Source organism: Atractosteus spatula, chromosome 6 (genome assembly GCF_055471065.1).
Source record: "Atractosteus spatula isolate fAtrSpa1 chromosome 6, fAtrSpa1.hap1, whole genome shotgun sequence".
Lineage (NCBI taxonomy): Eukaryota > Metazoa > Chordata > Actinopteri > Semionotiformes > Lepisosteidae > Atractosteus > Atractosteus spatula.
The window spans coordinates 8,378,597-8,593,653 of NC_142711.1; the positions used below are offsets into that span (position 1 = coordinate 8,378,597).

General features: G+C 38.5%; 2 protein-coding genes and 1 pseudogene across 5 annotated transcripts; 1 reads left to right on the forward strand and 2 right to left on the reverse strand.

Moving 5' to 3' along the window:
* The first annotated feature begins 12,245 nt into the window (after positions 1 to 12,245).
* Positions 12,246 to 72,852, forward strand: LOC148831764 (solute carrier organic anion transporter family member 5A1-like). Of its 3 annotated transcripts, none has more exons than XM_088919711.1 (10): positions 12,246 to 12,287; positions 12,696 to 14,265; positions 47,029 to 47,161; positions 48,123 to 48,346; positions 52,261 to 52,425; positions 56,919 to 57,117; positions 59,292 to 59,451; positions 64,985 to 65,226; positions 67,453 to 67,517; positions 68,668 to 72,852. In XM_088919711.1, exons 2-10 carry the CDS (start codon positions 13,317 to 13,319, stop codon positions 69,114 to 69,116), a joined length of 2,586 nt encoding a protein of 861 aa, XP_088775837.1. In that variant the 5' UTR covers positions 12,246 to 12,287; positions 12,696 to 13,316; the 3' UTR covers positions 69,117 to 72,852. The 3 variants fall into 3 exon arrangements, with proteins under 3 accessions (XP_088775837.1, XP_088775838.1, XP_088775840.1); XM_088919712.1 differs by having other exon boundaries at positions 12,259 to 12,287; positions 12,699 to 14,265; XM_088919714.1 differs by having other exon boundaries at positions 12,268 to 12,287; positions 13,193 to 14,265.
* A 1,305-nt stretch (positions 72,853 to 74,157) lies between these two features.
* On the reverse strand, positions 74,158 to 127,580 carry sulf1 (sulfatase 1). Of its 2 annotated transcripts, XM_088918630.1 has the most exons (20): positions 118,614 to 118,696; positions 117,693 to 117,791; positions 108,608 to 108,845; positions 105,502 to 105,741; positions 104,043 to 104,194; positions 101,216 to 101,385; positions 98,306 to 98,456; positions 97,254 to 97,429; positions 96,472 to 96,600; positions 96,087 to 96,143; positions 92,887 to 93,022; positions 90,241 to 90,448; positions 88,488 to 88,740; positions 87,581 to 87,677; positions 87,399 to 87,493; positions 84,900 to 84,977; positions 82,806 to 82,978; positions 82,443 to 82,585; positions 81,486 to 81,609; positions 74,158 to 75,793 (listed from the first exon to the last, which is right to left on the reverse strand). In XM_088918630.1, the coding sequence occupies exons 3-20, from the start codon at positions 108,777 to 108,779 to the stop codon at positions 74,973 to 74,975; spliced, it is 3,375 nt and encodes a 1,124-aa protein (XP_088774756.1). In that variant the 5' UTR covers positions 108,780 to 108,845; positions 117,693 to 117,791; positions 118,614 to 118,696; the 3' UTR covers positions 74,158 to 74,972. The 2 variants fall into 2 exon arrangements, with proteins under 2 accessions (XP_088774756.1, XP_088774755.1); XM_088918629.1 differs by lacking the exons at positions 117,693 to 117,791; positions 118,614 to 118,696 and adding an exon at positions 127,370 to 127,580.
* Positions 127,581 to 198,003: 70,423 nt separating this feature from the next.
* Positions 198,004 to 199,324, reverse strand: LOC148831766 (uncharacterized; annotated as a pseudogene).
* Positions 199,325 to 215,057: the final 15,733 nt, after the last annotated feature.

The following is a 215,057-nucleotide window of genomic DNA, read 5'->3' on the forward strand; positions in this document are numbered from 1 at the left end:
AAGCAAAAACATTAACCAGTTTTTCTTCAGCTACAGAAATAGACAATGAAGGATTCAAGCCAGCATTATGTTAATTTTCAGATGAGAAAAAAAACCTTTACAACTGTAGTCTGCACACACTTTTAATCCAGGTCTTAAGATCATTCCCAAAGTCTCAATTTTGAAAGGAAACTGAAGTTCTGTGCATTTGATTGATAAGGATACATTGTTGGTTCTGATGTGAAGAACCCAATAATAAAACATCAGTCTTATCATAATAAAAAGTGTCATCTAAACATTTATGAGACATGTAATCAAAAAGTACTGAAACTGCTTCCTATCTCAGGTTTACTGTGGGCATAAATTTGAGTATAACTTGTATCAAACTTGTGATTAAGACTCTGTACATTTAGCAGCTGACCAAGAGAAAGAATGTAAATACTGAATAGGAGAGGGGCCTGTATTGAGCCATGTGGAACACCAACTTTAATCAACTCAACCTAAACATTTAGATTCAAAAGTTCCAATTGTCTCTTGTCTGACCGCAACACCTTTTGTCACATGTGTACAATATCACTAAGATACTTTCTAAATGCAGAATTTGAGATGTGCCATACACACTCCCTTTGTGGATTGACCAGGATATTATGGACTCATGGACATTTATCTGTCATCTCAGTCATTGAGCTCTGTAGCACTTTCAAACTTCCTCTACCAGTTTCCTTCTTTTTGACTGCTCAGTTTGGTGGGACGGTCTGATTAAGGCAGTAACTACAGTACTGTATCTTCCACTTCAGTATTTTTATAGCCTTTGGTCATTTTGGAAGTCTATTGGTCTTCTGTGTTGACCTTTTGCTTGAAATTCACTACCAGACTGAGGGACCTGACCGAAACAGGTGTACTTATGTATTGTAAAATTGTGTGATCCACTAATATTATTGCATTATACCCATTATTGAACACAGACAGAGGCCACTCAACTGGTTGTGTAGCCCATTAAGTTCTTTTTGTACACCTACTAATTTAGGTTTGATACAGGAAATTACACAATCATCACTTTTCCTTTTTGTTTCATAGCAATACTTCAAATAAAACAATTAAATTAAAATAGGCACTGGAAACGATTTGCAAGGCACTGTATTTCCCAACCACCTCTAAACCTCTCGACTTTCTTGCCTCATCAGATTTTGTTTTTCATAGATTACTTCTAGGACACTGAAGCTGAGAAAAACCGTGGTGCAGAGGTTTTTGAGAAAGACTTGAAACAAATCTCTTGAACTCTCCTCACGATGACAGGTTTGAAGGGCAATGGAGCAGCCTGTCTGAACTTAAAGATGGAACCAGTGAAAGAGAAGCAGGGGAGACAATGTCGGATTGTGTTGTACTACGAAACATGGAGTAGGTTAACTGGTTTTAAAATGGGATGGGTTTGCTTTTCTTGTGCACGGATTTGAGATGCAGGAAAAACTGAATTCTTTATTACCCTGTCATACTCTTGGGTGCCTGATTTTCAGCATGATTCTAACTGATCAAACACATCGCATATACTGTAGGTATTGGAATATGATTGCAGTGATCACTCCAGCTTCATTCAGGTCTCATAAGATAATCTTCAACGTTGACAAAAACGATTGAGGAAAAAATGACCTTGAAACAGAAGGATAAGTTAGGAATCACTAGGAAAGGTGTGTAAGAGAAAGCATAGGATGTGTTCAGCTGTGATAAGCCAGGTGGAACAGGAGGATGAGAAAACCTTTGAACGTAATGACAGTAATTGACAGAAGTCAGTAAATGACATACTGTAAATCACAGTAAATAATATAAATCCCTTTGTGCAAATTAGAAGAAAAAAATGTTTCTGTTCTAAACTGCCCCAATTTTCCTTAAAAGTCCCACAGTTTAGCTTAAATGATACATTTTTTTATAATTAGTAATTATATTTATAATTAGTCAGTTGTGAGGAATTAGTCATGCGTCAACACATACTGTACGCAGTGTAGTATTTCAACAACTAAACCTGGAACAATAAAATTTGTATCCTGGAACTTTGCCCTTATGATTTCCTTTAATAGTTAAAGCAGTAGACACCTCATAGTAAAAGCCAGACAGAGCTTCATTACTAATTCCTGTAATGTCAGTAAAACTTTGATTGGTTTAACAGTAATAGTGCCTGCAAAGAGGTATTTAAACAGTTTGATAGAGCTCTACTTTGGCCAGGCAAGGCCACTGAGTGCCCAGACAGGATCTACAGCAATACAGTTACTTAAGAGAGTGTTGTTCATTTGGACATTTTGATATTATAGAGATTAAACAGCCAAGGAAAGACCCAGAGGCTCAGTAAAATAATTAATTTTCTTATTTCATGTAAATAACAATGACATATGCACTGGACTGTATACTGATTTTAGAGTGACTTACAGCATTCAATTCTCAGAATCTGAAAAGGTTGGTTTGAAAAGAAATGGTAGACGTCTAAGCTTTTGAAAATTCCAGAATTACCATGTGACATTTATGTCATTTCATGCCTGTTTTGGGCCAAAGAGCTTTGTTAGCAGATTCTGTGTTACAAGGCTAAACATACTGCTTCAGGAATACTTGGTCATCAGAGTTTAACAGCACAACGACATGTTTTCATTTTATTCTGCAATGGAGAGAGAAAGAAAACCACTCATTAGCAGTGTGCTATCCACAGCAAAGTATATGTATTTGATCTAGCTTGGTAAACTGATTTCTGAAAGATGCTGAGGTAGGTGAAACATGTTAGGTGCATAGCTTAACTGTGCTCTTGGCTTGAAATCCCAGCTCACGATTAGGCATGGCTGTTGTCACGTAAGTAATTTAAATATGGATGTATTAGATCTATTTATGTAATTCATATATACATGTTTTATATATATATATGTATATTGTATTCTAATGTTCTGTAGAGATGTCAGAGCATCTGAGAAAAGCACTGTGAATATTAGGATGTGGTAGCAATGATAATTTATATCAATATGACAAATCAACTCCTCGGAACAAACATTAATCACAGTCTACGTTTCTTTTTATTTAACTAAAATCAACATATTATTTGACTTTTTTGAGAAACTGAAACACCTTCAGCTGTAGTTTTTTTTAACACTTTAAAGATTATGTAAAAAGCCTAGCAATTTTAAGTCAAATGTCAAAGAAAATTGCAAACTTCAAGGAACAGATAATGCTTGCGAAAACTGCCCTTAATTATATGGTTCTCATTATGCATTTGTAAAACCAAATTCCAAACAGGTACAATTCAGAGGATATTATCCTTGAAAGGTCATAAAGACCTCTACGGAGTATTTTAACCCTCTTTAGCTGACAGATTCGAACATGGTGATCCAGGCTAATTTTCTTAATGGAGTACAGATTTCAGCATCTGCAAAATCCCTCGCAAGGACTGTGGTTAGAGAGAGGATACAATCACTGGAACTGAGACAGTTTAAAAGGATTAGTGTTAGAACAGTGCACTATGCTTTCAAGGATAGAGATCTTCCCAGGATCATTTTCTCCATAAAAGAAAAAAAAAAGAAGACTCAACTGAGGTGTTTAATTGGATTTTTATATTGAAAACTAGAATCTCCCATATGAATATTTTACTTATTATTATTCATTTGTTTAGCAGATGTTCTCATCCAAGTGCAAGAGTTGACTTTACTGTCAAAACCCATTGATTACGTGATCATAATATAAATGATGAGAACAAAGTCATGTAAATTTAATTTTAGACAATTCTATGCATACATTTGATCCTATTATATGAAAATCTATTGTGTATTCATATATCTCGGGATATATTCACTTTACGCACATCTCACAGTGTAGGATTTGTCAGGATTTGATTGTATATACCTTATATTTGATTGAGGCGATAACTGAATGCTGTCTGTGGCCCACTGCGCTCACCACACTCTGTGTATAATCATCTGAGATGTCAAATCTTTGCTGCAACCACATAGAGTTCCCGTCTAGTCCTGCCACATTCTAACTTCAAGTTGTCCATCAACATGTGAAATACAAGCCCGGTTGTATTTAAATCTTGTTCATCCTACGATTTTCCTCTGCTCTTTTCTGATGCACTCCTTGGTGGTGTGACAGGTTCATGCCGGCCAGAGGAGTGACAGGACGCCCCTCTGAAATCTAGACAGCGTAGAACTCAGCTGTGGCAGAGGTCCAGTGTTTTGGCCTAGCAGAGTTATCCACCATCTAGAGCAAGGAAATTCCATCAAAAGAATGAGCTGCACTTGTTCTTTGACATGGTTCTGTATGTTTTAGGTCATTCTCATGCTGCATAGTGAAGTGCTAACCAATAGGTATGGAATCATTTTCTTCTACATAAGCAGACAAAGTATTTCTCTAACGAATATCATCAATTAAGATGAAAGAGCCAGTTTCAGAGATATTCATGCATGACTTTGCCCCCCATGGGTATGTGTTCCACGGAACACGTACATGTCCGTTTTGTTTCTGCACTTTCATCTTTTTATCACTTGCGTTAAGATCTATCTTGGTCTCATCTGACCATGAAACTTACCAAAACTCTCACCTTCTTTGCTTCCCGGGCAAATTCAAATCTGAATTTTCTGCTCTTGGTACTGATGAGAGGTTGACTTCTTGTTGTGGAACAGTTCTGCTGTTTGCTGTCTTCTGTAAATTGCCATACCCTCAACCCCTGCACCCCAGATATAGGAGATTTCATTCACTGACCAGTGCTTGAGGGTTTTACTTGACAGTTCTGATGATTTCGTTTGTCACTAACGCCAGATGTTTTTCTTGGTTTGTCTATTGGAAATTATATTTCTTTCAACTTTACTTTTCTTTTTAAATTACTTCCTTTTATTAATATAAAGGTTTTGATTTCCATTTTTGACTTGGAGTTGACATACTTCAGACACTGAAGTCAAAGGAAGTAGGTTCATGGGATGCTGACAGCTCTCTTATGAGTGCCCAATTACCCAACAAGAAATACCTGGCCAACAAGAGCCACTATCAATTATCCCAATCCTTCTGTGCCTTCAAAATGCAGAGGTTCCACACTCATTTTGATTAAATGACTCAAGAGGTTAAAACTGAATTGACTTTTGTAACAGAGACTCTTAAATACCTATCAAAGAAAGGAACTTTTTTTTTCTAATAAACTGTAATAGGTTTTTGAATTTTGTTGGGTTTTTTTAAGGCTGCAGCAAAACAAAATCATTTACCTTACAACCAAAACCACGCTATAGGTAAAGCGAGAGAGGCAAAAAAAAAACTGTTGACTAGCAGCCTATTTCCACAGTGCCCTCCTGTGGACTGGAGTGGAACTGATCACCCAATCAAATACACCAGTATTTAACTATTTAAGTATAAATCACGAAGTCTGCTTAAACTATTTTTAGAGAGTGGTGCAGTGGTTAGCATTGCTGCCTCTCAGCGCTGGGGCCCTGGGTTCAATTCCAGAGCTGGTTTTTATCTTGCATGGAGTTTGTATGTCCTCCCCTTTTTTGCGTGGGGTATCCTCCCATAGTCCAAAACCGTACAGGAATCATTTACAATACTGGCCCTGGTGTGCGTGTTTGTTTCTGTGTGCCCTGCGATGGACTCCAGGGTGTATCCTGCCTTGCACCATAACAACCTTTACACTCGTATGTTTTTTTCACGAGAGATGATTATATATATTTTTTATATAATTTTTATATTTATAACGTGCAATACAACTTTTGTGTACTGTTCTGTTTTTTGTATATTCTGTACTGTCAGCAATTTTTAGTGCACTTCTCACTGACTGTACTGACGGTACTGTATGTATTGTATTGTTGTATTATTTCGTTACACTGTGCTGTGTTGACTGTGCTAAGCTGCTGTTGCACTGCAATTTCCCTCACGGGATCAATAAAGTATCTATCTATTACAAATGGTGTTGACAAATCCCTGTCTAGACCTCACTTTCCGAGTAAGATGTCAGATCTTGAGGGAGTTAAACTTCAATCTTTTCAATGTCGAGCTACAGCAATCCTCCGTTCTGGAAAGAGCACAATTAATTCTACTAGTTTTTTAAGACCATAAATGATATCCAGGCACCTGTAGAAGAAACACTGAACTTTATCAGTGGAGGCTAACTGCCGGTGGAAAGAAAACGTTTACAGGGTTTGTTTTCTGTTAAGATGTAATGTAAATGCATACTGTAGATGTGCAAAAATACCCACTAAAATACTTTCTGACCAATCAACAGAGCACAATAATATTTACAGTGAGAAAGACAATCAATGAGAAAGAAAATAGCGATAAAAGATAGAGTAGAGCTCCATCTTGTGGGTGCTGAAAAAAAAAAACCTGAAACAAATTTCTTCAGTTCAAATCGGCTGCAGTTCACAAAATCTTCCAACCTCTTTAAGTAGGACTTTGGGGCGGAGTCATGCTTCAATATTTTGTGCCATCGCTGATGGGGTGTAAAACTTTTGCCATCAAATATTGTTTGGCACATTTGTCTTACATACGTTTGTAGAAGATACATTAAATTAAAATTGTATCAATGTTTTTGTGTGACAACGATATTTTCATATGATCAAATTATATTTTAACCAATATCTTTAAATATCTAACTTTAGTTAAGCTAAAACGACTCCTATGCAACATATTCCTGTAAATGGCTGCAAAATGCCATAAGTATTATTTTTTCTTATTTTGATTTGACAAAATAAACAAGAAGTTTGAGGTACTAGTGCTTTTGAAAATGGGATCCCAAAAATAAAGGGTATCGAAGAGGCTTTCTGAAGTATTTCCCACTACCACACTAATTAATAATGATTCCGTACACTTTTATAGCATTTTTCTGGACACTCCACTCAAAACGCTTTACAGGTAATGGGGATCCTCTTCACCACCACCAATGTGCAGCATCCACCTGGATGATGCAAAAGCAGCCATAGTGCACCAGAACACTCCCCACACACCAGCTATCAGTGGGGAGCAGAGCAGAGTGATAAAGCAAATTCAGAGATGGGGATTAGTAGGAGGCCATGATTGGTAAAGGCCAATGGTAAATTTGGCCAAATATAATTACTTTGCAGTCTATTCTGAAGCCATATCTGCCCATAAAAACAGTGTTTAATAAACATTACTTTTTACAGGGTACATTTATTGTCATCACCAAAAAACAGGAGACCTTAAACTGAGAGATATAGACTATTCTAGGTCAAGATCCCACTGCAAGGTTTGTAAGATGAGAAGTGTTAACATTTCACAGTATCTGTATTTATAACATCACTTTATAAACCCTTTACAATTTCTTGTATTAGGAGTTTGTCTTTTTGCATACCCCAGCTTGCTCTCCATGAGACACACACAGATAGGGAGAGAGCCTGGGGTCAGAGCACAGGGTCAGCCATCGTATGGCTCCCCTGGAGCAGTTGGGGTTAAGGGCCTTGCTCAGGAGCCCAACGGAGTAGGAGTCCTCTGCCGGCTGCAGGATTTGAACTGGCAACCTTCCAGCCACAGGCACAGATCCTTAGCCACAGAGCCACCACTCCGCCCAAAAAAGTATTTACACTTCCTCTTAATTTTACTTGTGTCTCCCAGTTCCCATTTTATTGTTGAATCTAAAGTAACTAATTTGGTTTGCTTTGTTGATATCTTCAAGGACTTTGAGTCTTTGAATCAAATAATAAGCTTCTCTGCTGATGATAGAAGAAACTCACGACTCCAGCCTTTCAATGCCAGTGAAGTAATAACACCACCTTATTTATTAAGTAGCAGTAATTCATTCATCCTTCAGTAAACACGAACAGACACTTTCAAAGTTTAAACATCGCATTTCAATTTTTTCCACTTAATTTAAAAAGATATTTTAGGGCAGGTCCTGTTACAATCTGATAGAGCAGGGTGGAAAAAAATGGTAGGTCCTATTTTTTTATGTTAAAAGTGTTAAATTTACTTAATTTCTGCCTCTACTAAAAAGATGTTGTTGGGCTGCGCTTTTAGTCCAAATACAATCTGTGTCACAAGCAGAATCAGTTTTAGAGTTTTTGCATGCTTGTTTGACTGATATTCTGATATTAAGAACTCAGAAATATTACCACTAGGTGGAGACCAATACTTCTACGCGAAACGGGAGTTTCGTACTGTAACATAACTTGTTTTACCATTCGCTGAAGCCATCGGAAGATGCTGTATGTTAGAGTTTTTATTTTCTACACTTTATAATGTTTTAGCCCCAGTCAAGTATATGATATAAGTAAGCCAAACAAGCATGCAAATTAATATAGTTCAATGAGATGTTTACAGTAAAGTATTTAGAGCCGGAAGCAGACGTTTTTTGTTACCATTTTCCTCTTTTAGGAAACAAAACGTGGGACACGTAATCAGCGACAAAGTGCTGAACTGGTGACGGAAACACTGTGCAGTAGGAGGTGGCATCCTTTGGGTGAGAAGTTTAACTCTGGTCCAGGCCACTAGGTCATTAACAACCCCGCAGTGGGGCTGTTAATCCTGGAAACCTGGCCATAATTTCACTCTGGTCTTGTACAGTCCTGAATCTTTAAATTTACACCAAAAGTCAGCTCTCAGAGCGATTTCGGACTTTTCCACTTGGTCTTCTGTGTGGGCCTGCAGTGGGGCTGCTGTTGCTTATGTCTGGTGTCACCCAGGGGGGTGCAGCTCTTCAGTGGTGGGTGAAATGGGTCCTTTCCACAGTGCTTTTAGATGCTACATCTGTCAGGTACTACAAGAGTGACATCTCGCTCAGCTGCCTTAAAGATAAGTAATTTGTATGAAAGATTTATAATAAAAAGGGCAGAACAGCCATCTTCTGTTTACTACGGGCTCTTAGAAAAAAAAACCTTACATTTCTGCTTTTGTGTTGAAATTGTTTTACTCTATCTTCAGAGATTAACAGATTAACTGCTAAGCAAAAATGGCTTTATTTTACCCTCATATTCTAAGTTGCTGCAGCATTTTGGAAATATTACATCTGTTAAAAAATTTTACCTGCTTGTGTCCATGCTCTCTGCTGGTAATTGCAGCAAGTCTCTGACTGCTTGACCCACAAAATGGATCAGGACAGCTTTAATTTGAAATACTAATGGATGCCAACTATGGTGAGGAATTTGGCATTGTACTGTGTTACTGGTGACGCCATTCCTTAAGCTCCCTGAGACAAATTGCATTGAGAGTGAGCTATGTCTGACCTTCAGAATGTTCCACTCTGAGCTGAACATAAATTCTACCTATTTTTTCCCAGGAATCCTACCAGTTTTCTTACTGATCAACAGCATCATTGCAGTTCAAAATATCACATGTTCTTCAATTTCTAAAATATTTATGTAAGAAGTTTATGAAGATTTTCAGCCATTACAGGATTACGTGTATTAATGGAGGACAAACAGGATGGTCGAGGCACACTATGGTTTAACATGAACCCTGCTGGTTTAGAATTAAAACTCTATTACACCAACAATTTCAACAACAATGGCTCAGGCATTTTCTTTCATGCTTAAGCAAAGTGTTTTTGAAGCTGAGAATGCTGAATTATTCAGAATACTAACTAAATTGTTACATGGGTAGATTATGAAAGTTTTGTTTTTCTTTATGGGTTAAGAGATGTGGACCAAAGTTTTAGAATTTGCTGTCCCTTTCTTATCAGTGAATTTATTTGCACAGTTTGTAATGTGTAATCGTAGTCTCGTTCATGCTATGTTGTAATTCACTTCCAGTTAAAGACCATAACACTGCTCTCCAAAGGCCAGGTTTTAGATACAGTAAGTAGGGATTCTCTCTTACTGTCCTAATGAGGTGCGTTTAGGTTATTAAACATTCCCAGTCATGAAAGAGCTGTAAAATTGTGCAGGCTCACATCATTGCTGGAAAGCATGAGATCCTGAGTTTCCCAGTGCATTTCTAGGTGCAGTACAAGGGATCGTTTTTCAGTGCAACAGAGAAGCAGCTGCTTTGGCTTGACTTACTGTAAGCAAGCAAATTGATTATAAATTTGTACTCTTCCTTGGACAGCCTGTACTTTGCTGGTATAGAAAGGTCAAACCTGATAAGAGAGAGGTTTAATCTGTCAGTTCTCATGGTACCTCGCAGATAAACTGGGACGAAAATAAGAGATCCATGTTGTCCATATTAGTAACCTACGCTTTAGCTGATTTTTATACTGAACGGTTAAAGTTTTTTTTCCCTAAGGATTTACATATTATTTGTCTATATACTCTAGCTGTACATGATTTATTTTCTGATGTGTGCTCTTACTGTTGAAACATGTGCAAGATAACTTAAACTGAACTGAATTCCTGATATGACCCAGCTGATCTTTCAATGCCAACACTAGGATTGTGAAACGTTTTCCCACTTGGACACTGGTGATGTAAAGGAACAGCTAAAGGTTCTTTCCATGATGAAAGGCAAAGAAAAGTAAAGTTACACCGTGTTTCGGCTGTGGAGCCTTCTTCACCTGCTTTCACTGGTCATTATGATGCACCAAGATCCAGAAACAACTCTTATGGGTCAGGTGCTGTGTGCTGATGAGTCCCTTTTTGGTGTTTATTTATTCCAAAGAAAATAAAAAAAAACATGGAAAACAACAGAAACAACAACAATTTTTTTTATGCGTGGAGCTCAAATACTAAAATAGAAAATGATCAAAATAAGACTAAAAATGCTGTTAACCGATAACTCACTCTAACAGACACTTGGCCAGGAAAGCAGAGACCAGATCCCAGGACTTTAATGAACATGAACCCACACCTTTGGCAACTCAAGACAAACTGTGTCCCTAAATACATTTAGCCACCAACGCAATGTGGCTGAAATAAGTTTATCCAGAGATTAAGGGCAATTTCCTCTGTGGTTGTTAAACCCACCAATAAAATTATATGTTGCATTGCATTCAAAATCACTCAGCAAGTAATGTCAGAAAAGTTTTGGGTAGTAAAAGTTGTAATTTAACTCTTAGCATACTTTACCCCTTATACATAAAGTCTGCATTAGCTTTTTTAATTTCTCTAATTTAGATCTGAAAGACAGGACAGAGACCCAGAATCAAAATGAGTAAAACCTGCTTTCAATAACCACAGACTATAGTCACACAGACAATGTTAGAATAGACAACCAAGAACTTGCAAGGAAGGAATATTTCCTTTTCTCTCTGGTTGCAGTTTCGTCTTCAGCTGTGAATACAAGACAAATCTAACAGTTTACCGCCAAAGTCTTTACAGTCCTATTTAAATATCAATCACTAGGGATCAGGACCTGAGACTTTTTTTATGACAGTGTTGAGAAAAGGCTTATATTCAACAGCTTTCTACTCTGTTGTTGCCAAATCTCCATAATTATTCTTAAAAGGAAGGGTTCAGATCATATCAGGAATCCAAATTCAGTTCTGTTGCCTTTATTTTAATTAGCGATAGTAAATGAAAGTGTACAGTATTACCCACCATGAAATTAATGTCTGTAATTGTAGAGAATAATATTACAGTGTTGAAATAACTGAAGTTGGTTTCTGTGATGGGCTGGTGTCCTGTCCAGGACGTAGCCTGTTTTGCATTCATTACTTGCTGGGATAATATATACTGTACAATTCAGACCAATATAAATATTCTGTTTCCTGTGTATCTTGATCTTACACGATGGCAAGGTGTCACTGTACCACACATCAGTCTTGCCTTACTTTGATATAATTTATATATGAAGATTCAGCCTTTACTGAAAACAGCACTGTGGTATCAAGAGCAATTCGGCTTCGTAATTTATCCCAGGGAAAACTAATTTTACACATTGCAAAGAGGTTATATTGGTGCCAATGTGGGATGATTCAAGAACTGCGCTTGCATCGATTCAAGAACAATTCTTCCCTTAGCAACAATTTCCTAAATGGCCGGTTCCAGTCGTCAATCACAACTCGGGTCATCGTGGGTTTCAGCTGTTTAACTACACGTGATGTCGAGAAAAGCAGATACTCACGTGCTGGAAGACAAAGCATCTTGGAACTTGTAGTTTCTGAAGGAAAAAAAATTCCCTCTTTTGCCTGAAACAAACAAAGCGAGTTTCTCCTGTGGTTTATGTTTTCGTACCGTATTTATCACTGGGAATGCTTGTGGTGTTTTATTCCGCTTGAAAGCTACAGAAGAAATACATAATTACTCCAAGGGAATGCGACTGCCGGCTTTATTTTTCAGTCTGTAAAGACTACATTTCCCGTTTACCTACTGTACAGCGGTACATGAAGCCCAGCAGCTCTAACATTTGCTATCCGCAATCTCATTCACTGAGTAGCCGGCTCGGGGACAACAACAGCCTACCTCCTCTTGTTCTGTGTGAGTAACAACAGATCGCTGAGACAAATGCAATAGTGGTTTTTGTTATGCACATATATTTATTTCTTCGTGCAGTAGAAATACGGGATGTTTGATATTAACACGACTCCTTCCCATAACGATTTGTCAGAATAGACAGGTTGGTACCGTTATATGCGATTTCATGCGTTTGTCCTGGCATCTGCCTGCATTAGTCGTGACTTCATTGTTTGCAACACGAAACAAGGCGTTAATAAATCATTCGGGCTTCATGGCACTTTAGTTACTCAGGAAACGTTTACTTGAAATGTAGCTGGCTATTTATCGTAAAATACGGATGGCACCTGCAAAATATTTTATTCAATGCATGCAGAAATGCCTTGTATGTAGACTTAATGGTGATGCTAGTAATTTTTATGCTTGCTCTAGGAGTCAGCACTACTAGGACACAATCATGCAGGGATCCAACCATCGGACTTGAGACAGTGGTAAATAACGAAGACGTGTAAAATCACACCCCGAGAAAACAGCAGGGGCATTTCCACCGTTATTGTTCTGAGAAACAAAAAGAAAACGCTTTAAAAGACGGCCGAAAGCCGTTATGTATATACCAGCGGTGCGAACCAACCATCCGTGACTTTTTCATGCTTTTCCTTCTTGGCTTGTCCTCTTCTGGAAAGCAATTGAGAGCAATTCAGCTCTTCAAGGAGACATGGAGCGCTTTAATGTACGATATCAGCGAATAAGAATTAAAGGGACATGAAAAGGTATTGTCGTCGGCTCCTTTTTCTGGTGTAGAGCGAATTAGTGGGGGCTTACGTATCAGATGGAGTTCACAAATGGAAATAAGAACATACTCTTCAGCAAGAGGAAATGGAGATAAATGATGCAGTTCGAGACCCTCACTTTTGTTTATTTTTTTGCAGGGTCCCGCACTTATTTTAATTAACAGACGTAATATATGCTACCACTGGTGGTAGTTATTTAATTCTATGGTCTGTTTTGAGCCATTACAGATTTAGTCTGTAAAAAAATATAATCTGCTTCATAATGGCTTCATCTGACAATGAAGAGACTGGAGGTGACTTATCAGATGGTCTTGATACACATGAACTTCAGTATGGAGACCCAGGAAACTGCTTCAAATCCAAAAGTTTGCCCATCCTCAATGGCTCTTGCGGGCTGAGCAGCGAGGACCTGCCGCCAAAATTAATAAACACATCGCAGACGTCGGTACTGGTCGACCAGGGCGCTTTGCTCAGTGACCTTCAGCAGAAAGCTGATGCGTGCCACCCAGGTTCTCCTGCCAGGGCCGAATTCTCAGTCTCCAAGTCCAGCAGCGTTGGAGGGAACAGCGTCGCTAAGGTGGAGTATAACAATCTCAAGAGCGAGAAGCTAGGTTTTTCCCCTTCGAAATTGATCCGCTTTCCTGGTAAGAAGTATATAGGTGTCATTCTTTCAGACTCCCGGTGTTTCTTGTTCTGCATGTGCTATCTGACTTTCATCCAGTCCCTCATGGTGTCTGGCTACCTGAGCAGTGTTATCACCACCATAGAGAAGAGGTACAGCTTAAGGAGCTCGGAGTCCGGGCTGCTGGTGAGCTGTTTCGACATTGGCAGCCTGCTGGTGGTGGTCTTCATCAGCTATTTTGGCGGCCGGGGCCAGAGGCCCCGCTGGCTGGCGGTGGGGGGCGTGCTCATCGCCGTGGGGGCGGCCCTGTTCTCCCTGCCCCACTTCATCTCCCCCCCCTACCAAATTCAAGAGGTGAACTCCTCCACCAGCAACGAGGGCCTGTGCACCAGCCCCAACAGCACGGGCAGGGATCTTCTGGACTCGGGCGCCTGCCCCCGGGAGCAAGCGGGCAACGACCACTCCCTGTATGTGGCGCTCTTCATCTGCGCCCAGATTCTGGTGGGGGTGGGCTCCACGCCCATCTACACCCTCGGGCCCACCTACCTGGATGACAACGTCAAGAAGGAGAACGCGTCCCTCTATCTGGGTAAGCGGGATGGGATTAATCTGGCACACGCCAGTTTTTTGCTTGTGCCTGTGTTCTCTTGTTTTTTGGAAATTTTAAAACCGCTTGACCGCGACCCAAGATGGCAACGGGCGGCTCGCTCCTCCTTACGAGAATCGAGCGTGACAAGCGGCGCGTGGTCTCCTGTGATTTCCGAGCGCGCGGCAGTGTTTGAGGCCCGGCAGAGCCAGTTAGAAGCAGTACATGTTGGGGTGGGGTGGGGGTGGGGGGTTGCTTCTGCAGGTGATCCTTGATCGGCTGGTACTGCTCGTTCAGTGGCTGATCTCGCTGGTTTCCCTGGCTTTTCTTCAGCGTTGGCCATGCTCATTTCATAGGCTGCGCCAAGTGCAGCTGACTGGTTGGCTGCCCCTGTTCACGGCTGCTTTGTGAAAGGCTTCTGCTGTCGTGGGGCAACCCTGGAATTTTGTCTTGACAAAAGTAGCTGAGGGTAGCTTTGATCACAGAAAATATGAACAAGCTTCAGTATTATACGATTGTGTCTGGAATATACGGTCTATATTTGGCGTAGTGTTTTATGTACACCAAGACAAAAGACCTTGATCTACATACAGAACAGCAACCATATGTACAGGAAATAGTATTTTAAATCTGTCCACTCCCTCTTGGAAACTGTCAACAGCCATTGTCGGTACCGAGATGGCAAAGTGGAGGAAAATCCAGTGAACACTTGACTGGGAACCCCATCCGAGGGAGTTCACACATCTTATTGAGGGGTGTAATGGGCCAGGAGTCCTGCTGCTCTTTTACATATTGAGGGGATGTTTTTCTGTCATCACGTGTTCCCAGTTTCCATGCTTGTTTTATACAGTATCTTAGATGATGAGTGTTTATTTTCAGCTCTCCTGCAGCAAAATGTTGCCTTGTGTGGGGAAAAAATAGTGTGTTAGGATGCCACGTGATTATTGTTGGGGGGGGGGGAAAGGGAATCTGAAATTCCAGATATCCAGTCATGCATTAACTCTGAAATGCATCAGAAAGATTACAAACGAGTGGAAGCAGTGACCCATCCTTTTAACGGCAAGGACAGGAGGCTGAAGGATTTTGGAATTAGCCAGGGGAATCAAATGGCACTATCTGATTCATTTTAAGTATGCTTTGGTTTGATAGTAAATACCAGTATTACTTAGTTGCTGGTGGTATTTAAAAAAACAAACATCTTGCTTTCTGATTTCTTTATGTAAAAATACAATGCCTGGAGTAAATATTCATTGGTCTTGCAGCTGCATTTACTGTAGGCTTTGGTAAAGTCACTGATCCTGTCTAGTATTCCATTGAGTGGGGCACCATAAGGCCTCTCCTTTACAGCAGATGTGTTTTGTAAAATACAAAATACAGAAGAATCTCTAATAGTTTTATCAGAACTGCAAGAAATAGATGCATTTTCTAGTTATTAGTCTACACCTCCACAGAACTCTGAAATATGTTGTCATTAATACTTTTTAATAGTCTACATGTATGGCTGAAATCTAAATGGTTAAAATACAACTTATTTTCAGTGAATAGTGTAAAGTGGACACCTAGAATGATAGATAATTACATTTAATGGAAGTCAAGCCCACAAGCTATTTTTTGTCATTATTCATCCTACGATTATTTTTAAATTACCTAATGTCAACCAGGAATATTTGAATTAAATAGTGCATGCACAAGATGTACATGTGATGGCTGTGTTTTAAAGTTTCATCCCCCAAAATAGATGTTTCTGTGTAGCTCGGCGATATACTATAAAATGTTTTTGCTGTCTTTAAATTCATTAAGGTTTCATTTAAGCACAAATGGATGGTGTAGAGAAAATATTAGAGAGCTGTACTATATCAACTATTTTCCTGTTTATTTTGCTTTGCTTTTGTGTTGTGAGCAGAAGAAAGCTTAACTACTTTACCTGACAGACATCCTGTGCATGTTTCAGTGTCTCGTTAATTAAAAAAATAATGCCGCTAAAAGGTATAGGTATTTTTCATGTAAATACATCGGTCTTCAAATTCTCTCTTCAATATGCTATAACCTCAATGTCTTTCAGAGTCTGGTGCTTGTTATCAAAAATGCCCTTTTATCTTCCTCATTCAGCCTTATGTAGGCTTCAGACCTGTGCCTATGGATGCAGTCTGGGTAGTGTATTCAAAGCCAAGAAGCAACTAAATTGATTTTAAAATGTTGGAGCTCGGTCTCTCATACTGTAGCATCCGTGTGCCCTCTGTGTGCGGTGTCACAAGATCAACAGTATGTAAATTAGCCTGTCAAACCGTAAATCTCTTGAGCAGTGCTGCACTAAACTATGAATTTTCAGTATGTTTAGGATTAAATGCATGCATTATTCAGTTTAATCTTTTACTGAAAAAACTGCACTAGTAATATTCTAATATTGTAAGTCAGAAATAGTTAAACAATAGCTACCAGTTTAAAATATGGATTTTACTTCTGAGTGGAACACAGATTTTTTTTTTGTAAGGCATTAAAAGACTGAATTCAGTTTTCTTTCTTTCAGTCCCTCCACACACAGCTTTTCAAGTTCAATACTTCATTGCCATAACAACTAGTTGTATGGAATTTATTTTTTGCAGTGTTAAAAGAAAGTAGTAATGGTGAGTTCCTGTGCACAGTGCAGTTTGTGTTGTTAAGAGTGAATCTGAAATTGCATACATCCAATTGCCTTTCAGATTTAAGACGTAATGATTAGAAAAGAGAGGAGGCACTGGCTCATCTTATCTGTTTGGTACCTGTAGTTAGCATGGATCTTATCCAGCAGTTCCTTGATGGATGCCTGGGCATTGACCTGAACAAAGTGGCATGGTAGCTTGTTCCACACTCCCACAACCCTTTGTGTAAAGACACGCTGCAGGTAAGAGCATTTCAGTCAGAAACAAAATTGTTGGAGAGTTTAGGAAGGGCTGTGTGTAAGTCTGTATGCTGAAGTTGTTGGAAATGGTAGTTTTGACCATGCCTAAAGTGTCAGATAAAGTTAAATAACTGCTTGCTTGTTCAGGCTAAGTCCTCAATTCGCACTGGAGTGTAAGAGCTCCATTGGAAGGAAGACCAGCAAGGCTGGGAACCATTGTACTACTGGATATATTTAAATACACCTGCAATGATATACATTGGTTGGTTCAGCTGATGTCTCCTCAGATATGATTTCTTAACTTGTGTTCTCTTTAGGAGTCCTGTTAAAATACAAACGAGACTAATCATGAAACATGATGTAAAATGAAAAAGAAAAGGCTTTAATAGCTAATTCTCTTTCAGCCGTAATCTGTTCGACATCTGGGGACTGGTCTAGTGAAAGAACCTGGTTTGTCTGTGCGAATCTGCTGAATGGACACTTAGGCTATATATGTTTCACGCTGCAGCCAGGTTCAAAGTGGCACTGGTCCTGTAGGAACAGCTCTGGTATTTGCTTCAGTTGAATTGTTAATCACAGGCTAATTGATTGCAGTTTTTCTAATTTGGGCATATTTGTAGGGGATTTGTTTGCGGTCTGCTTTCCTTCAGGTTGCTTGGAATGTAACCATTTGGCCCCCTGCAGAAGGAAAACTGCTTATTGTGGGTATGTCTGATACAGCCTCATGGAGGATCCCCGAAAAATCTGTTAGTCAAAGGGTTCCCCCAAGCTATTCTTACTCCGTTTGCAGTACACTGGACAGATATGAAGAGCTAAGAGACTGGGAGCTGGTGGTGGTAGAGTTTAAGATTCTACTCTTCTGTGTGTGACAGACGTCCCACTGACGTGTGCTTCACATTTGTTGAGGTATTGTACCAAAAGGGATTCTATTGGAAAAGCTAGGGTTGACGCATCATCCTTTCACTGGGGACAAAAGGCTTACCTAACTGCTTGCAATGTACTCTTGCAAGCCCCCGTAGACTCTAGTTTTGAAATGATTTTGGAAATAAAGGTATCTGACCTTTTTCGGTAGAAGACCTAGCAGCAGATAAAAATTGCTACTCTGATGCCAAGACATGGCTTTTGGGTCCGGTACGATTCTGTTGTGAAAAGACTGCTCACACTTGATGGCAGAGACATTTTCTGTTCTGACACTGAGTGAACGAGGCAATATAAAGATGGTCTTTCAAGGAAAGCCTGGGCTGAATTTGTGGATCAGTTACCAAGCAACCGAAAGCCAAATGGATTTCTTTCATTTGTTAAGTTAGAACAGTGGTTCTCAGTCCTGGGCCTGGAGTACTCTTGTATTTGCTGGTTTGTGTTCCAATGGGGCCCTTAATTACCACTGTTAATCACTGCCATTAATTGATCTGCTTGCTTGTTTTGTTTTTGCTCAGTCCTTGGTTTTGAAAATATCCCCACTACAGTGCTTTGCAGTCCTGGTCTTGAGTAACTGCTGTGTCTTCTGGGCTTTGAAGCCTTTTACAAAATTTGTTTTCACCTCTTTAAAAAAAAAAACGGAATGAGATTTATACTGGCTATGAGCCCTGTGCTAATCGGTGAATTTCAGCATTGCCTTCATTCATGCTTTCTTCTATAAATATGACCAATTGGACATAAGCAGAGGGAAAACACTGAATTGAGGAGTATTCTGATGGAGTGCGATTCCCACCTGTGTCTGTCATCCTCTGTTCACCTATCAAGAGTTGTTTAATCAGAAGTAAGAGAGCAAAATTTTAATTAGCACTGTGAGGAGAGAAGGAGTGAGGCTTTTGTGTGCTTCCAAACATGTAAGTAATTCATTATAACTAGGGTATTTTTTAAACCACGGCCTGAGTGCAGAGAAAATTCTAATCCTGCAAGCAGATCAAGTTTTGGCAAGCAATTAGCACTGGTGAATAAGGGCCCAGCTGTAACACAAATTAGCAGACTAGGGATTGAGAACCACTGTTGTAGAACATTTTTCTTGTACAGTTTGATGCTGTAAGAGAATATCATTTTCATGGAGGAATGCAGAATGTCATTTTGTTTTTGCAGAGACTGTCCACTTTGTCTCTTGCAGAGCAAAATCAGCCCCCTCAGTAAGCTGGAAACACCAGAAGGAGCTGAAACTCATGTCTATGACTGGTCTGCTATAAGAGCCCAGTCAATATCCCTGCTGGAGTTCTGTATTTTGTTTTATTGTCACAGACAGAAGTTGCATGAAACAACTGAACCTCCTTCATCTAAGCACTGTGGCTTCAAATGAAATCACAACTCTCAACTATCAACTTCAATGAAGTTCCATAAATACAAAGCACAACAATCATTACACCTCCAGGACTGGGTACATTGTGTGTCTCATATGATAATGAGACGTTTTCGTTCCTGAAATAAATTCTAATGATCACGAGCCAAATTGACAGAGCAAAGGAATTCCATCAGCTGTAGGTTTAGTTTACTTAACAGTTTCATTACGTTGTATATGTCTAAAAAGGATGTCCATGCACTTGTTTTGTTACATTAACTGACATTTGTTTGCTTCAAACAAAATGGTGAGAATTAGTGGTTAGATGAATGAAAAAAATCACCTTGTCCGCAGTGGCAGGGCAGGCGTGTGGTCATGAATTCTGTGTTGCTTTTAAATTCATATCACCTCATTGCTCTGTGCTCCGAAAACCAAGAAACCACACGATCAGCTTGTTCAGCTTTTATTTCTGACTACAGGGCATTTGTTAGTTGGTACCATCACATTTATGCTTTTTTGTTACTGTTGCCACAAATGTGGTCTGTTTTGCAACAGTATCCCAAGGTGAAAACACTGCTGCTGTACACTAGAGAAAGTTGCTCTTTTGAAATTGCTCTGGATATGAAAATTTTTCTTCCATAAGCATTCAAACCCTTTTCTAAAAGCAAATCTATATTAATTGAGGTGCACAAAATTACCTTACTTACAGTTTGCAATTAGTTGAGTGGCCTCTGTCTGTGCGGGATAATAGTGTGATTTCACAATGAAGAAATACACCTGTCTCTGTAAGGTAGTGGATTTAAAAAAGTTTCAACCATGAATTCCAAGTAGCTTTTAGAAGAAACTTAAAGATGAAAGTATAGAAAGGCACAGATCAGAAGAAGGGTATAAAAGCATTTCAAAGACCCTTTATATCCCTTTTGAGCATGGTAAAGTTGATAAAGAAATGGAAGGCACCAAGACTTTGCCTAGATTAAGCTGTCTATCCGAACTGATCAGCTGGGTTAGGAGGAGACTGGTTAGGGACACCAGCAGCAACTTTGAAAGAGCTATAGAGTCTAGTGAATGAGGTGGGAGAATGCATTTCTGGTTACTCCCTAACAGGGGAGTCTTGTATGGAACGGAAAAAATGTCAAAACCCACACAGAGTTTGCCATATAGCACTTAAGTGATATTGCAAACATGTGGCAAAGGGTTTTTTTGGTCATTCAAGACAAACACTGGACCTTTATGATCTCTGCTCTCAAGCATGGTGGTAGCAGTGGTCCTCATCAGGAGAGACTGGGAAGCTTGTCAAGACTGATGGGAACATAGATGGAGCAAAGTACTGGCGGATCTTAGAGGGAAAATATGCTGCAGATCACAAACACGGACAAAATGGCACAAGGCCAAGTTTTCAGTGGAGTGTTTTTAAGGTTTAAAAAAAAAGAATGCTCTTGAGTGTCCTAGTCAATGTCCTGACTTGAATCTTTAGAAAGACTTGAAATCTGCTGTCCATACGCATTGAGAAAGCTTGAGCAAATCTGCCAAAAAGAATAGACAAAAACTGCATTCAATCCATGTGCAAAGTCCAAGGATGCTTTGCTGAAAAGACATGTGGCAATATTTGCTGCCAAAGGTACTTCCAACAAATATTGAGTTCACAGGTCTGAATACGTATGCAAACAGCAATATTTTATTTGTTTTTGAAGAATAACAAGTTATTGCTGTAGCTAATCTACAGCACCTTAGAGGTCTGCAGTTTGAGCATTCAGGTTTTGAAGAACAATATTAAGTTTAAAAAATGCGTACATCTTTTTGTGATTTCACAAAATGGCAAGTGTCTGAATGCTCTTGCAGAGCACTGTAAACAGCCTAGTCCTTTCAAGTGCAGCAAGCGCTAGTCCATACACCCTGAGAAGTTTTGTTAATTTTAGAAAGAACAGCTGCTCGGACTCTGAGTTTTCACTCCTCTTGCGTGTGTGTCTGGACTACTGGTAACCCAGACTTTTCCTTGGCAAAATGTCACAGCCTCAAAGCTTGTCAATGGCCTGCTCCTGGTAAACAAATTATGAACAGTTTGGATTTTGAGATCTCTGTATGTTTGAGAGAAAGAGTCCTGCAGCTTATGGGTGGGACTGGCTGCAGTGGGTAATGGTCATGACTAATCTGTACAGCTTTAACATGTGGTCGACTGGTTTAATATTTCATTAACATGTCACTCATTCAGCTTCAAAATGACTTGCCATTACGTCTTTATTACAGGACACTCTCACACTTCATTCTTATATTAAGCAAAAAAGAACAATTTTCAAGGTGTAACAGACAGGAAAAGCAGATCGCTAATGAATGAAGAAAGTGTTGAAGGATAGTTTTGTTGTGCTGGTCTGTTACAATGTGTGACTAATTTTTCTCAGAGATGATTGAAAGATTCCATAACAGTACAGAAATGAGAACGCTGATTACAGTTGTTGATACAAAAGTGTTCTTTACTTTTTCAAACAAAAAACACAAAAGGAGTAAAAAGATATCATGTTGAGGGTGTCATATCAAATATCTGTTTAAGGAAGGGAAAACAGTTAATCCTAGGTGGTGGTAAAATTAATATAGGGCTGGCCCTAAGATCCACAGACATGCTCAGTGGGTTATGGTTGCAGTCAATTATCCTTTTACCACTGAAAGACAGTGGTTAGGCCTCAAGGAATCCAGTCTTGTAGATTCTTCTTATAACCTGAAAATTTCAGCCAGAATAGGAAGTTTCAGAATAGGAACAGGCCTATTCAAACAAAATCTCAAAGATATATGTGCTATTACTGCAGTGCAATAAAGGCATGATGCTTGCTTAGAATATGGATCATGGCAGTATCCAGAAGAGCTACAGATTGAAACTGGTGGTCCTTTGAAGTGCAACTCTTCTTTTGGACATCTTGTTTCTTAATGAGATTGAAAGGATCAGAAAAGCTCCTTTTAATTTAGCTCCTCCTGCTGTTTTTGTTTAGCAAAATAAATTATTTTTAACAAGTGTGGTTTTCTTCAGAAGTTGGTCTAAATCCCCTCATCAGGGGGTAGGTAAAGCTAATTTTGTTTCTGCTTTATGGTAGTTTAGCTAATGCCTTTGTTTCATTTTACATGTGCACTTTCACATATGCTTAACAAGTTCTTTTCTGATTTACTAAAATTGTAGTTTAGAGCAAGACGTTAAAATTGGTCTGAAAAATAGTACTTCCAGTAATATACTACATCCATGTTCTTTTACATTTTACCATGCACAATGTTTGTGCTGTGCTTCTGAAGGATGTTTGTTTTTCTCCTTGTGCCCGGGGCTGTGTGGCTATTTGTAACTTGATTTGTGAAGATGAACATCATTTTACAAAAACAAGTTGTTTTTTTGCATCATCTCTGGGTAGAACTGTTTGTAGGCCAGGGGAGTACTGGTACTCTGTGTCTTGTACCTTTAGTACAGCAAAACAACTGATTATGAGCACGATTCGAGGATCACACGGCAGCCTTTTATCCAGTTATTGACGTTTGCCCACTTGAACAAAAGTGATTGCTTTAGAGCAAAAAAAAAAACAGCTGTAATGGAAGTATTTCTTCTGAGTTAAAGAGCTCAGGGGTTCTGTTTTGAAATGCATCTGATTGTCTACATTCACATTTTGGGAGGTTCACAGTTGTCTTTTATTTCTGTCAGAGGTCATGGAGGCTGCTGAGTTTATATGCCATTATGTCATAACGGCACAGGAAGTCATAGAGGTACTGTAGTTCTGTAATTATTGCACTTGACTGCTCACACCAGCACCTGGTTTGACTTCACAGACTCTCTCACACCTGCCAGCTGCGTGGTTTTGACCACAAGACATTTGCATTGGAATCCCTCTGATGCTTTTGTGTTTTTCAGTTAAACAGGCAGAAGAGTATACGAATTTCAAAGATATAGATAAAAATGTGGGTAGTGTTTTACACTGTGTGGGTTTCACTGCATGAAATAAAACCAGCAAGTGGTCAGGATAGCAGATAGTTTTGTCTGCTACTATGGGTGTTGAAAGGAGATGTATATGTGAACAAACTGTACGCTGAATATATTAGTAGGGGTGATGTTTAAGATGCACAAGGACGCCGAGCAGGTACTGCTCCTGCCCATAGATCATTTTGAGGTGTTCGTCTGTGGTTAGAGGAGTGCCTTGAATCTTTTTTTTGACACCTGAGAAGCAGTAGGTAAGAGTTTAAGTCACGGACATAGGAGATTGGAAAATCTAAACCTCTTTGGTGTTATGAAGGGGATTGGCAGAATAATCTGATGGTGACTTTTTTGGTATGGGAACGACTCCCCTTCGAGAGCTTCAAGCCTCGTGACTTTCCCTTGAGTCACATGGTACTGCCTTCGGAGTCTCATTTTGGTACATTTTTCTTCATTTTAAGGAAGAGTAGCCGTGGAGTGTTTTTTCTTTTACCTTCTTAAGTTTGGCTTAAGGTGCTGATCCCCTCTCAGCTTGACTTTTTGAAATGGTTGTTAGAAACTCAATATCAAAACAAGCATAATCTGATCATTCAGGGTGTGGGTCCATTATCTGAAAGTGAAATGTCTTTGTCTAAAGTCCTAAGAGTCTCCTTGTGTATTCTGTGCAGTTTCTGCTTTACTGAGGGGGTCTACGTACAGTTAACCAGACCTCTGTGATCACCTACGTCTCACATGGCCTGTATATTCCTCATGAGTAAGGAGATATAAGTTGATACTGCATTCTTTGAATGCCACATCCTAATACTGTACCTTAATCATTTGGTATTCTGGTATGCAGTGTTTTCTGTATCTGCCATCATTAGGTCGGAGTTATTTTTTTTGTTTAACCCATTCTCTTTAAGGTCTTTTATTTCATCGGCTTTACTTATGGCTGGAAACTGCTGGGTAAGGTACATCTGAAACAAGGCAGAGATGTTTTGTTTTCCCTACTCTGCAACCCTGCTGCTCTGTCAGGCTGAAACTGCCTTAAAAGCCGTGTTCCAGGGCTAATGGACGTGGAGAGCGGAGGATCCCTCTTCTTTATTTTATCTTGACCAGTGTCTGCAGATTTAATGTCCAGGACATGAACACATAGAGATCATCATACAGATCTTTAAAACACTACCAACAGTCTTGGGAGGGGAGAAGGAGATGATGATTTTTGCTGTATATTACAAAATGTAAGAGACTATTTCAGAAAAATAGATGCATCCAAAGGAATGTAGGACTGTTCATTAAATGAGACGGAAACTCACTACAGTAATGCAAAAATCCTCCAATTATTGAACATGTCTTGGAGCACATACTTGACTTTTAATAGATTTGTGTTAAATAGAAGGTACACTTCAGAACCATTGGTAGGCCTTGTGGCGAAAGTTGCAGGAAAATTTGTTTAGTGTAAAATAATGGAGTGGGAAACAATCAGAATTATAGGGGCCAGGTGTAATGGCACGGATTGCTTAGATGCTTTTACCAGCTAAAAGCAACCCTGACAAATGTGATCCTGTGCTTGCTTTCCAGCTCTAGCAGTTTGTCAGTTAAAAAAAAAAGTTCAAGGGAGATCCGCGTGCATGTTTTTAAGTGTTCTTCTACATAAACCCATGAAAATCACCTGCGCTAATGAGCTGTTTTGTTTGCTCTTTGCCTCTAAACGAAAGTGTTTCCGTGGCTTTAAGAAGCCTCGATGGAGATGAGCGAATCCGTTTGGTTAAATCCAGTCTTCTGTGAAGTTCTCCTCCTGCAGCCGGACAATTAAAGCAGCTTTGAAAGGTGTGTGAATGTGGGACAGCGGTGTTGCTGCGGATATGCGGATTTTGAGACTGGAGCAGAGGCAGTGTGCTTCGCCATTGTGGGGGCGGGAAAGCCTGGATAACAAAGACTTCCAGACGCACACAAAGCTGGCCTTTCCATCTGAGGCGAGCTCGGGGACGAGCGCCCGGAAAGATTAGGACACGCAGCCCGGGGGTCCCAGATGGCGCCAGGGATCGTCTGTCACTTTCGGAGGATGGCTGGGCCGGGGCAGTGGCTCAGCTTAGCTTTGAGACAGGCCCCCTGACAGGGTGCTTGGAAGGTTTACACTGTGTTAAGAGTTGCGTGTCGTAGACAAAAATCCAAGCTTTCTGTGTATCTGCTGCTCTTCAAATGGCATTTTAACTTGAATCGAATAGACTGGAGGTTGTATAATTGTTTTTTAAATCTGGAGGTAGTAAGCAATAAATAAGTAAAATGCATAGCCAAGTGTTGATATAGGCTAAGAATGAATGCATTTATGTTGAATAAAATATTTGTTTTTTTACTGTGACCGCTTTGACGGAAAGCAAACCTGCTGACTACTCTAATCTAATGGATTGTTGCTTTTAAAATCAGAAGAGAGATGCAAGGATTGGTAGGCAGACCACCTGTTGCTGTGATACGACCTGAAAGCAGTGGAAACTAAACACTTTCCACTGCTGTCACAGGGGCTGCATCTAGGGTTCTCTGAGCGTGCAAATGATGCATCACTTTTGTAACCTTTCCAAGCATCTTACAGGTTGGAAGGGGAGTCGCGCTCCATCACACAGCTGAGTCGAGCAGGCCATTTTCATCTAGATAGACCTGAGGAGGTAATAGAGGGAGGAAAAAAGAAAGTGCGTCGCTGTTCGTAAGAGCCTATCTGCAGAGAAAATGTTAAAATGGCAACATCCAGAAATGTAGCATCATATGAAAGGAAGCTTGCATATACAATTAAGTTTGTAATATTTATGCTAACAATACTTGGGTGTTAATAAAATGAAGTACAGTAGGTATTAAATGTTTTAATATAAAATATATAGTTTAAATAAATTATTAATGCAAAAAGCAATAGTGGTTATTCATGCTGGCAACTACACCATATGAATCAAAAGCTTGAAATAACACAGGACTAGCTGTTTCTACCTCTACGTTTAGGATAATGGGTACAAGTCAAAAAAACAGAGCTGAGAGCCTCCCATACAGTTCATCCTGCAATTAATGTTAAAGCTATAATTGGGCTATAAACAATTGATGCAGTTGATGCAACATTCATTGAACAAGTGCCACAGATGCTGTTTAGAAATATCTTCACTCATCCTTTTCTATTAAAAGAATAAAAAGAACCTCCCACCCTCAACAAACCAAGCCATGCAGCAGAATATGTAACTTAGGTTTTTTTTCCTTGCTGTTATGTTGACTGCCATTTCTCAGATTCTTTTCATTAAATCCACCATCAAACATCCTCTAGTTCTGTAGGGTTTGTTTCAAAGAGACAAACATGCAGATCCCTACATTATTTCTAGTCACTGTATTGGACTGCACAGGTGCATTAAATCTTTTTAATTTCAGTTTCTTGACCAAAATGACCAACTTGCAAACAAGGAGGAATAAAAGCCAAATACTGTATATCGCAACAGCTGGTTATAACGAAGCACGAAATGCTATAGACAAAAATGCAAATTATTTATTTTGAAAGGGCTCTCTTATTAAAACTGGAAATGTGATGAATTTCAGAAAGTTTGGAAACACACAAAGGACACTGGTGGTGGTCTAGTTCAGCCTAATTAAAAGTGCAGTCAAGCCCAAACACTTTCTTTGCTTACCTGCAGTTGTGTGCACACATGACTGAGGGAATTAATACTGCATTTTTAACTCTTTATGAGTAATTCATGTTTGCTTTTACATTGCCCTCAGATTTTGATTATTAGGTTCAAAAGGATTAGTACATTTTTGCAGTTCCTATTTTTTTAATAGAATTCCTCAGCTAAGCCTGTTAACGAGCGGTACAATGCTTTGATCAGTCAGTCACATGCAGGCAGACAGACAGCAGCTCAGACTGTGCTGTAGGGGACACCCTGGAGGTCATGCCAGGTCAGATTACAAGGCTTATTCTCAATCTTAATATTTTAATGCAGTTTTGGCACTTGTTCAGCAACAGAGAGGTGCCAGAGAGAAACATCAAAGCAGCAATCGATACCTTTCAGGATATTTCAGATGTTACCTTGTCATTGGCTTAAATCGAACTGTGAAAAAATGAAGTCATTAGAGCTGAACATTATACATGTGCAGTAAGTATTATGCAGTTCTCCAGGACTGGACTGTTAACTGTTAGCCCTTCACATCTTTCACCTTCTTAGTTTTACATCTTGCCTACCCTGCTTTTTGCTTTCATGTTTGTTAAATGTGCAGACAGAGGCGCCTGAGAGCCGAAAACCCTGCTTGTAAAATTAAAATTACAAAGTTTATTGAAAACAAAATCCTTGTTGTTCTTTGATGTGCACTAGATTGCTTATGTACTGGGAAAAAAAAAAGCACTGAGAAAAAGAAGGGCATGAATTGAACTTTTTAAGATGGTTTCAAAATATGTTTTATTCTTATGCGAATGTCTCTTTTAATGTTCTTCTGGTCCCTTGGAAGTGAAATGCTGCAGTCTTCTGCCTGCGTGCCAGGTGATTCCAACAGCTGCAAATCTGACGATGAACTGAGTCCTCATTTTCATCGATCAGGCAAGATAACACAACACAGAAACAGATACTGTACATGCAAAATCCCCTTCTGCCCTCAGGTCTGCTCATCTAAAAATCTCAACTCCGCAGTTGTTTAAAAGTGGTCAAATGATATCGGTATGAACAGCCTCCAACCACAGGTTTTAAGTATAGTTTATAAGTATAAATTGAATGGAAATTTTGCCTACTCTTTCTTTATACTGACGATCCCAAATTATTTTCCCTGTAGACCGAACACTGCAGAATAAGGAATATGTGGCTTGCTAAGGTCAAACAGCAAAAATCGTAGAAAAAAAATCTCGTGCAGAAGCACGTGTGCATACATTTTTGAATTGGTTCTTAGGGTGAGTGCTCATGTTTAATGTGCTGCATTGTTTTTCTTGACCGGACCAGCGCAGGACAGTGTTTGAGAGGTCATGGATGAAGAAGGTCCCAATCTGTATGTATAGTGCATGAGGGTGAATACCCATATACAAATGCAAGGGATTATTGCTGATATGCATAGTTTTGTAAATATGGGATTGACTCCTTTTCTCTTGAGTCATTCTAAGGGGACTTCTGTTTAATTGGAGGTGTGCTTGAAAAGTGTGTGTGGGATTGCAGCATGTGCAGTTGGGCCCAGGATGTGACCTGCAGTCTCTTGGGAAGCTACACAGCTCACACAGGAGCAGACCTGCCCTCTGTGCCAAAGCTGTGCTTCCCCCTCCACGGGAATTCTGGAGGGTAATGCCTCCTTAGTAGTCTCATCTTAGGACATGAGGAGGCTCTTTAGAGGAGGTTTAATTAAAGAGGCTTGTGTTCCGTTTTAGCCAAATTTATTTTTGCATGTATTCTGTATGCCCTTTTCTGAATTTCTGTAAAGCTCTTTGAGAAGAGTGTCCAGAAGAATTCTATAAGTGTAAGAAATTATCTTCTACCAGTGTGTGTGTTAACAAGTGTGCTAAGTACTGTGCTTTTGTACATTAATAACACTTATCTGCATGAGCTCCAGGTTTTGTATGACCTGGTTAAAAATAAAAATAGCGGACACCGGATGTGCATAGAGTAAGGAGTTCGCAGCCAGTGCTCTTGATTTCTGAGCCTGCAGCAAAGGTGGAACCTGTGCCTGGGCTGCCCACTGAAGTGGCAAAGATTTTACTGCAGGGCATTAATTCCTTACCTTTCTTCTGTAACCATCTGGGCCTACCTTCTGTGATGGAACTCGGACTGTTCGCTGCTTTTCAAATACAATTCATACAAGGCAAGATTTGTCACGGTATTCCTACAGTTCTGTCTGTAGCCATAATAGAACCTCCATGTTCTAAACAGCTAAGATAGAGAATGCATTACTTTTTAATGTATTAGATGCTAATACCTGTTGCATATGTAAGCATAATGTGTGGACTTCTATGATTTTGCAGTTTTTTTTTTGTAGGATGTTATATAACTTATTTTTTTAAAAAACGGCACATTCTTTCCCCATAGCATATGGTATGGTTCTTATCCCTGGATGTTATCCGAGTGACATGACTGTAATCTCTTCCATTAGAATCTATATTGTCCACATGTTTCAGTTTTAATTTTTGTGTTTGAGTTTCTGTACTTATCAAATTACAGTTTGTGTTCTGAATAAAACAAATGGATCTCTTTAGATTAAGCTGTATACAGTACATAAAGGATTAAGAGGAATTCAATAATTTGATCATTGATTTAAACATGAGTAAAAAAAAATGTCTGTAGAGGTCCGACTATTTTCTACAACATTTTCTTCAGGCTCTATTCACATATTGCAATAAAGATTCTGTAGTTTTGGTACATTTATTGTAAATTTGAAATCATTGCTTTTGACATCAAAGTAACATGAAATTCTTCATATTCATATCCCCCCCAATAAAAGAGTATTGTGTGGCTCTCTTATCGAGCTCTGGCTTACTTTGTACAAAAGCTGATTGTGCAGCAGTTTTCTTCTAAGCCGTTATTCCAGGGACAGTAGTTACAGTGAGAGCTGTCAGCCAAGGTCAAAGATAAAGGAGAGAGTGCCGTCAGTCTCGTACCGTACATGGAGCAGCAGGCCGAGAGGAAAGCGTGGCCTGAGGCCAGGGAACACATCAAGGGCTTGGAAGCAGGTCCTCAGCCGCGCGGTCAAGCATGCTTACAATGGCGGGCCTGGCTCTGTCCGCTCCTCTTGTACCTCTCGCAACTGATTGTGTAGCCCGGTCGGTGCCCGCCGCGCAGATGCCATCGCGAAGTTGCCGAGTGACAGCTGTGGACCCGCCGACCCCCCCCCTCCCCCATCACTGTGCACCAACATCATACAGTAAAAGTGGGGTGCTTTTAAAAGTGTGAATATAGGGGAATCTGATTATAATGGCAACTTATTACAACTAGTCATTTTCATTTTGAGGGATGACAATTATTTTGTACACTGTATTGGAACTACTCGAACGCCTCAATGTTAGTGTTCGTTTCAGTCATTTGACTAAAAGATCCAGGGACTCTAATGGTATTGGTAGCCTAATGGCCTGCTGTAGTCTGGAGTGGATGTACGTGACTTTTGGACTCTGTGCTGCTGTAGATCTGTGTTCTTGAAGCAGCTGGATGGGGTGGGGAAATCGGGGTAAAGTACGTTGCTCAAAAGTTGAATCTGCAGAGGGGAACACAAACCCACAACTTTCCAGTTCCCAGGAACCCAGGACCATTCCCACCAGTCTGTGCCATCCTTAACTGACAATGTGCATCATTTAAAATGTGTGTAAAGAGATAAATGACTAATCCTGAAGTTATCCGAACTCTATCCTTGAGGCTGGCGGAGGAGGTGCCACATTTCCCAGTCCTAAACAGACATGGAACGCATGTGGCTCCAGGTGCTCATCTTGCTCTGATAGCATGGCTTATTGAGCTCTGTGAGTGCTAGACAAATCCCCTTGAGTTTACATAACATCTGGCCAAGAAGCAGCCAGAAGCGTAGAGCCATTAATGCCATCTTAGAACCAAAAGGAATGATCTTGACATTGAATTGGATTTTGAGGCGATACCCATATTTTATTTCTGAATTATGGATTTCTGATTTCAGGGGCCTGTTTATTACTTTTGAAATGGAGTTAACAAATATACAGCCCTCATACTTCAGATACACACTGAAACGGAACTTGAGCCAAGGCTTTTTCTATCAGTACTGTTTAGCACGCAACAGCAGATAGGAGATATTACAGACTTCCTCCAGTGTCAAGGCAATTACAAGTGATTGTATGAACAAAATTATATAGATTTGTTTTCTAGATTAGTTACAGTAATAATTACAAAAGCTGGCATATCTTGACTCTCCACAACCTCTGCCCCAGTGTGAAGGAAAGGGAGACTGCTCTCTCTCTAAGCAGTCAACCTCTGCTGAGATTTTCCTTACTTAACACACTGCAGGATCTAACAGCAGTTCCGAAGAGCCTTTTGAACACATCTGGGATATGATGCCCAGAATCTGCCCTGGGCAAGAGCCTTTATTGGTTGAGCTACATGAGTGTATAGACTTATATATAGTATAGACAGTACCTTGCAAAAGTAATCACCCCCTGTCAATAGCATCACATTTTCATGAGTAACAAGAACATATTTGTTTTTATCCAAAGCTTTACTGATTAAATTGAATGCTTAACATGTGAAGACAAAACCTGCAACGAAGATATACATGAAATTTACCGATTGCATGAGCATTCAACCCTCTATATCAGTACTTGGTGGAAGCACCTTTTGCAGCAATTTCTCACCTCAGGATTTTTGTCTCTGCCAGTTTTCCAGAGTGGGATGGTGAAATTACGGGAGCTGTAGTAAAGCAGTAATTCTGGAGAAGAACTATAAATGCAAGAAACAGAATCACTGTATACAGTCATGATAATCCACCTCTTTTCAGACAGATCAGAGCCTCACTTATGATGCAGAATGAAATTGCCATTGATTGATTGACACCAGATGAAATTCAATGTTTTATCACATGGTCCTCACCTGGGTCTTATTCAGGGAAGGCTAATAGGACAGCTCTTGGCTACCCAGTCAACAATGACCCTACTTCACACTGCAAGAGAGAGCAGACAAGCTTATTAGTGTCCCTATGACATTCAAAATGTCATCACTGCCAGCTACAATTTTCAAGACTTGAATTTTTTTCTTTCTGTGTTCTTCAGAAACTGCTGCCTCTAGCCTGTTTCATTTTCATTTGGAGTTATAACTGTATGTTCAAGTCCTAGGCTATTTATGGCCCTAGGGTTAGCTAACTATTATTTTATGCCCCCTGCTACACGAAATGCCTTTAGAAAATGCCAAATGCCAAGCCTGTTTTGTCTTCTGAAGCTAGCAGCTGTACGGTATGTGTTTATGTGTAAACTAATGTCAAATATAGTGTTTCTCCAGTAAAGACTTCCCATTATTGATTGGATTACAATGTACAGTTAAGATGTACAGTACATTAGAGAGTTTATTGTAGTGTGGTTCAGATTTTAACAGAACAGTCCTTAGATTACACAGTATATCTACAGATATTTTCACTCAGGGATTCTCTTATCTTTAGTTTACACTGAACGTTTATTTTTAAGACTACTGATAATGGTCCTGTGTCATCGATGATGATAAACTCTTGGGTCCTGCAGCTATTTTTTTCTTGAACTACATTATTGTTACCAAATATTTCCAATGTAAGAAGTCATTTCCTAGCAGTGTAGCTGGTCTTTATGCGCAGTGCAGGGAGCAGGTGTGTTCCTGTTCAGCCCTCAGAGCTGGGCTCTTTCTTCCTTGCCTGCTTTCAGTGGCACTGAAGTGTAAAACTCCTCTGGTATATAACTCTGGTACTGTATCTAGCCTGGTGCTTATAAATCTTCAGCTGCAAATCGTTCCCTGTAGGACAAACAGAGTCAGTAGTTGATATTGCTAGTTTAGGTAATCTGTTCATGGCAAGCTGTGATAGCCCATGGAATCTGGTCTGAAACCAGAGAACAGCTCTGATGTGCATTTCTGTTACATTAATTTAGGCTTACAGTATATAAACTATGAATTAGGGAATGCAGCCACAGAATGGCTGCCTCCTAACTATAGCTGTACCTTACTTTTCTATATGAATGTATTCATTAGACAGTGCTTGTTACCATGCCGTTCACAAGTATAAAGATGGCTAGTTTGCATTTGCTGTCAAGCGGTTTCTATTTACGATCATTTATGATCGTGAGATTAATTGGAATACACATTCATTTTAGTTTTAGATCGTTCTATGGATATATTTGATCATATGAGAACATACTTTAAACATTTAAGCTTACTTTATGTGCAGTCCAGTAGTTTCAAGTGACCTATTGCTTTGAGTAGAGTTTGGGAGTGTTAAATTACGTCTTTTGTTGCACATCCCTTTAAGGCATTAAGTGCCTAAAGTCTGTAACCCGCTCAGCTCAGCAAGCACTTTGTGTAAGCATTTGAGAGGCTTTTACAAGCTTTTGCTGCAACCCTCTAAGTTGTTGTATGCCTTGGGGTGGCCTCGTGAAAATTTGGAGACTTTTCCAAGGCACTGTATCTCTGAAATACTGATGAGATGTGGTATTCGTCACACGGAAGAACTTTGAATCGTTACTTTTGTCGGACTGATCCTTGCAAAATGATTTAATACATTGGTTTACTTCTCATTTTGGCCCATCCTTCAGTCTGCACTGTGGTAGGCCTTTTTTGTACATTTCATTGAATATGCTACAACACAGAGGGCAGCACAGTAGCCCACTGGTTAATATTTAGACTTGCAGCTCTGTGGCCCTGAGTTCAATTTGTCCAGATTCAATGTTTGAGGTCATATTAGATAGTTCTAATATTTTGAATCAATTGTCTGATAGATATACCGCTGGGCTCCAGTTTCCAGTGTCTCCTTGCTGTTGCTCCTACTTGTCGTGAAGAGAATGTAAGAGAACCGGTGGCATGTATCTTGTGTTGCATATTTCATAGAGACTGAATGAGCACTTTTTATTAACTGGCTACAGCAGCTCTATAACAGTGGTACGTCAGGGCGATGAAATGAAACATCAGTTAAAATATTTAAGGGGGTTAGAGTGCAGCAAATGTTTGAATTGGTCAAATAAAGTGCTGCTATACTCTTGGTAATTTGTGTCATCAAATAATGGATTTACAACTCTTTGTGTCATCATTCACCATCCTTTTTTGCTTCAGGCCCAGGCTGATAACCCTGTGGTGCATTGTGAGGAAGATCTGAGGTTAGGACTTGTAAGAAGACACTGCCGTGTCAGCAAGTTGCCATGACAATGCATGGTTTCTCTCCCCTCTGTGACTCCTTGCGAGGTCACATGGCTTAATTGATTTTTCTGCTGGGCTCTCCTCACATAACATACAGCGAACAGAAATATAATTTGCCCTTACAGTGCCAGGGTACAGTAAGCTCAGCGAGATTGCTTGTTAGGGGATGCACTAACTTCTGGACCTGGAACATCTCCATTTTTTTTAATTGTCTTTTCAAAGATTGCGGAAACCTTTTCAAATTCAAAATGAGATGTATTTAAATATTACTGCATTTTCAATATAGCTTTTGAAATTGTTGTAAGACGCTTTCGTTTTTGGTCTTCAAAAGTATTTCAGAAAGTCTTCAGTGATAAAAGGTAAACGCAATACTGCATCATTTTTTGTCAACAAATGTTTAAGAAGCCCAGTCAAGAAGACATGAAGGAGTTTTTGGAGGTAATTCTATTACCTGTCATTTTCAAGAGTGGGAACTCTTGAAAGTCTAATGCCAGCTTGCCTGTGGTTAATTGTTCTTACCCAAAGAGAACAGAAAGCTCCAATGCACAATATAGAAAAATACACCCCATTCTGACTTCTTGTGTTACAGTTATTTCACCAAATGGTAACTACGTAAAGATGCAGCCATTCAAAATGTGTGGTAAAACCCTGTACTGCTCGGAATACTGCAGTATGTGATTGGCTGGCCAATCTTTCTCCAGTTATTAATCCAAGACTTTGATGCATAAAATATTTATGGTTAATTAAAATACTTTCAGTACGAAGAAGGTGGAAGGTTGTGTACTTTTGTCCAACTAAGCAATCTTGCTTTTATAAAATATACCTACTTTTTAATCAGTTTAATGTTTAACATGCTGCAATACACAGTTTAAAATTATTAAAAGTCTAAACAGTATACAATTTAGGTTCTGTATTTGGCAAAAGATTGTCCTTCAGCATTGACTGGAATTCGAAACCGGGCGTTTTCTGCCAACAGCCCAGTGTTTCCCACTCATACTTTTTGGTTTGGGGAACATGTCAAAATCCGATGCCCAGAGACGTTCAGATATAGATCGCTGAAATGCTCAGTTTACACCCCAGGTAGGGTTAGGGTTAGTATTAACACACTTCTTACACAATTTTTAAGCTCAGCGCTGGATTTTGGAGCCCAACTCAGGTTTAGGACGAGTGTTTTTTTGCTCCTATCTGAATTTATTTTTAACTCTCTGAGGGCTGGATGGCGCGGTTGACTACGTGGTAATTGTATCCCACAACTGAGGTAGTTGGACCAAAGTTATAACCAAGCATTATTGAATCTCATTCCCTTGCAAGAGCTTTGATCATTGGTCTTGATTGTTTCCCACTCGTACTGTTTGGTTTGGGAAACTTCTCAAAATCCGATTCCCAGAGACGTTCAGATATAGATCTTGGAGATGCTCAATTGACACCCCAGGTAGGGTTAGGGTTAGCATTCACACACTACTTAGAGAATTTTCAAGGTCAGTGCTGGATTTTGGGGCCCAAGTCAGGTTTAGAACGAGTGTTTTTTTGCTGCTATCTGAAATTTCTTTTTTGGAAACTCTCTGAGGCCTGGATGTGTGATGCACAGCACGGTAATTAAATCCCAAATCTGAGTCGGTCGGATCAAAAGTTATAACCAAGCATTGTTGAATCTCATTCACTTGAAAGAGCTTTGATCGGTGGTCTTGATTGTTTCCCACTCTTACTTTCTGTTTTGTGGAACATGGCAAAATCCGATTCCCAGAGACGTTCAGATATAGATCTCTAAAATGCTCCGTTGACACCCCAGGTAGGGTTAGGGTTAATATTCACACACTACTTAGACAATTTTTAAGCTCAGAACTGGATTTAGGGGCCCAAGTCAGGTTTTGGACAAGTGGTGTTTTGCTCCTATCTGAATTTTTTTTTTCTGGAAACTCTCTGGGGTCTGGAGGTGCGGTGCACCGCGTGGTGAGTGTATCCCAAAACTGACTCGGTCGGGTCAAACGTTGTAACCAAGCATTATTGAATCCCATTGTATTGCACGAGGTTTGATCGGTGGTCGGGATTGTTTTCCACTTATTCTTTTTGGTTTGGGAAATTTTTCAGATCCGTAGCCCGAAGACATTCAGATATAGATCTCAGTAATGCTCAGTTGACACCCCAGGTAGTGTTAGGGTTAGCATTCACAGATTGTGAAAAATCACAGAAAGGTGTTACAAAAGAACATGTGAACCTGAAGCAGATTTGGCAGAGAGTTAGGGGCTTGACAAATCAGGTGCATTTCTGGCAGGGAGACTATGAAGGTTTGATAGGATAGTCAGAAAATTAGCACACATGAAAAACAGAGCAATTCAGTAGGAGTGCCCTTAAATGAATTAATAGCAAACATGGTGTCGTGGAAGGCGTCTCAAAGAGTTGGGCATTCAGGTAGATTGCCAGGGGAAAGCATTTGTAAATTTTGTTAAAGCAAGTCATTTTTTTGCAACACACAAAATACATTTTTCCAAGAAAGTAATTTAGCCTTTGTCAGTAATGGAACTACTAAATAAAGATATAAATATAGAAATCTAAAGATTTTTTTATTCAATGCTGGTGAACTAAGGACTCAGCAGCTGTCAGGTTGAGCTCAGTGTATATTTTGTCACAGAGTTGGTACAAGATGTTAACAGTGAAAACAGGTATTTATAAATGACCCATTTCAAGAAGGAGATTTTCAGAATAATTATAAATCAAGCATGATAGAGAAAGTGCAGAAAACAGGTAGTTAGATTGGTCAGATCCAGAGAAGTGGAAAGGCTGACTCCTTAAACGAGCACTATAAAATAATTTATCCTCAGTAAGATCCTGCCATCTCATAGTGGGTTTCTATCACTGTATATACAGTAGTTACACAGTGCCTTTAGTTTCATCCATTTTCTAATCACTTTAGCCTTGACACTTAAACCAGTGTCAGTATTCCAATAAGCCAAGGAACCTACCAGTATTTTTTGGACTGCAAGAGGAAATTAAATTACCTGGGGGAAACTCACAAGAACCCAGCGAGAACATGCAAACCCCACACATACAGTACCTCAGGAATTGAACCTAGGGCCTCAGCATGGCAAGATAACAAAACTAATCACAGCTCAAATGCTGTACATGCACATGTGACGTTAAGCTTTATTAGCTCCACCTGGCGGTTGTACAAGGTAGTTGTGGATACTATTATCCCATTTCAAACAACGTGCTGTAGGTTACGCTACGTCCACCGCGTTGTAAGGCAGCGTACCTCCCTCATTTTGAATGGCTGTATTTTTGCTAAATCATAGGTTTCAATTAATTTTATAGGATGTCTTGCAAAAGCAGAATGTATCTCCTGGTAAAAAAGCCAGATTTAAACACTCTTAAGATCTTAAGATCACTCTTTCTATATTGGAGAAAAACGTGCATGTGATGCCATTTAGCACTATTTGAGATCTTGTATTTGTACTGGGGGCAGCAAGCGTGCCATCTGAGTTTATTTTTTAGGAAATATGTGAGTCTGGTGCTACTTGTGTAGATTGAAGAAGTTGAAAGGATGGTAATGAAAACCGGTGGAGAAAATGACATTTGAATTCCCCATTCCTATGAAGAGCCATTTCTCCTGAAGCTTCACTTGTCAGTGAAAAGGCTGCCTGTCACAATTTTATATAGACGAAACAAGTGAAGCAGATCATGGAGTGAAACCTTTCATTTCATCGTGAAATGGCTGATAAAATAACATCCATATCTTCTACTTCTGTTTGATATGTTGTGTAGGTGGATTGTACGGGTAATTAGAAATCCAGCCGGAGAACCTGTGACATTAATCTAAATATCAAGTGACAATATATTGCTATGATACAGGTTTGCACATTGATTCACGAGTGACAATTTTGCTTTTTGCAGTTTTTTCTGATGCAATCCAAAAGAATTGGATATAGTAATGGCATTACATAGATACTGTTTTGAGGTACTTCAAATTATCGAAAAGCTTGTACTGTGATAGTATTTTTTAGCACAGTCATCAATTATAGTCCATGTTCAAGTGCAATACTTTATTGTAATAACTAGTTGCATGGATTTTGGTGAGCTGATACAATTAAAAAACATGCAATACAAATGTACAACGTAAAGCCAATAATAGACACACACCAGTAATAAATGAACAGTGGGACCTCACAGAGTTATCATGGTTCTGTTCTAAAAGTCTACAACATGATTATTTCACCTCAACAACTTTTAAAGCTTACTCTAAAAATTCCCATTCCTATATCCTTAAAACCCACGGAAAGTTTTCTACCAGTGCTCCGTGGGAGATGCAAGTAAAGTGAAAACCGTGAAAAGCGAGGATACATTAAAAATGTTGGCATACTTTAGTAGGAGGTGAGCTTTTGCGAGCTGCCAAAAAGTGAAATCCTTTAAAACGCAGCTGGGGAAAGAAAATGCTCAACAATGCAAAATTAGCTGGACTGTGACAAACATTCTAATTCACAGCAAGACCACATGTGGCTGAAGTGCAGTTTGCAACCACAAGGGTTTTGCGGTCAGCTTTACTTTTGAACTTAAGCCCTCGGAAACGTACGTTCTCATTTGATTAGAAATGTGTAAACCAGAGATGAGGGGACCTTAATGAAATACCACATTCACAAGCCACAAAAGAAGTGCCTGCATACCTCACACGCATTCATAGGGTGAGCAAATCGTCCGTCTGTATTGAATATGTGAAAAGCACGCTAACGTATGGAAATACAGTGGAAAGGTAGAAGCAGCAGCGGTAGCTATATTTATATGTTACTCAGTGTCCTCCAGATTTATTCACACCTCTGATGAAATAGGAACTAAAAACATCATTTAGCAGAATAAGATACAGTTTGGATAATGTCCCACTTCAAAACTTCACATGCCATACTCTCATCATAGTGCCATTACTAGAATTCAGTGATGGTCATAATGGAATTCTGGAAAGCAAGAATGTCACCTTTTGTCACACTTTTAAGTATTTTAGTACAAATCTACAATTACATTCTGCTCCAACGTGTACCAGGCAGGACAAGAAAGTCAAGCTTAGCCAAAGATGGACCATGGTAAGGATCCAAAGTGTACATCCAAATCATTAAATCAAAGCCTCAGTCTCAATCTTGAGACCTCATTTCAGTTGAACATTGTGATTCTATTCTTATTTGATGTGTATTGTTCCTATTGCACCAGAAGGTTGATTACATTTGGAGTACAGAGTATATGGAATAAATGTCATAAATTGAGACGGCTGTACTAAAGCACCGTTCTCTATCATGAGTATAATATCTAAACATGGAGACACCCCTTGCACAATTACCATTATCAAAAAAGAGCGGAAGAAGTAACATCCAGAGTCTAAAGACAGCAATACCCAAAATTGTATTTTAAATAAATGTTTTAGAATCTTTTATCGTCTCTAGGAATATAATAAGGCTATTACATGATCTCTTTTGAGATCTCTTTTAAACCCTTATTGTTTTCTTATGTGTTATCTTTGTCATTCCAAAAATAATATCCTTTGTTTATATTCATATTTATACTTCAATAATTTAAAAACTAAGTGTTGTTAATGTAACTAATGTATTGGTGGCTAGTACATTTGTCTTACCCATTGTGGATCCACAGTGCTGTCCTTGTCTGCTACCACAACTGCTGTCAGAAGGTGGATATTCTAGGCCCCATGCGAAAAATATGACAGATTGTGTTGCTTAAGCTGTACATTATAATGGTAAAAATGCAAATCACTTACGTGTTGGAAATCACTCATTGGAATTAAACATCTTGTCCCATTAGACCTTGTGCTTAGTAGCATAAGCTGTGTACCCAAGGTGACTCGTATAAGCTACTGTAGGTTTTCTACTAGCATGTCTTTTAATTTGGAGATATACCGGTGCGATCAAGAATATCTGTGTGCCTTGCTCGATTGCCCAGTTACACACAAGCATGACAGCTGTTGAAGGTCAACAAGACTGTGCGCTGCTCTTCCCATAAATCACAAAAATAATTGTATCCATGCCATCTGCATTCTTCTTTTTGCCAGGCGATGTTAATTAATGTGTGTGATGGCGCATCTATGCTCTGACGTTTCAGTTTCTAAATTTACGTGCTTGGCAACAGATGTGATTCGAGAGGAGTGAACGAAGTGCACGGCCAGAAGCACATTCTTGTCTCTCCTTGTGGCTTAACCTTGATGGCTCTCTCCGCCTCTTGTAATTATATTGTCTCTGGATGTTTTATTTTTTGTGTGAAGTTAGTTCAAACTGGGAGAATCGCTGTCTTTGATTTGTAAAACAGTGGCGCAGCGAATGAATGGGGACAGCTTCATGGCGTGCATCCTTAGGCTGGGCCCAATTCTGTCAAGCAAAGCAGTGCAGTGTCAAAAACTGAACGGTGACCTGGATTGCTGTCAGACTTTAAAACCTTTTTGGTACTGCTAATGGCTACTACCCTTTGTGGTTTAGGTGTGTTGACCAAAGGAAGTTAATCTAGATCATTTTGCTTTGCCTTTAAAGCCTTTTGTTTCAGTTACCAGCCAAGTTACAGTAATGTCTTCGATCAACGAGTTATTGCCCTTGCCTGCATCAGGTTTTACTGCATCTTTCACCAGGTGAAATTGTATAGATTCGATTTTTTTTCTGAGGACACCTTATGATTCAGATGTATTCAGAACTTAAGAAAGATTGCTAACAAGAACAGGCCTTTCAGTCCAGCTAACCCATTTATTACTGTGGAGTAGTTAGTAGTTGAGGTCTTGTCCAGCTGTTTCTTGAAACAAGAAAGGGTATCAGCCTCAACAACATGACAACATAGAGTGTTCTGTGCTGCAACAGCCCTTTGGGCAAGGAAGAACTACCTCCCGTTTCTCAGTTTTAAACACACTTTCACATAGTTTCCACTTGTATTTTTCTTTTATCCTGAAAGAATTCCATTGGTTCGGTTTTGTCAATGATTCTGAGAACTCTGAGTAGCTGAATTGGGTCCCCTTATAGTCGTCTCTGTTCATGGCTTTTTAGACCTAATTTGTTTTCAAACTGGCTTTTTTTATTAGTCACACGTGTGGAGTATTTTTTGTGTGTAACATAACACATGTCATAATTCTGAAGGTTTATTTTTGCACTTTTTAGTCCATATGGTTTCCAAATATGGTTTTGTGGGTAGAAGTGAGGAAAACCAATTTTCCTGTAATTTGTCATCCTAGGCACTCTTGTAAACTCTTAAAGTCACCAAGTCTGGCCTCTCAGGCATTGCTGAAGTGGGTCTTGTACTTAATCAGCTGTAGAGTCGAGACATCACAGCACCTGGACTCATCCCTTCTCTGTAGGGATCTCAAGATGTAGTCAGTCCTCCCTCAGCTGAAAGGGTGGCTTTTATTCTGCACCACGGCAAACAACTCACTCTTAACCATTTATGAGCTAAAACATGTTATAAAGTGAAGCTTGTCGTTAAACACTTTATAGTTTATGGTCTGAATGGAGAAATTGGAAAAGGTTGTGCGTTGTGCTGTAGGATGATAGTCTTGTTGTGGAAGAGAGGTTAACACCTCTGTTGGCACCTAGGCATACTGTATTTCAGGCTGTTAATGCCAACACAGCTGCTGCCCAGAAACAATGGGATTTACTCATTTAAAAATGTAATGTATTGTCGCTCTCTTTTCATCCTGTATGACGTATATGAACGCAGAATGTAGTGCACCAAGGTCATTCCTCATCTTGTCTAAATTGTAGTAAAAATGCTAAATCTATGTTGGCAGTATAGTACTATAATTCAGTAAACTGAGAATTTTTACACTAGCTGATCTTTATTTATTTTTTACTTTGTGGTAAGTATATCAGTCTGATTAACTGGCCTTCGGGTTATAATATATAGAAAAGACATTTATGGATGGAAAGGTTCTGAACTTTTTACCTGAAGATTAAAGGCATTTTTGTGTGTAATTTCAAAAAATAAATTTAAAATATGAACATGAAGATAACGCCTAAGGAAGAATCAAAACACTACAACTACTGCTCCTTCACTGTCATTGTCATCATCAGGCTAGGAAATGTACCTGTTAGAATTGTTTGAGCTGTCTGTTGGATTTTAGACATGGTTAGTGTCATTGTCTGGTTGACTTATGTTTTGTGTTTTAAGACTTGTTCACTGCCAGCTTAGTCACTGTACCCTCTGGGAATCCTGAGCTAGACTGCAGAATTTTCACTGCTCTCTCTTTTGCCTGCTGAGAATTATTAGCTCAATTGGAAATCCAAAATGTTATTTTTAAGGTTAAAGCTAAAGGAGTGATGTTATACATAAAGCCTTCACTCCAATTATTCAGAATTCAATTCATCAGTGTCTTGTAAGTGTTACTTTTCAGAGTTTTATGCACTTTGCAGAATAATATTGGTTCACTGAACAGGAACAAGCCATTTGTTTTGTCTTTTGAGAAAATGAATCGTGTAAGACTACAACACTTAAACCGTATTAGTCCCGATCCCTGATAGCATGTTGAGCATGGTCCAGTACCAAGCAGCACAGATAAACATGATTTTGTCCACTGGACCAGTGTTGATCCAAAGTATGCTTTGGCTGGCAAGATTGTGGTTTTATTTCATCACAACATAACACAGAAATAATAACACAAAAAAGTGATAACTTTTTCTCCCATCAAACAAAATGATGCTGGCTCAACCTTAGTGTGCTGTTTGTAAAGTACGTATTTATTTACATATATATTGAGATTGGAGTGCTCCTGTTAAGCTAATGAAATATTGCAGTGACATCCCAAAATGTTCTGGAAGAAAACACTCATCAGACAACCCATCAGGTTGTGAAGAGGTGAAAATTGCAAGGTAGTGTACTCCACATGGCACTCAGAGGACAAAGGAACCTTTCAAAATATACTGTATATGCAGTCTCGCATCTTGAATTTGTAAGTTTACAGTGCTGCACGCTTTAATATGTAACCAGTGTGGGACAGTAAAAAACTGAATAAAATGGTAGGATATACCATATATATACCATATATATATATAAACCATTGAAATTAAATCAAGAGAGGTTATGTAAAAATTGCGTGTTGCATTAGTAAGACCTTGGAATCTGGTATCATTCAGAGAAAAGGGTAAGTTATCTTTCCAGATTCCGAAGTAATTTCCTGTTCAGATACAGATGCAGTCTCAAAACCTGGAGCGTCTTAGTGTTGAATAGAGAAGACGATGTGCAAACCTGATTCAGGCTTACAAAATCCACTAATAGAATCGACAGTGAAACATGAACCGGAGGACCCAAATAGATACCAAGAGGAGATGCATTTGCAAGTGAGAACAGGGGCCGCATCTTCACACTAAGGTTTCTGGGAACCGGAACAAGCTATCTAGCCTGTTATTGAAGCTGGTATTAATTCCTCTTGATGGGGAAAAAAAAGGGTTTAGATCCTCACATCTATTTAGCTGCTAAAAACCAACTTGCCTTCTAGAACAGAGAAGACCTGCTCATCTCCACTTCCGTTAAATTGAGCAGGTTTGCTGCTTCGGCTACAAAAGCCTTTACTGGTGTTTGTCTGTTGTGTATTATATGGTGTAATGGTGAAGAATAAGAATTTTTTCCTAATTTAAAGACTTAATGTAGATAAGGCTGTAATGAAAGAGTTTTAATTTCTACTTCATTTATACCAAAGCAGGCCACTACATGCCCTAATGAAGGAACTACTGAATATTACTTTATAAAGCCTTTTCTCTAATTGTGAGGACATGTTTCTTATAACTTAATTCCAGAGTTAATATCAGGACTGCTGCAACTATTGCTAAGCAGTGACACTCAGAAATGGTGCCTATTGTTTGATTTGTTTGATGTTGTGTTTCTGTAGGTACCTAGGATGTAATTATTCTTCTTACTGCATTGCATTGAATGCAGAGCTGCCCCTGGAATGATTCTGCAGGATAACACTTCTGTTGTCTTTTGTAAAAGCTTTTTGTTTTCTTTTTGACCTTCATAAAATTATCCTTCAAATGAAAAATGTATGGACTCAATATTTAGTCCATTGAATATACCAGTTAAACTGGATGCTTTCACTGCCAAGGTATTTTGTTTTGATACATTTCTCACACAAAAATCTACTTTTCTACCTCATTAAATAATTTTCATAATGCTATTGTGATTTACTAGTATTTGTATGATGAGTAATTAGTAGTAGTAATGGTCTTTCTTATTGATCCAATCTTGATGTATTGTACAGCAATAATAACATTTATCATCTTACAAACATGAGCAGCCTGCTTCAGCTTTTGTATTTACATATTTTTAATTCAGAACGGTTAAACTTCCCAAGTTTTGCCATCAAGTTTAAACATTAGCTAACATAATAATGATAATGATCTCCTTATTAATCAACGACAGCTTGCACCTCATTAGCAGAACACCAGGCAGCAGCTGTCCTTTGTCTCGTTGTGCTGTGAGATGCATTGGACACTGGAAAAGTAAAAGAAATTGAAGTACAGGCATGTGCAGTTTTGTTCTGCCTGAATCACAAATTTGGTTTTAGTGGGTTTTTTTGTGGGTGTGATTTTTACTGTAACTTTAGACCAGATAATTAGAGGGATCTTAGGACTGTCACTCCTGAATGCAGCTGGGCTTTCTTCAACACAGTGCAGTGCTCCAGCACCAGATGATTCTGTTTAATAATGTATTAGCAAAACTGGTCCTTTGAAGGCTTATGTGCATGGTACTTACCTACCTGACAAAATGAATGTTGGCTCTTAGGCTTTGTTTTACTGTCACCTCACTGTGTACTGAACAGTGAGGTTCAGTACTATACTGCACTGTATAGACTACAGTCCTTTCTCTCTCACATATTGTAAGCCCATGAAGCCCATATTGTAAGCCCTTGACCTTGGTGTTTGTTTGACACATGATTTACAACTTCTAGACTAAGTGGGTAAGCTGTGATGAGAGCAAGCCTGATTGCTTAAAGACTCCATGAGGGTTTTGCGAGCAGAATGTGTTTAATGTGTTTTTCACCATTATCGGAGCGTAATTCAGAAAAGTATTTTTAAAGCTGATACTGGGGCTGATATCTGGGTGTGTTTCATGAAAAGACTGGACAAGCTCTTTAGATCAATTAATAGTTGGCCCTCTCTTGGTTTTCGATGGTCTGATTTTGATCATGAATAAATGTTAAATCCTCATTTGCTTATATGACTTTGTCTCTGTAAAAATATATATATATAATTGTCAGTTTTCCTAACCCTTATGCCTTTGTCAAAAAAGCATTTATGAAATGTGGCCCTCATGAAGTGTCCCTACTTCAATTGTATTTAAAACTGTGCTCCATAGCAGAGCAGCTGGACTTGACTGTGTGTGCTGGTTTGCCTGAGACTTTATTCAGCATTTTGTGACTCTGATTGTGGTGAAAAGCACCATCTGAGCTGCTGTTGCTCTTACAAATTTTTACACTTATAATATGGAACATTACTGGTAGCAGTAGGACTTTTAATGGTACTAATTTCACTTTCTTTAGTTACCATCGCTGAAAATGTAGAATACTGCAGTTTAGTATGACATAGCAGGTACCTGTAAATCCGATAAGGATGTATTGCATCATAGCAAAGAAAATGTATGTACTGTAGCAGTGCCTAGAAGTCAGATGAATGTGGAGGAGAGTGTCACCTTCAGTTTGATTTTCTTCAAAGAATGCTTTAAGAATGACGTACAAATGTGGCCCCATTGAGGCCTGATTTTGTTCTGTGAAAGAGGGTAGAGCAGTGTTTTGTAAAGATTGTTGGTTATTTGTTGTTTTTGCTGATTATATTTCTAGATGTAACCTCCCAACCACGGTGGCATAATGTAAAGAGCTAGATGAGAGCTGTAAATTATTTTACTTTGTACTGTGTGTGTATTTGAAAATCCTTTTCTCGTTAAATAAAAAGTTTTAAAGAATGATGTACAAAAAACGTTAAAACGTAGACGTATTATTCCCCTTTCCTTCAGTTTATCTCTACGTCGCATAACAAGCTGCTGGAAAAAGGGATTCCCTCAGTGGGGAGATTAGGGATAATCTTCAAGCTTCTGTGCACGTGGCAGCAGAGGGGTGAGAACTGAGTGAGCACACACCTTTCACAGCGTGCTCTGGGTTCGCTTTGAAACCTCTTTTTTTTACCAATGGACAAAGAAGAAGAAACAAAAGCCAGCAGTCAATTTTAGAGCTGCATATCCCGCATTAGTAATTAATTAAGCAGCATGATGTCTGAATGCCCTTAAGCTCTTCTTCGTTTGATACAGAAGGTATCTGCTGCAGTGGGCTGGTGTTGAAAGCCTCCGCACACACTGCTTGTATGGGGTAACTGTCAACTGAATGAGATCTGAAGAAAAGGACCAGAATACGAACCTATGCTGTCAACAATGGACTTGTTTCTAACCAGTGACCAAGTTAAAAAAATAAATGAACCTGCTGTTCTCAAGGGTCTCAACAGTGAGACAGTTGTAGGAAATGGTTTGGTTTTCTTGCCCTCGTGTTCTCTTTATCTTGCTCATGTTACATTTACAGCTTTACTTACTGTATGTGCCTCATTTTCTGTGAAGCCCAATTTTGTTCGGTTGACAAAGATGCAGGGAGAACGTTTTTTTTATTTCTAATTTTTTTCCACCTTTCTGCGATGCTTCCTCTATCCTTTGAGAATGGAAGGGCTTTTTAAAAAAAAATTGGCTGAGATAAACTGACTTAAGCAACAAACCTATGAAGATTCTAAGCTTTTTTTGGCATGTTCATTTATCTTCTCGTAATCTTATCCTTGATCTTAGAATGGATGTTCAATTTAACTTGTTGGATGTGATATTAAAATACACACAACATTTGTGCTGATTTTTTTTCAGTGATGTTTGTGGCCACTTCTCTGATGGGTGGGGGTTATCTGTTTTTCAGCAATCATGTATGTCATGGGGGCTCTTGGTCCGGCAGCAGGCTACCTGCTAGGAGGAGTCCTGATTGGGTTCTACGTTGACCCAAAAACCATCGTGAACATCGATCAAAGTGACCCGCGCTTTGTCGGCAACTGGTAAGACAAAACACGAGTGTTTTCAGGATGTTTTCCAAGTGGCACAGCCAATCAAGCCCCTTCTCTGGAGTGAAATGTGGATCCCCCATTCTGGACATTGCAGTTCCCACTCTGCGCTGGGCCATTAGTCAGCTGTAGCCGAAATGGTGACGTGTCAGCGGGATTAAGATGCTTTGAGCTGTACTGGTCCCTGTGGCTTGCAATGAGAGCATTCAGAGCTGCATTAGTTTAATGCTGAGTCCACTGTACATGCTGTGGGGTTCACAGTGTGAAAAATGGTGGAGACTTCAACTGAGGACATCTCACAGGATGTACACACATCTTCCCAACTCCCACACTGGTGCTGGCATGAGAGTCATAGACCTGCCATGTTGTTTTGACACACTGACACCATATTCTCAAGCCTGGAAAGAGAAACAGAATTTGTGTTCTTAATAGGGGAGAAAAAAAGTATTTTGTGTGCAGGCTGTTAGCAGCAGTGACTGCGTCTGTGTGGGTGGGAAGAAATGCAGTTGGAAAAGGACGCCGTTGCACAGACTTGACTGGGAGGCGTAGAGAACTGTGTCCGTCTCTCACAGTGATTCAAACTTTTAACCCTGTGTTGCTTTCAAGCTATGAATATTTCAAGATCCAATCATCTCTGAGGAACAGAGAAGGAAAAAAAAACTAGATTGTGTCCATTAGTAATTACTAACTGCTAATAATGATTAATAATGTGTTACGCTGTAAGTGTTAATCAGTTAAATGATCAAAACATAGCCAGCATAAATAAAGCCTTGCATGAATTCAAAATATGTAATAGTGTGTATATTGTGTGCACTATATTGATGTTATTACAAGCCCAAGAATCCCAGAGATGAGTGTTTCAGACGGAGGCGCACGCGTGAGACTCTTGTTCCTGCTCTGCTCTGTGGCCTGTCAAACCCTGTGTCTGCGTTTGTGTGTGTGTCCCCACCCACAGGTGGAGCGGCTTCCTGCTCTGTGCCATGGCCATGCTCCTGGTGATCTTCCCCATGTTCACCTTCCCCAAGAAACTGCCTCCTCGGCACAGGAGGAAGAAGAAGAAGAAGAAAAAGAAAATGAGCACGGATGACATCTCCAGCGACGACGATGTCATGAAGGAGAAATCCAGCAGCAAGGGTCAGACGGTCACCTCCTCCATGGGCTTTGGGAAAGATATCAAAGGTAGGCAGCGGGGCTCGTCATGGTTTTAACTAGCCTCTTCCTGGGGAATAGATAGAGATAGATAGATACTTTATTAATCCTGTGAGGGAAATTGCAGCTCAACAGCAGCCAGGCACAATGCAATAATGCGGAATATACAAAAATAAAACAGGATGTACTGTGCACAAAGAAGTGCACAAAGAGTAAGGTTTGGCTAGATCGTCATTTCTAATGAGCCGCCTCGAGATTAGATGTAAATAAATAAGCAGTCATTTGTTACATTTGACCTGCACTTAGTTTTGTGGTGTTTCTCAGTGTAAAGAGTTCAGTTACACATCCGTCCATTCTTTAGCCACTTTATCCGGTGCAGGGCTGCAGGGGGAGCCGAAGCCATGGGCCCAAGGCGGGGTACACCCTGGGCGGGACGCCAGTCCATCACGGACACAAACACAGACACACCTACACTTGCATCAGGGCCTTTTTCTCAGAAGCCGATTAACCAACCAGTATGTCTTTAAACTGTGGGAGCGAACTGCAGACCCTGAAGGAAACCCATGCAAACCTGGAGAGGACATACAAACTCCACCCAGATAGCACCCCAGGAGTAGAACCCAGGGCCCAAGCAGTGCTAACCACTGTTTATCCCCAAGTTCAGTTATGCTGTATTAAATGCAATGTACCTGCTGTTTTGCCGACAGACCTGTGGAACTGTTACTCAGACACATATGCCTACAGAATTGAGTAAAAGTGTTAGTGTCCCTTGAAATCTCACAACTGGTGTAATGTCATTGAATGTCAAGGAAACTAAAGCAAACATTCATTTACTAACCCCCCCCCCCCCCCCCCGAAATTAAATTCCTAAATGAAATCTAAAACAATACAGTAATTAATTTGCAAATGGTACCATTTCCAAAGGGTAGAACATTTATCAGTTCACTTATTTTCTTATGTTGTAATAACACAAAATATACTAACAATAAAATAAATACATGTAATAAAATAAATAAATGTAATAAAAATAACAAAAAAATTTAAATGTTTTCAATGCCATTTTCTTATGGAAAGGAAAAGATACAAACATGATCTTTCTCAGATCTGAGTTGAGAAATGCTATGCTAGATTCAAAGCAGATTACTGTATGTTTTTTATTTAAATTGAAACTGCTTTTCTTTTAAGAAATGAGGATTTCCTACTCCTGAGGAGAGAGGAAAAAAAGCCTATGGTGGTTAATGAAACCAAAAAGTACTGTAACATTGTATCAGAAAAAAGTAAGAACTATATTGTAGAATAAAACAAGAACAAAAGTGAATGAGGAACGTGTTTGCATTCCTTCTGAAAAAGGTTGTAAAATTCCACTGCAAAATGTTGGGAAGCCGATGTGACGGCCATTCCTAAAATGCTGACTGGAATGTACTCCCAATTTCAAAATAATCAAAGATATTATTTTCTGTATTGGTGATATGAAACTTGTCAATAGTTGTGCCCATATAAATATGTAGTGTACAGTATACTGAATACAATACTGAAGTATTGTAAATCGGTTAAATGATTTAATACATCTTGACATGTGAACCATGTTTTTCAACTGAAAGAAACTGTAATTGTTTCATACTTAGTTTCAGCTAGTATTTTTTAATAAGCTCTTTACTAGGCGCTTTTCCCATTCACGGGCCAAGTAAGCAGTCTGCCAGGGGTTATTCACAACTTTAAATATACACTCTGCCCATAAGAAGTTTTTGATTATGAGGTTTTATTTTTAAGCCCTGTTAGATAATGATGTTTGTTAAAACGCAAATTAACAGGGTGACTGAGTAGATTTCAGTATCGGTCAGTGTCCATTGAGAAAGTGGCTTGAGGAAAACTGCTGCTCTGCTTAAATCCAATATCTGGCCTCTGTTGAACACTCTCCATCCATGTGAATGTCACACAGCACCCCAGAGACTGGACAGAGCTCTAGTACGTCAAGACGTTTTGGAATTAAAATAACTGGTACCAGATCATAGTAGCATATTTAGGAACCACTAGCTCCATATTAGTTATTATGGCTGTGTAAGTATATGTACTGTATAGATTATTTTTTTGGAAAATTATATTTTAAATATTAATAAGATTATCATCTTATTTTAAAACACAACTCTTTCTTAACTAACAGATGGTATAGATGGGTCTTTGACCCATAACAAGGTTTAATTACTTAAACAGTCTATAGTTTCTGTAGCAGCTAAATCCCAAGTGCATTTAAGAAAATTGACTTTGACTTAACAAAAGACTGCACTAAATTTCTGTGACCCAATTATAGCCTTATTGTTCACACCTCGTGCTGAATAAGATTAAACTTCAAAATATCCAATATAATTAAATTTAAAGACTTAATAAATAACCCCCATCCCCACCCCACCACTAATTAGTACCCAAATTAACATTTAATCCTTTTTTTGTCAAAGCTGTCCTGAAAGCTTTCATTGAATTACAGGGTTTCAGTATAAACTAGTCCAAGTTAAACATTCTGGAGCAAATTAAAATCTGATTATGAGGAATTATAGGGATTCCACGACAATCTATTCATTCAAAATGAGCTGACTCGGTTTGTCTCAGTTCAAAGTTTGCTTTAATATGTTATTTTGGGTATGGGTTTTAATTAAAATGCAATTTGATCACACACTTTAATAAAGACATGAAGCAGTTTTTAAAATTATTCATTTACATAATTTATGGGTATTAAGGGAGCCATCAATACTCAGAAGTGTCACTTTGATTCTTTTGGCTTTTAGTTTAATAAAACTGTTTTAAACCTGTCAATAATATCTCCCAGTAAACAGATTGAACAATGTTTTTTTTTTTTACTTGAGTGAATGTGGCTTTTTACCGATTCAGACATGACCTCACTGGAGTTTGCCTGTTGCCTAGTAACAGCCTCATAGGGGCAATTGTAAGAAACCCTTTCAGGAGAATGTGGTAAAAGACAATAACTAAAGAGGGACAGTTTCACTCAAGGTCAGAATTGCATGGTACCAAATGTAATATGGCTAATGTAATAGGTGGAATAATACAAAAGACTCGGTGAATGCTACAACAAGGGAGCCTACAACAAGTGGTGTTAGGCTCATTCTTTCTCAGCATATTATTTCAGGATAGCAGAAAGTAAAGGCAGCTGCTTCAGTTTTTCTGGTCAGTAGGGTCACACTATACGGTAAAACACTGCACATTCCTTAGATTTTCTGTAGTGTCTATAAGGGTTCAAAAGATAATGAAAGCAAAACCTGTGTGTTCATATTGTGATGGTAGTGTTATGTTAACTAGAGTTATGCTATTTTATGGTTACCCATTAAACCGTTGGTGTGACCCAAGTGATTTTAGAAAATTTATTTTGTTGATGGATTTGGAATAGTTTCTTAGACTTGCCATTTTTTCGAAGATAATGTGACTTGAAAATCAACAACAAATGTTTTTGTAAATGTCGTCAACACTGTCGGGTATTTTAGATCTGTTTTCTGTATTTGATCAATTCTTATTCTGTTAAAGCATTGTAGTATAACAAGCCCAATTCTCACATTGTCTTTTGCTCGTTTCTTCCTGATGAGCGAACACTACATCAGTTCTGCAGTGTATCCAGAAACTACATCATGTGGTTCCTCCAAAATCATTATTTTTCTTATGTGTATGCCCTAGACAATAACAAGCATGAAGTTTTTTATTCATGTGCACTGATATATTAATATATTTCTTAAAGCCAGAAGTACATGGGGCCCAGTTATTAAGGGCATTTTAAAAACATGTGTTCAGGTGGAGAGGTGGTGTGTACAGTATCCACACAATACCTGTAGACTACCGTCACCTGACAGGATATTTATTTGTTGTGCTCTGTCAATGTATAGGAATCTCCTCATGGTCCCTGGCTTCTGCTCATCTGTGGCTGTTTTTTGTTCTCTTGTCAGACCTACCGAGAGCTGCTGTCAGGATCTTAAGCAATATGACATTCCTATTTGTGAGCTTGTCATACACAGCAGAGAGTGCCATCGTCACTGCCTTTATAACCTTCATTCCCAAGTTCATCGAGTCTCAGTTTGGCATTCCAGCATCCAATGCAAGCATTTACACTGGTAAGACATCGCCATCGCAGCAATTGCAAATAAGCAAGGGGTCTCGGCGCTGGTAGAATGGTTCTCCTCGAGTACATATTTATTGAGTAAAAACCCTTCCTTTGTTTTCCAGAAGGCCTTATTGTGGCGTTGTGTAAAGGTTTTGTGAATCCAGACCATGTGCTGCAGAAAGAAAACACCGTCTCTGTCCTTAATATGTGTTTGAAATTCATATTTAGTGGGGGAAGTGAAGCCTCTACTTGTTGGGATTTTGACCAGCTACAAAAACAGGACACTTTCATTCCCTTCACTGTCCCTGTCTCTGGCCTGGCAGCCTGGTCCTTTGGCCTGATTCACAGGGATGGTTCTCACTATAATTGGTATTGGTATTGGTACCAATATGACCAAATACTGGATCTTGTCACTTATTATTTACTCTGTAAAAAAATCTCTATCGAAGATAATATATCCAAATCCCAGCTAAGAGAAGTGGGTATTTTGTAAAACCTCTGTCAGACATTTCATCAAGTGATTTGCGTAGAAGGTGAGGGCAGCCCCTTCCCTCTCAAAACCAGTTTGTATTTGTACGAAGGCCTTCGCCACGTTCAGGACTGTGAGCTGCGAGTCATGAGTTCTTCTCTAGATGATGTAAATATGCTGGCTCTATCAGGGGGACACCAGCTGACAAACTCAGTGGACGAGGCTGTGAAATTGAAAAGAATGCAGTGAGATGACCCCCATAACATTTTTCTGGCCCTCTTGAAAACTTGTTGCTTCATGAAGGTCCAAAACAAAAATCTTGATTTTGGTGTAAAAGGCTTGTACTAAACTTCTGCCTGGAACTTACAGTATAAGGTCACTGTATAGTAATCGGAGGCTTGAAAACCTCTCTGTTGTGCCACATTGCCAGTGCTCTCAGTGCAGCCTCCTGAGACAGGGGAAAGGGGAAGATGCCTTTTGTTAGTAACTGCAGGAAGGTGAGGTAATGACATACTCATTCACTTCACCCTATTGCAGTGTTCATGGGCACATCTATTTTTATCGAGGGAAACAATAATAGCTTGTACTAGCAGGAAGCATCTTTTCTTGCTCAGGAGGCTGCATTAAGGAGGTTGGTGTTTACGATGACTGGTGTTATGGAGGTGTTTTAGTTGCAATGCAGTCAGTCAGACGATTGTGACACAGTGACCCCATAGGCATGAACTGCCGTTTGGTTTGATTTTTGGTTTGGACTGAATTTCCCCTTTAACATTAGTTATGAGTTAGCATCCAGATTACCTTAGTTTGTAATATTTTGGAAAGATAAAGCCATTCATTTAGTTAATGCTTGTGCAATAACGGTATAGTATTTTCCACTCTTTAAATTTGTACCCTGAATTTTAAAGCCAATGATTTTTTTTGCTGTTGGATTATGAATTAACTATGAACTCTGCTTTTTTCATGTTTCATTTTGTTTTGTTTTGTGTGTCGCTGTAAAACTCATTTTGCCTTTATTTTGGTTATTGTGGCATTTTTCAGTCCATGGCATCACAGGCATATCGTCTGTCCTTCCTTCTGGTTTATGAATTAAACATTTTGGATACTTTGTTTTTGTGTCAGGAACAAAGAAAAGATTTAAAAACATATTCCAGCTGAGCTTTCTTAACAGTAAAATAATGCTGTGGTTGCTTGGCCTCTGTCCCAGTGACCCTATGGAGAGTTTCCTGGTAATTGCAATGTTTATTTTTTTCGCAATTTGTTCCCCTCCTGGGGCCTGTCAGTAGTAATGAGAGCTACTGGTGTTCTGGTTCGACAGCTACATCATGTAGATAAGGTATAATCACTCTATTGGCCATATACATTTTCTTGTATTAGGAGTTTGTCTTTTCGCATACCCCAGCTTGCTCTCCATGAGACACACAGACACACAGACAGGGAGAGAAGCTTGGGGTCAGAGCGCAGGGTCAGCCATTTATACGGCGCCCCTGGAGTAGCTGGGGTTAAGGGCCTTGCTCAGGGGCGCAACAGAGCGGGATACGAACCGGCAACCGGCAACCGGCCATAGGCCCAGAGCCACCGCACTGCCCCCACATCTCATCCATGCTGGATGGACATCTCTGTATGAGGAGTACTACATAGATGGTTAGAAATACTCTTACTTAATATATTTTATACATGTTCTTAGATTCTTAGACTATCTGACTGCATTAGATTATGTTCAATTCTGGACATAATGACCCTGGAACTTCAGTTGGTTTATGAGGATAAAAGAGTGAAATTAATCTATTTCACAGTTCCTGTACCTACATCATCCCTGGTATGGCCATTTTTTCAAAAGAAGAAATACTTTAGGCTTTTTTTTCAATGTATTTGTCAGGAAAGGAAAAGGTTCAGGTATAAACTGTGGCAAAAAGTGGTATTTTTTTTCCCAATCCTCTACACTCTGCAGATTCAGTAACATTCAGCGTGTATGCACATCTCAAAAGGGTAAGACTGTTAAATTTGGAAAAGAATGGTCCTGTGAACTGTGAAGTTCAGAAGACAGCACACACTATCTGTAAGAAATGCATAAGTAATAAATAATACAGATGTTGCTCTTCAGGGATGGAGATATATGGAATGCATACTTATTGAAACTTTGTAAAAATAGCAGTATCTTAAAGATGGAGATTCCTAATGTCAGTGTTGAATGGGTTATATACAGTATATAGATTTTTATTGAATTATTACCCATTTATAGTATGGAAAAGGATTAATAATCCCTTGTTTTATTAAGCACATTTTTGTGAATAGTTATATAGGGTATTGGTTTTCTAAAACAAGGTTAAATTATCCTGAAAAAAAGAATAAATGTGAATATGCTTGCAGTCAGACATTTTTAACATATCAAGAAAAAGATTACAGATGAGATGAGACTGTTCAGTCCATCTTTCTTAGTTTGCTGTTGGCACCTTCATGACCAGCACTGCGGCTCCTATTGAACAAAACATGAGCTGGCAGATTTGACAAGACTCCTATAATTATTTGTTTTTTAAAAATGCCTCCTGCTCTTAGCCTTGAAATCAGTTGCACTTGATTAACGTTCATACTGTCTAGGATTGGTCTTTTCTTAGTTTGAAATAATGATTTGATTTCATTAAGCCCTTTTGAGAATCTTAAATCAATTAATCATCCTCATAGGTTTTTTTTTCCAGACATAAAAGATTCAGTCATCCCAGCCTTGTCTTGAGTGCAGTGAGCTTTTCATTTGCTGTGTCAGTCTGATTGTCCTCATGTGGCCTCTTTCCAGTACTATGTTCAGCTGGTTTTGTAATGTGCTCTATTGACAAAAAGCTGAATGCAGGCTTTTTAGATAAGGGTGCACAAGTGAACTGTACAATTGATACAGTGATGTCTTTATTTAAATTAATCTGTTTTTGCTGTATATCCAAGGATTATCAGCACATTCTCAGTATGGTTCTGATCAGATCATGACTATGTCAGTTTTAAGGAAAAGCAATTCTATGAAAGTATTATTTGATATTCTTCACCAGCTGTATTGGGGTTAGCACAGTGTCATCCACTTTGACTTGGTCTGGCTTTGCTGTACATTCTGTAGTTAATATTTTTTTATTATGTTTGTATTCAGAATGCAAAGAGAACAAAACCTGCTCTTTCATTAGTGTTCATTCTCAAAGTTATTTTACAGATTAGTATGTCTTAGTCTTCTATCTTTGGAGCCAAACCCAGTGAAAAGAAATGTTTTTGTTCTTAAAAGCGCTGAGTTGCTTTTGAGTTTTCTATGACTGTTTTCATAGATTTAATGTCTTATGTATTGCAAATATAATGTTACTATACTGTACTGAAAGATTCCAGTTTTGCTTCAACAGTCCTCCCTGAAATGCTTCATTTAAAAGTGTCATCTTCCTCTAATAGTAGCACAAATGACATTTCATTGGTAAGCAGATTTGTTTTTTTTATGCTGCACTTTGAGGACGTAAGGACAGCCATGTGCAGAGCAGTCCAATACCCTCAGGGTGCAGATTGAGACGCAGGCCTGATATTGCCGGCAGTGAACTTTGACTTTCAAATCCTGTCAATTAGCTGTACTTTTCTGCAAGCACGTGCAGCAAACTGACAGAGCCCTTTGCTACATTCTGATGCTTGGCTCTGCTGTCTACTCTTAGGGTAAAGTTTCTATCCTTGTGCATATCTACTGTGTTTATTTATGATGTATGTTTATTTGAAAATGTGTGCCCCACTCATTTTTGTATTATCCTCAGTGTGTGTATAACATTAATCTTGTGCTTTGCTAACACAAACACGGGGAACCTGAAAATCCAGTGGACATTGTGGTTCATCTCCCATTCAGTCTCTTATGTATTGCAACGTACAAATGAGATCATGCTGGAACTGAACCTTGTGTTCTTAGTCGGCACTGAGTTAGCAGATGTCCTCTTTTCTCTAAGGAAACACACCAAGTGCACACTGCATTGAAGTACTGAGTTTCTGTTTTTAATCATTGGGACTTATTTAATTTTTGCCCGTTTTCTCAGGTGTTATCATAGTGCCCAGTGCCGGTGTTGGCATTGTACTCGGAGGCTACATCATCAAAAAACTGAAGCTCGGTGCAAGGGAGTCGGCGAAACTGGCCATGATATGCAGTGGTGTGTCGCTGCTGTGCTTTTCCACACTGTTCATCGTGGGCTGTGAAAGCATTAACCTTGGAGGCATCAATATACCTTACACTACAGGGTAAGGATGAATGCTTCTGCTCCAGCAGCTGTGCTGTAATTTTCTCACGCAAAAACTATACGCAGAGTTAGCATTGGTATGACAGTGAGCCCATGGGGATTTGGGGGGCTCAGGGCTCCATTCCAGTTCCAGGAGTCTTTGCAGAGTTTTCATGTTTTTCCTGTGTTCATGTGCTCTGGTTTCCTGCCACGTCTCAAAAACGGGTTACATGTGATTGGTCAGTCTAAACTGCCCCTTTCTCTGTGGCCCTGCAATGGACAAAAACGTCCTGTCCAGTGAGAGTGCAGCTGTGTGCTGTCTGTCTCATCTTGCAGCCTATGCTTCTGGCTCCTACGTGACACAAGCAAGCAAAAATGCTTATGATAATTTGGTGTGATTGTGTGAGTTAAATCGGGAACAGGGTGGCTCCATGAATCTAAAACATTATTGATAGCAAAGGGCTGTTTTGCTCTCCTGGACATCTAAGGTAAATTCTTTTGCAATTTCTAAAATGAGGTCAAAGTCCAGAGTCTTGTTTGGCCTTCCAGTATCAGTTGACCCAGAGTCTGAGCCCACTCATTGTCTCTTAGTGTTTGTAGAGATCATCCAAGTTCAGAAAGCTGTTCTCTGTAGTTAAATGATTCCTCTGCAAGAGGAAAAAGAACATCCCTGTGTTTTAGGTTTCTGCCAGTACCCATAGTGTGACATCAGAGTGCATACATAGCATAAAATCATACTATTTTCTGGTGTTATAGTCTTTTCAAAAATTAAATCAGTGATTTTGCGGTGACCATTACCAACCTCTACAGCAGTACGTAAACACCAGTTTGCTAAGGGGCACAAAGGGACAATGATTTAGGGATGAGCACGCAGAGGAAATAGCACATTCCTTATCAAGCTGTCAGAGTGAAAGGAGAGTGGCATTTTGTTTTTTCGGTATTAAAAGGTCGGGTCGAAAAGGCTGTTGAACACATTTTTGTGTGGCTGCAAGAAAGAAACGAAGAATTGAATAAAAAATGACGATTTAATTAAAAACAAAAAGATAAATCCAGTCTGAGCAGAAGATGCAGGGCTGTGGGAGAGTGCAGGTGTACACGTTTTCATGAAGCTCCCAGCAAGTGCATTCCTCAGAGGCTTGCCCAGTCAGTGCAGTATGTGCCCATAGGTCTCCAGTGATTTTAAACACAGCAGCTCGGTGAGCATACTGTGCCTTGTAACATTTTAAGCTCCCTAGCTGCCATCCCAGGAATTCTTCCCAAAGTCATGCCTTGTAGCTGAGTCAATTGTCTCACTAAATGCTCATGTAATGTGCCTGCAGCTCAGGCCACACTTTTTTGCATGTGTGCAGAACATGCTTAATATGCACAGTCATCAAATTACAGTAAAAATGCAGAATTATATGGCTTGTGTCACAACATTTATATTTGACATACTTTATGTAATATTCATTATTTCTTTTGGATATCTCATTAAGTCTGATATTTTTTTTTACTGTCACAATAGAAGGATGACTTGTGTCTGGCTCAGATGTGCATTGCTGTGTGTTTTGTTTTTCACAATGCTTGAGCTCAGGCTGTTATGCTATTTATTTGTAAATGGTTCAGCACAGAAAACAGGAGACATCTCTGTACCCAGCAGTTTGTATAGGTATGGAGTGTTATCCAGCCATGCTGATGAAACAGTTCCCTAGGATACTTCAGGAAAGGCACAGATGAGATCCTTGAATCATTAATAAGAAGCTTTTTCTGAGATGTTTTCTCTTTGCTACGTATTTTTGCGTTTAAGCTGAGGTCTCATTTTCCCTTAAATCACAGGAGTGTCATCGGAAATAGCTCGTTCTGATTATTTTCAAAGTTCTACTGTGGGGATAACTGAAGTTCGGTGTTCTCTGGTGTTCTCTGCCTGGGAGAGTGCAGTGGATTTGTGAGAACCTGGAATGAGGTATCCACAAAGCTGTCAGAGCGCCTCCTCTCTTTTGAAGCATAATGATCTTCTCTGGTTTTGCAAACTCTATGTTCTTGTGAGAGGTTCATGGTATTGCGTTCTTCGACTTTCAGCTCCTTGTGACATAGGATTTGTTCTTCTGTAGTCCTGTTTTCTTTTGGGCAAATATAATAGACTGAGCCAGCCCTGTGTTTCCCATGGGAATTGAGAGCTTGTTGTTTCAGTCTTTCTCTGTCTGTCTTTCTTCCTAGTCCCACGTTAACCATGGCGCACAGAAACCTGACGGGCAGCTGCAACGTGAACTGTGGGTGTAAAATCCACGAGTATGCCCCTGTCTGCGGCTCAGATGGCATTACATACTTCAACCCCTGCCTGGCTGGGTGCAGCGGCGTGGGAAACGACAGCGCAGGGGTGAGTATTACCCACACTAGGCTTCGGAGAGATGCCCGTGTGTCAAAAAAAAATAGCCTGTGAGCTCTGAATCTCGGCAAAGTAAGGACTGCAGAAGCGAAGTGGACACTGGTCAGAGTTTGTCACCCAAAGACCCACATGTGAATTATTGGCCACATTCAAGGTTCACACCCTGCAAGATTTCTACTTCATGAATGAAAAAAATAGTTTATCAGCATTTCATCATGTAAATACAATGTGTCACTTATTACATTTAATGTAATATGTAATATTTTCGTATTACGGTATATTTCATGTTTACTAATTATTGATTTTAGTTGGCTGAGGCTTTATCCAAAGAGACTTACATCTGCATCCCTTTGTACAGCTGGGTACTTTGCTGGGACAATTCGATTGAAGTATCTTGCTCAAGGGTACAGTTGTCTCACCTGGGATTTAAACCCCTCCCTTGAAGATGGAAGCTGGAATCCGAGTCCTAACCTAACCGACCCTAAGTCCTGTTTTCTACGTAACAAGCAACGCTCAGAGCCAATGCTCATTTTTCAAATGTCAAGCAATCAGAATTTAAAAACAGTTCGATGTATTCATGTTGTGCTTTTCATGGCGAAAGATTGCAAAGCAGTTAAAATTACAGTAGAGGACCTAGCTCATCCTCAATGAAAGTGCAGCCCCCACCTGGGTGACTTGTGTTAGGCATTCTGTACAGCCAGTTAGGTGGAGATTGAGAAATCACTCCACTGGTTGAATTTAAGGGCTGATCTTTAGGAAGATCTGATTGTATGAGCCCACAGTGCAGTTTAGCCAAGACACCAGTGTTAACACTCCACCTTTTTTAAATACTGTCCTGGGAACTTTAATGACCAAGTAATTGGGACCAGGGATTAATGTCCCATCCGCAGGGTGACAAGTCCTATAGCAGTGTCCCCAGTCACCATACTGAGTTATCCATTGGAAAATTCTGGCCCAGAGGGAAGAGTGGCAAACTCTGGGATTTTTAAAGAAAGTTCATAACTTGTTTTCATGTAGTTGTTAAGTAAAAAAAAAGTGTTAAATTACAGTATGTACTTCAACGTTAGCAACAACTACAGTAATGCACTGCCTCTGTTGAAAACCCTTAAATGAAAAAAAAACGCAAAAACGTGTACAGCAAAAATGACCAGAAAATGACCTGCTTGTAGTCTTCCATAAAGTGTATAAATTCGTCTGCCAGTCTTCTATCATTTGATTGGACAAAATAAACAAATCCTTATATACCCACCTGGGTTTGTGCCCGAGATTTTATTGCACAGCTGGAAGTATCTAGAAAGAAATCTGGATTCAAATGCTATTGTTTGTTGTTGATGTATTGCATTTAATACTTTTATTAAGAAAAGACATCTTGTCAGGAGGTATATGGTTAATACTAATCATCTAAATACTAATGAAATCTAAATGGATTTTATTTGCATTCATATTGTGTAGAGGAGTTGTGCCTTATCCCCATGACAAATGGATGGATGATGTATATATATTTTTTGTCAGATGTTTTTTACTTTAATTCGGTGCTAGATTTCTTTAGGTAAGCAGCTTACCCAAAATGTTGTTTGAGTTTTGACATTGAGCAGAAAGCTGTGTGCGGTGGGGGCAGGAATTCAGGATTAAGTTCTGAATCCAATTTACTGATCCAAAGCCGCCGGGAAGCAATGACAGTTTCCTTTCAAAGCACTAAGTAGCAGTGGATTTCCCTGGACGCTAAAGAAAACTCGACTCCAGAAAGCTAGAGAGTCTTGTGTCAGATGTGACTGTTCACAGGTGTTCACTGAGCAGATAACCAGATGTGCCATGTCCCTAAATCTGTCAAAGACCAGGGACTTCGAGAGTTTACTTTCCCACCCAAAAACTCCTTCTTCAAAATGGAGCTATGGGACTACTACTATAGCAGACCATGTCTTTCTGTTAGAACATCAGTGCATACAGATTTGTGTCTGTGGTATTTTAAACTACTGGACCGTTTTTGTACATTGCTGTTTTTGATTGACAAAGGTAAAATAAGGGGCTTTTTATAGAGTAACATGCAAAGAAAGCGCCATGTTGTAGTCCTGGATGATGTGGGTTCATATTAAAACAAATCATTAGTAAGGGTAATGCATGTTTCTTTGTTCTTCAGCCTATGTAATCTGCTGGATCAGAGTGAACAATCGTGGTTGTGGACTGCTACTGTATCCTCAAGTTTTCTAGGTCTCCAGTAGCACTTGAAGAACTGGGATAAATCAGTCCAATTACACTTAATTTAGTCATTAATTTGTTTAACGTATCTGCATTCATTCCCATGGTAGGCATGGGTGGGATTTGAAGAAGCCATTCATTTTATCAGTAATGACTATTAGTATGTTATAAAGGCATATGTCTTGTTTTAACTAAACTCTCGGATGTTTTCTTCTGTTTTATTTAGCATGAAAAAGACATTAAGGAAAAATAATTCCCATAAATGAACTTCAAAGTTAAAGATTTACCTTTTTCATAAATTTTGCAACTGCAACATTGATATTTCAGAAAAACGTGCTGGTTATGTTGTGCGCTTAACTTGAAATTGTGGATCTCGGTCTTGGATGGTGCAAGTAGTTTTTCAATGTAGATTTCCTTATGTTTTTTTTTTGGTATTTCGAATGACTTTCTGTCGATATGCTGGATGATGGGATGATTCCAAAGAAAGAATACTAGACAGAGTATAAGCACAACAATTTCCATTGTGAAGGACCTGTGGACATTGTGCCAGCAGCCATATCACCCTGCAACTAACAACTGGCAACCCACTAAAGCTCAGCAGGTTTGAGCCTGGTCAGTACCTGGATGAGAGACCTCCTGGGAAAAACTAAGGTTGCTGCTGGTCCTAATGCCCCAGTATAGTGATGGGGACCCTATACTGTAAAAAAAAAAGGCGCTGTCCTTCGGATGAGACATAAAACTAAGGTCCTGGCTCTCTGTGGTCATTAAAAATCCCAATCAGGTTTTTTGAAAAGAGTTGGGGTGTAACCCTGGCGTCCTGGCCACATTTCTCATTGGCCTCCTAATAATCCCAATATATGAATTGGCTTCATCACTCTGTTCTCCTCCCTACTGAGAGCTTGTGTGTGGTGAGCGTACTGGCGGTGGTGGTGGAGGGGAGTCCCCATTACCTGTAAAGTGCTTTGAGTGGAGTGTCCAGAAAAGCGCTATATAAGTGTAAGCAATTATTAATATTAATTTATAATTTATTATCATTGAGGTACAGTATTCAGATGGTGGATTAAAAACGTGCCTGTGCTGTGAGCTCATGTGATGAGCCTTGGATGAACACTGAGATCCGCTCCCTGCTTAAAGCCCGTGATGCAGCCTTCAAATCTGGTAATGAGGAAGAACTGAGAGGGGCTAGGAAAGAATTAAGAGCTGGCATAAAATCTGCCAAGAAACAGTACAAATCCCAGATAGAACACCACTACAACACCAACACTAACCCACGACGCATGTGGCAAGACATAAATACAATCACAAGCTACAGGAGCAAAACAAGCCCTGTAAGCGCTACTGACCCCTCTCTCCCAAACAAGCTTAACACCTTCTATGCACGCTTCGAAGCTCAAAACCCTGAACCAGCCACCTGGACCACTGACTCCCCTACCACCCCACCCCCCACACTATCGAAGCTAGATGTGTGGAAATCACTAAGTAGAGTGAACACACAGAAAGCTGCTGGACCTGATGGTATCCCTGGCCTGGTACTCAGAACATGTGCCTGGCAGATAGCTGATGTCTGTACCGACATCTTCAACCTGTCCTTGGCCCAGGCCACTGTACCTAGCTGCTTCAAGACAACCACCATCGTGCCAGTACCGAAAAAATCAGCCCCCACATGCCTAAACGACTACCGCCCTATTGCACTCACCCCCATCATAATGAAGTGCTTTGAAAAACTACTTATTCCGCACATTAAAGCCAGCATTCCAAAAACACTGGATCCTCTACAGTTTGCCTATCGCACAAACCGCTCCACAGAGGATGCAATCTCCATAGCTTTACACACCACACTAACCCACCTGGATAAAAGGAACACCTATACAAGAATGCTGTTCATTGACTTCAGCTCAGCATTTAACACCATCATACCCATAAAACTTTCTACCAAACTCAGGGCTCTAGGTTTAGATACAACCCTCTGCAGCTGGATCCTAGACTTCCTCACCAGCAGACCCCAGACTGTCAGGATTGGCAACCTCATCTCCAACACACTCACCCTTAACACCGGTGCCCCTCAAGGCTGTGTGCTCAGCCCACTGCTTTACTCCCTGTTCACCCACGACTGTACTGCTAAGTTCAGCACAAACACCATCACCAAGTATGCTGACGATACCACAGTCGTGGGCTTGATCACTGACAACGACGAGACTGCCTACAGGGAGGAGATAAAACAACTCGCAGACTGGTGCCGAACCAACAACCTATGTCTCAACATCAGCAAAACCAAAGAGCTGATTGTTGACTTCAGAAGACAAGGAAAAGTTCACTCCCCCATCTACATAGAAGGGTCTGCAGTGGAGATGGTGAATAACTTCAAATTCCTAGGCGTTCACATCTCTAAGGACCTTACATGGACACTGAACACCTCCAGTCTCACCAAGAAGGCACAACAGCGGCTGTACTTCCTGAGAAGGCTGAAGAAAATACACCTACACCCACTGATCCTCACCAATTTCTACAGATGTACGGTGGAGAGCATACTGACCAGCTGCATCACAGTCTGGTATGGCAACTGCACTGCATCCGACCGTAAGGCACTACAGCGGGTAGTCAAAACTGCCCAACACATCATCGGCAGTGCCTTACCATCCATCCAGGAAATATACAACACCAGGAGTCTGAAAAAAGCCACCAAAATTATGTCTGACCCCACTCACCCTGGTCATAACTTGTTTGTTCCCCTACCATCTGGCAGAAGGTTCCGGTCACTCCAGTCACACACAACTAGACTCCAAAATAGCTTCTTCCCCAGAGCTGTCAAGTTGGTGACGCCCCCACTCCCTTCCACCTTATTATGATCTCTCCTAACATCCTCCTGTACCCACAACCACTGTACTCCTACACCACCACACACACATGTAAGCCAAAATTGTACTGTCCCCTCGATAGCCCAGTAAAATTGTAACAGGCATAATAATATTTAATATTTATTAATTAACCATACTACTTTTAACCATACTATCCTTTTTTTTTTTTTTTTTTTTTTTTTTTGCACTGTTCCAAGAATTACCTTGCACTGTTTTTGTCCTGTTAAATTTTCTCTGTTTGCGGAATTTTGCACAGTTTTCGATTACATGTTATTTATGTTATGTTATTACATGTTGTTACTGTTATTGCTATTGTGTAACTGTCTATTGTCTCATCTTCTGTCCTATTTATATACTGCACCTGAGTGACTAATGAGAAACACTTTTCATTATACTATGCACCTGTGTAAGTTTAATGACAATAAAGTTGAATTGAATTGAATTGAATGTGGCCCTCCTCTCCCTGTGTGCAGATCAGGAACTACACAGACTGCGCTTGTGTGCAGAGCAGGCAGGTCATCACTCCCCCCACCGCGGGGCAGCGCAGCCAGCTGCAGCTGGTCATCGTGAAAACCTACCTGAACGAGAATGGCTATGCTGTGTCGGGGAAGTGTGATCGCACCTGCAACACGCTCATCCCCTTCCTCATATTCCTCTTCATCGTCACTCTCATTACTGCTTGTGCGCAGCCGTCGGCAATCATTGTAACACTCAGGTAAGGAGCTGTGATATCGGTCTGTACAGGTTGTTTTGCTTGGCAGATGCCCTTATCCAGGTCGATGTGCGATATACAGTGCCTTGAAAGGGTATCTGTCCTTCCAAATGATGTCCCATCTCAGTACAGCTTCGAGTCTTCTTGGATCAATCTCTTAACCAGAGAATCTTACCAACTGTGCACAATAGTTAAATAATCACCCATTCTCCGTTGCAGCCTTGCTCAAACTCTGTCAAGTTGTTGAGAATCATTGATGGACAGCAGTTTTCAGTCACTCAAGGGTATTGACCGTCTTCTGCTTAACCACTCAGTTGTAGCTTTGTCCTTGAGCTTTGAGCTATGTTCCTGCTGAAAAGTCAGTCTTTAGCAGACTGAACAGATTTGCCTTTACGTTGCTCTGCCCATTTTCTCATCAATCCTTTTCAGTGAGAAGCAGACCTATAACCTCACTTGGCAATTCAGTTCAAGTACTATGGCTAATATATTGACAAGCTGATCACAAAACCTTTTTGCCTCATGTTGCTGTGTCACTTCAAAGCTTTGTTACTGCCATTCAGGCCAGCTTTGTGTATAGAGTGGGATATTGCTGACTTATGGGCATTTTCTCCCATCTAAGCCTTTGAACTCTAGGTCTTTCAAAGCTGCCATTGGCATCCCTAACCAGTCTCCATCTTGCCTGGGGGTTCCATTTGAAGGAGCAGCCTGACCTAGCCAGTGTCTGGGTGGTGTGGTACATCTTTCTCTTAATGATTGACTTCACCATGTTCTAAGGGATATGGCTTGTCTTGAAAATTATTATCCCTTTCTACTGTTCTGTGCTGTTCTTTCCCTCAGTTGTTTTGAATAGTCCTCTTTCTTCATGGATGACTTTTTTGCTTGAAATTCACCTCCTGACTGAGGCACCCTACAGAGACAGGTGCATTTATTCTGAAATAATGGGAATCCGTATTGCATAGACACAAGCACTACCACTAACTGTGTGACTTGTCAAAGGGATTTTAGGCACCTGAACTCATTTAGGTTTGCCATATCAAAGGGAGTGATGATAATAGAATAACTGGGTTTGAGGTTTTGATTTTTCCTTTTGATTTTTTGCTGACCTTTAACTTCTTTTACTCCTAAAAGCGTTCAGTTTGCACATTTGGGTTTTGATTAAATATACTCATTAAAAAAATTCCATATACATCTGCAATTCAACAACATCAGTGGAAGAGCGTGAATACTTTTGCAAGGCACTATGTATGTGTACAGTAGTTTACATATGGAAAGAACAAAAAACAATCATCTTTAGAAATGTTAAGCTGCTGTCCAATCAGATGATTCTTGAGGAGATGCTGAATGGTTTAAGACAGAGGGGCCAAGGTTGTAGAGCGGAGGGTGAGGAATGAGTGGTTGTGGAAATGGAGGTACAGAAAGAGTAGCAGAAGGGTGAGATAACAGACTGACGACAGGAAGGAGCAGTATTAGGTGACAGCTAAGGTTTTGAGTCACATGGAGGCGATAACAGGGAGCCAGTGGAGATCCTGGAATAAGGAGAAGATTAAGCACAGAGGCTAGCCAGGAGGGAGCTGTGATAGTCTAGACAGGAGAGTACCTGGGTTTAAATTAAACGTTGTCTAGAATAGCTATTAAGAAGGGGCCAGAGTTTGGAGGAGAATTTCTATTTGTCTGCAGGCCTACCTTGTCTATCAGTTTTGATTGTTTTTATATTCTGTTTGCACCCAGAGACGCCATAACCACAATGGAGGTCGCAGCAAATTGAACTACTCTAGCTATTATATTGACTTTGTCATATACTGTTAGCTTTACATATATATACGTTGCGGTATTAAGGCTGGTAAAGATAGGAAAATGGTCCATATTTTAACATTTTATTCTAACCCACAGCGTGTTTTACTTTCCACTGTTTGATGTTTTTGTATTTCTAGGCATTCTCAAGTGCATGTTTTTAGTACCCTTTATTGTGCTATACTCCTACACTGTTACGAGTAAAGTTTAAACAATGCATATCTGTTATCTAAATTAAGCAGATACAGTTTATCTGGGATTTTAGTCGAATAAAAGTACAGTAATGTTGCAATTGGTGCCTTAGTTTGTCAGAATATTCACTGGTGGACACGGATTTTATTAATGCACATATTGGCACATATTGGTATCTATATCCTGTATCTAGGCTCTACAGGCCTATATAAATAATAAATCCATCTCATATTTTCCATTTTCCAGGTCAGTAGATGAGCAGGAGAGACCATTTGCACTGGGAATGCAGTTTGTTCTTCTAAGAACTCTTGGTGAGTCGCAGTACATCCCAAGTGAATTATTGCGGGACTATACAGTGTGGTGAACCTGCGCCATCTAATGGTGAATATTGGTATTACACAGAGTTGAGCTATTTGTATGAGGTTTGAAGAGTATGAAATGAACTGCTTTTTTAGAGTTAAAACATTGACAGGACAAGACAGTTGTTTTCCTCGATCTTTAAAACTCCTTTTGTCTCACTGGTGTCATTATGTAGTCAATTATATGCTAAATCAGAAAGGACAACATGTCAATTGGACGTTTTTACAGGGTTTATACCCTGATTTGTATATGGTTTAGAGAGAGGGTTCCCAATCCTGATCCTGGTCCTGGAGACCCACACACCTGTCGGTTTTTGTTCCAGCCAAGTTGTCAGCTACACCATTGAGTTTGTAATTGTCTTAATCACAGGATTCATTTAAACTGTGTGACTGTTTTCAGGTATTAAACCTGCTAGAGCTAGCCTCTAAGTGACTATTGGATTTCTTAACCAACATGAAACCCCCAAACTCCTAAAATTGTGGAAAAACAATACTTGCAAATGTTACAATCAAGTAGCCTCTTAATTCAGTGCAGGCTTCAATGAGGTAATTAGGCTGAGCTGGAATGAAAACCAGCAGGAGTATGGGCCTCTATAGCCGTTGAAAACCCCTGATTTATACAGGGAAGGAGACCGCTCTTAGCCTGTGTCATACACCTTGGGAGAACAGTCGCAGTTTGGAACCTGGGCAGCCACATTGTTCCACATAGAACGAAGTTGTTCAGTCTGAGCTTTGAAAATAGGAAATTAATTCTTTTTAATGAGTCAAAACACTGACAGGACAAGGCAGTGCTTTCCCTAGATCTAAAAAGGGTTGTTTTTGACTTGTTACTGTCATTATTTAGTCGATTATATGAAAAATGAGAAGGGACAGAACGTCTTCTGTCCATGAGACATTTTTTTTGGGGGGGGGGGGGGTTGTACCTTAAATATGGTTTACCTTAACCTAACCATACCCTTCAACTTGTCGGGGTTTTGGGATCATTGCTTCTTTTTTGCCTCATGGTTTTGGAGAATCGCACGTCCTAGCCAGAGCGAGCCGGTTTAGGTCATGCGCCTGGTGCAGGACAGGAGCCTCATATTTCTCTCCTTCTTCCCGTCAGCTTACATTCCGACGCCCATTTACTTCGGCGCGGTCATCGACACCACCTGCATGCTCTGGCAGCAGGACTGCGGCGTGCACGGCTCCTGCTGGGAGTACGACGTCACCTCCTTCCGCTTCGTCTACTTCGGGCTGGCGGCCAGCCTCAAGTTCGTGGGCTTCGTCTTCATCTTCCTGACGTGGTACTCCATCAAGTGCAAGGAGGACAGGCTGCAGCGGTGGAGGCCCCGGGCTTTGCCAGTGAGCACCGTCAGCGAGCTCGTCTGCACCGCGGGGGGCCAGCACAACTATGCACGGACGCGCTCCTGCCCCGCCTTCAACTCCCGGGGCGAGCAGCCCGCGGCGGTCGCACTGAACCGGGGGCGGAGTAGCCAGAGCTGCCCCGACCGCTCCCTGGAAGCAATAATGTCCAAAGGAAGCGCACTGGAGCAGTCCGCTGCCGAAATGTAGAGTGCCGAAAGTCCCTCTTTAGGGATCTGCGGTGTACTTTGGTGCCCTGGGAATGCTTAAAAAGAGTGTAAAAAAAAAAAACCCGTGCCTTTGTCTTCGTCAGGTCACTCACACCAGTCATACGCTGAGCAGTATTGAGACAGGACATCCATTAACACACGCGCAGACACCACACCGATCGAGGGCTGGATACCTCACAACAATGAACGTGACTTCGCTTTCTGGTTTTCTCTTCCTATCCTTTTGAGTTTTATTTTTTTTTTGGGGTTTCTTTATTGCGGTTGTGAGCAGTGCGCTTTTTAAAAAAAAAAACCTTTTTCCTTCTTGGAGTGAAACTAGAGGCGAGAATCTGTAACCCCGTAGTCACATATTGTGCGCATATCCTTAAAGCATAACTATACATTTTGTTTCCAAATAAAAATGTACCTGTACTTAGAAGTTATATAATGTGGTGCTATGTGGAAAATTTGCGTTCTTACATATTCATCCGTAGATTTTGTAGTACATATCACCATAAAACGAACACAATTGAATTAGGCTAAGGTGAGAACACAGCTCCTTAGCAAGCACAAATGAAAATATGTACTATGCAATTTTTTTTCTTGTACCGTCAAAATTTCCATTTTTCCTTCTAGTCTCAACTTTGCTGAATTGCACCCAATTCTGTGTCGCTAACCCACTCCTTCTGAAGTTCTGTCTGATATTCTTTTTTAGTTAGCACAGGTACAGAGTATTTGTAGTTATTTTTAAAAACCCCTTTCCTCTGTTTCCAGTGCTGGGGGCTTCAGTGACTTGGAATGCACTGGGCTGTTCATTCAGGGTACGAAACTCTTATGTTTGCTCAGTTTGGACAAACATTGTAACAGTGCCTCAAGCTCTCCAGGCTAACACAGCATATGTTAGCAATATAGTCAGCTACTGATGTTACAAGGCCAGTTAGCCACAATATCAAGATTCACCTGGAAACATAGTGTATGGTGTCCTGAATTAAGCAGGTAAAAAGTGTTGCAATGATTATCTGTTGTTTATTCCAAATACAAAAAAGTGGACAGTAAAACAGTATACTGCTGTCTTTGTGGTTCTCACCATTCTGTACTGTACAGTTATGTAGATGTACCAAGCAGGGACTGAAATGTGTACAGTTTCGAGGCTGCAATGGCAGGGAAAATCTAATTTGGGGGAAGAAGCTTCCCTATTACAAAACACTGCTATTTGCTGTGAATGAGTCAGTGTTGTCTGCTGTGCTGCTTATTGGTGACAGGGCCCATCCAAAAGTATTGCTGCAGAGCCTTGTCGATCCTAAACGAGTAAACTCCTTGGGTACCTCATAGCTCCTCATCACACAGGCTGGATCTGGAGTCTTCTCCTTGTGACATTTATTACAGTGTTACAGGTCCAAGCTTTACAGCAGCAGAATTGCATACTTTGTCAGCACTATGAAAAATGGTATAGTCAGTAGCCTAGCCTGTCTCCACAGGACACTGAGCATGAGTAGTTTGCCGTCATAGATTTAGCTAGGTCTTAGTATTTTCAGAATATTACATACTTAAATAATCAAGTTCTGCTTTAAAAAAAATACAATTTTTAACAGTATTTAGGAAACTTTCCAAGTCAGCATTAGATAACAGAAAAGTACTACTGAGCATGTGCAGTAACTTTAATCCCTCTAAAAGAAAAGTAGCCTGGGCTTGAAGTTGTGTACAATAAAGTTCCGGAAACATTTCTCTCTTCAGCGTAAAAATCACGTCTGAATGCCAATGTGAATATAGAGTTTTAACTAAAGTCTTTAGAGTATGAAGTAGTTTCTATTTTTTCTGGTTTCTGAGTGGGCAAAGAATTTCTTCAGCACTAACTTTTTATATAACTTATATAAATAAGTGCTTAATTATGTGCAGCAACCAAAAATTAGAGGTTTGTCCTACTTGAAACATTAATTATGTATCTTACAGGGAACTGTTGAAACTGTGAATTTTACGGAATGTGACACTGGTTAGTGAAAATAACCAGCTATTACTTCAGAATCAAGACACAGCTAAATTGATCTTCCAGTATGTATGTCCGTACAACATATGTGTGCCGCCTACCAGTTCAGTAATTCAGTAAAGCCTATCACATTATCGTTATTTAATGTAGGAATTTAATTTGAAATATTTCCATTGGATGAAACAACAGCTTTAAATGGCCGTAGTAATTGCCTAAAGGCAGTTCAAAGAAATAGGGGTCCCATGAGAAACATGCTTAAGTTTTGTTGTCTTGAAAACCATGAGACCATGATAAAACCAAGAATTTTTGTTTTTGCTTTCTGGTTTTGAGGTGAAGGAAGAGATGTTTCCTTGTGTTACAGCCTGCGACTCTGGTACAGGCATGTGTTCAGAGTTTTGCTCCCCTCACCTCCAAGGTGTACGTTATATAGGTGTTTTGAAACGGTGACAGATGTTTGAGATGTGCTTATGAAGTTACCTATTCAGGCTGCTGTGCATTAAAAGCTACACTGTGTAGCAATGACCTGTGTTGCATACAGAACAAAGAATCTGGTCCCATAAGACATCACAATACATAACATCAACTGCCAGAACTCTTGCTATAGTCAATAACCCCTGTTATTGACTATCATTGTCCACGGTATTGTGCTGTGGTTCCACTTCTATGTATTCCAAATATATAATACACAGTGCACAATTTTCACATTGCAGGTGTCTGAATAGGACAGTTAACTTTATAAGCAGTTAACAGTCTCTTTTTCTTTTTTAGAACAGGCCAGAATGTTGCTGAATGTAAATACAAGCTCTGGCAGTGGCTTTAACAGTAGTGTCTCCCATCAGTCATTGGTTTTATGTATTCATGCACCACTCTGATTGGATGATGACCACAACGCAATAAAACATATCTTTTTTATCTTTAGACCGGAGTTTGACTCGGAATCGTTCCTAATCAAAAATTGCATAAAATGACTGGCTGTAGTACCTTGCTCTTTAGCAACTTTAAGCAGCTAATAATGTTTTAGAGCATTGTAAGTCACATGAATTTTGAAATGTGTATTTTACATATGTTAGAAAACAAGGTTTAATTCGTACACCGAAATAAAATGTAAATGCAGACAACAATAATAGCAGTATTTATTATAACATTCTGGCTGAATAATAGGGGATAAGTATGTATTACTGTAAAAACCTTTTTACTTTTTCAGTATCTGCCTTACATACTTTCATAATTCATAAAATGTTATGTTGATACTACTTTAAGACCATTCATTGTAACATTTAAGAGATTGGGTTATTCTTGCTAACGTCTTGTAAAAAGACGCTTAGCTTGAATTGGTTTTAAATTGGATTTTCAAAACCTGTCTTTCTGAGGGGACAGCTGGGTGAGCTGGTGAAGAGGGTTATGCTTTTTTGTGGTTTAGCTGCTTTTTTTAATTCTCATGGAATGGTGAGCAAAGAATGGTTAAACTTTTCTTTTGTTAAAAAATGGGCATTTATTACAACCACATACCTCTTATCACCAAGTGAAAGCAACTCTCCAGAAGCATAGAAAGAGATGCCACAAAGTGTGCTGTCTACTGCAGCAACCTCCTCTTTACTACTGTCAGTGTCTGTGGTGTAACTGTGATGCACAGAAAGAGACAATTGCTTGAATGTTGTTTTTTTCATGTGGATTATTTTTAGGTAGTCTGTAGATTTCTTTTTTATTTTCCTTTGTTTTTTGTTAATATTGTATTTATTTCAATAAAGTTTTAAAAAGCTGTAAATCTCTCATTACTGCTCAGAATAATAATTTTGAACACTGCTTCCAAATGTTTTAGGTACTTGATATACTGTACATCCTTATTCTCTTTCAGAGCTGTGGAAGGACAGCGACTGTGACTCCTCCTGTCAAAGACTAAACTTCTTTTCCCAAATTAATTTTGTCCTGTGAAGAATTCCACAATGTGAGATGAGAAGTACATTTTAAAGACCATGATTATGTAATAAATTTAGCTCCGCAGTTAGTAGTTTTCTATTGTACATCTCACGTGTTACTCTAAGGTTAAAGGTACGCTTGATGACGAGGACAATAGGGAAATGGTCCCTGGTACAAAAAAGGTAAGGAGTCCTGGCCCAATTTCCTCCTGGCCTTTACCAATCATGGTTTCCTAATAATCCCATCTATGAACTGGTTTGATCTGCGTCTCTGGCTGGAAGGTTGCCGGTTCATATCCCGCGGCCGGCAGAGGAATCCTACTCCGTTGGGCCCCTGAGCAAGGCCCTTAACCCCAGCTACTCCAGGGGCACCGTATAAATTGCTGACCCTGCGCTCTGACCCCAGGCTCCTCTCCCTGTCGGTGTGTCTCATGGAGAGCAAGTTGGGGTATGCGAAAACACAAATTCCTAATACAAGAAATTTTATATGGCAAATAAACTGATCTCATGAATGAACAGACACAATTAGCTGCATTATATTGTGAGTTTTAGCTTCCTTGTACAAATGAAGCATATTGTGGCAGTGGCTGTTTGCCCCCTGATGCTCGGCAGCGAGACTTTGGCACCCTTGGGCTGGAGCTGGAACATGCTGTCTGTCTGTTCCTTTGCTAGCCCGGGGATTCACTGCTTTGGGAGGGTCTGAAGCAGAAAGGTGTTTATGCTCACTCACTCGTGTCTGATCCAAGTAATGTGTGCTGCAATTTATCTTTTTTTGGGGTCATGTTTGATGTAACTTGCGCATGTGTGACTCTGGGATGTTCCCTCCCCTTGGTCAAGTATTCAGAAGTATTCATTGACCCAAGTCTTCCAACAGTTCATTAAGACAGGTGTAGTATCCCGGGACTGGAGAATTGATTTTGTACTACCCATCGATAAGGGTGAGAAAACTGAACCAGGTAATTAAAGACCAATAAATCTGATTTACGCTACATGTGAGATTACACACAACAATAATTAGAACTAAACTAGAGGATCAATTGTATGATAGTATCTCAGGAGATAACATGGATTTAGAAATATTAGTTGTTGCTAGCTAATTTGATAAGAGATTTCAGTACAACCAACAACAGAAATGGACACACATTGTACATACAACATTTTATATTTGAATTTTTAGACCTTTGATAAAGTGAAACATAAAGAGGTTAATTTTCAAATTACAGGCAGCATAGATTTGCGGTCCCATACACTACCTGCTGTCAGTAAACCAGGATCCATTTTAAATGGTTAAAGGGTGTAACTATTCAGAATTATTCATCAAAGTTGTGGTACATTTTCAAAAACCAGCAAACTGGTTCTTTGCACACAAGTGAACTGTGCTAATCAGCTTTCACATAAAATATTTTTCTAATCAAACTTTATTCAATGCAGCGAATATCAAATAATGTTGTTACCTTTGTGTTATGGCCAAAATCTCTGGAAGTGAAAAACAAAATAAAAAAACCAACAAGACAATTCTAAGAAAGGCAGCAGGGACAACTGTGAAAAGGGTCAAATGTTAAAAGTGCATTAGAGTTTCATTGAAAACTGTTGGAATCACAATTGTCAGTGGTTGTTATTATGGAAGTGCACTGCAATGGTTTAACCATTTATATGACCTATGTTTGATACAAAATATATATATTATAAAAAAAACACTTGGGATGCAATTATCCACTTGGCATTTAAAAATTAAATTTCAGCATTTAAGTACAGCTGCATTTCTTTTGTTTTTCAGTTTCATAAAACTTAACACTGATGTCTAATTACCAAAAGCACCTGTATAAAAATAATCATATAGTAATAAATTCTAACTCGGATTCGAGGATGAGAAGACCTGTCCTGCACTGACATGTGTTCCATGTTGTTGTTGTGGCTTTACAGTGTCTTTCATCCGAGTGTCCTGCTTTCAGTTTATTCAGTTGAAGGGAGAAGAGGGTGAGCCGCTACCTTCTGACCCAAGGATATCAGAACTCTGCAGCTCCGTCGGGCTTTCTTGACTCCTACTCTGCACAGTGTTCTGCTGGATGGGACCAGGAGTGGTCACCTGAGCAGTATAGTTCACTGTCCGCTGTAGGATGGGAGAGTTCGGCTCCACCAGAAGATAACCTTGGGCCTCGAAATTGTCGTCCTTGTCCTCTTCCTTGGGCGGGGCAAGGTCGAACGGCAGGCTGGAGGCCGAGCGCAGCAGGAGGTCGTGCCTCGTCTCGATCTCGGTGAAGCCGTTCCCGCTGAAAATGAGCCCGTCTCCATCCAGGCCTTCTTCCAGCTGCTGCGCCCACGTTTCCTTTGGGGCGTCGCTCCGGGGCTCTGGGTCGGCGTGGAGTTTCTCCGGTATCTCGTTACGGGATTCAAGTTTCTTCTCGGGAGGCCTCGATGCCGGATCAACTGCGGTGGGGGGCGCTGTGGCAGCACCAGGCTGCGCGCCCACCCCAAGTGAAGCTGCACCGCTGGCTTCGTCCTCCAGCGAGTCCGTGAGAGGCTCGTCCCCTGAGGCAGACTCGTTAAGGGTTTCAGGCTTTTTAGTTGTGTTTTGTTCATCAAAGTTGCTCAGCAGTGCAAACATACTATCTACATCCTTCCAAAAATTAGTCCAGTCGTCCAGGCTCAGACTATAATTGTTTCTGTACTCATACAGGCTCTCGTTCACACTGTACATATCTTCAAGTCCTTGCCAGTTGACGTCATCGGTGAAGTTGGGCAACTTAGCCTTTTCGTCCATTCCATAGTGGCTGTGCGCTACAGGTTAAACAAAGGATAAAGAAATGTCTGTGAATGCATGTAAAATGCATGTCAGAGCAAATCGCTCTTGGATATTTTCCTTTAATTGAATCGCATGCAGTCATGCACCCTCTATGGGATCAAGACTTGATTAGACATCCCATCTGCCAGCACTGAAATATCAAACCCACATACATTTCTGTACGTATGTTTTTGAGGAAGAAACTGTATGCTAAGACAATTGAACAGCAGTCTCAGATTAATGCAATATTAATACATATCAGAAACAATATGACCACAATGTGTCAATTGAGTTTTTTACAAATGTAGTATCTTCTGTTATTTAGACCCGTTCTTTATGAACACAAATTTAAACTGTAAAGAGCACACTGTTTAATCAAAGGTCTTGATAACCCATCGGCATTCCCACAGGAACATCAGTCTTTTTAGAAAATTCCAAAAAGACTGAGTATTCAGGAAAACCTTTGACTAGTACAACGTTTGCAGAGGTGGCCTGGAGCTTCTTAAAAATAAGTGAGGGAAAATGCATTATTGGCAGATTCGAAAAGGATGAACTGATAAGCAAAAAAGAACAGGTGGATCTGGAAAAAAAAGAGACAATGGTTTGCCAAAGGAAACACTATCAAAGGAGGAAAATGAGAACATGGAGAGCCCTTTTCTGAAGGGATTCAGGACTCTCCTCAATGAGCCCTGTAACTCATCTGACCCACTACAAAAGAGAGATTTTTTTCAGAGCACTGCTGAGGACTGATATAAGAAGGTAAAACAGCAGTAAACAGCACACCTACAAATCCTCTAAAACATGCTATACAAAGCACTAGGAAGTGTCAAGCCAATGGCTTATACTTATAGCTTTTCGTCTGTTTTCAAGCCAGCCTGCAGCACTGTGTCAGACCGTGTACTCTTCGCCGTGTTCATTTTGCACTGTGACCAAATGCAAGCGATGAAGATTACACCCTGCAAAGAAGGTGCAAATCATAACCTGCCTGCTAAATTATTTTGAATTCTACTTTTTGTGCTGGTTTCAGTATCCAAAGCATCCTCACTGCTGGCTCATGAACCGACAAAGAATGAAACAACTGTTTGGACCTGAGCCACCATAATGGTACGAAGATCATCCAAAACCGAATATTCTGTTGTTCCAACTACAGAGCAACAGTTAATTCATTTCAGAGAATAACGGGGAATTCGAAGGCTTCTTTCCACTGTGTGACAAAAAAGGCAGTGGTGGCTCCACCCAATTCTTGGCCCCATTGAGTCACAACGTTGCCCACTTCACATCCACGAATGTAAGAATTCTTATAGGTTGCAGCCGACTATTTTAAATGCGCAACATCTGAGCACTGAGAAATGAAACAGTGCACAGGGCTAAGATAAGGAGATGTGGATTGAGAGTCTGCTTTCAGAGGGGAAAATGTTAAAGAGCTACCAGATTAACCTCCAGCGTCTTCAGAACTCTGAGGCTCAAAACGAGCTGCCTTGGCTCACAGCTACAAATCAGATCTTCCATTGTACCCCCTGAAAAGAAAGAGGAGCTCACCAAATAATTACTTTGTTTTTTTTTCTCAGGGGGGCTTTCATGTCTGCTAATGTTTGGAAGTACCAGATTATTAAACCTACACAAAGCCATGATCATTCTCACCTTTCCTTGAATTCAGGAAGGATGGCAAAATTTAAAATAAAAACACACACAACACTGCATGATATGCACCAAGAGCACAGATAAAGAAGAACCCTCAAAAGGTAAAGATGAAATCACCTGAAAGAGCTAAGCCAGAGGTGTTTAATTTCATTTTATATTGCTGTTTTGTTTTCAAATCACTAATCTAGTCAAGAGGTATTTTTTTTTTAAATAATGAAGTCCGGGATGATTTCATCTTTAATAAAATGTAAGCAAATTGAGAAAAGGCTAAAATGGAAAAAATACAGACTTACTTATACATATATGTGATTTATTTACACTGCTGTGCAAATGTTTTGCATGTTTCTGCTCTTTTCACAGAATGTTTTTTCTTCTTTGTGCAGAAACACAACACTATGAATGACTTGCACTGAAATTGTGGTAATTGTATTTTAAGCTTAAATTGAATTCTGATAAATATGTATTTTGTTAACATCCTTTTAGCTTTAAGGATGTTTAGAGTTGATATTAATGATGAGGATCATCTGAAAATGAGTCAGTTCATTTATAAATGCAAAGGAGTTGCAACTGATCAATGTGAATGTATTGATTACTTATTTATTGATTATTGATTAGCAGCAATTAACAGCAAATTGTTAGAATAATACATAACAGCAGTTAATTGCTGATACTCATTTTGATACTGTATATTGTAACCCCTGATTGTGCCAAAGATGTATTAGACTTTTGCATAGCAGTGTATACATGCAGATTAAAAAAAAAGAAGATAAAACACCTTAGATACCGTGTGGAGATAAAAATAGTAATGTCAATTGTAACGTTGGCTAAGCAACTCACGCGAATGAAAAACTTGGCCTCCTCAACTTTGACCACTTTCGATGCTGCTGTAGCCTGGTAAGCAGGTTATCAGAAATGGAAAAAGTCAAAAAAAGGACAGAAAGGTCAACAGCTGCTCACTGTAATTCAAGCGGAAATATAACTGTGTTCATTCAGAAAAAACTTGTTATGTCTTGTTATGTCCATGTGTAACATGAGAAATCCTTTCAACCGGGTTTAGAGAGAGATTGCACTTTCTATTCTATGGACTGGACTGGCCCGTTCAATAGCTGCTTCGCTTTTTGTGCGATAGTCACAATAAATGTGACCGTGTTGATGCTGTGATGCTTTCAGTCACTGTGGGGAAAAAGAGGCAGCCTTGCTTACAGATATACCTCTTCCACAATCCTGTGGAAGGATCATCTGCCACGTGTTAATGAAAGGAATGTGCACACCCATTCCTTACAGGCATCTGAGTGGAGAAAGCTCACCTTACAAAGCAACATGAGACCAGAGACACAAAATCAGGCCTCTGGATGAGGGCTCCCCTACCACTACGAGACATCTGTGAGATTTTACATGTTAGCAAGAGACAAGACAACCTCAGATACGCAACCTAATGTTACCATCCCCAGATTCAGGAGGTGGGTGAAACAAAATGATAGAAGTAGAATTTTCCCCTGGGTGAGGATGTCTTCATAGATTGGCCTAATTGAATAATATTTTCTCTGGGAAAATATATAGTATGAACAACCATGACAGAACATCCAGGAACATCCATTGCCAGCAGTTACCTAATATGATATCAACCAAACAGCTTTCAGATGGCCATAGATATTCATTGTCACTAGATCTAGGACCACAGGATCTCTGTTACTTTTAGTTTGTTTTCAGGAGTTGGAACAGATTACCAGTATTGCTACCAGAGTCACAGATGTACTCACTGTGCCAATGACTGTGCACTGTTGGTTGGAACAGGTACCCTACAACAGTGATTTTCGAAAATTAGCCTGTTAACACTAGGTGAAAGTCCCACATAAGCTTGTATAGCATACATGCACAATACATTATTGGACCTCCCTATCTCAGACATATACAGTATGTCATTACAGTTCATTAGTATATAATGTGGCCTGACTGCAACCAACCACAAAGTTAGAATATTTATTTCCATTAAAAAAATAATAAAACAGCGATTGTAAACTCCGAAACTCTAAAAGTTTTTCACAGCAAAGTAATTTTCGAGGTCAGGTTGCTATGCAGTTTTTCCATCATATTATAACTTCATTGTGTAGCAAAGTTTTGTTCTCCTTTGCCAACCACTCTATGGACTGGTTATCCCTTCCACTAGTTATCTCTAACCATTCTGCATTCACTTTCATTTCATTCGCTATGTCTGAGCAAAATACGTTTGTCAGCTGTCAAAAAATTAAAAGGATGAAAAATGACTTCTCAGAAAGGAAACACTCATGATTAAAATGCAGATTCAAAAGCATATCTAAACTAAGTGTGAAAAATTACAAAGAGATACTTCAATCAATTGTCAGTTCTGTACAAATTATTTTCAAATGAAAAATCTAAAAAGAACAATTAAATATATTTTTAAATGAATGCTTATACAGAAATAGCGTTTTGTGCAAACAATGTGTCTTTGTTTTTCCTGCAAAGGCAGTGGCAGGTTATAATTTAGCTACACCCATTATTGTTTTCATATATGAGCAGCTACTTTATGTCTGACCACTGGGAAGTTTATTTCTGTATTTTTCAATGGCATGGAGTATTATTACTGTATTATTACAAGTTTCAGTCTTCTTTAGTTATATGTTACCTGCTCTTCAGACTATCTGATTTGGTTTCCTTTGGAATTGATACAAAAATAGCATAATCAAAAGAAACATGACATCCTAACTGCATGCAAAATGTTTACTCTCAATGAAAGATGAATTCAAATTAAAAATGATACACTCGATCCTCTAAAACTAATGACAATTAATGAGGTGCTTCCGAGAAGTGACCGAATGCTATAAATGACAAAAGCATTATAATTTAATAATGTGTAAATGGAAAAATGATAAACTGTCAGTAAAAACAGTGCTGCATTAAATGGTGTTTAAAATAAAAGGTTCTAGTCTTTTGTGCCAGCAACAGAGGTTTAAAATAAAAACACCCGGTCTGTAACAGATGGTTAAATACTTGTTAGATCAAACCAGCATGCATCACAATTTTAGCTCAATGCGTCATGAAATATTAGTGGAAATGGACTGGCTCATGCAGTTATTGGAAAGCCACTGAAGAAAACAAAAAGTAGGGATACCTGTGTGGATCATAGCTTCCTCCATCTTTATTTCCTGATTAGGAAAATAAGAGCAATTTTATATTAATGCCTAAATCAGTAAAAAAAAACATTCGAACTGGTTCTTCATGCACAGCTTCTAGTTCCTAAAGAGAAATGCACTTGGTTAAATATTTGAAGGATCAAAGAGAAGAGTAAAGAGGGACAGGGTTTGGACAAGGCAGTAGATTGGGGTAGGATGTAAATTCCATTCTCTATGGAGCTAGATCAATAAAAAATATAGTGTTATCTCCAGACTGAGTGAGTAAAATGTTAAGGCTTTGGCACAAGTTAATGTTCATTAATGTTTAACAGACTGTTGAAGAAGTATTAACTTCTGCCAAGAAGAATACTTGTAGTAGAATGATCTTTTTAACAATAAAAAAGGTGGGGCTTGCTGTTTTTTATTTTCATTTGTTTAGGCCCATTAAACCTTCATGCATACCTCAAACATTGGATTTGATTTGTTGGAAGGCATATAATTCAGAATTATGACATGCACAATTTAACCTTTTTAGCATTCACATAAAAAGCTTTCACATGCAAATTTATGTGTTAATAATTCCCAGTTTTCTGTCTTGTTATGCATGGTCATTGGCATCTAATCTGTTTTCTGCAGTTATAATGGATATTTATCATTAACATAGATATGTTCAGACCTCAAAACATTGCCACAGACTGGGAAGAACTTTATTTGAACGACTGAGGTGAAATTGAGTGTTTTATGTATATTTTAACTACAGCAGGTGAATGAGTCTGATAAAGAAATTGTATCTGAAAACTGGAAAAGCCCAATATCATAAACTGAGCGATTGATGGGCTATCAAGCTTTTCCAGGGAAACCAAGTTTTCACTTCACACAACACAAGACAAATGCCAAAAGAAAATCAATCCATTACCTGTTTCCTGCCCCTTAGGTCGGGGGTTGCACTGTCTGTGACCCTGGCAGCTTCTCAGCTCCATTAGTTGTGAATGAAGTTGATTTAGAACATCTCTCTCCACAGTGTAAACAGCATTTGTCAGCTACAGACATTTAAAGGAAGAACCCAACAATGACTCACAGGAGGGGAAACGGGTTGTGCTACGACTAAGCAAGCACATAGTTCTAAGATCTTTTAATGTCATCTATCAGTTTTTTTAAATCTGAATAACCAGGTGTTAATTTCCATGTGAAAATATACAGATGCATTATTATTATTATACCCCATGTACTGTATATGGCTGGGCTTCTTCCTGAAACAGTCTGAGTCAATAGTGCTCAGGGTACTTGCTCAGCCTATTTGGGCCTAAAACCTTCCAGTTATGAGTCCGGAACCATAACTGCACTGTTCAAGTGCAATGAAGTGCAAAGAAATGCATCAGAGTTCGTGGAACACTGGAAAAAATTTCCTAATGGTATTTTTTATATCTGTCCATTCATCCTTTTCTGAGCCTCTTTATCCAGTACAGGGCAGCGGGGGATGCTGGAGCCTAACCCATCATGCAACAGGATACACCCTGGAAGGAACGTCAGTCCACAAACACACTCACGGACCACTTTTCCCAGAAGCCAATTAACGTACCAGTATGTCTTTGGACTGTGGGAGGAAACCAGAGCACCCAGAGGAACATGAGAAAACAGGGAGAACATACAAACTCCACACAGTAGCACCCTGGGAATTGAACAGCACTGTGGGACATCAGTTCTTACCACTGTGCCACCCACAAACGTGCACAGTATATTTCGTAGTTTTGGTGTCAGCCACAGAACGACATAAAATGTGGAATAACATTATGCAGTTACCAAATACTAAAACTACTTTTGTCAAAACAGGGATGAGGCGACTTGCAGTAACATAAGGAGGAAGAACTCTCACCTGGTAGGGATCATTGTTCATGTCGAAGTATTCCAAGAATCCAGTGGCAAACTCACAGAAGAGGATGTTGTGTGTCTCATTAATGGTGCGCAGACACCAGTAGGTATTGTTGTTGGAACTGGTGCAGGTGCAAAATGCTCCCACTGCAATTGAAAGTTAGAAAACAGGGGTCACAATTTCCCAAAACAAGGCTTCGGATATGACCTTGAGACATTCCGCATCGTTCTCGCTTTTTCCCCGGATGTTGTTAAACGATGCGTTGCTGAACGACAACACCGCAAAGATCAGCCGCCCCGCAAGATAGGCAAAGTTAACCTCAGAAACGGTGTTTCAGATCCAGAGCGAGATACGAAAAGGACGTACGGTTCCAGAAAGGCGCGGTCTGCCAGTGGTCGTTGTTGTGAGTGAAACAGGTCAGGCCTGGCAGGCTGCAGTCGTCGCCCTTCTTCAGACGCTTCTTTTGTTTCCTCTCCTTCTTTTTCCGCCGGATCTCGTTAAATAGCTGGACTTTACTGTCCACCTCTTGAGCTGCTTCCCTAAGAGAAGAAGGTAAGAGCGGTTACGAACGAAGAGGCCACTCTGTCCTTCTGAACCAAACTATTTGGTGGTTAGTAGGTAATTGATCCAAGGATCTCATCCAGCTGTTTATTAAAAGATGCTTCAATAACATGGCTAGGTTGCTTTTTTCACTTGCTTACAGCTCTTTGGGTAAAGATGTGCTTTGTAAATAGGGAAAAGTACAAACATATTTGTAGTAGGGGATAGTATAAACAAAAGGTATAGCAGAAACATGTACACAGTAGATGTAGATGTACAGGTAGATATACAGGGTTAGTCAAAATGCTGTCGACGAGTATAAAAGCCGATTATTTTAGTGAAGTTTTGTTTTCCCCTCCACAGATGGTGAAGGATTGTAAGGGTAACTGTTAGAACCTTGGACAGTTTATTACAAATTAATTACATGGGTTGCTGTGACAAAAAAGGTTTAAAACAAAAGCATAAATCTCAAAGCTGTTGACATGTAGTTGTGCTACTATAGGGGATAGTACAAACAAAACTATCAGGCATGTCAATATATTATCACCTTCCTGTTTTTTGTTAACCTGTCTGTCCTCTACTTTTTATTTCTTTTCTGTGCTAAAGCCCAGTCCAATGAACCAGTCAGCAATATCACATTTGTTATTTAAGTTATTCTTAGATCCTTAGGAGTTATTTGAAGTTCTGTTTTCTCAGGAAGGAAAAAAAAAAGTCTGCTTATTTTACTTAGTCATTTCCTTTTTTCCGTTTTTTACTGTAGTCTGGATTCATTATTACATTACAACCAACAGAGATCTTTATCCTACCTAATACTGTCTCTCACGGTTCACATCAGCCATAGGTTTTGGTGCTTCCTGCTGCAGTCCGTTTGTATTACAATTCTGTGCAATGTACTGAACACTGTTCTTGGTTCATTTTTGAATGTTTTCTTGTCTTATTTTTCCCTGTAATTTGATATTAACATAAATACGGAAGAAGACAATGCATCCCATCTACATATCATTGTTTTGTAGCACGCTGTATAAAAAATAAATATAGCTACATATCATTTCAATTTTTTTTTATCTTGGCCGTGCACACAGTCTCTGTGTGTGTGTGTGTGTGAGAGAGAGAGATTTATTTTGAAAAAGATAAATCCAAAGTAGTATATGGGATTGGGGAAAGAGAAGAAATTGGCGGCTAAGTTAAGGCTTTATCCTAGCTCACAAATCACAACATCAAAGCACCTCTATCCTCCTCATTTCTTTTCCTAGAAATAGTCTGAAAACTGCCTTTGGGCTGAAAACCTAAGATGTGTAGGTCTATGCACCTCCAAACATAAATAACTATTAAAGGAAGTTAATGAACAGGCAGAAGTGTTTATCAAAGGGATAATTATCTGCATACATATTATAAAAGTCTTATGTTTCTTTGATGTCCCTGTACTATAAAATGGCTGGGTGTTAAATTTTTACATCCATTTACTCTGTAAAGGCTGTTCTCTGCCAAATACTACAGGTGTTGTCCCATGGATTTCAATGCTTCCTGCAGGACTGGCAGGCAAGTACTTTTGTCAATGAGAAATAGGGTTATAATATAATTTTGCCGTGAATCTCACTGTTGATAATGTTGAGAAAACATTTTAGAATGCAAAACCCCCAAATATCTTCATTGGATAACAACCATTTCCCCTCCAGCCGAACTGCTTTTCTACGAAAAGAAATTTGTGTCGGGTTGCTGTAACAGTTGCTTTTGGCATATCCTTAGGAGTGGAGACAATGAACTGGTCAGGGTTTCCAAGGGATGTATTGTAGGTCAGGAGTGTTGCAGGGGTGGGATATCCACTGCAGTCCTCCATGTGCTCTGGGCTGAAATGAAGAGGAACCAGGCAACAGGAACTTCACAAGTTGTTGTGAACCACTTCAATAAGACAATACTCACTTAAAAGGATGGAGATGACCGTTCTTGTTCTTCAGCCTCTCAGCTTTGCTTCTCTGTCCTTTCTCTCTCACATAGTAGCTGTGGTATTTATTGAAAGACAAGCACAGAAGAGATTACACCAGCTCCTGTCAGAAGACTCAGTTTTACAGCCTTCAATGAAGAGTGTCTACAGTGCTTTACAGAAGTATTCAAACCTCCTGTAGCATCCCAGTTTGTGAAATCACAAAACGTCTTGGCTCAATCTCTCTCAGGTTCCTTAGGGATCTCTTAGTAGGGACAGCAGTTTTCAAGTCATTTCGTATGTTGTCAGGGCTTTGACTGGGCTATTCAAGAACATCCACTTGCTTGTTCTTAAGCCACTCCAGTTTAGCTTTTTGTGCTTTTAGCCATTGACCTGCTGAAACACTACATTTTGTTTTCACAGGTTTTTAGGTTTGCTTTTACTTTGCTTCACCTATGTTCACAGGCCTTTCCAGCCCCTGCTGTTGAGAGGCAGAACTATACCATAATGCCACCACCACCTTGCCTGACATTGACAACAGGCATGGAGTTGACTGAGTGATGCACTATGCTATATGTGTTACAAATGTAAAAATCTTGCATTTAAGCCAAATTAAATGTATTTGGTTTGCAATATCACTTAAATGTTATCTGTTGCAAACTCCTTGCAGGACCTGAGATGTTTTTCTTTCAGTAATGGTATTCTTCTTGACAATCTGCCACACAGACCAGCTTTGACTAATCACTATTGTCTTAATCTCTTGTATCTTTGCCTGAAGTTCACTATGACTGAAGGACCTTGCCCAGACAGATGTATTTCTTCTGAAATCATGTGAACCAATATTATTACACACTGACAGACTCAAATAATTGTGTGGCTCATTAAGGTAATGTTGAGCACTTAAACTAATTTTTAATTCCACGTTAATTATCTATTTACATCTTTCTTTTTGTTGTTTGCTTTGCATGTGTTGAGAAGGTTGCGTATATAACAGATAATAATCGCTTCTTCAAAGTGTCAAGACTTTAAAGCATATACTAAAAACAATAAGAGTCTGAATACGTTTGTAAGGCACTCTATTTGAAAAACTATAGTGAGAATCATATCAAAAGAAGCAAATAACTGTGTGATCTGGCATTTATTCAATTAAATTCACAGCACCATATTATTATCCCTATAATTAGCTGTATTACTTATTCTCAATTTTAACATTAATTTATAACAGAAATCTAATCACAAGAGCCAGGATAAAATACTGAAAATAATGGCAAGAAGCAGGTAGTAATAATATTAGTGAAAACTATGAAGACATCTTCTGCTTCACTGCTAAGATATTTTAGCCTTTTATAGCCTCCCTGAGACCATCCCTTAGCTCATTGAAAGGAATGAGGTGTTCCTTCCAAAGAAACTGCAAAGTGAGCTCAAATTCCAAGACACTGACAGGTTTCAGGCTCATAAACAGCCTAAACATTCCAACACTGGTGATACTCCCTGTATTAATGTTTGTTGAAGGGTGTTATGTTGCTACTTTACTGAGTAAAATACCCAGCAGTAACTAAACTTAAACTAGCAGTAATGAATTACTTAATTCAGATTAAAGAGGAAGCCTGAAAGATTTGAAAACCATGATTATTTTTGACTATTTTGGAGCCTAGCTAAATCTAAGACACCATTGTGCAGTGTAGTCTCTACTAGTCTGTCTCTCTTTATAAGACTATTTTCTGGAGCAAAAAAAATGGACTATTCAGATCCTGTAGAAGCCTGCAGAATTCAGTTATGATCTCATTTTCTATCATTTATATATAGAATTCAGGAATATTTGTCAAACTGATCCTTACTCAAACTTCTGAAAAGTGAACGCTGTCCTCTAGTGGTACAAGAGCTGTAATGTAAATCATAGCTGGATTACAGTCTGGTCAGTTTTAATAGGCTCCATTCTAAAACTAAGGAACAGCTCTTAACTACGTTTTGAAGTGGAGCCAAGAAAGGTAGAAAAGTTTATTTTAAGGAATCCTGAGAGCTATGTAATATCTTACCGTACTGAATTAAATTTCAACTGTGCTTAATACTTAGCTTTACACAGAACCTGACTAAAATTCCTAGATTTACACCTCGCCCAAGAGGATTTAGATATTAAGCACATTTTAGGGTTGAAAGACGTAATATTTTTCACACTCTGCACCAGGCAGTAGTTCCTTTTGAACAGGCGTCTCCTCGTTACTATTTACACTTGAAAAATAATTCTAACAATACCTATGGCATGGTTAGGTAGGTTTAAAATGGCATTAAGCAGAAGTAGAAATGTAATTGTTTTTTTGGAATCCCACAGGCGTAGAAATCAGGCTCCAAAAACCTGTGTTAAATTTTGTTCTCTACAAGATACGCTTGAGGAAGGGTAAGTTATTTCTTGTGGATATCCATTAATGAATCCGGAAAACGAGGGGGGAATCACAGAGATGAAATGGCGGAAGGAAAAAAAAAACTTAGAAAGAACTAACCTCTTCTTGCTACAGTCACACTCGTCTGGACGTCTCCGCTTCAGATGGCCCCTCACTTCCCTCAGATTCTTGATTTTGTCTTGAAGCGCTTCAATCTACACGTAGATTTGACGGGACAGGTCAATGGTCGTTTCACAAAGCAGACAGTTCAGAAGGTACGAGTATCGGAAACGCTGCAATACCTCTTGGTCAACGTAGCTCTTGTGGTCTTTCCAGGCCCTGGACGACTGGTAAATCTCCCTCTCACAGTGCACTGTGTCATTTACTAGGATGTAGCACCTGCGAGGCCGAGATGAAGGTCGTTATATGAGCAGAAAGGGGGGCAGGCCTGTCATATCCGTCTGTCCTGCTGCGCAGCACAGAGTGGCAGTGAATTTTGAACTACCCCCCTTCAGCTGTTTGATGTTCCTGACTGTCAAATGTAACATAAATGTCTCCATTTGCACGTGATTGTGATTGTGTTGTGCTCGTCTTTTCATTTGAATTTGTATTTTTTTTAATAGTGTATGTACTCCATAAGTGTTCTCTTGCTGTACCGAAAGCAAAATCCACCAACCATTGTTGTAGGCTATAAAGAATTCTAAGTTATTAAAATGAGTGTTCAATCTATACGTCTACACTGCACTTGATAAAAATGTTCCGAGGAGCTGCGTCAGCACACATAGGCTGCAAAGGAACGGACAAACGTTCATTCTATTCAGGTGTGAAGAAGACACCACTTCTTTATTTTCTCCAGCTTTTATTACATTTCTTCACCTTTTAAAATGGAATGAACCTTTGCCTGTTCATTTGATAAAAATGCCTTGCCTAAGACAATCAAAACAGGGGTGGTATTATTAAATTCCATGCAATTATTTCTTAAGCAACTTCAATAGATGGGTGTGTTTTCCCCCAGCTCTGCTCAGCTCCCTAACTGAGCTCACTGACACACTCTTTCTCCAGCACAGTTAATAATGATGGACAAAGCCCATTTACTTGCCTTGTGCCATGCCATTAGTATGGTCTTAACTGGGTTGTTGAGGATCAGCTGTTGAAACACTACAATATCCAGCTTCAAACTAGGCAGGTGATGCAGGATGCAGAGCTTACTTGTGTGTAACTTTGACCGAATTGGGATAGCCAATGGTGTTAGTGTCATCTGCCAACATCTCCTCAGAATCACCATCCATTTCAAAGTCCATCTGTGGTCCTTCGCCCTCCACTTCATGGTGACGTCTGCTGATGTTCCTGGGGTGAAAGCCGTGCTTGTCCTCAGCCTGGAGGTCAATATTGTAGATCTGCCCCTCGAATTCTACAGACAGGGACCTTGAGGAACGAGTGTGAACAAACCGGGGCCTGTACCCTGTAGAGAAGAAAAATATATTTAACTTGCGCATATACTGCATTCGCTACTGTGAGAAAAGAGACTGCATTTGCACATTAACAAGATACAGCCCACAATGTTGCAATACAATGTAAAAGTGGGATTTGTATTTCCAACCACTAGATGGCAGCACACCATCTCATGCGATATGTGTTGGTTTTTTAAACAATATGCAAGCTGCGCAAAACATTTCGATAGATGTTAAGTGCTAATGTGTGTTTTTCCAACAGATATTTCTAACACACAATATTTCCTTTAGAATAGTATGTCAGAATTCTCATTAAAAGGCTTATTTTTCCTAGGAAAAAAGACGAAATGCAACATACACTGTATACGAACAAAACCCTTCATGCAAAAATGCTATGAACGACTAAAGAACTTCTCACTCACATTTCTATACATATATTAGTTTACTCATGATTGTGTATTAGTTAAGAGTGCCAGCTGAGCTAAGATGTCTGTTGAAGAACAGCTCAGAAATGTGTTTTTGGATATGTCAGTTCTTAGTAAAATCTAGATAGAACACCTACTTCCTTGAGGCAAAGGAAGTGCTCAGGTTTTGAGAAAAACAGTAACTAGATTTTGTGTCATTTGAGAACAGATCTTATTTATTTGTATAAAGAATAGCGGTGAACTCCTGGAGAAAAGTCACCCTGGATCTTGCCCGCCTTCCGAAATTTCCTTATCTTTCTCCTGCTCACCGATTCTCAGTCTTCTTCATCCTGGTGTGCTAGGAGTGGTCATACTCGTGGCCACAATAATGGCCTACACGTGTATCTCAAGCTCCATGGGTTTTCCTGTTTTATGGACCACAGATACCATTCGACCCTTTGTGACTACTGGGTACCATATGACACTGTTTCACTCTCTCACCCAGTAGCTGAAGTAAAGGTTTCTTCCTAAAATTAGGCCCTCCCAGTTACTTTAATATGAGATAGTTAAATAATAAGTAAGCAGTCCTGACAGGGATATAGTCTGAGACAATACTTTCTGTTCTTGTAAATATTTACATGCAGCACCATACTGGCAGGTTAGGATGAAAGTTCCTCACTCAGAGTGGCCAGTACCTTCCTGCTGGAAGGGTTTGTGTAACAAAGAGCCTCTTGATGTATGTGAGTGATGTGTGTTCAGATGTAACAGCTGTACATGTGTCACTGAGCTCTTGGCTGCTCCTCCTGAGTGGCGATTCATTTCAAATCACGATTGATCTCCCAAGTGGTCCGGTAGTCCCCTTCCCACCTTTTTCAAGCCTCTCTTTCCCAGGAGGGAGCAGCCGGATTTATCGGTTACAACTGTTCCGTTTTTTTGTGGCGTGTTTTTTGAAACCCAATACGGAAACGTGAGAAATGAAGAGCGGCTCGCATCCCTCCTTCAAAAAGAAGCTGGTTTAAGATAGCAAGCCTGCTCCTCTAAATATCTTGGAATGTTCCCCCCTACTATTTCATGCTGCTGATATGTAAATGAGAGTTTTCAACTGACTTTGGTTTGGCTGAGGGAGCTGTCTCTGGTTTTTGCGATCCGCCCTTGTTGCCCTGAAGTCTGCCTGTCCACAGTCACAGTCCTTCTCCTTGCTGTCGTAGCCCCTGGAGCGAAGGCTCCTGGTCCTCTTCTTTGCACCCTCCTTCGCGGTGCCTTTACACTTCTGAATCCGCCATTTGCCGGTGATATCCTCGATGCACTGCCATTTCTGTCAGAGCAAAAGATTCCAAATAAATCACGATGCCTCTGCAAACTCCGAAATGGGGTAGCTGGGGGTATGCCATTATGAAAACGAATAGCAAAAACTAGGGAAGTTTTCCATATGTTCAGTAACACCAGATTCAATAACTGGAGTTCAAATAGTGGAGTGGACGGACAGGCAATCTGGAGTTTTGCGCACCTTCGTGTGCATTTATGTACAAGCACTCTGCGGTCTGATGGATAACTCTGTGATTATACCAGAACCAGAGTGATTATACAGGCACCTAAAAAAACGTCAAGGAATTTATTGCAAGTGCATCGAATGAAAAATATTCCGCTGTCTTTCAACAGTAACTAAAAAGTACTTTATTTTAAAAAAGAATGTGGTCAGATGTCATCCTGCTAGCTGCCTTGCCAGTGAAATCTTAACAGGCAGCCACAACAAAAAAGCAGAAGTAAATTTTGCCTTAATCTTCTAATTTGGCCTCTCATTTTGTGGGTAGACACTTTCACTGACCACAGTTCAGACATTTGCTCAGAACTGTGGGAAACCGTATCCAAACAATCGCCATGGTGTACTGATCGAATTTCCTGTGAAGCAGTCACATCCTGACAGCCAGATTAAATGTCTGACAGTAATGTTATATTTGCATACTGGCTATGAGACAGAGACAGTGGTGCCTGGGCTGTCTGTTTGCACGGCAGAAATGGGATTTATCATTAACGTAGCCCACTGTACAGAAAGTGGATTTTAAACAAATATATGTCTGTGTAGATTGTCATGTAATACTTTTCCTTTACTGGATTTCTCTAATTGTAATGTTCCGAGTTACAATATGAGAAATTTGTGTTAATTTCTGTTTTTCCCTTCTCTTAACAGCACGTCCAATTAATTCTCACATGGAATTATGAATGGGAAGGAGCATAGACAGACTTGCTAAATGACTTGCCTGTAAAGCATTTTTCAAAATATTATGGACTTGTTTTCAAGAATATGTCAGAATAAAAACAAAAAAATACAAAACAATGAGGATTACCAGTAGCGGCAAGCTATTTTTAAATTTAACATGGGTCACTCTGTTTTATAACCAAATGCCAAGGTGAAAAAAGAATTTTCACCTACAAAAGACTGAAACCTTTTATTACCTGACTCAATAACTTCAGCACTGTTGTTCCTGAAGAATGCCACAAATAGCAAACTAAACCAATGAAGTAATGTTTACAAGTTTAAGTCCATTCTCTTAACCTTTCATTTTATGTTCCTTTATCTTTTAAGCATACAGTATTTAAAAATAATTATCAGATGATAGGAATGCACTATAGACTTCTTACTAGAGTAATAGATCTAAAATCTAGGTAGGTCTTGTACTCATATTTGTAAGCTTGTGCTGTTTATGAATCATCAGCTAGTTTGCGGAATTTCTTCTGTCATTCCTAATTTTCTTGGCCATTTTCCTTTCTAGCAGTCAATGGCAAAACATGTTTTTTTCCTATTTTTCATACACTTAAAGGAAGCGCCCTGTGTCTGCTCTCTGGGCTGGATGACTAGGTCAAGTGTAATTTATCTGAAGAGCTGCATAAATGTCGCAGCCCAAGCTGACAGTACAATGTAGGAACATGCAGGACCAGTGTCTTCTGGTATCTCTCTGAATGTTTTTTTTCACAGCTGCATTTAACAGATGTCTGAATTGGTTGTGAAAGAAAACACTTAAATATTAGAGATACTTTTGAATATAGGTATTTTTTTCACATTCTCAACATGATGTAACACATTTATCGTTTCATGCAATACTGAAGTTTATAAGTTGAAGCACAATTGAGGGGACAGGTTTTTAGCAACAATTCAAATGACATCTTTTAATAAATTATTCAATATCAAATCTCAAAATAAAATAGACTTATTATTAAGATTTCAATATAGTTATTTCACTGTAATGTCTTGCTTAAGGCTAACTCATGGTCCTGTCATGAACAGTGAGGCCTACAAATGTTAGCACCCTATTACGATATTTAAACCCTACCCATGATTATGAAATGTTTCTAAATGTGGCTGTTCCTGAAAAATGCAGCATTTGTTTTGGAAAAAAAGTTTTTTTTGTGCTTATATTATACAATGTGCCGAAACACTCTAAGAAATGACAGTAACGCTCGTCCATTAACACAAGAGGCATGCACATCTGGTAATGTTCCGAGGTTTTTTTCCCCTCTGTCAGGGAATGGGCCTTGCGATGCAAAGTATTTCCGATCAAGAAAGAAAAACAAAATACACACAACAGTAATAACTTTGTTTGATGGGGTGAGAAACAAAGCATCACACAGTCTTAGTGAAGCGGAACACAAATCAGTAGCTTTAACTGTGCCATAAGCATGCCACATTGACATGCAGGGTACAGAGCTTTGACTCAGCCCTAACATAGTGCCACCATTTCCAACATTTTCATTTACCTGTCCAGGCTGCTCACAGGCAGTTTGGAATTCTGCTTGCTGACACACTTCCTTCACCTTTTTATACTTGGGTAAGCTATTAGCTTGCTGTACATTCATGTTGCCTCCAGCATCCTCTTTCTTACGGAGAATTTTTCTGTAAAATAAAAGGTGCCAGTTAAGGTTCTTGTCTGCGAAACGCTCTCACGTGGCTGGCCAGTGTGGATCTGGTGGTTAGTGTTGCGCCAGCTGCCAGGAAAGCCCGGGCTCTGATCCCGGGTCAGTCTGGTAATGCTCATCAAATGACGCTGGCCAAGTCATTTGACCTTCTGCCAGCACAGAACCTACCCTGCAACCAAGTGTGCATGTGCCAACCCTTGCTGAGGTCTTGCAAGAGGAAAACAAAATATCCTTCCCTTAAGAATGGTTATTTACTGTTGCGGCATGGAGGCTTTTGAACAACCTGAGCAGTAAACAAGCCGGAACTTGTGCCAGGTTGTAAAGAGAAACTGCTCATGGACAGCATACAGTAAAGACACCAGAGGCTATAAGAACATAATAAAAGTTACAAAAACGAGAGGAGGCCATTTGGGTCATCTGGTTAGTTTGGTAGTTAATTGACCATAGGATCTCCTCCATCCATCTCATCTTCATGTATTGAAATAAGCCAGGGCATTGGCTCAAACAACAAGGCTGGGTCTTGTTCCAGACCCCCACAAATCTTAGGGTAAAGAGTGCCTCCTGTTCTCAATTTCAAATGCACCCATGGTTTTGACTTCTGGTTTGTGTTTAACTGGTGCTTCTGAAGACGTCAGCTGAATTGACATGTTCAATGCCTTTGAGGATTTTACATTCTTGAATCCAATCCCTTTGTAGTGTTCTCTTGAGTTTTATAAGGTTTATGTCTTTCAGCCTGTCAGGGTAGAACTATTCCTTAAGTCTGGAAGATTTCTTGTTGCAGTTCCCTAGACTGATTCAAGCGCAGAAATATTCTTTGGTTACATATTTATAGAGCACCTGGAAGTCCTGTGCCATTAAATTTTGTTTTTTCTATATACCTAACTGCCCACATTATACATTATACAATATAAACAAAGTCTATCTTATACAATATAAACAAAGCAAAAAAGCTTCTCGATCCTACAAACCCATGCACATGCAATGACTCTTACATTTAATAGGGAATATAAATTGAGATCTAAAGCTTGTCCCCAACAAAGACATACATTCATTCATGCTGCAGAAAAATTAGATGTACCTAGATGTAATTAGTTTGATGATCTGAAAACCTAAAGTCTCCTGAATTTCCCACTTAAGCAGAAGTCAGTCATTTATGGTCATAACCTGTGGCATGTACAGTACTGTTAGAATGGAGTTTTAAAATATAGTAAAATGCCTTTACAAGACAATTTAATTGCTCTTTTATCTGTATTGTTGTTTTTATTTTGAGAAAAAGTTTTGAGAAGACCTTATAATACAATGTATTGCCAGATATTTACACTACGTTTGCATTTACCGTTCATAAAAAGGACAAATTGAAAATTAGCTAAAATGACAGTTGTTTCTTTGCAAACTGGCACATAAAGGGCATGAAAGCAATCCTGTTTTGTGTGTTGCTGCTAAATGCAACCCAAGCTCTCAATAAAGAAAAATGCATTTAGCTTCTAATCTTCAGATGATGAACACAACAATAATAAAAATGTACAGCTGCTTCCTGGGTTATTTTGTGGTAGTATAATTGCTAATAATAAAACTCACATGCATAAAATATCAACTCCACTTCTAAAGAACTGAAGAAAGTTATTCCCTCTATCCTGCTTCAAAAACTAATCCTACAAAATCAATAGGCAAGAAAATAGCCTGTCTGCTTAGGTCATTTTCCTGAACACTGAGTGATGTCCTTTTATTACTGACAAAGGAAAAACACATAAACAGGTTGATTGAGTGGACTTTGCATCTGACCTTGTGTTCTTCCTTTTTTCCAGTGTTCATTCTTTGTTTGCTTGCTGAAAAGCTCCACATAAAGTGTTACATGGCGATTTCTACATATCTCCTTCAGCTGCTAATGAGAAATTGGTTCAGGTGGCAGCTGATAAAGTAAACCTTCCTGCTACATGATATGCGATTTCACGCATTGACAAACCAAATGACAGGAAGAATGTCAGCTTCATAGCTCAAGCTGTCTCCCAGGGAGCCCTGCCATCAGTGGAGATTGATGGGATTACTTAGTTTCAAGCTGAACATTTTTAACAAAGTGCCACAGGCATTAGGACAGCTTAACCCGTTAAGTGACTGAAAACACGGTGGAGAACAGCATATCAAATCTGCAGATGACATTTTAATGACAAATGTATCAGCTGTGTAATCTAGTGAGCAATTTGCAAAGAGCACCGTTTCCAACCAAAATACAGTTTCATAAAGCGCAAGTATGTACAACAGAATTTGCAGTGTCTTGAGCACTAAAGTTTTTCAGGAGTTTTTTTTTTCATTTGATAAAGGTTTTAAAACTTAAGAGTGGCTTTCTGAAGAGAGAGACATATTGGGAGGGGGGATTTTGAACTGGAGCAAGCAGATTCGAACGTCTTTCTGAAAAAGTACTCTGTGTGCAGGGGGAACAACATTCCTGAAATCCGTTGTTGGCTCTTCCGATCCTATTATGGAGGACACTGCACTGCACTGTGCCCTGGAAAATTTACAAGTCAGATTTTCTGCTTTTCTACACGCCAAGCACCACCAGTATTTATTTCTGGGAGCATGTATCTCTGTGATGGGATTTTAACATAGACTATAATGTACCATATCCCAAACAGAGGGCACTGGGCCTGGAGACATAGTTTTAGGTTGGTCAAGAACAGTTAAACAAGGCGGCATCTTTTCGTCATTGGGGATCTCAAGCAGTTTCGAAATGTGGCAGGAAAAGCCTTTTCTGTGCAGCGGTATACCACTGTACAATACACCAAAGCCCTTGTGAGGTTTTGGACAACTGCACCAGAAATCACTCCGATAAAAATGTGCCCAGTTGACCCACCCTGCCAGGCATTACTGTCTGTTGGGTGGCGTTTTCACCACTGAATTTGAAAGCCCGCCTGAACTGGAGAGATCTCAAATTTGTGTGGTGGAATTTGCACACAAATTTCCGTGGAACAACATGAACTCACATCTGCATTCCTCCGTGACAAAAAAAAAGAAAAAAACAATGATTATTAAAACTATAGAGTTACCCTCTCTCCACAAGAAATGTATCCCTCCAGACTTTGGGCTTCCTGTTTGGCTTGAATCTGAAACACAAAATCAATAGAAAACTGTATGTCGTATAGCACCTTCCTAAAACTTCTTTTATTGATCATTCATAATTATTATGTTTCTTGTACTGTAAGTTGGTAAAGAAACACATTATTTAATGACGATACTCAGAGCTTTAAAAGAAGGAAGAACAGACTGAACTATCACAAGAAAAAAAAAAGTTCAAAATCTTTAGTTACATTTCATAGCTTGGAATTAAAAGCCCAAGTGTACCTCCTAACATAGACTAGAGATCTCAAATACCTCCATTGATACAGCATAATAACAGACAATATGTGTGAATGCCGAAACTGGATGCCTCACCGGTTCCCTGTTTTCTCCTGTTCCAAGAGTTTTAAGATGGATTTGCCATCCATATCAGGAGGTGTGTCAAGTCCAGCGATGTCCAGAATTGTAGGCGCGAGATCGATATTCAACACAATGTGAGGATTGCTGCCGGAATTGAAATAAATGAAAATTATTATTTCCAAGGAATGAATGTTTATTCATAAATAGATAGGATACACCACATAGATGGGATATCTATGTTGCTAATCTGTTAATGATTGTTGAACAAATCTGGTCTGAGCATTTTTGCTTGCACCATTGTTTAACATTTCTGTTCTTAAAGATGAATATAGTTATTCCTTAGTCATAGTAGCTATAATTAAGATAAACAGTACAGCCATGTTAAATGACACAGTCCTAAGTGCAATATCTTATGCATGTTATCCTTAAGGAATCCTACATACGCAAAAAGTTGCACTCTAAATCTGTATTTAATAAATTAAGGCCAAAAAATAAATTCACGAAACAGAACTGTAGTGTTGTAATGTATTGATTTAACAATATTAATTTTTGGGAAAATTCCTTTTTTTAGATTAGTTGTTTCTGGTGCTTTGTTAGACTATGAGCATTATAAAGGAAATTTGAGGGGAAGCTCTTCACTTTGTATTCCCAATTACTAGACTAAAAGAATGAGCAAATTCTTCATGAACTGACGAAAATGTTGACGTTCGGTAAGTCAGCATGAAACTCCACTAAACATCAAAGAGCTACAGAACACTGCAGAGCACTGATGTAACAGTTCAAGGAAGGCGTCTTACACTGATCCGGGTTCGACGTTAGGCCCCCGAACAAAGAATGGAACTCGGATGTCGAATTCATAAGGCATCGACTTGCCTTTCACCAGCCCAAACTGCCCAATGTGGTAGCCATGGTCCGCTGTGTATATGACGTAGGTGTTGTCCAGCTCCCCCGTTTCCACAAGCATTTCATAAATCTATATAAACCCACACAAAAACAGACTTGTTCGAATCTGCTAATATAGACACGTACCATGTGTATAAAAATGGAAAAACATGTTGCTTGATTACTATAGTAAGTAGAAAATTGTCCCAGGCAAGATACAAATTCAGAGCACTCATAATGTCATATTACAACTGAACCTTAACTCATGCATTGGCAGATTTTTTAAGACTGATAAACTTTATTTAATTATGACTGTATTCTAGCCTGGGCCTATTTACAAATGGATTTGATTTTTATCTGGCCTGTGACATACAGTGCTGAAAACAAAAGCCAAACAAACAATCCCAAACTATGCTAATATAATAATTATAGTCACAGAGCTCTATCAGAATTCATACAGAACCTTGGAACTGAATTCTCTGAAATTCAATTAAGAGTTCCCAAAATGAAAACAGAAAATAATGTTGTGTGTTTTGCAGTAATACATGTGAAGAAAAACAAGCAGCGTCTTTTACATTTTTTTCTGAAATGTAACATACCTGTATACATCAAGCAGAAAAACAAGGGCTTCAGGTATGCATGGTCAAACTACATTTTTATAAATCAATTTATTTTTGTTTGCTTCAATATTTAAATAAATGATCTTATAAAGATCCTTTACAGAATGTGAATACCAGCTATTTCTTATCCAAAGGCAGAGCAGAGGCATGATTTGATGAGGCGGAAGGAGAGTTTCTGAAATGAAATTAATTAACCAAAAATATTGATTTGTAGGTAGGCGGAAACGGCCAAGGTTAGGGTTTGACCTCCTTCTGAACTTTTGTTTGATGTTACATAAATTGCAGCTGTTGGCCAAATCTTAGTTTTTGTAGGTGCTAGTGCAAAAGCAGGGTTAGAGAGCACTTACCTTTTCAACAGAATCATCAACAGACATTAATGTTTGGAGTCTCTTACGATGAAGGAAATTCGTAAACTCCATATGAATGGGCATCATTGGACCAGTGTATTGCATAATCCAGTGTTTATCCATGTTAGGTGCATAGTTGTAACTTGGTGTGCTGGAAGAAAACAAAATAGAGGATGATGTGCAAAATCTTTTTCAATAATTCTCCTTTTATCACCCTGAAAGATAACATTTAAAAAATGTGACAGACTTTGATTTGGAAAAGAAAACAGAGACGTTCTGCCCAAAAGATGTCACTTGATGTGATTCTTTGTTGGAGTAACCAAACTTGACACCTATATAGATTCGGATGAATCTGGAGCTAATAAAAATATTTGTGGCCACCAATGTAGAAAACCTGGCAGCTACTGAAACACTTAATCTAGGGGCAAGGAGGCACAAAATCTGCAAAGAGCTGTGTGAACAAGGCGCTGCCATCATTTTACAAGTTAGGTTTCCGTGATACCAAGCAGTCCATACATATCATTCATGGATTTCGTTATAGAAACCTTCCATTCTTGTCTGCGTGGAAAGTAGGTGGCTTCTGCCCTTAGTTCATCTTGTTGCTTTTGTTTGCTTACTGAACTTTTCACCCAACCAGTCAGGCAGTCTAATAAGAATCACAATAGGACCCGTCTCTTGGGACTGAGGATTTGAGGAATGGAGAGAATACAAAGCCACAAGGAATTTGGGGGTCAAATAAATAGATAAATATCAGGCAGCAGTCACTCATGACACCATCAGCTCACACTGTCTGCAAACCTTTTTTGCTTTGCGCACATAATGATGAGAATGTCACTGATAAGCAACAAGACATTTAACATACTTGGCATTTGCCTGTATTGTTAGGTTATGACATTAATCTTAATACCTTACCATATGCAATCTACTCTTCTGTAATATTTTTGTGAGTTGTTTTTTTCCCTATTACATTCTTTCTGAATATACTTTGACAGGCCTGTCATTGGAAAATGCTTACAGTGTAAAGGTTAATTACGTCAAACGCTGATTTCTACTTTTGGTTGTGTAGATGCTGGTTAGATTCCGCAGAAAGCCAGCATGGAGCTAATTTTTATTCGTTAAAGTTCCCCAATGAGTAAAGCAACTAATTAAATTATTTTGTAGCTCTAAAACAACAGTTTTTGGAAACAATTGAAGTTCTTTTCCAGACATTTCCTGAACAGATTTTAAGCTGTGGCCTTAAATACATTTCTATATCTCCCCCATATGGCTATGAGCCAGGATTTTAACAATTGTGTCAGAAAACTTTATTTTTGAACTTCTCTTAATCAAAACTGTGAAGAACACTCTTTTGATGGGATATCTTTGTTGCTAATATGTTAATGATAGGCTTATAAGGAATGGTACTTTTCATTCAAAGGGAGTAATAAAAACATAAGACTTTACTGTTTTGACTGTAAAACTAACTTATATGTAACTTCTCTACCAGGGGAGAACTTTTCATTTGAAACTTAACTCTTTACAAGCCAAAGTGCTTGTCTATTGCAAAACTACACCTTTTCTACATAAACCATAATACAATGTGAGAAACCAGTTTTTTTAATACTGTTTATTTCATATACCCTATGTAAACACAAAATTTGAGTAACTGACAATAATCAGAAACTTCAGAAAAAACATGCTCTCATGTGAACATGACTTCACATGCGTGACAATAATGATAAGAAAATAGGAACTATTAGTAATTGTAGTTATTGCAGTGGTATTATTCCTTAAATTAAAAGTATAAGAAAATGAAAGTACTTCGGCTAGTTTGCTTACATTAGAGACTTCCTGAACACGCTGAATGAAATCTACAAAACATGCCCCTATCTTTCTTGGAAAAAGTTTAAGACCAAAGCCCAGACGGAATCTGAATCTATTTCTTGCCCTGAATAGGTAAAACAGTATCACTAAATCATGCTTTCTTTGATACAGATGGAAGAAAGTGGTCTTTTTGGTGTGAAACCAGCATAGCCCAGAAAGATGCAGGCTTGTTTATTTCAGCACCAGCATGCTCACCGCCTTGAGCAGAGTAACTATCTCTCCAGTCAGTCAACATGACTCGCTGAGCAGCATTTCAACCACCAAAACAACACGCTGACCGCGCTATGCCTGGGGCCTTTGGGTGGGGAATACCTTCTGTTCCATGCAGGCTTTGTATTGAAGGTTAAAAAAAATAATGCCACAAGGAATGAAAGAAATGAAACAATGCATTCCACTAATCAGAGAAGGGAGATACCTGATACTGTCGTGGTTAATTCAAAACAAAAAATGAATGCATTAAAAATAACACCCCACATTAATGGATATATCACAACTTCTTTGTATTCTTAAGAAGGTACTGACAGAGTGGATGGTTGGAAACTAATCTGTATAATGAGCTCAACACCAAACTATGGTTTCCAGCAATACCTGCGATGATCACACCTGTATCTTTGTGTCACAACAGTTTATCACAAATTCCTAACCCTGGTCAACATGTCGCAGAATCGATTCTTATAAACATAGTTGCAATCATGAACAACTTGTTAATATTGCAGTGTGTATTTTAAAACTTTTGAATCTAAAGTAAAGCAACCAGAATAACTGTATCACTATAACTTCATGTAGCATGTTTACTAGTTTGTAACAGTGGCCCAATTCTTTACTTAGCTAAAAATGACAGCATTTTTCCCCCACTGACAGCTCACATGAGGGTTGTGATATTTAAAGCAGTTGCTACCTTGCATATTCTTTCACGTATAGAAGAACAAAAAGTGTTCGATCCCATAACCATAATAGTCGTGCTGTCCTAAGGAAAAATAGCTGTGTGCTGGCTCGTTTCTAGTGAAGAGCACATAGAGAAAGATGGAATGAAACTCTGGGACTCACATGTGCTGGGAGGCGTTGGGGAACATATCAGAGAACTGAGGGGCAGAGTCTTCTGGGCCGTGTGGAGCCGCGTGGCTGATGACCATCATCACGGGCCTGTGAGGGTACATCCGCTTGGACATCCGGAAGAAGTTGACGCTGTCATTAGTGATTAAATCTGTGAAATAATCCTAGATTGAAAATAAGAATAAAGCATCCCCCTTAATAAACAAAACAGAATAGACTGGGTCATGAGCCACAGTGCACTGTCATCTACAAACAGGGAGGACTATCTGATGTGGAAGCAAGTCATGACCCTCTTAACAAGTGGCACTTTACAAAGCCCTATATACCATGTGATCTGTTCTTGTGGGATCTTCACAGAGCAATGATATGAGTTTGGTCTTAAGAGGAGACCTGAGATGCCTCAATTAAAAGCAGGAAAGAAAATAACAGAGCAGTAACGCATCTCAGGCAGAAGCTCGTGCCTGTCGTCTGCTGCATCACTGGAGAGCGAAATGTGTTCCAAGCACACCGGATTGTATGAAAATGCTGAGGTATTCTTTAATGCTTCAAAGCTTTTTTGCAAGCATGACTAATCACGTATAGAGCCCAGAGAGCCCCTGCACATCTGCAGGAGCACTGCCTGAGGCTCAGATTGTGTGTCGCCTATCAGCATCAGTGCAGGACAAACAATCGTGGCCTTTCTCCCTCTGTAAAGGTCTCCTCAGCAGGACACAACACGCCCGGATATTAATGAAGTAATTAGATGCTGGTGAAATTGAGTCAACGTTATTGTTTATAACATTGCTAACGAACCCAGCCCTTCAGGGTACTATTTCCCATAAAATGTTTAACCACTCAAATACTGAAAATATATTCTATTATATGCACAAGGGTAAAGGTTAAATTTTATAAGCCAGCTGAACCAGAAGGAAGTATTCTCATTGATTCTTTAAAAATGATTATTTTGTTCATTTTTGAACAAGCACAGTAAGCTGCTTTTGTCATGTCTAAGGCTGTTACTAAACACGACTTATGGGGTTTTAACCAAATATTCAATTAAATGTGCTTTTCTTTAATATTCGAAATGGGGATTAAAACTACAACTTTAATCCCCAGACAGACCAGAACAAACACAGGTCAGTTGTATCTCGGATAAAAATAAACCCAACCCCCAATATTTCATATTCAAAATCTTCAATTGCAACAGAGATAACTAATATATGATGCTCACCACCATCAAAGTTTGTTATGAATTTTTCCAAGACACTTAAAATAATTCAGGTCTGTACTGAATACTGTATTACAGGAAGCCTCTGTAAAGAGAAGCAATTTTGCTCTTTAAAAATGGGTGTGATGTACTGTTTTTGAAAGAGGAAAAGAGTGAGACAGAGAGGAACTAAGCAATAAGAATGACAAATTATGACTCACTGAGATCTAGCCTCCTGTAATGAGGACATTTTTTGGTATCTTTTAGAAGTCCTGTCTGTAATTTTACAGCTTGGAAAGGATGAGAATTAAGGAGAGCAGTTGGATAAGCATCAAGTAAGGAGTTAAACTCATTCTTTATAGAACTACAATCCACTTTTGACAATCTAAAAGCTCTGCTATTTTATTCTATGTTCTGCCTATCGAAGGCTGCAAAGTTCAAATGCCTGGAAGTGAATAGAGACATTGGATGAAGATTAAACACAAAAGCAGTAGTAAGGCCATGACTGGTAATCTGAAGCCAGGATGTGGCTGGAGATGAAGTCAGAATGGCCAACATGCTTGTGCATGCTGACTGATGTGCCCCCAATCCTTTACTGCTCTATTCAGGAATTCTGTCAGTCTAACTGTCAGGAATCTACCATCGGCTATTGGATGCCTCCAGGCTGCTGAGATGCCTCTCTCTAAATGACTGCTGAGTTTATGTGCTGATGTTTGGTTTTACACTACTGTCCCCTATATTCTAAACTCGTGCCAGCAAACTGGGGACTGAGCTGCCACTGAAACTCTAACACTCATGAAATGTAATTGCATTTATATATGCGTGTGTCTATGATGATGACAGAATATATACAGTGTATACTGTATATGTGTGTAATCATAATATATGCGTTTGGAAATGTTATTAGGGAGAGATCAGGTATAAGTTATGCTATTTATAAGCATCGAGCTATTTATAAGATATCTTTTTTGTAGATTAAAACACACCAAAGCATATTCTGAGTATCTGCTGTAAACTGAAAAAAGAGTGAGCTGCTACAGAAACCTGTCTCCAGATAAGGACTCCACTGGTATCTCTAGTTCCTTGGTAACAATTCTGAAAACACTAGGAAAAATACTTCTGAAAAGAAGAAATATTTGGCAGACATAACAAACCATCAAAATAATAGCAAGTGTAAAGCAGAGTGAGCCATCTTTCCTTAAACCGCCTACATATTCTCAGCCTAACACCAATGGCTAAACATTTTTCCATTACAGCTTAATGTAAAACAGATCCACCAAATAATTGAAAAGGTAACGCACTGACATATTTTCCAAAGGGAAGAATTTCCATACTTGGGTGTTTCTTATCTTCTAATACTAACAGAAATACTGTGGGTAAGTGTTGGTGGGGGCGTCCAGGCAGATAGAAAAAAGCATAAAAATCGACTCATTTCCTACTGGTTCTGTCATGTTTCCAGTTAATTCAAAGCATACCACGAACACAGAAGCATGGGCTCTGTAATCATAAATAAAAGGAATGTGATAGTTTGGAAGTTAATGAAATGTACAGATCACATTCAATTCCAAACCCTTAGGACCACAGGCCAGCCTCACACACCACGCTCCTGCTGACAACAGACCAGCAGTCACATACCTTGGCATAATCCGAGCCGTGCTTTTCCTTGTAGCCATTCCGACAGACGGTGTAATTATAGAAGCGGGAATTCTTGATCAGCCCCACCCACTCTCGCCACCCAGGTGGTATGTAGCTGCCATTGTACTCATTGAGGTATTTCCCAAAGAAAGCTGCAAAGACGAAGAAAGTGATGTAAGAAGAGAACCTTTTCAAGGGGAGAACCTGGCACAACTTTTTTTTTCCCTAGAAGCACAATTACAAGCAATTCCTGTGTTTCCTGCTGCCTTGCAAATTGAATACATTAAATTTTGTACTCGTTAACAACACACCACATGTCTCCTAATAGGCAATCTTCCTAATAGGCAATCTGGTGTATTTGAAAAGTACCTGTAAATGTGCATACACATTGATATATTTTTTTCCCTTAACCTTGCTAAATATCTCTTATAATCTGGGCGGGATGCCAGCCTCCCCCTGAGAGCTAATTGTAGACTAACATATCAGCTAAAAACCACAGGCAAGACTCAAACCCACAAGCCCCTATTCACAAGAAAACCAGCCTGTCAGTCACACAGATACTGTACTGGCTGATCAGCTTGGCGACAGACCAACTATTTGAGAACATCCTGTAATTAAAAGCAAAAGGTTGTTTCTTGTTCCATCTTGATGTGGGGAGATAGAAAATGACATGGCATAGATCAATTTTTAAGTGCATTAAAGTGAATTAAAGTGCCTGATGGACAACATAATCAGAACAGGATAATCCAGAAAGCTACTGACTAGAAATTGTGTGAAAAATAAACAGCTTAAATACAAAGTGATAAGTACAGATATTCTCAACAAATAAAAAATCACATATTAAACTTTAAAAATTTTTATTTAATTTAAAAAATAAATATTAAAACACATTGTAGTCTAGTGGCATGTTTTAACCTGACAGAATTTGGTCCACTGAAATTGTATTAAAATATATAAATTGCAATAAAATCTGACACCATTGTAGTGCCGTTTCTTTAAGGTGGCAGATTTTAAACCCTCGACGAGTTTTTAAATAAAGAATAAATACAATGCAATTGTTGACCAAAAGTCTGCCTGCCCAGATTTAGTTCTTTTTGTCGTGCTGGCACCACAGATAGTAAATCACCACACAAAGATCAGAGCACAACTAATCCTCAGATTATGTGAAATATGTGAAATTTACATTGTCGTGTCAGTGAAGTTGGAGTCTCAACCCCTTTATCTGCAGTGTCACAGGGCCCTGTAGTGCCTAAGTCTAATCCTTAATTACCTTAATTGCTAATTTCATTAAATCAGTTGTTAGCTCGTTGGTAACTATTGATTAAACCGATGGCTGAATTGATTGGTTCACTTGAACTTGAACCCACTGACTGAAAGGGCTAACAAAACTGTCTGCGTGACTGGTGAGGCCACTACAGTGAAGGCAGGGCACAGCTAGGCCGAGGAGCTGCGCGCTCACCTGTCCGGTAGCCGGTGTTGTTGAGGTAAACTGCGAAGGAGCGGGGTTCGTGCTGGGCCTGCCAGGAGGGGGAGGAGCAGTTCTCGTTGTTGGTGTAGGTGTTGTGGTTGTGGACGTATTTCCCCGTCAACATGGAAGACCGGGACGGACAGCACATGGGCGTGGTGACGAAGGCGTTGATGAAGGCGGCGCCGCCCTCCTCCATTATTTTTCGGGTTTTGTTCATCACCTGCAAGGAACCTTCAAGAAAGGACACAATATATCTTCTGGCCCCCAGGACATTGCTTTAATCTGCTGTAGCATATGGACTACACCTTCCATCAATTTTATTCTCATTCACCTTTTTTTAAGATCCAATCTTTGTTTTGATTTTTAACGAGAGAAATCAGAACGATAACAGGATACATTCACGTGAACCCAGAGGAATGTGAAGGAATTAAAAGGGGCTTCACCCTTTACCTCAGTACAATGATGCAGGGGCACATTTTTCTCATCTTTCTCCTGGTGGAGACAGGGTGTGAGACGGGATCTCAACTTTCACCCATGCCAGGTGGTTCAACACATTCCTTTAAAGTGCAGCACAAAACCCCGCCTTTCCAAAGCCTTTTCAGTTTATTCTTCAGTCTCAAAAAAATTCACACACGCTGCAAGGTGGTATATATTCTAATCTGCGTTCACGTTGGCACTTTAATGCTCTGATTACACTGCATTTGTAATGCTTTAAACATTCCAAGACTGAAACAGACATGCTTATTATGGGTTTTGCTTCATTTAGGTCAATCTTGAGATTTTGATGACAACCAGTCATTTTCTGTAAGATAAAACATAGCCTGATACTTAATCAAACATTTCTTGCATGCTAAGAGCTTCCTTGAGTCATTTTATAATAAGGAACCCCTGCCATCAAATAAGAGGAATTCTAGGCTAATCTAGACTGTGAATCCGTTGGCATTATTAGAATTTCTGTGCTTTTCAAAAGTCAGCAGTTGGGTGATTCTCACAGAACATGGTGGTATAAAGCATTTTATACTCTACCAGTCTAACCTGTTTCTGATATAATGAACCATAGTGAGGAAATTCCATAACTGTGATGACACTTTGATTCCACATATCTATGAGTTTATAATTAACCCTACCACTACTTCTGAATACACCAAGCCATGATCTAACCAAGTAAGCTCGGTGGTGTGAACATAACATATTGTCACATTAACAAACACGTTAAAAAAAAACATTGTTTTGGTTTGGTCTTTGAAGTACCTCCATATTTCCTTGATATATAGATCTCGTGAATCCTGTTGTCTGAAGTACTGCAGCTCTGTATGGGATAATGTTAAGTGGCTACAAAAATGATCTCAAGCGTCTCTATTTCAGTCTAAAATATTACACAGTTGTTCACAGGGAGGACAACTGTACAATGGCCACAACTGGCCACAACGACCACATTATCACTTTCATGTGTTTAGACAGTCCCCATACCAAACAACAGTGGCACAGTTGTGTCAGGGCTAAGCAGTGGTGTGTTCTGTACTGCACTCTGGATATGAATGTGGACCAAAAAAGCATCACATAACAATATGTATCATGGATAGGATGATGTGAATAACATTGCACTGTGCAAAGTCATTTATATAAAAAATAATTAACTGCATACCAGACAAAACTAGGGTCAAATTTGTTCACATCTCTAAATATTCTTTTAAATAAAAGCCAACAAATCAATAATATACAATAACATTCTTCTCTTTGGAAGAGCAATGGGGACTTCTGGAATATTTATTCAATACAGTATATATATGTTATTAAATAGATCTCACAACACACAGAAAACCAATGAGAAAATACTAAACAAGCACCACTGACAACAAGGACAAGAAAACACAAATCCCTGTATCATTAGGTTAAACTTTGGACCTTTTCAAAGACTGTGACTTAACTTAACACTCTGTGTTGCCCCTGCTGATTGGTTTTGTACAGAAATCAAACATTTGTAAATACAATACACTCGAGAACGTGGCTGGTAACTGACCTAACCCACTCTTTTGTGTTATTCTATTGTCCCCGGCCCCTGTAGTAGTGACATCTGAAAAGACGAGATGGAGTCGCAGCACCTTGTCATCAAGGCGCAATAAAATAGTCTTGAAAAGAAATGTTTCACCACACTACAATAGGAGCACCATGTTTATTCTGGAGGGGGTAATGAAAACAGTGTCCTGACAAGAAATGTAAGCTTCTTTGAAAAGAAGATGAGTAAAATGCACTTTGCTTTGAGGAGTTTGAGGAACAAAGGCTGTGCCATAGGACCGTTTTACTGCAGCTGAGCTTAAACGCATCCTCCGGTCAAATGTCAATTGCAGAACTGTAGACCGTAAAAATTCAATATATTGTAACTGTGCTGTAAGAACAGACATCACAAATGTGTTTTTTCTTCATCCTTAAAGGAAGTGAAGAAGGGAAAAAGAAATATATTCACTTTACACTGGGAAAAATTACCCTTAAAAACTGCTAAAAAATGATTACTATTTTACTATTTATTTACTATTATTAAACTATTTAAAACTATTTAACACTACTGTTATAATATTAATAAACACAATATTATCATTGCAGTTCCCTTCATGATACAACTCCTGCTATTATGAACAGAATCTGTAATAACCATAATTGTAATAATGATTCAGAACAGACACCCCCTCATACAATTTTACATTCCTGACAATTCAGTTTTCTCCTTTTGGCAATCAATGGAGTTTAAATGCCTGTTGAAATGATTCATTTGTTTTATTTTCCAAGCCCAATTTCATGCCATACGGAATGGTAAAGTGCTGAGCTGTTCTTCAATTACCTCGCCCACATACAAATATGTGTCTTTTTTCTCCCTCGGCATTAGTGCACTTGTGTACTTAAAAACATTTTGGCCTACCACAACATGACATTCTGTGGAAGTATTTACATTTTGACCATTCCGAAAATCTGAAATGTACAAATCAGGAAATGCCCAATTATGTGGAAATCCGGGGCTGCATTTCTAAAATATTTCAGTATATGTATCTATCTCTATGGTTTCTCACGGATAAGAAATAAAGAGCGTTTTTGTTTTTCTTACCCAGCTCAACATCCTGGTCATCAGTCATAATGAGGATGATATTGGGCCGGATGTTCCTTCTGTCTCTCTGGACCCGGCCTCTCAGACCCTGGGCTCTGGTAGCAAAGCAGTCACAAGTCTGGAGCTCAGTGAGAACCAGAACCAGAAACGAAGTCAAGCAGAAACCCTTCATGGCAGCTGATTTGGTGAAACCAGAAGATCACTCGAGGCTGAGTAAGTGGAGTTTTCACTTGCGAGTCTAAGGGAGGAATAACAAAAGAGAAGGAAATTAAGATACATGGCTGCTTTTAAAGGCTGAGAAGTCAAGCAATTACAGCCCTGTGAAACAAATTGATTTCTGTCTCACAGCTCAGTGGCACTCCTAATGAGCCCGAGGTGCAAAGCGTGCAACAAAATTAGCCCTTCACTTTTCACTGGGAATGGACCGAAATACCAGATTAGGGAGCCTGCTGAAACATCTTGACCACACTCGCCCATGAAATCAATTACATCTGTTGTCTGCAGAACGTTAAAAGTCAAATCTAAATATAGCCATCTTCAACACAATAAAAAGTCAGCCCAAAGGAATAAAAGAACACTCTGCATGAAGCATACTGAAAAAATGTTTAGCATTGTTCCCCAACAATCTCATGAACAACAAAAGTACAGTACTGTGCAGAAGCTTTAGATATTTTGCATTGTTCTGCATTTTTCAGTCTGAGTTTTCCTTCCTGATACAGAAAGAATGGTAATCTCCTGAAATTGCAGCCAGTTTAGAAGCTGATGGTAAATACTGAACTCTTTATGTAGCCCGAAGGGCTAAAATTAGCTTTTTTTTTGTTTTACTGAATACTTGAACTGAATACCTTAATAGTGAGAAAAAGAAGAATTTACATATATACATAATAATGCAACGCCATGTCCTTACAGCAATATTTTTATTCAGCTAAGAATTCGTTTTCAGAAACTTAATACAACAAAACTCCAGGCTTCTACAGAAGTTTAAAAAGGAAAATTACTCTGCAGTGCCACCTCACCTGAAAAGATCCTATCAGCTTCATTTTTCTATTGGATCAGGGAAAGCCCCCCGACGCAGAATGCCCGTTTGCTTGCTTGTTTGCTCACTACCATTTTCTATTCGTGGGAAAAAGCATCCAGCAGACACCCTGATTCCTTCAGAGATCACTCCCGAATGACAGTCTGACAACCTTCAGCCTTCAGCAGATCTGCAAAGGTCTTAAAAGCAGCTCCTCCCCTTGCCAACAGCCCAAAGAAAACCAGTCTCTGCTAAGTGCCGAGCCTCTGGCTGACTCCTATGCCCTCCTCCAGCTCCGTTTTCACCTGAGTCCTCGGAAAGCCTATCAGTTTATCTGCCAGACTGTCAGTCCTGATACGTGGTGGACACAATCCTGATTGAATTCAGATTATAAGGACTTTAAAGGGAGAGGTATGCTTCTGCCACTATAATTCAGAAAGGTGAAATTATCCCCAAGTCTCTAACAACTGTAAACATTTACTGTAATATACACAGCACACACACACAAACAGCAAAACTCTGTTTTTCCACATAACTAAGGATTGAAATTTGGTAACCACAGAGCTATTCACTCCGCCCCTCTTCCCACTCCCCAACGCACAGATGCCATAGTGGTCTGTCATCCACGGCTGCAGAAACCAATATGGGAAACCAAGTTGGGAAATACATGTTCTTGGTCTCGATCTCTTATTTTAATCCTCAGATACATTGAAAGGACTGGCCTCTCACATCTTTACCCTGTTCTGACTGAGCTTTTCTGAGACTGAGCTCCACACGAGTGAGCATGACTTAGAGACAGAAAGGTTCATGATGGAAATGCCATTGCTGCCTTGCAGACTTCAGAGCACTTTTGCGTACCAGTGAATTTTAGAAAACGTCTCCCAGCTCCCTGTGCCGATCTCTGCTCCATCTTTCCCGACCTTACAGGATGTGTGACCGCTGTAGAGTTCTGGCCGAGGTAGATGTCTTTAAAGCCATTTCAGAGTTGTTGGGGTATTACAGTGTCAATACACCACCAGATGTTTTGTAAGCAAAAAAATGTAAAATCCTTGAGATGAGGTGCATGCACAAACATATTTAAACAGAGTAATGTTGTCCCAAAAGTGTCCTTTATGATTATCTGTTTCATATGCGTTTAAGAAACTCTTCATCTCTGCCGTCAGCAGTGAATGGTGAATGTCTTTTTTTTTTAGGTGAAGTACCTCATATCAGAATTCCCAAATGATTTTTTAAGTGCTTTTTTGGGCAGAAAATGTTTCAGACAGACGGTGTTAGGCTATCCAGCACAGTCAACCTGACAGCACTGAGCAAACACTGGCGCTGTTTGCATAAACCCCTGCAGTAGAAAATGGCAGAATCCAGACATACTCCTTTCAAACCTCCGCACAACTACCACCATTACCGGAAAATATATTGGCATTTTTTCTTCTTTAAAAAAACGTTCATTAAGACTTCTTTGAATGCTCGAGTAAGGCATACTACATCAGTAATTTCAAAGGATAAAGAATCTTTTTTCACAACTTCCCTGCTTGAATAGTTAGTTAATATATTCCATTTTTCTAACTAAATCACTAATATAAACGGCCCTTGTTTTCTAAATTGAAAAGTGCATTTCAAAGCACAAGTAAAAAAATTGAATCATTTACTGTCTGATGTTACATATATGATTTTATTTTCTTAATATTGTTAGCCTCTGCCTTTGGAGTCATATTCTTTAAAGGGTACCATGGCTTTTCCAGGAAATTTCAAATTTGTTCCAGCAAACAGAACTCTTATACTGTCTGATTTAAAAAAAATCATTTAAACCCAAATCTGATTTTCAAGTCAAGTGAACCATAGACTGTATGAAACATAACAGAAAAAATATATAAACAATTGTGTGTCTTTAAAGGAAGACAGGAGTTGCTCTGTTTTTTGGCCCTTAATATCAAAGAACAATTCCACAGTCTGATTGTAATGCATAAAAGTGCACAGCTTAGAGCCAATCCATGACCTTTTCAAAGTTTTGTTTTTACATACTCTTGTTTTTTCTTTGCAAGAGGAAATGAGGTGAACATAGCTTTCACACAGAGTAAGTGTAGTACTTGTGTGTGAAGATAAGAATGTCATGTTTATATAGGAGACAGCCAGGCAATGTAGTGACATCCCAGGAGATCTCAAAACCCATTCTGTGAAAGAGTGGCTTGAGCAAACAGAACAGGCTCAAATGACACCTGAAATGAATTTCTCTCAAATGAATGAAGCAAAGCACTCTGAGCCAAACTTCTGAAACGTATCTCTAAAGCCAGTAAAAAAATAAATTGTGAAAACACATCACAGTGGCAAAAATCTTTTTGCCAGGAAAAAAAATCATTAAATAACATTAAAAATTACCATCAAGAAATGGGAAGCACACTATGTTTGGCTGCAGGCGAACTGTGAGTTAAAAAAATAAAAATAAAACTTGTAATTATGGAGCAAGCAGAGGTTAATTCCACGCTGAAAGGTAGAAAGGAAAAACAGTGCTTCGGCTGATAAGGTGTGAAAAAAAGAGAGAACAAAGGACTGAGCAGGTGAGAATGATCCCAGCAGATGAGGAAGAGAACCCTGATGAATGAAGATCTGGGGGACAGGTGTGAAAAGCTGACCTCGAAATGGATTATTTAATTAATCTTTTCATTTAGTATTGTAACAAAAGTAAGCTCTTTGCTAAAAAACTACGTCTGGGTAATATCAGTATGGTGTTTGCCACATTCATTCAAATTTCTTAGTATCAAGTATTGTGGTAGCAGGGACTGGAAAGCTTGTTGAAACCGAGGGGAAAATTGAGCAAGGTATAGGTAATGCTTTGAGGAAAGTCCGCTTCAGCCTGCAAAAGACTTAAAACTGGGATGAAAATTAATCTTTCAACAGGAGAATGTCCCAAAGCACTAGCCCAAAGCTACACTGGTGTGGCTTAACAAGGAAAGAGTGAATGTCCTTGAGGGATTTAGTCTAAGTCCTGACATGCATCCAGTTGAAAATCTCTGGTGATACTTGTAAACTGTCCATGAATGATCCTGAAACCAGATTGTGCAAGTTCACAAAGAAAAATAGGTGAAAATTGCACCAGCCCCATGTGCAAAATTAACAGATTAATCCAAAAAGACTCAAAGATTGAATTACTGCTAAAGGCATTTCCACTAAATATACAATAAACATACTTTAATTCTGAGGTAAGACGGGTGGACTACTGATGGTTCTAATTATTATTTTTTTCAAAATCAACAATGTCTACTGCATAATTGTAAATATGTCATATTTAGTCTTATAATAATACAACAGTCATTCTCTTTGGGCACTATCTAAATATATTTTATACTCTCTTTTCTAAATATCAACTCATAATATCTAAGTGTTTGTGTTCCTCTAAAGTGAGCCCACTATTGTCAGAATAAAGTTTTTATACATTTTTTTAATCAAAGCATTAATCATGAAGCTGTAAAGGAAAGGAAGAAAAAATATATCTTGCCATTTCAATAACCACTTTAATCTGCTATCAAATCTTCTGATTCTAATTTTAAATTAAGCCTTTTGGTACCAATTTACAATCTTTGTGATAAACTGGAAAAGATCAGAAGGGTTGCACGCTGAGAGAACTTAAAGTGATGCAGATTAAATAGGATGTGATGCCTGACTGACAGCAAATGTTATGGCTAACCATAAAACGTAGGCATTTTCCTATTAGACTGATGTTCTTCAGATGCGGATGCTGATGGAATAGAGTGTTACTAATAGCACAGAGTTGGAAGCCACAGAACCTGACAGATTCCACTTCTTTGGGACCAGAAGGTCATTATCAGGGCCCTGCTTAATGAACAGATTCCCAGTCCGTGTGTCTCTACAGTAGCCTTTGGTATACTCATGCTTTCATGAGATTACAGCAGACAAAATGCTCTACTGCTCACTGCTTATTTATTCTCTAATAGTTTTTAAGGATTATAGCAAAGCCCCCTTTTAAAGTAGCCTTTGCGGTGTCTTAATTATAGTCATCTGGATAACCTTAGCCGCTAATATTGAACATTGGAAAAAGAAGAAAGATCTTGATAGTTCAAAGTAACAAAACAAAAGGCCACTGTAGGTTCTTTAGTCAAGTAAACAGCTGCCAAAAGGTGCAGCATGAAAATGTGCAATTTTCAGATTAATGGACTGGGACACAATGGGGCTTTTTCAACAAGTCTACAGATTGCTAATCTTCCGTTTCATAAATATGAAAGAAAAAAAAACCAGCACTATCTACCTAGCTTAATGTTCCAAAGCCAAAAAATCAGTTTACAGCTGAGCCTCCTCTATTAAATGGGTGATGATGAGGTAGCTTAATTCACTTGGCTTTTACTTCAGAGAATGTGGTGATTCACAGTGTGCATGAACCTTGAGTGCTTTTTCATAGTCGTTTGCAAACATGGAAATGAGTCTCGCTGCAGATGATGCTAAGGTCACTTCTTCCAAAAATGAAACTGTCCTGCATAACTCTTGACTTTACTTGGCCATTTTAGAGTTTGTTATTATACTATTGTAACTCATATGGGAAAAATAAAAATTAAGACCATGAGAAAGGTTATATATTTTAGTACTTTTAGTGAACTTTTATTGCCAAGCAGCTTCAACGTAGCAAATATTATGTGTCTTGGGAAACTCGTCACAAAGTCAGAATATTGCCATTTGCAAAATGACTTTTTTTATGATTTTGTCCTTTGTGTATAGAAATTTGTGCAAAGGCTAATAAAAAAACTGCATGCAAATGCATTTCAAATCATCTTGTATGATTAAAATTATTTTTGTCATTCAGTTCTATTTTGTTTCTGATCTGTTTTAGCACACAAGAGCAGCACTTGTCACACAAAGGAGACTGATATAATTAAACCAGATGACATGGCCCAAAAGTCAATCAGCCATTCATGACGCCTGGTCACCGGAGACCATTTCAAACAATGCATATTTCAAAGCAGCCTAAATCCGTTCTCTCTCTGCTGATTTCATTTCCATGCAGTCTAGGTCAGAGGAGAACAATGAACAGGAGGGTTATTAAATCCTTATGGCATAGCTAGAATTCTGTGCAATATAGTAGACTGCGTGACTTTTAATTTAATAATGGCCCTTTCGAAAAGCGGGGATTTGGAGTGACCTGTATACAGTCTAATTGCTTATGACCAATATGGAGCTGCAAGAATGATCACAAAAAGAAAATCATTTTAACATCTATTGAGTGTTACATTCTAACACAGAATCATCTTGTTTTCAAATATCTGAAAATCTGCAAATTTAAAATGAAGGTAAAATTAGATACCAAAAGAGCTGGGAAGAAAATCAATATATCTTTATGCTTAGATTAGATATATTAGTTCACAGATACACCCACAGTTCCAAAGCATGATAACTTATTACGGGCATGTATCCATTCACCTAAACATCTCAAACAGAAAACTTCAAGTCAGATCAGGCATTAACTAATACATGGGTACTTTAGTGCCTCCTTATCTTTGAGAATATAGTCTTAGCCCCATATCATAAAACTCCACCAAAAAGGAAAATATTTAAAATTACACACCACCTTCCCCTTGAAACAAGTAGCTAAAACCTAACTGTTAACTAATTGAAGGGAAAAACAATAGATTTGTTTTACCACTGGGAAAATCTAATAAAAAATATATTGGTATAAGGGCTAACTTCCCACACTCAAAATAATACACAATGGTTGATGTGAAAGTAAAGATTCTTACTGTACTCAAAGATAGTAAAAGGTAATCAAATATGCTATGTTGGCACTGACCCTTGTCTGGGTACATATGATTACTACAGTCTCATTTCTCATGCTTTAATTTTAGATCCATATTATATTTACGTTCTGGAGTTTAACATGGAATATTTCAGATATACAAGTAATTGCATGAATACCTCTCAGAATGACCCCAGAAGTAAAATCAACTTTTCTGTCACATAAAATAAATCCAAACCAGGTATTTTAATCCCTGGGAGATATTTGTTTCCTGTTGTTCCATAACATACAGAACAAAAAAGCTGTAGTACTAACATGACTTAAACATTAACAATAAACACTGAGGACCTACGCTTTAAAACCGATTTAAATTCTGATTTAGTTTTTTGTAGGTTTTCTTAATACTTTACATACTGTATCAATACTAATAACATATCCTTTTACTTTTAGCCAAACTTTTCATTTAGTTGTAAAACTATAAAAGAACAAGATGATCACTGTATCCCTCTACATATTATTATTTAGCATAACATGAGAAAATATTTTAAAAAAAACCTAGTTAGAGCTGTGGCCGTGAACTGTGGGAATCAACTCTCAATGGGTATACACAATCAACACTAAATAAACACTTTAGTCTGAAATTTTACAAGCTAAGTGTTTATGTATTTCATCGAAAAGGAAATCTAACAGTGATGTCCTGAAAGAAAATAATAATAACAGTAATCTTAGCTCTGTCCAAAGCCTGTGTGTAAGCATTTACCATATGCCTGACTTCCAGCCTTGAAGTAAGCTGTTCTCGGTCCTCAGTCTATTCCACCCATACCAGTTGCCTGATATTAATCACACTGAGCAGGTTCAAGGCCTCTCAGGCCACATGGAGAATCAATTGGGAGCCGTTTTTTGAAGTTTAGCAGATAGAAGAAGCTAAAATGACACATTTATAAAAGTAAAACAACCCTAATCATCCACTTTCCACATTTTGAAAGCATGTATTAAACTCCTGGTTCATGTCTCTCCTGTGATATTTTTTCTAAGCAAGCCCTGTTTTGAGGACTGTGTTCGAATTTAAAGAAAGATTCAGGAGCTGGGGGATCTATAAAGCAAAGCCTGGTAAAAAACCCAGGATGGAGCAGCAAGAGAATGTTATGAATATAATATACACAACCTGGCATAACCTGTCCTGTGCTTCAGTTCAGTTGTATTACCCAGGGGAGCAAGCCTCAGTACAGACGTGTTTGTCTTGAGAGCCCTGATGCTGCACCATAGTAAAAATATTAAAAGGAGAATATAATGTAAGGATACTTTGTGGGGCTAGCAAACTGATCAATCCAGAGGGGAATACACAGGACTAGCAGGGAGTGTGTAGATAGTGTGTCACCTGCAGCACACTGTACAACCTCAATACCTCCAGCACATTTGATCCAGTCCTTGCAACTTTGCAATGTTACTAAAATGGAAATTCTGAACTATTGAAAGCTAAACAAATGTTTAGTAAATTAAATAGATACCTCTAAACAAATTTTTTCACAACAATAGACTACTTCAGTGCAAAGCACAATCATCTTTTGCCTGAATCTAATTCAGGTACCAATTATAGAACAACATCCCACATGCCAAAATATGTTACCAGATGTTTCTTTAAAAAATGTAATCATTTTCATGAAAGGCTTTATTATGCCATTTAGATTTTAAATATCATAAAGTATGGTAATTACAAAGAACTGAATCACATGGAAAATCACAGGTGACTCTTTTCTCAAAGCAGTGCTAGTAATGACTACCCCCAAAAACCTGGGGCTGGTGAAAAAAGGTGAGTATTTGATTACAGCCAGCTATTTTAAGATATACATTCTGTAATTTCAGAAGAACTGTAATAGCTTTGTGTAAACAATTTGCACCATGATTGAATTAATCCAAAGCCCTTGAAATGGAAAAGGAGCCTTTGTAGTCTCCATCCTGGCAGAACGCAGTCATTAATTATGAATGCATGTAAATATGCAATTAAATTAATCTCCGGAGACTTCAAAGATATTTTCTTCATACCACCAGGAGGTCCAATGGGAAAGCTGAAGGGAGTGAGAGAATGTTAAGAGGGAAATGATTAAAATATATAAGAAGGGTTTCAAGAGGGATCTTCCATGCACGCTGTCAATGGCTCCCTGCTGAGGCACTGCAGTAGCTGTGATGTGGAGAGAGCATGCCTGACACAGGAAAGGTCAGGAATTAAAGCAAAGGCTCAGGCACCTTTTGGAGTCCTGCTCCCAGACAAGCCTGCTGTGAGCTGAGCAATAATCAGGGAAGTCCCAGGTGGCAGAGAGTTAGAAAAGTCAACATACCCAGTGCTCTGCATTCGGGAGCAACCAGCTTCGCAGCAGAGCCCGCAGCTAAAAATGACTGTAGGTTGGAAATTGGGTCCAGGCGTAATGCTCGGGAAACTGGAATATACAGAAAGTTGCAAGATTGTTTATCTTGTTGCCCAGAGTGAAGCTTCATGACTGAGCAATAGCAATGAAATAATGGCTTCAGTTGAAGTGTTTGTGAAACATGTAGCAGGCCCATACAGAAATCTAGAAATCGCGTATTTACAAATCAACCCGCAGCACGAATTTCCCAAGACAAGGTTGAATAGATATTTCACAAGGCGTTCTCCTAATCCTCAAAGCACAAATAACGTTCATCTTACCATCCAGCTGTGATCAAGAATCACTTGGTTGCTGGTTCTGCACTTACTACAGTACATTATCAAGCAAGGATGCTGAGCAGTCATTTGTGGCTCGTCCAATTAATTCTAATCAGAGCCATAGTGCAACCCACTAATTGTACTACTTGTAATTATCAAGTGTCACACTATTACCTAATCTTTTTAATGGTAATTCAGCCCTGCAGAATCAGAACTTTAAAAAACATTCTTGGTCATTAGGGAGGACTTGCTGAATTTAGCACTATTATCTGATTCTCAAAAGCAGCTAGTCTTTGTAAGTGCCTAGTTCCTTCCTGCTACTAAGAAAGCAGCCTACTACTAAGGCAAGAGCTTTAATGAGAGACCCACACACAGCAGAAATTCAAGGAGAAGGAAATCAGCCATAATAGAATGGAGTGTGCAGTGCATTTAATGTGTACAGTGTCTTAAAAAAGATGCTTTCAGCAATAACTAAGGAACGTGACCGGTGGCATCTATTTTAAACTAAAGGTTAAGTGCTTGCAGACAAATAGATGGATCTTAAATGGGAAATTCTATGTTGCTTTTGCTGGGTTACCAGATTTTTATCAACTTCAATTTGGCTTTGGAGGAGGAAAAGCTCAGCAGCTGTCCACTTTCACAAATGCACAGCATCTTGCCCTTTTCAGAAGAAAAACAAGAAAAATATACAGGACCTTCCACATCTGTCAATATCCACAACACACCAAATAAACATGATTGCTCTTATTTTAGATTTCGAGGAAGAAATGTGTTAAAAACATATATTCTTATTTTATTATTAATATTCTTTTCCAGTTAACTTAAAAAAGTGAAAACACGAAAACTAAGAGTGTATCACCGTTGAACAGATTTTTGCACACTATCAGTTCACAGTGATGATAACCTGAAGGTTATCACAGTATTGTGGATAATTAGTATTAGTATTCACCCTGGATAAGGTGGAAGTGTGCAGAAACCCAATTTTTTACTCTTCAGTTGACAAACCCATTGAAAACGTCAGATAACCTAAAGGTTTTTAAAATACATCATCTTCTCATGAATCTGCTTGTAGGCATTTTAAACAGTGTGGTTTGTATCATTGTAGGATCCTAGAGTAGCAGCTCAACTGAAGACAAAATGGTCAATTTTCTCTTGACTGCCAAACAAACAGGTAAGGATAATCCAGTTTTCAGATTTTCCTTGAAGGTAGTTATATCTAAATATCTGCTGCCTATCTTTAAATGTAATGTGTTAAAACACACTGATCGATAAAATGCAACTAAAAGCCCCTATCCCATCTAAACGTACACCACGCAGAAATAGTGTCTAGGAATATTAAGCCAAATAAATAAAAAATACTGGTGATAACATTAAACTCAAGATAACAGTAAACAGAAAAAACAGAATGTTATGACTGATAGTTGAAAGCTACATGTAAATTAAACGGTAAAACACTGGGGGTTATTTCAGGTCACGTACTTTGATTCATTTCACTTTATTTCAGATTTTTACCAACCAGTAGGTACATTTTACATTATACCATAAATGCAAAGGTTCTGTGATTAGATTAATACTAAAGACAAAATTATACTTTTGCCACACTACTCTTTTGGTATATTGCTGATATTTCATTGCATTTTGCATTTCATTTGGTATATTGCTGATATTTGTGTTGGCCGTGTTCCAATTCCTTTCAAAACATGTGCTGTTTCTTAAAGTGCTTACATATATTAGTAATGTTATTCTTTTTGTTCCATGTATACATACAGTATATACATTTTGCAAGCTTAATATCCAATCCCATTCATGTTCCCTCACTTAAGTGTGAAACCAAATCTAAAACTAAGATGAAATTATTTTCTGAACTTCAAGAGATTCATTGCAGAAAATGGAAAATATCCTTTTTCTTGATGAACTGCTAGAAGATGCCAGATGTACAAGTGTAAAAAAAGAAGTTTATACTCATGCCATATCCTTCAGAACATTCAGGGTCCCCTTTCACGCTAAAGCATCAGCACTTCCAGACACACATAAGCCTAACCAGGGTATCTACAAGGAAACAGAAAGGTGTAGATTCTGTTTATACTAAAGTTTATTGCACTTAACCGTGAGACTGAGGTCAACATTCCAAAAGTGTCAGTATTTTCAATGTCCTTTTTGGATATATTACCTTATTTCAATTCTATTGTAAACATAGCTCCCCTGACAGCACGGTGTGACAGACATCTTTCACCATATTGGAATCACAGGTTTGGATTCTGTCATCACTATTTCTATCAGTAACCTAATTCTCTTTAAAACCTTTAGTAACCAGGCTTAGAGTTTCTTAGATTTTGAGATTATCGTTGGGCATCCAGAAAGTATACCTACCAGGAGTGTTAAGCACTCACTAGCCTTGAAATTAATACGTTTAGTCTTGATGTGGTACATCAGAGATGATACTTTTTATATTTATAAACAAGTCACCTTTACCATTGTATGTCATTCTTCTAAATATAAACTCTCTACTAGTACTGAAATGTAAACAGAAGACTTATGTAAATATTTAAACCATTATTTCCCATCCATCCAGAATGTAATCAGTAATACTCAAGGCATACTACAAAAAAAGGACAAGGAAATGCTGAATTGAGTCGTGACCTGAGCTGTATATAACAGCTGTATTCAGCATGGAACACAACCACAGTAACATCTGGAGTACTGTATTTGCATTACAGTTTGAGGATACAAAGACAATACAATATTCAAGCTTCATGCAAACATTTAATCTTTACCATCTACTAACTTGGCAAAATTATTTTTTTTCAGTTATGTTTTTAGCAATTATGTTTTTATCAAGCAGTACAAATGTGCACAATTGCACCATTTCTGTCGAGTACAAGTGCAACAAGTGGTTTAGCATATTTAAGCAAGCCAATAAAAATCATTAGCAGAGGAATGTTAGCTGCATGCTTTTATAATAGCTATACACTTAGAGTTAAATGCTTCATAATCTGATGAGAACTGACAAACACGATGCTTCATAGGTCTACGACTATGAGTCTGCAGTGTCCCTGAAGCAGTTTGGAAACAAATTCCAGACAGGGGACTCAGAAGCTAAAAGCGCCGTCACCAGCAGTTCTCAAGCAAATATTTGGCACAGTTTGAAACAACGTGCCTGCAGAATGCAGCGCATGTGCTGGCGTATACTTAGAACACTGATCCAGAGAAAAGCTGTGAACAACCTGCTGTATCATGATAAAGCTTTACTGTGGCTGAGACCTCTACAGTTTCACTTAAGACATTTGTGCTGGTTCTCATGTCCCTGGTCATTCCCCTCATTATTCTAGCTGGTCCCATCTGTCACACCCACAGGCTGTGAATTTTTCCAGAGAGGCTCTGGCAAAATGATGTCTTCCCAATATATTGAAACTATTGCAATTTTGGTATTCTATCTGCAAAATGCAATGACCATTGAAAACACGGAATTTCCTGAGATCATTTGTGGGAGTTTTTTTTTTAGATAAAATGCAAAATTCAGAATGTGTTGAAAAAACCTTCACCACCACTTAAGAAACTCCTCAATCTCCACTCTGCCTGAATATTAATAAATAAACCATGCTCACATTTTGAATATTAAGTGAATCAAAGTTTCTTTTCGTACAGACAGCAGTGTAAAACTGTAATTTATAAAGACCATAAAGAGCACATTCACAATGCTTCCCTCAAAAGCACTGCAACATGTCTTTACTTGCACTGCCAAAGTGAGCAAATACCTGACCTCTGGTGAACATGAACCCAGCCATGCTGCCCAGAGCTGCAGGACTTGCAGCAGAGCTGGTCTGATTCCCAACTAGATCCATCAGAAATGGCTTTAGACAAACTATAAATCACAACCTTGCCTTTACTGGAAAAAAAAACATTTCTAAAAAAATTAAGCTTAAAAAAGAATTAACGTGAGCAATGACCCACATAATTGATGAATAATTATAAAATTACAAGCTGCCTGTTCTTTTAATCTATCACGGTGTAGTTTCCCAAGCCTAACAAACCAACCATTCATAAATCCACTGTGTAACTGTCGAAGTAGAGGGACCTTGATTTAACCTACTCTGTAATCGTGCCTTGGAAATGGCCTTTCGAGAAGTGATGGTAGCGCAGAATCAGCTGCATGATTTATTTTTTATGTTTACACAGTGATTGTGCCATGGCAGCCTAATTGAGAAATAACACATCATGCAAGTTGGAAATGACAGATCTCCAACAATCTTCAGCTTGGAGCTTGGCAAGGCCGAAGTATTGCCACTAGAATTTCATGGACTGCCTTCTAATGTGTAAACCACAGCTGAGGTAAGCAAAAGAAGTTTCCCCTCATGCCAAAAAAGCACAGTAAAGTGAGGAGCAATTTAAACATACATAGCACATGCTAAAGACCTTCCACACACAGGACTAACAGGAAAATGTTTTTTTATTCCATTTTTTTCTTGCAGCACAGAAGAAGTGACGTGGGGAATCACGAGTTGTCTTTTTATCACGCTTTGGCCAGTGACTTATACATTCACCACTTGAAGCTCTCCAAAGTTTGGCCTTAGTCAGATGAAAGCTTCCACCTTCAGCGGGCCGGTGTTTCGGACCAAGTTTCATTCCGATGCTGTTTGCCTGGAGTCTAATTGTGGATGATAGTGGCAGGCCATTCATTTTCAAATAAAAAACAAAACAAAACAGATTGCTTCTCTCCGGGGAGCAGATTAATATATGAGAGAGCTGACGGGGCAAGAGAACAGTGAGGCGCTGGAAGTACAGACGTGATGGCTGGCAGTTCTCTGACCCCCCCATTCACAGCAGCACAGCTTGGCCACTTGACACAATGGGAAGGAACCGAGGCAGCAGTGCTGACTGGGAAGATACATTCTCTTTCACTCCATCAAGAGCAGAAATCAAGTTCTTCGACATGCGTCAAGCAGAAAAATGGCACGTTCGTCTATACATTAATATATGGAAAGCTCTTTTGTTTTCGAGATTCACATGAGGTTCAGTCCCACCCTTAAAAAGCCATTCTCTTAACATTCAGACTGAAATTAAAGTCATGTCATGAAAATATTAGAAAAATGTAAATCCAAAATTATTCATCCTTTATAAAATGGGCACCAAATTAACACTTTTTTGGAAGTGAGATTATTTATGAAAAAAAGAACTATGCAATTGAGTGTCTGACCTACTATAAAATTATGGCTCAGTCCCATTACTGTTTTTGGTATAACCTGGACATTTTCCTATCTTACGACTTTGCAGAGTTGTACGATATTGCAACAATTGTGTGTGACAAAGAGAACACAAGAGGGCGCCATAATGAGGTTCCCTAAAAAAATAATGACTCTCAAATTTGGTTGAAAGAACTTCGAGTTAACCATCAGTCCCAGGGCATACAATCATCATTATATCACAAGAGGATTCAAGATGTAATATATAACAGAAAAAAGGCTTAGGAAAATGGGAAATATAGAGTTCATCAACCAGTAAGTTGGCGATTTTGAAAATTAATTATGATCTTCTCTTACGCTCACATACAAAGCAAATTGTACTATCCAGCATCAGGCATACTGACACTCCTTTGGCACATAGAAGTTCTAGATGACCAATAGTATAAATATGGATCCTTCTTGTGCGTATTTCTGAATGTTTGGACATAAAAACGTTAACTTTAATTATGTAATTTTGAGAATGAGGTGTTGTAAATTTTATTTTCAACTTTACCACTGGACGTTCTCAAAATGCCTTTCAATGATAATACATGAAAATTGGTCATAACACATTATATAGCAACATGTGGAAATGCTTTGGCGGCTGCAATCTGCATGCCTACTGTTTATATAGCTCCACTTGAAAGGGAAAACTCCCTAAAGACCCCTTGTGGGACCAGTACTGCTGGCTTTCTCGCACACAACCGTACTCTCTCTTATTCCACTAGATGAAGCAGAGGAATCAGGAAGTGTTAATTAGATTACTTATCAAACAGAAGAGCCCTGTGTAGCAGGATGGCACTCAGGGTTTGGAGGTTAGTAAAATTAAACGCACTAGGATAAGCAAACACTGGAACATTTAAGCAATGCACCTAGTCAATATCTTCACCAACTCCATTAGTGGCTGAAAGCATGGAGCAATACTTGAATTTGTAAAGGTGCTCCACTAGAATGGTTAAAAGCAAGGATATTGTGTCTCAAGCTTTTTTCTATCCCAAACCTCTGCAAATCCTCAACGAGAAGACTGATCATGAATTGAACTCGTAAGTGCATGGCAGGAAGAAAACATTTCTATAATCCCTCACTCTGCATGTAATAATCAAAGCCCATATTTCATTGATATAATATAAATGCATGCAGGGGTCACAAATATGAGAACACCTGTACACTGCCTGCAACCCCACTGAGCACGGCAAACTAAACATAAACCATTTATAAGGCATCAACCTTTCAAAAAAAGTTATAACGGGGTGTTTTACCGAGATCTTACCTCACTTATTCCCATTAACCTGTCACCCCTTGAAATGTGTGTACATACCCTTCCCAATCGGAATGCTGGAGACAGTACAGTTCTCAGAATTAAGTGAGACAAGAGAGCTGTGTGAGAATTAGCTGTTGTGGCTTTTGAGTGAGGAACCTGGAAAAGGGATAATGACAGGACAGTGATGGGGCACCCATGACTCTAAGGGGAGTAAAATACAATGATTTTTTAGTCTTAATTAATTGCAATAACAAGCCAAGTTAATGTTTCTCATAATGAAGCACAAACCACAATCAAAAGATAGAGAAACAATGGTAATTGTGCAAATTAAGGCAGGCATTGTGTACAGAGGGACTAAACAGGGCTATATTAACTCAAAAGAAAACAAACTGAAATGTCACTAACCCAAAGTAAAAACAATATGAATAATATGTAAGGAGATGTGGAATATACTGTAGCATAGTGTTGATTGGGAAACTTTGAAAAACACCAAGAATGGTTGAAGCACTGGGGCTAATTTGACAGGGCACGAGCAGGAGACTCATGAAACATACTGCATGAGCTGTGCATGAGGAATGGTTTATTCGTCACCACACGCAACACCCTCCGGAAAGTCTCAGACCCGCATGTCAATGGTCAGCCTCACTTCACAGATCAATCCATGACAACCCAACAAACACTATGTTCCACCTGAATGAGTTGTTCTTCCTCTTTATTATTAAGAGATGCAGAGTTGGTGAAAAATCTTCCAGTGCAACAAGTCTGAAGCACAGAACTAATGAATACAAAACAGCTACTGTAATAATATTTATGTTGGCAGACCTACCCACAGATTTCCAAATCTTTTTTTTACAACTGCTGCTATTGTTTATGCACAGCAATACAAGTGTATTTATGTCCTGTTCTTAAATGCACTTGACAATAGTTGCCATATTTTCCCTTTCAAATTCTTCAATGCAATATGCGCTAATATACACATGTCAAATGGATGGCATCTGAAACCCACTCTTATATTTTACACTAATTGTGTCTGTTACAACCAATTCATCCAGGCTTCTTATAAGACCACAACACAAGCTTGCTGTTAAAAAATCTAGGTCATAAGAGATGCTGTTGAGAAACCAGACACAGAGACATTACACAGAAACCAAAGCTAAATCTTTTTAATCTGCCAGCAAAGTTACATAAAATTGTTTCCTGGTCTTTGAACTAAAAAGTTGCTTAAGTGAGGAAAACAATTCTCACAATAAATTCTACTTCAGAAGGTCTCGAAAGTGAAATCTGAGAGGGAAATAAGATTGACCTTTAAAAATAAAATCTTTGACTCTGGTGCTTGATATCACACTATGTGCCTTTATGTCATTAATTGTGACATTAAGAAAATTACCTCCAGAGTTGTCCTTATAATAGCTGTTACAATCTAGCAAATGTTTTCCTACTTTCTTGTATTTTCTACCAAAGCGTTGAGATTTGCTCTGTGCAGCAGACTAAATATTGTATGTGATTTTCCAAAGTCGTCTTAAATTTAAATGCAAAACAGAAGCTGAAAATAACCTCAATGGTTTATCTAAATTTACCCTTTTTACCTTATTTTTATCTTAAATACCTAAATTGCTCACAAAGAAATCTATGGTAAACATTTAATATATATATATATTTAAAGTTTGAATAAAAAATGAAAAGTTTAAAATATGCCTGTGTTTTAGAATACTGCATATAGTAATGTTCATAATGGGGTAAAATCTATTTAAATTATAAAAGCTTGAGTTTATTTGCAGGGCATTACATTCACACGGCTTTCTATATAGTGCATGTGTTTATTCAAATATAACTTTAAAATGTAGGCTTGAAAAACGTTTGCCTGTTTATTTTTGGCAAAGTCTTATTTTCTCTGCCCCAACAGCTATAAAACACTTTTTCCAAACACTTAACAGAGCATATATTGCCTCAGGCAAAATAATCTAAATAATATATATCATATTCCTACTCTACTGGCAAGACTTACGTGAAGTTAAATAGTTGAATTGAAGCATTTTAGGTTTCCTCAGGGTATCTGCAATCTCTGAGACTTAAATGCTTTCTTACAGATATATAGAAATGTACATATAATATGAATATATACATTGTCATCAGCATATCTAAAATCAAACTGTTATGATCATTTGACACATTCTGCTCATTTTAATAATCTTTTGATGTAAGATATCATCCTAATCTTTGCATATCTGCAATTTTTGATATGTGCAAACAAACACTGGCAACAAGAAAGAAGAACAATGCATTTGCAATTTTGTTTGTAAAACTGAATATAAAAGTAAAGGCATTCAAAGGTTACATCCTATTTTTGCAAAGTGCCAATCAATTAATACTGTCAGATTACCCATGGTTTTAGGCACATGAAATATAATCAATTTTTATCTACTTTTACTTTTAGGAACTAACTTTAAGACTCTGTTCATTTAAATGTTATCTACAGATATGTGTCTCTTAATCCATCTGAAAACAGAAATATATTTCAAACACAACTGCACGAGGTGGACTGTTTCACAGTTTTTAAATCCGTAGACACTAATCTTCCCTTTACACTGGAGTTTTAAACAAGTGAAAAAAATCCAGGATTTCAGCAACTTCATAGAAGTGCATTGAGCAAACACAAAGATTATCAGTCTTACAAAATACTACAACATCACAGCTTTTCTTAAGTTTTGTTTTGGATCAAGGCTGATTAAGAGAGACAAGCTTTAACTCTTTATCTTTCAATTCAAGAGTACCTGCAATGCCTATAAGCTTTTATATCCTGTTTCTTAGACGTCTGCAGCATAAAATGAGAAAAAAAAATTTTTTTCACAATACCTGAAAATGAGTATTGGTCCTCTGATTCAACACAGGATTTTTTTCGGCTCTCAGAAAGGTTCACCCTTGAGGACCACACAGCTCCTGGAAGACAACCTTTTCTTGCCTAATCCTTTCTCGAATGTGATGACACACACTAACCCCAACCATCTGTTGAAACACGTCCTCAAGCACTCAGCACAGTGGTGTGTCAAGACAAACTACCCAATCCAATCACCGCGGCTGCTGGGTGGCACTTAAAAAACAGGAGGCAGGGACAAGGACAGAGGAGAAAAAATACTATAGGTCTGAAAACCCTGGGCACGGTAACCTGAGATTGAGAGAGAGAGAGAAATAATTGCTATAAAAAGAAGAAAGGGAGGAGGTGCCGGGGGAGAGAGTTGAGAGGGAGTGAGTTGTGCCCGTTGACCAGTAATGCTACTTCTCACAACTCCCTGTTATCCCACAGCAACCAGGGGACCCTTGCTGGCAGACACACACACAAACTGAACCGCAACTTCACTTTTCGTTTTAAAGAAGAAAAGCAACCTGAAGAAGGCTGAAGTTGTGTTTCTTTTTTCTGCCTTTCAGGACGGAATTAGCCTTTATTTGTTTCTTTAAAAAATGTCAGTTTGCAGAACACTCTTACAAACACACACACACATCAACCCATTAAAAAATAAAAAAATAGCAGGATATACGAGTATGTGACAGAGCCATTTGACTCAAACTAATAAAACAGCGTTGCTTCTGCGGCGGGCTGCTGTTGGCGCTAAACTGTTACATGTGTAGCACCAGCAGTGCACAGGCAACACTACTCACACCTTAGCGTGATAAATCTTCTGACCTCTCTCTAGCATTCCTGCTTTCTGAAGCAATTGCTGCAATTCAAAAAGGGGAGCAGAAGAAAATAGGTTTAGTAATTGGTTCACAGGCTTTGAAATTTGAAATCAGGTCATATAAGTCATTTAGACACAGCTAATAATCACCAAGATCCTGTGATGTATGCTTCCAGTTTTTGTTTGCAGTAAGCATCCGGCTCAGGAAAGAAAATGGTTATCTTTGTATGGATTGTGTTATTTGTTCAAGGGTAAGTTGTTGTTTTCGTGTTGTTTCTTGCAAAGCTTATTTTTGTGCCGAAGTGGGCATGCATCTATTTTTTTTATTTACAGCCGTATAAATAAAATGGAGGCACACCCACCCCTTTTCAATAAGAAAGGAAACCGTTAACCTGAAAGAAGCCAAACGTCTTTCAGACATTCACACTTCTAATAAACGAAACAAATTAAATGAACGGAGCGCATCAGACGTCGCGGCTTTTTATCGTCTTGAAATCTCTCACACCTATACAGAAACTAGGGATAAGTAATTGGAAATCCTTCCAAGACACTTGTTAAAAGTGCTTCACGGCTATATCCTGGTTTAATACAAATTCTAAACAAGTCGCTTCTTTTCTAGCAAAACTGGAGCTGATTAATCAGCACAAGGAAACCAAGGACAAGAGCAGTTAAGGGTCACCATTTGCATTCCCTTATAGCAGATTTCACACCTGTTCACCCGGTATCTACCCCAGCAGACAGAGAGTGCTTAAGCAGTTGTTGATGAAACAGAAACCACCTAATACTTCCAATCCAAACAAACAAGCAAAACGGACAGAGTTTCAACGATGGTGAATGACAATGGAAGAGAAATGCAGCTGGCCAGAAGTAAATCATTTGTTCATGTGCAACTAGGTCTGTACCCAGGTTTTGTTTTACAGTTCTACGGTGTTATGTGGTGTTTTATGGAACAGTAAGAAGACTCTCTGAAGTAGAAAAAAAACATCATTTTTTTTCAGCCTGTCGTGCTAACATTTCTTCACTTTTTCACACGTTGCTACGGAATAAAGAGGGTCAAGACAGGAACTCTGATATGAACCACCAGATGGCAAAACATGACTTAGCAACACAGGAGTCTTTACGAGAGAGAGAGGGGGGACTGACTCATTGGGGCATTATTTCCCAGACCTGGAAGAGAAAAATAACAAGTTAATTCCACTCAAATGGCTAAGAGTTCAGTCCCACCAGGAAAGTTCAGAACTATGCTGAGCTTTTTCAATGCTGTGTGATCATAACAGTGCCATTGATAAAGTTCTATTTTTAGGACATGCATTCAGTCTTTTTTTTCCCCTACGTTTTTTTTTCTTTGATTAAATATTTCAGTACTGCCTCATCATAGTTTTTCCCACACATTCAGTCACGGGTCCTAGTTTCAACCCACTCTGTACATTTGGAACCCACAGACATTAGGTTACAATAGACCAAAATTCCCCCTAGCACCAATCTAGTTGACACACGCTCGTATATCTATTTTCCTACATGAATTAAAACTGTGTACAGGCTGCTGTCTGCTGTGGTGCACATACAAATAGTTAAATATGGGAAACACAGATTAAATCAACTGATAAAAAACAGGGTTCCTCAAAATCTGATCTCTGTAAAAAAAGTGGGACCACTACTTGGATTTCGGGGTGAGTGTAAGAGTGTGAAACGTTAAAATGGGGAGCTGCACACAAATGACATTTTCTCAATTGACAAAGAAACCCCCACCCCCAGCTGCAGTGCACACCCACCCACACCTCCCACCCAACCCCCATGCTAGAGAGCACAGTCTGCAAAGACCTTGGAGTCTGGCTAACAATGCTTTGTGGTCTTGAGGTGAAAGTTTCTCTTTCTCAGTCAGCGTGCCATCCAAGTGCCATGCTAAAGTAAATACAAGGTTACCACAATCTGAAACCGTTAAATTCTCATTAAAAATACAAGGCAAAACAATGGAAATGTCTTTTATTCAAGTTTTCCCGCCCCCCACAAATCAGGTTTCTGCCGGTAAGACGTTGCCGCAGCCAGTATCTAGAATAGCAGAATTTTAGAGGGATGAGCAACAAGAAAGTTCTGAAAGCTAAATGTTTAATAAAATGTTAAATACTGCTTTAAGTACAGTAGTTTGTATACATCGTAAGCCAAAATACACATGTAGAAGATGCCACTGTTATGTAAATGCTATATGTAAGAAGAAGAATGCTATCTACACCCGAAAAAGGTTCCACGGCCGAAACGTTTTGTTTTCTTTCTTCTCTTTTCAGCATGGAATAAACCTGTTACTTGTTCCTTTGCAGCCTACGCATGCTGACGCAGCTACCCACCTGAAATACTTCATATGTAACAAGATATTTCCTTTTCAAAAACGACATCTACACAGACAATACAGTGTACATACTGTACATACCATGCAGAAAGTCAAAGGGAAGACCAACTATAGAAGTGTACGTAAGTTAGTTTAATCACATTAATAGGAGGTTTTGTTTTAGTTATCTTTATATTTTTAAAATACATGAATAAGTACATCTTGCATTTCATTTTAGATTTACCTATTGGTTTCCCCACTAATCCTTTATGACTGAGAACAGCATAGATAGGAGTGTGCTGTGATTTTCATGAGCTATCTTTTTTATATTCTGCCTTGTATGCCAGCTTGGAAGACAAGTAGAAATGAAAAGGAGCATGCTGACACTCATCCTACAAACAACATCTCAAAAACTAAAGAAAAAGCTATATCTGAAAGAGTCAAAACTGATGTTCAGCATGGTAGCCTTTGACACCTTTTTTTGCATAGTGTCCATATTCTTTCTTGAGATCTCTGGTGTCATTCCATTCATTTTTTCTCTAGGTTTTAATTAAGTTATCTTACATGATCATACTAGAAAAAGTCCCATGTACTGAGTGTCCTCTTTACCACATTGTGGATATTTGTTTGCAACAATCATCAATAAAATTACAGAATTTGCCTATTTTCACAAATTTCCTAAACCTTTTATAGATCAGAATAGTTGGATTTATAGGATCATTTATTGCATCAGGGAGTCCCAGATCCTATTTTATTATCCTTAAATCCTGTGCGCAGCTTCACAGTAACTCTATCATAAATCCTTATCTGATCTTCTACCTTTTAATCCTTGTTTGTACCTCAAGATTTAGTTCTCTCATGGTTATTGTTCATAGCATTTATATTTTAACTGTCTCACAATGGTGCTTAATAGCGTCGTGTAAAAGAAGAATAGCAGAGAACAAGCAATCTCCATCTATCAACTGCTTATAAGGATTTTTTAACATTACACAAACACAGTACAGGACGTAATGCAAAAAGTAATCTGAAGTAATGTATTGTTGTGCACATGTAAAGAAATACATTCCACATTCCTTCTGAAAACCTGTAACCTATTATTTCTAATGCAATGTAAATAGAGTAAATTTCTCCAGAAGCACACAGGGGCAATTTATATATCAATGGAAGATGGGAGGAAGCCACAGTACCCAGAGAATACCCAAATAAACGCATATGGAAAACATACAAACTCCACACAGAAAGTGGTCTACTCCAGAACTGAACCCTGGACCCTATAGCTGTGAGGTACCAGCACTAAACACTACTTCACTGAGTACTACTCCATTGAGCAGCCTTGGAAAGCTGTCAAAGCAGGCAAATAATTGATTTTACAATTTTACTGATGACTTTAATATACACCACATGTACAGTAACTAATTAGAAACAGAGTAAGGAACTTAACAGCTGCTAATTGGGAAAAGGCACAGGGTGTCTGATTAAAACTTCAGAAGAAATCAAATGTCTCCAGAGATTCTGAAAAAACAGTTATTGATGAGAAGGCAGTATTATATTTTAACATGTGAAACCGTGTCAGAAAGACCTGCATTTGTATGAAAGTGGTATTAATACAAGATGAGCATAACATAACTAATAAATACTACCTTAATAAATAAATAACTACCTAAATAAGTCAGCACTTCAGATTTTGTAATTATTCTTCAGTTATGGTATTTGGAAATTTGCAGTGTGCACCCTAAAGACATCAAATAATGTTCATCACACAATACACTCCATCGTGCCCATCTGCCTAGTGACCCTGACTTTATTTATGCCTGGCTGGTAACATTCAACCTTGTAGTGTACTTGGGGTCGAAAGTTGTTTTTTTTTTCTCCCTAATTTGTGTGCAAGCAGAACGGAAGTCAGCATTTCCAAATCTTTTTAGTCTAGGATCAGTTTAGGATCGTTGTAGTCTATGACCATATTTCAAAGCTGAAATATAAAAAAGCCCTTTTTGTTGATCTTGTGTACCATTTGTATTTTCCGCCCAACAACATAGAAAGTAAAGCATTCTAAAGCAGGGCTTATGTATGGTGAGTACAATATTTTTAAAATTAAATGTACATCTTAGTTTCATAATAATCATAACTTTCCAACAATGTACCTGTTTGAATAAGTAAATATGTAACCCATATTACAACTGATATCCTCAGTATATTTTATTTTTTACAGTAAACTTTTATTAATGTGATTTGTTTTCGATTTCTATTGCTAATTGCAGAAATAGGATTGGACTTTTGCTCGCACAAAATCTGTATAAGAATTCCTCTCTTTATTGTGGTGCTGGGGCGTCACCATCCTACAAAACCACAAAGACATTTTTAATTACCTACTCCCCACAGTAGACGTTAATTTGTTTCCCATAAGCAATGCTATTTCACCGGACACTTGCCTAGAAAGTTCATTCCAGGAAAGCACAGCTGAGTATGAGGCAATCCAAAGATTTAGTGAGCAACTTTTTCTGACAGCAACCTCTTTTAACATCAATGCAGAATGCTTGTCAAGCTGTCTGATGAGAACCCGCCTCTGCAACAATTTTACGTTCTTTAAATGCCCCAGTCCTTTTACCCTGGCTGTGCAGAGACAGCTGAACATACTGCATGTTGGAATTACTGAATTAAGTGAAGAAAAAAAAGTTGCTATAATTTCCATATATGACAATCAGTTGTGTGTATATATAATGTCTGTTTGTTAACACTTCATATTGATTTTGTAAACGTTTCTTGTTTAGATAACAAATGATACACAAAGTAATCATGCATGACAGATATATCATTACAAATGTAGTTATAAGGGGAACTTTTATGTAGATATTGTACTCTGTCATTGAGGAATAATTTGAAAGGAAAAATTTGAAACCTACAACACAAATTAATAATTTATCAGCCATGTAGTTTATATTTATACAATTTTGAGAAGTTTCTGATATTTTGCTTATTCAAATATTTATTTTCTTTGCATAAATGCATTTGTCTTATTGACACGAGGTGAAGTTTCCTCTTTTGCTACTTCCTATCAACCTTTGATATTTCTTATATCATATATATTATATCATATATATATATAATATTTTTCTGTATAAATATTCAGACATTGAAAGTAATTGTTACTATCAAAATAGATAAGATCGTACAAAGAATTAAAGTCGAGCTTTTAAAGAACTCTATATGATACAGATTATATATTACAATCTAAAATAATATGGGGTAGTAGTTCAGGTGGGTAGCTGCGTCAGCATGCGTAGGCTGCAAAGGAACAAGTAATAGGTTTATTCCATGCTGAAAAAAAGAAGAAAGAGAACACAACGTTTCGGCCGTGGAGCCTTCTTCAGGTGTCACACCTGAAGAAGGCTCCACGGCCGAAACGTTGTGTTCTCTTTCTTCTTTTTTTCAGCATGGAATAAACCTATTACTTGTTCCTAAAATAATATGGGTATTTTATATTATAAAATATAAATATACATTTCTATAAATAAAAACATTATAAATACCCATTTCCAAATACTCTGCAAAAATTGCTGAAATCTGCAAAACAGGTGTAATTCTTCACTGTTGGAAACAGTTATTGCTTACTGATTTCTCAAAGACTCTTTTCAGCTTAATGTTATTACAGGATTTAATAGACTTTGATACAGTAGGTGTAAGATATGAGTGATTATTTAAGACTTTTAAATCTTAGAATATTATATGTAAAGAACTTTGGGATCCTTTGGAATGAAAAAAAATGCTACATAAATACAATTAATTACACATAATAATTAATTTGATTAAGTAATATCCTTTGTAGATAAAAATGTTGCAAACCATGAGACAATTTTCTCAGAATGCACAGGCCAATTATTCAGCAAGCATAGCTTTTATTTTTGTGTTGATTTAAAACATACCATCAAAGACAATAAAGTGCATTGCTGCTTTTAGCATTAAAATAGTTTTCCTTATGCACTGTTAATTCTATGCACATGCAGAAAACACTGAGTTGCAAGCATTGAGCCAATATTTGTCAAGAATATGCGCAAAAACAGTACTTGATATATCCAGTAGCTTTTACACATGCTCTGTGTTAAACAGAATATTTTTTACAGGCCTAAAAATGTGTAGTGACACTGATGATACAAGAATTGTTCAAGACTACTAAACAAAGAATTGTAATGGGTTAGATCAGCCAAATGACTTCTTCTTGTTTATAACTATCATTATGTTCTAAAGTTTGGTAACTTATCTTGAAATAGTATTAAAGTTTGACAGACTGTATTTATCTCTAATCTTGGACCATCATTTACATAAGCAAAGCAAAATCATTACATGCCAAATGTATGTTAACATGCATATCATAGTAAAGTAATTCAAATAATTCTTACAAATCTATGAAACTCTTGTTGTTGCATGTTTTAGAAGATCTTGAAAGAAGATTCTGTCTTCAGTGCACTAAGAAGATCTAAAAATGAGCAAACACAATCCACACCAAGTTTGAAATTCTACAATTCTGCTTTGGTAGTCTACTGGTTGGGTAAAGAAAAAACAGAAGTTGTTTGTAGATGATGTTCTTGTCCTGGATAGTCACTTATACAGTATATATACACAACACCCTTGATTTTCCAAGTGGGTTCACCACATTCACTACAGAATGCTTACATAGAAATCTGGGGTCTACATTCCAAGTAAAGAGTCACTGTTATTCATCAGCATCACAAACATAGTATATCTAAGAATATCAGTGTTTAAAAAAAACAAGGGTGAGTTTTTGTAGAATCAACTTGTCCATACCACCTTTTATCCTGTCCCCCTGAGTCCCCTTCTCCACCTGTTAATATTATTATTATTGTGAATGGTCCTGGCAATACTTTTGATAGAAAGGAAATATTTTCTAAATAAAGCACACTAATAAAGTACATATTCCACAGGTGCCCTAGGGATATCTCTAACAGCATTTTAAGCACTCACCATTACTTCATCTTTACTGTTATGACACTGGAGGAATCTTTATAGCTCAAACTGAAAGCTAATACGTATAAGAATTGTTCTTTTTCATTCCTCTAGCTGATGTACACGGCACCACAGCCTGTTCCTCTTTTATTTTCTGTAGGCAAACCACAGCTGATCTGATGATCAAACATCCCAGCAATGTCACAGATAACGCTGATCATTATGTGTGAATGAGAAAGGGATGCAAAAAGGAGGTCTGGCACAGACTAGTGTATATGATAAACCTAATAAATACCTCTTGATTTGAAGCATTTTAAAATCTCAAAGGGCTTTTAAGATACAAAAGACCATTATACGGGAATATGGCATTAGATAATGTATAAATTATTAGTGGGTGAAGCTCTCAGCTTTCAGCTAGAATAAAGATACACAAATTCTCTCTGAAGAGCAGATGGAATGCAGCTGGTCTCACCAGTTGAAGCTCAGAAGAATCAGAGTCTCTGATGTGAAAAATTTCACTTTGGACAATGACATGAACCTGCATTTTCCAAAAACATCAATCTCTACTACAAGTATAGCATCCCTTCAAAGAAAATCTAACCATCACCTTGGGAGGTTCTACCGATGTCCAAACTCTCTCATTTGGCCAATTCAAGATGCTCAATGTGTTGAATTAACATTCAGCTACTAATGGAAACTAAAATCATGGATTCATTTTTTTTCTCAAAACCTGTCAAATCAAAGGACAGTCAGAGATCCTTCTATTATAAAAAACAAAGCAAGTGAACCAAGAAAAACAAACATATTCTAAAGGGAAAAAGAGAATATTCCAATGTAGGATGTCGGGTGTTTCATGCTGTTTTTAACACTGAGTATGCTTTTGAAATTAAGTAGATAAAATAATAAGGTGGATCCCACAGTATGGTACTCTAAATGCTTTAAAACATGAACAAATACATTCTTTTTTTTAATTCAGCAAAAGGGGTAGTAAATACAGGCTAGGCGCTGTGAAAGTAGAGCGATTGGACAAAGCAGAAAGTAACTATCTAAGGAATATTGTTTTGCCTGTCCGCAAGTGCAGTTATACTCTGCAACTTAAACAAGAGAGTGGAAGAGAAAGCAATTAGCCCTTCTGTGCCTAGTGAGTCAAAAGGAAGCCTAATGCCAAAAAGAAAACAAATTGAACCCGAAGCACGCTTCTACCGCCCGCCTAACCCTCTTCGCCCGCAATCATATTTTTCACTTGTCAATTTAACACACGTCATTAATACACATTCAAAGCTGGTGGCCCGCATTTCCCTCTTATTGTGGCAGCCTTCCTCCCTTCCATCTTGGACGGCCCCAGACTCCGCGACCCCTGGCCTCACGTTTTGTCAGCGCATGAATGGGACCCACAGAAAGCTAATGTAGCAGAGAAAATGGCAATGTGAAGCCAGGCTGCCCCACGGGCCATTGTCTGGCTCAGTCGGTGTGCAGCCCATCAAACAGCACACTGCGTCAAAATATGGGGTGCTGTCAAGTTGCCAGTCCGGTGTCATCATTACTTAAACTGTCGTCCATCTTGAAAGTGCAGGAGGTGTCGGGAGAAAGAAAGAAAGAAAGAAAAAAAAAGGCCAGTCGAGCTAACCAGACCAGTAGTTTCTGCTCGTTTGGAAATGTATTTACGGCATCACACGGTGATAACAGCCTGGCTTAGCTTTGTCACCCATTTACCACATTTATTAAACCCTAGGCCATGAAATGTTACGGGTGTTTTCTCGGCTTTTCATTCTTTTGTGTCCTCCCATTCACTGGGAGCTAAGGCGGCCCAAAGGCAGCGACAGAACCCTGAGGACATGTTCTTCCAGCCACCCGAGACCTACTGCAGTTTAACCTCCTTAATCCCTCTCAGCAGAGAGGGGCAGAGAGGGGCGGGGGGGGGGTGGGGGCACTGGACAATAGCTTTGCTCAACCTCAACCGCAATGCCAGTGCTTCTCAAAGCTGTGGAAACATTTCATTTTAGAGCAATTTCAAGGTCAGCGTCTCTCCCCCTGCTGCGCTGGGGGCTTTTGAATATGGCACAAGGCGAGAGCACGAAGCCCAGAGGGTGGCTAATTTTCATATTTAATCCTTTCTTGCGTGCTCCCAATCGAGGACCATCTGTGTATGTGTCTTTATAAGCGGGGGGGGGAGGTGAACTTTAGAGTGAAAATAAAAGGGAAATTAAAAAAGAAACATCACCCACACACGCATATAGAGTAGGCAAATGGAATACGCGATGTAGTGAAAGTAACAGCTCTATTTAAATTGCAGAGCGCAGGAAATCGCCCTCTATGCGGCACTGTGCAACGCCCAAGTCCTACCACAGCCTGAGCAGGGTTTTCAGTAGCGTGTCCACTGCGACAGCTTGCCTCATCTAGTTTAAAAAGACGTTTTCACACTTTAGGGGTGTCAAGAGAAGTTCATTTGATACGTTTTCATCTAGATTTATTAAAAGACAAAATACTTGGTAGCAGGAAAAAAGTTTGAACAACATTAAACATGTTAGAGAAGTAACAAAACACCACCTGAAGAAGGCCGAAACGTTGTGTTTTCTTTCTTCTCTTTTCAGCATGGAATAAACCTATTACTTGTTCCTTTGCAGCCTACGCATGCTGACGCAGCTACCCACCTGTACTAAACACCACTAAATGTTTGTACAAGCTACAGAACAGTATATTGGCATATCAAAAATTCTCTAGGATCTATATATATATACTGTACAATGAGTAAAATACTTAACAGTAAAACAGTACAGATACGTGCAGTGTATGCAGTATGAAATAACAGCAATCTAGACAATACAATGTAACCTTCAGTAGTGCTCACCAGAAATATGCTGTTGTCACTCCACTGTGACGTACCTACTGTAAAGTATATTTTTTAATTTTTTGGAAAAGCCTTTGCTTTGCATCCCCCGAAAAATATTTTTAACAAGTGGACAATTATTGAAATCCTCTCAACTGCAGAGCTGAAAGGCAACAACGAGAGGAAAATAAGTATGCAAGGAGGGCTGAATTCAGGACAACATCCTAAACGCTGTTCCTAAATAATCCCTAAAAGCATGCCCCCACTGGGCTGTCAGAGACAGAATGAGAATTTGTGTGGGCTGTACCCTCCAATAATCCGCAAGGCTAGAACTGCGCAGTGATTATGACAATGTACACCTTGTATAGCCATTATCCCAGGTTTGGCCATAGATAATCCAGTTAGTATTGATTAAAACAGGGACAATCTCAAATGAGAAAACACAGAGAAACAGTTTGGAAACACAGCATGTAGTTTCAGTCCTAAGTGTTAATTATGCACCCAAAGAACCACTTTGTATATGACATTAAGAGTGACATTCCTTTAAAAAACGTGAAATTTCACTTTCCACTTTTATTGTTATTTGTTGCCTCCAGAGTATGAAATCTGAAAAAAAGTGTATGACAAGCATAATAAAAAATAGCTTTGAGTGATGCACTTGACTTGATGTCTGTAAATAAGAAGCACATTTGCTCACTGATTTTAATCTCCTTCCAGCAAGTTTGCTGCTCAGTGAAAGAAAGACAATGCCCTCTAGGAATGTTACCTGATGGAATGTTGCTACATGGTGTTCCTAGGACACTCGAGTCAATCCATCACAGTCAATCCACTAGACTCCAGAAATCCTGTCAACCAGCAGGACATAGCAGTGATTGAAACAGACCTCATCAGCTGTGTGTGGCAACATGTCAACAGGATTATCAGCTTTGGAAGGACAGCAATAGGGATTACTTCTGCACAGTAATATGTACAGTTGCTTACACAATTGGGTATCATCAAAAATCCTGAAATCTCATTACATTTAACATGTATACCTACAGTAAGGCTGCATGAATGCAGTTTGCACAAGAAGTTATGCTCTCAGCCATATCGCCCTGCAACTCACAACAGGCAACCCACTGAAGCTCAGCAGGAATGAGCCTGGCCAGTACCTGGATGAGAGACCTCCTGGGAAAAACTAAGGTTGCCGCTTGAAGAGGTGTTAGTGGGGACTGTAGGGGGTGCTCACCCTGTTGTCTGTGTGGGGACACTATACTGTAAAAAAAAAGGCATTGTCCTACAGATGAGATGTAAAACCACGTTCCTGACTCTCTGTGGTTATTAAAAATCCCAGAGCATTTCTCAAAAAGAGTAGGGGTGTTATCCTGGCATCCTGGCCAAATTTACTAATCATGGCTTCCGTATAATCCCCATCGACGATCTGGCTTCATCATTTTGTTTTCCTCCCCACTGAGAGCTGGTGTGTGGGGAGCGTACTGGTGCACTATGGCTGCTGTCGCATCATAGTGGGGTGGGGCTGCACATTGGTGGTGGTGGAGGGGAGTCCCCATTACCTGTAAAGCACTAAGAGGGCAGTGTCCAGAAAAGGGCTATATAAGTGTAAATAATTAATTATCAGTAGTAGGTTAGATAATGAATAATCATGATCGGTTAATACCCCTTGTTACAACATCAATGCAATCCCCGAACATTTCAGCATGATGCTGCTCATCTCTACATGGAAAGAGTTTCTACATCAATCTAGAAACATCGTCATGTAGCAACCCATATTTTAGCACTTGTAGGATGGCACTGGTAAACATTGTAGCCTGGTCTCTTCAGAACTGGAAGCTGAGCCAGCTTGGACCTGATCATTACTGGGATGGGAGACTTCCAAGGAAAATTGCTGCAATCAGTGTTGTTGACGGAACAAGGGGTGCCCCACTATGTTGCTGACGGAACGAGGATTGCCCCAATACGTTGTTGACAGAACAAGAGGTACCCCGCTATGCTGTAGACAGAACAAGAGGTGCCCCGCTATGTTGTTGACAGAACAAGAGGTGCCCCGCTATGTTGTAGACAGAACAAGAGGTGCCCCGCTATGTTGTAGACAGAACAAGAGGTGCCCCGCTATGTTGTAGACAGAACAAGAGGTGCCCCGCTATGTTGTTGACAGAACAAGAGGTGCCCCGCTATGCTGCCTGGTGACACTGTGCCCTAAGAGATGGAATCCCGAGGATGAGACATTAAACTGATGTCCTGAATAGTTGGTAAAAATCCAGGCCAATTTTTCTTGCAGCAGACAGGTAGAGTATCTCATGTGCACACAGTGTGTGACCCACACCACCTGTGATGTTTCTAATTTCTTGTCAGATATTGTTTAAAAATGGATTAATGATGTAATGACATATAGAATTAATTGTGTCTCATCTAATGTTTATCTGCGGTCTAGGGTGTTACAGTTCATTTATGAAATAAAATAAGCAATATGAGAGTGCCAGCAATACTGTCTGAGGTACATTTCTAATTATGTGGTAAATTGATTGCAGTCTAAAGGGAAATACAGCACTTGAGGCTTGATGCTCTTCTTTAGTTGTTTCTGGCCCAAGGAATGTGTTTCACTAGGGCAGAAGTAGACTTAACCTGCAATAAATCCAATATACTGACCACAGACGTTTCCTCAATTTTGGAATATGAAACAAAAATACACAAATATCTGAGCTAGAACTGAAATGACTTCACAGGCAGCCTTGTTTATTCATACTTGTGGATTATGACATTCCTTCTTCCTACACTTTTCCAGTCATCCATCTTTGTTACTTTTAGAGAACAGATACAGAAACTCTCTGCTCTACCCGATGTTTTGTGGACTGTGCAGCTTATGGAGGACAAATGTTTCTTTTTTGGCTCAAGCCTAATTGTTTGTTTCAAGGAAAATTTCTAACCTTGACCAGAGAAGACTATAAAGGGGCCTACTACACATATTCAAAATCCTTAAAGGCACTGAGAAGGTGAACCCAGCAGACATCCTCTGAATGAAGAGTGAAGCATGAGCCAAAGGGCACAAATGGAGAAATGTGTGGAAATGCTTTTAAAACCCAAACTGGGAGGCAGTTCTTTAACCAAAGGGTTGTGGGAATATGGAACAAGCTACTCAGCTCTGTTGTTGAAGCTGATAAACTGGCCTTTTTCAAGAAATGGTTAGATGAGATCCTTGAATCAATGCTACTAAATTCCAAATGGGCTACATGAGCTGAATGGACTCCTCCTTTAGAACCTTTCATATGCTCTTACATTCTTAAATTTACTCACCAGCATATTCAGCCAGAGAAAATATAGCAGCTGCTGTGATACAAATGGTCTGAGTACCCTTGCCTATACATTGCTTGATGTCATTTGGAGGCAGCTTCTAGCTCTCTGTATAGCAGGATTTACAGCTGTGTCCCTCTGTTTTGTTAAAATGGTGGCTTCAGATTCAATCACAGGCCTCTTCAGCAAAACTCATGATTACATCACATTTGAACTAAAGCGACGCCAAACAACACTGAATAATGAAACAGGTCAATATAGAGAGATATAAAAATAGGATGGAGAGGGTTACATAATTTTAAAAACCTCATGACGAATAAATTTAATTCTGAAAAGAGAAGAAAGGAAACACAATGTTTCAGCTGTGAAGCACACACCAAAATAATGTTTCCTTTCTTCTCTTTTCAGCATGGAATAAATCTTTTACTTGTTTCTTTGCAGCCTAGCCATGCTGATGCAGCTACCTGCTTGAAATAAATTTAATACCATTTGTTCATTCATTTATTTATTTATTAATCACCATTGTTAAGCCAGGTAAACCATGTCAGCTTGGGTCAGGAGACAATATCAGGTCAGATTGCTGCCAAATAAACACCACCACAACCCTTTTCAGGCCCTCTCTTCATCTGGATTCAAGCTGAAACAAACAGTAGCTTGTTCTTTTCTTTCATTGGTTCAAGTTCCTTTTAGTATTGACGGATTTAAAACACAAAATTATCACAGTAACCCTGGGAAATGATTAATGACCAAAGACAAAAAAGGGAACATATTGTAGTTAATTAAAAAGCCTTCTACAACATATAAGATACATGTAGATTCAAATATTCTCAAAGGTAATTTTTGGTAATTATTTTCTACTGTCTCTGCTTGCATAAAAGCATGTGTGCTTTAAAATAGTTTTTATAAGCATTTTATTTCCTATCATTTATAGGCATCATGAGCTCCTGTAGCTCACTCAAGCAGCCCAAGAAACTGTCCCAGACAGTCAGTTCAGCAGTGCCCAGTACTTTAACTGCAAGAAAGGCAGATATTCTCAAAATCCTTCTAAAAAACAACAGGCGAAATTTATTTTTATAATGTGTTGGATTATGTAAATTAATGTCTAAACCATTGCATTTAACTTAGAACTTTGCATTTTGTGAGAAAATTGTTGATCATCAATTGTCTCCTAAGACCTTGCAGAAGTTGACATTTACTTTGAGGATAAATGAAAACCGATGATCATAGTCGCTTTATAACTCTGTAGAACATCTGTCTTACTTCATGTTGTAAAATATGTATTTTTTAGGGGGAAGGTCAGAATCAGGTGTCTTGTATTAAATCCTGTTTAGTGTAGAAAAATATAATTGTGGTAATAGTCCACAATAAAAATTAATAATTTACAATCTCTAGCAGGTATTGAGAAGTTGTAAGCACTTTAGCATTTGTTAACTGAAGATATTTTCAGCTTTCAAATTCTCTTTTTGATTATCAAATGAGTATAATACAGGAAAACTATTACTTAAAGGATAATTACCCAACATAAGGCTTTCCTGCATCTTCTACAGGGAGCTCTTGATAAGGAAAGCATCATCCATGGCCTCACCTATCAGACAAATTGATTTTTCTCTTATGAATACAGTATTCATTTCATATGAGTGATGGGCATAATACAACTGGGTTCATACCTTATATATTGTGTGATCAAAATTCAAAGCCTTTTCAAACTCCATGCCTAGAGTACCTCTTATAAAAATAAACATATTGTGGGAAAATGATGTTCAAACTCAAAGCCATCGAAGGCACACATCATAAAAGTGAGGACTATATATTTGATTTTTAATATCTTGTTTCTCCATCAAAATAAACTCATAGGAGTACACATTTTTATTAGGGAATTAGCACTTGAAAGGAAATTTGTAGGAACCTTATAGGAAGAAATGGCTATCATTGTAGCTCAATTTAAATTGTAACAGCTTTATTTTTGTCAAGCCATACAAACATGTTAAATAGACATGAGCTGACATGCAAATGCAACAGCAACAAAAGCACCAATTTCAGACATATTGCGCACTGGAGTGAGAGATCCTGTATTGCCTCTGGAACAGTTTAGCAAGATGATGACAGAAAACTAAAAAATATAGAATTGAAACTCTCTGAAGTCCAGAAATTGCTGCCAAATTTTAACTAAAGAGCCAGTAACCGCATGAGTTTTCCTGAATGTTCCATGTAAATACTGTCATTTTAATAAAATTGCAATGTTACAATGTTCAAGCAATGTTAAAAGGATAATTCTAGCTATTGGCTTTCACAGTGCAATGATGAGTGACGTCATTAATGACATTATACGTTGTGGTCTACACGTTTTTCATTGCAACTAATGACATTTCTATTTTCAAGCAGCAGAGAATTGACGACTTTATAGCAAAAAGTAACTTAGTACAAAGGTAAGCAGTGTTTTTCCTCAACACGGTGAGCTATCGGCTTTCAATAAGCGGCTCTGTGTAACCCTAGATTATATTAGTGGTTTTTAAAAAAGTCATGTGTGTATCAACACAGCACAATGCATATCACCAGTATATTCTTTGAAAAAAAAATGATCTCATTATTGCACTTCTCACAGAAATGTAGGGAATTCTTTCATTCATAAATTAGTTTAATTCCAAATCCACAGTCTGTCTTATTAGAACCCTTCTGATTATCATGATTTGTGCTGATGTGGAGAATTTCCTTGACTCCTGAGAAAAGATGATAGATCTTGGACAATGAACGGCTTCAGCCAGGTGCAAATTCCAATAATGTTTTTTGTGAAAGGCTTTTAATTTTAGGAGTCTGGACCAGTTGGCCTACTTTAAATTATTTTAAAAAGTACAATTACAGCACTGACATAGTGCAAGTAGGTTTATAGTTATTATTGCTCACCTTCAACTTGAACAAATAATTATACATTCCTGCATTACAGAAATATTGAACCTGCTGTACTTTAAACCTTCAGACATACCCAATGGTGTTAATATCTTAACTTTGAAAAAGTATTGTGGTCATTACAGTTAAAATGAATTTACAAATATTTTTAAATAATCTTGTCATAAATTTAAATGTTACATTACAGTGTAATTGTCACACATTGCATCGTTAGAAAACAAGAGTTTTGTGGAAAGTAACCAATATGTAATTCCCAAGTGAAACTCCAGATCATTAAGTTGGAATTTTACATACATCGTGAACAATTTATAATATTTGTTACAGTGCCCTTCAAAACCAATCAGATATTTAATTACATGCTTTTTAAGGTGCTTTTTCATTTTGCAGAAAATCTCTCTATAACAAGTGAGCAGCTTCTTAAAATGAATGAACAATGTAACGGCATTCTCTGACAGTCCATCTTAAATCCCGTTGATAAAACAAGAGCAAGCAACCTTTATTTATCTTGACATGAAGATTCCACTAAACACCAAGTTTGACAGAGCCACTAATAATCCAATTAACTAGATAATTTCTCCTGTTACACGTTCCATCAACAAAATCCAGAATAACTTTCAGGAACATTGAATTAGAAAGGGGAAAAAAAAAGGTTTCTATGTACCTTTCAGCTGCTGCAGTGAGTAAAATGCAAACACCGCTTTTGAAACAAGCTTCAGATCTTGGCAAACAAGACTGGGCCCCTTTAGTCCACTTTGTAACTATCCGGCCTGGCTTGAAATTCAGTCCCCTTGTCAAGCACCAATCTTTTGTAGGGCTCTCCTGACACACAGCCAGCCTTCTTTCTCAGGATTGGCTTGCATATGCATGAAGAGAGACAACCATCCTTGCTTGGTTCCTTTATCTCAGCGGCGAACTGCACCCCGGAACTAAGCTTTATTCATTTTTAAGTCTCCTAATTAGCAGTTTTTGTTCACTGTCTGACAGTGAGGGAGGAAAAGACCTTATAACTTGCACACTAAATCATGCCAGGAATCCAACTTTGCAAGTGAATCAATCTTTCAACACTGGGCTTGTGTATAAATCAGAAGCAAGGGTTGAACATGAGGAGTACAATGCTGTTTTTTCACTAGTTAGGTTAAAAAAACCATATTGAATAAAACTATCTATTTTTCTTCCTCCCCTAACCTTCACCATGCCCATTATCTATCTCTACAAATTCTTTCTAGGTGGTAACTCAGAGCTGATGAATATACTGCAAGTTGAGGCAAAACGGTTTTAGTTAGAGAGCAGGTACTATACATATAAGCTTTCAGACAAATAGGCTGCCTAGAGCTGGCATAGAGGTTTAAAGATTTAATCTCCTCATTCACAAAAATTGATAGAAAGTTGGTTCATTTTGTTGACTTTGAGCATTCAAAAAAGGAGAGAAAGAAAAATAAACAGAGGAATTTGGAATATGCACCTGGCTTTATCTTATCTCTCACCTGCAGTATCAAATCATGAAACAGTAGTTGCACATAGCAATGAAAAACATCACCTAAAAATGTGGTTTAATGGCAATTAAAATAGTTTATGGGAAGAAATAGGTTTGTTACAAATTCTGTTTATAAAATGGAAAAATAAAAGGCTTTTCTTATCAGTTCAGCACCTGGTGAAGAGAACAGTCTTTGTTCCCCGGAGCCCTTTCTAATTCCCTGAACTACACTGAGGCAGGCAGTGAAAAGGTTTACTGTTTGCTATGTAGACGTGCCTATTGACTGCTCTCAATTGACTGAAACTTCATCTGATAACTCTCTCTGGGGCACACTGCAAGTGAGGTAAAGACCAGGCTTCAGTACATGAGGAAGAGCTTAAAGGGAGTCTGTACCCATATTAAATTTTTAATTTCTTCACATGACCTACACTGGACCTCTGCTGGGCCACTCAGGTCACTGAGCAAAAGTAAAGAAGATTTAAATGATGATAAGAGAGACTCAATTAATTAAAACCTGAAAGGCTGCTTCAGTGCTTAGCTTAGGGTTCTTTGCATCATTCATCTTAGCCAACAGTTAAACAGTAAAAAAATAAATTCAAATTCTATCATGCATTTCATATCCGAAAGTAAAGCAGAGAACATTTTCTTCTATTTAATTTCCTGTTACCATGCAGAACCAGATGTATGAGTTATACTGTCCATATCCATGACATATCAAATAGATAATTCATGAAGAAATAATGCTCAGGAAGCACAAGTGCTTTACATTTGTCCATTTCCTCTACTATATTTATAACTCATTGCTGCCATTACTCATCGCTAGCATGTACATCCTTAATATTATAAATATTTTAAGTCAAAGTCAGAGCAGGCAATACGATACTTTTTAAGTAAACATACTTATCAGTCTTGCTTTAATTTATTCTTATAGCCAATGTTGACGTGTATCTGTAAGGACCAGTCAAAAGCTGATGTTTGTTGAAGCAACGAAAAATGTTCTATATATTTTCAGCTCTTTAGAAATACTCTACTACTACTCTGTGTTGTCATAGCAATAACAATGTAAGGCCCAGCCAAATCTCTTCAGAAGCAGAATGACGGGGGCACAGAGCTCTGTAACTTCTACTTGAGTCCCTGAAATAGAAATGGACTAAATGGGTAAATACTTAGATTGAGAAACTTACGTGATTTAGTCTGCTTAACTGTTCATTGCATGACGTATCCTTCTCCCTATACCCTTGACCTTCAAACATTTCAACTTTGAGCTGAATAATAATAATAATAATAAAAAACTTTATTTTATATAGCACCTTTAAAGGTGGTTTCTCAAAGCACTTTAGAGGATGACAACAACAATAAATAAGAAGAATACACAAGATAAAACACAATTAAAATATATAGAGGAGACTGTGGATGGTGGTACTAAGAAAAGCAGAGGAGTGAAGAATGGAACCAGTTAAGTAAAGGCTTTTCTGAAGAAGAGGGTTTTGAGTCTGGATTTGAAGGGGTTTAGAGAAGGTGACTCTCTGATATCCTTGGGGAGAAAGTTCCAGAGCTTGGGGGCATGACAGGAGAAGGCCCTGTCACCCAAAGAATGTAGACAAATGTAGTAAAATAAACAGCAATGAGATGTAGAATAAAGATGGCTTGCACAGTGCCCTGCAAAAGGATTCTGATCCTTGCATAGACAGATGTATTTATTTTGAAATCTTTTGAGTCACTATTCGGGGACACAGACAGAGGCCACTGAACTAATTGTGTAGCTAGTTAAAATAATTTCGTGAACCAAAGCCCAGTCAAAGTCCTGACATGAATCCCATAGAGAATGTGTGAAAAGACTTTAAAGTGGCTGTACACAAGTGATCCCCAGGCAACTTGAGAGAGCTTATGAAAATCTGCCTAGAGAAAAGGGCAAAAACTGCATCAAGCCAGTTTGCAAAGTTGGTAAGTAATTACCCAGAAGGTCTTGGGGCTGTAATTGCTGTCAAAGGTGCTTCCACCAAATATTGAGTTCTTGGATCTGAATCCTGATGCAATCAACATATTTCATTTTTTCCATTTCAGTTTTTGCTGATCATTTACTATGAATGATCTTATCTTTAGAAGTCTTCAATGTGTACTTTCAGTATTTGAATAAAATATTAAGTTTAATAATAATTCCTTATACTTATAGTACTTTTCTGGACAGTCCATTAAGAGCTCTTTACAAGTAAAGGGGACTCCCCTCCACCACCACCAATGTATAGCACCACTTGGATTATGAAGCAGCAGGCAATTAATACACTCACCACACACCAGCTATCAGTGGGGAGGAGAACTGAGTGATGAAGCCAGGTCATAGCAGGGGATTATTAGGAGACAATGATTGGTAGAAGCCAGGGGGAAATTTGGGAGAGAGTCAGGACCTCCTGACGGTGCCTTTGTTTTTTCAGCAGTCTCCCTGTCACTATTCTGGGGCATTAGAACCCACACAGGCCTTAGGGTGAGCGTCCCCTGGTGGTCCCACTAACACCTCATCCAGCAGCCACCTTAGCTTTCCCAGGAGGTCTCCCAACCAAGTACTGACCAGGCTCACACCTGCTGAGCTTCTGCAGATTGGTAATTGGGAGTTGCATGGTGATGCAGCTGCTGTCTCTGCTGTCCAGTTTAAAAATGTGTTTGCTTTATTTAGCATTTTCACAAAATGGGACACCTTAGGACGGGTCTCAATACTTTTGCAAGGTACTGTATTTCATTGAGTAAGGGATCATAATCTGTTTCAAATTCAAAGTGCTGTTATCAACAGACATGAGTATACTCAAGCAAGTGCAATGTCATATCTACAGCATTGCATTAGAAAATATCTAATCTAAAGCACAGTCAAGCATGGTCAGCGTCTGTCGGCTGCAAAGGAAGAAGGCTCAACAGCCGAAATGTTGTGTTCCTCCTTTCTATCGTTCAGTGTGAAATTAGTCTTTGCTTGTTCCTTTCCTAAAAGATGCTAGAGGTTTCAGGATTCTGAACCCAAAGCCAGGGCTTCATTCTTTACAAAACTAGTATAAGTGCACAGCTATTCACTGAACCCTATCAGTTATGTTTAGTGTTCAGAAATTATGCAGGAGGAAGTAACAAGACTGAATATTATTTACTGAACTATCTACTCAGATGAATATTGTCAGGAACCAGGCCCCGTTCAGGGTTGAGAGCTGGAGTGTTCCTCTTGGTCAGGTGAGCTTTTTCATGTAGTGGGCAGCCAAGGTCACTCACCCAACCACTAGATCAGAGACACAAACACCTCTGATCTGGTTCAGCCCATTGTGGCAGGGAGAAACCGAAGCTTCTGGGAGCTGAAGATGGACGTTTCTGAAAATACAACAGCAGGGCAGAAGGTGGGGAGGAAACGATATCAAATCTTTATAACCCATCACCTTACTTCACCAGTGTGAATAAGGCCAAACAGTCACTTGAGTTCCGTTTCTTGAAGAAATTTACTTTCGTCTAATCTGAATGGTGCTCGTGAAGCTTACCATCACCTTGAGGTGAAGCTTCCTTCTGGACCTCTACGTCACATTTTCAAGCTATTTAAGACTATTTAAACTACCATTTTACTATTTTAAATAGGGCTATTTTGTCTGCCTGAGCAACCCGGATCTGGAATTTTTTTTCACCAAAGCTCCACCAAAGGAGCTCTTGGGCTGTCCAGTAAAAGTGTTGTCTTTGACAGAAGCAATGAAACTGCCCTGACATGCAGCGCTGACAACCTTACAAGGTTTATATGAATTGTATGGTCTACATTTGTGATGATCATTCTCATTGAGATGGAAGGCCTGAAGTCTACCATATGGAACAAGACCAACAGGCTGGAGTGATTGACTTGTGAGGCTGCCCTATGGTGATCCCCGCACAAATATCACTAACTGTGGCTGAAAAGCTGATCAACACATTTGTGTTCTCTCGAATTGACTACTGTAATGCTCTACTCGCTGGGGTATCTAAATCTACTTTGAACAAACTGCAGTATGTCCAAAATTCAGCAGCCAGAATCCTGACCAGGTCTAGTGCAAATGATTACATTACTCCTATCCTGGAGTCCTTGGACTGGCTTCTGGTCAAATTCCGTGTAGACTTTAAAATCCTCATGCTCACCTATAACGCTCTGCATGGCTTGACACCTCAGTACCTGTCTGAACTATTATCGCCTTACTCCCCACCTTGCAACCTTTGCTCTTCTAATTCTGGTCTCCTTACTGTCCCCCAAGCCTGTCTACATTGTATGGGTGACAGGGCCTTCTCCTGTTATGCCTCCAAGCTCTAGAACTCTCTCCCCAAGGATATCAGAGTCACCTTCTCTAAACCCCTTCAAATCCAGACTCAAAACCCTCTTTAGAAAAGCCTTTACTTAACTGGTTCCATTCTTCACCCCTCTGCTTTTCTTAGTACCACCATCCACAGTCTCCTCTGTATATTATAATTGTGTTTTATCCTGTGTATTCTTTTTATTTATTGTTGTTGTCATTCTGTAAAGCGCTTTGAGAAGCCACCTTTAAAGGCACTATATAAAATAAAGTTTATTATTATTATTAAATATCTTTTGATTATTTTTGCACAATGAGCTTAATCCTGGAAAAGCCATCCTAGAACCATTAATGAACTGGCCATTATTCTGAACACTTGTAGCAGAATCTTAAATTGTTAAAACGTCTTGGTTGGGTACAACAACAATTTTAATGACTCAGTTTTTCCATCTCATGGAAAGGCCACATTGTCTGCATTTAAAATACACTTGAGTATTTGTCACTTTCAGCATAAAGTCGAGCAGAAAGGATTTGCAAACTATTTCAAGTGACTCTTTAATGCGCCTACCGTACGTAAATGAGGTACAGCAAGCTAGATAAATGTACTAGTAATGATCTCGGAAAATTTTATAGAGCACCAACTTAAATACAGCATGAGTAAAATGTTGCATTAAACACTTCAGACATTCAGTGCATGTGTGAAACCTATTAAAATATAGAATCCCACCCCAGGTATCAAGGAAGAAACTTCAAGGTTTTTACAGCAATTTCCATCAATAATGGAAACAGTTGCAAAATATTTTCTCTGTCTGATGTACTTAACAGGACACTTCTGCGTTCTGCGTTTAGAACTGCGTTCTGTTGTTACAACAGAATGATTGTGAGCCAACATGCATTGGCTACACCTTTTCAGCATGGACACTACTATGTTATTCAAGCTCATACTGTATGTGTGTGTATATACACTTATAAAACTCACACTTCTGACTTTCCCACTAAGGATAATGCAGGTTTTAGAGCTTATTGATACTTAGCTTATTTTGTTAGTCAGTATTATTATAGTTATATGATTTTAACAGAGATTCACAATCCATACACAGTTTTTGGTCATATTTCATTTTCGCTTCACACGTATTTAGAGCCTTGATATCCATTTTGTAAATCAATTGCCTGAAGTTTGTTTTTTTTTCCCACCCAAAGTGCTCACATGTTGTAGTAGTTGAGCTGTCAGAACCTCAGATGTATCTCCTTTAACTATTCCAAGGTAATGATTTCAATCTTTGTAAAAGAAACATTGCCAAATTTGTTTCCAAATTTATTCAAAGCAATCAGTGATTTTAGTGTAAAGCGACAAGCTTAACAGATTGAAAGAGGTGAAAAATGTGGGGAAAAAAACAAAGCACATTTTTTCCTTATGTATGAGAATTATACAAACTTCATTAGTAGAAGGTGCACTAGACAAAAGATATACCATTATTATATCTTTCCTGAATGTTAGCTTTTAATAAAACTAATTTAGAAAGTTGCAACTGTAAACTTAGGTAAATACATTTGATTGTTTCAGGATTCACAAAATTTCGAGGAAGATAGAAAGTTTACTTTGCTTTCTGTCTACCAATGTCTAACGTTTTTATCCTTACCTTAAAAGAGCTTTGGGCAAACTTTAGTGCAGATAAAACTGATTCCAGAGCCAGCTGTGCTGAAACTTAAAGTTTAACTAATGGACTGCACAGCTAGTCTTAACAAACAAACCAAAGAAAAAAACATTACTCAGTGGGCCGAATTATTGCTAACTGTGAACTATCTGATGTCGATTCATTTCAACAAGCCTAGGGCTATTGCTAACAAGGGTCTGCAAAACTAAATGTATTGGTTGTCTCCTAATTGAATTATTGCGTTGTTAGCACATTTCTGCTTGAGGTGGAATTTCCACATTTGTCTTTAGAAATTCCATTGGCTCTCAAAAGGACAATTTTACCCCAAAATCAAACACCAGATTACACCTGAAATCACACTTAGTTTTTTTTTTTCCCAACTGAAACATAAAACCGGGCTGTTAAATTGTAATGGGATAGTTTCCACCAGGCTGTTAATGCACCCTTTAAAACCCCCCTACATTTTAAAAGATCAAGTTATTACGAGGAATCATATAGCTGTTACTTTTTTAGGGTTCCCTGTGTTTTTCATAAACTAATAAGCGGCTGTTTGTATTGGGATCTGCTATTACACAGAATAGGAATGCAACCATTGTATTCACCATAGAATAAATGACTCACATCTGTTGTTTCAAATATGTTTTCATTTTCAAATTCATTTTTCCAAAATATTTTGAAGTATATTCATAATTTAACCCCTTAACTCCCTTAAATAAATGATCATTATTGCTCATAAGTTTTATCAGATCATAGAATTTCCATTTTACAAAATGAAATATTATAAACATGTTTGATCCTGAAATTAGTTTGCATGATTGTTGAGCCCTTTTCTTCTTGTGTGGGACTGTTTTATAGTGCATAACACCTGTCAAAACTAAATATCATAGAAACTGCTTTTGCAAACATGTTCAGAAATTTTATTTTGATAAATGTACCATGATGTTTCTGCACTTTAACTGTGGTTTGACTATACTTTTTTTCCAGTCTCTTCATGCCTTTTTGTACAGAAACAACATATTATGGAAAATTTACCAAGGCAAAAATTTAATGAAGGTAGGCTCCTGAACCCAGACACATGATGGATATATCCATTGTACCATTGGATTGTCCATTGTACATAAGAGTCCAGTATCTTATCTTCCACTAGGAGAACAACAACAGATGTACTACAGGTGGACATGATAATGATCCCCAAATTCTGATGAGACTTCTGTTGTGATGTGTCCACCCTTGTAGCCTATTAACCCTCCTGGAGTGTCTGGAAGATGTTCAAAGGAGAAGGTGATTCTTGGGAATGAAGCCTGGCCTTGTCCATATTGCCACTTGACTTATTGACTCCCCAGAGGATATGCACTGTGGTAATGCTGGGAACCACACAGATTTTCTTCTCAATGTAAATGTTGCTACAAAGACTCCGTTAATGGAAAAGCTCCTCTAAGACTCTAAAAGGTGGCTGTTTATATTTTCTAACACAACATCCAGCTACTAGATAGGAAGTCCTTCTTTAGTGTACCAGTCCCAATTCTTTCTGTTGGGAGACATTCACATCACATCTTCTGTGAGGAGTGGGCAGATGGATTTTCAGTAGCTTTTTATCCATAAAACCAGTATGCAAAATCCAGGGACCAGAAACACTGATACAAAATGTGGTACAACTATCGTTGTTTGAAAAAAGCAAGGTTTGATGGGAATTATCTATTTATATTACATCTTTACCATACTTGGATCTAAATTCCATCAAGTGCAATCATGACTTATCATTGACTGGGTTGCATTTGGATAAATAATTATAACAACAGTTGGTTGGCAAGGGACTAAGTGATTCATTTTTACTATTGATATGTTGAAGTATATTTGTCCTCGTAGTTCTGTTTTGCTCACTACACAGTTTGTTGCACAACCTTTTCTTTTTATCAGTTTCTGTCGTTGAAAATCATTCAATTTTATTGTTTCTTGCAATATATACAATTGCTTATTATGATCACAGTTCATCGGAATATATTCTATTTAATTATTTTAATAAAATGTTATGAAGGTCTGCATTTAATGGATGATTAAATTAGATGCAACGTATTATGACAGCTGCTAGGTACATTGTCTTTGTGTGCCTCCAGACAGCCAGATAAATAGCCACCAGGCAGCTATTATACAAAACATTAATTTTCAGCTACTGATGTTTATTTTACAGCATGTAAAAGCAGTTAAAAATGTTCACATTATAAGGTAATAAACACTAAAAACTAAACAAACAAAACTAAGAGTATCTGGTAAAAATTGAAAGAATGTCTTTAAAAATTAATATTGTCTTGCTTATATATAGCCTACCATTTTAATTTGATAAATATGATGTGACAGCATTTACATTTTTGAGCTACTGTATATCCTCTGTTTTATGAGCACTCTATTTAAATATGCTTTGAATACTTAAGTGCCACTAGCCAGTTTAATTTAAATTCACAATTAGTTTTATTTTTAGTTACAAACCTTGATTTTACTGTATATAATTATCCTATACTAGGATAATTAAAAACAACAACAACAACAACAAAATTACTCTTTATTCCTAATGCGTAACCTAAAGAATCTGAAACTTTTAAACATACTTTTAGAGGGGCTATCTATCATAGTATCTCCACAGGGCTTGAGACAAGAGGAAAGGCACAATCCAAACACACCAATTTAAAACATCTGGAAACCTGTAAGATACATAAAACATAAAAAAAGAACAGTAATCTTTTGTAACATCATATCACAATATACATTTTGTAACAGTTGTCCTCCAAAAAAAATGATAGCATTAGTCTGGTACACCAATCCTTTATTCTTCTGAATTGCTTTCATGGATGTAAAAGCCAATGCTACCAATCGTTCACGTGGCATTTCTGTAGTAACACATCCCACTAGCTGTAGTGTGGGATCCTAAAGCACAAATGACCTTTAACCTGTTTTTTAAGGCTAGAGGTCAGAGGTCAGATGCAATGAAGATCTTCCACCTGTTTCGATGCACTAAAGCTGTTAGCAACGTTATGCCACAAGATACATATCAAGTGAAGTTAATTCTGGATGAAAACAAGCGTGTATCAGTTTGGTACAGCCTACATCTGATCTTTGTTTTGCACCACATTTCACCTTCATGTATGACAGATAAAGCTGTTGACCTTTCTGACCAATGTTGAGAGGTCTCTTGCAGGCACCATTTAGGAGAACAATGTTCTTTATGATCACTGACACAATTTATTTTTACAACTTTGGATTTCCGTTCTGATTTATGGACTCGGAATAAATCCACATACAATGTGTCAGCATGCAAAGGCTGCAAAGGAACAAGTAAAGGTTTATCCCATGCTGAAAAGAGAAGAAAAGAAACACAACATTTAGGCTGTGGAGCGTTCTTTGGGTGTCAAGGCTTCACAGCCTAAATGTAAACATTGTGTTTCTTTTCTTCTCTTTTCAGCATGGGATAAACCTTCACTTGTTCGTGTGTACAATATGACGGTAATAAAGGGGTTACGTTAACTTATGAACCTCACAAGCCAAGTATTCACAGAACTGCCAGCCTTGCATAGTTTAATTCCTGTTTTAATAGTAAACTATAATATGACAGTTCATTCAAATGAGCTTTTCTGGTGTTTTGCGTTTGGATCCATCGCTCGGCAGTGTCATGTATTAAAATGCATGAGGCTTTATCCTGTATCCCAGCACACTCTTTAAAAGGCCGTAATTAACCACATGATGAAGGGCAGAGGTAGACCCCCTCAGAGTGAATGTCATTCTTTACCACTGGGAAAGAAAAATAAAAGAGCTGGCAGGGCTCAGGCAGAGAGCTGCACTGCTGACCCAGAAGTGGGCATTAACAAGTATTAGCAGCGGGGTAGCATACAGAAACACGACTCCAGGCCCCCTCTGGCAAGGGTCACTGGCAGGAACAGTGCAGGAGCACCTTCTTAGGCAGGACTGAATGGAAGGAACAGGGAATGGGGACCGAGAAAGGAAAATACCTTTGCTGCATTATGTTTGACTTTGTTCTTGAAAATCCATTTAGATGAATGTTAAAGCAACTGCAGCTGTAGACATGTTGGGAGAATCCCTATATAGCAAACGCCAGAATACATGAGGGAGGACAAAGAGCCTTTTCAGCAAGCCAAACACTGCTCTCTCTCTCTCTTAATTTGATAGGTTACAACAGCAGTCCTGATATTCTGAAAAGGCAGGCCAGTTGTTAAATCCATTTACAAACACGTCGGTTTCAAAAGTTGAAAAATGTGATGTGTTTTGAATTTGTTTCTGATTGGAGGTTTAGAGTTTACTAGAATACACGATCATGTGAAGTGTAAAATTCTGTATCACATATTTGTGACTTTTCTGCCTTTTAACTGGAAAGCAGCAGTAAAAAATCTGAATCACGGGGAGCATGGTTTTCAACTCCAGAGAATGTGAAATATTTTCTTGGACTTCAATTGCAGTGAATTAAGTCTTTGAAAAAACGTCAACACATACCAATCATGTTTGCAAGTTTGTTCCGGCCATTCTTCATGTAGAACAAGTAATCTGATCTTAGGTTGACAGAGTCCAAACTTCAGAGACACAACTATGTAACTTTGGAACAATAATTGACACAGGGAAAATGAGTGGAGTTTATAAAAGTTACAAAACTGTGATTAAAAATGCCAGAAGTATAATTCTCTTTACCATAACACTACCAGTGGTGTCTAATGATGTTTTTTCTTGTTAAGAAAATAATTACATTTTCCATTAGACCATTGTGAGCTTCTGGACTGAGTGGACTGACCTTCTGAATAGTTATTTCACATGTCTGTACATGTGTCAGGTTGAAGGATGATGTATAAGCTCACAAGAAGTTTACGACTTCAAGTCAGGCACTGTGTACAGATGGCTTTTCATATATTTGGTCATATTATTTCTTATTTCATTCTTTCTGTATGAATCTGTATGTTCTTGTTTTACTTTAACTTTTTATTATACTTCTTGTCTTTTTCTTTATCACTATATACAACATCCTTGGTTTTAGAAAGGCATGATCTTATTAATTCTTCTCTTAGCATTTACATTTGCTAATTACTATTACAAAGGCAAAGGAATATATCATGGTACTCCCACATCACACTGTTTGCTAGTAGTTAGTTGAGAGCAGTCTTAACATGTATTGTTATCCTTGCACTGAGGTTTCTGTAGCAGAGAGGTCAGGGAAGTGCCGAAGACACAGAACATTTCTCTCATTAATCTTTATATTCATCTCTGAGACTCTTGATTTCTTTGGGAATCATAGAACAATGGGTTCAGTTACAGTGAGCATTTCACATCTTTGTCCAAGGCATTAATAGTAATGACTTACTGAAGTAGGTGTCACAAGCTAGTTGATTTCTAGACAGAAAACATCATTCCTACAGATAATTAGAAATATACAACAGCTGTAATATTACATTTTGTCAAAGGATTACCAGTGGCAACAGTTTCCGTTCTATTTAAGAGTAGACACAATTGCTTTTGATTGCATTAAGCTATGTTTTAAAGTCTTTGTTTATCATAAAAGTGACTGATGAAATAAGACTGATTGAATAGTATTCTCAAACTTATTTGTAAGCCTAGAACACTGAATGACACAAAATGTGACTTTGCTCCCCTCTCTATTCCACTTGAAAATGTATGTATTTAACACCAGTTATGTCATGAGGGTAGCATAACTTAGGGTTCTGGACTCATAATTGGAAGGTTGTGGGTACAAATCTTAGCTACCAAGACTACTGTTGTACCCTTTAACAAGATACTTCACCACATAACCCATTCAAAATGGGCACTAGCAGTGCTGGGAGTAATTCTGATTGGTCCCACACTTCATCCACATGGAGGTCATGTAGTCTTAGTCTTCTAAAACACCACCAATACTGGAATACATTCCAACCTGATAGGCCTCTGGACTCAAGAATGGGCTTTACAACTGTGCTATATAAACATGAATGACAAAGGCTTCAATAGAAGACAGAGAAATTAATTGCTTACTCCAGACTAGAATATGAGAGATAACATTGCAAGTACCTCTGGGGTTCTAGCATTTCATGTGCTATGGGCACACCTTTGAATGACAGCTGATCTTATCATCCAGGGTTTTTCCTGTCACCTGTCCTCTTTATGTACAGTATGTTATAATAGTCTGCAGTTTATCATTGTGAGCATTTCAGGGCTTCAGTGAAAGCAATGATACTGTCATCCTCTGGTTTGTCACAGTGTGAAATACTATGAACTCTGTACTGACTATCCTCTCCTGAGGGGTATTAATAGCACTCCAGTAGTATTTCTCTGAAGAAACAAAATCCGCACAGTCATCACATTCACAGATTGTCTGACAGATCACCAGCTGCCTCACTGAATATATGTTTAAGGATATTGTAATTCTCCAAAATATCCCATTGATATTGTCTCAGTACCATACAGGTGCCAAACTTGTTTTTATCGGTTCTTCTTTGAAGAATAATACAATTAAAGATTACTGAACAGATGCAAAATCAAATTAGATATCCATTCCATCTCAGCAAAACACAAGGAAACAAACCATTAACTTGAGGAGGTCCAAACCAAAGGCTGATTAATGTAGATGGATTTCCTTATTTCAACCAGAAAGGAACAGCAAAGTAGGGAGACATATCTGAATGACTGGTGCCATGACAGTGTTTTAAACTTTAAATTTACATCACTCATGTTTCTGAATATGAATATAAAGGAACATAATGTTCTGAGATCATTACAGAATATGTTGTGTGAATACTTCATTTTTATACCACTGTTAGCACTCTGGCAAACAATGTTAACATTAGGACAATACTGTAAAAACCAAAGACTATATTGTTCCAGATACATTTAGGCAAATCCTTCAATTCACCCGAAAGTTCCCCCAAAACAGCTTAATCTTACTCAGTCACGCTTTACAACATATGATGGTTACTCCTGGAGTTTGATTGGGCAGTACGCCTGAGTGCACATCCACCACATACCTTTATTTGCCTGGTACTCCTACTTATTAAATAAGACCATATTTTATCCTCTCTCCCCAGGCTGTTGCTCACAACAGTCATCCCACAATCCCCTCTGTGCTGCTGCAGACAGTCCAAAAAATATCGCTCCACTATTCATTACTCTCAGTAAAGCTGCCACTTACAAACTAAAACTAAGACTCTTCCTCTCAACTAGAATTATGTTCACATGCAGTAGCAGTCCAGTTCTACCTTTACTCAAACTCAGCCTTCTAGATAAGTCTTCACTGCAAAAATAGAAACCTCAGCAAAGTACCTTAGGTGTCTTGCTAACATCTTCTCTTATCCCAGTACTAACAAACCATATATTCAAATTTCCGCATCGCAATCCAGAAGACCTCTCCCTAGACTGGCTGTCTGCAATACTAGCTGCTTTGAGTGAGAGGAAAAATGTCCTGACTCTTGCACAGGTCAGTGTTTTTATTCATTAGGGCAGCCATTCCACTCCCCGGAGGGCTGTTAAAAAATGTAAATGGAAAGACTACATGCTCAAGAAAGATAAATAGTAAATACAGTATGTGAAGGAACAGGTAAAGGTTTATTCCATGCTGTGACACCTGAAGAAGTTGTGTCTCTTTTCTTTACCTTTCAGCATGGAATAAACCTTTATCTGTTCCTCTGCAGCCTATGCATGCTGATGCAACTACCTACTTGAACTTCTAGTAAATATGTGTATGAACCAACGCAAAAGCCAATACACATAACCCTCAACTTCCTCATTCTCTCTTTATCTCTCTGAGACATGACCTCCATGTTGTCAGATCTCAGAAGCTAAGGAAGACTGGATCTGATCAGTACTGGGACGGGACATGTCTAAGGAGGTCCAGCTTCCTTGTGGTGCGGGTGATGACATCGGCAGTCGCCAGGAGAGAAGAGCAGGGGTCATGGTGAGTGAAGGTTGTTTTCTGTGGAGCAAGGAAAGGTGAGGGACGAAGAGATCCATGTCCAAGGTGGTGTCCATTCTCTGATATATGGTGGACAGGAATTTGTGGAGAGGACAGACTAGCATTAGAAGAGAGTATCGGTAGGGGGAATACTGGGCTCTGTGGTGGAGATGGGACCGAGGGCTAGACTGGATTAACTCATTTGGAAGAGGCGAGTGGTGGTCAGATCTTGGGTTCCAACCACATTAGAAAACTGGCAAGTGCAAGAAGATAATGGGATTGGAGCTGAACGATAGCAATGACTGCTATCAGATAGCATGGGGAATGGGTGGAAACGACCAAGGATGATAGTGCAGATAATGTGTAGGCTAGACCAAGTTTGCTGAAGAACTCATTGCCTGGGTCTGAACAGAGATCCGTGCCACTGGATAGAGGTGCTGAATTCAGCAGAGAATGAAGAAACAACTTCATAAAGTGTAGATCATCGAAATTCCATTTTTCTCACATTTTTTAATATTATGTGAAGACGGCCAGTTATGAACGTCTCAGCACAGATTGTGCCATGGAAGTTGTTGGGCAACAACAAACAAACACTTTAGAAAATATCTTTTGCACAAGCTTCTAGATTAGAATAATAGGTGTCACGATCGCTACTCCTCCTCTTAAGGGCGCTCCAGCTCATCCCCATTCAGCCTCATTCCCTGCACCTGTTCCTTATTCTAACCCCCTTTCAGTCCGCCTTAAAAGCCAGGCGCTCATGTCATTTGAGGCTCTACACTGAATCCTGTTTCATGTGAGCCCGGGTCCTGCTGCACCTGGCTCCGTCATGTTTTTAACTTTCTGTTCCTGTTCCCCCTGCCGGTCCCGACCCGGTTCCCATTTTTATTCTACTGGATGGATCGCCTGGCCCTGGACTCATGCTTGTGTTTTGGATTCCCCGTTTGGACTTCCTCTTGGATTGTTCGCCCCGGACTCACTCCCCCTGGACACCTACACACCAAGGACACGCCCCCTGTCTCCATTCCCGTCTCCTGCATGACTTTTCCGCCTGTGTTTCCTCACTATTCCGGATTGTGTCGTCTGCATAGGGCCCGGAAAGAACTGTTCGTGACAAATAGGTATGTTCTTGAGTAAAGAATGTTGCCTTCCTGTCTTGTCCACAAGCCATTGTCATAGCTCACCTTACCATTAATTCAGTAGACAGGCATGGATGCTCGTTTGCATACTGACTTTTATTGGTTGCTTTAGTAGTTGCCCACAATTATCATGCCAGTGAGAAATGATTGTAATCTAAATCTTCAATTGATAATACCATCATCAGGATAAATCTGGTAACAAATGTTATGTCTAAGCAGACCTTTATAGATATAATTTTTTTGAGTAAATGCCATTCATCTTTTTAAAGTAAAATAAAATGCAAGTTTGTGAGACTATTTATGTATCTATTCATTTTTTTCTTGCACTGTAGATCCTGTAATAGCTATGCCACTTTTTTTCTTGCATGTGGGACCTAAAATCACGATTTACCTAGAGCAAGCTCTTCCATTTTCAATATGCCTAATTTGCTCTGATCTGTCAACCAGAAAAATAACCAGAGCCCACTTCAAAGTGATGTTTTCTGTGCTGGTTATAGACCCAGATTGCTGCTGTCTTTATTGTACAGTGGAGGTAAAAGGCTCCATTATATTATACAACCATGTTTTATTACAATAATTACATTTGTTGAGGAATAAAGACAAAAATTATTCAATACTAAAGTCCATGAATCCAATAGGGCTGTTAGTGGTTGCCATTTTATATATATATAGAGAAGCACTAAAAATTACAGTAAAATTCTAAGGAAAAGGGAGAAATCATACAATTAATCCTCAAGTCACCATTTTTGTTGATGTGAATTAACAATTGGTAAGGCTTTTTTCAGTGTTGTTGATGGTCTTTGGGTAAGTCAATGTCATGATGTGCATAGATTGTGCACATCCTAGTCCTGTCAAACAATACTCTAATTGTAAATGGATTTTTCCATTCATTTTCAATATGTCACAACAGACAAATGTGGAGAGGAAACAGGTGCTTACATTATGAAATGGCGATGGCTGTAGTGTTAAAGCAATATTTATATATTTAGTATAATACACTAGTATATTATACTAGTATAATAACATGAGACCACAAAAACACATCTTTGTACTTTCTGAAAGGGCAAGTTAATAATCCTTTTGAAAATGAAACAAAACAAATGGTACAAATATTAAAAATCAATTAAATTCCTTTTCAATACACAACAGGGAAAAAAGAAAATGAATACTCTTGCCAATACCCAATAATTATTTCCAGTTAACTTAAACAGTATGGAAAATATTATGCACCACACCTCTTAGTTAAATGTGCTGTCTGGACAATCAGCAATTGACAAACAAGTAGCCAAAATGGGTAAAAGATTTTTTTTTATTTAAAGAACTGGAATCACTACATTGCTTGCATACAGCAATTGTAACAAAGCACTGGACAATACTAAAAATTAAAAAGCCAAATTAAAACGATTGTTTATAGCACTTATACACCATATAGCATGTCTGTATTTTATACCAATTTTACATCTGCTAGGGGCTAATAGACTTTAGTATGAAAAATATTTTCTAACTTGGTACTCTGCTAGTCCTTTCTTTTCTTATGATACAGTTACTTTGTTATTGCCTGTAGGATTTTGCATGTTGGTTTTACCTGCCTGTAATAAATAATGTTCTTATGGTTTAACAAATGAGTCAAGAAATTAAATATTATTTCCAATAATAAAATTAATTAACAGAAACAAATTACATTCTATACTTTCAGTAGGCTCTTCCAATACTACTGCTGAAATATAAGTGTTTTGTTTGACCTGTTTAGTAGATCTTTCTCATAAGAGCCAAAGGCTAAAAGTGAAAGGTCATAGTTTAGTATTTTTGTAGTGCATAATAGATCAAAGAGTTCTGAAAGAGGTTCCGGGCCAGGGGATTTTAAAGACTCTGCATTTCAGGTTAAACTAATTTCAAAAGCCTGAAAACTGGAATGTCGAATTTGAGGTCAGCAACTCACTCTCACCCTTCAGTTGGGCTTAAAGCATTTTCTGCCAATACTGAGCTTGAAACAAAGCTAAACAAAAATAAACGAGAATGTGGGAGCATTGAAGCTTTATAAGAACAGTTTTAATATCAGCTTTTGGACATTTGCCATAATGTACAGTAAACTCTTACGGAGGCCAGGGGTGTGTAGTTCAAACCCACAAACCAGCTCCTTATGAGTCTAACCATTAAAACCCAGGGGTCTGCTCACATTTTCCTGTCAATTGACAATAATATGTGGTAAATGACATAAAGACTTCTGATGTCTTTGACGTTTCACATGAACACAATTCATTTACTTCAGTGTGCTTTGGTACTTTCTTGAGCTTGATCAGGAAGCGTACTGCTGAGGTTCATCAGATGATGGTATCATGGTTAAAGTTGAGAAAGAAATGGAATGCCCTTTTCTATGGAGGGACTAGAAAAAACTGGAGGGACTGGAAGGTTTGATTTACTCCAAATGTGTAAACCTTTTATCACTACAGTATGTGCGTATAGTTCAGCAGATCATATGATTGTACTTTCTAACAAAATTGATCAACTTTGGTATACATGTAGCTTTTTAAAAGTGATGCTGTCCTAGCCACTCAGCCTAAACATACAAAGGAGATAAGGCATTTTTAAGAAATATAAATAACTTGACAATTTTATATTAACTCTTTATCTTTGGACAAAGAAACTTTTATTAAAAAAAATAAATGGAGGGAATTGCTTTATATTTGAATGTTTCGTTCATTATAACAAAAAGATTTTAATGAAAGCTGCAAGAACCATGCAATAGATGAGCTATTTACATGCAAAGAGAAACCACAACACTGAAATGATGTTGAAATAGCATATTTAAAAACACTAAAACTTTCAATATTCTTATTTAATTTTAATATTAAGATTTATATCCTGTGACCTTCTGTTTCACATTTTGTGAGAATCAAATTACCACTTTGTACAAAATAAAATAAGTTCCTATCTCCAAGGTGTGCGCCACTACTGTTAATTGCTTTTCCACCTTTTAAAAATGTATTTTAAATTATTCTAAAAAAGAATAAAACTTAACTTAATAAGACTTAAGATCTTATTACTGTGCTCTGATAGGTTTGACCTTAAAATACCTTTCAGATTAAGGCACCATCTGGGTTATGCAACCTGAAACTAGACTGTGTGTTTGAAATGCTAAAGCAAACACAACTTATACAGGATACTCAGTTCTGCGGTTAAAACATTTGGATTTGCATTTATTGCAGTTCATGAAATATACTATTATCATTCAAAGCCCGAAAAAACATTTTTCCTTACTTGAATGTACATCGCAAATACATTTAACATTATAACCTTTTCCATAGTTTTTAAAATAACACTGAAATTTCAGCAAAATGCTTTGAAATCCATCCCTGTAGTATACTGCTTTATATTCTGTGATAAGACAATTTGGACTCCAGTTTTAATTAATCCAGAAACACTCCAAACTCAGACTGTCAGAAACTGTTAGTTATATTAGTCCTACAGGTACTGTAAGTTAAACTTTCAAAGGACAAAACACATTATCCAGAGAAGCTCCATAATGAATTCCAGAACAGTTACCACAATGTTCTTTGGTGCAGTCAAGGATAAAAACGTACTATTTTGCAGATCCACACTGTCACATTCAAGAAAGGGTGTAGTAGTTCAGGTGGGTAGCTGCGTCAGCATGTGTAGGCTGCAAAGGAACAAGTAATAGGTTTATTCCATGCTGAAAAAAAAGAAGAAAGAAAACACAACGTTTCGGCCGTGGAGCCTTCTTCAGGTGTGAGAAAGACAAGGCAGTGTCAGTGAGAAATACATACAACAGAAAGACTACAGAAACCAAAATTATCCTAAGGCTAGGATCACACCTTCCCCCTTCTCTTAACGACAGACTACTTTTCTTCTAAATTTTCTCCATTCATTGGAGGTTTCATTTCACACCTCTCTACACCTATTCTGACTTCACACCTCTTGATTGGCCTTTCTTTCTGTCCCCTGCTCCCGCCTCTCGCTCCTCCTCTCTCCCAGCCTTTGTTCTCCTGCTACATTATCTTTGCTTACTGCCTTGTCTTTCTTACACCTGAAGAAGGCTCCACGGCCGAAACATTGTGTTTTCTTTCTTCTTTTTTCAGCATGGAATAATCCTATTTCTTGTTCCTTCAAGAAAGGGTGTTTGTCTGGAGAAATTTACAACCCTAAAGTCTGGAAAAAATGGCTTCCAACATTGACATTGGGCATTGACATGAATCTACCAGGGGATCCTTTGTTTCCAGAACAAGAAACATGTCTGTGTAGGGTGACGCTATTCTATTTCAGGGCAATTTTAAAATCTCAACCTGTCTCAGAGTGATGGAGATAGAGATGGAGAACATGGAGTTATAAGTTCATCCAACCATTGTGACTTACTTATTACCTTGTGCTGTGAGGGCTCACGAGGGGACAAAAGGCAAATATTTTGCTGTATTGAGCACAGTGTCGGTTTAGTAACCTGGTCTTTGTTTTGTCACTTTCACACAATATGAACTGAGAACAAGAACATAGGAAAGCTTCATTAACAGTCTGTTTTCAAAAAGTGAAGGTCTTAAGACACAAAATGAATTAATCAAGAAAAAGACTCAAACTATCACCAACAGTTCAGCTTTAGCAGTGAACTGTTCATAATCTGTGCTGCCATCAGATTTGTAAGAGGTTTCCAGGTTTGTGTCAGCAGTACATTTCAGAAAGACAGGGCAGATACCAATTCAGGCATAGCAAAGATATTATGGCAAAGTGCAAAGTTGTAATGGGTTTTCAGGTTAGTGAGGCTAGCAGTGCTTTCATGGCGTGGGTCAGGTAGGAAGCAAATATCTCTGGAAACCGATAGAGCAATTGATCAATGGAACAGAAAAGCTTTGGGAATAGAGTCACCCTTAAGGATTCTTACTCCTACAAGAAAGGGGGGGGGTTCCCCCTTTTATAAACCTGACTGGGGCGAGTGGCAAAGGATGACATGAGGAGGAGTGGAGCCTTCTGACAGGAGCCAGATGCTAGAGCTCTTGCACACATCTGGATGCATTTATCATTATTAAAGTCATGATCAGAAATACAAATTGCCTGACTGTAAAGTAAAATAACATTTTTTTGCTTTGCTGTCCCAGTACCTTTGGAACGCACTGTATATTATAGTGACATTATGACTTATATACTAAAAACCCTTACAGTTCTCATACTTAACTTTTATCAGTTCTCTCTGTGGATGTTTCTATTGCAATTGAAATTGAAACAGTCTGTTTTGGTGGGCAAAACTAGTTAAATTCATGGCAGTGATGTCATTTATTTAACCCTCATCTGAGAGCATCCTGTTCAATTGTTTTAATATCACACTCCATTTATAATAACTGTGCCTGGATCTATCACTGTTAAATAGCTGGTAGACTGACACAAACCAGGGAGCAGCAATTCTGAATTATAACCATCAGAAAATCCACCAAATAATTTAATCATATATAATATAAAGGTATTCTAATCATCACCAATCCCCTCAAGATATATTCTCTGGCTGTAGCAAGATCCACCAGACAGACATCGTTGGTGACAGTCAACAAAACCTGCTGAATTGTGACTGAGTAGGTACAGTCTGGCACAGCGATATGGTCACATTAGTTAGTTCTAATAGTACATCATTTTCAAAGCTAAATGTGCACTAAAACAGGGGAATTGCCAAAACGTTCACTAAGGAATAACACCCAAGAATTAAGCTTAATGAAAAAGTTTATTGAACGTTTTAATCATAGTAGATTTGGCCTAACCCACTTATTTGAAGGCCAGTCTTCTGGCCACAGGACGAAGAGGCTAGGACTTCCCTGCTGAGGGAGGACCAAGGGGCAGCTGCAGAGGTGGAGGAGGGAAAAGAGGGGTGTGAGGGAGAAAAGGAGGATTACATATAGTAGTTTGGATTTGAATGTGAGGAAATTACACAAGGAATGATTACGGATTACTGACAGCTGAGAAGGATTGAACTTGGCTGTTGTCATCCCTCCCGACCCTTTGTTATAAACTCCATGGAAATGAGGGTTAGTCACACTCGTAATCCATCTGGAAGAGAGATTCAGAAGCAGTCTCCCTCCGGAACCATCAGTGGTTTCATGAACAAGTGTAAAGTGGATCGGCTGGTGTGTTAAATTTATAAAAGAAAAGAAAATATTTCCCTAAACTGCAGCCTGTTCAGGACTACTGTCCAGGCTGTCTGGCTCTCTGCTCCATTTAAAGTGACTGGGAGTAGACTAATTGTTTATGTATCTATATATAATATACTGTGATGTGAAGGTAGGACTGAGCCCTATCAAACTATAGGCATTAAGGGCTGAACAGTCTGCTATAAAATATGAAATGTTCTGGGAAACACATGCAGTTTGTTATAAAAATGTCTTAGAGTTTGAACAATTTTAGAACACTGCCGTCATAGCAAATAAATGAAAGGCTGGGAACCAATAAGTAAAAGAACATTATTCCAAATCACTGGGAGCTTAAGAAAATTCTATGGAGTGCCAAGAAAGCAGCTGACATTTTTCCAAACGTCCACTGACTTTGCCGTAATTGGGCAAATTCAAAGCCAAATGTTACTGCCCTTACAGTTAGCAAAGAGAAGATCCTGTGGTCTGATTGATTCAATTAATGTTTCTTACATAGAGCATTGATCAGTCAAGAGTACCGTGATTCATCTAAATTCTGAAGTCCTGTAACAATGTTTAATGTTTGGAATAACCAAGCCACAGTGATCTTTATGGTGTTGTGAAGCACTGAATCAAATTCTAAGCCTCTTGCCCTGCTAAATTAATGTTGTTATAGAGTTCATTTGTTCTAGATATTTTGATGAGAATGAAATCTGGATTATATAAAATATAAAATAATGGAAAGAAAAATAATATTTCTGTAACAGAGATCCTGCCATGCAGTAGGAACTAGGCAAACATTTTGTGATTTTTCTAAGAATGTCAGACATATTCTCTTTATCAATCTGCTAGAAGAGAGGGAAACTTTTATTTTTGCTTAAATAAGTAAAGCCTGAAAAATGTGACTGAACAGGGAGGAATATTACAGAGAGGAAAGCTGTAGCTGTGGAATTCAGAGGTATAAAATTGCTGTTGTCCAATATTTTATATCTTGAAAATGTGCTAAAATTATTAAATACATCTAGAATGAGGGGAACTGAGCTAGAAATCAGAAAGAAACAAAAGAAAATTATCAGGATACAGTGAAATTTGAAAATAACATTTAGATCCATGGATATCAATGGAAACAATGTTGGTTTACTATCTAATAACCTGTGCTAGTGCTTTTTGTGAATGCTGGACTTGCACTATTCAAGTATTTCAATATATATCACTGTGGTCTGCTGTTTTCATTGCAGGCAGTAATCCTCCTACACCCACAAATGCTGAACATAATCTTTCACTATCAAATGAGAAATGAGCCACTACAAAATACAAAGATCTACCATCATTCAGAAAAGTAGAGAGAATATTCGTTCTCTGTTAGTTATTATTCATGTATAATCAGACGATTTAATTTTGGCAAGATAATTTTCTAAAAAGACACCTCTTTAAAGAAACGTGTGTAATGTACCGGATTGAATTTCTAGGATTATTTTATTTTTATTTTAAAATAGATATGCTTTGTTCAGATAATTTTGAAAAAATATATTAGGTGAATGTTATTTTAATGTATGCTTGTAATAATATCCCTATTTCTTATGTACTACAAGTTTCCGAACCATTCCACAATTACATTTTGTGGACCTATATTTGCATATGGCTTTTCCACTGCGCTTGACCTTGGAATTGTTTCTCAGAGCATCTCTCACAGCAGAGAAGCTGTGTAAGAACAAACAAAAAAGTATTTCTGCAAATCGAATGAATAAATTTAGCCTGGGCCAAAAAGCAAACTTCGACACATCGACAGTCTATAGCAATTAAAAAAGACTGCATAATGTTAACACAGCTAACCTTACAAAGAGAATCATTGTTGTTGGGGTTTTTTTCCCGGTAATATAGAGCTGATAACCTACATGGCCCTTGTATGCCCACTGAAGCATAGAGCTTTGTGCTGAGCTTGTTAAATAGGCAGTGCCTGGAATGCAGGTCCTAAAATCCCTTAACTCTGTCAAGTGTTGGCAGTCAATGCAAAACATTCAGGGTAATACAAATTAGCGTATTCAAACGGTAATCTACAAACAAGAATGCCTTCATAAAACTGTTCTATTGAATTTGCATAGAAATAGCAGCAATTTGCCCAGTTCATTTAACCTGCAAACCAGCTCATGAAGGATGGCCACAGTCATCAACAATACAGTATATGTACATTCCAACACTGAGGGTCCCTCAATCAAGACTCAGTGGTTCGATCATTTAGTTGCAGACTCCAATGTTGTATTGAAAAACGTCCCTTTTTCAGTTTTGTTATCATTTACTGTATCTTCCCCACTGAACAGGAGCAGCTGAGGAAAGTAAATGTAACAGGCTTATTTACATTATATCTAAATGAATGTGCACGGCAGACATAATACTGTATCTCTTGTCGTGAAAATCCAAGCTTCAGCAAATCACACTTACTTTGATTTGTGGCTCATCTTGTACCAACTTAATTTGTCGAATTTGAAACATGCTGAAATGCAATAGCATACTTTAGTGTATTTGATTAGAGCAAGTCAGCACTTGAGTCGAAAGTTGTAATTTAAACAGCTAACATTTATGTTTTGACTGTCCTGGAATTTATCCAAAACATACATTGTGTATATAACACTGTTAAATCAGAGCTCTCACCATGTTTCCAGTTTTGTAATGTACGGAGAAAATGCCTAGGTTAATCTTTAGTGAATTATTTCTTCCTTTCCATTTTGAGAGATCAGCATTAAATGTAAATCATGGACAAATGTATGAATTCAATTCCAGGATTATTCCATCCACATTACTGCCAGTTTAACTTTTCCGCTGATGATGATCTGCTTCAGAAAGATGCTGTATGTTTTCGTTTTAAAACAGTATGATTGATATGCGATCGTTTTGCTGATATTCACATCTAGTTAAGATTTTCCCTGAATGGATATTGATGTAATTTAAATATTAAAACGCCAATTGGAGTCACAGGGTTTCAACAAGATAGATGAAGATAAGTAATATATAGACTATTATTTTCCCTCTGAGTGACTGAAAATCCTGGTGAGAAACTAGAAAAAAACAGTAAAAGTACAATCAAATATACTGTATTACATTCTCTTATCACAGTCCATACATCTATCCATTTTCAGACTAGCACTTCCATGGAGCTTTCTTCAGGCGTGAGTTTTGAATCTTGGGCCTATTTAACAGATAATTTAGTTCTATTTACAAAATTCCCTGCCATAAGGCATTACAAATACAAAGCTGAACTAGAATAAGACTAAAATGAGGACTGGACTGGATTGTCTGCTTTAAAGTAAACAAAGGGGTGTCTTGTCTATAATGCATATAATAAAAAACAACAACGTTTTTTTAGACCTCAGATCTTAGACCTCCCAAGACTGACCTGTTTTAAACAGGACATCAACTATGCTGTGCCATCAAAATACGGAATTAGTTTCTTAGATCTACAAAGACCAGATGTGGAATCTTTTAATGGTCTATAACATGTTTTCTCTATTTGAAGTTAAACTACGTAGATCACTATATTACAAAATTCCTAAATTCCTTCCTCATAAAGTTCCCTCTGACTGTGATGTCAAGTATAAAACATTCTTAAAATCATGGCAGCAGGAGCCTGTGGAAAACCACAGTGATACATGAGCTCTGTCCGCATTTAAACTATGTGCATCTGTTTTTTCACATACATGTCAAATTATTGAATGCAGCACTCTCACACTTGTTCTGCATGAAGCTCTGTGCTTCATTAAACTTTCTTGAGGAGCTGGAAATATTGGACAAACCCTAATTGTTGATTTTTTTACATTTTATATCATTTTAAGAGATTACTTATATCTTTTTGGATCAAGGGGGAGCATAATAGATTACTTGAATTATGACAAACATGTGGATCAATATGTTGATTGGTGGTGGTGCAAATGTTAGCATTGCTGCTTCACAGAGCTGGGGCCCAGGGTTCGATTCCAGACCTGGTGTGCTATCTGTGTGGAGTCTGTATTTTCTCCCCATGTTCTCTTGGGTTTCCTCTGGGTGCTCTGGTTTCTTCCCATAATCCAAAGACATTTTGGGAGGACAATTAGCTTCAGGGAAAACTGGCCCTATTGTGAGTGTGTGCGCGTTAGTGTCTGTGTGTGCCCTGGGATGGACTGGTGTCCCATCCAGGATGTATCCACCTTGTGCCTGTTGCTTGCCAGGATAGGCTCTACTTCCCCTATGACCCTGTATTGGCTAAAGTAGGTAGAAAATTGATGGATAACAGTTGTTGTGGTCAATGGCAGAGAGTAAGTGATCCTAGTTTGGAGCCATGGATGACAGAGTTAGATGCCGTGCACAACCAACCCAAAATGCAGAATGACACTATGTTTTAGATGGGTTCCTAAAACAGATTAAGCTCCAGAGTGTACCCACGTCTGTCAAATTAATAGGCACTAGAATTACATCCTTTATGAAGTCATTTTTTGCCTTTTTTATTGTGTGTGTGTGATTCTCAGAGTTTTCTTTTATGTATTTAGTCCTAAAGCAATGGTGGATCTGAGTGTGTTGTGAATAAACAAAAGAAATGCAATTTAAATACACAAGGGAACAAGTACAAGTTTATTCTGTGCTAAAAAGAGAAGCAAAGAAACACAACGTTTCGGCTATGGAGCCTTCTTCGGGTTTGGAATGTAATGTAATTGTAAATTTACTGTGTTCATTAATACCACCCTATTCTACTATTGTCATTCAGTCATTTGTTGCACTGTTTGATGCTAGTATGTTATATTCCCTACTTAAGAATATATAGTTTGTTCTAAAAATGAATTATGTCATCATAATAATAACATTTTTAAACTGATCAAGTTGTTCAATTAAGCTTTATCTAATGCAGTTCTGCTGTAATGGTACACAAAGTATCCATAGGCATAGACCTACACTGAAGCTTGAAGTTATAATGATATAAACATTTTAGTAATAGAAAATAGTATAAAAAATAATGCCCAGATAAAAAGTTTTTTTTAACATATTGAAAACATTAGTAGAGTTATGTTCAACTACAGCCATATTTTTGTATAAATAAGAACAGATGATCAGTTGTAACTGCGGTATGACCTAGCTGGCAAAATAACTCTTGTGTCTTATGCTTCACTAGAAAAAATGTTGCACACTTTCCCTTTTATTTAATCTCCAGAACCTTTACATCATAAGAATAGTTACAAACAAGTGGAGACCATTTGTCCCATCTAGTTTGTTATTAGGTCAACAAGCCTAATAACAAACAAAGCCCTGAAGGGTCTCATAGTTCGTTCATGAAGGAATTCATGTAATCAGCTTCTAAAGCATGCCTACATAGCTTTGTCCAGAATTCCTCTAATCTTTTGTGTAACAAATGCCTCCTATTTTCAGTTTTACATTTTTTTCCCTGTATTTTTCTTTTGTGCCCTTTTAGTTGTGTTTTATGGTGGTTTGATTTTGCCAATGCCTTTGAGGATTTTGACCATGTGAATTAAGTCTCCTTGAAGTGTTTTCTATTCAAGACAAAAATGATTACAGTAAGTTCATTTAGCTGTCAGTATAATAATTTAAGCCCAGGAACTTGTCTGGTTGCATGTTACTGCACTAATTCTAGTACAACAGCATACTAATTTAATACTGTGGTCACAAGTGCATTGTACATAGCATCACTGCGTTTAAAATCTACAAATTGAACTACACAGAGCTTCAAAATAATCTTGCTACTCTATGCATGTGAGTTTCTTATGGCATTTTGATTAATCAATCATGACCATGTTACACTCAAGTGACTTTTCTAGATACAGTAAGTATTAAACCCCATGATTAGTGAGGGAAGCGATTGAGTACAAGTGATCAGGTAGGTGATTCTGCTTGTTTAATGCCACTCTTGCTGTGAATCAAGCAATTTATACATTTATACCCTGTTTATCAAGATAACCATACTGTTGTGCCATCATAAGTTTGAAGCAGAATATCATCTGACTATTGGTGTCCATTCTTCACTAAATCCATAATTGAATAAAACCATCTCTTGAGGCATAATGCAGGGGTGTGCTCAGTGTGGAGGCGGAGCCCTGGATTAAGGTCGACGTGTTGCTTCAGCATCCAGAGCTGTCCTAGTTAATTAAGGACGAGCCGCAGTTGTTGGGCCCTTTAAGACACACTGAGCATCTCCCAGAGATGCAAGCAGAGCCTCGCAGGGGGAGAGCCTTATATTGGCAGCCCCCTTTTCTTCCAGACTGGACCCCGATAGACAGGGAAAGGTCAATCTGGATGCAGCTGTCCCAAGCGATTCTTTTTTCTGCCCAAACTGGACCCCGCTAAATAGGAACAGAAAGTGGTGCATTTTTTTTCTTTTTTATCGTTTTCGCTAGCCTCACACCTCAGACAGGGCAATGACTTTTACCATTCGGCCTGGTTCCTCCCACTCTCTTAAACTGAGTTTTTGTTTTCTGAACTACAGCCATTGTATTTGTATTGACAAACTGAGCAAGGAAGTGGCATTAGCTACAGTGTACCTATCATTTCAGCTTCACCCATCTGGGATCAGGGAATTTGGTTGCATGTGACATATTTGTTTTGATGGTGTAAGTTGCCTTTATTTATTTTTTACCTGTAAGTTTTTGGGAGTTACCCTGTTATAACCATATTACAAAATACCGACTGTGCAAATCCCATATAAATTACAAAGGTCTTGGAAAGATGGAAGAAGCACATGTTATCAATTGCGACAGAGGTTTTTAAAATACTTTAATGCAACCTTAGAAAGAGACAAAAGGCCAAAACTCATTTTCACTCTATACATGTAAAGCATGACTTGTTGCTCCAAAGGCCAAAGCGGTTTTAAATTTTGCTCAATCATTTAATCATTTCACTACAGTCCAGGTCATTAGTTTACTGTACATTGTACGGAAAAATATAAATCCTCCCTTTGGACATGGGTCATCTTCTGAATACAGTCTGAATTTTGAAAAAGTCTAATTTCTAGAATGATCCAATCAACTTTTGAATCCCTTACTTTTGAGGAAGGTGAAATTTCCAAAACCCACAAGAGGGGCCAAGGTCACTGCATTTTAAGAAATGGCGTCATTTAGATCAGAAGTTAAACTGAAGTCCTGACTCAGTGGTCACTAAAGTAGCGCCTTTCAAATAACTATGAGTGCTAAGCCCAGTGGCATGGTTAACCTCTCTCTAGACCTGAACAATCTGGCCTTAGTAAGGTTTGCCCCAAAACTGGTGAAGCTTTATCTGTCTTCTCCACCTGATCTGATGTTTAGAGGGTCTTCTGGTACACAATATCCGTCACACGTTACACAGGTGGACTCTGAACATCAATGCTGGATGGTAACTGGTCAATTTGCAAATAATATTCTGCATGTCAAATACGTATTAAGGGTAAATAAATTAACATGTATTATCAAAATTTACCCACAGTTCTATTTCTGGGCTCCCTGGTGGCTCCATCAGGTAAGGGTCTTTGAGTTTCTATGATGCAAACATTGCAAGTTTGACCTCGGGTCATAATTCAATTCAATTTATTTTTATATAGCACCTTTCATAACAAGGTTGCCACAAGGCGCTTAACAATACAATTGACTATACATTTTGTAAATACAGAACAGAAGACCGGAAGACAACTAAGGAGAGGAACCAAAAACTCCTTAGTAAGGAGAGAAAAAAACTCTAGGGGTCCAAGGTCAACTGGCTGCCCAACCCCTTTGGGCATGCTAACATTATATAATTTAAAAAAAGGAAACGATGATGGTATTAATCCATCATGTCTTCTGTGTGTTAGTACTCCATGCAGAGCTCTGTATACGTACCAGTAAATTCCTCCTAAACAATAGCTATATCCACGATGTCCCTCTTGGATCCATGGCAGTGATGCAGCATCCAACTCAGATGGTACCCAGCCCGGGCACCATCCGGACATGTGGGAAGGAGAATAGGATAGTTTGGTCAGAACAGATGTATCTACCTGGTGGTTTTGCAATATTTCTTAACTGTAGGAAGCATGTTTTAGATACTGCTTTAACATGAGAGTTATAGTAGTCCTATCAGAATGTTTTCCTCCAAACAACAGAACCTCAGTTTAATCAGAGTGAAGTAACAAAAAGTTTTCACACATCCAAGTCTTTACTTCATTAATGCAATTAACTAAAATGATAATAGAAGAGTTGTCATTTGGTGTAAACGAAATGTATATTTGCGTGTCATCGGCATATGAATGAAAGTTAATATTATGTTTTCGTATTATCCTACCTAGTGGCAGCATGTAAAGAGAGAACAATATTGGTCCCAGCACTGAACCCTGTGGTACCCCAAATTGAACTGGTGACATTGACGAAGCAGTACAATTATTAGATATTTGAACATAATGAAAATGATTACTTAAATATGAAGTAAACCACTTAAGGACGGTTCCAGATAAGCCAACCTCAAACCCAAGCCTGTGTAACAAAACAGAGTGGTCAACCGTGTCAAAGGCACCACTAAGATCTAGATGCACCAGAACTGTTGCATTCCCCGCATCAGTAGCTAACAGAATATCATTTACGACTCTTGTTAATGCAGTTTCAGAGCTGTGGCCTGGGCGGAAACCAGACTGAAATTTCTCAAGTATATTATTTGAATCCAGATACGATTGCAGCTGGGCCACAACTATACTCTCAAGAATTTTAGATAGAAATGGGACATTTGAAGCCTGTAGTTGTTAAGAACCTGTGGATCCAAATTTGACTTCTTAAGGAGAGGTCTAACAACCGCTACCTTAAATTGGTCATGTACCATGCCTGATGCAAGGGACATGTTCATTATACTAATTATAGGTCCTGCCAGTACTTTGAGGGAATCTTTGACTAGCTGAGTGGGGATGGGATCTAGCGGACAGGTGGTTGACTTTGTCTTAATAATTAATTTCTTGAGTTCTTGTTCATTAGCTAATTGAAAAACAGTAAAGAGGTGCTCATATTGTGTCTTTACCAGATTTCTTTGAGGCTTATTTGATTGTGTTTAAAGTCTGATGGTGTTAATTTTATCGTTAAAGAAGTTCATGAAATCGTCACTACTAAAGTTAGATGGTGCTATAGAATCTCTCTTATTTGTTAGATTAGCTATTGTCTTAAATAGGTAGTGGGGGTTATTTTTATTGCTATCTATGTGTTTAGAGTAGTAAGCTGAATGAGCTCTATATAGGGCGTTCTTATATTGGTGCAGGCTATCAGTCCATGCCGACTTGAATACTTGCAAACCAATAGACCTCTATCTGTGCTCTAGTTTGCGGCACTCCTGTTTAAGGGATCATATGTGATCATTATACCATGCAGAGTGTCTAGTGGTGTTGACTACCTTAATCTTTAACAAGGCAATTTCATCAAGGGCCTGTCTGACCACTGCATTATAATTATGTGTGATTTCATGAACATTATTACTGGAGATGAAGCTAGCATTGTTCATCGTGTTCATGAAATTTAATCAAGTTAAATTTGTGTCGAGTTGTAATAGTCTTCTCCTTGGCAGCTATCAAGGGCAGTCGAATCTCAAAAGTAATTAAAGAGTGGTCAGAAAAATAGTTATTGATGGGATGGACTAGTACCTGATGAATATCAGCTCTGTGAGTGATAATTAAGTCCAGTGTATGATTGTATATGTGTGTTGGTCCTGTTATATACTGACTACAACCTACAGAGTCAAGGAGAGACAAGAAATTTTTACTGAAGGTGTCTGTCTGTATGTCCATATGTATGTTAAAGTCACCTAATATTTCAACTTTGTCTAAGATAATAACTAAATCAGAGAGCAGTTCACCAAATTTGGCAAGAAACAATGCATATGGTCCTGGGGGTCTGTACACTAAAAGAATGTATGTAGATAATTTGGGAGCTATTTTAAAGAGCATTGCTTCAAATGTGTGAAAGTCATTAGTAGTTTTTAATTCAATTCTCAGAGACTCACTGAAGATGGCTGCTAGGCCACCTCCACGCCCTGAGCAACGAGATTTCTGTAAAAAAGTAGAGCCATTAAGTGAGGCTTCAACTAAAGGAATAGTGTAACTGTATGTTATGGGATTCCCCAGCTGTGCTCAACTGACCGAGTGTTTCTGAGGTTAGAATTGGGAATAGCTGGCCAGAGCTTCCTTTGCTTCTGTGGCAGTCTTTGAGTTGAGATGCAAAAGAAACAGCCGGTGGAACCAAAGAGGGTGGGTATGAATTAAAAAGCACAAAAATGTGCTGAAATGGAACCTATTGTTGGTATTCACTGTATTGTTGATCATGAGTGGTCTTGTCCTGATAGACCTAGCAAATCTGCCTGAAGGCTTAACCCCAGTTTGATATTTATAGTTGACAGACGCAGGGCTCTTTGGTGTGCCTGAAAGAAAACTGTTCTCCCTGGGGGACTGAACATTCAATTGCTGGGCACCGAAATATTGGACATGTTGTCTGACCCTTTTTAAATCACAACTCAAAATTCATTTTGTTTATGTCTCCTAATGTTTCATTTTTTTTTCATTTTTGTCATTTTAGAATGTTTCTATTTTTTATAACCAAGATACCTTTCTGAAAAGCAGCATTGAAACTTTACTATATATATTAAAAGTAAACCATATTTTAAACTACTATGTAAAAAAGTTAAGCTTTAATATTGGATTATAAAATCTTAAGAAAATCACAGAATCCTATAGTTAAATTTAATGTTTGCATTAAGATTGCATTTCTTAGTAGTAAATCTGTAATAGTTTTACAACAAGGTATATGTAATCCTTCATGTTAAAATTCATCTATACAGTAAATGGGAAGGTCTAGTTTCCTGTCTTTACTGAATGAATCACAAATAGCACAGTTAATGCACAACTCAAAAGACAGAAAATATTTCCATGTCAGACGTTATTTAACTACTTCTACTATAAATTCAGCAAGGTCAAGTAAGGAAATGCAGCTTCAGCTGAATAAAACAAAGGACATTTCTTGGAAATAAAATAAACTATTGGGTTCTTCCAAGAGTGTAAACTAAGGCTAATGCACAATTAGTTTGAACTAGCGTTTAACTTTTAAAAGGGTTGTTCGTAATTAGAAATTTAAATACAGTACACTGTTGCTCCAACCTATGTGTTACAGAACAGAACATGGAAACCTGCACCCACTCTCCAAAAGAAACATTTTCTAAAAATAAGTATAGGCCAACATTAACAAAAGAAATCCAAAAAGGAAAAATCAGAGTAGACTGCCTTTAAGTTATTAAGGTGATAAACATAAGCTGATGACTAATTCTGTGACATTAAACTTAGTGCTCAGGGCTGGATCACAGCTCAGCAATGGAAACAAATAAAAGTAGAGTCAGTGCTGGGAACAGGGGGATATTCTTTCTACAAAGCGTTTTTGGATGAAAATAACAAGTTGCTAAACCTTGACTCTCTTTGTTTTAATACCTCATTTATGGTTTAAAACATCTGCTCATTGTAAAGCAGAAAACTGACAGAAAAAGGAAAAGGTCTACTTATTTGACTCAGTTTCAAAAGTGAGATTGCAGTGAAACACTAAAACATAATTGTGCCCAAACAATGAAAATCTAGCAAAAATAACAAATGTCGCTCAGTACAAGTTCAAGCAAAGACAATGTAGTGAAATGTTTTATGGCTCTATAGTGTGGTCACATTAACATTTGAGCACACACAACTGAATGAAATCAGACATTCAGAATGTCTGCAAGAGATTATGAAGCAAGGTGGATATGAGATCAAGCCACTCAGAACATTCACAACTTTCATGGGATGACTAAGTGCCAAAAAAGCTTTTAGAAAACAGCCAAATGGTAACTCCCATCATTCAGGAAATCTCAATGAAAATTTTAGATTTTCCATGAAAGCCGGGCAAACCAGAAACAGACATTCAAAGCCAACATTTCTTTGCTCTCTTTTGTTTATCCAAGCACCACCAACTTAAAGAAAAACCAAACAACATAGGAAGAGCCGGGAAAGTGAGCAAGTCTAACTGCGGGGGGGATTTAGGTTGGCTAGCTTGAGAAAGTCAAAACTGGATTTTAGCCAGGACACGAGGGTTATCACTCAGTATTCTTACCTTGGCTTAATATCTCATTTGGGTGTTTTTTTAAAGTCTGGTGCAGAGGGAAATGTGCTATCTGCTAATCCACTAAAACCACTTCCATCAGCAACCAAATTTTCCTTAGAGGTCTCCTTTCCCATTTCTGACCAGGCCCAGCCTTACTTTCTAAGATCTGAATACATCAAGCTTTAAAGTGGTACAGCAGCTGACGAGCCATTTAATGTCAAAAGGCTGCAGTTTCACACAATTTACAATACATTAAGGCCCTTATTTTCCCATAGGGAAAACTGCCAACTCCAAAGTAAATGAAGGTTGGTGATTTTCCTACAGTTTGCACTTAGGGAAATTATCCTTTATGCTGAATGTAAAATGTTCAAGAAAACATTAATTTTATTTAAACAAGATAGAGTTTACCTGTAATACAAGCACTTTTTTGTCCCGTGACGCATCAAATATTGCATACAATAAACAATCTTGTATTTTTTCTTGTAAAGGGTCAGACTTTTGAAATTTGAATATTTTAAAATGTATTCTACTTAAATATTAATGTAACCAAAATAAAGTAGTGAATGTTGTAATCTAACCAGCAACAAAAACATAATCTCTGTAAAAAATCTTTAAAGCAGCTTTAACATGTTTCAGTGCCTTTGATGTTTGAACACATGGTGGTGTACATTTTCTAAATTTCTAAACTGTAAGGTTATCAAAGAAACTTTTAAGTCTTACTTATGAAGACAAAACCACAGTTTTCTGATTGATTTAAAGCCTTGTTTTTTCTGGCACAAGTCCTTTATAAAAAAAAAGTTCTAACGCCTTGGTGTCTAAACATTCTGTCACACAATTCACACAATTCTGAACCCTTTATGCACATGGAGATTACTGCTTCAGCACAAAGTGACTGGTGAAAGTAACCTAGATTTAGTTATCACTGCTTATTGACTTTCCCATTGCTTGTCACTAACACTTGTGCTTGCATAGCAGTGAAAGGAAAGCTTGTTTTAAAAGTGCTTCTGGCATCTGACCCAGTACAGTGTGGCTGAAATCTTCAATCTCACAATAATCTCTTTAGGTTCTTTGCACAAACCAGGTCTGATGAAAAGCTGCTGCTTGTCTAAAATACTGCACACTCCCACTCACAGAACAGGACTCTAAGTGGACTCGCAGTTACGACGCAGTTAAATGTTGCCTATGTTCATGGCTCTGCTTATCAACTGAAGAGCAGGCAACTATAAAAATCAGTGTGTGTGAGAGTAAAATTCAGTTTCATTAATCTTACATATTGTAGATATACAGTAAAATAATACTAACAGGAACTGGAACCAATGTGATTGTTAGATATGGAAGGCTCTTTTTGTGGTACAAATAAAGACTTTTATTAGAATAAATAGATTCTCTTATGTTTCTTTTCTGGTGCAACAGATGAGTTTTCACAAAAAACAGGTTTGCCTTTTTTAAAATGCCATAGCATGCCTTTTGTCTTCTGTTTGTATTAACAGCTTGCTTAATGTAAGTAAATAAGAAAGGTTACTTAAAACCTTAAAATTCTAACCTATCCAGCTCATTTTGAGATAATCTCATTCGGTTGTTTCTTGAAGGAAAACAGTGTATTGGATACATTCAGTAACTTGGCTGGATTGCTGGTTCCAAAGCCCCACAGCCTTTTGTGTTAAATTTGAAAAGTTTTCAAAATGTCTAACAGAGGTTCCACTTGTGTACCTTGATGGGTGCTACATGATTCTGAAGAAGTTCATTAGGTTGTCTTTCTCTATAGAATTTGGAATACTTGTTTCAGATTCCCAAGTAGAAAGATCTCACACACAGAGCGAATACCCGTGAAGTCACATCAGCCATGAGAGCCTGATTTTACATTAGTGGGTGATTACATCTCCCTAGCGGAAGCTCAAGAGCTGCCTCTGAGATGCCAGAGTTACAGGGGTTTGGAAGAACTAGGGGGCAGGGGAGGAGCAGCAAAGATGAACCCTTCCCATTGGTTTAGTTCTGATAGATTAGTTTAGGAGTTCTGGCCTTGCTGTAGGGTTAAGGAAGAAGTAGCTCTCAAGTGGAAGCCATGTTGTTAGTGGCTAGGTTAGGCCGAAGAGTTTCCACTGGGAATGGCGATTGAATTAATTGAATTAAAAGTACAATAGCTTCTCCTTCCTGGTTAGAAATCATAGAACAGATTATGGGTGGGGTTTCTTTTCTAACCACGTCACTGAAAGGGGTAAACAGTAGCAGTTGAAATGCACTGCTACCTTCCCTATGTCACGTCATGTCTAGGAGCTTCGAGACCCTGTCACAATTAGCTGGTCACCAGTGGACTTTGAGAATGTGCTGAGAATGGAAGATTTCTGCGTGTGACATCTTTTATTGTGGCGAAAACAGTGCGTGGCACCTGCAAACACTTGTTTTTTACAAAACATGACCTTGATCCAATAGCATGGAGACCAAGATGATTGAATGTCTCGTTCTGCTGCAGGCTTCACCCACCAGAACAGCAAGTGAGATATTCCAGGTGCTACATATTCTTTCACCTAATCTGCCATTGAGCATTTGGTTGCCAAAGCCCTGTTTTCTCAGAGTGGAGGCTTCTGTAAATAGCCTATCAGAACTTTATGTAACCAAAGTGGCTACATTAACCTGTAGATGATTCATTTGCATTACTTATTTAACTTATTGAACTGTTGTAGTTTATAAAAAAACTCAACTCAAAGATTTTGAATAAAAACAAGTTATTCTTTATTGTTTTATTGTCTTAAGATCAGGTTTATTATTTTGACACATATCATGGCTGTTCTTGCTGAAAAAAAATAGAAACAGAGAAATTTCCTAAAGCATTATGGAAGTTTTGGAACTACTGTTTTATAGGGCTTTGATTTTTCATGACGCTGAGTTGTCTCTGCATTGTAAGTCAAAGCTTGTGAAGTGCCTAGGATGGTCTGTATTTGTGAACCGGGAAATGTTTGCTGAGGGAGAAGGAAGACAACAGGTTGTCGTCGAGATTTTGTTTTATTTTTCATTTTAATGTTAATTTTTTTATTTATTACTAATTTCTTTATTTCTTCTGGTCACTTGAGGTTTTTTGATTACTCAGGATACGAGGCAGTTTACTGTACATATCTGGCAAAAGCCTGCTCAGCGACAGGACCATGAATGTGCTGTTGTATCAGCCAAATGTGGAGATTCTGAAACAGTTCCAGAAAGAAGAAGGAGCCAAAATACTTAAAATGCAAAATTCCTAAACCTAAAATTCTTAAAAGATGATGTGAGAGACTGATAAACAGTTACAGGAAATAAGTAGTTGAAGTCTCTGCTGCTGAAGGAGATGCTACCAATTATTGAATATAAGGGTTCACACACTTATTCATGGTGACCTTATTATCTTGCAATTCCAAAATATCCGAAACTGCATCTGAAACATCTTACTCCCCTGTTTCTTCCGGATATGAGAGAACTTACAGTAGATACTATACAGTGCTAAAGGGAAGTCCTGGATTATCCACTGGAAGAATGTGCTCTGAACAGATAAGTCAGAAGCTGAGCTTTTTGGCAAATTAAGAAATGTTTTGTGGTGAAAACCAAGCATCGCTTTCCAGCAGAAGAACTCACCCCAGCTTCACACAAAATGTACCCTGTCTGGGCTGCCCCACCTGGACCCGGGTCTCAAGAGCTGGGTGACACTGAACCAACCTCTGTCCCACAAAATCTCCCCGATTACAAAATCAGCCCAATGAGTGCTCTGCGTGTTAATAATAATAATAATAATAATAATAATAATAATAAATTTTATTTTATATAGCACCTTTAAAGGTGGTTTCTCAAAGTGCTTTACAGAATGTTGTAATGCTATTTTGATATTATTACTTTTTAATTTTATGGAGCATTTTATATTTGTTCAGCACTTTGCAATACACAAATGTTTTGATTCTATACATCTGTTGCATTTGTTTGTTTAAGGACAGCCAATTAACAAAAATAAATAAGCATTAAGGAAAGATTCTTATGGTCATGTGAAAGTGAGACAATTACAGGCTGCAGCTGCTGAAAGTACAGGGGAAGATGGAATAGATTATACATTATGTAGTTATTTCTGTATATAAAAACAACAACACTCTGATTTTGTGATATGATCTAAGGAAAAGCGAACAGATATAAGGAACAAAGGTATGGAAACATACAGAGAGATAAATGTGTATAGATATTATAATGATGAACAGCCATTGGGCAGTAAATGCTAGGCAATCTCACTAAATTAACTAAAAATAAAAATACTTGAAATGTTTGCTAGAAATACAAAGTGTCAAAGTGGTCCAAGTGTGCCTGTGATGTGGAGTAAATAGAGCAAAAATGAAGTGGTCTTGTATGAATATTACAGTCAAGTTACACTCAGTTTAGAAACCCAAACAGTCATGCTTGGCTAACCTCTAAGTAAATGCACTGAGAATGTTCATGTGTACCCATTTGTACAATTTATGTTGTGCTATTTATTTTTTTATAATGCATTTTTAAATTTGACGACATATAAATACATATAAAGAGCATAGGTTGAATCTTCATTGTCTTTTATAAGGGTTGCTTGATATCCTACACTATTAAATGACAAATATGTGTAATATACACCACTCCTGATGTATTTCTTGTTTTTTGTAAGAAAACAGAATATGCCATTGGATGTTAAATGAGAGAATTGTGCATTTTTCAATTTTATTAAAAAATCTCTTTTTAATACTGGCCATAGAAACAAAATAGAGTTGGGTGCAGTACACAACCAATACTAGCACAGAATGCTGTATATAATTTTTATGACTAGGATCTGAAGCAAACTTTTTTATTTTCCATTCGGTGTCTCCTCATTCTACTAAATGGAAAAGTTAGAAAAGAATACAAATAATTGTTTTTTAACAAAAAATAACATTTGCAAAAATATAAACCTCTCATGTGGGTGTAGCCATTTCATGTGAAAACACGAAATTAAAAGAACAAAAACATACATTTTAGGCTAATGAATCGTGCTGGTTTCAAAATCATTGGGTAAGACTAGCAAAGACCAAATCTAAAATGTCACTTTGCTGGGAGGGAGTTATTATGGGTGCGTAATTTCCTGAAATTTCCAACGATTTTAAATGTACAACATCAGATTGCATTCACATGACTTGGGCTTTACAAGATTAAAGACCTCTTGCACTGAGTTAGGCTAAATGTATGAGTGAGACCAGATAAATGTGTGACAAATTGAAGTGCATAGACAAGACCACTCCCTGATGCCACAGGCAATGCTTTGTGTTCCACTGCTCTCTCAGTGGGGATTGTATTATTCCTTTGAACTCACAGCCCTGGGCAGCCCTCTTCTTCCTCTAACTCACCAAATTTCGTTTTTTTACTGCTGAGCAACACCCAAAGATCCATCTGCCTTGGTCATTAAGATATGTAAAGTTGAAATATTTGCTTGTAAAGTGGTAGCATAATAATTCTCCCTGAAAAGTTTCTTAAGTTAAAAAAAATAAAAGCAATACGTATAACAACAATAGACTTAAACTTCCAATCTACAAGTTGTCGTGTTGCATAGTCCAGTTTTTGCTTGGCTTGGCCTCCAGTTACATTATAGTTTCATTAGTGTGCTATTAATTAAAAATAACCTATATCCTTCCTTGGGTTATTTCCTCCAATTTATGCCTACTTACTCATGGCTTTATTCCATATTTCTGTTTTCAGTCTTCAAGACTTGTATGTTTAAAAGCAGGTCTATAAATCAGACATATCATAAAAATGTTCTGTCCTCAGCCTTTACAAAGAGCTCAAGATTAAAGCCAGAACATAATCCTATTAGCTTTAAATATCTCTGTACTACAAAGAACCTCATCCCATTTCTGATATGGTGTGCAAGTATTCAATTAACTAAAAAGGAATTACTATATATTTCTGGGGAGTTTGTTTTGTTGTTTTATCAGCCTCTGCAGTTTACCTTTCCTGTGTACATAATCCTAGCTTGTTAGACTCTATTATAACAAACAACCTCACCATATGTCTTCCCTCTCATTTTGACATAGCCCTCAACCTCAGGATGCCTGCAGATTTATTACAGTGTAATCTTAAGGTAAGTCACGGTGTCTGCAGCCAGGACAGGAAGCTTTAGTTTAAAATCCACCTACAGCTCCTTAATAGCAAAAACATTCCTTTGTGATTTGTTCTGCACAAATCTTTGCTAGTAGGAAACTGCGTGTGTGGTATAAATCCACAGAGTGCTCAAACTGAAAAAAAAACCTCTATAAACACTTAATGCTTTTTCAGTATCATCCCTTCAAAACATACTCTATATACTGAAGGTGCTGTTGCACACTATCATTACTAATGGGGCTTGTTTTTGTATTGTATAGGGATTAATTTTGTTTCTGATTGAACCTTTCTCCTTGTGGAGGTGCCATTATGGATCTACCAGAGGTCCCTATTCCAGGAAGACCAGATTGCTGTTGCTGTCTTCCCATTGCATATCTCCATCAGTATTCTATGCCGAGTGTAAAAAGGAAACTCTGTGCCCCAGGGAACCCCAAAGGTAGGCTGCACGACTGAATGAAGATTTAGATTTATAAAGACATTTTTACCCTGTAAATTGTAGCATGAGTGGAAAAAAGATTTTTTGTAAGAGCCCTCACTGGTGTCAGAAAAGAACATATTGTAGTCTTGACTCTCTGAAGGTGGGAAAATACAGTGTAGTACGCTTTGTAAAGTGCTTGATAATACTACAGGCTATTTGGTTTCACTACTTCTTAATGTTAACCCTTTTCTGATTCCCTTAGAGTGATAAAGACACAAAATATACAGTTTGACTTCTCATATGAACCACATATCAAGCTGTTGGTGTCCTGCTCTCATTCATCAGTCAGACCCATGTGAACCATGTATAACACTTGTCTTAATTATAGAAGGAGGGTGCTGCACTTATTATTATTTATGCTTTTCTCTTTTCCGTTTTGTTGGTTTCCATGAAAACAAATCTTTGGCTGCATACCACTTGTTTTCTTCAACCTAGCCAGATTATTAGATCTTACTAGTGTAGTCATTCAGAAAACCTTTGTGTTTCATCGTGCAATAGTGAGTTATAATAACAGGAGACACTCCGCGTGTTCGGTAGATATTCAGGTACAGAACAATAAAATGTGTTTAAATTCCATGAAGAAGTAGCAGAAAGGTAGTTTTTCAGATCAGTTTAAGAGACAATGAGTTTGGGCTGTACAGATCAAGGATGTGGTCTACACAGTCTAACTTCAAAGGCAGCCTGGGAAATGCCTTTGTCGTTCAGTGGCTGGAGCCAGCGTCCTTGTTTGTCCTGTGGTGAACAGGGTTACATGCTGTTTTATACCTGTGTTTAGGCATTGTTCTCTTTGTCTTTTTCATTTTATTGAGCTTATCTGACCAATGTTTTACAACAGCCCTCAAGTAAAGGTTTTAACCGAGCCAAGTTTTACATAACTCCAAGGAAAAGGGGAAAACCAGCTACTTCTGTTTCGCAATAAAGGGCACTGCTGCTCTTTGTGAATGCACACTGCGCTCAGAGGTATTGCTGGAGCGTTTTCTTTTTTGAATGTGGCATACTGTACAACTATCAGGTGAACAGTAGGTATGGGTATGTACGATCCCCAGTAAAGAAATAAGAGTAGTCAATTGTGTTGTCTGTTCAGCATTCTGATGCTGTTAGACACACAGGATGAAGTGAAGTGAGGGAAGCAGGATAGACAATGTGGAAAAGGTTTCCTTATTCCCCTCCTTCTCAGGAATAATACAGGACGTGGGATAACAAAGGCAAAGTGGTAGCACTTATTGCATTTACAACCTGTTGCTTAAAGTACTTTAAAACTGGTTTGGTAAGAAAAAAAAAACATAAATCCTAAAACCATATTCCAAAAAACACAATAAATTGTAAGTAATGACTCCCAAGAGGGACACAACAAGGCTACTTGATGAAAAGAACACAGAAAAGTACACCGATTAAGAAAAAAAAACCAACAGTACTAAACACCTGTTATTAATCTTATGAAATAAGACCCCTAGAAAGGAAAAAAGTGGAGGGTCAGTGTGCTTCTGAAGAGCTATGTAAACTTGAGAGATGACCAGACATCTGAAGATACAATTCTTTCCTTCATCTAAATGAAATTACACCTGCTATTACAGTGAGTTCACTGTTCAATGACAAACAGAAAACATATTTAGATTAGTCAGCAAAATAAGAGTGTGTTCTTGGAAGGGTAAAATTTAAGGGCAATATTTTAATATGAGATTTTTTGCTGTACATATTAACTTTAATCGCTTGAGATAATCAAACGATTTTCTAAGTCACAGTATAAAGGACTGATTTATTAAACTGTCACTCCATAGTTATATTTTACGCGCTCTTCTGTCACTGAAGTGCATGAATGCCAAGCGACGGGAGACATTTTTATTCCACAAGTTGTAATGTATGATGATTTCAATTAACACACAGCGGTTGCTCAAAATCAACACAACATTCTTTGGACAAATCCAGGCAGACCTTACCCACCATGTAAAGTAAACTTTTGACTTCCGTAATTATTACATACACAGGAAGAATTTAGTAGCTGTAATCACTTCGAAATTGATGGAGTCTCAAGGTGAAAAGGTTTCCTGATTTAAAAAGACATGATACACTGAATTCACTACCTGACCACTGGAAAAAAAAAGATTTTGAGATACTTTTGTTTAACAAAATGCCTTTTAAGAAGGTGTACATGATAGCTAGAATAGAAGGATTAGCAAATACTTAGAAAGAATAACACAGCTAAATGTAAATTAGTAGGTATGCCTATTTTTTCAGAAAGACAGGCCAGATACAATATGTAGTGCTTGATTATATATTGACAATAACCCACAAGCTAGGGAATTGGACCAAGATAATACAGAAAGTAGTACTTTAATATTAATGAAGTCACTTACATTTATTAATCTGTATGTATTGAATGTTTTAGCATTTCACCTTTTTTGCCCCAGATGTCTTGTTTGGAAAACAGAAAAGCAGTGGCTAATCAACTATTCTGTGCATACTTTTCTTCAATGCATGGTGTCTCTGTGGCTCAAAATGGCTTCTTTGAACAGGTTCCATTTGTTCCAGGAAGACCCACAATGCCCTGTGAACCTCAACCCCTCTTTGTATTTATACATGTCAAGTTACATTTCTAAAAATAAAAACACTTTAGACATTCTGCTCAGTGTCGGCTTTTTTTTATCATATAATCCTGTTATCACAAAGAAAATAATGAATGACCCAAAATAAATGTCAATTTCAAGAAACATGTACACTAGTGTGGCTATTCTAACATCTACCATACTTATTGCCAATTTTTTCAAGAAATAATATTTTTTATTTATGGTAGACTAATCATGACTGTGAATACAGCTTTGGGTTACTAATACATAGTAATAAGGATTAATCGATGAAGTTGATTTTTCAATACCAAAGTGAAAACTATAAAAATTACTTTATTAAACAATTAAAAATCAACAATTTAATTTAAACAATTAAACAATTAAAAATCAATGGTGAAAGAAATCTTCCAACTTCCTGTAAGTAGAAAATTAAACCTCTCTGACAAATTTATCGTTTGAGAGCCTTCGCTTCAAAAAGATTTAAAATGTTTATTTCTGAAGATATCTATGAGCTCCTCACTGGAAATCAACATTCTTTTACTGAACACCACAGGCATTACCAAATGCATGTTTATCATGGCAACCTCCATGCCAGTGTGGAGAAGTGGCTAGAATTCTGGACTCCTTACCAGTGGTTTGAGGGATAAAATCTCAGTTGGGAAGCACAGCTGTGCCCTTGAATAAGGTATTTAACCACACTACATATTAAATCCCACGAGTCTAAAAAAGCCAAGCTTTTCTTACTGTGATGGTGCAAGCTGAGGTTTGGCTAACACAGCCTCCTGCTGGACTTAAATTCGACACACCTGCCTACATTGGATGATTAGAATTTCATTCCACGGGTGAAAAGGGGGTTCATGTGATTGGTCCATTGGGTAATGGAAAGTTCCACAGGATCGGAAAATTAGGATACAGTGGAGAGAGCGAGAGACTGTGTCTATGCTCCTGCAGTTCAAGGAGAGACAGTCGGGAGAAATACGAACTGCAGAGAGTTTAGACAGTACAGGAGTAGTCATTTTGCTCCTGTGCTTCAACACCAGCAACCAGCCTGCAATACTGAACCCAGTTAATGTCTGAAGAGCTTAAGTGATATGGGGAAAAACGTGCAATTATTTTATTTATGGAATGGATTTGGCTAATGAATGATAGATCCAGAGTGAATCTGTTGTATTCTTGGATTTAATCTGAATTCTCCATAGTCTCCGTAGATTTGAGTAGCCCTGATTATAGTTGAAAACTGGCAAAAGGGGACCACCCAATGGGGTTCTGCAAGCCAAGAGTGGTGACACACTATTGAAACACATGCTCCTGGTCTGGTGATATTCTGTTCCTGGGTTGTTGTGGCCTGGAGGTTTGCATTCACCACCCACCATTGTGTAGGGAGGTCTGAATCAACAAGAATGAAAGAATCTTACAAGACGAGACCAAAAATGGGCTTTGTAACAGTGGATGCAGCCAATTTGTGGTCTGTTCAGTGAATGCAGAATGCTCATATGTCTGTCAAATTCTTGAGTGTGTCTGAGACTGGATGGGAGTTTGTTTCAGTCTTCTGGGAAGCATGAACATCAAGGAAGAGGGTGAGCATGTGACAAACGCCATGCTATACAGTTTCATCTATAAGGAAAGGTAAAGGGATTTGTTTTCCAACCTGAACTTGCAGTTCATTGTAGCTGCAGAGCGGAGAATCTACTGTTCTTTCTTTTGAGTGGCTTAAAGCCAGCACCAGTCTCCTCAAAACATGAGCATTTTCACTTTTTATTTCACTCTTGATTCAACTAAATGGTTATGGTACCTAACAGGTATCTTAAGAGGTAAAATGTTGATTGGGGATGGCTAACATTTAATAAAACATTAGATTTATGCTAATATGCTAAAGAAATATGCTAAATTTATGTTAAAATAAATCTAAAATAACTAAAAATATAAGGCTCATATCTAATGCATTGTTCCTTGGCAACTAAAGTGACACAAACTATAGATGTCCCACTAGATCAAAGTATCCATTATAAAGTTGCCTCTGTAGGGCAACAGTCAGAAATCCATCACGTAGGCACAAACAATACCACAAACAAGTCCCAAATGTTTTTCTTTTACACTTTATCTTGACAAAAAATAATCACACTTAAATGATCCAAAATTATGTTGTTATTTTGGAAAATAATAAACTCTCTTCCTGACAGTTTTCATTAGGTTAAATCAAACAAACATACCAAATATTTTTTGAGTCCTGCAATTAATTGTTGTAATTGAAACCACCCAGGATGTGGTAAGTTTAGCAGAGTTTAAGTTTGCTTTCACCCTTAAAATTTACTTCCAACCCTATTACAATACCAAAAAGATCTAATGAATACTGGTAAATAGAAATACATGAAATGGAACACACATGTTTGTTCATGAAAAACGGCTGATGTGCTTAAGATTGAAAAATCCTCTCTGTAATTGATAAGTAAGAAAGAACAGACATTAGTTTTCTCACTTCATATCACATCAAGTTCAATAAGCATTTAACATTTTCAGGGTCACAGTTGCACAGGGTCCGGGGAAACATTGGGCCCAAGGCAAGATACACCCTGGAAGGGATGTCAGTCCATCGCAGGGGAAAACACAGACAAAGACACTCACATGAGACCCAACTAAGGTTTCTGCTGGAAGAGGTGTTAGTGGGGCCAGTAGGGGGTGCTCACCCTGCGGTCTGTGTGGATCCTAACTCCCCAGTATAGCGACGGGGACACTGGGTGGTGTGGTGGCTCTGTGGCTCAGGATCTGCGCCTGTGGCTGGAAGATTGCTGGTTCATATCCCGCGGCTGGCAGAGGAATCCTACTCTGCTGGGCCCCTGAGCAAGGCCCTTCACCCCAACTGCTCCAGGGGTGCTGTATAAATGGCTGACCCTGCGCTCTGACCCCAGACTTCTCTCTCTGTGTGTCTCATGGAGAGCAAGCCGGGGTATGCGAAAAGACATTCCTAATACAAGAAATTGTATATGGCCAATAAAGTGATCTTCTTCATACTGTAAACAAAAAGGTGCTGTCCTGACTCTCTGTGGATATTAAAAATCCCAGGGTGTTTCTCAAAAAGAGTAAGGGTGTTACCCTGGTGTCCTGGCCAAATTTCCCCCTGGCTTTTACCAATCATGGCTTCCTAATAATCCCTATTTATGAACTGGCTTCATCACTCTGTTCTCCTCCCCACTGAGAGCTGGTGTGTGGGGAGCCTACTGGTGCACTATGGCTGCCATCTCATCTTTCACGTGGGGCTGCACACTGGTGGTGGTGTAGGGGCGTCCCCATTACCTGTAAAGTGCTTTGAGTGGAGTGTCCAGAAAAGCACTATATAGGTGTAAGGAATTATGATTAATTAATTATAGAAGCCTACTTGTATGTCTTAGAACTGTGGGAGGATACCTGGGCATCCAGAGGAAACCAACACATACTTGGGGAAAACATACAAACTTCATGCAGATACTGTAGGTCATCAGGAATAGAACCCAGGGCCCAGCAATGCTAACCACTGTGCCACAGTGCTGTCCATTGTCACACTTTCAAGTGATTACTTCTGCAGCCCTGGGACATAAAGACTTGAATAGTAATTTACACTACAGCAGCCAGCACCTGGGTCACCCAAGCTGGAACCATTCCATTCTGTGTTGAAAGGGTCCAACTTACAGAATAACCTTAGTCTTTTTCGGAAGCATCATCTTGCAAATTAAATTTTACAGTTAAATATATATTTTACAGTTAAAAAAATCTTACCATTGGAAGAACATTTCAGGGTAAATCCAACTGTAAACTTTTCCAATGATTGTTTTATACCCAAAAGATGTAGCTTGTTCTTTGTCAAGTAGACTGTGTGTTTTAAATATACATTTTTTGTTTTAAATACAATCACATTTAGTACAATAGTTAGGTTCTGACTGCTGTTATCAGATGCTATTAGTATCTGCACATTAATATTATATTACAGTTGATATTACATTACATATATTAGAATATATGACACACACTGATCAGGACAGGTAAGATCTCTGTAATTAGTAATAGATCTCAGTGAATTATAAAAAACATAAGCAGCTCAGATCATACTGGTATAAATAATAAAAACATTTAAAGGGTTGCAAACGAGAGGAAGCCAGTCAGCCTTTTTAGGTGTTTGTAGCTTATTGATCTGAAGATCTCATCCAGCAGTCCTCTTGAAAGAAGTAAGAGTTTTGGATTTGACACACGCCCACAAACCTTAGAATAATATTAATTCACTAGTCACTTGTTCGTCGAGGATCAAAATAGTGGAAAGAAAGATACTCCCTAATTTTACAGCCAACATAAATTCACACCTGTGTACACAGCATTTTATCTAGGTAGATCCTGTTCAACATGGGCACAAATCATAAATTAAACAAGACTTCATCTTTTCAGATGGTGTGACCAGGCACCACCTTGAACAAAATGAAACCTCAGCACTTTTTTGGAGAGATTTCACACAGAAAAGCAAACAAAAATGCAACCTTCGTGTTTTGCCCATGACCTCATTCTTAACGCTACTTGCTGTGTGAACCCCTTGCTTGGACTTCTCAGGTGGTTATTCAGGTGCGTCATCTGCCAGATGGGCTTCTATGTCACAAGAGGCACATTAATCCTAAAACCACTTGTCAGCCACCTTTCCCAAACTCCATTTTAGTTCCAAACCAAACCATTGTAAAGAAACCAGCCCCTGAGGTATCTTGATATGTGCAGTTTCTCTGTAACTCTATATTTTGCATAGGAAATGACTCATAAATTAAAAGAGCCCCTTTACGAAATGTAAAAGTCTGAGCACAGAGCTGGGTCTGTGATCACTGAAAATACAGGAGGCTAATGTTACTGCATGGGTTTCTATATGTCTAGGTATAGCTCTGAATTAAAAAAAAAGTGTGCAACTAGGTGAGGAGGCAAAGACCTGGAGCTTAAAAGATGATATTCACAGGATTATAGGAAGCAAACTCGCAGGCATCTAAAACAGTGGGTATGGATTTTTTTTGTACAATGTGTATGAATCTGAGTAACAGCCTCTACAGATTTACAGATACATATTTTAAAGATAGGTCATTGTAACGATCCATCCATCCATTTTCTGATCACTTTATCCAAGTGATCCAGAGCTTCTCATAGCAAGCCAAACATGCAAGGCAGGATTGACCTTTGGCTGGGAGGCCAGCACATTACAGGGCACACAGAGAAACAAACAGACACATGTACACACACACACTGTTGCCAGTTTTTCCAGAAGCCAATTAACCTGCCAGTATATCTCTGGAATCTGGTGCACCCAGAGGAAACCCACACCAATATGTGGAGAACATACAAACTCCATGCAGATAATGTCCCAGGTCTGGAATTGAATCCAAGGCCCCAGTTTCAGTGAACCCCACGCCTTGTTTCAAAGATTAAGTGTTGACATTAGACTTGTGATTGAAAAAAGCGAGTGCATCGAAAATCTTTTCCGAAACAATGAGGTTTATATTGAGGAGAATCCCATTGTAGTCAATTTGTATATGTTTTACATTCCATCCCTCATCAGAAAGTTCTTATTCATAACATAACATAAGAAAGACACAAAAAGAGGAGGCCATTCAACCCATTAAGCCTGTTTGTTAGGTAATTGATCCAATGATTTCTTCTAATCATTTCTTGAAAGAAACCAGGGTATCAACTTCAACAACAAGGCTGTGAAGCTTGTTCCATACTCCCACAACCTTCTGGGTGAAGAAATGTGTCCTGTTCCCGGTCTTAAAAGAATATCTGTGTAGTTTCCTTTTGTGCTCTCTGATTCAAGTTTCACTCCTCATTCTGAAGTAGTCCATTGGGTTGATTTTGTCAATGCCTTGAGGATTTTGAATGCATGTATCAGGTCCGCTTTTTATTGTCTCCTTTACTAAAAGACTAAAAAGGTGTAAGTAAAGGTAATTCCAGATAAGAGTCATAGCAATACAGAATGTATACCAGAAGCATATGGTGCAAGTCAGGACTACACCCTGGGTGGCACACTAGTCCATCATAGGCCACTAGACTGGCACAGAACAGGAACACAGAGGCATGTTTATGAACAGAAATTAAGCCAACCGGCAAATCTGTGTGAGGCAGGAGGAAACCAGAGTTCCTGAAACCCACACAGGCATAGAGTGGTTCATTTTTTGTGATACTAACTGCTACAAATGTCTACTTTTCCAATTACATTATTTGCTAGTGGCACAGGTTTTGCTGTTATTAGTGCTATATGATCTATTCTTAATATAGTTAACTATCACCTTCTTAGCAATTCAGTTTTGCTTTACATTATAAAATATGAAGAAATATATTTGCAACCTGATTTAAAGATTTGTGTGTGTATTTCTTTCATACTGTGGTGTGTGCAGTGATTTTTTTAAAAAACAGATCTCTTGCCTCTTATTTTATAAACCTAATATGGCACTCCCAAAATAATCTGAGAATACCTTTATTGGGTCAATCTACCTTCAGGATCAATTGCGTTTGTAACATGTAAGAGTGATGAATCCATTAGATGTTCAAGGAGTTAGTGCATTAAAATGAAGAGATGTTAGTCTCAGTAGATTTTAGGAAATCAAATCTGCCTTTGGTTTAGCAGCTTTTTCCAGCCTGAATTGCAGAATTAGATACATATGCCCCAACAATCTGGACAATAATGACATCAGATTTTATTCCCAGAGCACAATTGGAAAAAGGCCTGGTCTGCTACTACTTTCCAGTGCATAGAAATCTTGTGACCTATAACATGCTGAACCCTTCTCACTGGTTTGGAAAGGGTATCACGTAAGGGACATTTCACTATGTAAGAAAGTTTTTAGTTTTCTATTGTTATTTTTAACAACACATATTGCATATTTGAAAAGAAATTGGAAAGAAAGACATGTTTTCATGACTGAAATTTTAGTAACTTTTACTGGCCAACTAAAACTACGAAGTTGCATATTGTACTGAAAGTATCTGACTGCTTACCAATTCTTAATACATACTGAATATCTAGGTTTTAGTGGATAATAATAAGCATATTATTTGTATAGTAAGTAAGCACATATAAGAAAAAAATATTATCACTGTTTCTGTTCTAGAAGTCTAACACTGTGGCAACAAAACATGTCTTCTCTTTATTCCCCAAAAATTACAGTTCTGTGGCAATCACAGTTCCATTTATCTTCTTGGTTTAAAAGGTGATATATAAGTGATATACATTTTATACACCATTTGCCTTCATTCATGCAATTCATGCAGTCACTTTGTCACACACTTTAAAATAGTTTGAAAATCAAACAACAGGGCCCCTTCTGCTGTATTTTTTCTGCAGTTGTGACTTTAGACTAAACAGAGTTGTCAAAAAACTTGATATTTAAAAACTGTAGTTGGTATACTTTGAGCTGTTGAAAAATTGCTATTCAGTGGTGTAAACAAATAAAAAACTGTAGGGTATGAGGGTTTTATCACATTTTCACCTACATAGTAAACTGTCCTGGTGAGCTTTCTAAGTATGGTGCAATGATTTATTATATACTTACATGTACATAGAGTCGGCATCACAAACTGTTTACATTTCCTGCATTTAAAGACGGGTAAGTCACTGGGCCCTCTGATAGCTCTGCTACTGTGAGTCCTCAACAAATACTGTGTATTAAAAACCTCAAATTTTGAATCAAGGATTCATGCAAAACTGGAAAAAACATACCAGGTATGTATGTTTTATGATGTCTTCTTTACTGAGTTAGAGATGCAGTAACAAAAAGGGTGAAGTTTGTTATCAACAGGTTATTGTGACATTGAGGTCTCAGTTTAGTTCTTAACAGTCCCCATTATAGGCTACTGGTCTGTCTATGTGCTAATGTAAGGGAGAAATAATCAACATGTGCTCTCAACCAAATGATGTTATACTGTAGTTTCTCTGCATCTTGACACAAATCAATGAGAAATTTGGGAAATGGTAAAGTAAACTGCATGGAATGTTTTAATGGCTGGAAGCTCCCATGTAAATGAACATTTAGTTTATTTTGTTTAAACTACTCATTTTAGTATTCATTCCACAGTTTCGTACAATATGGAAGATTAAATATCATTATTAAAATTATTAAGGATTATAGAAACTCCGATATCTCCCTGATTGCACCAATGTAATACCTATCCAAGCACTTGGACCTGTATTACTTGTTTCTAAGGAACAAGTAATACGTTTATTCCATGCTGAAAAAAAAAGAAAACACAATGTTTCAGCTTTGGAGCCTTCTTCAGGTGTAAGAAAGATAGGGCAGTCAGCAAAGATAGTATAGCTTGGGAAAACACAAGCCAGGAGAGAGGAGGAGGCGGGAGCAGGGGAGAGGCAGAGTAGTCAATCAAGTGGTGCGAGGTCGAGAGAGGTGAGGAGAGGCCTAGAAATAAATAGAGAGAATTAGAAGCAAACAAGTCTGTCGTTGAGAGAAAGGGAAAGGTACAGTACGAACCAAGTTTCCTTATAATTTTAGTTTCTGATGTCTTTCTGCTACAGGAATTAAGAAACCCTACTTTGAGAACGCTGATGGAGAGATCAGTGTGATCATGGCCGTCAGAGGTGAAATGAGAAACTATGGCCTTGGAGAAATCTTTAATCTTCACAGCCCTAACATGTTCTCTGAAGCGCTCTCCGAGTCTCCTTCCTGTTTCCCCAATATAGATAGCTGGGCATTTACTGCAAGAGATAAAGTAAATAAGGTTGCTGGAGGTACAAGAGGTGTCATCTGAGTGATCCGGAATTGTCCAGAGGGGCCTTGAATGAGAGTGGTGTTAGATATGTACTCGCAGGTGATACAGCGAGTTCTGTTGCAGGGGAAAGTGCCTGGTGTGGATCGTTGCTGAGGGTGGTCAAGGGAGCTGTGAACAAGGTTACGCAGATTAGGTGGTCGGCGATATGAGATGCTAGGGCTGTCAGGAAAGCCCCAATGGAGGGATCATCCTGTAGGACAGGAAAGTTGTCGTTAATGGTCCTGGGGATAGAGAGTGTGTTAGGGTGGTAGGGAAGCACCAAAGGAATACAATTGTTAGGCCGGGAGTTCCTGATCGAGTTGATGGTCCGAGGGCTGTTTTTGGCTCGGGTGAGGACCCTGTCAATTACACAGGTGGGGTATCCTCTGCTGATTAAAAAAGAGTGCATTTTGAGTGCTTGGTTCTGGAAATCGATGTCGTCACTTTAGAATCGTCGTAGCCGAAGGAACTGTGAAAAAGGGAGAGAGTTTTTAGTGTGTTTGGGGTGAAATGAGCTGTACAGAAGATAGCTGTGTGAATCTGTGGGTTTGTAATAGACTGAAGTAGAGAGTCGGGGATGGTTAATGGATAGGTTTATGTCTAGAAACAGAAGAGGAGCGGAGGATATGTTAACTGTATATTTGAGGGACGGGTGGAAGTTGGTGAAGTGAGGCAGAAAGTGCTCTAGCTGGTCATTAGAGCATGTGGCGGCACTGACACAGTCATCAGTGTAGGAAGTGTAGGAAGTGTAGGAAGTGAAGAAGCGTTCTTCTACCCAACAGACAAAAATATTAACATAGCTGGGTCCCATTCTGGTGCCCATGGCGACTCCACTAACTTGCTGGTAAAATGGATATTGAAAGAGAATGCATTAAGTGTGAGTACCAGTTCTGCAAGGCATACAAGGATTTGGGTGGGTGGATCATGCACTTTATGTTTGTCCAGCTTGTGCTTGAGGGATGTAAGACCATCATTGTGAGGAATGAAGGTGTAGAGAGATGTGATGGAGGGCATGGTTGGTGTCCTTGATATAAGAAGGAAAACCTTCAACCAGCGGTCTCATAAGGCTGTCGACAAAGGCCGAGATGTGAGTAGTTGGACAGTTGCATGCAGAGACGATGGAGTGTCCAGGGGTGTTGGGTTTGTGGATTTTGGGGAGGAGGTAAAATTGGGATACCTGGGGATGTTCAACGATGAGACGGTGCTCTTACTGGGGGAGCTCCTTGCTGCTGAGAAGTGAGATGGTGGATACCACTTCCTTTTGGTAGACAGTGGTAGGATCCTTTTGGAGAGGAAAGTAAGCGGAAGTGTTGGTTAGTTGTCTAGAGGCTTCATTAATACATAGGTCCTTTCACCACACCACAACAGCGCCTCCTTTGTCAGCTGGTTTGGTGACAATCTCTCTATTGCGAAGAGATTGGAGTGCCTGAGTTTCTCTTTGGGTGGGGTTGGACCTGTGTTTACTGGGTATAGAAAGGGTCTTGGGAGCTTGATTGATGCATTGGTTAATGAAGTAATTGACTGGTGGAAAATGGCCAGAGGGGGGAGTCCGACAGCTCTGTTTAGATTAATATTGTTAATGACATCAATAACTGGGTAATTGTCAGCTGCCTGTGAGGAGAAGTCATCAGCAAAATGCGCTCTGAGACGAATCCTACAGTAAAAGCGGTTGAGATCCACTTGGGTTTGGGGGATGTCCAGCTTCTTGGGGACTGGTACAAAACTGAGGCCTCTGCTGAGAAGAGATTGTTCATCCTGTGAGAGGGAAAGGTCAGAGGTTATAGTAATGACAAGGTTAGGATTGGTGAAGGTGGTAGGGGTGTTGTGGTTTTTTTTCTGTAGAACATGATTGAGTTTTTTATCCTTCTCTGAAGTGAGGAACTGGGAGAGTTGGGAGTTGAGGGATCTAATGAGGCTAGTTATAAAGGGAAGATGATGTGGAGCCGTAAAAATTCCTTGGCTTCTTTGATGTTGTTGTCAGAGAGGGTAAACTGTTGTTTGAGGGAGACAATGGTAGAAAGCATTAGTTTCCTAGAAAATCGTTGTAGAAGCCTCTGAGTGGAAGTGTCAGAGTCAAAAGAAGAAGTGTTAAATTTCAGGCTAAATCCTTCAGGAATTATATAATAATGACGACATCTGTAAAGGAATAGGGGGTAGTTAGAAAATCCGGTCTTGGAACAGATCACTGTGAAGAGACAGAATGCTGGTTCAGTGAGAGAAGGGGGCAAGTAGCCCAGGGAGGACGAGAAGGAACGACGAAGAGATCTAGAAAAAGATTTAGAGGAAGGCATAGTGGGTCACAGCAGAAGTAGGTTGAAGTAGTTGAGGTGGGTAGCTGTGTCTGCATGCGTAGGCTGCAAAGGACTTGTTTCTTACTTGTTTCTAGCTGACCAATATCATACTTAAAGAGCACCAGCTGTAGGAAAGGTAGTACAATACAATGTGAATTAGCACCTCCCCCCTGAGTAAAACAATCACTGAACATTACATGCATACAACAATATCCTAAACACAAACTATGTTTAATTGTAGTTCAATAATCTCTATAGTGAAATATGTTAGGTCTCACACACAGGTGGAAACACAGCAATGACTTCTCCATTACTTTGACATTCTTTGAAATATGACATGTTCCTCAGAAAACGAATGCATAAACATGGTTAATTTCTTAATTTAAACTCATTTTTCAGCACACAAAGTAAAGAGCTATCATTTCTGGCTGCATTTTTAACATACATATTAAGGTGTATACATCTGCAACACTTAGCCATCAACCAAAGTTACAGTACTGTATGTCTGCCACATTATATATATATAAAAACAAATTACTCAGACCTTGGCTAAATAAACTGTGGTCTGTAAATTTTTTAAGATACCATTTTTCATTTTTGACCTGCAGGATGAAAAAGAAAATACACTATAAAGCACAAAGAAATTTTAGTTGACTCTAACACTTGAATTATTATTGGCTTCCCCTGGGGTCCATACTGAGAACCAAGACTTTATTTTAAAAAGTTCCCCAGAGTAACACCCTGACCAGCAGCTCAAGGCAAAGTACATTTATGGATACTTCAGTAGGTTTTATCTGAAAACACACATAAAATATAAGACAAGATGTATATATTTTAGCTATTATTTTTTAAGGATAAATCAATGTATGACACTTCAATGTTCTTGAAAACAGTACAGTAAAATATTCAAAGCTAATCTTTAGGGATTTTCAGTGACAATCCTAACCTTGTTCACAAATTGCTGCCAGACTGCTAATGCAACCTTAGAAATCTCTTCTAGCATACTGTACTTGTTTGTCTGCAGTATTCCTGTAAAGCAGACAGTATTTTCTAATTCCATACACTGCTAAACTCACATTTCACAGCAAGTAAGGTGATACATGTGGGAAAAAAACATCTGATTTACATGAGTCTGGAACGTTTTGGTAATGGCAATTATGGGTTAATATTTAGATGTTAAAAAGGAACAGTAATACAGAAAGAGATCAACATTGTATATAATATATAAACACATGTGAAAATAATGGTGAAATGGTGAAAGAACCCTTGTGTGTGTTCTGTACAAATGGCTGCTGCAAATGTGGAGTAGTTTAGGTATAGCTCTGGCATTGATTCCAGAAGGGTGTTCTGTGAGGGTATAATTTTCTTAGCTGTTTTGTATCTTCATTTGCTCATTATCTTTTATCAGTATAGTAGCAATAAAGTAGAAAGGCCTCTAATGAAAAATAAAGAAAAAAAATTAAAATACCGCCATGTCACAGATTTTAAAGGTTAAGGCAGAGGCTGCCACTGATTTAAACAGTGCCTTCAATACCATCCAGCCCTTACTTCTAAGGAGGAAGCTGGAGGAGATGCAAGTCGATGCCTCCATGACCTCGTGGATCACTGACTACCTGACAGGCAGACCACAGTCTGTGAGACTTCAGAACTGTGTGTCTGAACAGGTAGTGAGTAACACAGGGGCACCTCAAGGGACAGTTCTTTCTCCATTCCTCTTCACCCTCTATACTTCGGACTTTAAGTACAACTCAAAGTCATGCCACCTGCAGAAGTTCTCAGATGACTCTGCAATTGTGGGATGTATCAAGGGTGAGCAGGAGGAGGAGTACAGAGGACTGGTCAGCAGCTTTGTGGAGTGGTGTGGGGTGAACCACTTGGAACTGAATGTTACAAAGACAAAGGAACTGGTGGTAGATTTCAGGAGGAAAAAGGTCAAACCTACTCCTGTCTACATCCATGGGAGTGGCGTGGAGATGGTGGACTCGTACAAGTACCTGGGAGTGCACATCGACGATAGACTGGAATGGTCTAAGAACATCGAGGCCATCTATAAGAAGGGACAGAGCCGACTCTACTTCTTGAGGAGGCTCAGGTCCTTCAATGTGTGTAGTAAGATGCTACACATGTTCTATCAGTCGGTGGTAGCGAGTGCCATTTTCTATGCAGTGGTGTGCTGGGGCTCTGGGATTAGAGCAGTAGATTCCAAAAGGCTGAACAAGCTCATCAGGAGAGCAAACTCTGTCATTGGGTTTGACCTGGACTCCTTGGAGGTAGTGGCTGAGAGGAGAATGATGTCCAAACTAGAGGCCATCATGGACAACTTCTCCCATCCCCTCTATGACAGGCTTGCAGGAATGAAGAGCACGTTCAGCAATAGACTGATTCATCCACGGTGCGACACGGAGCGCTACAGGAGGTCATTCTTGCCGTCTGCCATAAGACTATACAACGCATCTACCTTGCGTCTTGGCAGAGGCAACATCGACAGTGACCTGTTTCTGGACTAAACGCATCTACACATCTACTGCTACATCTGTTCTCTTTCTTTTTCTTTTTCTTTTTCCCGTTTACAACCACTTTTTGTGCAATATATGCCAGGGACCTGTGCAATACATTTATATTTATATCTATAGTTACATCTATATTTATATTCATATGTGTGATATGAGTGTGATACGATTTTCTGTGTACTGTTCTGTTCTAGTTTGTTCTTGTGCGTCCGGACTGTGAGTAACTCTTGTATTGTATGTATTGTACTATTATTATATAATTCGTTACACTGTGGCTGTGTTGTGTGTGTTAAGCTGCTGTTGCACTGCAATTTCCCTCACGGGATCAATAAAGTATCTATCTATCTATCTTGTAATTTTGGACAAGCTTGCATTAAACAGTTGCCACTGGAGAACAATTCAGAGAGCCAACAGGTGTGACTTCTGCCCAACCACAAAAGGGAGCCAATCTTTTCATTAACTCTGTCTCTCAGGCGTAAAGGGCTAATCAACAGCTGCTGATCACCTGAATCTTAACCCCTAGGGCCATCTGTTTTTCTTTCAAGAGAAATGGAATGCCTTTCAGGCAACAGTTCCACGAATAACATTTTATAACCAGACATTAAGAAAATAGAGAAAACTCCAGGTTTCGGAAAGAGGCAACAATATTGTTAATGGATATAAAAAGAGGAGAAACCTCTTTAGCTTTCAGAACTGCTATACAGTGCCCAAATAAACGGGAAGACTAATTACTAGATTAAATGTCTTAAACTCTGTGTATTGCTTTCTATAGTTACTGTATATTCCTGTGAATATTTAGAAGTACTCAGAAGTGGTGTTCTGAATCTTCTCATACCCTAGGAATGCCAGAGCTTCAAAAAGGAAGATAATGTTCTTCTAGTTCTCCTTAAGAACCACATTCTTGTCCCAATATCAAAAGACTGAGAAACTGAAGAAAGTTTATTTTAGGGCCAGAAACACAAAAATCTGATTAGACTGGACTCAATACGTATGTTAGAGAATAAGACATCCAACCTAACTATATGCTGTCCATTATTGCATACATAGGTAGATAATGGTGACAACAACTGCACTTGTATAGAGCTTCTTATCCCAAAGGATCCCAAAGCTGTCACAAAATACTATTCCATTCACCACTGATGCACACTGATGTACATACCTGGGACATCTGTAGCCATTATTTGCCAGAGGCTTTATTACACAACAGAACAGGTGGAGACAAGAGAGTGAGAGGTTACTTTCCAGTCACATTAATGGGGACATTCAGGCAGGAGAGATGGTGCAAACTCAGTATGGAATTGAGTCAGGACCCCATAAAGAATTCAGTCTCAGTCTAATAGTTATCTAGGTCTATGTGGTTGTCTCTGTGCATTAAATCATTGTGAACTCTTGGGAACAAACCTGAGATGGTTTAACTGTACATTTATGTAGTGTAACTATTAAAAGTAAAGTTTTGAGGAATACTTCTGTTTACAATAATAATAATAATAATAATAATAATAATAATAATAAGATCCTTACACTTTCTGGACACTCCACTCAAAGCACTATAGAGATAATGGGTACTGCTCGCCACCACCAATGAGTAGATTTACCCTTGTTTTACATTTCATCCAAAGGACAGCACCTTTTTTACAGTATAGTCTCCTGAGCAACTACACTGGGTCATAAAGACCCACACAGACCACAAAGTGAGCACCCCGTACTTTTTATAAGCATTTCATTGCATTTGTGCGTATGACAAATAAACTGAACTAAACCACTTCCAGCAGCAACCATAGTTTTTTCCCAGGAGGTCTCACATCCAGGTTCTGACCAGGTTCACACCTGCTGAGCTTCAGTGGGACGTCAATTGTGATTTGCAGCATGATATAGCTGCGGGCACATTTAGTTGAAGGTCATTGTTAATGCTGTTTAAATTAAAGCATCAAATTGTAGAGCACGTGTGAAATGTATTTTTGTTTAATTTTCCCTGGTGAGGTCATGTGAAGAGCAAGGCATGGCTCTAATATCATAAGAAAAAAATAATAGTACAATATGAATAGGCTGTGCTCAGAGTATTGTTGCTGGAAAATTTTCATCTTTAACAGTTATTGTTCTGGCCTTCTGAGTGTTTTAATACTTATAATAATAATTACTTACACTTATATAAGACTTTTCTGGACACTCCACTCAAAGCGCTTTACAGGTAATTGGGGCTCTCCTCCACCACCACCAGTGTGCAGCCCCACCTGGATTTAATGTTTTGCCAAACACAGCTACATCTCTGGTTGTTTCTGCATGTTCTGGAAGCAGAAATCTTCCACATCTGGGCTGTTGCTTTATGAAAATCCCTCCTCCGTTAAAACCTCTTGTCACTTTTACTGCTTTCTTGTTAGATTAGTCTGGGTATTTCACACTGCATAACAAGGTCAAATCAAAACAAATGTCGTCATTCTGCATGTTGTTTTCATTGTCAGAGAGGGTGGTTTTCACAGGTCTTTGGGAATGTCCTATTATGTGAATCACACCTGGAGATCAGAAAGATTGACCCTTTGACATGCAATTTCCCAACATCCTGTGTGAAAAGAAATAAGTGGCACTAAGGAGAAAAGAGTAACCTCTTAGAGGCAGGTGAAGGTTCATATTTCCCTGACAACACTATTCTTCATGTTTTATCAATGAAGAAAGTATAAAGCCAATATGATCAAGCATGAAACAGGTTTGGTTTTAGTTAATTCTGAAAGCATACTATCAGTCCTTAAGCCAAACAATTTTGAAACTGTCAAAAGATATAGAAGAAAATTATTTTTTTTATTATTGAGAGTGTGGAAAATATCTACCCTTAAAACATTTCAATACCTTTTTGCAGATACAATCAGATACTACAGTACTTCTGCTGCTTTAAAAGAGTCTGTTCAACATTAAAATACACATGATAGAAAACTTTTTAAGGTTAAATTGTTTATGCTCATACTGTAGGCTTCCTACTCAAACATAGCAGAATTTCTCACTTCAGTGTTTTGGTGTTGATGGTGCTGAAATCAAGCTTTGAATTAAGTTAGAAACATTGGTGTTACTTTTGATCCAATGCTATCACTTGAAGCGTGTGTTTGGAGATGTAGTAAGGTATATATCTTCCATGTGCCTAACAATACAGACCTCTGGTTATGGTATCTTCTAAGGTGCTGAACAGACTTCAATATGTCCAGAATTTAGACATTCATGTATAAAGAACAAGTGCTCTGTATCAACATAGCACATCTCTGCAAACTCCTCAATGTGTAATTTGAAAACTTGTACTTTTCCTGTTCATACAAATACATATATGATACAGTATATAAGGCAAGTGTCACGCCCAACATCCCTCCCTAGAGGGCGCTCCAATACTCCCATTATTATTCTTGTAATTGTTGTTAATTCCCCAGGTGTACCTTGTTATGTGTATTATTCAACGACTAGCTCCTCCAGTCCTCGGGGCTCTGCATTGGAACAAGGACGCCCGGAGGCCCGCCTACCACCAAGTCGCCCTACGCCCGCGGCTCGGAGGATATTCGCCTCCTATCGGCGTCCTGAACCAGCCGAGTCCAGGACTTGGAGCACCTGGTCCCATTCCCCCTTTTTCCCTGACCCTTCGCCGGATCCCGTTCCGGCTTTTAACTTCGTTTGTCTTTGTCTTGGATTGATCACCCGGCTTTGGACATTTGCCTCCCCACGGATTTCCCTACGAACACACTTCGGACTTGTTTGCCTGGACCTTGCCTCCCAAGCATCTTCGTCACGCCCCCCTGTTCGTCTACCAGCCCAGTTCCCCATTACCTCCCCGTGTCTATACACTCCCTTCCGAATTGTGCTGTCCCACTACTCCCGGAATTATTCCTGTAATTGTTGTTAACTCCCCAGGTGTACCTTGTTATGTGTATTTAAACACTAGCTCCTCCAGTCCTCGGAGCTCAACATTAGGGTAAGGGTGTCTCGAGGCCCGCCTAGCACCAGGAAACTCTACGTCCATCTCCTGAGGGCATAGGCCTCATCCCTGACACCTCCCGCTTCCTGAGCCTGGGGTCTGGAGGATCTCGCCCCATCACCCTTGGATCTCCATGTTTTGTCTGTTTGTGTTTTCCCCCCTCCCGGAGATTTTAACCTTGTCGCATCCCAGGATGGATTACTCGCCGCTGAACTCCCGGACTGTCCCCTGACCTGCCTTTGGACCCGTTTGGATTTGGATGCCGTTCTTTGTCTCCCCCTTTCACTGTCTCACGGACTGTCATTATTATTTTGTGCACTATTAAACCCCTGTGTGTTTTCTCCAGCTCTTACCACATCGCATAGGGTCTATTACAAGACCCGACACGAACATCTGTCCACGGTCGTAACAGCAAGGATTTATCTAAATCTATATTACCATAAGGAAAGTGCACAGTGCACATTTTATCCTTGATGCACACAATGAGTGAGTGAATCGTCTCATGTGCAGCTCCAGGTCTATGTACTACTTAATGTAAATATTCTCAGTCTGGCACAGAAGTCATGTCATGTAATATTTCATCAAGTTCACATTTCTCAAATTTAAAATTTACACATTCATTCTCTTTATCGATCGTTATCGATCACTCAATCTCCCTAGATGTCATTGGGAAATTAAACCAACCAGATTGTGTTTTTGTAAATATTTTTAGTCATTTTATGTTTTGTCAGTATTCGCTGCATCAAAAACTTTCCAACAAATTGTCCATACACTGGGACTAAAACCTTTGAAGCAGTAAAGGTACAAATTTTGTTTCAGGTAGAAGCATGACACAAAACTTTGCAGCTCTCTTTAGAAAGTGTGCAGCATTGCCAAGAGCTCCAGAAAACATCTTTGGCTTTCAAAAATTGAATACAAATAAAATTTATAGCATGAAGTACAGAGTACATGATAATTACAACATTAAGATTGCAGTGTAATTATTGTCAGATGTATGCAAAAGCACTGGGATTTCATGCTGCCAATAATGCTCAAAAAAAGTTTTGACAGAATATCAGATCCTTACATTTGATTTTTCCAAATATAAGGGATATGGATATTGTTTAATTCAGTGGTTTTCAGCATTTTATGAACACATATGAATATGAATAGTCTACTAATATTAATAACAAATCTCCATATTCATATTTTTCTTGAAACTCCATCCCAATCCTACATTATACAGATACTGTATACTTCACCTAACTGGTGCGAACTGCTTCAGCAATTGGAGGTTTTTACCACTGTTATCTGGTTTAAATCTGTTCAGTTTGAATCAGTGGGTTATGCAATAATTGTTGACTTAGCATTTTCTTCCAGACTTGTATAGAGATTGTAAAAAAAAAATGTAATGACCTTTTATTAACACAGACGTCACAAAACCCTTACCATCCATGAATTTAATGATCTGCTATGAATCTGTTGTATGCAGATTGAATTTAATGTTTTGAAAAAAGTAAGAAAGAACTTTGATGCAAACTGTTTCAGATGATGGTCTACTCATGTACAGCATGTAATGGGGACTCCGAGGTCAATATTTTATGCCTAAATAGAGTTTGAATCTGAAACAGAGGACCACTCTTGTCATGTACAAGCTGACAATCTCTGCGATTCATATTTTTAGAAAATATTTTGCAACCACACAATTCCTCAACCTGTATGTAGGTCTGCATACACAAAGACTTTCAAGCTTCCAGATTTTCTCTTAACTATGAAATCTGTTTTTCATGGCAGTTGGTACCACTGCTTCACAGTTCCAGGGTCACAGGTAATTTGAAAAAAAAAACTAAAATAAATTTGCCAATAAAACAAATTACCAACTCCACTTTGGTAAAATGGCCCCCTCTCATTTGTAGCTTTTCTAATGTTCTTAATTCCTGGGTTACATTTGACCTAGAATTCACAATATAGCTTATTCTTTGGGAAAACAATTATAATTAGTCAATGCTAATACCTTCATCATCCTTTAAAACTATTTCATAGGAATAGTCAGAAGTACTGGTCTTGGGGTTTTGGACTGAAACTTAGGGTATCAGTTCTAAGTAATTCATTAAAATTACACCTCCCATTTCAATAATGTCAGAACCATCTTCTTGTCTTCACCTCTCATCTTCTAACTAAAAACATTTTATTGCATAACTTTTGGAAGTCTCAGTTTTAATCACTTTAATAGTTTAAAAGTGATAAGGTAGCTTGCCCCAAACTCCCAGAACATTTTGTGTAAAATGTCTGAAGTCTTACCTTCTTATTTTGCAAGATTAGTAAGTCCTTTATAATTTTGAGGGCAGAAGTGGACAAAGAATACAGAAAAGACCATTACATAGCACATACTGTTTGTTTGCAGACATCATACACGTTTGCAGACATCATTTTAATAACTGCGTAACAGTCAAGCTCATACCATTTTGAATTGTGCTGAAAAAAATATTCACTTCCTTCCAAATAATAAAGTTTGTTCTAAGCACACTCCCATCTTAAATAGATCTTTCCTGTAAATTAAATGTTATTTTATTCACATATATTTTAGGCGTTTTAAGATGAGTAACAAATTTAACGTTAAGATTTTGCAAAACTATTTGTAGTTAAAACCTGCACTAGAAAACTCAAACCCAGAAAGTAAATAAGGGAAAGTGTTATTCCTTTCCAATTTACTTTCTACATTATACTCTTCTCTGAAGACATTCACCACTCAGGTCTCTGCTAAATGGCCCCAGTTGTGTCCACACAAAGGCACAGTAATCTCCCCTAACCAAAGATAATTAACATGTACAGTTTCCAGCTTCTTCAAAAACATTTTGGATTTCTATTTTCTTCTTAAGCCCAGCAAATATGAACCACAACAATAAAGGGCTCTCAGTTCTTAGCAGCAAGTATACACAAAGTTCATTTTGGTGTGAGAAACAAAACAAATATTTCATCTTAAAAATCGTTGAGATTTACATAGCCTGTAAAACGTCCAGACACCATGGCTAGTCATCCAGGAGATGTGTCCAAGAGGGTTCTGAAAAACCCTGAAATTGGTAAAAATTCAATTGAATCCCTCAATTAACCCTGCAGTGGACCAGTGTCCCATTGAGAGAGAGAGCTCTGCTGCTTAATTCCACTCTCCTTTTTCTTAATTCTGGAAACTAGACTACCGTCGGCCTGATGAACTTCTAAATTCCAGTATAAGCTATGTTTTTATATCATTTCATCATAGCAACTGTAGCACTGAAATTAGTCATAAAGCAGACTTAAAGTACTGTTTTTCAAAACAAAGGCTAAAAAAAAAAAAAAAAAAAAAGGTTTAAAGGGGATCTGCGCTCCCAATTTCTCAGACCAATTATTAAATATTGGTAATGAAATAAATTCACTGACGTTATAATTTGTTTTTACCAATTTCAAACTAAGCACAAAATCTGTGAACATTGTGAAAGTACTGTAAGTCGCCATTTTGTCACAAACTTCTGGTCTTGCCTCAGGGAAGAGCAAGAGTTCCCACAAACTGTGACATTACGTGACCCTTCCTGCTCACTAGTCACTATAAAAACTAATGTAATGCAATGTATGAGTGAATAAGTTCAGGCCATGCAGCAGACATTTCATCACAGAAATGTTCCAGCATGATCTGGGTGCAGAGTTAATAAGTAGTATTTGTCGGCAAAACCGTCTCCAAATCTAAACTAATATTTCTATTGGATTAAAGGAGATGTTTTCACAAACCTGCTTCTTTACAATGTAATAAGGCTGAATCATGTCACCTGAAGTTTTGTTGCCTTGTTCTGAATCACACACTATGGTGCTGCACATACATGGAAATGATGTCTACTTTGTGATGTAAATCAGAAGTTTTACAAGTTACTGTGTACATTGGAGGTTTTACAAGTCACTATGTACATTTTGTTCTATTGTGATTTACATTTACTTCTATTGTGTTTTGAAATGCCCTCATCAATGCTGATTCTTTCTAACCCCGAAATATAAAAATATCTTTGAGGTTCCCCTTTAATTCATGAAGTCAATACTTAGATATAAAGATACAAAATAAAAAAAATCAAATTATAAAGAATCTGCAGTTTCAGTCCTGTTCTGTGCCTATAGCTAGATATATTACTGCTGCCCTTACAGCAACCCTTGAACCACAAAAAGGTTAACTGAGTTATCATTATAGTCTGAGGCTCATTGAGGTACCACAGGAAATAGTTTTTGTCAACCACAAGCAAACAAGAGCTTCCCTTGTTCTTCCACTCCACAAGTTAACAGCATCAAATAAACTAGCCTGTTCAGTATAGCTGGCCTGCTCTGTACTTTAGAATGTGCTCCTCGGGTGATCAAATTCTTTTTACTTTTGTTCCCTCAATATCTTGAATATCCAGATAAAATCTTCTTTGCTCCTCTGGACATCATAGCTGTCTGCTATGATAAAGAATCACTTTTTCTCATTTACAGTACCTCTCTATTCCATATATTGTATACTTTATTTGCTGTATTTACTGGAGAAAATGTTAGGTTTCCTGATATGATGCTAAATTGGCATTTCAGCATCTAATGCCCATAATGTTTTTGGGACTTTTAGTGATTCCATCAATGAGTGGAAATCATTAAAACTATGAGCAGCAGTAGGGTGACCAGAGTTAAAAGCTCTTATGAAAAACAGTCAGTCAAAAATATGGGACCACACAGAAATTCTCTAAAGCATGGAAAACAACATTAAACTATAGTTTAATTTCCATTGAAAATACAATGTAACAGACGATGTGTGTATTTTATTTCAGTTATGAAACCATAAAACATTGTAATGAACTGTACACTTCAATCAAGAGCTTAACTTATTCATGTTAATGAAATGGAAAAAAAAACAATTTAACTACACCCAAGAATTGGATTTTCTTATTACTTAAATATGCAATGTACTGTAAGCAACCAAGCCTTGGTCACTATGGTATGACACTTTTGCTTTTTTGTAAATAACTTATTCCAATATAAGCCCACATCAACCAACATCAGTGTAATAGGATTAAAAATGATAAACAGAGTTTAATCACCACTAATTCTAATAGTAATCACTCTATATTGCTCATGCACACGCACATATACAGTACATCTACATACACACATATAAATACTGTATACATACACATACATACTGTACATACACATATACAGTATATGCACATACACATGGACATAAACATAGGCATATACATACACACAAACACATACAAATACACATACCAATACCCATATACGTACACACACACAAACACATACAAATACACATACTGTACCCATACACATACCCATACCCATATACACACACACACACACAAACACATACAAATACACATACACAAACACACAGATTAGACCATATAATAAGATGATAAAATAAAATAAAAACGTTTGCTGCACCAATGTGGTTGTGAAGAACCAGAGAGAGGCATCTAAAGATTTTCTCTAGGGAAACCTTCTTCCTGCTGTAGAGTGGGAAAAGCTGTTTATTCCAAGGTTTAGAAATATATCATCATCAGTGTTCAGTGATCACACATACTGCATTTTGTGCATGAAAAGGGGAAGTAGTAAATGGATCTTTGCCATACCTCACCTTCACTGTTTTCGAAAGTTCTCTTTGCACAAACAAAAGATGTCAAGGCCCTAAAACCTGTCACAGACGTCTAATTTCAACTAAAGTGTTTTTGTTCACTGGTTCATGTACGGTACTGCATACATACTAGCACGCATTCCTGTAGAGTGGTGTGACAGCTCTTTGACAGAGTTTGTTTCTTTGTGATTTCCTGTATGTTGTTATTTTTAGCCAGGTTTGCCATTAATAATAATAATAATAATAATAATAATAATTTCTTACACTTATATAGCGCTTTTCTGGACACTCCACTCAAAGCGCTTTACAGGTAATGGGGACTCCCCTCCACCACCACCAATGTGCAGCATCCACCTGGATATTACTATACTGACACTTGTTATTCATCCGTCCTTATTATTGCATCGTATAACTTCCTTTTGTTTGAAAGTTGTGTTAATACATCACTGCTGTCGGCCACTGCTGACTCCCTCTGCTTCTGTTTCACCTGCACTGGAAGGACAACCACATGGTAATACTTCCTCAAATCATTCCTGGAATTTTCCTATTTACTTATCATGCATTGCTATTTTTTTTCCTTCCTTTTTTTTGGCTAACACTTTTCCCATCTGTAGTCCATCTGCTACTGTAGATAGAATATTCTTAAATTCAGCTCACACTACAATGTTTCTACTGTTAACTTTCATCACATTGTTCTTCACTGCTACACGAGACAGAATAATCTAAAGCTCACTTATGCAAATCTTTTTATTTCTTAAGCTAAGGGATCTAGTGCTGCAGACATGTCTAATTATTGAGTATTGCACTTACTCATGAATACAGTTTAGTAAACATGGAACATTACCATTGGCAATTATTAACAGCTTAACTGACTATTTAAGACACTTAATACAGTTGCTTCAGACATTGGCTGTTAATATTAATGTCTGCAACTGCAGCATAAAGTAAATATATGTATCAGCAGATTTCCACTTTAGAATAAAGAGCTTTAAAGCTTTGAAGGTAAAGTATTAGGAATATGCTACAGGCAAGTACTAACATGCCTCTGGCAATGCGAGGAAAATAATATTTACCAATAAGGAGGCAGACGTTTTCATGATCCAAAGCACTGAAAATGAACAATTTAACAGTAATAATCCAAGGACCAATGCTCTGGAATCAGTATAGAGAAGTGTAATGGATGCCCTACAGTGACAGGCAGAAGAAACTAAATCAGAACATAGACTACAAAGGAGCCATGATTCAATAATTCAAAATCCCCAAAGGCATTAACAGTTAGCCTGTGGATGTCTTCAGGATAAACAGTGCAACACAAACCACAGGACATAAGAGGAAACTACATGAAAGGGCATTTAAAAATGAGAACAAGAGGCACTTCTTTACACAAAAGGATGTGGGAATGATACCTTGGTTGATACCTTGGTTTCTATCAAGAAATGACTGGCCTTCAAAATTGATATCCAGACCTTCTGATCAATTAGTTACTAATTATTAATCACGCTAGATGGATCAAATGACTTCCTCTCATTTGTAACTTTTCCCATGTTATTACTTATTACTTCACGTTTTGAGGAAAATTAGGATCACTGGGTACCTCAGTTGACCATGCATAATGCATTGTGTTGCTTTGAGAGCATCAAATTCTGACAGACTATGTAGTAACCAGTAATTTCTGTTAAGCACATGCGTTGGTTAAAAGTACGTCATTTATCCGAGAATCTCATCTAGCTGTTTCTTGAGGTATCAAATCAGCTCCAACAACACAACTGTGAGTTTCAAATGCCAGCTAGTCCTTGCTTGAAGAAATTTTTCTTATTGGGCATTTCCTCTTAACTTCCATTCATGTCCCTGGGGCCCAGTTACAAAGCTATTCCATAAATCCAATGGATTCAACTTTGTCATAATATTGTAACAAATACTGTATGCCCCTGCGCGTAACAGGGATCTTGGCCGCCTGGGCTGAGGAAGGTCTTCTTTAGCTCAGCCGGCAAGACCCCTGTTGAGCGACACTGGAGACCTGGGTTCGTGCCCATGCGGTGAGGGACGACTTGGGATGGGAGCGGTGTGGGCACAAGCCCGAGAACTGGAATCCATCACAGTCTTCTAGAATTGTTAATGCTTCTCTCAAGTGCCCCCTGTCTGAGACTGAAGAGGAGTGATGTGCCAAGGTACAGTGATTACCACGACATTTTGTGAGAGTTTAAGTTGAGAACCTACTGCATCGTACCTGCCATTGCAATTCATGCAGGTTTTTTTTTTCCAAGTGCTCTTCAGGGCTTCAACACTTCGGTGATTCAGTGGGTTTAAATGGGAATCACAGCCAGTACCTTCTTTCACCCTCTCTTCTGCACCTGTCGTTACTCCGGGACAGCTGGTCAGTATGAGGGACACGCCACTCTAGCTTCCTGACCTCAGGGACAGTGTTTGTGATCCTGGAGTTCCCAGGGGCTCGTCCCCTCTAAAACATTTTACGACAAGAGGAAACTAAACTAAACTATCCAGTTAAAAAAAGGGTCTTAGCAGGTGTGTAACACAATTAAGGCACTTTTTTTAGCATTAGAAGGCAGATGGAGTGGATTGTATGTTCGTCTAAAGAACAATTTTCTCCTTATTTATGGGAAAATACTGTATGTTGTTGAATGTATGAACACGCAACCACCCTACAGGTATGTCAATCCTATTTAGTTTTAGCAGTGCAGCAAAACGAGAGGCTCCACATCTCTTTTATCTTTATGTCTATTTTGAAAGTATTAACACATGATGAGCAAATCAAAATTCTTTTTAGAAAGGTAATCAAGTCAATGAGATAACAACCATCTTCAACGTGATTTCTGATTTGTAATTGCGATAAGTACTTATTACGTCATTACTTCAGTTTTGCTTAATGGTCTCAGAGTGAGGGCTTAAATCTGAGAGGTACTGGTGCTGAGCACCAGCACAAATTAAGCGCAGACATCAGTCTGTGAGTCATGACCTCCGTATCTCAGCTGCTCCTCACACATTTGTTACTACAACTTTTTATGATGAAATACAATGTCTGAGCTGACCACAGTCATCTGACCTTAAACTACCACACAAGGCACAAAAACATCTGCTAAAACCAATTAAAGAACATGTATTGATTTATTACACATAAAGGACAGTACTGACATTGTTGCCATTTACAGTTGCCAGTTTCTAGCTTTGTAAAAATGCAGATCATGGGATGTATAAGGTTGAGTACTGTACTCCAAAAGCACAGATATTTGTATTATCATTAGATTTTTTTCTATCCATTTGTAAGTACCATATGCTTCAAAAAAACATAAAAGTATAGAAATCACTCGGATACTTGTATATTTCCTACAGGCTACATATGGAATCTTTTGATTTGTCTGTTATTTTACAGACCCATTCTGAAAGCAAATGAAAATGTGTGCGTTCATATTCAAATAACATAAATGTCAACTATACACCTTCAATAACACTTGGAATAGATATTTTAATTTAGTTGAAAGTGTTTGCCAGTTAACCCCTATAACTTACAAAGTCACAGTGGGATGAGTGCTGACATAAACTTAAAATTGCGGACAGTTCTAGAAAATTATCATTTGTTTAATTGTTAGACTTAATAACAGAATTAATTCAGAATAATTCTGATCATATTTCTCAGGCAAA

Coding starts and splice junctions, on each gene's coding strand:
- LOC148831764 (XM_088919711.1), top strand. CDS start 13,317: ATGGCTTCATCTGACAATGAAGAGACTGGAGGTGACTTATCAGATGGT. Junction 14,266..47,028: donor GAACGCGTCCCTCTATCTGG/GTAAGCGGGATG, acceptor TCTGTTTTTCAG/CAATCATGTATGTCATGGGG. Junction 59,452..64,984: donor TGGGAAACGACAGCGCAGGG/GTGAGTATTACC, acceptor CCCTGTGTGCAG/ATCAGGAACTACACAGACTG.
- sulf1 (XM_088918629.1), bottom strand. CDS start 108,779: ATGAAGGGTTTCTGCTTGACTTCGTTTCTGGTTCTGGTTCTCACTGAG. Junction 88,741..90,240: donor GCTCCCTCAGCCAAACCAAA/GTCAGTTGAAAA, acceptor TCTTCTCTACAG/GGTACAGGCCCCGGTTTGTT. Junction 82,586..82,805: donor GACCGCGCCTTTCTGGAACC/GTACGTCCTTTT, acceptor TTTCAATTGCAG/TGGGAGCATTTTGCACCTGC.